This window comes from Grampus griseus (assembly GCF_964374135.1).
Source record: "Grampus griseus genome assembly, chromosome: 1".
In the NCBI taxonomy this organism is placed as follows: Eukaryota; Metazoa; Chordata; class Mammalia; order Artiodactyla; family Delphinidae; genus Grampus; species Grampus griseus.
In genome coordinates this window covers 138,499,001-138,768,332 of record NC_139017.1, presented here as the reverse complement: position 1 = coordinate 138,768,332, position 269,332 = coordinate 138,499,001, and the positions used below count along the sequence as shown (strand labels likewise).

Sequence of the window (269,332 nt, the reverse complement as noted above, 5' to 3'; positions counted from 1 at the left end):
CTTTACTTCAGTTACCAAGTGAGAGCCTTGGACCAGGCTGGTAGGTTTTTTACTATCAGTATTGTTATTCTTTTAAGCAGTAGAGACCTCTTAAGGAAATTTGATGCAGACACATAAAATGTAAAGATTTCTTTTAGTTTCTCTTCCCTAGCTCCTTTCATGGTCCCTGCCGAGTGACATGGTTTTAAAAAACGGAACTTGATCCCATTTTTGTGTTTTAGGGTCCTGGTTCTCTTCCCTTGTTTTCACTTCCTCTGTCATTTAAAAAGCATCCTGCATCTCTGCTGGATTCAGAACCTGACAATCAGCTCTGCCCATGAGGAGCATGGAATCTAGTGGGACAAACAGACAAATAGACAGTCCAGTGGGATTGCCATGGGACAGAGAGAGGTAAAGGGGCTGTTGGTGGGGGTGGGGGAGTGTGGTCAGAGAAAGCCTTCTGGAAAAATTGGGGCTTTGACTGCATCTTAAAGTGCAAGAATGAGTTAGGTGAGGGTAGGCACTCTCGGTAGGGAGGTAGAAAGGGTAGGAGACCTGGAGTGACAGATTTGAGGGTGAGGGACGGTGTCCTGTTCTCTGTCTGGGAAGGATTGGCACCCAGGAAACTAGGCCGACCTGCCTCCTGTCTTGCCTGTGGGCCAGGCGTCTTAGGACAGGTGGCAGGAAGAACACTGAGAAGTGATATTCTAACTGTTCTCTCAACATCAGTGTGGTGGCTGGAGTTCAAGGGCCTGGGCCTCTTCTGTTGGAAGGTACTGGAGCAAGTACAGTCAGGAATTTTTCAGTTACTGCTTTATAGACAGTGCTTTCAGCAGAGCAGAGCCAGGCATACTGAGGCCTGCAGGTCACACTGGCTTCAGTCTGGACCTGGTGATGCAGCGATTGTGGACTAGCCTGGCTTTGAGGCTAAAGCGATCAGCCACCCCGATGCTGGTGCTGCCCCTGGGTCCACAGGGCTGCAGGAACCCCAGGAGGGTGGGAGAAGACCCGGCGTCTGGTTCCACTTGGCGGAACTCTGCCCTCACTGGACCTGGAACCTTCTGACAGTATGGCCAGGTGGGGCTGGATCAGTGACCCTAATTTTTCATCACTTTGCTTTATCGTAGACCCCATGCTTTGAAACATTTTTCAACCAAACTGCATTAACCCATAAAGCTGTTTTTGCATTTCTGATCAACACACACAAGTAAGAGGCAGTCTGTGACCACAGGGACTCCACACCATGCCAGACCAATGTTTAATTAGCCTGCAGGGTTGAGGTGGGAAGCTCTGTCCTGTGGAGAAGAGCAATGTTCCCTGGTCCTCTAGGGATCCATGTCCAGAGGACTCCTGGAAGGGGAGGATCGCTCAGGTGTCCTGCAGACCTGTGAACTGATGAGTCTCAGAGACTGGTCAGCATCTTTCCTGCAGCCTTGAGAGTGCCTGCTGGGGCTGAAAAGACCAGCTGTGGGGCAGGGTGGAACCCTGCCTAGCTCCCTTCCCCTTGATGTGAACCCCAAGTTCTGAGAGCCCCAGGTTGCCCTTTCCTGTGTGCCGTCACCATGGTTACTTCCTGGTGGGCTCCGTTGACCCCTGCTGCCTGTAGCCTTTCCAATCAGTTTAATCGTGCTCCCTGAATGCCCTGCTCCACAAGGCTGTCCTCCAGCAGCTTCAGCGTGAGCGTTGAAACACCAGATCCGCTCATGTTGCTGTCCCGCTCATGCACCTTCCATGGCTCCCTACTGCTCTGAGACCAACGTTCTCGGCACAACCTGCCTGCCCGCCTCTCTGGCCGCCTCCCTCACTGGCTGGCCCAGCCCAGGTCCAGCAGGGGTGGAGCCAGCCAGATCCTGGCAGAAAAAGATTGGAAGCAGAGAGACCGTCGGCGGGGGCACCATCGCTCAACCCAAACGACCAAGGCTTGGCTATGAGTTGGGAGAACGTTCTGGAAGGCAGCAGGCGGCATTCCCTGACCCCGGATGCACTGGCAAGGGGCTACCGGGAGAGGGCGCGTGGAGGCGAGACAACCGCAGGGGCGGGGCCAGTTGCTTAGCGACTGGTCTCCGCAGAAGCGCGCGGGTCCGTGGCTGCTACTCCGCAAGCACAGCTGGAGGAATAGGCGTGCAGCGCTCCCAGGAGACCTGGGATCTCCCTGGGAAATCAAAATGATGAGCCTCTACCCCGGGCTGTATGATCACCAACCTCTCAGCAATCGCCTTCGCTCTGCCCTGCTCTTGAAATAGATGCTCTACTATCTTTGTGTTCAGACGCCAGCCCCAATCCCAGTGTCCCATGACGTATCCCCCCACCCTTTCTCTCCTTTCTGCACTTTGGCTCACGCTAAGCCTTCTTCCTAAACTTTCCAGCTTCACCTAACTCATCTTTTACTTATCCCTTTCCGACTTGGTCCGGGTGACCCCTCCTCCAGGGCTCCTCAGCCTGGGTTAGGAGGATCTATGGGGCCTGTCCAGGCCCTCTGCTGCCCTCCATCACACGGAGCCCACCGAGTAGATGTCCCTCCCACAAGCCCGTGAGCTTCCTGGGGGGCAATGACAAGGTCTCACTTGTCTCTGTGTCCCCACTCCCAGGCGGGCTCAGCATTGGTTAGGACTACAGTTATCCAGCACCAGCTGCAGAATTTCAGGGTCATTTTGTGCATTATCGGGTGGAGGGTTGAGTTACCCTGCCTCTGGCCACTCACTCGGCGTTTCTGCCTTACACTTGTGTTCTATCTGCTCGGGCGTCACACGGGGGCAGAGGAGCAGGCAGTCAGCCTTTACCGAAACTCTACTGTGTGCCAAGCCCTGCACCCCTCCCTCATTTAATACTCACAGCAACCCGGGGAAGAGGTATGTTATCATCCCTGTTTTATGAAGGAAAGTGAGGCATAGAGAGGGATAGTGATTCGCCTAAAGTCACACGTCTTCTAAGTGGCCGAGGTGGGCGTACAGAGGACGACATAACATCCCTGGGCACCGGTTACAGAGTTGTTAATATCCATTTTGGCCTGCCTTACCATCTTGAGACGTTTTTGAACACAGACTGCCTGAACGCACCCTCGTTTCTGGGCAGATTCTAGCGCAGCACAGAGAGCGGCCTGAGGACTGTTGCCTCCTAAAACCACGGCTTCATCTACTCACTGACCCCGGCATCCAAAGTCTCCTGAGAGAATGCTAAAAGAGGCATTGTTGTGACCAGTGTGGAAAGGGCCCTTGGGGTCTTTGGGCCAGAAGACAGTCAACACCTCCTGTTGCTCGAGCCCCTGCTGCGGCCTGGGCTTCACCTCAAGCCCCATGGTGTGAGCTGGGACTGACAGAATGCTTGTTCTTGTGGCCAGAGTGGAGGACAGAGGTGTGTCTTCTAAGGCTGCACCTGTAGGTTTTGGCCCCCCAAACCCTACTGGAGAGAAGCCCTCCCACCTTGACCTTCCCAGTTTTCCTGGAGAGTGGGGTAGGGATCCTCTGCAGACTAAACATGCCCTTCTGGGTCTAGGGCAGGAGACGAGGTTCTCTCCCTCGTCTCCTGCCGCCCTGGGGATTATCACAGCTCCTTCCACTCCTGGACGCCGTGGTCTTGGTGGGCTTGGACCTAGGCCCCTCTTACTAGAGAGCTTCTCAGAGGCCCTAGAATGAGCTGTGGGTTCTTCTCCTTGGCCAAGGCCTAAGGTCTTAGGGCCCCACTCTTCCTCCTTACCTCTTCCTAGCTGTGTGCGCTTGGGCACATCACATAACCTCTCTGAGCCTCCCTTTGCCCTCTTAGCACTGGCTCAGGGGTGTGCTGAGGTTGCAGGGAGCTCTCATGAGAAATACGCCTTCAATGCCACCTCTCAGTGCACAGTATATGGTAACTCGTGTGGTCAGATGATTGAAGGCAGCATCCTCTTTGAGTCTGTGTCGGGAGGCTAAGAATCACAAAGGCTGACAGCTGTGGCTCTCTATTTCCTGATGCTCCCCATGTGCTAGGCACTGTGTGAGTGCTTCCACCAATTCTCTCTGTGAATTCTCACAGCGACTCCTCCAGGCAGGCACCGTAATTCCTCCATCTTACAGATGGCAAAACTGAGGCCCACAGAAGTTAAGTTCCTGCTCTTGGTCATACAGTCTATAAGTGGCAGAGCCAGGATTAAATCTGAGTTCCACCTGAGTCCAGAGCTAAGTTCCCAACCATACTGGCCTCTCCTGCTTCTCAGCAAGGGAGAGTTGGGAGTCTTGGGGAACTCATGGGTCCCCCGAGACTTGCTGCCCAACTGTAGTCCACCCAGCCTAGCTGCTTTCAAGGCATGTGGACAGGCTGAACACAAAGAACAACCTAGCTCAGATCTTATGCAAGGAATAAAATTAATTAAAACCTTTTATTTTCATTTTGAAAATGAACAAAGAAGCGTGAAGTTGATTTTTAAAAAGTGGGTACTTGAGGTATATTAAAATTTAAATATATACCCTTCCACAAGGTAGATAGGAAAATTATCAATAATGGTGCTTTTTTTTTTTTTTTGCGGTACGCAGGCCTCTCACTGCCATGGCCTCTCCCGTTGCAGAGCACAGGCTCCGGACACGCAGGCTCAGCGGCCATGGCTCACGGGCCCAGCCGCTCCGCGGCATGTGGGATCTTCCCGGACCGGGGCACGAACTTGTGTCCCCTGCATCGGCAGGCGGACTCTCAACCACTGCACCACCAGGGAAGCCCAATAATGGTGCTTTTAATTCAAATGTAACTTAGGAAACAGTTTTGATTTTCATCGGGATGATTTCTCTTCATACTCATTTCTTTATTTTTCTCCAAACTTTTTGTTCGTTTTTGTTTTAAAATAATTAATTAATTGTGAATATAAGAAAACGGTAAAAGTAAAAGCCAGAAGCAGATTAGTTTTTCACCACCTCTGTTACCCATTCTCGTTTCTTTCCTCAGAGACATCTCCTCTTTTTTCTGTCTCCTTGCAGAGATGATTTGTACCAGCTTTTTTGATTGTTTGTTTAACTGAAGTTTGATTTTGAGATAAGTATAGATTCACATGCAGTTCTGAGGAACAGCACAGAGAAATCTCACATGCCCTTTACCCAGTTTCCCTCAGTCATGCAATATCATAACCAGAATATTGATATTGATACAGCCCACTCAGGTTTTTCAGGTTCAGTGTTACATTTTCCATCTGAGTTAATTTTTGTCCGAGCTGTGAGGCTGAGTTTCATTTGTTTTCCTGTGGATGTCCAGTTGCTCCAGCACCGTGTGTGGAGAAGGCTGTCTTTCCTCCATCGCATTGTTTTGGCACCTTTGTCAAAGATCAATTGAGCGTATTTGTGTGGACCTATTTCCTAGTTCTCTGACCTGTTCCACTGATGTGTTTTTTTAAACACAAATGGTAGTGTATGATCCACACTGCTCTGCACACTTCTCTTTTCATTAACACCAGATCAGATGTTCTGAGCTTTTTTTGAGCCATGGACCCCTTTGTCAGTCTGGAAAAGCCTGTGACCCCTTCTCAGAGCAGTGCTTTAAATGGATAAAATAAAACACATAAGGTTACAGAGGAAACCAATTATGTTTAATATACTTGTCAAAATAGAGAAATACATTTGTGGTTTAGTAATACATGTACTTCTTTACTAACACATTAAATAACAAAATCTATTGGTGGGTCTAATACTATTAGCCTTTTTTTTTTTTTTTTTTTTTGCGGTATGTGGGCCTCTCACTGTTGTGGCCTCTCCCGTTGCGGAGCACAGGCTCCGGATGTGCAGGCTCAGCGGCCATGGCTCACGGGCCCAGCCGCTCCGTGGCATGTGGGATCTTCCAGGACCGGGGCACGAACCCGTGTCCCCTGCATCGGCAGGCAGACTCTCAACCGCTGCGCCACCAGGGAAGCCCTATTAGCCATTTTTAAGTAGTGATATAATTGATATTTTGAGTTATTTGCAACCACTGTAAAGTGATATGAGGAAATCTGTGATTTCTATTGGTGACCAAGTCACTGCTAATTTTACTGGGATTGGTGGCCTGAACTCATAATTGACAGAAACACTGAATTATAGTTAGAGGTTAGTGAAAATCAAGATGTAATTCTCCCCCAGCCAAGTTCACAGAGCCCTGAATTCTCTTCCGGATCCTGGTTATGAAGTTCCGCACCCGAGTTTGGAGATCCTCCTGGCCTCGTTCCTGTTAGCAGCTGAGTAGTCCTTCACTGCGTGGAGGCACCTTAATTTATGTAAACAGTGCCCCGCTACGAAACTTTTAGGTTGTTTCCAATATTTTGCTCTTACTGCTAACTTAAAATTTTAAAGGTTTCTCCGGCTAAGATTTTCTTCTCAAGCAGGGGCACCAAACTGACCCCTCCACCTTCAGAGACACCCTTGGCTGGGCACACACACACAGCCGATCTGCAGAGGGCATCTGGGTGAGCAGGCTCAAGCCCACCTCTCACTCCTTCTGGGGCCGTCCAACCTCCAACCATAGAGTCCTTCACCCCTGCCCTCAAGCCCCGGCTGGGGGTTCCACGCCAGCCCCGGTGAGCGAGCGGGTAAGCGGGCCAGCAAGGGTTCCCCAAGCCATGCGGCATCCTGTGACCAGATGTACGGCTCCTCTGCGCCTTTGTGCTACATTTAATTAACAGCAGATCGCGAGATGCTAACATTCTATCATGTCAGCTCTTGCATTCGAGCTAACACAGGCATTGGTCTGTCAGTAATTAGCTGCTGGGTGGTGTCTTCATCTTTTTTCTTCTTTTAATTGGAATCAGGACTTTCTTTTTTTTCTTTCTTTCTTTCTTTCTTTCTTCCTTCGTTCCTTCCTTCTTTCCTTCCTCCCTCCCTCCCTCCTTTCCTTCCTTTCTTCCTGGGAGCAGATGCTGTCCATGGAACACTCTGTGTGGACTTGGCTGCGTTTCCACATTCACGGACAATTAATTTCCAGCTATACTCCAGGTACCAGCAAACACTGAGTTGCCTCCCAGTGTTGTCAGCCATTTGCTGGAAGAGTTGCTCCCCCCAGCCCCAACTTGGGGAAACAAGAGATAATAACACCTTGTTCCGAAATGTGTGAAACACACCTGGTTTGGAAACCCTGGCCATTTCACTGTCAGTCTTTGTCAGTGTTTTTTTTGTTTTTTGTTCTTTTTGCCGTACGCAGGCCTCTCACTGTTGTGACCTCTCCCGTTGCAGAGCACAGGCTCCGGACACGCAGGCTCAGCGGCCATGGCTCATGGGCCCAGCCACTCCACGGCGTGTGGGATCTTCACGGACCAGGGCACGAACCCGTGTCCCCTGCAACGGCAGGCGGACTCTCAACCACTGCACCACCAGGGAAGCCCTGTCAGTGTTTTTGAACATCTGGATTTTGCCTTTTTTTTCCAATTTGGAATGAATTTTTTGCTAACACAGTATACCAACCTAGTCATAGGGTGATGTCAGCCACCATCTTTAACATCAGCAGTGGCCCATATTCTGTCCGCAGTGCCAGTATGCATCTATTGGGTGCCTGCAATGGGCCAGGCCTTGTGCTGGGCTCCTAGGATAAGGTGGCTCTTTCCCTCCCACACCCTGGCCTGGGCACTCCCCGACATGAAACCCTCCTCTCACTCTCCACTGCTGCAAGGCCCAGTTCTTCAGGCTGGCCTACAGGCCTTTCACAACCCACAGTGCAGCTTATCATTTCAGTCTTCTATGCCTCTTTGCCCCCATTGCATGAGGATTTCCCCAAATGCCTTGCTCACACAGCAGCCTCTGCCTGGGCCACCCTTCCCCTGGGCCTCATCAGCATCTCCATGGAGCCTGCTCTGAGCCTCCCAAGGAAGTCCAGTCTTGCTCTCCTTTGATGCCAGGTGAGTCCTGTACCTCTCCCTCCAAGACATTACTGCACTCACTTGCCTCTCCTGTGGGTTCGTCACAGGTAGGGATGACATCTGACTCACCCATCCAGGTCACCAGTGATAGCCTCATGGCCACATCCAGGGGTCAGTTCTCTGTCCTCTGCTCCCTCGACCTCCTGGTGCATTTTACACACGTTTCTCTAGATCCTGGGACGCTATTCTCTCCTGATTCCTGCCTCACTGCTGCTCCTTCCTGCATTGCTGCTCTGCCCCCTCCTCTGCCTGCTTTCTGGATGCTGGTGTTCCTCAGGCAGGCCCTGGACCCTCCTTTTCTCTTGACAAGTCCTTACACTCAGTCTAGTGCCCTGGAAGAGCTGGCCCGGGCTCCACACTTGTGTCAGCTTTGTCTACACACCTCTCTCCCTGCATGTCTAAAAGGTGTCCTGGCAGGAAACAGAAGTCAACTTGGAAGGTTCAAGATTAGACTAGAAAATAGTGTTCCCAGAGTGAGCTGGAGCCTGTGGAGGCGGGTCTGCCTGCGGGGGCATCAGTCATGGAGGGATATAACTTTGGCCCCCCAAAATAGCTTAGACCGTAGAGGGAACTGGGTAGAAACAGCCCTACCTCACTCTCCTCCCACCCTCTGATCTCCTGCCGGTGCTTTCCATTGGCCAAACCCAACTGGAAGCCACAGGGCAAAGGAGCTGTGGGCGGCGGTGGCACTGGGGGTGAGGGTGGGATGCAGTTCACAGTGCTCTGACTTAGACCCTTGGGCACAGAATAGGGCAAAAGGGCAGAGCAGAGTTGGGGGGAGGCAAACAGAGAGTCACAGCCACAGTCCATCCCATGCCACTCAGCATCTTGCCCTTCTCTCAGAGCAAGAAACGCTCATCTTCAAAATCAGAGGAGGGGGCTTCCCTTGTGGCGCAGTGTTTGAGAGTCTGCCTGCCGATGCAGGGGACACGGGTTCGTGCCCTGGTCTGGGAAGATCCCACATATCGCGGAGCGGCTAGGCCTGTGAGCCATGGCCGCTGAGCCTGCGCGTCCGGATCCTGTGCTCCGCAATGGGAGAGGCCACAGTAGTGAGAGGCCCTCGTATCGCAAAAAAAAAAAAAAAAAAAAAATCAAAGGAGGGACATAAGCCATCAGCCTCTGTATCGTCCTGGTGTGATGTCACTTCAGTCACACTCCAGCCTGGAACCTAAACCAGAGCATCAGCTAGATGACAGGAAAGGGGAAAGAAACTGACTAGTCAGCAAAAGACACAGCCTGTGGCGGCGCTCGCCATGTCTGTAGCTGGCTGAGAGGCGGAGGCGAATCATCGTTAGTGCTTCTTTCTAGCGCCCGTTCTATGCTCCCCTCATGCTCTGCCAGCCGCTCAGCTTGGGGGAGCTCTGTGCCCGGGAGGGTGACCCAGCTCTTCCTCCTCGTGGCCCGAGTCCTCGGTCAGCCCATCCCTGTCATTGGCTGCAGCTCTCCGGCTACTGATTTAGAGGATATGGAAGCGTCTGTCCCCGACCTCAGGGGCTCTGCAGGTTCCAGGCCCAGTTTTCTTTTCCCTGTGTGCAGCAGAGCCCCGTGGCCCCTTGGTAGTTGCGGTCACCCACTCCGGACAGCACGGCAACTCTTTGCCTGTCAGTTCAATAGCACACGGAGCCCAAAGTGGCCAAGAGGAAGCCCAGCTTCTAATTTAGCAGAACCGTGGCAGTGCTTCCTGGTGGAAGCCTTGAGAACTGGCACCCCCCAGCCTGCTAAGCCCAAGGCCGCTGTCGTAGTTTGGATTCCTCAAAGCAGACCCCAAGGTGAGGTTAGTGTAGAAGTGATTTATGAAGGAGGTGCTTTTGGGAGAGACCAGTTAGGGAGAGGGGAGAGCAGGACAGGGAAGGGGGAGAAGCCAGGAAGGATGCCATTTCAGGCAAGCTCTCAGCCTCAGCCCGGGAGATGAGCCAGAGAACTGGGCTGTCACACTCCTTCACCCTCAGTCACTGGTTAAGGACCGCCCCGGGGGTGATGTAAATGCCCAGGCACCTCCAGCTGTCTGAGCCTGTGGGCCAAGCAGGCTCTGGAAGCCCAAGGGATGTTCTCTGAAAAGGTCTCAGATGTGCCTGTTGGAAACAAAAACACACCAAACCCAGGAAGGACCCAAACATGGACAACAGGAATCTGAGGGAATTTGGGCAGAGCTCCAACATGATCTGTTATGTTGCAGAGACGGGAAGCCAAAACTTCATAAGTGGGTTATGAAGGGATAACCGTGAGTGGGCTGTGGTAATGGTTGCACTACTATGAATAAACCCAAACCCATGGAATTGTACACTTTAAATAAGTGAATAATACGGCATGTGCATTATAAACAATAAAGTTGTTATTGTTTTTAAAAGTGAGTGGGGACGCTCCTGGTGGGAGACAGCACTGTATATCGGTCACTGATTAAGGCACACGCCCCATCCTAAGCGGTGGATCCCCTACGGCATCACAGGGTGCTGACTCCCAGCTGGTGCTGTAACTGAGCCCTCAGCAGCCATTCCTCCATCCCCTCAGGCTAGCTGCTGGGTGCAAGCCCCCCGCCACACTTTTCTCCCTATTAATTGCACTTCTGGGTTGAAGGCAACAGTGCAGCACGCCACGGTGATGGAGAAAGCATTCTGTATGACCACAGATGGTGGTGCTGGCAGAAGTATCCAGCAGGAAAAGCAAATCTATACCCAGATTCCATGAGGATGAATTGATGCAGTCCTCATGGTGGAAGACATCCAAGGTAATCAACTTGCCATCATCGTGGTTTGCTGGGCAGTGGTACCATTTGGGCACCATTGGCCGGCACCTGGCCTGTTACTGGCGGACTCGGCACTCAGCAACGGCAGCGGCCAGATCAGCTTTGGTAAGGGGGAGTTCATGTTGTTGAGCCTGTGAAAAGCCTTCCTCCCTGCTGTTATGGACTGAGTGTGTCTTCCCCAAATCCGTATGTTGAAGCCCTAATTCCCAGTGTGGCTGTATTTGGAGATGGGACTTCTAAGGAGGTAATTAAGGTTAAATGAGGTCATAAGTCTGGGGCCCTGATCCCATAAGAACAGTCTTTATAAGAAGAGATGCCAGCGAGCTCCCTCTCTCCTTCTCTCCATGCATGCAGAGAAGAGGTCAGGTGAACACACAGCAAGATGGCGCTGCCTACAGGCCAAGGGAAGAGCCCTCAGAATGGCGCCTACCTCGACGGCATCTTGGTCTCGGACTTCCCACCCTCCAGAGCTGTGTGTCGTAGACCCCGTCTGTCATGGCAACCCAAGCGGACTAATACACCTGCTGTCACACTCACTTTGTTCATGAGCCCATTGAGCTGGGGAGAGAGATTAACTGACATCTGCAAGATGGGCCCTCTTGTCCCTCTAGCTACTGAGAGCCTCACCTGCAGTCGTTACTGGTGCACATTTCCTGGGAGTGAATATCTTCACACACTGCCTGTTTTGAGAGGTCCAGCCACATACCCACCAGTTTTCCCATCTTGTTCTTTCCAAAACCCTGAGCAGCCAGATATCCCACACACCTCTGCCCATGAATCAGTGTAGACCCATACCTCAGGCCGTCCCTCCTTCCTCCGACGTGGGCATCAGGTACAGGTTAAGCCCTGCGCATAGGAGGATCTCCTTTCACCATTGCAGGGAAGGCCCTGAATGGGGTTGTAATGCAGCCTCCATCCACTCTGGCTGGTGGTGACACACATGCACCCCCATTTGTACATCAGGCTCCTAGTGGCTTCTCCTCTGCTAACGGGTCACAGGGAATTCCCCAGAGGAGATGGCAGAGTCCAGCAGCAGGTTCCATGGGCGTGGAAGCCCCGTGTCCGCATGATTCCCTTATGCCTTTGGACCTGCTGCAGCCCCGTGTTGTGCACACGTTTGCTTCTCACACTCAGCCTTATGGTTTGGAGGAGCGGATAAAATCCAGTGTGTCTGTTTTCCATGACTGCATCACAAATCACTACAAACTTAGTGGCTTGAAACAACACCTATTGATTGTCTCGTAGTTCCCGTAAGTCAGAAGCTGGGTAACTGCATAACTGGGTTCTCTGCTCAGTCTCGTCAGGCTGAAATCAAGGTGTCGGCCGGGGTGGCGACGTCATCTGAGGCTCAGGGTCCTCTTCCAAGCTCATCCAGGCAGAATTCGCTTCCTTGCAGGTGTGGGACTGGGGTCTTCTTGCAGGCTGTTGGTGGTGAATCACTCTCAGTTCCTAAAGGCCACCTTCAGCCCCAGGCATGTGGGCCTCTCACAACATGGCAGCCTACTTCTTCCAAGCCAGCGGGAGAACCTCTCTCCAGTCTGCTGTGATAGGGTCTTATATAACGTAGTCACAGGAGTGAATATCCCATCATATTTAGACTCATGGGGAGGGGTTTCTACAGGACATGTACACCAGGGGGCGGACTCCTGGGCTCGTTTTAGAATTCTGCCTACACACCTATCATACGGGGTCCCCATAGGAAACAGCATGCTCAAATTAAGATAATTTAAGGGGGCCCAATAAAGGAATGAATAAAAAAGCTTGGTGAGGAGTAAGAAACCACAAGCGTACTGCAGTACCTAGAGAGGCCGGTTAGCATCCCTGGGGTGGCTGAGGGGCGAGGGGACAGAGCAGCTAGTGGGACATGGAAGGAGTCATGTAGAGAAGTCTGCTATGACAGAGCAAGGACCTCTCCCAGGGACACTCCACTCTGACCCCTCTCCCCTCCCCCCTCCAATCTCCTGCTGGGACTCCTCAATGCTGAGCTCAGCCAGAAGCCAGAGGACAGAGGAGCCCCTTGATACAGTCCACACAGGTCAGGCTCCGGGGCACAGAGCAGGGGAGAAAACAGGGGCAGCGGAGGGTAGGCAGCAGGAGGACATCCAGCCAACAGCTCGTCACCCAGCCCTTCAGTGTCCCGTGGCCACGGGGTCCAGTCTCTCCCAGAGCCTGAAGGGCTGTCAGTGGAGGAGAGCAAGCTGGGCTCCCAAACCTCAGCGGTCTGTGCTGCGATTCTGTGGGGGCCATGCCAGGGACACCACCCAACGCCATTCGGCCCCCATCACCCCAAGTCCCGTTGGATCTCTTGGGTCATAAGGCCCGTGTGGCAGGACAGCTTGCACTATAGTCTGGACCAAATGCAGAGCCCGCTCTTACTTTGGACCCATTCAAAACTGGCAGGCGTACCAGTTCCCCAGTCAATAGGTCAGAGCTGCACCCCCAGGTGTGGTGTATGCAACCTCCAAATCCCAGAGGCCCCTTTAGCACCATGCCTCTTATTTGGTGGTAGTTGGTCCCACACGGAGCCACATACCTTTCATTGTAGAGGAGATATCCCAAGTTCTATCTCCTCCCATCCTCTGGTCTCCTACTGGAAGCCAGAGAGCAAAGGAGCCCAGGAGATGCTGTCCACAGGGGTCGGCCCTTCTGGACACAGAGTGGAGAAGGGATCTGTGTGTGAGATGCAAAGGGAGAGTAACCGGCTCCACATCTCAAACTGGACATGGCAAAACAGAGCTCTCAGCTTTACCAGCCACCACTGACCCCTGTCCCCAGCCTTACCTCCTGCCTGGTGGATGGCAGTGGCCTTCCAACTGGACGCCCTGCCTCCCCTCCCCACTCCACTCTCCGTAAGCAACTGAGTGATCCTGATAAAATATGAATCAAATCAGGTCACTCCCGGCCCCAGATCCTGCAGTGGCTCCCCTTGCTCTTCCAGTAAAACCCCAACTCCTTGGCCTGGTTTCTGAGGTTCTGAATCAAACGGTCACCACCCAGGCCGGTACATGAGATAAATTCATCATTGGTCCACGCACTGCCTACTTCCATCTGCTTGTTTGTTTTTAATCATGTGATTAGCACCCATCACTCCATTTCTCCAGACAAAAGCCAGGCCCTTGACAGTATCCATCCAGCCATCTGGTCCCCAATTCTACCCTCACCTCCCCCACTCACTGTAGCCAGCACCCTGAATCCTGGTATCTCATTCACTAGCTTTCCTTTTTTTATTTCATCACATCCATATGTTTTCCTAAATGTTTTTTTAAAGTTATTTTAGGCTGTAGTCTTTGGGGCGAACTTTTTTCACCGAATATTACAATATATCGTTCACACTTATCCACACCATTGTGGGCTGATGTGGCCCTTTTGTTTTACCTGCTATGTGATGTTCTTGTGTGGTGTCCCAGGTTTCTCACATTGTCCCTCTTGCTGGCATTCGGTGTGTAGGTTTGGTTGTGGGGGGCAGTGCTGCTATGAACCTCACTGCCCAGGGCCCTGCTGGCCCACCTTCTAGCACTCTTCCCCTCACTCACCTCATGCCAGCCACTCTGGCCCCTTAGTACATACTCCCAGCTCATCCCTGCCCCAGGGCCTTTGCACCTGCTGTTTCCTCTCCTCAGAATGCTTTTGCTGGTCTGGCTCTTCTTCATCATTCTTTTGGTGCAATGTCACTGTCTCACATATCTGCCCTAGCCCACCTGGGTCTGCAGCTCTCCCCTCCCAGGATCTATCCCCATGAGACCAAAGTCTTCTTAGGTGGCTCAGGGAGGGGCTGCTGTGGGTGTGGCTGGAGCATGGAGTCAGTGGTGCCCTGAAAGAGGCCTAGTGCAGCCAGGGTGCTCCGCCAGGCCTCTGGGGAGGGTCAGCTACAGTACATGATGAAATATGAGGTATTCCCTCAAATCTATCCCTCCGAAAAGAGAGGTTGCCTCATATTTGAATCTTTACATAGTGTCACATTTTATGGGGCACTTGTCCAATTACTTTATTTTGAAAAACCAAGTTCTGGTTGGAGAATGCTTGTGAGACTAAAACAAATCTCTGTTGTTTTGGACACTTCTGAGGGTTACCTGTAAATTTGATAGAAAAGAGATAGAGAGAGTCTTTTCACTGACAGGGTCAGCATTCAGAGGGGTGGCCCTGATGATTGTGAGGGCTGCCTGAGGCCACACGGCCAAGCTGTCTCCTTGGAAGTGTGGGGGTCTGCAGAGCTCCGTGGGCCCATCCCCCTTGTTCTTCAGAAGGAGAAACTGAGGCCTGAGGAGGTGAATGACTTCCCAAGGTGCAGAGTCAGGCCTAGAGTGCAGCGCCCCTGCTTCCTAGAGCCTCAGGCTTTTCCAGGACATCATGCGTGGAGTACAATGTGCCAGGTACAAGGGGCACAAAACCTTTCGGCTAACCAGCTGTGTGACCTTGGGTAAGTCACCTCCCCTCTCTGAACCTCGGTTTCCTTCCCTGCTGAGTGGAGATGATAGCAGTGTTGTGAGGCTCCGGCTGCTGCAGAGTGGGGTTGGGGGGCATTCCTTGGAGTGTGGGAGCCATGGATGTGAAGGAGATGCTGGCGGGGGGTGGAATCAGGAAGCTGCGGAGATGAAACTGTGGCCTCCCTCTCCAGTGGTCCAAGGGGCTGTAGGTGCTTGAGGGCGTCCACAGCTCTCGGAAGAGTAGGGACAGGAAGAGCAGGGCTAGGTGGCTGGGCTGTCTGTACTCATAGCCCTCTGCCCAGCAGGTCCAATGAGCCTCACCACGGGAACATGTGTTTGCTACCACAGGCCTTGAATGTCTTATAAAACTCACAATTTGTTCAAAAGAATAAACAGCATGAAAGGGGATGCAGAGCCTTCATCCAGGGCTGGTGGGAGGGTGGGGAGCTGCTCAGAGGCTGTTTTCCATTTAAACCAGATTTGGAGGCGTCGGTTCTCAGCTCTAGATCTGGGAAGCTCTGCCTGGTGCAGACTGTGTGCACGGCTCTGGCCTTAATGAAGGACACAGGGCCTTACTTTCTCCACTTGTGAAACAGGGATAGCAATAGGATTATTCTATACAGTATAGGATTAATAGATACAAAGTGCTTCGAACGGTGCCCGGGAATGATGAGCCATTAAGCTTATGGGAGGAAGACATATGCATTCCGTGACACCCAGAGGGGTCAGTGCTGTGACAGAGGAAGCCTGGGACCTCAGGAACCCAGGGAGGCCTCTGAAGAGGCAGAGAGGGTTTCCTGGAAGAGGAGACACCAGTTTTCCAGATATAAATCGGGGACAGGGTGGGCAGATATGGGTCCTGGCAGAAAAGTAGCACATGTAAAGGTTCTGAGGTAGGAGAAAGGTTTTCATATTTGAGAAACTGAAAGAAATTCCCTGGGGCCAGGTCACATGAATCACAGGCAGCCTTTAGAGGATGTGCCAGACCAGCCTGGAGCATCAGAGAAGGCTTCCCAAAGGAAGTGACACTCAGGCTTGGCGCTGAAGAGTAAGAAGGTATTAGTATTGTAAGGAAGGGAGGGAAGGGTGTTCCAGGCAGAGGGAACAGCATATGCAAAGGCCTGGAGACCTGAGAGGACAGACATAGTGGGTGGACCTGGGTCAGCTGGTTGAGCTGAGTGGGCCAAGAGTGGACTAAAGAGTGTCAAATGGATCTCAGAACAATAGGGCTTTGGAGTGATTGTGAAGCAGGAAGGGAGAGATAATGAGTGTAACTGCTCTTTTGAAAACTGGGCTCTGAAGAAGTAGGAAGTAGCTGGTGAGGGAAGGGGGTCTGTGAGTGTGTGTGTTAAGATTAGCTGAGAACTTCTTTAAGTGCTGACGAGGAAAGAGCAAAGAGGCTACAGATGGAGGAGGCAGAGGATGGGGGTAGTTTGTGGGGTTTGGGGCCAGCTGTCACAAGAGGGCCCTCTGATGGTCAAAAAGGCCATCAGCACTCCCGCCTCTGGCGGAGCAGGAGGGGGGCCTGTGGCTGGGGGTCTGGGAGGGAGGAGGGAAGGGAGGTTTGCCTGTCCAGGAGAGTCTGCCGCTAGAACCTGGACAGGACGTGGCCCGTGGGGTCCTCAGTGTGAGCATTGCATGGGTGGAGGGGCATGGAGCCGGGAGGGGGCCCCAGGGGCAAGGCTGGGGCGGCACTGAGGCTGGACATGAATTCCAGCTTGCCCCCAGCCTGCCCAGCAACCGTCCTGGCAGTGCTGAGGGGCTGGGGCTGGAGGAGCAGCCAGGGTTCAGGCTGTGGGGAGGGAGGACAGTGGAGACAGTGAAGGGGGAGGGGAGTGGCTGACCCGAAGACCCCGGGCCCTGGGCTGGGGGTGAGAGTGGGGAGGGCGCGTTCTCCTGGTTCTGGAAGCCCCCCTCTCCAGAGCCAGCCAGTACATGATGGTGCACCCTCCCCAGCACCCCCGTGTCCACTCCCGTATCACACCTGCCTGGCATCTCTAGGCCCGCTTGCTCCCCTGTAAGGTGAGTCGGGGGAGGTTAGTAGTCTCCGGGGTGCCTTCTGCTCTAATCTCCCCTGACAATTTGGTTGGCTGCGTTCAGGAGCTTGTCCAAGGTTGCACAGTGAATGCAAGAGGCATCCAGGCCTCTGACCCCTTCCTCCACCTGGGATAACCCCCTGCAGCTGGTGGGGACCCCCCGGTCTCCTCCCATCAGCAATTCAGGCAGCTGGACTGCCAAGTGCATTTGGGGAAAGCTGAAGGAACGGCCACGAGGGGGCGCCAGGACCCAAGCCAACCGGCTGTTCCAGCAGAGAGGGCTCCACAGTCTCTACTTAACTATATTTCGAAGCGGCTATTAGCTGCAATGAGAATTTGAAAGTTTGTCATGGGGTCGGGCTTCTCCCGTCCTGGGGAGGAGGCAGGAGGCCCAGCTCGGTTCCCATCTCTGCCAGAGACCTGGGGTAAAGTCCCCGCAAGCACTGTCAGGCCTGTTTCCTGTTGGTCAATGGTGGTGTCTGCTTCGCTTGGGTGGGTGTGGGAAGTGCAGGGAGGTGGGCCCAGCAGCGCCTGTGCCTCCCTAGCCCCCCACCCTGCAGTGATCTGTGCCTGGACCCACCTACCCACTGCCCACCGCGGCCTCCGCTAGCGTTCTCGGCCAGGAGGCTGCCTCCCGGCTCTGAAGGGCTTTGAAGTTTGCCGAGGATGTTTCCACACTGGCCCAATCCCCACACCCCTCTGGGAAGTCGGGGCCCTGACTCTGCTGGTGTGGAAACTGAGGCACAAGGAACTGAATGCTTTCGAGGCCACCTGCCCCCAAATGCCCCCACCAGGGGAGGCTGTGCCAGAGCCTTGGGCTCTGTTTTCACCCTGCTCTGTGAGTAGCCAGCAGGCACAAATCCCTGGGACCAGGGTTGGAGGCTGCGAGTAGACTCCTCAGCCCAGTAGAAGGCTGCCATGGCTGGAGGAAGGGCGCCGAGCCCTGGGGCACGGGCTGCAAAGCTCAGAGGGCCTGAGAGGGAGCCGGGAATCTGCATTTGTACCAGTGGCCCCCAGTGGCTCTGAACCAGGGGACCCGCAGACAACCCTATGAGACACCACTTTGCAGGCGAAGGCAGCTTGTCCGGGGCGCCAGGCTGGATGCACCTCCGAGCCCGGCACTCACATGTTCATTCCTTTCCTCCCTCCGTCAACAGTAACCGGCTTCCAGTCCGGGCGGGGCTCCCTGTGCCCAGGGCGCTCACAGAGCCACCACACCCGGTCCAGCCCTGGCAACCCCAAACCCCACACCCTGTATTTGAGCTGCCCCCATTTAGAATGCAGGTTGAGAGGGGGCTGCATGGAGCTGAGGCTGCAAAAGTAAGCAGTGGGGTGGGGTAGAGGGGGTGGGCCCCGGGGAGGGGTAGGCGGGAAACAGCTGATTTGTTTTAGAGCAAGAGGCTCTCGGTTGCTTTCTAAACTGCAGCTTCAAAGGCTGCTTGGAAGCGTGTACAGAATAAGGTGGAATATTATGGAAATTGTCTCCTCTGCTTTGTGGCCCGGGAATTCATGGTCACTGAGAAGAATTTCCCATGGTCCCATAGTTCCCCCTCTTTGAAAGTCAAGCTTTTGGATCAAATAAATACAAATTCTGGTCATACGTTTCTCCTGACCTCAACTGGCTTCACCAGCCATAACATACACGGATTGAACTTTTTTCAAATGGTCCTTCCGGCGTTGGAAGGTTGAGATTCAACAAGGTAACGTTCCCGTTTTCATCTTTCCTGTGACCATGGCTTACAGTCACTGGTACCCGAGAGCCACCTGGCAGTGGGGGACCCAGCTCCTGTCCTAACTGGGTCGCACTGGGGTCTTGGGCCCGCCCCTTACACTCAGTGGGCATCAGGATCTTCACCTACCAAGAGGATTAATTATACCTACTGCTCCTTCATTTAAATTTTTCTCAAAGTAATATAAACACATTGTTTTTTTTAAAAAAAATCAAGTAGTGTACTATGGGCTGAGAAGAAAAATCAACAGTCCCCAAATTATCCCAGTCTCAAGAAGCCTCAATTCCAGTTCCACTTCCCAGGGGCAGCTACGGTCAAATCCTGAAGCTTTTTCCTCTGTATTCACTTTCACACTTCAATACAATACGTTAACTGCTATTTCTTGCCTCTTCACTTTGAGATATTTTCTGTTGGCTTCCTGGGGGACGGTGATGACCTGGTGTTCTTCTGTTGCTCCCACCACTTCCCTCTTCCCCAAACTCCCAGTAGTTATAGCACAAATTTTCATTAAATAGATATTCTGGAGTTTTGTTATCGTGACTGTGTAAATATTTACTAATCCAAGTACTGTACTCTGATTAGTTTCTTTTTCTCATACTTCTACTGTTTTCTGAAATTAATAATTGCCTTGTTTTCCCGTTTGTCTAGTTTTCTATGTTCCTATTGCTCATCCCTCCCAAACCCTCTGATAGCCACGTATGTCACCTCTTCATAGCACTGTCCACACTGCCAAATGCACCAGAGGCTCCAGTTCAGCCCTCTGCTCCTCTAGCTCTGCTGCGCAGCTGTCCACTTAGCCTTGGCTTTGACCTCTCCTGCGCTGGCTTCCTTGTTTGCAAGATCCAATTCCTTCCTCGTTCTTGCTTTATTTCCTTAGTTTAGTGGAACTTGTCCTCTGGTAGCTTTTTGAAAAGTGGTGCATAGAAAGTACTTCTTTCTGTAGTTCACGTCTGAAAATATCTTTATTCCACGCTCACCTTTGATTACTAGTTTAGCTGGGCATAGAATTTTAGGGTGAAAATTGTTTCCATTCAGAATTTTTAAGACTTGTCTCTACAGTTGTCTGTCTTCCAGTGTTACTCTGAGAAATTCGATGACGTTCTGACCCTGTATCTTTGTATGGGGTTTCCTTGCTCCTTTTAGCCTCCACTTCCTCCTCCTCTCTTTAGGACCCCTCCTTCATCCCTGGTCTTCAGACGTTTTCAAATGACGTGTCTCGGTGAGGCTCTTTTGTTCATCCATTGTCCTGGCCTCGCAAGTTGGAGGCTCATATCCTTCCATTATGAAAATTTTTCTTATACTGCTTCTTTCACAGCTTCCCTTCCTTCATTTTCTCTTTTCTCTCTGGAACTTTTATTAGTCAGATATTACTCCCAGGATTGATCTTCAAGCCTTCTTATTTATCTTTTCCTATTCTCTATTTCTATACTTTTTGCCTACTCTCTGAAGGATTTCCTTAATGTTACCTTTCAAACCTGTCCAGGGTTTCATTTCAGTTCTCCTTTGTTTGTTGTTTCAGTTTTGCTCTGCTGCCTCGAATTGTCTGTTTCCTCCGGGGTTTATTTTGTCCCTGTTTGTTCCTGGTGATTCTTACAGGCACTAAAAAAGAAAAAAGAAGCTGTGTACCTGATTTCAGGATGGCGGGGAGCACAATTGTTGACTGTGGGCTCCACTGGGGTGATCTGGTAGCAAGTCAGCTTTTCGAGGAGAGGGTTCTAGAGACCAATTACTCCGGAGAGGACTCTCCATCCTCCTGTCCTTCAGGATGCTTCTGGGTCAGGATCCACCCTGGTTCTTTGTCTCTGGAGAATGAACCTTCATCTCCTGGTCTCCTGGGAGTGGGAGGTGAGTGGTAGGGAGAGGACTAGTTGCCTGGCTTTAGGGTTGGGAAAGGGGGTACCAGGAAGTCTAACTCTCCCACACTGACTTTCCACCGCCCCCCTTCTCTTTAATCCACCCCTAGCCCCCACCTTCTTCAATATCTGGTGCCTCTGAGTCCTGAGCGTTTCTGGGGCTCCGTGGGAGACCCTGTTCATGTCCAGCAGTGCCCCCTCCTCAGACGTGGAGCTACTCCTGCCCGGCTAGTGCAGTCTCCACTCCCCGTCTTCCACTGGCTCCGCTCCTGTTCCCACGGTCTTTCTTATTTCTGTCCTGTCACCTTAATGGGGTTTTAGGAGGAGATGAGATCAACGCTTATCAAGGCTTCCTCTCTTACTTCACTTAGACTTTCCCTGTGTCAGGCAATCTGGGGAAGCCAGAGAAACATCATCATCCTTGTAACAGCTAATATTTACTCAGTGCTCGCTCCTTCCAAGAACCTTCTTAATCCTGTTACAATGTATTATCTCATGGGATTCTTACTACCACCCTCCGAGGACACTTACAGATGTGCAACTGGGCTCGGAGATGTCGGTGACTTGCCCAAGGTCACCCAGCTAGACCATCCAAACTCGTCAGCGGGCGTCAGAGCCCTGGGTGGTCCTGGTGCACTGCCCTCTCCAGCCTCCCACCCTCCCCACCCCGCCCACTGCATCGGCCTGAACGACCTCAGTGCTCGGCTCACCCCACTGTCTCTCTCCCACTTCTACACCTTTGCACAGGCTGTTCCCCTGGAGAAAGAACAAAAGAAGTTGTGGGAAAACTTGCTTGTAAGAACAAAGACTACCCAGGCTCCCGGCACAGCTGTAAGAGCACCCAACTCACCTCCTATCAGCCCTTGTGTATGTAAGAGCATGTTTTTCCATGGTGCTTCTTTGAGGTTTCTTTAGAAATCAACCCTTGACCTTAATTCTTTTAGTTCATATAAAAGGTTTGCTGCAGAGACTTCCCTTGGTGGTCCAGTGGTTAAGAATCTGCCTTCTAATGCAGGGGACGTGGGTTCGTTCCCTTCTCGGGAAACTAAGATCCCACATGCCTCAGGACAACTAAGCCCACAGGCTGCAACTACTGAGCCTGCAACGAAGAGTCTGTGTGCTGCAGTGAAAGCCCAGTGCAGCCAAAAATAAAAAATAAAAATAAATAAATTAAATAAAATATAAAAATTTTTTAAAAAATAAAATAATTGTTTAAAAATTAAAAAAAAAAAAATAAAGGTTTGCTGCAGTATGTACCTGGGATGCACATGTTTCCCTGTTGTTCCTTTCTTCTGCTCAAGGAGAGTTTTTTTAATAATTAGTACCTGACCTGTTAGTTTTCTGCCTCTGAGGTGAGACAGTTGACCAAGCAAGGGACAGGGCTGCATACTGATGAGAAGTGCAGTGCCAGTGGGAAAAATAACAGATTAGTCATTTGGTGCTGCTGCCAAGACGTCACTTAATTAGACTGCATGGGTTCTGCCATCATTTCTCTAGGTTTATAAGAACAAATTCCACACAGAGACTCTCTTTTTCAAAAATAATGGCTTTATTGAGATATAATTTACATACCATACAATTCACCCATTTAAAGTGTACAATTCAATGGTTTTTAGCATATTCACAGAGCTGTGCAACCATCATTATAATCAATTTTAGAACATTTTTACCACCCCCGCTAAGAAACCTTATAACCATTAACAGTTACTTCCCATTCCCCCCAAGCTCTCATTCCTGGATGAACACTCATCTATTTTCTGTCTTTATGAATTTGCCTATTCTACACACTTCATATAAATGGAATCATACAATATATGGTCTTTTGTGACTGGCTTTTTTCACTTAGCATGATGTTTTCAAGGTTCGCCCATGTTGTGGCAGTATTAATATTCTATTCCTTTTTAGGGCTGAATAATATTCCATTGTATGTATATACCACATTTTGTTTATCCATTCATCAGTCGGTGGACATTTGGATTGTTTCCATTTTTTTGGTATTATGAATAATGCTGCTGTAAACATTCATGTACAAGATTTTGTGTGAACATGTTTTTAATTTCTCTTGGGTTTTTATTCTATGTAAGAGTAGAGTGGCTAGGTCACATGGTAACACTATGTTTAACTGTTCAAGGACTTGCCAAACTGTTTTCCACAGCAGCTGCCCTATTACATTCCTACCAGCACTGTATGAGGGTTCTGATTTGGTCATATCCTCACCAACACATGTTATTATCTGACTTTTGATGACAGCCATCCTAGTGGGTGTGAAGTGGTATTCCATTGTGGTTTTGATTTGCATTTGTCTGGGGCAAGTAATGTTGAGCATCTTTTCATGTGCTTTTCGGCCATTTGTAAATCTTCTTTGGAGCAATGTTGATTCAGATCTTTAGCCCATTTTAAAATTAGGTTGTCTTGGAGCTTCCCTGGTGGTGCAGTGGTTGGAAGTCCGCCTGCTGATGCAGTGGACACGGGTTCGTGCCCCGGTCCGGGAAGATCCCACATGCCGCGGAGAGGCTGGGCCCGTGAGCCATGGCTGCTGAGCCTGTGCGTCCGGAGCCTGTGGTCTGCAACGGGAGAGGCCACAACAGTGAGAGGCCCGCGTACCACCAAAAAAAAAAAAAAATTAGGTTGTCTTTTTATTATTGAGTTGTAAAAGTTCTTTATGTATTCTAGATACAAGTCTCTTATCAGATATATGATTTGAAAATATTTTCTCCCATTCTGTAGATTGTCTTTTCCCCTTCTTTTTTTTTTTTCACATCTTTATTGGAGTATAAATGCTTTACAATGTTGTGTTAGTTTCCGCTGTACAACAAAGTGAATCAGCTATATGTATACATATACCCCCATGTCCCCTCCCTCTTGAGCCTCCCTCCCAGCCTCCCTATCCCATCCCTCTAGGTCGTCACAAAGCATTGAGTTGATCTCCTTGTGCTATGCAGCAGCTTCCCACTAGCCATCCATTTTACATTTGGTAGTGTATATATGTCAGTGCTACTCTCTCACTTCAACCCAGCTTCCACTTCCCCACTGTGCCCTCAAGTCCATTCTCTACGTCTGTGTATTTTTTCCTGCCCTGACACTAGGTTCATCAGTACTGCTTTTTAAAATTCCATATGTATGTGTTAGCATATGGCATTTGTTTTTCTCTTTCTGACTTACTTCACTCTGTATGACAGATTCTAGGTCCATCCACCTCACTACAAATAACTCAATTTCATTCCTTTTTATGGCTGAGTAATATTCCATTGTATATATGTGCCACATCTTCTTTATCCATTCATCTGTTGTTGGACATTTAGGTTGGTTCCATGTCCTGACTATTGTAAATAGTGCTGCAATGAACATTGTGGTACATGACTCTTTTTGAATTATGGTTTTCTCAGGGTATATGCCCAGTGGTGGGATTGCTGGGTCATATGGTAGTTCTATTTTTAGTTTTTTAAGGGACCTCCATACTGTTTTCCATAGAGGCTGTATCAATTTACATTCCCACTAACAGTGCAGGAGGGTTCCCTTTTCTCCACACACTTTCCAGCATTTATTGTTTCTAGATTTTTTGATGATGGCCATTCTGACTGGTGTGAGGTGATACCTCATTGTGGTTTTGATTTGCACTTCTCTAATGATTAGTGATGTTGAGCATCTTTTCATGTATTTGTTGGCCATCTGTATGTCTTCTTCAGAGAAATGTCTGTTTAGGTCTTCTGCCCACTTTTTGGATTGTATTGTTTGTTTTTGTGATATTGAGCTGCATGAGTTGCTTGTATATTTTGGAGATTAATCCTTTGTGAGTTGCTTCATTTGCAAATACTTTCTCCCATTCTGAGGGTTGTCTTTTCATCTTGTTTATGGTTTCCTTTGCTGTGCAAAAACTTTTAAGTTTCATTAGGTCCCATTTGTTTATTTTTGTTTTTATTCCCTTACTCTAGGAGGTGGGTCAAAAAAGATCTTGCTGTGATTTATGTCAAAGAGTGTTCTGCCCATGTTTTCCTCTAAGAATTTTATAGTGTCTGGCCTTACATTTAGGTCATTAATCCATTTGGAGTTTATTTTTGTGTATGGTGTTAGGGTGTGTTCTAATTTCATTCTTTTACATGTAGCTGTTCAGTTTTCCCAGCACCACATATTGAAGAGGCTACCTTTTCTCCATTGCATGTTCTTGCCTCCTTTGTCATAAATTAGGTGCCCATATGTGTGTGGGTTTATCTCTGAGCATTCTATCCTTAATCTATAACATTGATATATATTTCTGTTTTTGTGCCAGTACCATACTGTCTTGATTACTGTAGCTTTGTGGTATAGTTTGAAGTCAGGGAACCTGATTCCTCCAACTCCGTTTTTCTTTCTTAAGATTGCTTTGGCTGTTCCGGGTCTTTTAAGTTTCCATATGAATTGTAAAATTTTTTGTTCTAATTCTGTGAAGAATGCCATTGGTAGCTTGATAGGGATTGCATTGACTCTGTAGATTGCTTTGTGTAGTATAGTCATTTTCACAATATTGATTCTTCTAATCCATGAGCATGGTATATCTCCACATCTGTTTACATTATCTTTGATTTCTTTCTTCAGTGTTTTATAGTTTTCTGAGTACAGGTCTTTTGCCTCCTTAGGTTTATTCCTAGGTATTTTATTCTTTTTGTCGCAATGGTAAATGGGATTGTTTACTTAATTTCACTTTCTGACCTTTCATTGTTACTGTATAGAAATGCAAGAGATTTCTGTGCATTAATTTTGTATCCTGCAACTTTACCAAATTCATTGATCAGTTCTAGTAGTTTTCTGGTGACATCTTTAGGATTTTCTATGTATAGTACCATGTCATTGGCAAACAGTGACAGTTTTACTTCTTATCCAATTTGTATTCCTTTTATTTATTTTTTCTTCTCTGATTGCCATAGCTAGGACTTCCAATATTATGTTGAATAATAGTGATGAGAGTGGACATCCTTGTCTTGTTCCTGAACTTAGAGGAAATGCTTTCAGTTTTTCACCATTGAGAATGATGTTTGCTATGGGTTTGTTGTATATGGCTTTTATTATGTTGAGGTAGTTTCCCTCTATGCCCACTTTCTGGAGAGTTTTTATCATAAATCGGTGTTGAATTTTGTCAAAAGGTTTTTCTGCATCTATTGAGATTATCATATGGTTTTTATTCTTTAATTTGTTAATATGGTGTATCATATTGATTGTTTTGCTTATATTGAAGAATCCTTGCATCCCTAGGATAAATCCCTCTTGATCATGGTGTATGATCCTTTGAATGTGCTGTTGGATTCTGTTTGCTAGTATTTTGTTGAGGATTTTTCATCTATGTTCATCAGTGATACTGGTCTATAATTTTTTTTTTTTTTGATATTTTTGTCTGGTTTTTGTATCAGGGTGATTATGGCCTTGTAGAACGAGTTTGGGAGTGTTCCTCCCTCTGCAATTTTTTGGAAGAGTTTGAGAAGGATAGGAATTAAGTCTTCTCTAAATGTCTGATAGAATTCACCTGTGAAGCCAGCTGGTCCTGGACTTTTGTTTGGTGGAAGATTTTAAATTCCTGTTTCAATTTAATTACCTGCGATTGGTTTGTTTATATTTTCTAATTCTTCCTGGATCAACCTTGGAAGGTTGTACTTTTCCAAGAATTTTTCCATTTCTTCCAGGTTGTCCATTTTATTGGCATATAGTTGCTTGTAGTAGTCTCTTATGATCTTTTGTATTTCTGCAGTGTTATTTGTAATCTCTCCTTTTTCATTTCTAATTTTATTGACTTGAGTCCTCTCCTGTTTTTTCTTGATGAGTCTGGCTAAGGGATTATCAATTTTGTTTATCTTCTCAAAGAACCAGCTTTTAGTTTTATTGATCTTTGCTATTGTTTCCTTCATTTCTTTTTCATTTATTTCTGCTCTGATCTTTATGATTTCTTTTCTTCTACTAACTTTGGGTTTTGTTTGTTCTTCTTTTTCTAGTTACTTTAGGTGTAAGGTTAGATTGTTTATTTGAGATGTTTCTTGTTTCCTGAGGTGAGATTGAATTGTTATGAATTTCCCTCTTAGAACAGCCTTTACTGCATCCCATAGGATTTGGATCATTGTTTTCATTGTCATTTGTTTCTAGGTATTTTTAAAAATTTCTTCTTTGACTTCTTCAATGATCTCTTGGTTATTTAGTAGTGCACTGTTTAGCCTCCATGTGTTTGTGTTTTTTACTGTTTTTTTTTTTCCTGTAATTGATTTCTAATCTCATAGCATTGTGGTTGGAAAACATGCTTGATATGATTTCAATTTTCTTAAATTTTCCAAGGCTTGATTTGTGACACAAGATGTGATTTATTCTGGAGGATGTTCTGTGTGCACTTGAGAAGAAAGTGTATTCTTCCACTTTGGGGTGGAATGTCCTAAAAATTTAAAAATAAATTAAGTCTATCTGGTCTATTGTTTCATTTAAAGCCTTATTTATCTGCTGTCTGTATGATCTGTCTATTGGTATGAGTGGGGTGTTAAAGTCCTGCACTATCATTGTGTTACTGTCGATTTCTCCTTTTATGGCTGTTAGCATTTGCCTTATGTATTAAGGTGCTCCTATGTTGGGTACATAAAAATTTATAATTGTTATGTTTTCTTCTTGGATTGATCCCTTGATCATTATGTAGTGCCCTTACTTATCTCTTGTAATTGTCTTTATTTTAAAGTCTATTTTATCTGATATGAGTATTGCTACTCCAGCTTTCTTGTGATTTCTTTTTTCATGGAATATCTTTTTCCATCCCCTCACTTTCAGTCTGTATGTGTCCCTACATCTGAAGTGGGTTTCTTGTAGACAGCATATATAAGTGCCTTGTTTTTGTATTCATTCAGCCAGTCTGTGTCTTTTGGTTGGAGCATTTAATCCATTTACATTCAAGGTGATTATTGATATTTATGTTCCTATTACCATTTTCTTAATTGAATTGGGTTTGTTTTGTGGGTCTTTTTCTTCTCTTGTGTTTCCTGTCTAGAGAAGTTCTTTTAGCATTTGTTGTAAAGCTGGTTTGGTGGTGCTGAATTCTCGTAGCTGTTGCTTGTCTGTAAAGCTATTGATTTCTCTGTCGAATCTGACTGAGATCCTTGCCAGGTAGAGTAATCTTGGTTGTAAGTTTTTCTCTTTCATCATTTTAAATATGTCCTGCCACTCCCTTACAGCATGCAGAGTTTCTGCTGAAAGATCAGCTGTTAACCTTATGGGGATTCCCTTGTATGTTATTTGTTTCTTTTCCCTTGCTGCTTTTAATATTTTTTCTTTGTATTTAATTTTTGATAGTTTGATTAATATGTGTCTCTGTGTGTTTCTCTTTGGGTTTATCCTGTATGGGACTCTCTGTGCTTCCTGGACTTGGGTGACAATTTCCTTTCCCATGTTAGGGAAGTCTTCAACTATAATCTCCTCAAATATTTTCTCAGACCCTTCCTTTTTCTCTTCTTCTGGGACCCTTATAATTCGAACGTTGGCGCATTTAATGTTGTCCCAGAGGTCTCTGAGACTGTCCTCAATTCTTTTCATTCTTTTTTTTTATTCTGCTCCGCAGCAGTTATTTCCACCATTTTATCTTCCAGCTCACTTATCTGTTCTTCTGTCTCAGTTATTCTCTTATTGATTCCTTCTAGAGTATTTTTCATTTCAGTTATTGTGTTATTCATCACTGTTCATTTGCTCTTTAGTTCTTCTAGATCCTTGTTAAACGTTTCTTGTATTTTCTCCATTCTGTTTCCAAGATTTTGGAGCATCTTCACTATCAGTACTCTGAATTCTTTTTCAGTTATGTTGCCTATTTCATCTTCATTTATTTGATCTTGTAGGTTTTTACCTTGCTCCTTTGTCTACAACATATTATTTTGTCGTTTCACTTTTTTTTTGATGAGTGGGGCTGTATTCCTGTCTTACTAATTGTTTGGCCTGAGGCATCCAGCGCTGGAGTTTGCAGGCAGTTGGGTAGAGCCAGGTCTTGGTGCTGAGATGAGGCCCTCTCGGATGCCTCACTTCAATTAATATTCCCTGGGGTCTGAGGTTCTCCATTAGTACAGCGGTTTGGACTCAGTGCTCGCACAACAGGAGCTCGGGCCCGACCTCTGGTTTGGGAACCAAGATCCTGCAAGCTGCATGGCATGGCAAAAAACCCACAAAATAACCAAAACCAAAAACAAACAAACAGAAAGAAAAAAAGGCGCAGTACAACACCAAAGAATAAAAAATAAAATAAAATTTGAATGATAAAAAATATAATAGGAAAAACAAAAATATAATTGAATCAACTGCAACAAGGTAAAACAAAACCACAACAGAAAAAGAAAAAAAAAAGGGGAACAAGCCAAAATGAGCAGAACAATAACAAGTGTAAAGAATAAAATAAAATTAGAAAAATAAAAGATTTATTAGAAAAATAAAAATATAAATGAATCAACAACAACAAGGTAAAACAGAACTCCAACCTAAAAGAAGAAAGAAGAAAAAGAAAAAAAAAAAAGGCCTTGGCTATGGGGGTGGAGTTTAGGCAGGTGGTAGAACTAAACTACCTTTAGGCAGGTGTTGGGTTTAGGGTGGGGCGGGGCCTAGGCTCAGGACCCACGCAGCCGAAAAGGCCTTGGGGGCGGGGCCTAGGCAGGGGAACACTGAACCGTGGAGCGGAGCCTCTGCTTAAGACCTGTATGGAAGGAGAGAGGCAGGACATCCGAAGGGGGGGGTCTCTGGAGTGTGGAGTTCTGGAGTTTGGAGGTAAGGCCCTGTGTGGGTGGGGTTTAGGCCAAGCCTGGTTGGAGAGGGTCTCAGAGGGTCTTTTCCCTTTCTTTTTTTTTTTTTTTTTTTTTTTTTTTTTTTTTTTTGCGGTACATGGGCCTCTCACTGTTGTGGCCTCTCCCGTTGTGGAGCACGGGCTCCGGACACGCAGGCTCAGCGGCCATGGCTCACGGGCCTAGCTGCTCCACGGCATGTGGGATCTTCCTGGACCGGGGCACGAACCCGCGTCCCCTGCATCGGCAGGCGGACTCTCAACCACTGCGCCACCAGGGAAGCCCTTCCCTTTCTTAATGGTATCCTTTGAAGCACAAAAAATGTTCATTTTAGTGGAGTTCAGTTTATCTTTGTTGTTTTTGCTGCTTGTGCTTTCAATGTCATATTTAAGGAAATATTGCCTAATTCAAGGTTGTGAAGATTTACTCCTATTTTTTTCTAGGTTTTATAGTTTTAACTCTTTCCTTTAGGTCTTTGATTCATTTTAAGTTAATTTTTGTATATGATGTGAGGTAGGGGTCTAACTTCATTCTTTTGCATGTTGTCCCAGCACCATTTGTTGAAGAGACTATTCTTTCCGCATTTAATAAATGATACCTATTGTAAATACTAGTTACAGAATGCTAGAACCCAAAAAGGGCTAAAGAAAACCTTAGCAACTATAAATCCCAATCCTCTCATTTTACAGGTAGGGAAACAGAGTCTTGGAACTGTTGCCTGGGGGAGAAGGGAAAAAGGAGAATGACCAGTTGACAAAGCCTGAGACGTGGCTCCTGTTTTCCTTTCCTGGGTTCTACACTCAGTGGCAAGTCCCTGCCCTTCCCTATCTGTAAAATGGGGGTTCAACTGATTTCCCTTCACGCCCTTCTGAGAAGGCCTGGGTGAAACTCTGGGTCTTGTTGACAGACCTGGAGGCCTTGGGATTCGAGAGTTGGGGCCATCTCCCTGAGTGGAGCCTGACAGCCACATGGGGATCTCCAGCCAAACTGTGGGCATCCATGCTGTGTGACATACTGAGCATTCGTTGTGTGAAAGGAAGACTTGAATGACCTGGCCTCGAGGAACTCCCATCATTAGGAGACGAGATGCCCTGAGAAAAAGGTCATGGGAAGACTGACCAGCTTGGAGGGGCTGTGTGTATCCCAGAGCCCTGGCTGGGAGTTAGCAAGCCTGTGCCTCCAGCCTCTGCCACTCTCCCACTTGCAGAGTGACCTGTGCAGGCCCCACTTCCCTTTGTCTCTCCTGGCTCTGAGCCCACAACCCCTTGAGCTCATCTAGAGCCTTTGCACGCTGTCATGTGGGCTGTTGAGCATTCACTCTGCTCTGGTGCTGGAAGCTGCATTGTGAACAAAACACAAAGGCCAACTTGAGGGGCTTCCCTGGTGGCGCAGTGTTTGAGAGTTCGCCTGCCGATGCAGGGGACGCGGGTTCATGCCCCGGTCCGGGAGGATCCCACATGCCGCGGAGCGGCTGGGCCCGTGAGCCATGGCCGCTAAGCCTGTGCGTCTGGAGCCTGTGCTCCACAACGGGAGAGGCCACAACAGTGAGAGGCCCGCATACCGCAAAAAAAAAAAAAAAAAAAAAAGGCCAACTTGAAGGAAGTGGAACTCAGAGGAAGAGGAGCGATCTTAGGGTCCAACAGCCCTGGTCTGGTGCTCTGAGCTTGGATTGTTTCTCTCTAGGTTGTTTGAAGAGTGAATGAGTTAACATATGTCATGTGGTTGACACACAGAGGGGGCTCAAAAAACTCCTGTTGTCATACGCAAGGTCTGAAAGTTGGGGAGACTAAGGCAAGCTCTTTTTTGGCCAGTGGGAGGGAGTAAGCAGTCTGGATTGTAGAAGATGTCTTGACCTTGGAGTGATAGCCTTGCCTTTGGACAGCCCAGGCCCATCGGCTGGCAGGGTTGCATTCTATCTCTGTTTCTGGCAACAGCAAGATTTTCCCTCCTTAATTATCAACCTACTCAGGGAGATGCTAAAAGCAGTGCCTGTTCCTGTGCATATGTCCAGTGGCCATCAAGAGGGCTCCATGGAGGAAAGTCTATTTCAAGAGCACATTAAGTGCACAGAGAGAAATTGAGAGGAGAGACTTATAAGCAGTGGGAAGGTAGGTCACGTTGGGGGTGCTTCCGGGTGAGGGTCCCTGAAACACCTTTACAGAAGCCTACCTTGCTGGCTGAGTGTAGGAATACTTAGAGCATCTTCAAATTCTTTTTAGAACCGAGTCATGTGTAGTGAATTACTCAGTTGCTGAATTGATAGATGGAGGCTGACTCCTTCTCATCCCTCACCACCACTGTGGCTTTCCACGGTCACCAGATACTGCCGTCTCTGATTTCTTATGTCTTCCTCAGCACAACCTTATGTGTAATCATGGTTTTCATTTCTCAGTTGAGGACACTAAGGCGCAGGAGAGCATGTGACTCGTCTAAGGCTGCACACCCACAATCTGAATAGCGGTCCCAAGCCCTGGGTAGAGAGACTGGCGTGTTCTGGCCAGCGAGGCTTCTGCCCAAGACAACATGGGGTGATGAGAGTGCTGCCCTGGAGGCCTGAAACCAGATCCACCACCAAGTTACCATGTGCCCCCAGCCAAGTCAGACCAATTCCTGGGCCTCAGGTTCCCACTTGTATCATGACCTGAGTTTAGAGTTATGAGGAGAATGCTCAGGGCACTTATCTAGATGGGCAGCCCTCAAATGGAAGAAAATAGTTACATTTCTTAAGATCCTACTATGTGACAACATCACCCCATTTAATCTGCCTACTAGGGGAGGGCCATCGTCCCATTTTACAGAATAGAAGCCCAGACTCAGTGAGGAGACCTGCCCAGGGCCCCAGTCTGAGCAGATCTGAGGACACTAGAACCCCTGCTGTCAGTGCTCCGGGCCTCACCATCTTTTGGGAGCCACAGACTTCCTAAGCCTCAGTTTCTCCATCACTACAAGTAGAGCAGCGGTGCCAGTCGCATTCCAGGCCTCTCTGGGGCATGCAGGCACCTTGTAAAGCCAGGCTCCATGGAGACAGCTGCACAACACGCAGCGCCTGCTGGGGAGGGACCACGAGCCTGTGCTCCCGGCAGCCCGCCCCGCGCAGAGCTTATGACTTCAACTTGGGGCCGCCCCCCACCTCCCCCTTTGCTTCGTAGCAGGAGACACCCACCACCTCCCCACCCGTCCCCTGGGCCCTGTCTCAGGTGGAGGCACAACTGACCCGGAGGAAAGCTTGGGTGAGGGCGAAGTGCCAAACTGCTGTGAACGCGCCAGCTCGCCCCGGCACAGGCCTTCCCAGTTGGCCAGGCAGGTCTCCTGTTCCATTAGAGCTCTTGATTCTCCAGGAGCCAGGAGGGCTGTGAGTATCATTCCCATTCTACAGATGAGGAAACAGACGCCCCAAGGGTGAAACAAGTCAGCGGCAGAGGCAGGTGATACACTGGGGTTGACTCCCAACCTTGGGATTTCATCTCAACTGGGCATGTGCCATTCACCCCAGGAGTCTGGGGAGAGCAAAGTACTGGGGCTCGGAGGTTGACCAAGGGTGAGGGCTTTGCAGTCAGAAGGACATGAGTCCAAAATCTGGCTTGGCCGTGTGTGATCCTGGGCAACGGACTTCATCTCTCCGGCTTTTCGATTTCTTATCTATGAAACGGGGATGAGAATAGACCTTCGCTGCAGGGCTGTGTGGAGATTAAACAGAGTGCACACGTAAAGCACTGACGGTGCGGCCCCTGCTAAGGCACGGCCGTTAGTGTAATCTCAGGACCAGCATCCCAGCCTCCCTCCCTGGGCATTGGGGCTGTTGGAGGCTCTCGGATGGTCTGGCCGTGCAGTCGGCGGAGGAGGCTGCGGGCATCAGGTGGGTGGGTGAGCTGGTCTCTGAGCAGCGTGGTGACCCACAGGTCGTCTGGGCTCCTGTCCCTGCTGCTCCAAGACTCGGCTGCCCTCGGGTGGCTCGTTCCTGAGGGAGCTGCTGGGTGCCCAGGCGGGGGAGGCTCTGACCTCACTGCCAGGGACTTGCTGAGCTGCTTCAGGCACAGCCTTTCCTTCTCTGGGACTTAATTTTCCTCTTGTCAATAATACCTATCCCTCACCTCCCCAGCTCAGGGCCAGTCTGACCCCTCGGAGCCTCGGTTTCCCCATCTGGGAAGTTAGGGCGTTGGGAGATGCTGCCCCGACCGTGGCCTGGCTGCCCCCAAGGCCCCAAAGGCCAACAGACGCTTGTGTGCTCGGTGTGCAGCCCCTGGGTCAACACTGCTCTTCCCTGCAGCCTCCAGACCAGGTGTAGCCTCCTGATGCCTGGCTGCCTGTGGGGGAACGAGAGGCGGCTGAGAGCAGAGACCCCATCCTGGTCTCCCCTTGCTGCTGTCCTGGGCTTGAGGCCTGACAGCCCTGAACCTCTGAGAAATATTGAGGCAGTAACCCAAGCCTCGGCCACCTGCTTTCCCTGCAGGTGTGCAGTTAATCACCTGGACACACGCTTCCCTCTGTCCAGCCTCAGGGACAGCGATGCTGGGAGGCTGGCCCTGCTGCAGCCTGTGTGGGTGTGAGATGGCGGCTGCCTCCGAGTCCTGAGTGAGCCTGAGAGGCCTTTCGAGATTGTGCAGGCCAGTCTTTGACCGAGTGACAGGACTGCTTCATGGCTTCCTGCACACTCTTGCTTGTACACCCCCAGGGATGGGGAGTTCACTTCATCCCAAAGCAGTCCGTTCTGCTTTCAAGGGCTTTGCCTTTTAGAAATCTGAGATCTGCCCCCAGCCCCACTCCCTGGCATCCCAGTCTTGCTTGCTTGAGGGTCTCCAGCTCCCTCTCTCCAGGGCTCCCCGCAGAGCTTTGGGGTTGGGGCTAAGCTCTCCTGAGCATGCCTGCAGCACGTGCGGCCACTGTCAGGTAGGTGAGCAGACCTCTCCCTGTCCTGGCCCAAGTTCTGCACACACATGTATGTCACTGACATATTAACCCAAACAAAGAAGCGTTTATTAAATCCCAACCGTGGGCCAGGTCCTGCACTGGGCACTGGGGACACAGGGCCCCAACACGGTCCCTGCAGTGACAAGACAGTCATACAGGGAAGGTGAACTGAGGCTCCAGCCCCTCCCCCAGCAGGGCCCTAGCCTGGACTTGCCTCCTGGACCCATCCAGGCTGCCAGGCCAGAGAGAAAAATCCCAGCCTGGCCACACCAGGACCACATCAGTTCTTTTCTGGAAAATTTCAAGCATATCCAAAAGTACAGAGAAGTAAAACGAACCCCCAGAGAATAGTGGAGTGGACCCTCCTCCAGCTTCAGTGCTTTCAACTCAAGGTGAAGCCTGTTTCTATCCCCTCTGTACCTCCCCGCTCCCCACATTATGTTGAAACCTGGCTGCTCCAGTTCTTCCTAGGCCCTAAAATCGCCCACCAGACCCCAGTCCAAGCCCTGGCCCCGTGGGAGCTCAGGCAGCCCCCAGGCTCCTGCACAGATAGGACGCATGTCCTTGGAGGAAGCCTGGCACGGGGGCTGTTTCGTTGGCCTCTTGGTGGCCCTTCTGCAGGGTCCGGCTGCACCACAGCCCCCGGGACCCCTGGGAATAAATCAAAGAAGAGCTCTGGCTCCACAGCCCTGGGGCAGATGAGGGCTGGCAACTCCTGCCCTGTTCACTTTCCGTTTGCATTTTCCCCCAGAGACGCGATCACTTAGAAACTCATAAATCCCTGGCAGGGCTGGCGACCCAGCAAAGTATATAAACTGGCACTTGTAAAAGCATAATGGTCCCCTGTGGATGGCGCAGAGGGGCACGCGCCAGAGCTCCTCTGGTTGCCCCCAGGACCCGCACTGGGGTCCCAGCTCTGTCTGCCCTCTCTTGGCAGCCTCAGGCAAGCCACCTCTCTGAGCCTCAGTTCTTCCCTCTGTAAAATGGGGCCATCGCACTTACCTTGCAGCATGTCGCAGCAACATCATGCAAGTGCCGTAGGAGCCGTAAAACATGGGCTGCAGCAGCCTTTTTGGTGGGCCGGCAGGGTATGTGGACAGAGCACAGGCTGGGTCCAGGAGGCCAGGGTTCTCCCCTGATGGTCACTGACCTGCTCTGTCACTTTGGACACATCACATCCCCTCTGGGCCTGTCTCCTCATTTTGAAAATGAGGGGTTGGTCAGGCAGTTGAATTAACAAGTATTGGTCGTGGCCATACTGTGCACGAGGTTCTGTGTAGACGGGCCCTTGTTTTCTTGCTCCATCGACGTATGTAACGAATAGGTGTTGAGCACCGCTGTGTGCCCAGCGCTGTCCTAGAAGCTGGGCAGTCAGCAGTGAGGAGGACAGGTCAGGACCTACCCTCACAGGGCAAACGTTCTAGTGGGAGCTTCCCCAATCCGTTCCTCCATGGGCACGGGCAGGAGGTGGCATCTCGGGTATAAACCTGGCGCATCCCTCCTGACTGCTCGCTTGCCTGGAGCCCCATTCTCCACGCCCTTTAGGCTGGATTAGGGAGTGTGGGTGGAGGCTGGAAGCGGTTGCAGAAATGGAGTCTCTCTGGGTCTTTCCCCATCTGTGAAGTGAGGAGGGTGGAGCAGGTGGCCTCAGCAGGCGCTCTCAGCCCTGATGGTCTGGGTCACGGGGGACCACAAAGACCACCAGGAACAGAGGATGGGGAGGCAGGCGAGTCCCTGGAGGGCAGATCCAGGTATGTGCCCAGCATCAATATGAACCCTGGGCCTGGCTATGAAGGCAAAAGGGGAGGTCCTAAAACCCATTCACCCCAGAGACCCCTGGCAGGTGGAATTCAGGCTGAGGAGGGCATCAATGTCATGGGCTCCGGTCCCGGCGGCAGAAATAGGGCAGCTGGGGGCAGCAGTGGCACAGCAGGGGTCAGCGGTGGCTCAGGGAGCCAGAGGTGAAACAGCCTAGAAGCGCCGGGGGCCCGGGGACAGCCAGAGGGTCCAGCCAAGGGATGCGGGCCGGGTTGCCGCCACCACCGAGGGGGTGGTCCTTCTGTCCACCCGAGTCCTGCTGCCTCCTACTCAACCAAATGGGCTGCAGCTCACACTGCTCTGGGCCTGCTGCCGGCGGCGCCGGGATGGGTGGACCAGGAATCATGGGCAGAGGCCTGAATGTGGGTGTGGGGGACTTGCAGGCAGAGGAATCCAGAAGCTTTTTTTTTTTTGCGGTACGCGGGCCTCTCACTGTTGCAGCCTCTCCTGTTGTGGAGCACAGGCTCCAGACGCACAGGCTCAGCAGCCATGGCTCACGGGCCCAGCCGCTCCGCGGCATGTGGGATCTTCCCGGACCGGGGCACAAACCCATGTCCCCTACATCGGCAGGCGGACTCTCAACCACTGCGCCACCAGGGAAGCCCCGGGGGGCTGTTTTTTAACCACAGAAGAAAACAAGTATCGAAGCCCAGGGCTGGGAGATTCCACTTCCGATAGAGGATGATCTGAGTTGACACCACGCTCCTCTACCATCCCCACTCCAAACACATATAAATGCTGCATAAAATATTACTGGGGAAAAACCCAACTGGCCGCTGCCCCAAAAACCTCTCCCACCAACCTCCTCTAGGCTTGCCTCTCGGCCCTCCTCTGCCCCTTGGCCATCAAGGCTCGATGGGACCTTGGGCAAGACGCCCTCGGCCCCTGGACCACAGAGACTCAGACAGGAGTGAGGAAGAAGGAAGCACACACGGGAGGGTCGGGAGAGAGAGAAGGAAGCCTCCTTATCTGGGATCAGACCCGGAATTTAAAGAGAAAGGGCAAGAGAAACTGGAGGAAAAAGAGAAACAAAGGAATGGGCTGGGAGGAGCTGAGAAAGGGAGGAAGGAGAGAATTGGAGGAGGAGGGAGGGAAAAAGGGCACTGCAAAGAAATGGTGGGACAGGGAGAGGGAAATGGGAGGGAGGAGAGCCAGAGAGAGCCAGAGAACAGAGGGCCAGGGAGACAGCAGACAGACAGGGAGACGGAGGACAGAGGGACAGGGAGACGGAGGACAGAGGGACAGGGAGATGGAGGACAGAGAGACAGGGAGACGGAGGACAGACAGGGAGACGGAGGACAGAGGGACAGGGAGATGGAGGACAGACAGGGAGACGGAGGACAGACAGGGAGATGGAGGACAGACAGAAAGACGGAGGACAGAGAGACAGGGAGATGGAGGACAGAGGGCCCCGATGGAGACAGAGACCAGGCATAAGGGAGGCAGGCAGTCTCAGCCTGAACAAAGGCTAGGGCCGTGGGGCTGTCTGGAGAGGCCGCGCTGGAAGGGGAGCGTGGTCACTGTCTCTGCAGGCCTGTGTGTCTGCACTCTAGGTCCTCCTTGAGGGTTCCCGGGCTGACTCAGCTCCACTGCCCTACAGACACCACAGGGCCCCCAGCCTTGGCCACCCTGGACGGGCTCCCCAAGTGAGAAACACCACGCCTTCCACCTGAGCCGGGTCCTCCCTTGGGAGGGTGGACAGCAGGCACGCCTCTTCATTAGGGGCGGTAACCCCCATGCCCCCTGTGATGGTGTGACTCCTGAGGCGGAGTCCCTGGCACAGGGTCAGAGCTCAGGAGGGGCCACGGTTCTCCGTGTTTTCTAAATAAGGGATGCAAACAGCACTGGCTGGGAAGGCGCTCAGGTCCAGTCTCCCAGAGGGCCCTGCCTGCTGCTGTGCTCCCCTAGACTTGGAGGGACCCTGCAGGATTGGGGCATCAGGGCAGAGGATCCCCTGAGGATGCCAAGAGGAGGCGCGGAGGCTCTGAGGAGATCCCAGCGGGGGAGGGGAGCCATCACATTTCTAGCTCATGGTCGCTCCTGAAAGCTATGACCTACTGAGCCCTACTGCGTGCCGGCTCTCAGCACCCGCCCAGTCCCCAGCTCACTTGTCTTTTTCCTTTCTTTGTCCTGTGCTTCTCCTGCCTTTGTCTCCTTGTCTCCCTTTTTCTGGCTCTCTGAAATTAAATAGGATCCAACTGCTAGCTCCCTGTGTGTTCTCCTGCTCACGACTCAGCCCTTTTCATTATTAATAGAAGTATGTCCTCATTGTACAGCTTAATTCTGCTTATCTGGAGTGGATTAAGCGCTCACAGTGACATGCAGTATTGATTCCTGAGCATCCCTGTTAAAGGAATTTCACCGCGACCTAATTAGTTCCATAAAACCAGTGGGGGACGGGGCCAGGGGACGAGGGGAGCCTGGGTGGGAGTCAAGAGCCCTGGATCCCCATCCCATAATGCCACTGTGCTGAGTGACATCGTGCCCGTTCCTCCCGATGTCACTGGGGAGGAACTGGCCTGCTCCGGGAGGCTGGAGCTGGGAGAGGATGTGGGAGCCAGGTCATCCCGAGTCTTCAAGCAGTCAGAGGTGCACTGGGTGAGAGCATACGCTCTGGAGCCCCAGGCCTAGGTTTGGCTCCCAGCTCACCATCTGCTGGCTGTGCTGTGAGGGCAAGTGACTTAACTTCACCGTCCCTCAGTTTCTGCATCTGTAAAATGGGAGGAACTGTCAGTCCAGCTCTGGCAGGAAGCAGATGGCCCTCTCAGTCCTGGGCAGCTGAGGAAGGTTCAATGAAGGGACTACACACAAGGCTGTGAGCCGGGTGTCAGGCAAGCAAGAGACAGCGCAGTGTGCTGACTCCCCTAAGAGTGGGTGCAATTCCAGTGCCAGCCCCTGCCTGAACACGTAGGCTGGGGGCCATGTGAGAGGGCCCCTGACCTTCAGTGGAAGATATAGCCTGCCGGGCACCCTCCTTCTTGCCCTCCCTGCCATTCTGGGCTCCTCACTGGCTGCCGGGAGCCAGCACGACGGGAGCCCCAGAGATAGGTTGGCCCTGGACACAGGGCAGGCAGAGAGTCTACCTGGGGTGAACGGGCGTCGGCGAGCTGACCCAGGAAGCACACGCAGGCTAGCGCAGAGCGGCACTCCCAGACCCCCGGAGATCATGGCGGGGGGGAAGCCAGGCACGCGTCACAGGTTCTGTCGCCACTTGGTTGGGTGGCCTCTCTGAATCCTAGTTTCCCCTCTTTATAAAGAAGGAGTTGCTGGATCTTTCCATCTTGCTTTGCCTAACGCAGCCATGCAGTATGAAGAGGTGTCCCTTTGGCCTGGGTTTGAATCCTGGTTGCTCCCCTCACCTAAATGGGGAAAGACCCTCCACAGGGCTGTTTCCCAGAGCCGGGGTGGGGTGGGGCGGGGTGGGAGGAGGGCCCTGCACAGAATAGGTGCTCAGTAAACATGACCTCCCTTGCTTTATTTCACTTCAGCAGTAACGAGGCAGGAACTTTCCCTGAGGATTGGTTTTTAACAAGCTGACCTTCAGGATGACATGGTGAGACACAGGACACTGTTCAGGGCACCTGCATAGGCCTGGGCTGTGGGGAGGGCAGCCGCCTTGTGGGAGCCTTGGTGTCCTCCGAACCGGCCTCCTCTTCCCTCCTTGCTGGGACACTCAGGGTGGGTGGGGTTCTATGTAAAAAGGATGTTCTCTCCGCCCCCGCCCGCCTGTAGGGGCCCTGCCTCTGCCCCTTGCCCTCTGGAGGCTGTTCGGGCTCTGTCCCTGGAAGGCCTGCTCTGCCCTCCCCTGGCTTCCCCTGTTTACCCAAAGCCAGTGCCAGAATTGAAGCACGTTTTTCCACCAGCTGAGGAGTCAGTGCAGAGAGCAAAGGTCTGGGTCACACAGGGATTCCAATTTCAGTCCCAGCCTTGGTCTGCCTGTCTGCCAACGGGGATAAGCCTGCCTTTCATTGATGTCCTGGGACCAGTGCTGGTGTCTGTAAGGCCCACAGCACGTGGCGGCGGCCCTGTGATGCGGGCCCCCGTCCCTGCCGAGGGAACCCAGGGACCGAGCTGGGCTCCGCACCTCGGCTCTGTTACACACTCCTCCACTGCTCTCCTGGTCTCGGCCTCTAGGCGGAATCACAAAGCAGAAACGGGCCCCCAAGTCTCGTTTCCAGTTTTTAATGTTTTTCTTGTAAAACCAAAAATATAAAACTGGCAGGGGAATGGACAACAAGTTCTGTACATTGTATATACACGAGGTCTGTGATTTCGAAACCATTGGGGAAACGAAAGGAAGACGCAGTCAAGGGATGCCACAGGTCACGGATCCTGAAGGGCACCTCTGAGCACCTGGCTCAGGCTCAGAGGCTCACTCCCGGCCAGCGCTGTGCAGCTGCCGCAGACCAGGTACCCTGCGTTCTGCGGAGCAGTGGCCTGGCTGCTCGGGCTGGGTGCCCCCAAGGTGGGAACAGACGACGGGGTGGGCAAGGGAGCGTCTGCGGTGGAGGTCAGGCAGGTGTGGGAGGCGTTCCTTCAGGTGTCTGTGTAGATGGAGGGGATGTGACTCAGGCAGTGGTCAAAGGCCCCGTTGGGGAAGAAGCCGCAGTCCTCGGGGCCGCTGGACACGACGTCTTCCGACGGCTGTGGTGGCAGCACTGTGGGGCATGGGGCCTCGGCCAGGGCCTCGTAGCCTGTGGGTGTAGGGGAACAGGGTCCAGACTGGAGAACTCAAGGGCTATGCCTTGTCATCTTTTCCCAGCTCCCAGACCCCACCCTCCTGCCCAGGGTCCCTCGTCACGGTTTCCCCTCAGCAGGGTGCTCTGAGACCTCTGCTCTTCCAGATGGGGGAGCTGGTGGGCGGGGCGGGGGCTTGGGAGGAGGCTCCCTAGGCCTTGTACCCCCAAGGGGCCCAGGGCAGCTGGGGAAAGAGGCAAGGGCTGGCGTGGGGCCGTCCATCACCCAGTGCTGGACTGTGGTGCAGCATGTGGGGAGGAAGGGGAGGTCGAGGTGGGAACATCACAGCTCTAGCCCTCAAGGGCTGGTTTTCTCCTGGCAGAAGGACCCCAGCCCACCGCCACCCTTTCAGGTTCCTCTGCCCCAGCAGACACAAGAAACCCAAAGAAGGGGGCCAGCACTCATTGGGCGTTTACCAAAAGCTCATTTAAATCTTGTCTCACTTAAGCTTCACAACAATCCTATGAGGTGGGATTCATTATCCCATTTTACAGGTGAGAAGACAGGCTCAGAGAAGGCAAGCTCCTTGCCCCAGGTCATAGTAAGCAGGGGAGCTGGGATTTGAACCCAGGTCCACCTGGCCCCGAGACACCTGGCTCTTCCATTGGACACACTGTCTCTGGGGTGGGGGCCTGAAACCTAGAAGGGGCCTAGAGAGGTCATCTTATCCACTCCCTGCCCTAAGGACTCTGTCCCTGAGCTGCTGTCATGAATTTGTATAACCTGAGACAGATGGGTCTCAGTCTTCCTGTCTGTGCAATGGGATCAGATCAAACTAATCCTGAGGCCCCATGGCCCTACCTTGTTGGTCCGGGTTCAATCCTGTGAGTCTGCTCTCAGCCTGGCAGAGGAGGTGTGGGCAAAGGCACTGGAGGCTGGGCTGCCACCCAGACAGCAAGGGAGACGGGAGGCCAAAAGAACCCCCTACCCAGATGTGGGGGCACGGAAGCTGCCTCTCGCCCCCCCTCAGAGCTATTTATTTCAGGTCGTGCTGCTGAACCAAGAAAATCCTAGAGTTGGACGGGGCCGGGGGAGGCTGGGGTGGCGAGAGCTGGCGGCGCTGGAGATGGCGGCGGCAGGTGCCTAATCACGCACCAACCCACGTGCACGCAAACACGGAACACGCCCCCCGCCCCCCGCGGGCCTGTGGTCAGGGTCACATCTGCCTCTCACGCATGCGTGTGACACATGTCCACTCAGAGATATGTACACTGTGCGCGAGCACACAGGCACACACCTGCACACAAACATGCTCATATGAAATGGCCCAAACATGCTAATACACAATCACACACACACACGTGTACACACACAGAGGGGAATCACAGGAGGAGGACACACGTGTGCACAGACACGGCATGAACATCAGCACAGGCACGATGTGGAGCACATGTTTGCAGACACAACACACGTGCCACTGAACTCCTTACACACATGGGGGGCTCACACTACCGGGAACCCACCGTGCTGGCCCTGCATGCACACGCATGCACATGGCCACAGAGACGTGCCCCACAAACACGTGTAGAAGGAAGACATGCACAGACCTGGAGCGTGTGTGTGAGCAGGAACACACGGGTCCACACGCAGGTGACCCACAGGTGTGTGTGTGCTTGGCTGTGGCCTTGGTGCTTGTCCCTGGTCCTTATCCCTCCACCCCCAGCTGCACACACCCAGAGCTGCCCAATGGGCCTCCAGGAAGGGTCTCAGGCTCCCCTTTGTCCGGGGCCCCACCATCCTGCCCAGGCCTTGCAGCTTCCAGCTAGAGCTGAGCCCCGAGGCTGATCTGGGGTGGGCTTGGCTTGGGGACTTCCGGTACCACCCATCTGATGCCCCCGCTCTGACCAGGCCTGGCCCTGGGGTCTGAGACCTCCACTCGGGCTGTGCGCAGCCTTCCCCTCTCACTGGGTTCTCCACCCCAGCTGGGGGCATTACTCGAGGAAGGCCCAGGGCCTTGAGGGGGACACAGATGCAGCATAAGGAACAAGCACAACCTCTAGGCTCTGTCTCTTCCTACAGTGTGGCCTCTGTGGACCTCGGTCCCCTCATCTGTTAAATAGGGATCAGTATTTGTCTCATTCCCTGCTGTATTCTCAGGGTTTACAACTGTGCCTGGCACACAGTAGGTGCTCAATAAATATTTAAAGGGAAGCATCAGCTAGACGGGGAGATCCTAGTCTGATTCTTCTCTGTGTGAGAGTGTGGAAGGAACACTGAGGCTGGGGTCAGGCAGTGTGCACATCCCCACTCTGTGGGGTCCTGGGCCCTCCCTGCGCCTTTAGCTCCGCCTCTGTAAAGTGGGGATGACCCTACCTCATAGGGCCGTCCCAAGGCTGTGGGACGATACGCACGAAGCACGCGGCACAGGAGTGGAAAGGAGGCATGCAGGCGGGGCTTACCTGTGGCAGGTAAAGGTGCACTGAGGCCATGGTAGCCATTGGGCCGCAGGGGGTTGAAACCGTGGGCCTCCCCGGCCAGTCCGTCCCCACTGGTGGCCTGCTCGGCTGACCGGTAGCAGTCGCCATAAGGGAAGCAATTCTGGATGGAGTGGAAACTGCCCTGGTAGCCTGCAGGGGGAGGCAGCGGGGGCTGCATTCAGAGGGAAGATGCCCAGGGAGGGAGGGGACGGTCCCCCACTGCAGTGCTCAGCCCCCCACACTCCTGTGGGCATGGGGGGTGTGAACGAGTGAAGAGAGCCCCAGGGTGGAGGAGGCGCGGGGGGTCCTGGCCCGCATGGGGTTGGGGAGGTGGTCTGCTTGGGGGGAAGGGACTGTGGGCCCTCCCCCGACTTCCGCTCCGAGATACCCCATCTCTCACGGTTCCTCCAAGCAGCAGGCCAGTCCCACCCCCAGCCATCAAAGGGAACGCTGTTCCATTTGATGCCTGGTCGATGGAACAAACTCTTCCTCAGCCCTGCCTCCCGGCTTTTCCCAGTGTGGTCCTCAGTGCCCGCCATCATTCCGAGTACCCACCTGCCACCCCCAGGCCAGTGTCTCCTGCCTCTCGGGCAGCCTGAGTGGAATCGGTGGGTACATATGGAGAGGACCCCCTGGCCAGAGCTTACCTTGCGGGCTGGGCAGAGGCTGGGGCGGAGGGCTCTGGAAGGGTGGGTAGGGTGGCTTGCTGGGGAGCGTGGGGAAGGACTGGCCCCCTGGAGAATGACTCTGGGAGGACGGTGGCAGCGGCGGTGGCGCAAGCCCCTTCAGTGGGCTGACCATGGGCGAGAGGAGGCCGGGTCCCAACCTGGAGAGAAGAGACAGCCCTTAGCAGGATGGGCTCTGGGAGATGTGGGGGCCACAGGTGTGCCTGCCACTTCTTGTTCCCCTCCAGCAACGGTGAGCTCACTCACTGACCTGTTCTAACTTACAACAGTGCAGTTAGAAGAGGAAGCTTTTATTTCTGATTATGTTCAAACCGGAATTAAAATTTAAAATCCTGTAAGCTTTAGAGTCCAAAGGAACCAGTAAAGAAAAGCTTCTATTTGGTATTTAGGACTGATAGTCAAGACCATTGGTTATAACCACAACCTCTGGAGTCAACAAAACTGTTTAAAACCCCATCTGCTCTCAGTGCCCACGTGACTTTGGGCAAAATGCTTAATGTCTCTGAGCCTTGGTTTCCTCACAGGGTTGCTGTGTTCTCCACCTTGCAACTCCACTGAAACTCTTTACCCAGGGCTAAATCCCAGCCACCCCTGCTGGATCCCCATACCCTAACTCTGTGCAAGCCGCTCTGGCCACCAGCAGGATGAGTCCAGGAACAGCCCCACTGAAAGCCGGGGCAGTTTCTCAGCAGGAGAACATTCCAAGGCACTAACAGTCACCATTCACTCATTGAACCTCTGCCTCGCTCCAGACCTTGTGAGAGATGTTCACAGATCAGAAAACCAAGGCTCAGAGAGGTTGCCCAGGTTAGTCCCAGCCACACAGCACTGACCCCATAGGTTCTGGTGAGGATAAAATTAAGTAAAGCAATGTGGACAAAGCACCCAGTGTGACGTCAGATACATTCTTAGCCACACTGTGACAGCAGCATTACCATCAAGGGGAAAGGAAGGAACACTAGCACTGAGATCTGGTGTCCAAATTGGCCTTTCGTCCTCTGCATGGTGTACTTTTAGGGACCTTCTGTCTCCATCTCTGGCCATCTATCCTCCACTTGCACACATCCTGTGATGGGGGACTCACCACCTCCCTTCGTACACAGCCTGAAGGGGTGTAGGCCTCAGCCTGTTCTCTCTGGAAGCTCACGTTCTGAAACGAGCCTGCAGCGGCTGAGAGCTGCGCAGCCGTCCTGAACCCAGCTGAGCCCCAGTGGGCTGTCTAACTAGGCTTCCTGTCACTGTACGCCAGGTTCCTTCCTCTTGCCGCCCTCTTAAGCCTCTGAGGTCTGCTCACAGGAACCCAAATGACCCTGGGGTCAGGGGGACTGGGCTGAAGGCTCAGAGCCTGTGAAGCATTTATGTGCACTGCAGAAAGAGGACGAGCGTGAGCGCTCAGAGTCTTTACTTTCTTGTTTGCATTAATGGTTATGTGGGACCATTCACGTTAGAATAGCCTATGAACTCAATGTCACAGCTCCAGGTGAAGCTCCAGGTGACCTTTTCGGGCTAGGCATGTTACGCCCGCCCACCTTCCAACATGAAGAGGTGTGAACAGACAGATCAGTGCCTCTCTCTGAGGGGAGCAGGACTGTCTCAAAACAAGGAGAGATTTGGGGAGAGGCTGGTGGGCTTCATGTCTGTAGCTCTGCAGGGTCCCCACATGCTCTAACTTGGGCATCCTGCTGTCACTGCCCCTGTGATGACACGGCACTGTCATCATTCCCATGTCTGGGACCCCCACCACTGTGTGAGTATGCTGAAGACAGCAGAAAGGGGCTTCCACGCCGGGTCCCTGGTCCCCAGGCCCAGCATCTAAGGCCCCGGAGGTACGCGTCAGCCTCCGTAAGTTGATGAACTGACGCTCATCAAGACTCCACGAATTAATTGTCATTATCATCAACGTGTGTATTTTTAGACCTGTCTCACAGGGCCACCAAGTGGGTCTACAGTTGTGCTCTATAGACTGTGTAGGGCTGTGCACAGGCCATGGGTCCTCGTGACCAGTTCTCTCCGCTGAGGTTGGGTCCAGGTGTGGCCAGGAGGGTGGGCCTTCCTCCTTCCAGCCTGCTGGGTGGTACCCTCCTGTCTTATGCCCACCCCATCCTGGCACCCACAGCCCAGTTCTTCCCCGACTTCCTGTCAGTTCCCTCCCCTGGGAGCCCCTGCGGGGAGGGCCAGGCCTGGTCCTCTCCGTTACTCCCTGCTCAGCACCGGGCCTGGCACATAGCAAACAGCTGATAAATACTAACAAACGGGCTTCTGAATCACTCAGCTACAAAATCCAGAGATTAACAGCACTGCAGACTTAAGGAGAACCAGATCCGAAGGGGAAAAAACATGCATTTTCAAAGTTTGTTTCTCCTGTCTCAAACCTGCTGTAAATTCCCATTTGCCACCTTCACAGCCAGTGAAATTAAACAGAACACGACTCTCCCCTCAGCAGACGTGAAGGTTGAGGTTCTACTGCTCTACCTGAACCCTTTAAAAGGAAGAAAGATCATCTGGCGCTCCTCTTCTGAGCCATGCAGATGATCCCTAAATCAAATATTTTTGCTTCAATTGGAACCTATAAAAATTAATATAAAACCTCACTGGCCTGGCAGACGAGGGCTTCATACCTCGTACAGGGCCGGGGAGAAAAAACCACCCTATTGAGCGTCTTCTCTGAGCCAGGGTAAACAAATCTGGTCATGAAGTCAGGCCCTCTTAGCATATTTTTGAGTGAATCAGATAATTCTGTCAAGCTATTTAACGTCCCAGCAAACCACCAGGGAGCTGCGAGTGGCCTTCCATGTTGACTTTGGCAGGAAGGGGAGGCTGAAGGCCTTCCCCCCTTCCTCGCCTCTTCTCAGGGGCTGAAAAAAGAAACCCATTCAAGCTGGGCCTGGGCCTGGTGTCAGGCGTGAGGGCCTTTCTCTCGGGCAGCCCAGGGGAGCCTGGGCATCTGGCTGGTGGGGATGGCTTGCCCGTTGCTCCTGCAGGTACGGGTGACCGAGCGGGCCTGGGGTCCTGTCTCCGTCCTGTCATCACTCTGCCTCTCGCTGCAGGAATTCTTGATGGGCACTTATGCAGGCGGCAGGGAGGTGATGAATGAGGTGGAGCAGAGTGCACAGGCCTGAGAGGGGAAAGGACTCTGGTTTATTTTTCTTTGGTTGGCGATGTTTTGGGGCTGGCTGTGGGTGAACAGGTGGACTGAGCCAGTGGGTGGGGGACAGGGCGGTAGTGTCCAAGGAACCTGTACCGGGTGACACATACAATGTCAGGCATGTGTAGCTGATCCTCACCACCTTCCTAGAGGAGAGTATTTTAATGCCCATTTTACAGAAGAAGAAACTGAGGCTCGGGGAGGGCTTGGTTTTCTGGGTCCCCCTTTGCACTCCATCATGCTGCCTCTTTGTGGCTCTTCCCCTACTCATAGCCAGTCTTCCCTGCTCACCCAGGGGTTCATCTCTGACCAGCCCTCCTCTCCCCACCCAGCCAGAGTGTCCTCAAGTCCTGCCCATTCCATGGCACTCGTGTCTTCCGAGCGTTCCTCCTCTCTCCCACAGGTGCTGGCTCAGGCTGCCATCCACCCACCTTGGACGATGCAGTCCAGCCCCACACTGCAGGCTGTGTCTTCTCATCCCCAAACCTGACCTGCTCACTGCTCAACACCCTTCAGACAGAGTCCTGTCACAGGTCCTGTGATATGGCCTGGTGACTGCTCTCCTGAACCTATCATCCCACACGAAGGTTCAGGCTTCTCAGAACACACCAAGCTCTCACCACACCTGCCCACGCTCTGGCTGCTCCTTCCTCCCAATCTCTCCACTCGGCCAGCTCCTACTTAACCTTGGAGGCCCGGCTTAACACCACCTCCAGGAAGCCTTCCCTGACATCCTCCCCCACCACACTGGGCTCTTCTCTGGGCTTCCACAGCCCCTTCTGCTTTCTTCCCTGAGGGCACTTGCCCCACGTCCTCAATCCCTGTAGGTCTATCACAGGGAGCTTCACCAGGGCTGGCTGGGGGCATCAGTGGCCCCGGCACCAGGCCCAGGGCCCTGCCCTCATCAGGGGCTCAATAACTGGACACTGAATGAACGGATGAGGGAGTAGCAAGAGGAGCCCTGGACAGCGAATTTGGTAATGAACTCAGGCTGGTGGCCCCACGCACAGGCAGGCCACGGCTGCAGCCTTGAGAAGGAAGGGCAGGGGAGGAGGAAGGTGATGGGAACAGGCCTTGGGGGACGAGTTTGATCAAGTCAAACTTGGGGGACAAGTTTTGAGCAAGCAAAAGTGGCAGGGAGGGCAGGCGGTAGGGCTGTGAGGCTTCCCTCTGCCCACTTGCAAGGAAAACAGATTTCTGAAGCATTAGGGGCCAGCAATTAGCACATTCCTCGTTTCCAGCCAATTAAATGGCCACAGTGGGAACCACCCTGAATGCAGAAAGAGGCCCCCTCCCTGCAGTGATCCTGCAGAAAGGGCTTCTGGACAGCCCTGGCGGGCCGGCCAACGGTCACAGCTGCATCGGCCAGAAGTGGGGACGAGACCAGGCGGGCCTCTCTGGAGCGGGCAGTGGGCAGTCTGCTCACCAAATACACGGTGCAGGCCAAAGAGAAGTCAGGGTGAGGCTCCCAAGGAGGCCTGGCTGTGGAAGCCCAGAATGCAGGGTCGGGTGGGGATGCAGCATCTTCCCAGGGCCGCCCCCCCAGGGAGTGGAAGGAGCATGAGGTGAGGCACCGAGAAGCCCCGTACTGATATCATCCACCTGGTAGGGTTACTGTGAGGCACTGATGAAATCGTGCACGGCGAGTATTTGGTACAGAGCGCAGTACCTGTAGGTGCCGCATAAATGCTGGCTATTTTCATTATTAGTAACGACCACTGAGTGTGCGGGACGCCTGCCCTCACCTGCTGCCCGTGCAGGTGCCCACCTGCTGTCCCGGAGGAGGACTGGCTTGCTGTACATACCCATCCCTGGTGCTCTCAGCCGTGGGCAGAGGGGACAGATGGTGGTGGGAACTGGTGGTGGCGTCCAGTGGGTGGTGCCTGGAAGGGACATCGTGCATAGGGGGCAGGATGCTTGATGCGAGCCCGTTATGGGGGGTGATGGAGCCAGGATACACGCCTGCAGGGAAGCAAACAAATATCACTGGGCTTCGGCCACTCCCTAGAGATGGCTGTGGATGCCCCAGAAGCTGTGTGCCTGCGGAGAGAGAGACAAGAAGGGAAACCAGCGAGGTTGTATTCATAGAAGGCTAGGGGCCCAAACGGGGGAGATGCTCTGTTCATGCTGTAGCTGAAGGGTTGTGTGCGGGGCTGAGGTCTGTGCTGAGAGCAGAGGTGGACTGACAGGGGCTGTCAGAGGCAGGGGGTGGTCGGGCTGTGTGTGTGCACATGTGTGTTTACTGGGGCAGAGGGGTGTTGAATGGAGCAGGCTGCCTCAAACCTCTGGGGCTGTTCTGGGAAAGAAGGGGCTTGCTCTGTGTAGCCCCAGTAGACAGAGACCCTGGAATGAAGAGACGTTTGAGAGAAGCAGACTCTAGCTCCACGCCTGGCCGTTCCTTCTAATAGGCAGAGCTGCTGTAGGGTCACAGGCTGCCTTTGGAGAAAATTAACTACCCAACCCCAGAGATGTGCAAGCAGTGCCGGGATGTCTGCTGTGAGGGGTTCTAGAGAGAGGAAGACTGTGCTAGCTGGATGGCAGGCTGGCCTGGGAGACTTGGGAGAAGGGATACCACAGATGGCTGTGTAGGCTGTACACTGCACAAGGGTCCTGACCGAGGAGAGGTGTCAGCCACGCTCTAGTCTCAGATTCTAAACCTCTAGAGACACCTGCAGGGTGGTACCACCTTTTATCACCTTTTACTCTCAAGGGTCTCACCCTTATTAAGAAGACAGGTGGGCTAGTGAATCAAATGGGGGACACCAGTCAGTCCAGGGTCCCAACTGAGGCTCTGAGAGTAGTTCCCAAATGCCTTCAGCAAGGAACCCCAACTCTGGGACTAGAGCCTGAGAAGGTCACAGCAAAGGCTGCAAGTTTTGACATTCCCTATTTCATCTGAAAAAAAAAATGAGGCCAATTTTGCAGCCCTTCTTTAATCTGGCCATGTTTATTCGAATATTAATAGAAATTGACATCGTTTTCCCAGAAATCAGTTCATCAAGTTGATGCCCTGGGAGGACTCTGTGGACCTGGGGGCTGTGCCCCAAGCTGCACTGGTGCAGTGTCCACTCTGACTGTCAGCTGCTACATGTCGAATATCACTCTGGTCATCGTGGATCCAGACCCAATGTTCTTAGCCCCTCATGAGGACCATCTGAGAACACACCACACTCTTTCCATGGATGCAGTAAAGGAGGAACTTTTACCTTCTTAGGTGGTTCTAAGGCTAGCCCGTCCCAGGCCTGCAAGTCAGGGAACTACTACCGGGAACTGAGCAGGGCTACGGCAGGGATGGCAAGCTCAGTGCCTTAGGTGGCGCGGCAGGGAGCAAAGTAAATGAACCCGCAGGGTTTACGGTAGGGGACTGTGGCACCGCACAGGTCGTAGACCAAACGGTTTGCAACCCCTGGCCAGGAGTTAGAGCGACAGACGTCCTATGGAAGGGTTACATTAGGTGAAATTCTAATCTATTATTAACAACAGTTAATTAAGAATATACTATACGTCAAGCTCTTTTTCCACAGTATCAAGTTTAAGCATCTCAGCAACTGTCAATCGGGCAGATAATATGATCTCATTTTAAGATGAAGAAACTCAGTCTTAAGAACTTCAGTGATTTGTCCCAAGTCATGCAATGGGCAGCTAATCAGGCCTCCCAAGTGATACCAAGAGAAAGTCCATTTAGAGCCAGGCCCAGGAAATGGCCTGGGGCTCCAGCTCAGGCTGCAGCCTGGATGTCTGGCTAGGGGGCTCTGGTCCAGGCTTCGCTGTGGGCCGGCTGTGAGACCCAGGCTCTGAAAGGGCTCTCAGGAGCCTCTGCCTCTCAGCCCCAGTCCCTCCCGCTCCGTCTCGGGGACCTCTGTTCCCACGGGCAACATCCATCGGCTGTCTCCTTCAGCCACACACCCCTCCCAGCTCGGTCAGGAAGGCACAGGAGCGGGGTTCTGCGGATGGGGCCTGGCTCAGCGCTGCTCACGGCCTGCTCCGCTCACCGCTCTCTACGGCACCTCCGCACCTGCCTTCTTGAACCCATTTGGGAGTCTGACAGCTGGGAAGGCCTAGAATCCTGATAAATCCTGTTCCCTCTTCCTCAGCCGTGCTGACCTCATGCTTCTCGTGTCCTACTGCCCATCACGTTACCAGGGTCAGCTGAGGGAGGCCTGCCAGGGGTTTCCTGTAAAGAGAGCTGGTCCTCCCTGGTGAGGGACAAGCTAGAGGGAGCTTCCTATAGTCAGACAAATGAAGATTTGAGGCCGCCCTCACCAGCCCCTCCCTAACCTCACCCCTCTCTTCTGGACTCTTCTGTCCATACTCATCGAATCTGTGCCATTCCCCCTGCCTTTGCCCTGCCTGGGCCAGGTCCCTCTCTGTACAGCCCCCTGAGGATGAACACACGGTAGGCGGCTGAGTATGTGGACATGGGGCCCGCCCGTTCTCTCCCCAGAACATACCACTTCAGCCTGTAAAGCATTGTCATCAATCACCAGCCGTGAGCACTTAACCTCTGGCCCCAACATCTGTTCCCAACCGTGCCTCAGGCATCTATCTGCTGTAGGGTCTGCAGAAGAACCTGACGGCCGAATCCCAGGGGGACCCAGGACTCCTGGGTTTGCCTGGCTGGTCCTTTTCTCCCCACTGTGCTGGAAGCAGCTCAAGGACAGGGACTAGAACAGAGCCTGGCACACAGTAGGTGCTCAGTATGGCGAGGTGTAGCACTGGCAGCAGGGAGGCAGCAGACGGTTTGGTTAAGGGCACAGGCTGCAGCCAGATGGCCTGGGTTGAAATTGGCCTCTGCCATTTACTGGTTGTGGAACCTCAGCAGAAAGTTACTTAAGCTCTCAAGGCCTCAGTTTCCTCATCTGGAAAAGAAAGAGCATACGGGCATGTACCTTCTGAGGCTGACGTGAGGATTATGTTAGTTAACTCACATATGTATAGGCTCTAGAACGGCTCCTGGCAGCACATATTCAATAAATGTTGGCTGTTGCATTATTAGGAGATGGATGAGTAAATAGTTACTCTTCTCCTTCACCATGAGACACAAAAATAAGGATAAAATTCTCAGTCACATGGGTTCATATAAGGGATCACATCCACAGTCCCATCTGTTGCCAACAGCAGGTGTGGGATGGGGCGGGGAACGGAGGCTCAGGGCAGGGGAGACACCCCTCACGCATTGTCGGAGCAGCCCTGGGCAGGCTTGGTATTACCCCAGTGCCTTCCCGTCCACGATGCTGCCTCAGTGACTTCACTTCTCATCTGCAGCATGGGCTCACTGGTGACTGGATGAGATGATGTTTGTAAAGTGACTGGCCCAAGCAGGTGCTCAAGAGATGGTTGTTGCTGGTTCCGACTGCTGTCCCTGGGACAAGCCCTGGGATAGCATCTGGGAGAACAGGCTTCCAGATTGGATCTGCTGACTTTTCTGGATGACCTTGGGTCAGTCCTTTTCCTGCCCAGACCTGAGTCTTCCCAGGGTAAAAATGATGCAGCTGCAGGACCTCGACCCCAGAGTAGCCGTTATTAATCAGTCCCAGCCCTCTTTCCTGCTGAGCCTCAGAATCCTTCTCAACACACAGCTCCAGCCACAGGCAGCTGGCACTTGAGATACAAACCTTCATCCCTAGACTAGGTCATCCCTAGGGTCTCTTCTCTACTAGGGTCCCTATTTTAGCAACTCTGAGCCTATGAGAAGCAGCCATGGCAGATGGGCCCCCTAGCTGGAGGGAGGTGGGTGTGGTCCCTCCTCCATGGACCCATCCTCCTGGGGTGTCCTCATCTTTGTGGACCTGTATGAGCATAGACCCTGTGAAGGGCTACCTAGAGAAAGGGGAAACACCTTCTCTTCCCAAGGTTGTTTGGTAAAGTGCTTTGACACAGTTTTAAATTTGCTGCAACTCTAAGGCTGTGGGGGGAGAATTTTAAAAAACTAGAAAATAAAAAATGTTTAAAATGGTTGGGGTAATTCAAGAAATCCCGAAGGGTGGGAAAAGCTTTCTGCTCTGATACTGTGGTTTCTTTGGGGGTTGGGGAGCGGGTAGAGCACAAGTATTATCAGCTGGAATCCACAGGCCACACTGCCCTTTTCTGGGCTGGATTCCCAAGCATCTAGGAATCCCTGCCAGGTCCTGAGACCTGCTCCATGGCCCGCGGCAGCTGGGAGGGACACACAGGCTGTCTCGGCTGGACCAGAGAGGCTCTGAGTGTCCGGATGGATAGGCTGCAGGGTTCCAGGGGTTTGGCGGGCCCTATCTTATGATGAGCTGGAACTGATTATGGCCAAGCTGCCCACCCTCTCAGAGCCTCGGTTTTCTCCTCTGAAGCAAGGAGTCGTGGTGGGGAATACATGGGACTTTAAGTTGGGGTCCAGGCCTGAGCCCTGAGGCAGGTCCTGAAGGAAGTGCAGGAGCTGCCTTCGTGAAGGGGAGGGGAGTGGAGGCTGGCACGGTGTGTACAGTGGTTCAGAGGCAGAGGTGTTCGGGAACTGCGTCCAACGTGCCAAGGTTGGGGCAGGAGGCCGCCAGGAGTGCCTAGGCCCCGTGAGGCCTGGGAGGTCCAGCTGGGAGGAGCCTGGGCTTCATCCCAAGGGCAACGGGGAGCCACAGAGGAGTGTGAAGGAACATACACCTGGTCAGATAAGCTGCAGAGTCAGTAGGCCCTAAGGAGTGGGTGCCCTCCAGCAGGTCATGCCCACATGGCCCCCGCTGCCCAGAGAGCCTGGCCATCCTCCTGGAGGGCTGGGTACAGGAAGGGGCCCCTCCAGGCTGTGCGCCTAGCCCTGCCTCCCTGTTTGCGTACCTGGGAGCAGCTCCTGGCTCAGGGTGCGGCCACCCTTCCCATTGCTGGCAGCCAGCTGTGTGGATGCGTGGAGCTGCTGTAGGGCCAGACACTCGGTCAGGACATCGGCCTCAGCATCAGGGCACACGTGCAGCTGGGGAGTGAGCAGAGAGAGAGAGTGTTAGCGCGAGACCACCTGCCCACCGGCAACCCTTGCTTTAGGGGACAGGGCAGGAAGGACAGTGGTCCCAGGGCACGACCCCTCCCTCGCTGTACCTCAGTTTCCTCAACTGTCAAATGGAGCTAATTATGTACACAGCTAAGGTTGTGTTAGTTCAGGGCTGAGGAGCAGATGCTAAGGGAAGATTGAACATGCAAGGGTTTTAATAGGGAGAGTGCCTGTGTGAGAGAAAACAGGGAGAGCTGGGCAGGCTGGGAGAGCCGTCAGGCCAAGGGAAGGAGGGAGGGAGAGGAAGCTTCCTCGACTGGGAGCCTAGGTACCAGGGAGTCCTCAGGGAACCAAAGTCTGCTGGGAGTCAGGGGGGTCCAAGTCTCCCAGGAAGGGGTCTGGTCTCACATCCCCGCAGGGCCTGCCGGGCTCGGTCTCTGGCTGGGAGCGCCCGCAGGAGGGGTGGCCTCGGCACAGACGCCGAGAAGGCATCAAAGTGCAGCAGCTGGGGCCTTCCAGGTAGCTGGAGCTCTGTGAGGCCCATTTTCGGGGCTGCTGCCGGGGTGACTGATGCCATGGAGTAAGATACAGGGGGCACGTGCAGTTAAGTGTCTCCTCTCTGGCTCTCCCCTCCCCTGCCCGCAATAAGCAACAATACCCCTCAGGCCAGGCTGCTGTGAGAAGTGATGAGAGGATGGGCATGAACGCTTGTTGAAGGTGCTGTGTCAAGGGCTGGCTGGCTCCACTGGCGGAGTCCCCCAGGCTCACATGACAGTGGGCTCGCTGGGTCGATACCTGGCCTTGAGGGTGTTGGCTAAGAATATGCTTGGGTGGGCAAGTCTTTGGCCAACCGCCCTCAGCTGTCCCTAAAGACAGACTTGAGCTCGACACCTCAGACCATCTTCACGTCTCCAGATGGGGCCAGATGGGCACAGGGAGGAGCTGGTTGGGGCCCTCGGGCAATGGGGGGGGGTGGGATGCACCAGGATGGGAGGGTCCCTTCAACCAGGGAAATCCCAAAGCTGACCACCATCAGAGTCCTGAAGATTGACGTCCAAACCCTCATTTTATCTGGGACAAAACCGACTCAGAGAAGGCAAGAGCCTTGTCGCATGTCACACAGCAGCTGGGAGTCAGCCCTGAGGGTTTTTCTACCCGCCCAGGCCAGCTAGGCCAGCACCCAGGCTTGGGGAAGGCATGCCCAGCCTCCCGATGGGCTCTCGGCTCCCTGACCCAGCAGCTGTTTTCCATGTAAGTTAAGTTTCTGGCAAAAGAGGGCCAAGGCATGTTCTTACAGACCGCAATGTCGATCGGATTAGGAGCAGCGGGAGAGGAGAATTAAGGAAGAAAAGCATTTCTAATTCTCTCTGAAACGCAGCAGGGCTGCCAAAGAGCTGTCATAATACAAGGGTCGCTTTACCCAGAAAGATACATCATCCCCGATGGCTTTTAATGGATGCTTATTGTTGGGAAGTTTGCAGATCTGCGGCCCCAGGTCCCTGGGGCTCAATGCAAGCCAAGCACAGGGCCTGGGAAAACCAGGGCAGGATTCTGGCCCTTGGGCACCAGTCCGCTTGGGACAGAAGCCCCCCCTGGCGTGGAGCCTGGGCCATTCCCTGTCCCTGACCAAGCCCCTCAAGCTGAGAGCGCTGGAGAGAGCTTGGCCCTGGAAGCAGATGGGTCTGGCACTGTCACTCCCACACTGAACAACTCTGGGGAGATCTGTTACCTCTCTGAGCCTCAGTTTCCACATCTTTAAAATGGGGGGAAAATTGCCCACTTCCTAGTTATACTGAGGGTTATAGTGAGGACTAGATGATATACGGTCTGTGAAGCACCAGGCTCGTCTCTCCTTTCTCAGGGTGAGCGTGTGTTCATGGTGAGCTCATGGCCCATGCTGCGAACATGTCCCTTCTCTGCTCTACTGCTTCCAGGGGCTCCCAAGCCTGTCTGTCCCCTCCTCATTGTCTTTGCCACTGAGGCCTGCTTGCTTCCAGCACCTCATCTCTGTATGCACCCATCCCACAGACTACAACAGTCTATCTCTCCAGCCTCTAGGCCTTTCTCTGCTTTATTCACGCCGTATCCACAGTTCTGAGAACAGTGCCTGGAGGACAGGAGCTGCTCCGTAAATCTTGCCGAACAAATCAATAGGCTCTTCCCCCCTCTGTCCTCCTCTGTCATGCTCATGTCCCCAGATTGGCCCCTGGTGTTTCTCTTCCCCCCACACCCTCCCTGGCACTCAAGCACCCGTGGCCCCGGTGGTCCTCAGGAGATGTGGGTTAAACCCAGCGGCTCACACACTGCCTGTCCAAAACAGAACCTGCTGCTTTCTTCTGCAAACCTGCTTCTCTCTTAGATTCTCTCTCCTGGTGAAGGGGACCACCATCCGTCTGTCCATCTTGCCCCCAAACGTCTGACACTGATGCTCCTTCTGCCAGTCCCCCCACTGCCCAGCCAAGCAGTCGCCAAAGCCAATCCCCTCCCACCTTGCCCCAGGTCAGCCCCCACTGTCTCCCCTGCTCCTCAGCAGTGGCCTCCCTGCCTTGAATGTCCCTCCAACCACCTCGACCCATTCATTCTCCACTAGGCCCCAGAGCCATCTTTCAGGGTGACGTGTCCTTTTTCTGCTTATAACCCCTCAATGGTACCCCCTGTCCTCAGGACAGCCCAGACTCCTCTGCAGGGCTCTGGGCTGTCCTGCCCCCCCCACCCGCCTCCCCTTCGTGTGGCTTGCTGCTCAGCTCCGAGACAGGTAGGGGGCCCACTGGTCCTCGCATAGTGATTTAAGCTTCAGTTCCTCTTTTGCGTACCGTCTTCAACGGCCCAACGCTTACTCCTTCTTCAAGACTTAATGACAACACCCACCGACTTCTGTTCTGAACTTTTACTTTGGCCAAGTACTGTTCAAAACCCTTGACATAGATTTACTCATTTAATCCTTTAAAGGACATGACATGACATGACAACCCTTTAAAGCAAGTCCTCTTTGCCCCATCTGACAGCTGAGGATATGAGGGACAAAGGCACTAAGACACGTTCCCAAGGCCACGGGGCTAGTTAGCGGTGAGCCCGCAGGCTGGCCAGAGCACACACCACTGCCCCCACCCCCGGCCCCATGTCACTTCTTCCACGACCCTCCCATTCCCACCCTGACGGGCCAGAGCCCCTTCTCTGTGCCCTGACTGTTCTCTGCACACGTCTACTGCAGTCTTTGTCATATCTCTTTATGCCTGTCTCTCACTGCCAGGTCCCCACTGAAGGTGGGGACCATGGTTTTGTATTTTTGCATCCTTGACGCTTAACATCAAATATTTATAAACAAGCCATGGCCAGTGGGCAGATGGATGAGAGAGGAGCTGGTGGACAGTCTGTGGGTGGATAAATGTCCGCTGGCTGAGGGTGAGGAAGTACAGATCTTCCTCAGCTTATAATGGGACCACGTCCCCAATAACCCATTGTAAGTTGAAAATATCACAAGTCAAAAATGCATTTAATACACCTAACCTACCAAACACCATAGCTTAGCCTCACCTACCTTAAGTGTGCTCAGAACAATTACACGAACACAAAGCCTATCTTATAATAAAGTGTTGAATAGCTCATGTAACATATTGGATACTGTCCTGAAAGTGAAAAACAGAACGGAGGTCTGGGAACAGAATGGCTGTTAGCATATCAGCTGTTCACCCTCGTGATTGTGCAGCTGACTGGGAGCTGTGGCCACTGCCGCTGCCCAGCATCATGAGAGAGGATCTACTGCACGTCGCAGGCCTGGAAAACGATCAAAATTCAAAGTATGCTTTTACTGAATTTGTAAAAATACCATCGTAAAGTTGAACAACTGTAAGTTGAACCATCATAAGTCAAACCATCGTAAGTCAGGGACTGTCCGGACACTTGGGCTGGTGGGAGGCAGATGGAGGGCAAGGGACAGTGGCACCCTTGGATGTGGAAGGCTGAATGCACGCAAGCAGTGTGGCTTGTACCTGCCTTGATGCTGGACGGGCGGCCGGGAGGCCGGGTGGGGGCATCTGCAGAGACGGGCCTGGAACGGAGCCCTCTTACCTTCTTACGCACCTGCTGCTCTTTGGCTGAATGGGCCTTCACGTGCTTGCGGAGGGAGCTGGGGTCTGTGTAGCGCTTGGAGCAGCCAGGGATCTGGCAGGCGTATGGCTTCTGTAACATCAGAGGGCAGAGGTGGGGTGAGTGAGGGTCCACCTGCCAGGCCCGAGGTACCGCTGCATGGCCTGCAGTGGGGGGGGACGACTGGGCAAGGGGCGGCTGCAGGCTCACACCCTGTCCCTCCCTCCGTGTCCTGGGCCAGGAGGGGTCTGACTCAGCCAGGCCTGCCGATGGGTGCGGGGAAGGTGCCTGGCCTGGCAGTGAAGGAGGGGGTTTGTGTCTCCATTCTACCCTCATGCCGGGACCTCGGGTAAGTCGCCTCCCCTCTCTGAGTCTCACTTTTCTCCTCTGCATAAATGGGGCCAACTGAGTCCTAAGGATTCTTTCTTTCAGCTCCAATACTAGTTTGGAGAAAATATACCCTTTGGGGCTCATGGCTGCAGAGAAGCAGCAAGTGGAGAATGAGTAAAGTGAGGTTGTTGCCTTGGAGGAGGGGGAGGGGCGTGGGGAGAGGGGGAGAGGGGGAGAGGGGGAGAGGGCGACAGCGCAGGGCAAGGCGGGCGCAAACATGGAGCCAACCTGCACAGTGGCAGGGCCCGGGCTGGGAGCAACTGACCAAAACTTGCCATGGGTCCAGAATCACAGGTCCTTGACCCAACAGTCACAGGAGACCAGAGGGAACTGGATCTCAGACACAGCCCTGGGAGGCTGTGCCTTCATCTGTGCCCTTTGCGTCCCTTCCCCTCAGAGCCCCATCCCTCCTCTAGAACGAATGCATGCCCACCGCCTCCCCTGGTTCCTGTCCAGACCCCACCCTGCTCTCTGTGCCTCCAACCTCCCCTCACACTCACAGCCAGAGGGCCTTTCTCACAGGCCTGGCCACGCTCTCACCTTCTAACCCCCTTGGCTCCCTGGTGCCCTTGGATACAGCCCACGTCCGGGCACGGAAGGCCCTTTGTGACTTGGGCCTGCTTGAGTCCTCACCCCTCCCCCTGCCCCTGCACACCCACCGCCCAGCCCGCGTCACCTCCTCTCCAGCCTTTCCTCGAGTCTTCTTCCCACTGCCACCTCCCGAGCTTCCACGGGCAGTGCTGTCCACCTGCACTGCTGGGTCTGTTCAGTGGTGAGATTTCCTCAGGGGAGGCTCCCTTCTGATTCATCTCAGGCCTCAGGGTCTGACCCAGGGCAGGGACCCTGTGGATCTAACTGAATTCTGAGCTCTCTGTAGCGGCCTCCACAAGACCTTGCTTGCAGACTCCAGCTGCTACTTGAAGTCCCTAAGATGCCCTTTTTGAACACATCTAGTGGTTCCGATTTCTCGGGGCCTTCTGGCCTCCAGCGACTGCAGGGGATGTCATGGGGAGGGGACGTTTGGAGGTGATGCCTATGTCCCCGTCAGACACGCCCACTGGAACTGCCCCCCCGAACCTCAAGGCGAGTCAGCCCTGCTGGACCTCGTGGGGAGGGGGAAGCAGAAAGAGACGGCCATACCTTGGTGCTGCCACGGAGAGTTGCCAGGTTAAAGAAACGGAGGAGAGCAAAAAGAGAGAGACAGAGCAGTGAGAGGCTTGCCTTGCTGAAAGGAAGGTATGGGCGGGAGGGTGGAAGGCAGGCCTCAGACCTGTCCCCACACAACCACACAGAGACACAGACACAGACCCACACGCTACAGGGTCCCTCTCACACAGGCCTGCTCCCTGCCCCAACATATGCACGCGTGCGTGCATGTGCGCACACACACACACACACACTTTCTCTCATGGGCCCTACCCTGCCCTGCCCCAGGCCCGGTCCCCTGGGGACGCTGATACAAATCCACACGCTTTTGTCAAAAAGCAAACAAACAGAGCTCCGTGTGTGCAGGCACCCTCGCCTGGAAAGAGGGCACAAGGCCCATCTCTGTGTTTGTTTTTCCAGGGCCTGACGTGTGTAGAACATTCCTCTGGCCCAGCTCCCTCATGAGCCCTCAGGAAACCCTGTGGCTGTCCCAAGCAGAAGCCAAGCCCCGGGCCTGGAGTCACCACACCGGCTCCAAAGCCTCGTTAACAGCAGGACGCTCACGGCCATGCTGTGAGCGTGGAGCACCTCACAGAGCCCTCCTGATCTGTGCTCAAGACAGCTCCTCACCTACTGAGCCCCAGAGTGCAGGCCTGTGCTCGGGGCTGGCCACCCACGATCTCCTTTCAGTCTCACACCCGCCCCGTGAGAAGCATCCGCACTTTGCCGATGAGGATATCGAGGCTGATGCTTTGCCCAAGATCTCACAGTGAGTGGAGTGCCCATGACACTCCGCTAGGGTGCCCCCTCTCTTCTGCAGCCCTGAAGGGTCCAGGGAAGTGGGCAAAGGAGAGATTATCACCCCCTTCTTCCCTATAAGGAAATGGAGGCCAGGGCAGGATGGTCTGTGGCAGTCGGGACATGAACCCCACATGGAGTGCCTGGGACATGGCAGGATGTAGTCAGCATTCAGTCAGTGAGTCATAGGTCAAGAAAGGAGGGACTCAAGTTTGCTGTGCAGATCCTGTGTCTGGGCTCCACATTTGTCACCTCAGTTGATCCCCTATCCCTCTCATGTGAGGTAGATGTTTGAGGAAACTGAGGCCAGAGAGGATGGGTGGCGGTCCTGGGACCTCTGGGACCAGGTGGAGGGCCAGGGTTAGAACCCAGGCTGGTTCTCTCCAGTCTGTCCCACTGCTTTCCTGCACACGGAGAGAATCCCATGTTCTCTGGTGCCAGAGGGGAGCTGGGGACACGACTGGGTCCTCTCTGGAAAACAAGGCCCAGCCTACATGGGGCTGACCCAATGGGCCTGAGCCTCGGGCGCTGGGAAAGCAAACTAGCCACGGGGGGGTCCGCCTACATGTCTCCGTGGGGCTGGAGTACGGGGGGGCTGCGCTTGGTGGCTGCACCTCCCGGGCCTGACCAGGACCTTCTGAGGAGATGCAGGCCTGAGACAACCCTGTGGGCTCATTCTGGGCCTGACCCGACCCAGCCCTTGGAGCTCTGTTCACACACCAAGTTGGGGCCAGAGGCATGTTGCTTTGGGGCTGGGTCCAGGAAGTGCAGTAAGGGGAAGGGAGGAAGGGGGTGAGTCAGGGTAGGTGACCCCGAGATGCTGGAGGGACGTCGCCCGGGGGGAGCGGGGTACAGAGAGGCCTGGTGCTGTTGAGGCTGCCTTGTGGCCTCTGGGAGATGTAACCAGGGTACTGGGGCACAAGCCATGCCTCTCAGGGTTGGGACAGGTGCCAAGGGCCCCAAGGGCTGGGCATGTGAGAAGGTAACAGAGACAGAGGGATTTGGGAAGAAGATACCTCTTCACTTCATGTCCCCAATCCCCGTGACAGTGAGCCTGAGAGGGGCGGGGTGGGGACAGCGGTCGGGCTCAGGTTGGCGGGAGGGCTCTCCCTTCCCACCCTCTCCCCTCGGCTCTTCTCCCCTTTTCCAGCAAGGGGCAGCAGACTTGGGGTCAGGCAGACTGGGTGGCATCCCAGCTCCGCCACTTACCAGCTGTGTCACAGTCAATGACTTCATCTCTGACTTTCAGTTTCTTTGTTTGCAAGATGGGGATAGGCCCCTACACCTTGTGGTCTGTCACTAGGATTAAACTGAGGGACAGTGTGTGTGATATTAGGGGACAGGGGAGATGTGTAGAACATTCTGCCCGGGGCCTGGGCCTGGCCCCAAAACCTGACTTCCTGCTATTTTCTGCTACCCACTTCCCCCATCTTTTCTGGGTCTTGGTTTTCCCAGCTATAAAACCCCAGAGGGCCTCTAGCTCTGACCTCTATTGTTATGTGGCTTCCAACTTACCCTGGAGGGGTCAGTCGCCCTCCTGGGCCTCTGTTTCTTCATCTGTATGTCTGTATACTGGATGGGCTGGGCTGGACGGCCACTCAGGTCTCCCAGTCCCCGACCAGCAGAGTTCCCCAAACATTTGCACAAAATGCAGAGACACAGGCCAGTGGCCCAGACGTGGAATCTGGCTACGGACCCGTCTCCTGCTGCACATGCGGGCTGGGGGTCTCCCAGGCTGGGTGCATCCCATCACATAGGCCCTATGAGACTGGGGTGAGGCCCAGTTCTGAGTCAGCTCTGCCACCTTCCAGCTGAGTAGTGAAGTGGCCAGAGCCCTGCTTCCCTCATCGGTCAAATGGGCTAGTGACCCCCCGACTGGCAGGGTCATTGTGAGATCGTGGGAGACGATGTTCTAGGAAGGGCTCTGCTAACCGCTGAGGTCTGTATGCACAGGAGAGAATGCTTGGACCAATGCCATGATGGAGATGCAGCTTATCACACTGGCACAAACAAGGGAAAGGAGGTGGACACACGGGCACCTGGGGCCCAGGCCACTATTCCAGGGGCCTGGAGTCTTAGGCCCTGCTCACCTCAACTCCTCACCCACCGTGCCCGGGAGATACAGAATGGCCCTGGAGAGCCTCTGGCCTGTCTCCATGGAGGGAGTGGGTGGGAAGAGCAGGGAGGACCTGCTCTGGGGGTGACTGACAGGCCTGGGGATAGGATGCAGGATGGGAGCCCACCCTCTCAGTGGGGCCCACACTAGTGCCTGGGCCGGTACCCTTCGGCTAAAGCAGTGGTTCTCAACTAGGGGTGAGTTTAATTCCTCCTCCCCAGGATTTTTGGCAACGTTGAAGGACATTTTTGGTTGTCATAACTGGGAAGTAGGAAATCGCTCCTGTCTAATGGATAGAGGCCAGGGATACTGCTAAACATCCTATACTGAGAGTACTTCCCTCTCCCCACAAAGAATCGTCCCGCTCAAAATGTCAACAGGGCTCAAGGATGCAGGCAGGGTTTCTGCCTGGAGCCGCCTGCTGCCCTGCGTTAGGCAAGTGGGGGCAGAGTGCGCGTCCTCCAACCCCACCCTCGGCCTCTGCCCTCAGGCCTACCGTGTCAAGGTGGGTGCGCTGGTGCTTGGCGCGGTCGCTGGAGTTGCTGAAGGCCTTCTGACAGCCCGGGTGCTGGCACAGGTATGGCTTCTCGCCCGTGTGGCTCCGCAGGTGGATCTTGAGGTTCTCCAGCCTCGAGAAGGCCTTGCTGCAGCCCTCAAACTGCAGGAAAGGCTGGTGAGGGGTGCTCTGCAGCCCCCGGAAGGCCCACTGCCCAGCCTGGAAGTGGGCCCCAGCATCCTCTCCCCCCCAACCCCCTGACCCTGCCCGAGGCCTCCAGCTGCCCCAGTTCAGCTTCCCATGAAGTGCTCAGGACCCAAACTCTATCTGGGAAGCCCTGGTAGGTCCAGAAAAAAATACACCCCTGATTTACAAGTGGCCACTAGGGCTTGAGAAAAAAGTGGTCTTTCCAACTCTGGATCTCGACAGGTTTGCCCTCCATCGGCATCTGGAAGTGATGTGCTGCTCTAATGGCAGCACTGCCCTGAATGGACAGGATGTAGGTATACATCTATTGCAGACAGCCCTGGATTTGGAACCCAAGGCCTGGCTATGAGTCGGGCTCTGTCCCAGTGAGGCTTTGGGCACTGCCCTTGACCTCCCCGTGCCTTATTTCCTTGCCTACAAACTTAAGACTGTGTGGCCACCACTCAGGGCTGATATGAAGGTCCCAAGGGGTAGGACGCTGACTGTCAAAGGGCTTTGCCCGCCTGGAACACAGCATCAATGCTGATCGCTGTCAGAACAATGACATTTGTAACCGCAGCGTCTCTGATTTATCATTTGGCTGTTTAACATCCATCAAGTATGCACTAGGCCCCATGCCAGGCAGTGGGCATTCAGTAGGTACAGCACAGACGTGTGATGCCCCTGGTCAGGGTGGAGATGAGCAGAGAGCAACAAATACAGTGCTGATCCCAGCAGCCTCGGCCCAGCTCCCATCTCTTTCCCCAGAATCCTCTAACTTCCAACTCCTCCCTCCCTACTCTCTACACAGCTACCCCAGGAGCCTCTGGTGTAGGAAAGGGACCCTGTTGCTTCCGCCTGAAGTCCTGCGGGCCTGGCATTCAAACACTCAGCCCGCCACACGTTCCAGCCCCTCTTGACTCCCCACCAGAGGCTTGAAACAGCAGGGGTCCTCCAGGCAATCTCAAGCCTTTGTACTAGAAATGCACTCAGCAAAGAATGTCCTATCTCGTAACAGTGCGTCCAACCCCCTTCAGCCTTCAAAATCCTTCCAACACTGCCCGCCGAGCACGCCCTAGTCCTGGTGTGACTGGCCGCCATTCCCGCGGCGCTCGCTGTGGGCAGGAGGAGGAGCTACACTGGCTCCATCCATCCAGCTGTGGCGCTGGCTGTTTAACCACATGACAACCGGGAAGTGTGCGGCCTCAGTGTCCCCACCTCAGAGACAGAGGCTTCCAGGGGCGATCACAGTGTTGGGACAAGATGCAGGCCACATCTGGGGCCAAAGCCCAGGTGGCTACTCTGTGCCTGCTGCCTTCCCACGGCAGTGGGGCAGGGGGAGGTGACCCTTGAGGAAGAAGAGATCAGAGGAGGCTGGGTCTCCTCTCATGAGCCATTGGTTCCAGCCCTCAGGCCAGGGCAGAGGTCAGAACAAGGACCCAGAGACAACGGTCTGGGGCGGGCTCTCCTGGAGCCTCTCCCTTGAAGACCCGGCCACAACTGTGGGCCGTGCTCTGCTGGGGCTGGTCCAAGGCAAGCTGTCCGCAGCTGGGTTTTAGAAGCTGTTCCGCTTCCTATTTCCAGATGTTATGCCTCTTCCGTGCATCAAAACCAGAAGGAAATCCTGTCTGGGGAATAAACAGGCCACAAGCCACGCCCCCCCTTGCTCTCCTGCAAGGCCGGTGCCACGTTCACCCACAGTGAGGTGGGGCAGCGGCTGAAGAGCAGGCTGCCTCTTGGCTCCCAACCGGTCCCTTCGTTCCTCTCTGGCCCGAGCCGGGAGGGTGGACATCTGAGGCGGAGGGGCAATAACCCCTCAGGTGCCGCGTGCCATTCCTGACTTTGGAGGGTCCATCCGACTCTGGAGATCCGTATATCATCTCCCCACCCGGTCTGTGCGCCTACCTGGCCAGCCGTCCGTCTCAGCACCGTTGCCCCCACCCCCATGCCTTTGTTCGGGCTGTGCCCCTCCTGGGACACCTTCCCTTCCAATTCGCTGACAATTCAATTCAGACACTTTTCACGATCTGCAGCTTGGTGTTCGCGGTCTTCCAGCGCGGCTGGACACCTCTCCCATCTGCATACACCCCACACGTTATGCTGTAGCCACACGGGAGTGATCAGACCCCTAACGTGTTGGGAACTTGAATGCCCCCAGGCCTGCTGGAGCTGTTCCCTTGGAATGGAACGCCTTTCCTTCCTTCACTCACTTGGCAGACATCTACTCATGGTGCCCAAGCACTACCTCCTTGGAGAAGCCTCTCCCAACCTCCTGCTCCTCCTTGGTCACACCCTGAGGTTTTCACTGCACATCCTTTGCCCTTTCTCCATGCCTCCAGGCTAAGGGTTTGGGAGTTCCTTGCGGGCAGAGCTAGCAGCTCACTTATGGGGCAAAGGGTGAGTTAGAAATGTGATCCAATGGTGGTTAAGAATAGGGGTTCTGGGGACTTCCCTGGTGGCACAGTGGTTAAGAATCCGCCTGCCAATGCAGTGGACACGGGTTCAATCCCTGGTCTGGGAAGATCCCACATGCCATGGAGCAACTAAGCCCATGCGCCACAACTACTGAGCCTGTGTGCCACAACTACTGAAGCCTGCGCGCCTAGAGCCTACGCTTCGCAACGAGAAGCCACCGCAATGAGAAGCCCGCGCACCGCAATGAAGAGTAGCCCCCGCTCGCCAAAACTAAAGAAAAGCCCGTGTGCAGCAACAAAGACCCAACACAGCCAAAAATAAATAAATTAATAATTTATAAAAAAAAAAAAAAAGAATAGGGGTTCTGGAGCCTAGGGGTGCACACGCCTCCCTCGTGTTCATCAAGGTACCCCACACCTGCGCATGTGCGCTGTGCCCATGCCATGCCTGTGTATATCGGCCCAGCTCGTCCTGCCCACCCCTACCCCACTGGAACTTAACAGAGCTGAGTCCCAGGCTGGGGTATAACAAGCAGCTGGCCAGAGCACCATGATGGGGGACCCAACCCTCAAGGTAGAACCAGAGGTAGCAGCAGGTGGGGTAGCAACTGCCCCATCAGGACAGGTCTGGGACGAGGATGTTACAGGTACACCTGGCAGAGCAACACCCGCAGCAGAGCCAGCATCCCAGGCATGCCAGGGCCTTGAGGGGAGATGGGCTCTGCCTGCAGCTGCTTGCCAAGGTCCCCGTGATCCTCCCCCTTTAACAACCCCAGAGATGGGCTAACAGAGGCAGAGAGAAGAGGACGGGAATGCTCGTGGGTTCAGCACCTGTGCGCTCACTCTGCTAGGCCTGGTAATGTCTCTAGCATGATCGACTATCCTCTCCACAGCCCTCGGGGCAAGTATCTCTCCCACTGTCAGGAGCTGAGGCTCGGGGGAATCCGCACAACAGTTACAGACATGGACCCTGGTGTGGGACGACCAGGGCTTGTGTCTTGGCTGCTCCACTTGTGAGTGATCCGAAGTGAGTCCCTTCAATTCTTTGAGGCTGTTTCCTCATCGTAAAACTGGGTGAGTTCTACCAACCTCAGAGGGTGGCTGCACAGTAAGTGCTTCCCTTGGTACCAGGTGCTTGCTCAATACCGTCATTGTAGCTACTACTTAGGATCACAGAGCAGATAAGTAGTGGAGTGGCATTCTGCCTGGGGTGGCAGCTCCTGGGCCTGCTGGCCCTCTGCGGAGTTGGAAGGGTGTGTGTGTATGCGTGTGTGTGTGATGTCCTGCTGGGCATGGCGGGCTCTCAAGTCCCCCCAAAGTCCTGTTTCTACTTCTCACTCCTTAACCCCTCACCTCACTCCCCATCTTCCTCCCCCAGCCTGACATCCAGACTAACCTCCTCAACACACCCTGGGCTCAGGCCTATCAAAGGGGTGTCAGCCTGCTCCTGGGGCCTGGAGCAGGCTGGGGACTGGGCAACAGTCTGGAGGGGCAGGTGCCCCAGCACCTCCTCTGATGGGGAGATATCTCAGTGCTGTCCTGGCTCCACCTCCAAGGAACAGGTGCCCTGGACAGGTCTGCTCCCCCACCAAGCCCCTCATCTGTACCCTGGGGAGCCAGGACCTGGCAGGGCTCACACAGTGGTGGAAGGGCCTGGTCTGGAATCCTAGAGCTGGGGCACCTGAGTTTCTCATGAGTCCTTCTCTGCTGCCTTACAGCGGTAGCTTCACCAGACAGCCCCCAAGACCCCTCGAGCTCTAATGCTTTATGAGTCCATTTTTAAATTGTAAATCTAACCAGGTCACCCCTGCTCAGGACCCTCCAGGGCTCGTTGTGCCTTCTGACATCCGGTCAACCCCCTTAGCCTGGCATTCAATGCCCTCCACGGTCTGGTGTGTCAGAGGCTGGGGTGAAGTGTTCAAACTTGGAAAGCAGATGGCTCTGTAATCTTGGCAAGTCAGTGCCCTCGCTGTGGCTCAGTTTCTTTCTCTGTAAAATGAAGATGCGAGGAAGCAGCTCACAGAGTTGTGGCAGTGGGGCAATGTGCATATCTGCATGTCACGCAGGACGTCAATGTTGTCACTATTATCGTGGTGGTGGTGGTGTCTTGCCCTGAGGGAGGACACCCCTGTGGGGCAGGTTTTACTGACCCCAGAAGTAAAGAACAGGAGGCTCTGGTTGATGTGTTTGCCATTGATTGGTGTGGCCCTAAAACTCTTTCTACGCCAAGCCCGTGGAGTACCCTTTGGCTTGAAGGGGCCCCATGCACTGACTGTGTGGGGTCTGGGGGGACAGCAGGGAGAGGTGCCCCACCACTGCTGTGTCATGGGGTACAGATGCTGCCAGAATGGAAACATGGGTCTTATTGGAACAGAAATGGAGTCAACGGGCACATCCGGGCTTTGGGTCTCCGTTTGCTTGAGGCGGGTGGAGGATGGGCCTTAAGGCAATGCTACGGTGACCCAAGGGTGTAATGATGCTTCCGCAGGGTCTGCACCCCACCGGGTACATGCTAGGGTGGGGCCTTCCTGACATTCCTCCCCCAACACTCCAGTCTCCTGAGGTTCTAGGGCAGATTTTGCCCTGTTGTCCATGTCCAGGTGTATAACCTGCAGAGCACACCCCTGCTCCCACTGCAAGGGGGCAAGGAGGTGTAATTGCCCCCACTGTGCCAGAGGGCACCAAGCCTGGGCTCGGCTGCAGTCAGAACTGCCGTCTCCTCTAGAAAGAAGTGACCTCCCATTTCTACTTCTAGATCTCCTTCTCTTCCTCCCCTTCATTCTGGCTCAGCAGATGCTCAGCTGTTTCCAGAATATACACCACCCCTCCAAGTCTGCCTATGATCTCCGCTCTGTTTGTCCACAGAAACTGCCCTGTGCAACCATTCACATGGCCCAGCCAACGGTGCAACACAGGGCTATTCACTTGGGGAACTCTGGTGCCACTTCTGCTGGTTGGACTCCCTGGCCACTGACCTCCCACCTTCCACCTGGATGCTTGAGCCAGAAACCTGTTCCCTCCTCCCTGGCCCCTGCATCCAACCATCTGCTAAGCCAGGGAAATGCCACCTCTTAAACATCTTTCACATCCACCCACTACTCTGGTCCACACCCCAGCACTGCTCACCCAGGTGACTGTACCAGCCATCCTGCCTCCACTCTCCCTTCCCAATTCATTCCCACATGATATCCAGTATCTAGAACAAAGACGGAAGCCTATAGGTGTGTCCGAGCCCCCTTTCCCCGCCACCCCCGCTCACACCCTGCATGGCTCCCCAGTGCCTGGGCAAGTACAAACCCTCACCCCAGCATTCTGGCTGGTGCGACCTGGCCCTGGTAACAGCTTGGTGATGTCTGCCCCCTCCACCCCCACGCCCCCCACCACTGTGTTTCAGCATCAAATTGGCCTGGGTTCAAATCCACTCTTCCGAACTGGATGACCTGGGCAAGTTCATTTCACTTGTCAGAGCTCAGGTGCCTTATCTGTAAATGGGGGCATCCACTTGGGCACACCTGGGCACATGGTGGGTGGGTGTTCTCTGTGATCCACAGGGTATATGCAGCATCCTGTGGCCAGAGCCCTGATGCCAACTGTGTGCACCCAGAGGATTACCCAGGCACCTCTTATTCGGGATGAATTTGCAACACACCAGTTCACATAACCAAACACAACAGATCTATCTGGCCAGAAGCAAAGGCTCACATGCCATGGGCAACAGAGACGGTCGCTACTGTGGGTAAGGCATACCCGGAGAGGGGAGAAGGAAGAGAAGAGCTATCTGACAGTCTAGAAAAATGTTAAGAGTGAGTGCTGGGTTTTTCTTATTTACTTAGAAGGCATAAACATTAAAATACGTACTAAGATGAAACTGGGGTGAATTCAGAATGACCTTAGTGACTGGGTGACACCCTCTCAGTCACCTATCAGGAGCCGGGAGCCATGTGTGTTTTGTGTGGTACTTCATTTAATTGTGACAACATGCTCTTCTGGTGAGGCTCCTTTCTAGTGCCACGCTGCAGATGAGGAAACTGAGGCTCAGAAAAGTGACATCACTGGCCCTAAGTGATGTCACACAGCCAGTAAGTGGCAGAGCTGGGGCTGGATCTCAGGTCTGGCTGATGTGCAATCTGTATATATGTGTCCCTAAGTGCTCTGGCTACCGCCTCAGGGACCCCTACAGAAAGCACCCAAAACAGGCTGGTACTCGGGAACTATGACCATGATTTCCAACTGGGCTCACATCCTGGGTTCCTTTCCCAGGCAAAATCAGGCCCAGCCCTGGATGCAGAGCTGATGCTGGGCAAAGGGGACACCCTCCTTCCTCCCGGGGCCTCCGAGAGGAGATGCCACCACACAAAAAGGAAAGCCGCGGCAACACAGCAGAGAACAGCGAGCCCGGCTGAGGCACTGAGTCTTGAAAGGCCCAGTTCCCACATGTGGGGCGTGTTACTAAAGAAGATTCAAATAACGGGGGAAAATACCCCTGGAACCATGAAGCCCTAGACCATCTGGAGTTTTATAGTAACAGGCAGGGGAAAATCAGAACCTAATTGAAAAAAGTCCACTGCAATCCATTACCGCTGCATGCAGCTCACAGAACCAAGGGCAGGAGATGAAAGCCTGAGAGGAGCCGTCCCGGGAGCTGGGGAGGCGGCACCCTCTTCCCTTCCAGACCAAGTCCAAGGACCCTTCAGACTCTGGCTGGGGGAAGGAGAGGGCACTGGGTCTGGCATCAGAATCTGCAGGGCTGGGCTCACCCCACTCAGCGAGCTGCCGTCTCTGAGCCTTTCTCGCACCTGTGAAAGGGCAGAGCGAGTTCATTCAGGGCAGCCCCGGCACGGAGCCAGCTGGTGCCGGGCACGCCTGTTCTCTCCCTCTGGGCCTTGGGGGATGATCAAGGGCCGTGTGTCACATGTGAGGTGTGGGACATTGTGCCACAGGCCGAAGGCCACGAGGTCTCGCAGACAGAAGTTTGTGCCGGGGACTCACCACCGACCGCCACGAGCTTGGGCAGGTCATGTCTCACCTCTGCCCTCATTTTTCTCCTCTCTAAAATGGGCCACCACAAACGGCTGCTAGAAGTAAATAAAAGGACATGCCCAGCACGGGACCTGGCACACAGCGGTCCCTGAGGAATGTCAAGTTTCCTCCCTGTGGCTGACATGGGCCAAGGAGGAGGGAGGCCCTTTTCTCATGCTCTGGCTAAGGATCTGGACACAAAGGGCAAGGAGGAGGTTTGGGGGAACGGGGCACACGGGTGGGGGCAGGAGAGGAAATGCCTCCAGTTTTGGCCTTTGCCAATGACTTGCTTCTAAACAAACACATTTCTGGTTTAAGGGTAAAATATATTGGGTTTCAACAGTCTGGCAGGCCATTCAGGGATCAACTTTTCACCTACTTTACAACAGTGATTTGGATGGGAGAGCTGCACGGTGCCAGAACCTTCTCCAAGATGCCAAATAATTCTGTTTGGCCAGCTCGAAAGGCCAGCCAGCCGGGAGCTGCGGTCCACGCCTCACCCCGCTCCCCGGGAGAGGGATGCTGCTCTGCAGTTACTGTCCTCTGAACCTCATGGGTTTTCCACGAGGCTCTTCTCAGGGCCTTGTGCTGCGAGGGTCCTCAGAGGTAGGTGGAGGCAATAAGGGGAGGGACGAAAGTGGAGAGTCCTGGGAGGTGAGGCTGGATGGCACTGGCCTGGACTGTGCCCTGTGAAGGCTGTGAGGGTCTGGTCCAGCCTTGGGTACCTAGTGCCATCTGAGTGAATGAATAGACGGGCAGATGGGGGCAGGAGGGAGACCGTGACTGTAACAGCAGCTATCACATTTACTAGGTGGGGGACTGGGCCAAACTCTCCCTAAACACGTCTCCTTAGTCCCATTAACCAGCACGACAGGTCCCCTTGTTACAGAGGTGGAAACTGAGGCCCAGGGAGTTTATGTGAGAGAGACCCCGAGCTCATGAGGGATGGAGCCTGGGTTTGCCTCCCGTGCCCTTCTGTGCCTGGGCCCACTCTTGTCCTAGGCAGCCAGGACCGAGGGGCGCCATGAGATCCAAGGCGAGCATCTCTCAGCTCTCTAGGCCTTCATGACCACCTAGAGAAGCTGGAGGCACACAAAAGGCAGAGAGAGACTGGGCTGGGGGGCCACAGCCTCCTTTCCAGAGCCGGTCAGACCGGGCCTGCCCTTGGGAGGAGATTTCTCAAGCTAGCAAGGTGCGGGCTGGAGATTCCCCATCTCTTCCTCACCAGGACTGCGCTGGAGGCTCTGGGCTGGGCCCTTTTCCAGCAGAAAGTCCCTCTCTGGGCAAGAAACAGGTTCCTGTTCCCAGCCAGAGAGAGCCAAGAGGGCTAGGCCACCTTTCCAGGGTATGCAGAGCTCCCCAGAGTAGGAGGTGCACGGGGAGGTTGAGTCTGCTCACCCAGTAGACAGGTGGGATCCAGGGGGCTCCCCGTGCTGACACATGGCTTGAGGTATGGAGAGAGGCTCGGCTAGGGGCCAGGGCTCAGAGGCTGCGCAGAATGGCTGACACACGCACACACACATAGCAAGCCACCAGCCGCAGACCCAGAAATGCAGACACGCACACACTGACACCTCTTCTGCCAACCAAGCCACACATCAAAGACACAGAACCCCAGGACACCAACACACAGTGCATGTGCACACACACACATACACACACACACATCATGACTCATGCCACACACACACACACACACACACACACACACACACACACACACACACACACTCATACACATACCCAAGGACACCCAAGCCCAGACCCCACCACAGGCACAAACATACAAACTCCGCAGACTCTAGATGCACTGACACACAACCCCACGTACAGCACAGCAGAAACTGGCTCACATATCAGAACACAGATGGCCTCATGGTGCTCTGTGTGTGCACAGGGAGAGACACCCAGAGACAAAGTCCAGCAAAGGCTTCCTCCAAGAGGCCAGTGGATAAAGACAAGTCCTCACACCAACATCTCCACACCCAACACAGCCAGACCCATGGACAGTCACGCTCCCACACGCCTCTCCATGGCTCCAGGCTGCCCAGGAGAGGAGGCTGCAGGTGGGAAGAGCCAGCTGAGCCCACTGTACCTCCTGATTTTCCCACAGCAGCTGGACAGGCTTGGCTTTGGGGAGGGAACATGTGGCCATAGAGAACTCAAAGGCAGGGCCGCAGGCCACCCTTTGGTCCCACTGACCTCTAGCCCAGTGCCCACTCCCCCTTCCTAAGCTCCAGCCGCAGGCCTTTGACCATGCAGTGTCCTCCGCCTGTCCGGTCCTCCCTGTCCTTCTGGTCTTGGCTCAAGCCTCAGCCCTCCCCTCCTCCTGTGCCAGGCCTTCCCTAATCGCCCCTGTTCCCACCCTGCCCTGAGCGCCCGGACACCACCCTGATGCACTGAGGCCAGGACGGCCTGTCTCTCACTGTTCGTCCTCTCTGCAGATGCCGCATAGCCCCTGGGCCTTGACAGATGCTGCCCGGCCTCTAGAGCTCACCCCCAAGAGGGGAGGCAGGCACAGGTGGGAAAGCGACATGGCAGCCCATTCCATCTCCACAGCCAACTGAGAAGCAGAAGCACCTGGCCCATTTGCTGAGGCGACACCTGTCCAGGTGCGACAACATCTGATCCTAAGAGCTGGGGGTAAGGCAGGTGAGCGCTGCTCCAGGAGGAGGAGGGGAGGGACTGTAATGAATGAAAGGGTTCTCTCCAGCCTCAACCCTCCCCCAAATAAGGGTGCGCCCACAGCCTGGGTCTCAGGTCCAATTCCTCCTCTTCCTGGCCGCTGTGAACCTCAGTGTGCTCCCTGCAAAGGGGATGACACTCCTGGCCTCAGGGGCCTATTATGGACAGCAGAGTGTGGCCTTGGTACTGGGCACAGGGCAGGTGCTCAGTCCTCCTTTCGGCTCCTCTCCTGAATTCCAAGAAGAAACAACAGAGGATGGGTCCATGGTGTGAAAAACATGAGGGTCTGAAGACCTGATTCCAGCCCTGGCTCTGTCACAGGTTACTGTGTGAACTTAAACCAGTCACCTGCTTTCCTTGAGCTTAATTACCCACCGCCTGCCGAGGACTGGCGAGTGCACAGGTGGCAGCTGCATGAATTAAGCCCTGTACAACGCGCAGCACCCTGGGGCTGCCCGGGGAGAAAGGAGATCCAAGACATTCCACCCATCACCTGAAATAAAACCTCATGTCGGGTCAGTGCGAATCATGACAAATGTACACGTGTAAAATTCCCTTCTGAGGTCACGGGTGGGAGCAACCTGCCCCATGTGCACCTGGGGCTCAGTTCCCACCAGGAATGTCCCGTGAGGCTCTGGGCCCCTTGGGAGGGGGGAGGGGCATGGCTGGGCCAGACTGCTGGTGTGTGTAGCTCTGGGGTAGCAGGGGCCTGTGGAGGTCGTAGTGAGGGTGTGGGGAGCCACAGAGGGCTGTGCTCAGTCTGGGGGAGCCCTACTGGAGAGGAAATCAGTGACCCATTCCCAGGTGCTCAGGAACAGAGCCGGGTGACTGCATGTTCACCAGTGCTGCTTGGAGGGTGCAAGATGGTTCGTAAGTTACCTTCGGGGATATCCAATGGCTCTAAATTGGGTTGGATCCGACACCTGGGGCCCAGTGGGATAAACAGGCCAAGCTGCCCTGCCTCAGCATTGCCACCACTCTCCCACCTGCCACAGATCCTCTGGGAGGCCCTGTGATGGCAACTTAGGGCCACACATTGAAGAGAGTCACGTGGCTCCACAATGCTCGCTGCTGCCACTGACTGAACCCAGTGCCTGGACTCACTATTAATGGTGGATGGAAGGAACGATGACAGCCCAGCTTTCAATCGAGCTAATGAAGGAAGGTCAATTGCCATTAGGAACCAAGTACACAAACCACAACAACAACAAAACAAATGAAATCCAACCTACGGAAGGACGAGAAGACAGGAAGAGACAGGGCAGAACTTTCCAGTGACCAAGTGCCTCAGTCTGCAGGACACCTCTCTTCCCTGGTCTAACCAGTATCACAGCAACCCCGCCAGAGGCAGGACTGGGGCTCACAGGCTCACTCCGGGGCTTCTCGAGCCACTGTTCATGCCTCCCAACTGGCCCACTGTGCAAGAGACATCCAGCTGTGGGCTGTGCACTTGGCTGGTTCAGCCACAGAGGACTCCCCTGGGCCAGGTGTCCTGGGAACGTCCCTTTCCCTGCTAGGCCTCAGTTCTCATCTGTCAAATGGGTATGTAGTAATAGCGTTGTGCCTCCACCCAAGTGCTTCTGGAGGAGATAAGTTGGCAGAAAGCAGAGCAGACAGGAGTGAACTCCTGGCTTTTGGGTTTCAAAATCTCAGGTCTCGGGGCCAAATGGAAAGAACTCTGGAGACAGAGATGAGTCACACACAGTAAATATTTCAAATGATTTTCTGCCCCAAGCCATCTGCGAGTGCCCAGCACAGGCCTGGCACACAGTGGGCTTGTGTGAGAATATCTGTTAATGAATGAAAAAAGAAAGCAACAAACATACGAACCTTGAGGGAAGTGTGGAGCAGGGCAGGGAGCCCCCCACATTAGTGGAGCCCAGGAGAAGCCTAGGCGGGAGGAAGAGCAAAGATTCCTGTGTTCCCACCCCTGGAAAATGTCTGGCTGGGAAGGGGACGCTGGAGGGAAAGCAAGACACGGGGAGACGGCAGGGCTCCCTCAAAGTGGGGAGGCTCAGAGCTCTGCCCTTTCACCCTAGGGCCAGGCTCTGGTGTGCTGATAGCACCCCCAGTTAGGCTTGTGGGACCTGAAGCAGGGCTGCTCCCAGGCAGGCAGGACTCTGGATCTCTCAGGAGGTCCCACACCCAGATGTTGAGTCCAAGCTGGCCCCAGGGCAGCCTTTCAGATGGATGGACAGGCTTGGCTTTGGGGAGGGAACATGTGGCCATAGAAGAGACCGCTGGGCTCTGGGCAAAGACGAGGTGGGGTGCAGGACGGCTCAGAAGATGCCAGCGTGAGAAATGACTCTGAGGACCCCTCGGTTCAGTGCAAGCCCCTCCCACCCACAGAACTGGCGCAGGGCTTTGTGAACTGCCTGAGATTTGCTACTCAGCTCCGGAGACTCAGAACAGGATGGGAGTTCAAGGAAGACTTTCAAGTTACACTCTCTCACACTCAAGTCTGTGGACTTCAGGTTCAGATCTGACATGAATAAAATAGAGACCATTGTCTGCCCTGTTACGAGGATGTGGAAAAGGCAGAAGGGAGGAGAACTGCTCCTGAGGTGTGCACCTCTGAGTCGGCCTGTGCAGCCCCCTTTCTGTGCACCGCCATCTGTGCTCTTTGGGGCACCCTGGACAGAAGGTGCTCTATCACCCTCTTTCCCAGAGAGCCTGTGCTCAGGGCGCCCAGGGGCTAAGAGCAGCAGCCGGACTGAACCCAAGGCTGTCTGATGCCAAAGCCCTGTCCCTGTTCTCACATCTCATTCAACAAAAAGCAGACGGGTCTGAAGATTTAGGAAACATTAGGCCACGGGCAAGAAATGACTAGAAACAAAGAAGTAAATGTTTCACGTCACCAGAAAATAACAATACTAGCGATAATAGCCACCACACTGTTTTTCAGATCCCCTGAGAGTGTTTATTTCCCTTAACACACAAATTCTCCAGATGTTCAGTCCAACACAGGTTGGAAAGCGCTAGAAAGGGTCTGGGGGAGGCATCCCACCCCTCACCTGCGCCTGGTGCCTCAGGGGTCTGAAAGGGAAGCGTGCCTTCTGCTGGGCCAGGCAAGCTGTCCGACTCTCGTGGGAACCTTCCGTCCCTCGAGCAAGGGAGAATCACCCTGTGGTCACCACACAAAAGAACGACCAAGTAAACTGAAAAAAATTACAACCATATGATAAAGCAGGAAGGGGTCCTTAAGGAGGAACACACTGCGAGGCACTTCTCTGAGAACCGAGAGGGTGGCAGGAGGGGCGTCCTGGGGAGCAGGGCCCCGCCCAGATGGCTGGCTGCACAGCCTGACTCAGGGGGACACCTGGAACTCATTAGCATTATGTCAGGAATAATGTAAAATTAAAACATTTAGCTTTGGATTCTAAAATTAAGGAGGACAAAAAGAGAAGGATGCCATTGTGCTGAGCCACTCAGCTATGACTTGGGCACCAATAATTTACAGAAAAAAAAAATCACTGCCTTACACTGGGGCCCAGCCGGGGCGCCCTGCTAGCGGGGGCTGAGGACAGAGAGAGGAGTCTCCAGCTCCGTCCTGGGGGAATCAAGTTGGGAGCCTGAGTGGGGCCCAGGTGAGGTCTTCCAACCACTCACTCCCTCTGGCAGTGCCAGTTATATGCCAATCCTGCCACTCTCCTCACTGTCTCCACCCTGGTCACTGCCCCCAAATCCACCATCTGTCCTACAGCCAAAGACTCCTAAATGGCAACCTGCCCCCAACATTGCTCAGACCCTTCGATGGCTGCCTACTGCATTCAGGATACAACCCCAGGCCCTCAGCCTGGCATTTCCAGCTTCCCACCATCTGCATCTGCAGGCCTTCCAGCGGTGCTTGGCTCCCAAGCTCCCTCCTCCCTCTCTAGTCTCCACTTAGATTGACTACTTGGGCTCTTGGAACTTTACACCTCTGTGCTGTTGCCTACGCTGTTCCCTCAGCCTGGAATTCCCTCAGACACCAGGGCTCAGTGCCAATGGTGGCTCCTCTGCAGAGGCTCTGGGCTCTGGGGGCAGGTCCTGGGCCAGACTCCTCTCTGGGTCCTCCTAGGCTCAGGGGTAATAGCAAGGTGGCTGGGCTGGGCTGCGCGGGGACCTGAGACTCACACAATGTCAGGACTGGCTGGCCCTCGGAGGCCTCTGTGTTATAGGTGGGGACACCACGACAGCCCAGAGAGGGCATGGCTGCCCCTGCCCCCAGCTTTAGACCCCTGGATTCTCAGGGCATGCTCATTCTGGGTTAAAGAGTGCTCTGAAGTCATCCAGGCTGAAGTTCAAATCCCAAATCCCTTCCACTCTATGAGGGGCACAAATCACCTAATCTCTCTGGGGTTCAACATCTTTGTTGGCATTGCAAGGATGGCAATGATGGTATAGTGTTACCCACTCCCAGGCTGTGGAGAATCGGCACCAGGCTCTGCTCTATCACCACGGGTCACCACCAGTGACCCCCTGTGAAGACAGAGAAACCGAGGTCCAAGGCTACAGAGGACAGGGAATCAATGACAGGATGGAGACGAAGGCTCCCGGCTCTGGAAAGGTAGTCTGGGCAGAGTTCACAAAGCCTGACTTGTCCAGTGGCACAAGAGAGCAGACAAGTCATTCATTCATTTCCTCACTCATTCATTCACTCAGCTAAGTGCACACAGCTAGGTGTCCAAAATACACTGCAGTGAAGAAAGCAAATTACCAAACAACATATCTAGTATGATTCCCTTCCTGTAAAGAGTATAATTATCATATACACAGAGAAGTCTGGGAAAATACTCCAAAATGTTAAACAGTGGTTATTTCTGAGTACTATAGTTAGAGGTAACTTTTCCTTTTTTCTTCATACTTTACTCTCTACTTTCTACCTCTTGATACATTATACTTTTGCTTTATACTTTATACTACTCTGTTTTGTTGAAGTTTAAAAAAAAATTCACAGTGGCCAGTGTGATACTTTCATAGATAGATCTAGGTTGCAGAAGAACTAGACTTCCTTCTTAATTCTGCATGTGGCTTTGGGTGAGTTGTCCTGCATAACACGACCTGGGGATGTTCCCACCCTCGATGTGGAGCCTGAAAGATCTGAGTCAGGTCTGGATCCGACACTTGCCCCTGTCCTATGTGATGTGGGCGAAGGACTTCCCTCTGATCTCAGTTTCCACACAAATACATGGCAACAACATGATGACCTCCAGAGGGGATCTGAGGATCAAGGAAGACATGGATGGTGACCCACTTTCATGGATGGTGACACAGCCCATGACGATGACAGCTGTGTGGCTGCATCAGGGAACCCAGGCCCACCCCATGGGATGCACTGAGGGACGCCTCCTCATAGAGTGACATCGCCAGGCTGTTTCCCACGTGGTGACCAGTGATGACTGAGGAGTCTCAGGAGACAGAGCGGCCAACTTAAGTAAACAGTGGACACAAACAAGCTCACTCCTAGGGCAGAGGACACACAGGCAGGTCCGAGCCACAAGACTACATGGGGGCGGGCAAGGCTGCATTTCACACCGCAGCAGCAGCCGTGAGCCACAGAGCGCCGTGGGGAGCAAATGCTCCTTCAACATCCTTCTCTGCAGCCTCAGCTGAATGTCTGGGGACACGTCTCTGAGCCAGCTGGATGGGCTGCGGGCTTTAGAGCAGGCAGAGCTGGGTTCAAGTCCCAGCCCCGCTGCTGACTGGCCCCTGCCCTTAGGCGTGGTACTTAGGCGCTCTGGTCCAGAGCTGTCTTCTGGAAAACAGTTAACACTCCTTCCTTGTAGGTTTATTGTAAGGGCCAAATGAGATAAGAGACTGCATGGGATCTACCATTTCTTACTCCTACAAGTGAATCAGTAATAATAAGTTTAATTTTTCAAATCATTAAATCAAATCATATAGAAAAAACCCCAAACACCCATCAAGTGATGAATAGATAAATAAAAATAGTATATCAATACAATTGAATATTATTTGGCCATAAAAAGAAGTAAAACGCTGATACATTCTACAATATGGGTAAACTTTGAAAACATTATGGCGAGTGAAAGAAGCCAGATACAAAACACCACATACTGTATGATTCCATCTACGTGAAATGCCAGAATAGGCAAATCCACAGAGACAGAAAGCAGATTGGTGGTTGCCAGAGGCTGGGTGGAGGGGAGAATGGGAGTGACTGCTAACAGGTACAGGGTTTCTTTTGGGGATGATGAAAATGTTCTGGAATTAAGATAGTAATAATGGTTTCACAACTTTGTGAATATACTCAAAGCACTGTATACTTTAGAAAGATGAATCTTGTGAGTTATATTTCAACAATACTTTAAAATATTAAAAAGAGAGAGGGAGATGGCAGGGCCTTCCACCTCTGGGCGTGGACAGGCCCCCGCCCCAGCACTACTGCATGCCAGGCATGGGTGTCATTCTCCATGCAGCCTGCACTGATGTACCTCTGCTCCCATCACTTGCTACTCAGGGTGCCCTTCTCCTGCCACTTCACCTGGCAAAATCCTGCTCATCCTCCAAGTTTCAGATCATATGCCACCTCTTCCAGGGAGCCTTCCTTGATTCCCCTATTGTTAGGGCAAGACTCCCCTGGGGTCCCACAGCCCTGACCTTCCCTCATCACAGACCCTAGGACTCAAGATCCTAACTGTCTGCCTCTGGGTCCCTTGCTTCCACCACCAGGGCTGTGACTCAGACATGGAATAGTGCTGGTCCCACCAGCTGGCCTCTCATCCAGGGCCCAGCAGTAGACTGTACTCACAGCAGGGGCTCAAGGGCATGTTTGCTTACTGAAACAATCGGCTCAATTGGGGTTAGCCACCCATGTCCCATCCCACCCTGGGTAAGGAGAAAAAGGCTCTTTTTAAAATCACAGGTCTGACTGGAACAGGTGTTAGAATAAGTCTGCCCGTTTTATACCGGGGAGACTGAAGCTGGGAAAGGAGAAGAGACTGGTTCAAGGCTGCCCAGCAAGTCAATGGTGACACCAAGACAGGGAGCCCAGACTCCAGGCTCCCAGCCCAGTGCTCCCTGACCTTTGGCCTCGGGGCACTCTCCTCCTCACACCCAGAAAAAAGGCAGCAGCTCCAGTTTCAACATGGGCTGAAGATGGTAACAACAGTGGGTCCTCATCTGTGGCCCCTCCCTCTCCTCCTGCATCTGCAGAGAACTAGCTCTTGACTCCTGGGTCCCGAGCTCTTCTCCACCTTTCACGCTCCTGCCTTTAATGGATGGAAGGTGTTGCTTATCTCTGTAAGGTCCCATTTCTCAGGCCCTAACCCAGGCAGTCCCGCCGACACAGGCAGCTCCCAGAACTTCACCACCAGCGAGCCCTCCAGTGGACCGCGCGGGCCCAGTCTAACGTAGTTGCTAACTGCGTGCAACACAATGGGTTTTCATTGACTTTTGAATGACTGTGCATTTTGGAACACAAGCTCGGTGAACCGGGCTCAGACTGGGTCTGGCAAATCCTATTTGTGGCCTCTCCCTTTGTGCGAGCCAAGCCGGGCTGCCGGGGATCACCAGAGAAGAATGACGGTAATTTCTCATTCGAAATATGTTTCATAAAGTCCATTTCCATTTTCCTCAAGGAGCCAGGAACAGCCCAAAGAGGTCCAACTTGAGAGTCTCTTTGTGTGGGATCCGCAGAGAGGACTTTTGTTTTCTTATAAATCTATGCTTATTGTGTTTTCCATGTTTCCTGCAACAAGCATATAAAAACTTTGACAAATATTTATTTTTAAAAACTCAAGGATAGAATCCTCCTGCTTCTCCGACTTCTCCCTGCTGGTCTGTCTCTCATTGCTCCCTTATACGGGGTTGGTTTCTGCTGAACACGGGCTGAATCTCTCCCCTCCAGCTGCCAAGCTCTAACTGGATCTTGTGTCTGCTGGCTTTACCTTCTTAGCAACTCCACCTTTTAAAGATGACTCCTGTCCAAGGCCGCCACAGGAGTCCCTGGCTGACCGGGACCTGAATGCAAAAATGCACTTCCTCTTTTCCACTATACCACCTCACTTCTCTGGGCCTCAGTTAACCATCTATAAAATAAAGGGGGACTTCCCCGGCACTTCCACTGCAAGGGGCACAGTTTGGGTCCTGGCTTGGGGAACTAAGATCCTGCATGATGCATGTTGTGGCCAAAAAATAAAATAAAATAAAGGGGAAGGGACTGAAGATGGTCTCACAGACCCCTTCTGGCTCTGGCATGCCACACCTCGTGTGCACCGCCAGGCACCGGAAGGCAGGGCTCAGGGGTGAGTTCTGAGGGCCTCCGTACTCACACCAATGTTGGACTTTGCCCTTTCCAGCAAAAGGCCCTATTTGTGCACATCTCTAATTGGAGAACTGGGGTCTCTGTGCAGCACTGAGTAGGTGTTTTATCTGCCAGACCTGTAGCATGCTGCCACTGGCAGTGCCATGTCCATGATGGATGGGAGTGTGGGGGGCACTCGCATGGCAGTAAGGGGCAGGGGAGGAGGGCCACACATGATATGTGGACCCCTGCTCTAGGCCACATGCTTACGCCTATGACTTCTGCTAATCCTATGACAATGGTGTCACGCTAACGTAATCCCAGCTCAGGGTCCTACCACTTGACCACACTGTCTTTCACTGCGACCACAACTCTGGGCCTGGCTTTTGGGGACAGGCCTGCATGAGTTCAGAAGTTGCTGACCTGCTATGGCAAGATGAGGATTAGATGGCCTCTGCCCTATGAAAGCAGACCAGGAGGAATGCTGAGGGTGGGCCAGGTTTTTTGGGTGATGTCATTCTGTGTCTGCTTCCCTGTGGTCTTCCATGAGCCCTTCATAAAGTCTTTTTTTTATCCTTTTCTTTTTGTTTTACAGCTCTGTTAAGATGTAATTCACATAACCATAAAATTGATCCATTTGAAGTACACAGTTCAGTGTTTTGAAGCATATTCACAGAGTTGCGCAACTATTACCACAATCAATTTTAGAACATTTTCTTCATCCCTAAAAGGAACCCCATACCCATTAGCGGTCATTCCTCCCTCTCTGTAAGCCCTGACAACCACTAATCTACTCTCTATTTCTATAGATTTGCCTATTTGGGAAATTGCATGTAACTAGAATCATCCAATATGTGGTCTTTTGTGGCTGGCTTCTTTTGCTTAGCAGAATGTTTTCAAGGTTCATTCATGTTGTTGCGTGTATCAGTGCTTCATGTTTTTGTGGCTAAATAATATTCCATTCTATGGACGCACCACATTTTATTCATCAGTTGATGGATATTTAGGTTGCTTCCACTTTTTAGTTATTGTGAATAATGCTGCTGTGAACATTCATGTACAAAATTTTGTGAAGACCCATGTTTTCATTTATTTTGGGTATATATCCAGGAGCAGAATTGCTAGATCACATGGTAATTCTATGTTTAATTGTTTGAGGAACTGCCAGACTGTTTTCCAAGGCAGCTGCACTGTTCTACCTTCCCATCCTCACTGTATGAGGGTTCCAATTGGTCCATGTCCTTGTCAACACCTGTTACTGCCCATCTTTTTCATTATAGCCATTCTAGTGGGTGTGAAGTAGTATCTCATTATGGTTTGGATTTGCATTGCCCTGACAGCTAATGATGTTGAGCATCTCTTCATATGGCCATCTGTACATCTTCTTTGGAGAAATGTCTGTTCAAGTCCTTTGCCCATTTTTTACTTAGGTTATTTATCTTTTTCATTATTGAATTGTAAGAGTTCTTAATATATGCTGGGTACAAGTCCCTTATCAGAAAAGTGACTGCAAAAGTAAAGTCATTTTTGAGCTAAAACAACAACAGCTAACATTTACTGAGTGCTTACCATGTGCTGGGCCCTGTTTCAAGTGCTTTACATGCAAAAGTGTTTTAATCCCTACAACAACTCCACAAGGTAGGTTTTATTGTTGTCATCATCCCCATATTACAAATGAGTAAAGAGAGTCACAGAGCAGCACCCTTTTCAAGTCACCCACCTAGGAAGGGGCAAAGCAGAAGTTCTGGGGTACTAACGGAAGGTCATGGCAAACCCTTGAGCCATGGGACAAACTGGGAAGTGACGCCTCCTTGGACTGATATGGGGCAGAGCAGCCAGGGACCTGTAAAAGGGGACTCAGCTCTGGGACAGGAGACAGGGCCACAAGACTGAGCCCACCTCACAAGGTTTTCTTGTGGTCTCCTCTGCCAGCCTCAGGGACTCTGGGTTCAATTTTATTCAGGAAGGATTCAGTTTCCTTCAGCCATGCATGCTCACATTGGGTGGAGATTGCAGACTGACCCACTGCAAATCATGGGTGACGTTTTCAGCCATTAGCACCAGAGGGAGCCCAGCCCATTAACACATTAGCAAGCGAGCTTCCCTGGCCTTTCTCTGCAGTAGGCCTGGGCAGGAAGGAGGTGGTGCCGATGGAACATAGGGCTCAGAGGGGGAAAGCCTTGCCCCCGGGGTTGGAGGGTTAGATGTATCGGTGGACAGAACGAACACTGGCTCACACAGAGCCAGGTTCCATTGCTGTTTGACATCTGGGTTCTGGGGGCCCACCCAGGCTTAAGATCAGACAAACTTTGTGCAAGAAGATGGTTAATGAAACATTCTTGTTACCAAATATGAATAGTGGAAAATTAGGAACAACCTAATATCCAACAGTGGGAGAAAAGCTGAGTAGACTGCACCACAGTCCTCATGATGGACTACAAGACGGCTATGGAAAACAATCGCGATGACGCACCTGGAATCATGGGGAATTTCTTAGCCCCAGTGCTAAATTCATCAACGCTTATTATTGTTAATAATCTTCTCAACAACCCCATTGAGAACCTGAGGCACAGAGAAGTGAAGCACCTCATCTGAGATGAGGCCTGGACTGGTCCATAGCTTGGACCCTTCTCACTCTAAAATCCTGGCAATGAATCTGAAATCACCCCTGTTGAGCACTTACCATGCGCCAGACATTGTGCTAAGCACCACGTCATACGTGGATGGGCTCATGACCAAAGAAAACATTCCACTGTGGTGGTCTGAGTCATCTGTTCTTTTTGGTTTTGCAAAATTTCTAGCAAGTGATTATGTCACACTCAGAGAAATTCAGAACACCCGAAACACCCACCTCTTGGGGATGCAAGGAAGCCCTTGGGACGTCACGACGTAGCACTTTGGAAACTGTGGCAGCCCACCTACACTCAGCACCCAAACCCCAGGTCCCCGGGATGGAGGCCTCTCACAGCTAGTGGGAGATGCTCAGGCGGGGAGGGAGGAGCCTCAGGCCGCTTCCTCCCTCCCCTCTGGTCCAGTGTCCTCATCTGCTAACAACCTCTGCGCTATTGCTTCCCTGCATGCTGGGAGGAGGCCAGGTCAGACAGTGATCTACTGCAGGCAGCTCAGAGCCCTGGGGGACCAAGGTGAAGCCTCAGGAAGGGGCTGCTTTTCTCAGGGACCCCATGAGTACCCGAGAGAGTGCTGTTGGCACTACCGCCCCTACTAGGGCCTCTTCCATTTGTGAGCTCTGCAATCATGCCTGCTCCATCTTTTCCATCCTCTGCCCACAGGATCAAGTCTCCACTCCTGGGCTTGACATTCAGACTCACCATGCCATGGCCCAAGCCTCACTTCCTTCTGCCCCCCCTCCCCCTACACTCCACTCCTTTCCTGGATGCACTGGCTGACCTGCCTCCTGGTCCCTCTGCCTTGAAAGTCCTTGGACACCGTGCTCTTTTCACCACTCCAGGCCCTGCTCAATCTCATTCCCTCCAAGATTCTCCCAGATGCCCCCTCCAGCACCTCACATGGTCCTCAACTTGAGGAGGAAGTGGGGGCTACAGGCTCCTGGGTTCAAATCACAGCCTGGGCTGGGCAGGAGACTCATCTCTCCCAGTCAGTGTGAGCCCTACTCCCTCACCCTACACCCGACACACACGCCCCCCCAATGCACATCCAACATCCTACCACACACCAAAATACACACACACGAACCCAAGGCCAACATACATGCCCATACCCAATATATACGCACGTACAGCAAACAGATTTTCAAATACACTCCTCCAAACACACGTGTGCCTTGACCACGTGCACACCCAAAAGAGTCAACGCCCAATACAACACCATACACCTCACACACACACGCTGAATGTACAACACTCACCCAAACACTCAAACTACTCCCCACAACACAAGCACAGACCATGACCACCCACCCCCAAACTTAAACTCAAACTCATACCCCACACAAACATATGCACACTCACACTCACTTCACCTAACCACACATACACATGCACATCTACCAGAGGAGGGTGTTGGAGAGTGTGCTCTGGGAGTGTGCTGGGTGTGTGCATGGGTGTGGCATTGGGAGTGTCTGCGTCTGCTGTGGGTGCTGACATACAGGGATACACGGGGTGTGCGGTGGGTATATGTCTATCTCTGCCACACACTCCCCAACCATAACCCCAGTACGTATGTACTTAACTGCACGGACACCCCCATCCCACACCAAACCTCCCCCACACCCCAATCCCAAACACGAGCTCTACAACCGCACACATTTCAATCACCCTGCGAACAACCCGCACACACACCACACAGACCTACTCGTACAAACACGCAGGCCCAATCCCCCCAGTGCTTAACACACACCCGGGTACAGGCAGTCACACGCAGACACACACACTCTCACAGACCCCCTGCCCACACCCAAAGATGGAACCCCCTGGACTCTCCCCTACCTGCTCTCCGGGCCTCACCATACACCCCAACCCTAAACTTCTATGGGTGGAGGGCAGACCCCATGGGAGTGGAAGCAGGCAGGGACCCCATGAGCCTGCACACGAGCCCCGTGCGTGGGCTGGCTCTGTGCAGAGGGACCTAGGTGGCAGGGGGAGGGGCAGCCCCACAGGGGATGGGCAGCCCCACGGGGCCTGCCTCCTCAGGTCCCCTGGCCACATTCCTGCCTGCTCCAGGGGTTTACTCTTCCCTTGTTCATTGATGATTAAAATACTTTTAAACAGACCGCAAAGATTGCTGTCTTCGTCTTTGTTTTTTTTTTTTTTTTTATAAAAACCAAAACCAACAGATGCGTATGGGGACCCTCTGATTTTCCTCCAGGGTGATTTACATGACCACAACCAGTTCTTGGAGAAAAAAAGAAAACATTCCAAAAGCCTAATAGAAACATTCCCCCTCTGCTTGCTCACCATCCCCTCAGCCTGCTCAGCTCATTCGCAAGGACGGTTCCTCTGGTCCCCTCCCTGCCGCCTGGAGGCCAAGGGGCGGAGGGAGGACCTGACTGGACCCTGGGCCGCAGCCCTACGTGAGACTATCTCTATGAGAGTTTTCTGTTTTTATTTTTATCATCAACCCTAGAGGAGGGAGTTGGGCAGGCAGAGACAAACTTCCTCAGCAACAGAACCGAAGACTCCTGTTGGCTTAATCGGTCCTCTTAAACAGTTAACAACCTGGGGGCCGGGAAGGTACTAGTGTTGTTTCCATTTTACATATGAACAAACTGAGCTTAGAGGTAATAAGTAACTTGTTCCAGTCCTCAGCTGGTGTCAGGCCCCAGCCAAGGCAACACAAAGCTGGTATTCGAGCTGATCCACAGCCCGAGCAAGGGGACCACCAACCTTCTCTGCCATCCTTTTTTTTTTTTTTTTAACATCTTTATTGGAGTATAATTGCTTTACAACGGTGTGTTAGTTTCTGCTTTATAACAAAGTGAACCAGTTATACATATACACATGTTCCCATATCTCTTCCCTCCTGCGTCTCCCTCCCTCCCACCCTCCCTATCCCACCCCTCTAGGCGGTCACAAACCACCGAGCTGATCTCCCTGTGCTACGCGGCTGCTTCCCACTAGCTCTCTATTTTACGTTTGGTAGTGTATATATGTCCATGCCACTCTCTCACCTCGTCACAGCCTCCTCCTCCCCATATCCTCAAGTCCATGCTCTAGTAGGTCTGCCTTTCTTAAGACATTTCCTCCACTGGCTGGTCTGGCAGCTGCAGCCAACCCCACCCCTGGAAGCCTTGGTGAATACAGGTTGTCCTTCAGATCTGGGGTACACCAGGAAAGCAGAGCCAAGGCTGGAGGGACTTGTGGGGTTACTTCATCCACTTTCCCCAAGAACAGGAATCCATTCCATGGCCCCCTGCCAGGGACCATTCCCCTTGGCTTGCACACCTGCTGAGATGGTACCCCGGATCTGAGGCAGCCTTTCCCTATCCATCCACCACCTCTCCATCCAACCGTGACCCATCTATCCCCACACTCACCCATCTAATCTAATGTTAAGTGCCTACAAGGTGCTGGGTACCATTCCAGCTGATGGTGACATAGCAGTGAACAAGACACACATGACCTCTGCCCTTGTGCAGGTAACGTGCTATTGGGGTGACACAGACACTAGCCAAGTAAGTAAATAAGATAATGTCAGACCACATGAGTGCTATGGGAAAAAGCACTTGGCCTTGTGATGGGACAGAAGTAGTGTGAAGAGGTGGCATTTGACTTGAGACCTCAAGAATGAGAAGGAGCGAGGCGCACTAAGCTTTAGGGACAGAGAATGCCAGGTAGGATGAAACACCAGTGCAAAGGCCCTGAGGTAGGAAAAGAGATAGAGCAAGGAGGCCAGTGTGAGTGGAGTAGGGAGGGCAAGGGGGAGGATGGCCAGAAGGGTCTAGAGAGGTGGAGGGGCCTGCCTTATTGGCCAGATGAGGGTTTGGCCAGCGTTCCAGCAGATGGAGCAGCAGCCCCTCCCTGGATGTCCCTAAAGAGAAACCAGTACACTGGGCCTCCCCCAAAGTCTGGCTCAAGGACTCCTGTCAGTGCAGAGAATGCCACCGGGCACCCACAAGGCCAGAAGACCCTACCTTGAGTTCCTGGACATAACATCTCACCTTCCATTACCTGCCCTTGTGGGACTTTCACATTTGCAGTCCCATCTGAGCATCCTCAAAACAAGGAAGGGAGGGACAGTCATGACAACTTCTTTTTGACAGATGAGGAAACTGAAGCACAAAGAAGGCAGAACTATCACCTGAGGTCAGACAGTGAGTGGGATTTGAATCCAAGCCCTTTTCTGGGGTATCCAGAGGATCCCACCAACCCAACCACAGCCCTCTGGGGTAACGTTTGGATAACTGAGGTAGGGGCAGGCAGTAGGGACCAGGCAAAGTGCCAGGTTATTTCTATGTATTAGCTTATAAAACTAGAGAACCAAAGCTCAGGGAGGGTAAATGACTGCCTAAGGTCACACAGCAAATCGGAGAAGGAGCCAGGACTTGACTCAGGTCTGGCACCACGGGACTAATCGAGCAGCTCATTAGTTCAGGCAAGTTTCCTCTTCTGCTGTCGATCTGGACTCAGGTTTGAGTCTGTTGCAATAGGGACACTGGGGAAGGGTGTAGGTGGGGATGGGTCACATCAGGGAGGCAGTGATACAGTCCTGACCTGTCACAGTCCTGACCTGTCACAGTCCTGACCTGTTACCAGGCCCTGCTGGCCAGCTCTGAGAAGCTGGGGGACAATCCCAAGAGCCACTGTCTCACGGGGCTCAGGAGGGCTTCCCCACCCCTGACATCCCCTCTGACCCTGCTGAAGCCACCAGTGAAGGACACTCTGTTATCCTCCCAGGCTCCGTCAGGGCCTGTGAGGCTTGAAGGAGACATGCTCTGGGGTGCAGAATGGATAAGGCCTCACAAGGAGGGCAGGGGACCTGGGGATCTGAGAGGGACTGGCAGCTGTCTCTCTGGGCAGACTTGAGTGCCGTGCAGGGGTAGCTTCTCTAGGCTCAGATAGGAAAGGCTGCCATGTTCCAGAAAGTTCCACGGGGACTCTCAGGTCTAAAGATTGGCCACCCCTGCCCCTGCCTCAGGTGACCAGGTCACTGTCTTCCCTGCAAAGCAGTGTGTCAGTGGCCTCTTGGGCCACCCTCATTCTGAAAATCCCCTGCCTCAGACCTCATTTGTGGCTTGGCCTTGGCACAGAGCAGGACTGAAGGGGACCCGAAGAGGGTGTGCGGGTGAGTGCGTGCTTACGTGAGGGCACCGGGTTACCCTGCCCCAGTGGGCTTGGGGCTGTGCTGTCCTGCTTTGGGAGAGCCTGAGCAACAAAAGCCCCTCAACTCTGAAACAGGGCACCTTGGGAAGGTGCAATCAGTCAAAACAAGAAGCATTTACTGCCAGGTGTGGGAGGAGAGCACTACACTGCAGACCATGCTCATCCAGCACTCACGGCCAGCCTGGAGCTCAGCGCGGTTTGTGCCCAGCGCCCAGACCCGCTCATCTCCCTAAACCCCAGGCTGGGACTGGAAACAAAATGTACCTGTTCCGTCATCCTTGTGCCACCCTGGACGCTGTACATTATATCATCAAGTCCCCAGAATGGCCCCAATGGTAGGTGATATCATCATGGTCACTACTTTACAGATGGAGGAACTGAAGCACACAGCACTATGGAACTTGCCGCTGTTCCCTCAGATGGAAAATACACTCTGCTTCTGCATCCACCAGTTCGCACCTGTGGATTCAACCAACTTCGTATCCATGGTACCCACGGATACAGAAGGTCGACTGTACTAGCCCATTTTACATAAGGAACTTAAGCATCCGCAGATTTTGGTATCTGTGTGGGTCGGCTGGGGAGTCCCTACTACAGGGATGACTATAGTAGCAGGTAGGATTTGACTCAGGCAGTCTGGCTGGACAGAGAGGTTTAGGAGTCCGAGTCATCAGCACTTGGTAACCAGCGAAACAGAGGGAGGTGAGAAAGCATCCAGAAAGCCTCTTGGGGTTGTGGAGGAAGGGGGTGGGGGCAGCAGCAGGTATCCAGATGCAGGGCAACCACATCCCACGGCTGAGGCCGGCTGGGGAGGAACCGACCCTCTGAGCCCATCAGGTCTGCCTTGAAACACACACGTGGCAGAGCACATGCTCACACGGTGCTGTCCAGCAGCTCCCATGAAATATCTTGTCACTCCAATAACATTTCTGAATACCTCTCCTAATTCACTTCCTGTATAATCAGACAGACGAGGTAAATATATACCTTTTTTTAAGTGAAGCACGTTATAGTACCTAAATGGTTTTTATCAAGTTCTTTCCAGTCTCCTGCAAATTTCTGATTTCTAAATAATCCCTTATCCATTCCATATGCCCTTCTGAAGTCATTGTTAACAGAACAGCAGAAAACACATAAATAATCTGCCCTTTTGCATGAGCTTATGGTTGACTCCAGTTACTGCCAATCAAATGTCCTTAGGAGAGCCCCAAATCAAAGCAGGACGGAGCCGCTGATTAGATGGGGAATGGGGCTCCGGATGATATGGGATGAGGCCAGCAGGGGCTGGCAGCACCAGGCCTGCAGTGGGCACTGCTTGTCAGGCTGTAAGGGCTCACTGTCAAACGCACAAGGTGTGTAAGCAATGTGATGGGAGCCTGGGCTTGGGAAGTGCGACAGCATGCAGGTGGGGCGGAAAGGCAGAGGGACACATTCAAAGGGTCCAGTTTAGCGGGGTAGCTTAGTGACCCCTGGAGGCGGGCCCAGGGTCATACTGAGCGCCATCCCCTGGGGTTCAGTCCCTCACCTGTCATTATCAAAGTGATCTTTCGAAAGCAGCCGCTGATGATAGCGGCCCTCAGCGGATCTCCAGGATAACGTCCCAGTTCCTCTGCATGCGTGGCTCTACGTGATCCAGCCCCAGTCAACCTTCCCATCTGCTGCTCTCCACCCCAGGCCTTCTACTCCAGCCCCAGCAAACGCCCAGGCATTCCCACAACATGACTGTCCTCCACCTCTCCTCCTAATAAACTCCACCCTGCCTTGGGCCAACGCTTATGTCCACGCCCCTTGCTCCAGTGTTTGGCTCCCCCCAAGACTTGGGACAAGGGTTGAGAAGTGTGGCCCATTCGTGTCATGGTGCCCAGCACCAGCCCAGGGCCTGGTCCAGAGGAGCTCTTGGTAAAGGTTGAGTCAATGAGTGAAGGCCCACCCACTTCCCCTTGGGTGAGCCATTTACCTCGCTTGGTTCAGGACCCTGTATGTGCAGGACACCCTCAGTGTGTACTTCTTTGCTCTTCTGGGACACCTAGAACCTGTCATAGTGCCTTACGGCCTGAAGGTAAACGGAACGTAGTCTTGGACTTGTCTGTGCCATCCTGGAAACCGAACAGCAGGAATGATGCAAAGCCCAAACTGATGAGGGTTTGCTGTAGCAGAGAGAAGAATCAGACCCAGAGGTAGAAGGGCCTGAAAACTTTTCTAGGTCTTAGAAACCTGGGGCTTCTTAGTAACAGTAACACACAATGCAGTGGGCTTTGCTGGCCTCGGCCATTTCGTACAAACCTTGTCTTTTCAGACTTTGGCTTCTCTGAAGGCAGGGACCGAGTCTTTCTTGGCTGTGCCCACTCCCCTCAGAGACTGAACTGGCACCGAGTGGACAGGCACTGGGGCCTGCCGACTGGAGAGAGGACCTCAAGACCCCAGAGCCCACAAGGACACAGCCCTACCTTGTCATGTGTTCAGTCTCAGAACTGGCCCAGGACTTTAGACTTCCCAAGGTAGAAGGGCTCTGTCCTCTCCCTTGACTGCTTGTCGACACCTCAGGCCCAGTAACTGCCCTTCTAAACATCCCTCCATCTGCTTGGCCCCTGTCCTGATCCTCCTGCCACTGAAGGTTGGGATGATGTCCAGCAGGCTTCTAGTGGTATGCAGCTGCCAGGCCTACTCCTCCCAACCCATTCTCACCCCACGGCTCCCCTTGTCCTCAGGGTCAAGCCCGATCGCCTTCATGTGGCATAAGGGCCTGGTCCTCAGCCCTGTGTCAGTCCCTCCTTTTGCTAATCTTCCCCGTGACTGAATCCCCTCACAGCACTCAGCCTACCCAGGATGAGAGCTCACTCCCTGCTTGAAGGGCAGGGTTTCTACCTGTGGACAGTTTTTATCAGGAGAAACTTGTCCACATGCTGACCTGACATCAGCTTCCCTCCAACACCCATCAGACAGCCCTTCCCCTCCCCATGAGGGCAGAAGCTGCAGTGAGGAGGATGGGGTGGGGCGCAGGGGAGACTGGAGACAGCATATAGCTGGCCTAAGGGCACATCAGCATACCTGGCTTTACCATGCCTTCGGCTATGAGTCCAGCATGGGGCTAGGCACTGGAGCAGCAGTGCACGTAGTAAGTGCTTTAAGAAGGCCTCAGCCACAGCTGCTCAGTAGACTGCTCAAATGCAGCCTGTGATGCTGATGAGTCTTAGGACTCACTCCAGGGTGGACCACCCACCCTGCCCTCAGGACTCCAGGCCTCGCTGCCTGAAGGACCACAGGCAATAGATAACACTCTGCCGCCTGTCCCCCGCTCCTGCCCCCGCCCCTGCCAGGCAGCTAGGCAGAGTACCGGAGAAGAGGCCAGTCCCATCTTGGATTGTTGTCCCTTTTAGGAACTCTAACGTACACGCCGTCACTGAGCACCTACTATGTGCCAGAAACTGTGATGGGTTCTCTACAGCTGTCACCCAGTTTGTTTGATCCCCACAGAGCAAAGTATCTACTACTCTTCCCAAGTCCCGTCCTGCCACACTAGTCAAGTTATAGATGAAGAAATTCAGGATCAGAGAGACTAAACCACTTTCCAAGGTCACGCAGCAAGGAATAGAGAGCCAGGATTGAAACCAGGTCCCACTTTCCAATAATCTCCTAGGGTCACTTTAACAAGCAGCTAGGCCACGAGGGCCCAGACCTTGCAGGTAAGCTGAGCAGCAGGGCAGTTAAGAATATACCGCCTTTATAAATGGCGCATGAACTTACAAGCCTCCAGCTATAATTTCATCATAGGCCAGGCCCTGGAAAGTCTGCATAATCCTGAAAGGTGCTAGGTTTTGGCTAAAAGACGGCTATGACTGCTAATTGGAGCCTTGGTCTATGCTGTAAATCAGACCAAAGTGTGGGCACCTAAATGCAATCTTTTGCAGACAGGCACTGTATATCTTTACATTACTGTTGGCCAACCAGGGCCTTAAATCGTTTCTGTGCGACCAACTTCATAAATCTGCCCTCGCTCCATGGCTGGCAAATGCTGCCACAGAGGACATCATGTTCCCAAGGTAAACAGTTGGCTGGCAGCTGCCTCCCGGCCAGCCAAGAACTAGAGCAATGGGCCTGGGGCTGGGGCCCAGACAGCTCTCAGGAAGCCACAGAACATGCTGGGCTTGGCAGAGGCCGAAGGGAGCCAGTGGGCCCAGCAGTTCATGGAGTCGTCATCCTAAGGTGTGGAGTAAAAGGGGCTTTAGGCCCATGGGAGCCACAGTGCTCTGGTTGTGTGGAGCACGCCAGCAAACAGAGCAGGTCCAGAGGCCGGCCAGGGAAACTGGAGGGAACTCACCCTTACCACGAGCCCACAGCACGCGAATCTCTCCCTACCCCTGGGAGGCTGGCTTCCCCCTCCCCATTTTAGAGGTAGGGAGACTGAAGCTCACGGGGTTACACTATTTGTCCACAGAGCCAGCAAGTGGAGAAGCCAGTTTGGATCCAGGGCTGCCGAGTTCCAAAGGCTTTTTCCATGTCACACACGAGGAGACGACTTGGAGCAGACAGGTAACAGAGATCATATTTGCCAAACCAAAAATCTGTCCCCCAGGAATGACAAATAACGAGTGTGGTTATGAGGGCAACGCAACAGAGCATGTTCATGTGGGATGATGCCAGAACGCAATACTGGGGAAAGGAGTGAGCGTCCCAGAGGTGAATGAACAGAGGCTTACAAAGATTCTGTAGACGGGGTCTGTGCACAATGCGGTAGAGAAGAGCCATTGTGAATTCCTGTCATCATCGTTTGCTGAACACCTGCGGTGTGCCAGGCCTCTGCCAGGTCACAAAGAGCCAAGCAGAATCAGTGCCTGCCTTCAAGGAGTCCAGCCACTCAAGGAACTAAGTGGTGAACAGAAAACAGGGCACCAAGGATTCTGCTGCACACAGAGATGAAACACAGAATAAACCTGGGGACATCAGAGAAGTATAATCCTACCTGGGAGACAACTGGGGTTGCACCTCCATGGTGACTCACAATGTATGGAAACGCTCCTGCACCCACAATGCACCCTTCTGCTCCCAAGAGACGAGCAGGCTGGGATTCTGCAGCCAGCACCCCAGACCATGAGCTGAGCTGGCTCAAGATCACCCAGCAAGAACCCACCCTTTCTCCTGAGTCCCAGCCCAGCACTCCCCATTGCACCGCACGGCCCTTCAACCAATAGGCAGGCACCCCGCCCCGCTCCCTTGGACCCGCTCTGCCCACAGGTATTCTCATTTCCCTCTCCTCCAACAACGTAACAATCATGATAATAGCAATGATGAGGCACATGACCCTTAACCCCTTGAAACCAACTTCCTCACGGGGGTGATGACAGAACCAGATCTGTTGGAGGATTAAATAAAATAATGCATGTAAAGCACTCAGCACTGTAAAAGACCAACAACATATCAATAGCCAATTCTTAAAATAACACATTTATGGTGCTTTGCCATATCTGAGTTCCTATGATTCTCGTAACAACTCACGGGGGAGTTGTTGTTACTATTATTGTTATTATGACTGGTGACCATTTTACAGATGAGGAAACTGAGGTTTTGTTTCTGGGCCTTTCTGCTGCAAAATAACCAGATTATATATAAAACATGGTTTTTGTTGAGTTGCTTGTATCCTAGAAGGTAAGGAAAATCTCAGCGGCTAGGGGAGACAAAAGGAGGAAATCATGAGCTAAAAATAGACTGCTGCAGCATGGGGTTGCCCTGAAGCAGGTGTTGACACCAGACTGCAGCCAAGTGGGGGGGCTAGACCTTCAACTCCTACACCGAGCTTGGGGACCTGGCCAGGGTTTGGGGCAACCTGGTTCTGAGGGTTCCCGGCTTCTGGATTTCCTCTAGGGAGACAAGCATGTTCATCTCAGGCTTCCGGGGTACCCAGAAATAAAGATCACCCACACATCCTCACACTTAAAACTACCCGGCACACAAGGGGACAAGCAGAGGAAGAACCCAAAGAGACAAAGGATCACAAAAGTAGCCATCCACCGCCCCAAGGATTTCAAATTTAAAACTATCAGATCTAGAATATAAACTACTATGGGTGAAATGTTTAAAGAAATAAAGGATGGAATCAAAAAATATAAGCAAGTAGTGAGAGATTATCAGAAATAACCAGTGGGGCTTCCCTGGGGGCGCAGTGGTTGAGAGTCCGCCTACCGATGCAGGGGACGCGGGTTCATGCCCCGGTCTGGGAGGATCCCACATGCCGCGGAGCGGCTGGGCCCGTAAGCTATGGCCACTGAGCCTCCGCGTCCGGAGCCTGTGCTCTGCAAAGGGAGAGGCCACAGCAGTGAGAGGCCCGCGTACCGCAAAAAAAAACAAAAAACAAACAAAAAAACCCAGTGACCTTTGAAAAAGATCAAACAGAATTTCTAGAAATTAAAAATGTAATTGCTAAAACAAATTTTTAAAAACCAAAATGGATAAAACAGCAGGTTAGACACAGCTGAACTGGAAAAGCTGAAGAAATTTCACAGAATTCAGATCAGAGAGATAAGTAGCTGGAAAATAAGAGATTTGGAGGCCAGAGTAAAAAAGGCATAATATACCTTTAATCAAAGTTTCAAAAGCAAAGAAAAAAAATGGAAAAGAAGCAATATTTGAAGAGCTAATGGCTGAGAACTGTCAAGCACTACAAGGAGGAAAGAAAAAATTAAAGAAATCCCCTTCTACTTACAGGGTAGTGAAAATTCAGAACACCAAAGTAGAAGATCTTTATACAGAAAATAACAGAGAGAAAACCTGTGTTGTGAGAAAACTCACAAAAAAATGCCAATTATATCAACAGGTTTTCTACAACAAAATGGAAACAAGGGGCAATGAACTAGTATTTTCAAAGTGTTGACAGAAAATAACTGTCGTGAGACAGAGATGTAGAGAACAAACATATGGACACCAAGCGGGGGAAAGTGGCAGGGTTGGGGTGGTTGGTGGTGGGATGAACTGGGCAATTGGGATTGACATATATACACTAATATGTATAAAATGGATACCTAATAAGAACCTGCTGTATAAGAAAATAAATAAAATAAAGAAAAAAATAATTGTCAACATAGAATGGGTACTCCAAAAACTCTTTCAAAATGAAGGTGAAAGAAAAGATATTTTCAGATAAACAAACGAGACAGACAAAACTTACTCCAGGAACTTCTAAAGGATAAATTTCAGAAGAAGGAAAATGATCCCAGAAGGAAGGTATAAAATGTGCAAGAATTGATGAAGGGCAAATAAATTTGTAAATATGTAAACATGGAGGTGGAGCTAAAAAAACACTGTTTTATAAAATAACAATGTTCTCTAATTTGTGGAGTTGAAACAAGGACAGAACTAGAATACTGTCCAACAATAGGAACAAGTTTGGTGGAGGAATTAGAGGTAGTGTTCTACCTCTGTCTTGTTCTACCTCTGTCTTGTACTGCTGGGGAAAGGCTTAAGGTATTAACATTAGACTTCTAGAGTGTATAACTTCCACACCAGCAGAGAGAGGGAAAAGTAATACGGAGAAAAACAAAAACAAAAACAAAAAAACCCCACCTCTCGTAATCAATCAAAAAAGCAAAATAAAATGAACAACAAAAAAACTAAGGCAAAACAAACAAAAAAGCACAGAAAAAGCAGAAGTAGAAAGCAAAATGTAAGATATCAGAAACATGTCCAAATACGTTGGTAATCATAACTGAAAATGGACTAAACTTGAGAGCACATCAGAATGAACTAAAGAAACAAAACAAATCACACCTCCCATTATGTGCTAATTATAATAAACACACCTAAAGCATAAGGACATGAAAAAGTTGAAAGTTAAAGGATAGAAAAAGACATATCATGTAAATGCTATCCAAAAGAAAGATGCTATAGCCTATTAATATTAGATAAAGTAGAATTTAAACCAGAAAATTATTAGGTATGGAGTTATCTAATGATAAAAGTTTTAAACTTCTAGGAATCTAATGATGTTGCAAATAGTGATAGAAATGCAAAGCCTACCATCTTGGTGGGAGATTTCAACACTTTTCTCTCAATTATTAATAGGTCAAACAGAGAAAAAATTAGTAAAGTTATAGAAATTTTGAATAATACAAGACTTTTGATCTATTGAACATAAAACAAACACATTCTCTTCAAGCACATGGAACATTTACAGAAAACTGTCATAATTACAGTCATAATGGGTGATATCATATAAATAAATGTTCTCCAATAACCGTAAAATTAAATTACAAGTTAATAACCAAAAGGGAAACATATTTTCCTATGTTTGGAAAATTAAAGACTTACTGAGTCAATCAAAGCGTCATAATGGATATTTAAAATATTTACTTAGAACTGAACAATAATGCCAATACTACATATAAGGAATTCTGAGATGCAGTAAAAGTAGCATTAAAAAATTATTTTGCAAATGATTATACTAGAAAAAGAGAAAGTCTGAAAATTAATGTGCTAGGCAATCCATTTTAGAAATTATAAAAGGGACAGCGAAATACAGTAAAAAATATAAAAAGAAGAAGATAATAAATATAAAAGCAGAAGTGAATAAAGTTGAAAACAAAGATACAATAGAGAGAACCAACAAAGCCAGGAATTAGTTCTTGGAACAACTAATAACAGAGACAAACCTCTGGTGAAATGAATTAAGAAAACAAGAGAAAAGGCATACAAGAAGAGTAATATTAGGATTAAAAAAGGGAGACATAAAAACTACAGATCCACCAAAGATTTAAAAATTAAAGGGAACACTATAACCAATTTTAAGACAATAAATCTGAAAACATCAGATAAACCCCAAATGAGGCGCATCTTATAAAACAGCGGGCCTGTAATCTTCCAATGTATCAAGGCCATGACAGTCAAGGAAAGTCTGAGGGCTGGGTGAAACAAAACAGATGAGACAAAAAAGAACAATGAATGATTCTGACCTGGATCCTTTTTTAATAAAGAACATTACTGGGACAGTTGGTGACATTTGAATGGGGCCTGAGGATTAGATGGTAGCAGTGTATCAGTATTAATTTCCTGATTTTGATGGTTAACTTTTATCCTTTTTTGTAAGAAACACATACTAAAATTCAAGACTGATAGGATATCATTTGGCAACTTATCAAATTATTCAGAAAAAAATTTTTATACTGTACTTTCAACTTTTCTGCAAGTTTTTATTGTTTTAAATTTTTTAAAAGAATGAGGGATAGGGGTAGGGGAACTGACTTCAGATGAAAAAAAAAAAGCCTTAATAGTTCTATACCAATTAAGATAATTGAAAGAGTAGTTTTAAATCTTCCCACAAAGATAATACCAGACTCAGTTTTACAGGCAAGTTTTACCAAATAGTCAAAGAACATATCATTCCAATCTTACACAAACTCGTCAAGGGATAGAAAAAAGAGAACTACTCCTCAACACATTCTATGAGGCCAATAAAACCCTGATACCAAAATCAAATGACAGAAGTATGTGAAAGGAGAACTGCAGGCAAATATCACTCATTAACAAAGATGTAAAAATCCTGAGTTAAGTGATATAAAGAAAAGATAACACACCATAACCAAGTTGGGTGAATTCTAAGAATGTAAGAACAATTTAACATCAGAAAAATCTATAAATTTAACTTACCATATTTACAAATTGAAGTAAACTATATATGGTAACCTCAACAGATTTTAAAAGACCATTTGATTAAAATTCAATGCTCATATATTCTAAAATTCTTAGCAAATTAGGAATAAAAAGGAATGCCTTAAAACAGAACAAGGATGTCCCCTATCACCACTCCTTTTCAACATCATACTGGAAATCCTAGCTAGTGCAATAAGAAAAGGAAATAAAAGGAATACAGATGAGGAAGGAAGAAATAAAACTGTCTTTTTTTGCAGACGACATGATTGTCTATGTAGAAAATAAAAAAGAATCAATTAACTACCAAAATTAATAAGTGATTATAGCAGTATACAAGGTTAACATACAAAAGTCAACCACTTTCTTATATGTCAGCAATGAAAAACAGAACTGAAATTAAAAACACAATAGAATTTAGATTAGCACACCCCCGCAAAATAAAATACCTAGTATAAATCTAACAAAATATGTACAAGATCTATATGAGGAAAACTATAAAACTGTGATGAAAGAAATCAAGGAAGAGCTAAATTAATGGAGAGATATTCCATGTTTATGGATAAGAAGACTCAATATTGTCAAGAAGTCAGTTCTTCCCAATTTAGTTAATAGATTCAATACAATCTCAATCCAAATCCCAGCAAGTTATTTTGTGGATATTGATAAACTTATTTGAAAGTTTACATAAGAGAGGCAAAATACTCATAATAGCCAACACAATATTAAAGGAGAATAGCAAAGTTGGAGAACTGACGCTACCTGACTTCAAGACTTGCTCTAAGGATATGGTAATCAAGACAGTGTGGTATTGGTGAAAGAACAGACAAATGGAACAGTGGAACAGGACAGTCCAGAAAGAGACCCCCATAAATACAATCACCTGATCTTTGACAAAGGGGGAGATGGTAATACAATGGCAAAAAGACAGTCTTTTTAAGAAATGGTGTTGGAACAACTAGATATCCACATGCAAAAAAAAAAAAAGTCTAGACACAGACCTTACACACTTTACAAAAATTCACTCTAAATGGGTCACAGATCTAAATAAAAAATGTAAAACCATAGAACTCCCAGAATATAACATAGGAGAAAATCTTGGTGAACTTGGGTTTGGCAATGATTTTTAAGATATAATACCAAAGGCATGATCCATGAAAGAAATAATTTATTCTAATTGGAATAAATTGGACTTCATTAAAATTAAAAACTCCTGCTCTGCAAAAGACATTGTCAAGAGAATGAGAAGACAAGCCACAGACTGGGAGAAAATATTTGCAAAAGACATATCTGAAAAAGGAATATTATCCTTATTAAAAAATGGGCAACGGACTTCCCTGGTGGTGCAGTGGTTGGGAATCCACCTGCCAATGCAGGAGACACAGGTTCGATCCCTGGTCCAGGAAGATCTCACATGCCATGGAGCAACTAAGCCCGTGCACCACAACTGCTGAGCCTGAACTCTAGAGCCCGTGAGCCACACTACTGAAGCCCCTGTGCCTAGAGCCTGTGCTCTGCAACAAGAGAAGCCACCGCAATGAGAAGCCCTTGCACCGCAATGAAGATTAGCCCCCACTTGCTGCAACTAGAGAAAGCCCGCACACAGCAACAAAAACCCAACGCAGCCAAAAATAAATAAATAAAAAATAAAATTTTTAAAAATGGGTAAAATATCTGAACAGAAACCTCACCAAAGAAGATATACAGATGGCAAATAAGCATATGAAAAGATGCTCCACATCCTATGTCATTAGGGAATTGCAAATTAAAACAATAATGGATACCACTACAGATCTATTAGAATGGCTAAAATCCAAAACACTAACAACACCAAATGCTGGAGAGAATGTGGAGCAACAGGACCTCTCATTCATTGCTAATGGGAATGCAAAATGGTACCGTCAATTTGGAAGACAGTTTGACAGCTTCTTACAAAACTGATAAATATACTCTTACTGTGTGATCCAGAAATTGTACTCCTGGTATTTATCCAAATGAGTTGAAAAGTTATGTCCACACAAAAACTTGCACATGGATGTTTTTGGAAACCTCATTAATGATTCCCAAAACTTGGAAGCAACCAAGATGTCTTTCAGTAGATAAATGGATAGACTGTGGTACATCCAGACAATGGAATATTATTCAATTCCAAAAAGAAATGAGCTATCAAGCCATGAAAAGACATGGAAGAAACTTAAATGCATATTACTAAATGAAAGATACCAATCTGAGAAGGATATATATTGTATGATTTCCAACTGGAAAAAGGAAAATTATGAAGATCAGTGGTTGCCTGGGGTTGGGGGAAGGGAGGGATGACTAGACACAGTAGAGAATTTTTAGGCCAGTGAAACTATTCTGTATGATACTACGATGGCGGATACATGTCATTATGCATTTGTCAAACTCATAAATGTACAACACCAAGCGTAAACCCTAATATAAACTATGGACTTTGAGTGATAATGATGTGTCAGTGTAGGTTCACTGATTGTAAGAAATGTACCACTCTAGTCCAGGATGTTGACAGTGGGGGAAACTGGGGCGGGGGGAGGGTGGTGCAGAAGATAGATGGAAACTCTCTGTACTTTCCACTTAATTTTTTTGTGAACCTAAAACTTCCCTCAAAAATAAAATCTATTTTTTAAAAAAGTAATGCCTTTTATCTGATACAAGATAGGAAGTTTTATACTTAATGGTAAAATGTTAGAAGTATTTTAAGTAAGAGCAAGACAACAATATCCACTATCATTGTTTCTTTTCAAAGAGATAAAAGTATAAAGATCGAAAAGGAAGAAGTAAAATCATCATTATTCACATATATGAGAGTCTGTATAGAAATCCCCAAAGAATCTATTACATAAAAATTAATAGAAATAATAAGAGAATTTGTCAAGGTAGCTGTCAAGATACATATAGTGAAAGCAATTGTATTTTTATACACCAGGAACAAACAAAAAAGATAATTGGAAAAGATATAATTCACACTAGCAGCAAAAATCAAAAGAAGCCTATGAATAAATATTTAAAAGAAATACATGCAATACATGTATGGAGAAACATAAAATCTTGCAGAAAATCATTAACAAAGACCATGTTTATAGACAGAAAGAATAAATATCATAAAGAGGTCCATTTCCCCCAGTTGATCTGTAAGCAGAATTGCAATAAAAAATGTTAAGTTTTTGAAATTTTAAAGTTGATTCTAAAATATATATGGAAGAGTAAAGTCCTAAGAATAGCCAAGGAATACCTAAAGAAGACTGGAGTGAGAGTAGGGGGATAGATTTTCCTAGCAGATATTAGCAAAGACTTCTTACAAAACTATGGTAATTAAGATAGTGTAATACTGGTACAGGGTTAAAATAAATTGATTAATGTAACAGAAGCACCTAGAAACAGACTAATAAATACATAAAAACATATACGACAGGGCAGTATTGCAGATCTCTGGACAAAGGATGGGTAATTCAGTGAATGGCTACCCAGATGGAAAAAAATTAAATTGGGTTCCTACCTCACACCATACCCTCTAACTCCAATGGATTAAAACCTTAAATGAAAGTAAGACTTTAAAAACTTAAAAATAAATCCTCTCATTATGATACAAGAGAATTTACTTGTGACATCAAGGTAGAGAAGGATTTCTTTTAAGAAAGAGAAGATTTAAGCAATTAAAGGAAAGACTGATAGACTCACTCATTAAAACTAAGACCTTCTGGGCTTCCCTGGTGGCGCAGCGGTTGAGAGTCCACCTGCCGATGCAGGGGACACGGGTTCGTGCCCCGGTCCGGGAAGATCCCACATGCCGCGAAGCGGCTGGGCCCGTGAGCCATGGCCGCTGAGCCTGCGTGTCCGGAGCCTGTGCTCCGCAACGGGAGAGGCCACAACAGTGAGAGGCCCACGTACCGCAAAAAAACAAACAAAAACAACAACAACAACAACAAAACTAAGACCTTCTGTTCAAGAAAAACACCATCAAGAAAGAAAATATGAGTCACCAACTGGTAGAAAATACCAAGAATTCCTATCAATCAATAAGAAAAAGACAAACCGATAGAAAAATGGGCAGAGGACATTAAAGGCATTTCACAGAAGAGGAAACATGAATGGCCTACAAATTATGACAAGGCACACAATCTCATTAGTAATCATCTATATGAGAATTAAAACCACCACCAGATACCATTTCACACCCGCCAGACTGACAGAGTTACATAATGCTTTTGAGGCTGTGGAACAACAGAACTTCTACACACCATGTGTGTGGGAGTGTAAACTGGTAGAACCACTTTTGAAAACCATATGGCATCATCTTACATTCTCTGAGCCAGCAATTCCATTTCTAGGCTCACACTCTAGTGAAACTCTTCCACTCGTCCAAAAAGACACATGAAGAGGAATGTTCACAGCAGCATTGTGAGCTAGCACAAAACAGAAACAACCCAAATGTCCATCAACAAGAAAATGATTAAAGTTTACTCACACAATGTAATATTACACAGTAGTAGTAGTGAATGAATTATAGCTACACACAGTAATATGGATATAATCAAATATAACATTAAGTGAAAATATGGCAAAGACCACATACAGTATACTATTTTTGTAAAGTTTTAAACCAAGCAAAACTAAACAATACGTTGTTTATAGATATATACGTGTGATCCTAAACAGAAAATAAACAGTGGTTCCAGAAACTCATGGATGTTCATTTTGCTATGCCTTATTATTTACACATATTTGCATGTATTATTTTCAATGTATCAAATACAATATAATTTTTTAACATGTAGTCTAAATCTTGGTTGTCTCTACTTCCTAATGTGTGACCCTGGCAAATCCTTCCCTTTCCAAAGCTTCTGTTTCCTCGTCTGTAAAATGGGGTTAGCGACACCCCTCTCCTGGGGTGTTGAGAGCCAATCCTAATTTAGCACAGTATCTGGCACGTGTCAAGCACTAAGTAAGGGTTTGCTATTTTTATTATTACTATTAATAGTGATAAACATAGGCAGTGGCCGGGCAGGGACCCAGGCCACCCCCAACTCCCAATTTATTGCTTTTACTATGCTGTCCTTTCTGCCTGGTGCCCCCAGACCCCTGTGGGCTGCAGCAGGGTGACTCTTTCCTGCCTTGTCAGACGGGCAACTGATTCAGGCAGCACCATGGCCAATAGCCCCATGCAATCAGGGGACGTTTACATTCCTGCTGGATTGAAATCCTTAGCCAGCACTGCAGTGGCCTCTGGGCCTTCTTGATTAATAACCTGGCCTAGCGCTAAGAGCCTTCAGAGCATGGCTGGCAGGGAACAGGCAGGATGGCACAGGCACCTCCTGGATGCACATGAGCTCTGGGGGCAGAAACCAGCCTCTTCTAGGCCCTGGCCAGCACCACCGCCTAGAGCTGGGGCAAGGGAGGGGGGCCAGCAGCTCAAGTCCTCCTGACTCAGGGATGCGGGTTCCAATCCTAGCTGTGCCTCTGCTTGCTGCAGGGACCCCAGGCAAGCTGCCTCATCACTCGGGCTTCCGTCTCTCATTTGTAAAACAGCACCTGGCCCAAATGTGTTAGCGAGCTTAGAGCGGTGCCCGGCAGTGTAAGAGGTCCATCACTTTAACTGCTGTTATGCCTTTTGGGACCCAGTCTCAAGGGTTAATATCATTAGCCTGTGGGTCCTGGAACTCAACCTGAATTCCGTCTGTCCCAGGGCCCAGAGCAAGGCCTGATAAAGAATAAGACGCTTCAGGGAATGTTTGCTGAATGAAATTGCCAAGTGGCAGGCCAGCCTCTGCTCCCACACTTCCCTCCACTGGGGAAAGTCCTGCGTGCTATAAAGTCCTTCCTGGTACTGGGCTCAACGTGCTTCCTGGCAGCTGCCTCCCTCCAAGTTTTGAGAACAGGGGAAGAACAGTGGGGAGGAGAAGCGCCTGCACACCCCATTTGTACACGCTTGCCAGGGTCCAAATCCAGTCTGCACTTCTCAGTGGTGCTTCCCCTGACCACCCTGACCAGGAGGAATGACACCTTCCTCAGGCTTGTAGGACCCACATTCACAGACATATGCTGCATGGACACACAGAGATGTGCAGACACACCCCCCAGATACACACTTACAAACCAACCCACTCAGAGGAACACACAAAACACCCTGGCCCTTGGGGACACATTCAACAACACAAACATGCACACAGACACTAACACACAGGCCTGCGAGGGTGCACGCACGCACGCGCGTGCACACACACACCCCACAAGCACATAGAGACCTGGTGACAGGCACCCAGAGACAGGCAAACACACATAAGCGTGGGCTCTCAGAACTCCAGAAGCTGGGGAGCCAGGGTCAGAGCCCCTTGTGGGGCAGGGCTCTGTGCTTTCCTATAATTGGACTTGATTTACCCTGGACACGTCCCTGGGGGGCAGCTCAGGCTGATGCCGAAGACCACAGGTCGCCCGTTGGTTGTTCAGCAAGCCTGGCATCTGAGGGGTATTTTCAGAGATGACATAAACAGACATTCAGGGCATAATCTCTGCTCCCTTCCATGCCGTACAAATTGTCGCACAAATTGCAGTACAATGACAGTTAGAGCAGCAACTGCCGCAGGCTGGTTAGCTTGTGCAAACAGAGACCCCGCTGCTCCCCACACCGCCCCTGCAGTCCACTCCAGGCGCTCCAGACAGCAGGACGCTGCGACCCCAGCAGGGCCTCACCCAGCGAGCGAGACCGTCTGCACTTCTGACATCCACTTCTGTGGTCCTGGCTCTGAGCTGCTCTAAGGTCACGCTGGGTGAGGCCCTAGTGGAGCGCAACTCTGAGCCTCAGTTTTCCCAGATGTCACCGGGCCTTTGGTCAGCTTCCCCTGCAGCTTCTCCACCCAGCCTGCCTTTCTCCTAGGTCCCATTCACCTCTGTCCCCAGCACTTCACTCAATGCCGGGCATATTTCAAAGACTAAATAAGAGTGTGGAATGAATGAATGACCCCCCTTCCCACCCTGGAAGACAGGCATCGTTACCCCCACTTGTGGCAGACCCTCACCCCCGGCCTCCCCTGGGAGATCACTTGTACACAAATCTTCCTCTCAGGGTCTGCTTCTGGGACATCCACCTAAATGCCGTTTTACAGATGAGGAAATGGAAGCTTCAGAAAGGTAAAGTAACTCTCCCAATGACACACAGCACAGCTGCCCTTGGGGGTTCGCTCTGGGAGGCAGCCCCCCGCTCCTCCTCTGGTCGGGAGGCTGGTGAGGTCCCAATGTCTGGTGGTCCCTAATACGGGTAAAGGAAGCAGACCTACCTTGCCCTTGTGTCCAAGCCACATTCGTGCTTCCAGCCGTACCATTAACAAGGGGCGCTGTGATCCCCACCTAGCCATGGGGCCTAAATGTGAATATGTCTAAGAAGAGGAGGACCGAGTTCAGCCAGGGTTTGACCACAGGCCCGCTGGAGGGGGTACGTTCAGCCGGCCCAAACCCTGGGCTCCCTGAGAGGGAGCCTCTCCATAAACAGTGTGATCAGTCCAGGGGCAGAGTGGTGGCCCCCCTCGGGACCTGATATCTTGTCAGGGGCCCTCACTGGACACCCTGGCCCAGCACAGAGGATTCTTGGGCCAAGTTGGAAAACTACTTGCAAGTACAGTGCTCTCCAGCAGCCCATATAAATCTGGAGGAAAGGGGTCATTGAGACCTGGGAAAGTGCAACCAAAGGCACTAACTCCGTTCTTAGAAAAGCCTCTAGAATTAAGTCATTACCTGTTAATTAACACGAGCTGGGCAGAGATTTTAGTTGATGGCATGACTGTGTGCATGCTGGCCCTTGAGGGGCAAAGGAAGCACACACACATCTATGTTCACATGCACCTCAGGCCCCTCCTGCTCTAACTCACCCTCGGGTCTCTGCAGCCCTGTGGATAGAGCCCGAGCTCCTCCATCGGACACACAAGGTCCTCTGTCACCACCCCTGTTCACCTCTCCATCACTCTCCCCATCACTCCATCACTGAGCCATTCGAAACTCTCACCTCCAGGCTTTTCTTATGCTGTTCCTCTCCTTGGGATACCCTTCCCCTCCTTTTGCACCTGGATAACTCTTACCTACCTTCTCCCTGGAGGCCTCCCCACCCGGTATTAAATCCTCTCCTCTGAGTTCCCATTTATTTTCCTCCAGGGGATTCATCATGGCATTTTGTAACTCGGGTTCAAAGACCGGCCCCCCTCTAGATGGCGAGCTTCTCCAGGGCAGGACGAGGCAGAGCACAGAGCAGGCGCGTGGTGGTAAATGAATGAACACACACAAGCACAGCTGCACGCGCTCAGAGGCTGCTCTGAGCTGGCCCTTGTGCCAGCCTGGGCCCCTGGAGACGGTGCAGGAGCCACCGCACAGGAGGACTTCGTCAGGGCCCTCTGTTATCCCAGCAGGAGGAGGCATCCCAGCCTGCTGGCCTGCTATCTCTTCTTGGAGACACGGGCAAGTGCAGTCAGGAGGGTGATGGCTCTCTCCAGTCCCCGCCCCCCACCCATCTCCCTGACCAGATCCTCCAGCCCCTTATGCTCTCAGGCCCACCTCTAGGCTGATGATCCCCATCTCCAGAGCCCCAGACTCCCACATCTCTAGCCCCCTGGGGCCCTCTGGCAGGCACCTCCCTACTCAGCACACCTGAAACCAACTCACACCTTCCTCCCTCGTGCTGCCAGGGCTTGTACTCATGTCCACACAATGAACGCAGGCGGGAGAGTGGAGCACCAACCTGAGCTCCTCCTCTAACCCCACATGTAACAGGCTTCCCATCCCTTTCTGTCGACTGTCTCTCCTGAATACCTCTCAGATCCAATCATTTCTGTAGCTGCAGATGTGCCAGTTTGATTGGTTGCCCAGTTTCCCCATGTTAAAGAATCCTTCAGTGTGGGAAGTGAAGGTGTGAATAGGGAGGACATTTATGCCTCCCACAAAGGGGGGGGGCAACCCCCGTCAACCTGGGTGGGGGGAACCCAAGACAGGCCTGGTCAGTGGGATGCCCTGCTACAGCTTTGGCCCTGGAGCGAGAGCACAGAGGCTGAGGACCCCAGTGTGGTGTCTGGATAGTCTGCTGTCTGGAGAAGCAGGTCTAGGTTCCCTGCTTCTAGGCCCCTGGGGTCCTGGGATCCTGCCTGTCCTCAAAGCCTGCTCCTCTTTCCTTAGACAAATGGTCTGTGGTCACAGGGCCTGCCAATAAATTCTAGGGGGTGGGGAGGGAGGGGATGCAGGGCTCATTATGGCCAGAGCTGGTTTCTGCTGCTTATAAGTTAGAAACTTAGCAGGCAGCTGCTTCTCTCCCTTCTGCCGCCACCCAGATCCAGGCTTCATTGCCCACGCTAGTGCCCTTTCTCACCTCCTCCATGAGGTCATTCTGGTCCCCGCCTCCACCCTAGGTCCTGGCTGACAGATGCTCCCTCTACTAGGCCCCATCACCCCTGAGCACCCCTCAAGGCACGTATCACGGTGTTGCCCTCTTCTTTTTAAGATCTGCAGAGTCCACTAGGCTATGAGCTCCTTGGGCAAGGGGCCGAGTCTGCCCCAAGTAACAGACTGACCACTGAGAGAGGCCACTTGCTATAGAAGTCAGCTCCCACTGAGTGATCAGGGTCAAGTCACTTAACTTCTCTGAGCCTCAGTTTCCTCATCTGTAAAGTGAGAATAATGACAGCTACCTCAGAGGGCTGCTGTACGGACAGACTAAGAATATAACACAGATTATAAGACACAGGTGAGGTTCCTTCATTGCCAGTATTTACTTGGCCCTGGCTTTTCTCAAAGAACATTAGCAAAGTTATTTGTGAAAACAAGGTCTATGGCTTTGTTCAGTGACTCTGTATCATCATCAATCATTCGTACAGCCTTCCTCCAGCAATCAACTTGTGTGACTCTCATCAGGCCTCATAAAGATTTGCTATCCAGACACAACTGGCCCCAACACACAAGCTGGCTGCTCTTCTTCCTTTCCCAGACAATAAGAATTCTACAATTCAACAACTTGCCTTCTTTGCCTTGGCTTCCAGGAAGCTCCAGTAAATATAGGGTTCAATCGCAGTAACTAAGTGAGCTTAGGTTTTTCACATATTTATGTCCTTTTCTCTATGTCAGTTTAACTGCATATAGATCTTTTGTAGTAAATACCCGTGAATTCTTAATGAAAGACAAGAACTCAATGATCAGGAATAAAATGGACTAGAACAGAATGGGACATAGTAGAACATCACAGCAGGATTTTCCAGTGTTTCCTCCACTCATTCCTCTTCACAGAGGATGAAACTGAAGTCTAGAGAAGGGGAGGGGGAGGCAAGGCCTGGACTGCACCTCAAGTGCTCCCAGCCTCTGCAGGCCTTGCTTTTGGGCTGCCTTGTCCACCAGGCACAGCATACACAGTACATAGAGTCCACAATACTTTTAGGAGCCCTTGAAAATGTTTGAATTTAATTTATAATTAGAAGAAAAAAGGAAGTTTTAGGTCAAAGAAAATGTTTTAATACATAAAATTAATATGTTGTCTTTAAACCAATGCTGTCATAAAATGTAATTTTTAGTATTTTTTATGGAGGAAGAGGCTGAAGCCAAAAGCGCCGGGGTCAGCAAATGTCATGATGAGGCCCTGCTCGCTTTACCCATCTCACCAATGAGTCCCGGAAGCTTCTACTTTCCACCTGCTGGCTTCCAGGGAACCCAGGCCTCCTCCACACTTCCCTCTCTGACAGGATCCAAAGGGAGCGTTTTCATGAAGATTCTAGTGGGAAGTGGGGCCTTGCCAGGTGAATCTAATTTATACCCAGTAGTAAGCACCTCAGAGAGCTCCTGAAAGGCCGAAACCACCTCCTGGCTGCAGGGTGGAGGCGTTTCCCCTGGCTGAGTTTGCCAACCAGTTGTCAGGACAAACCTTCCTGGGTTCACAGCGTGGAGACAATGAAAGGGCTGGCACTTGGAAGGCACGAGCCACGAACTTCCTGACAGAGGTGTTGACTGCGGGCCGCAGACCCTCTGTTCTGCTTGGCTCAGGACCACACCTCGTCTTCCCCAGCTCACGAGCTGGGCTCACTGCGGGGGCCACAGCGGGAGCAGAGCTGGCCTGACAAATACCACCATCCCACCTGGGGTACAAGCAGCAATGGAACACAGAGGAGAGGGGCGGCAGGGGGATAGCCTGCCCTGGGCATCACCGCTGATACGCCATGTGACCCCGGGCATTACCGCGGACGCACCGCGTGGCCCTGGGCACCCTTCACTGGTCACCCTGCCTCACCAGGTCCCAGTGTCCTCACTGAGAAGATGGGGCAATGGTTGTGAGGATGACATGGGATGACGGGCAGAAAACAACCTCCAGCAGATGAAGCAGGATTATCATTCCCACTAAACAGAAGGAAATTGAGACCAGAACAAGGAAATAGTTTGCCTAGCCAGCATCATGGTGAATAAGGGATCAGAACTGGATTCCAGAAGCCTTGTAGGTAGGGTTCAGTTCTTCCTGAGGAGCGGTTATGCCTTCAGGCTTCCCTGGATTCGAATCCCAACTCCAACTCTTATTGGCTGTGGTACCTCCCCACATTCTCTCTCCTGCCCCGTGTACATAGGAATGGGCCGCAGAGGCCTCCATCCCGACCTGGTTCTCTCACCCGGTCTCAGGGATGGAGCCCCAGGTAGCTGCCCCCGAACCCCTCCCTTCCTCTGACCCCTGCACGCCTCCCCTAACCTGTGAGGTCACTGTCTCCCTGCACAAGAAGCCAGGGAAGTGGGGCAGAGGATGCCTTGGGCTCGTGGTGTTAATTCTGGATAAAGCAAACCCCACCCCCGAACAGTGTAGGTTAAGTGCAAGGATCCATGCAAAGTCCAGATTACATGGGATTGTTTTCGAGGAGTCACAGGAACTAATTAAGATGTCTTGACAGGCATTCTCTGGGCTGAGCTCAATGAAAACAGGGAGTGATCAGCTCATGATCAATTACAGAAAAACATGCTGACACAGAGGACATCCTGGAGCAGTGGGTGGCCGGGGATTGGAACCCCAGCACTTAACTTCTCTGAGCCTCAGTCTCCTCATCTATAAAATGGGACAGTAATGCCAACATCGAAAGATTCACTGAGAAAACAAAGGGCTTAATCTGCTATCTGGAGAAGAGCACATACCTAAAAAAATGCCACTTTCCCTCCTTCCTCACACTTTAAAGTAGCTGCTTTGGGGTAGTTTAATCATTTCCTCTGCTGCATTCTTGGCTATAATAGTCCTTTTGTTGTCAATTAATGCAAAATTGTACTCTTACTCTATCTCTGTGCCCATGGTCATAAAAACAGGATCTGTGGAGACTGAATTAATGATAAACAGCTGCAGCAGCAGCAGCAGCTAATTACAGAGCTTCTACTCTGTGGAGGGCTTGATGTAAATTTCTCTCCAAGCGTGGGAATGTGGACAAGAACTCCTCCTCTCTAGGCCTCAGTTTCCAAATCCACAAACAGGATTGAGCCAGATGGTTTCCAAGCTGATAGTTCCTAAGCTCTTGTCTGGGTCTGACATTCCATGAGCTGGAGGACTTGGGGTGCAGACTCTCCTTTACCCTCATATTGCAGATTAAGGAGGGAGGGAAATCAAGGCGGGGATGGGGTAGGAGGAGTGAACTAACACTGTACACCGGGTGCTTGGCTGGGCCCCCTGGGCACACTACCCATCTAGCCTATCCCAGAAATGCCCCTCAGACAGCAACCCATGCAGTCCTCACCACGGCCCTGTGAGTTTGCTGCAAAAACCTTCATTTTACAAGACAAGACTCCTGATTCTCAGCCTGGGCCCTTCCCAGCACACTCCATCACTTCTGCCCATCACTGAGTCCGGCTCTCCCCCTTTTCACTCAATCACATTCATTCAGGAAACAGTTGTCAATCACATACTGTTCAAGACCCTGGAAATGTAACAGGGAACAAAACATAAAAGGATCTAGACTTTATGGAGCTTACGGTTGAGTGGAGGGAACAGATAAGAGACAAACACACAGTGTTGGGTAGTATGAGGGGCAGAGAGTGGATGAAGATATTACATTGGACAGGTGGTCAGGGAAGGCCTCCTGGAGGAGGTGACATGGACCTCCATGAAAGCTCTCCATGGGCCTGAGTGAAGGGAGGTGGGGCTGGAGCAAGAGAATTCTGGATGGAGGGAAGAGCTATGCAGAGCCTGAGGTGGGAATGAAGCTGGCATGTGTGAGGAACAGCCAGGAGCCAGTGTGGCTGGAGCAGAGCAAGAGAGGAGTATGGAAGGAACTGAGGTCAGAGAGCTCAGCAGAGGCCCACACCTGCCCCTTCCTTGTCTTTCACCTCTTTCCTCCTCCCCTAGGGCCCTGCCAGGAATGTGGAAAGGTAACTGTCTGAGTTCAAAGGATCTTAGGGATTCTGGAGTCCTTTCATTTTATGGATGAGAAAACGGAGGCCCCATAGGGTCTGGTGACTCTCCCAGAGCCATAAGGCAGTCTGATGCAGAGCTGGGGAGAGAACCGAGCGCTGAGCCCTGGCCCACGCTGTCTCTACCCAGACTGTGGGAGTCAGGGTCAGGAAACCTAAGGGCTTGGGACTGATCAAAGTCCTTGTCACACACATGAAGAAACTGAGGCCCAAGTCCAGGTGGCTGCGTGTGCATGAAGAAGGGGTGGGGGTGGGTAGAGGAGCTGCAGACTCTTCTTGGTGCACACCCGTGTGGGCCTTTGCACAAGCCAGGCTTCCTCTGGGCCTAACACCCACGGCAATCAATCATCGTGCTTTTCTAATGCACGTAAGGAGCTGTGATGTCTGAAACCCACCGCTGATTACAGCCTCCCTGGAGCCTGCTGGACAGTGCTGCCTGAACCCGATCCTGCTGGGAGGGAAGGTGATTCTGACACGTGTGGACTGCACAAGCTGCCAGCCATCTCCTCTGCATGACCTCCAGGGGGGTTGCCTCCCTACCCTGGGCCTCGAGTCCCCATTTGTCAAAAGGTGCTGCAGGGCTTGGGAGCAGCATCAGATGAGATTCCCTGGAAGGTTCTTCCCCAGTGTGAACACAACACAAGCCAGCGTTCTCCAGAATTTGGGAGGCAGTGATGGTACAGGTGGAGGCAATGCAAGTCAGCTCTCAACACGGGGCCTGGCACATAGTAGGTACTCAGCAGACTTTGCGGCTCTGCACAGCGGGACGAGCACTGCACTGGAAGGCAAGGGACCTGAGCTTTGGTTCTTTTGCTCCGTGATCTCAATAAGCCAAACCCTCTCTACGTGCCTCAGTTCCCACAGCAGCAAACAGCAAAAGTGCAAACACAGGCATTCGGACTTGTGGCCTCCACGAGGCCACCTCCTCTGGTCCTGGATGCCTGGGGAGAAGCAATGGGAGCAGTCAGTGGAGGGTGGGATCTTGGGGAAGTATTGGAGGCACAGCAGACTCATTTTTCTTCCTGGGGCCAAACTCTCTTGACTTCCAATTGCTATCATGTTCCTTGGCAACTAAACCTGGTCAGAAATGACCCCATAGGCCAAACTGACTCCCCAAATGAGGGATTCATCAGCAGATTCTGGGGAGCACAGACTTGTTAAATAGAGGAGCAGAAGGCAGCTGTGGGCAGTGGGAAGATGACTGAGCATGGAGCCAGGGACAGGAGGTGGAGTCCCAGATGTGACACCCAGCCAGGTAGCTTCCCCTCCGTGGATTTCAGCGAGCCCATTATAAAACAGGGATCCTGCCACTGCCCTGTGCATTCCCTGAGCGAAGGAACTACACCCATCAAAACTGCACCCCAGGGCCTGGTCATGCCCTGGGAAGCTACAAATGTTACTTTCAGCTCGAAAACCCTACACTTTCTGGCTCAGTACAACAAAGAGGCTGGCTCATGGAACATCAGCTGAACGCTCACAGGGCACTTGCCTTCCTCCATGCCCAGCAGAGACCGATATCCCCAAGAAACACACAGCCCAGGAGTACCACTCTCTCTGCTCTCCAAGGCTCATGCTCCCAACGTGGCAGACTTATCAAGGGAGGCTTGGGGGGTACGTGCAGGAGGCAAGAGCAGGCTGCCCTCCAACAGGCGGCCACCTCCCAGCTGTTTGGAAATGGCCACTTGCAAGGCCATGAGTCTCAGTGATGGACTCTCATTTTATCATTACCCACGTCAGAAGAATGCATCTTGAGGGGGCAGCACTGCACAAGTCAGCGCTGTAATCACTTACAGACCACGGAGGCCCCAGTCCTGGCAGTGGAGGAAGATTTATTGTGGGGATGGACGGAAAACAAAGAACAGTTGTGCAAACTTTACGGAGCCACATTATGGGAAATGCCTTTCCCATTTCCCACTGGTAAATGTGCTGGATGCTGTTTCCAAAGGGGGACTGAGCCCCGGTACCCAATCAGGTACAGACACTGCGCTCAGCATGGCTCGCTGGGCTGAGCTGGCCTGGCCCGTGGTGCCCAGGCCTTGGCTGGCAGCCAGGTGCTGCTGTCTGCTCTGGTGGACCCGGGAAGAAGGCTCCTTCCTGGGCCTCTGCGTCCTCATCTGCCTACTGCTGCTCCCCCTTGCACGCACCCACCACAGGACCAACATTCTAAATGTTAATGCTGATCGTGTCACTCTCCTGCTCAGAACCCTTCCACCATTCTCTCCCTTGCCCTCAGAACAGAGTCCAAGCTCTTCATACTGGACTTCAAGGCCCTATAAGGTTCAATTCCAACTGCCATTTCTACTCCCAGCCCCCATGCACGGAACACACTCCAAGCACAAGAGGCTTCCTATGCTCCCCTCAAGGGCCAAGACTGTCTCATCTTTTATATGCTGTTCCCTTTCCTTGAAATGCCTTTCTTCATGGTCTACACCTGGAAAGCTCCTACCCTCCCTTCAAAGCCCAGCTCTCATGACATCCTGGGGGAAGCCTTCTCCCTCCTCTGTGCCTCTGCAGCATTTGGTTAATTCCTTCGGCACCAGACCATTCCTCATTTGATGCTGCACCTCCTGCTTCTAGCATCAAACCTGGCACAGTATGGGTGTCAATAAAGCTGTGTTGAAAAGGTGGCAGAAGTGAGGGGGGAGACAGCACAGCTGAGCCCAAGGCACTCTCCCGAGGGAGGGGAGCAGGTAAGCTGAGTGTCCCGGGTCTTGGAGGTGACTGAGGCCATAGCGCTGGTGTGGCCCATCACCCCTTTAACGGATGAGGTCAGTCACTGCAGCAGGCCAAGTGAGGTGCATGGAGTTGGCTCAGATAACCCATCTGCCATCCTGTGGAGACAGAGCCTATTAACGCTCAATCATGAAGTTTACCATTTCCAGGATGTCCCTCTTAGAAAACATGTTCTGGACACTTTCTTCAAGTCACTGTTGATTTTATCTGACTTTCTCAGTCCAATAAGAGAATCATTTCAATTCCATTTACATTAAATTCAAAAGCTTTCTCTCCTTTTATTATTTTAAATTCAAATCAGAGGGCTGTGTTTTTTTTATCCTTAATTTTTTTCATATTCCATAAAGCAGTGTGGAGTTCACAAAACTTGGCCAGTGTTCCTGTACCCTCAAGTTTGGTGCTCCCAGGAATTCTCATCTCTATGAGAGCTTGGGTTTGATGACTCAAAAAAAAAAAAAAAAGGAACAAGGGCTCCTGTTTTCAAGCATGGAGTATTTTGCCAGGTATGAGGTAAGTGCTCCACATACATGATCTCATTTAATTCTCACAACACTCTCCCTTTTACACAGACAGGAAACTGAGGCTCAAAGAGACCACATGACTTGTTTGAGGTCTCATGGCTGGTTAAGGGTCAGAGCAGAGATTTGAACCCCAACAGTTATCCTATACCTTTAGCCACTGGTCCACCGTGGCTCACCAAACTCTGGCTCAGAATTCAAATAAGATGGAGGGTGGGGAGCCAGGGATGGAGATGAGGTGGGGATGGGGAAGTGAATGGGAGTAGGAGGGATGGGGGATAGAGGTGGAAGGGCGAGGGGGGACGTATGGGGGCACTGTGAAGCAGAGAAGGAGGAAGCTAGAAGAGCTGCAGACAGAGGCCTAAAGGCCAAGCACTGCATTTGGGGAGCATGTGGCTAAAAGGTTCTGTGCCCGATGGGAAACCCATCTGGGAGGGACACGCCTGTGAGGGTGATTGTGTACTCTGGGGCCGGGTTACAGGCCAGAGCACTGGCCTGGGAGATGGGGACTCAACTTGATCCCCTCTGCAGAGCTCTCTGCAGTTTGTGGACCACAGGTATCCACCCCTCACAGAGACTCTTCTGGGGTGAGCATCAGAAGCCCTATTTTATAGCTACATTAACGGAGGCTCAGGAGTGAAGTGACTTGTCCAAGGTGGCACAGTCAGTGAGCAGCAGAGCTGGGATGAGTCTCCAGCTCCACCTGTCTCCTTCCTCTCCTCTTTCCCAGGCAAGCCTTTTCCATCTGTGGCCTCAGTTTCCCCCTCTGTACAGTGGTGAGAGGGGGCCCTCAGGGCTCTGAGTTGAATGCAAAGCTGGAGTTCCCAGAAAGCCTCTCCTTATGAAGGTCCCTGAGTTTGATTTTTAAAAACTGGGGGAGATAGGAAGGCATCCAGTGTGAGCCAAGATCTGTAGAGCTGGAACCTTGGCTTCAAGAGGGGAAAGGGCATTAGCATCTGCTGAGCACCCAAGGAACACAGAGTGCTAGGCATTAATCCCATTTCACAGTTCAGGAAACCGAGGCTCAGCATAGCCAAGTGACCCATCCAAAGTCACATCCATGGCAGAGCTGGGACTTACAACAGCCTTTTCTGTTCCTTTGGGGATGCTCATGACTGCATGGCCCCTATGCTTTTTAGACCCTCCCTCTTCTCCTTTCCTAATGCAAACTGCCCAGAGCAGTCAGACCATTTGTTGTGCACTCACTGTGTGCCAGGCAGTACGCAACATCTCATGTATAGTACCTCATCGAAGCCTCACAACAGTTCTATTCCCTCCACTTTACAGGTAAGAAAACAGAGACTTACAGAAATCAAGTTACTTGCACACCAATCATAGGCTGCTAGGTAGAAAAGCCAGGTTTCGAATTAAGGCTTTCTTGCAGGAAAACTTCAAGCACCAGATGAGGGATGGATGTGACCATCTTTAATGTCCCTCCATTCTTGTAACTTTATGGGAAATTGCTCTGGAGGGCAGTGTCTGGGCAACGTCACACAGTGTTGGAGCAGAGAGAGTAGATGGCCACTAGGGCAAAGCCTCTGTACTAGGGAGCAGACTCAACTCCTCTGCCTCCAAGGCCAGGCCAGGTGCCAAAGAGCATGTGGTCCCCAAGACACTCAGCCATACCAGGAGCACTGTTATAAATGGGGTGACATGTGCTGGGAGAGCAGGACACACGGAGAAAAGGGGTGCCGAGGAGGGGACACTGGACTGGGTTGTGCGGGATGGTTAGGAGTTTGCTGGGTTGGGAAAGGCATTCCAGGCAGAGGTATCAGCAAAAGCCAAGGCCCAGAGGAGGGACTTCAGTAAGGGTTGTTAACGAGGGCATATCTGGATGCAAACTAGATGGCTGCCTTTGCTCAAAAAGGTTTTCCTCCCGACCCCCACCCCTAGAATGAGATGAGGCTCAGGCCCCTGTTTCCAAAGTGGGTGGGCTTGACCTGGTTGGGGCAGCTTGGCCTCTATGGGCTCATGTACAGCAGGCTCCTCCAGGGCAAGGGGTTTAAAACCATATTCAATTTTGCAGCCTTTTAATCTTACCAGAAACCCCAGCCTCCAGAAACGGAGACTGTTTTCAGGTGACTTATTTATTTTTAAAAAGGTAAAATGTCTTATTCTTCATCCCATGAGTGTTCTCTCCTCTCATATAGGACAAAAGACCCATCATGTCAGCAGGGCAGGGACCTGCAGGCTCTCAAGATGATGGGGCGCTGGCTTGGGGAAAGTAGTTAAATGCAGACGTCTATCTGCTTCCCTGCTCCATCAGGGCTCCACAGGGCCAGGCTGGCTTTGATTCCCTTCTGTGACCCCACGGCCCACCAGGGCCTGGCACACAGGAGGCGCTCGGTGTCAGCTTGCCCAATAAGTTTCAGATCTGGGTATTCTCTCGACATTTGCAAGCAGACTGATGATTCTCTGCCTGGGAGGTGGCTTGGGGTCATGGCTAGCACACAGTCCTTGGAGTCAGGCTGAGACCTGGGTTCAAATTTGACCCCATGATGCACTTGGGGCCTGAACTTGGGCATGAACTGGACTATCCTTTCCCCATCTGTAAAATGGGGATAATTTCAGTCCCCAGGAATGTTCTGAGTGCTGAGATCACACATGTGTGGAAGCCCTCAATACTGAAAAACACCCAATGAGTATTTCAATAACGTTCCTGTCCCCCTTGACTGACTCAAGGCTCAAATCCTCAGCTCCTGGCTTCCCTCCCTCCCTCCACCATCCAGCAATAAGATGGCAAGATTCAAGGGCAGAATCCTTCCCGCGGCGCTAGAAGTCTCACATCACATCATCTTTGTCTCCGGACTCCCGACTCCTGGCACACAGGAGAGGCTGCTGCCCCTCCAGTGAGGCAAGTGTCTCAAGGGGAGGATGAGGGTCACTTTCCCACAGTCTAACTTCCCCAACTTTTGGTTACCGGCCCCTTCAGGAACCCCCCGCCCACTGAAGCTGCCCCATTTGCTGTGCCATCCTAGACCCCCATCCTCTCAGGACCTGTCTTCCCCATGCCCTCTCCCTACGTGATGAGGATGGACTGGTAAAGCCACCAGCTCAGACATCTCGAACTCCCAGATAATTCCCTGGGATGAGCCTGAGATGTTGAGATGAGTCAGGGGTGTCAGCTGGCCTGGGAATGTGCCCAACCCACCAGGCTGGTCTCAGGACATGGGGGCCGGAAGGAGCAGATGCCCTGGGACCCCACACACTGTGATGTGAGACGCACAGAGGACTCGACTCTGCTGAATAGAGAAGCTGGGCAAAGGCGGGTGGTAGAGGGCAGTGTGGCCTGTGGAATGGTCCAGGCAGCTGTGCCTGGTGATACAGGGCAGGCCATTGCGTCTCTGAATGTCAGTTTCTTCTTCTGTAAAATGGGCATGGTAATCCCTGGCTGGAGAGAGACTGTCTCAGAATATATCAGGTCTCTTCTCCCTCAGGACTTCCCATAAGATGCTATCCCGGACCCCCTGTCAAGCCTCTCTCTGAGGTATATCCCTGGTCCCAGGTCCAGTGGCACCTAGGAAAGACTGGGCAGGGTGAGGGATGGGGACCAATGGTCAGTGCGGCTGCAGCTGCCAGAGGGACCCGGGCAGGATGTTAAGTCCAGCCTCAAGGCTCCAGCTGTGCATCAGAACTTGGAGGGCAGGGACTAGAGCCTCCTCCCCGTGCCTCTGCCCTGGCTCTCCCTTCTTACCCCGAATAGCCACTGTCTGGCACTGAGCAGGGGCTCTGCATCGCTGGCAGACACCTGACCACAAGGCCACCAGCACATGTGATAGCTCTGCCCACCTCACCAACAGCAGAGGCTGCAGCAGTTAGCTGACCTCAAGTCCAGGTTCCACTCCTGACAGGTTCTTTTGAGCCTCAGGTTCCTCATTTGTAAACTAGCTGTCAAAGATCCTGTCCTAACTCCTAGGGCTAATGTATGAATCACCTAAGACCATCAGTGTGAAGAGTGTGATTGGGGAAGATGAGAATTAACTAAGCAGTTCCCTATGTCATCTCTTTTAATCCTAATAACGACAGTCCTAAAAGGTAGGTACTATTATCACCCCGTTTTACAGTTGAGTATGCTATGGTTCAGAAAGGTTAAGTCACCTGCCTGAGGTCACACAGCTGGTAAGTGGCAGGGCCCGAGGTCGGTGTGACTCCAGACTTGGGCTTTCACCTGCCTTTTACACCTTCATGCTGAGCTCACAGCTTTGGTCAAGCTCTTCACAAAAGTCAGGGGTTGTTGTCATGATTATTTCATAAAACCCAAGGTTAGAAGAAGTTTTCCTCTTTCTCCTCTGCCTGTCTTTTTCTCGATGTGGACAAATGCAAACTCAGAGTCTGCTAATTTCTGCAGTCTCAGACAATCAGAATTCCAACCGTCTGAGAGAGCCAACCTAAGAAAGCAAGAAAGTAATCTTTTCAAAGTTAACGTCTTCGAGGCGTCGCGTCAGTATTTGGGTTGGACGTAACCTTGCTATCGTAACACAGATGAAACCCCAAATATAATAAGGCTAAGACAACTCCGACAACGTAAGAAACATAACAGGATATTGCAAAGAGATTAGGGAGCTTCCGCTGGACGGTGTGGAAGGGCTGTGGAAAGGGCAGGGTGGGGGGCGGGTGGTGCACCCTGTGGGCCAGTGAGGCGAGTCCTGGGTCCCCGGCTGAGCCTGAGGATGAACGGCCTGGACAGAGGGGAGCTGGGCTCCTCCAGGCACCTCTAGGCCCGCCGGGTGCGGAAGCAGAGGCTCCACAGGCTAAATGTGAACCAGCTGCGAGGATGGGAGTGTTACAGTTGGACGGGGCGGGGAAGGCTTACCTCATGAAAGAACTGTGGAAACGGCTGCTGGAAAGATAATAAAAGGATTAACTGCTATTTTAGTGGGCCATTTACTCTGCAATCAAAGTGTCTCATCTATTTCCTGTTCTCCAGAGGCTCCGGGTCCAAAATTCCTTTGTCTATTACAGCACATGGTAGCAGAGGCCTGTCATGAGAAATTAATAATTTTACAGGGAAGGGAGATTGTATTTATCTGGGGTGCGGGTTAGGGCCCGCCCCTTCCCCTGGGTTACCTACTGCACCAGCCTTGCAGGAAGGGAGAGCACCCCCACTGCGGACAAGGCGGAGCTCAGAGCTCTCTGCTACCATCTCCAGAGGATGGCACCCGGCAGGGCTGGTACCTGGACCCCAGAGAATAATCAGTTTAACAGGAGAAGATATACACAAACAAGAGCATCATGGCTTAGAAAGATGTGAGTTCAACTTCCACTCCAACGGTTACTAGCCGTGTAACCCTGGGCAAGTTATTTTTATCGTTGTTATCAATACTATTATTACTATCATGATTATTAGCCTCTATTATTATTGTTGTTATGGTCTGTCTCTAACTAGCTGTGTGGCCTGGGGTAAATTATGCCGTCTCTCTGAGCCTCAGTTTCCTCATCTGTAAAATGGGGACTAATAGTATCTGCCCCATAGGGTTGTTGTGAGGACCACATGGAGTATGAGGACAATGGGCTTAGAATAGCCCCCGCATACGGTCAGCACTCAGGAGCTGCTTGCTGGTGTTATTACCATAATCCTAACCCCCTAAGAGGCAAGATGAAGTGTTCTCACAGCAGCAGGTGGAAGGCCAGCTGGACCCTACTGACCCCCAATGTGGGGTCTGTTTCTTCGTCTATAAAAACCCTTGGTTTTACAGGACTCTTGTAAAGATTAAACGCAGCCATGGGTAAGTACAGACATGGCTTGAACATCACCTCCTGTATGAAGCCCTTTTAGATCTCTCCTCCCTGGGCCGATGCAAACTCCATCCCAGACCCTGTCACTCATCTCCACACCCATCTCCCACGCATCTCTGACTGTGAGCGCCCTCAGGCAAAGATCTTGGCAGGTCCAGGTCTGTCTCCAGAGCCAGGTGTGAGCCAGTGTTCTGTGGAATCTGCTGAACAAAAAGAGATTCTGGCAGGCTGGCCCCGGAGAAGAAGCCCTACAGAGAGGTCCTGAGACTGCTCTGAGTGATCTGAGCCTCTGTGACCCGCTCACTGGGCGTCAATTTCCCAACGTGGAAAATGGACAGGGAAGGCCTAGATCATCTCCAAGGTCCCTCGTGTCTAACAGAAACTCCTGGATGCCGCGATGCTACACGGGAGCCTGAGTGCGAGAAGGCCACTGACCACGCCACACCAGGGTTCAGGCCGGGCAGCCTCTTCGAGGACCCTGCGTACACCACTGGGATCACCCCAGGAGAGAAGACATGAAGGAGAACTGTAGCCCGGCAGCTGTCAACTGCAGGATTTCAGAGAGAGACAGGACTGTCTGTGGTCCAGGAGCCTTACCCTGCGATGTCCGCTGGGCATCTCCTTCCAGGCAGGGGCGTGCCCTCCCACAAGGCACATGTCACAACACCCCAAAGGAATGGGGCTGTCGCCAGGAATCGGCCCAGCCACCAGTTCTGCCTCCAGCACACTCTCGGTCCAAAGACACACGATACAGTCAGCTTCTCAGCCTGCTCACTCCAGCCCCTCCCCACAACCTCAGCATGCCAACCCTGACCCTCCCTTGTCTGCAAAGTGAATTCCTTCTCATCCTCAAGACCCAGCCTCCTCAAAGCTGAATAAGCTGGTTCAGTGGGTACCCAGCTCACAGCTCCACAAGGAGATGTGCCCCAAGGGCGAACATCTGGTCCCAGGAGGATGGAGTTTATGCCGCTGGTTGCCCCTCCCTGGTCCTGCAAATGCTGCCCTGCACTTTGAGCAGGGACAGAGGTGCACCTCTCCCCAAGCTGCACCCATTCCCAGACTGAGTTCTCCATGAGGCAGGGCCCAGTGACAGCACACAAGTGTTGGAAGAACTCAACTTTGGCTACGACACTGGCCCTGAAGACCAGACACACTGCTTCCTTCCTCTGCCGTACCCAAGCCCCAGCAGCTGGGAAGACGGAGCTGGGCCTTCGTGGCTCCATCAGCCCTTCCAACCCCAGGCAGGCGCCTGTCCCGGTGGGCTGGCTGGGCCCTGTGGGTAGGCACAGTGGCCTGGCTAAAGATATCAGGGACTAAGACTAAATTTCTAACCTCTGATACGGATTTCCACCACAGTGAGAGCAGAACATGCAAATGACCACTTAGAAGGGCTGGAGGCCTGGGTGCCTATATTGTGTGTGTGTGTGTGTGTGTGTGTGTGTCTCCCTGGAAAGCTTAGTTTCAACCTCAGCCAGAACACTGCAGATGCTATCCAGGCCCTTATCTGCTAACCCTTGGCCTTACCCCAAAGCCTACCCTGGGTACCCACAGCTCTCAAGCCAAATGCCTGTGAGCACCCGGTGCTCCCTGGAGGAATCAAGCCTGTGGCTGCTCCAGGAGGCCCCAGAGTCTCCCTGGGAAGGACTCCAGGTGAAGAGCCAGTGCTGGGGGAGAGCGTACTCTCCATGACTCACCTGGCCACCGGCAGGTGTGACACTGAGCCTTTGTATGTAAGAGAGAAGGCTGGCCGAGCTGCTTTGACCTCAGAGCACGTGTGTCACCACCTGAATGAGTGGGTGTGACACCAGGCCATGGAGGGTGGAGGATGGGGTACCTGGCCCTCTGCCAAGGTTCCCAGTGACAGGGCACTGACCACTGTGACCTGTGGCCACATCCCAGCCAGCCCCCAGGGTGAGGAGCCTAGGCAGGGCTCTCCCAGGGCAGTGAGGTGGGTGCTGCTCTGCTGGGGGTGGCGGGGGCACAGCCCGGCGGCCGTGGGAACTCACCATGCACTTGTTGGGCTTCTCGCCCGAGTGCACCCTCATGTGGATGAGCAGCTTGTAGCGGGCATTGAAGGGCTTGTAGCGGCGCACGCACCCCGCCCAGAAGCAGGTGAAGTCCTCGCCCTTGCGCTGGTCGATGTGGCTCTTCTCAATGTGCCGCACCAGCTCCTCCTGCTGCTCGTAGGCTGCACAGCAGTCCACCCAACGGCACGCCTGCCGCCCAGCCACGCCCCTGCCCGCCAGGCCCAGCCCCAGGCCTCCAAGGCCCGGGCCAGGCGGCAGCTGAGACAGGGGGTAGGGGGGTGGCAGGCCCTGCTGGTGAGGCCCGAAGAGCTCTGAGAACTCGTCCGCGGGCTCCTGCTTCAGGAAGCCGGCCTTCCGGCAGGCTTCAAGTTGCAAACTGCCCTCGTGGCTCTCGGTGGACGCAGGGCTGGGCCGGGCCCTCTTGGGAGGGCCCCCCGGGTCTCCCGGCAGAGGGGGGCTCCGGAGTCCATTTACGCAGGTGACCAGAGCTGTCTGGGAGGAGCGGATGATGGAGGTGATGTCGGAGGAGGCGCAGGGCGAGGCGGAGGCTGAGGATGCGGGGGGCAGGCCCAAGAGGCAGCAGCGCTTCAGGCCACCCTCGGGCAGGTGGGCCTCAGGTGGGGGGCCCAGGCTAGAGCTGGGTTCACTGCCCAGAAGGTAGCAGGAAGGTGCGGGGTTGGCGAGGCCTCGGCCCGAGAGGTCCAGGTCTGTGTGCAGGCCCGTGGCTGGCGGGGCCCGGCAGTGGGCAGACAGGGGTGCGCGAGCTTCCGTCATGGCCCGGTAGTCAGGCAGGGACTCCTGCTTGATGTGCTGTGTGGCCGGGAGGCCTCCGTTCACATAGGTGGCCTGGGGCCTGGGCGACCTGGAAGACAGTGTACAGAGGTCATGAGAGGGTGGGCACTCCACAGTGGGGAGGTCCAGGCAGGGGACGGTGGGGAGCCTGAGGACCGAGGGGCGGAGAAGCCAAGAGCAAGAGAGGGAGGCTGAGGGCTGGCAGCAGAAAGACCAGGACTGGTTGCCCGGTCAGCAGGGAAGAATGTGGAGGGAGAAGGGGAGAGAGAGGAAGAGGAGGGGGCTGGGAAGAGGTTCAAGAGACATGAATGTGCCCAGGAGGATGCCAGAAAGGAGCACATTTCATCCTTTTATTAACTCCAGCCCACCCTCTCCAGCCCAAGTGCTATCCGTCCTGCCACTGAGGCCTCCCCGGGTCTGCCCTGTCCCCATCCCGTGATCTTCTAGTGACTTCTGGAGGAAGAAGGCGGAGGATGGCTCTTTGAGGGACACCAGGTCCAGTTTGTTTTAAATTCTGCTTACTTGTCCCTTAAATCGCTCTTAATTCTTGTAATCTTTCTTAATTTCTAAAAATGTGATGTTTTGCCCTAAGCAATCTGTTCTTTCCACTGTGAACGTCAGCGGGTGGGGTTTGAATCACAATCACAGTGAGGGGTCATCCTAGGAAAAACTGAGGAAAAGTTTCTTGGGGGGAATGTGCAGAATTTCAAGGTCATGAATGTACAAAATGAAGCTGGAGGCAGGCAGGCCAGGTGGGGCAGCAAGAGACCTGGGTTAACACCTCTTAACCCTCAGGTCTCAGCCACTCGCAGCTCAGTGAACCTTACTTAGCAACGTGGTCTGGGCCTCTCCCTGTAGCCCAGCTACAGGAGAATGGTTCTCCTGAGGGTGAGGACGGTGATGGGCAGGACCCAGCTGGCCAAGATGCTATCATCATCACACATGTGGTACATGCATTCCTAGAAGGGGCCTTTCCCAAATGTGGGACAAATAAGTGCAGGAAGAGATATCAGGGCCTGCCGGTCATCAGAGGACTCTGGGAAGGGAAGAGACCAGCAAGGTGACAGTGGGCTCAGGGTCCGAGAAGCCCCAGGAGCTGGCTGGGCAGAACAGGAGGCCTGCTTATGTGCCCAAAGTCTGACTAGGATACCCCACGTGCCCTCACACCTGTCCCCATCCGAGTCTCAGTCTTCTCACCTGTGAAATAAGGACTAACCCTCCCTACCTCAGAGGGAGGCTGCCAGGATCAAGGGAGGAAACAGATGCCGTGACAGCCCTCTGGGAAGAGGACAGCAGGGTGAATGGTGCAATCAGCACTGCCATCCTGAACACTGCCGTCCTGGGGCTCTTTGCAGCCGGGGGTTGTGGCACCATCACCTGTCCCTCTGCTTCCCAGCATGGCCCTGTAGCCCCAGCCCCTCCCTCTCGGGCTCCCTGCAGCTGTGGCATCCTCCACTCCAGCCCTGAGGTGGAAGGGAGGGGACAGGACAGGGGAGAAGGAAAGTCAGAGCCCGGAGCCCTCCCAGAGCACCGGCTCCAACCCCATCGCTACCAAGAGGGCACAGGGCTCACCGCAGTCACAAGCAGCAAACCAGCAGCAGGGCTGGGACCAGAACCCAGGCTCCCCTTCTCCCTCCCAGGTGTAGAGTTCTCCTGTGTAGACCTAACCTGAAGTGCTCCCTGGATAGGAGGTTGGGGGAGGGGCTCTTCTTCCGTTTGGTTCTCAACTACACTTGAACAATTCTCTGCCTCACTCACCAGAGACCTCTCTTCCCTCCCAGGAACTCTGCTGTCCAGAGCATGGTCACCAGGTGGAATCAGAAGGAGCAAATACATACCCCCCCCCCATCTACAGGGCTGGGGATCCTGGGCCCATCACTGCCAGCAGAAAGCTCTGAGGGGCTTAAAGATTGGATTTGAAGCTGTGACTTTGTGAAGCTTAAAAAAAAAATAAGTGCACAGCTGTTCCTTGCGTGGTCATGATCCTGGGCCTGGCAGAGGTGGGCACGGATGGGGAAGGGCAGCCAGGCAAGCATCTGTTTGAAGTAACTGCTTTAAAAACAGTGCCAGCTTAAAGCAACCAACACCAGAAGAGAACAGCTGTGGTGTTCTGTGACTGAAGTTACCCGAATAATCAACAGCAAAACCTCGAATGGCATCCGGCAGGGACGGGGCAGCTCAGACCTTAGGGTTTCCGGGCTCCGAATGCCAGCTAAGGCAGCCCCTCCCCTTGCCCTCAGTGTCCCTGTGGGGCCGGGCAGTGGTCCTGGTCCTGCTCTGCCACTGAGCCCTGTACACCCCAGGCAAATCCCATCACATCTCTAGAAATTGAGAGTGTGGTCCCTAGAAAAAGTGGACAACTCCAGGCGCTTTCCCAGGGGCCGTCTCATGAATCCTAACAGTGTAACGGTGCATGGTAGCTGAAGGCATGGCCAAGTTCTTCAAGGGAGAGACTACTATCTGTTTGACACTTTTGAAAACTAAAGCAACTTGCCCAAGCCCTCAGAGGCAGGCAGTGATAGAGCAGGAATGTGAACCTGGATCTGTTTGAATCAGAGGGAGCCGCATGAACGGAGAGACCCCAAACACAAGGCAATCTGGCGGGAGGGAGAAGGCATAGAATCCAACTGGGTATGGGATAGGGGCTGGGGCCCTCTTTTTCCTTAGGAAAATGAGGGAGTTTGGGAGAGCCAGATCAGCAGCAGAGGTGGCAGCAACTCAGACTGATGCTGGCATAGGGTTCTGGGTACAGACTCTCCTGTGCCCTGTCAAATGACATTCAAAACGACAAATGATGTTTCTGATCGTCTCTACCAAAAGAGAAAAGAAAACAAAAATCCACTTCCTTAGCTTTCACTAGGTTACTGTAGCTTCTGCCATGAGATCGAATTTCCCTGGAGAAACTGGATGCTGCCAGGGGGGCCTCAGTGAACAACCAAGCAGATAAATGCACTTGACTGTCACCAAACAATGCACAGCCCCAAGTCTAAAAGATGCTTGCTGAGCTCCTCATCATGTACTTGTGTCCCCCTAAAATCCACAGGTTGAAGTCCTAAACCCCTTGGTGACTGGATTTAGAGGTAGGGCCTTCAGGGAGGTAATTAAGGTTAAATGAGGTCATAGGGTGGGCCCTGATCCAACCAGACTGGAGTCCTTGTAAGGAGAAAAGACACCAGGGGTGTGCACACCGAGAAAAGACCATGTGAGGACACAGCAAGTGAGAAGGTGGCCATCTGCAAGCCAAGGAGCTCTCAGGAGAAACCAAACCTGCAGACACCTTGATCTTGGACTTCCAACTTCCCCAGCTGTGAGGAAATACATGTCTGTTGTTTAAACCACCCAACCTGAGGTGTTTTGTTATGGCAAAGCATACTAACAAGCAGACGAACACACTCCTGTAAATCAGAAGTCTCACTAAGACCAAAGAAAGCCACAGGGAATCTACATCCTCAAAGAAAAACGGTTCCATGTAGGAAGAAGAAGCATCCTGCTAACTAGTAATATCTCTCACCATGGAGCTCCCACTGGAAAGTAAACTCTGTCGGGGAGATCTCTGCTTCCTTCACCGAGGCACCCACCCCTGATGAATGACTGGTGAAGGAACCAATTGCAAACAGGCAACTGGGCCAGTTTTTAGACTCTGTGATCTGTGAGACAGGCCCCAGGCCAGCAGCCCCAGGCACTGGCTCAGGGCCCTAGGGCTGAGCAGGTGGATGCAGAGGCTTGTCTGTGGTTGGCCTCTGCCTGTCCGCAAACCAGAGGGCACAGAGGCATGGCTTGGATCCTGGGAGAAGCCGCAGGAGGCAGAGTTCAGCCCCATATGCAATCTGGCAGAACATCTGTCCAGAGGTGAACATGCACCAGCACTGAATGATGGTTACCTGGCAGAGTTCTATGGGGTGATGGCTTCCTGGGGCAGGAGACGCCTGGGTGGAGGAACCCCTCTCGGCTCCCGGAGCAGTCCAGGGTTCATCACTAAAGCATGCGTGAACCCTGAGCTGGGTCTTCCCTCCCCAACCTCTCCCCTCATCCTCTGAATCTTTTTCTTCTTCTGAAATGACTGATTCTCTGTAAAGTCAGCTCAGCTTCTGCAACAGGGAAACACAACTCAATAAAGCCACTCCTGTCTCTCATGGGTCCTTGCAATGCTGAGGTCCAGAGCCTAGACCAGGCGGCCATCCATGTGCTACTGGGCTCCGGCTGGTCTCTGGCCCTCCTGTGCCTCAGTTTCCCTGTGTGTCCCACGAGCCAGGCAGACCAGGTGAGGTCTGGAGGCCCTAGATCTGCGGCTTCCAGCTACCGTCCACAGAAGGCAGCTGATGCATGGGGTCGGAGCACATACCTGCTGGGGTGGGGGAAATGCAGCAGCCTCTCACAGGCTGAGGGGTGGCCCCGGGGTGGTGGGCTTCCTGCAGGGAGAAACAGGCCCTGGCGGCAGGGGGGGCCAGGGCCTTCAGCAAGGTCCAGGTCCAGTAGACTCTTCTCCGAGCCCGGAGTGCAGTGGCCGTAGCTCCCGTTCACTATGCAGAGAGAGACAGGAAAAGGAGACAAAGTGAGTGGGGATGGCCTGCAGAGGGCAGTCACTGGGGTACCAGGTGGGACAGAGTGCCCTTGAGAAACACTAACTGAACCCTTGCTGCATTCCAGGCACTGGGAACACCTATTAATTCCCATAATCACCAGCAGGATCAATAATAAAATCCCCAGTTCTCAGATGCAGATGCTGAGCTCCAGTGGGTAATTGATCTTTACACAAACACAGAGCACTTACAACATACCAGACACTCTCCGGGTGCAGGAAACATGGTGAGCTAGACACACACTCCTGCCTCTTGGAGCTTACAAGCTATGATCCTGGCGCTCATTTGACAAGATGCAAGGCCACGGCTGGGGCTGGCTGCCCAGCAGGCCAGGCAAGCATCACTAACACCTGTAGGTCAAGGAGGAGGTGCTCACTAAACAGAATGTGTTCTTCGTATCGCTGAAGCTGAATCCACATTGTTTTCCAAATTGCATTACCCCATAGAAGCACAGTATACAGTTATTCACGCCTCTGTATCCTCCACGGTTCTTTGACAGCCTAACTATCATATGCCCTGCCGTGCCCCACTCCTGGGAATTTTAGGAAGACAAACTGAGGCAGACATGCCTCAATTAGTCTTGAAATCTATATAAAGCCCTTGAAAGCCCTTAAAAACTATATAAAGTATAACAAAAATGTTAGACATGGTTGTTATAAGCCACTTGCCCTCTCTGGGCCTCAGTTTTCTCGTCTATAGTGTGAGGAGGGTTAATCTGAAGACTATCTTCTCGGGCTTTCTGCCCAGTCACTTGGCAGGGTTATGCTAAGAAGGAAAGGGCTTTGGGGCCTGATGGGCCCAGTGTGAGCCCCTACTGCCCCCAAGCAAGTCTGTGACTCGGACAGGTCCCTTCCAGAGGCTGAGTCCCCCTGTGTCAAATGGGGATAGCCACACCAGTTCTCCAGAGATGCTGTGAGGTGTTGAGAGCTGAGGTGCAGAGCCCTAGCCAAGTGCGGGTCCCTAGTAGGTGGTGGACCTGGAGTGGAAAGTGCTCGTATTGTCAAAGAGCACTTTGAAGAGTATAAAGTGTCTGACAGATGCAATAAAACATTATTAACAGGCCCAAGGACTGTCCAGGGACTGTCAACACTGAGCGAGATAAACCATTAAGATGAGAAAAGAGCTGACACCAGTACACGGTCAGCCCTGAAGCTAAGCAGGATGTGCAGGCCCTGACTCCACTGCCTCACTGGGGCCTCCTGCAGCCCTCATAGGGAGAGATCAGTATTATGCCCATTGTACAGAGGAGACAGCAGAGGCTCAGGAAGGCTAAACTACTCACCCAAGATCACACACAGCTAGTAAGAGTCTGGGCTGGATCTCTGGCTCAGGTCCATCAGACCCAAACCCATGTCTTAATCACTATGTAATAAAAAGTGGCCTCTTAGGAAGACAGAAGTCCAACCTCATCCTCAAGGATCCGGCTCCCCCAACCCTAATTCTAGCTTTACCCCGCCCCCAGGCAGCCCCTTCACAGAAGGTCAGACGCTCAGTGCTTACTCGCCACGTGCCCAAAGCTCCGAACAGGCACTGGGCATTCACCTGCCGAGCACTTTACAGTTTGCAGATGAGAATGCCATGCTCTCAAGGTCCCAGGGCAGGTGACAAGTCTCCAGACAAGTACTTCCTCAGAAGTGGACCTCTGGTCCCCTTCCCAGGCCAAGCACTGGGCCAATGTCCTGCTGTGAGGAACGCTCACTGCTGCTGGTTTGGGCTGCTGCTTGGCCAGCCCCTCACAAGCTTATTTTTTAATAACTTGGTTGTTTTTTAATTAAAAAGAAATCCCTGGTAACAAATGTGAATGGCCTGAGTTAATGAGAGCCGGCTGCCGCTCATTTAACTCCTCCTCTGCAAGGCGGTCTCTGCCTTTTCCAAATTGTTTCTGCTTGTGATTTTATTGTCCCATTGAGGCAAACCCTGGGACTGGGCCTGAGAAAACTGTGGATGATTTTATGACTGTTAATAGCATTTGGCGCAAAGAGAGCTTCATCACCACATGGGGCTGTTCTGCCAGGGTCTTTCTTCCAGCGTCTTTGGGTCAGGGACATGGTTCCAAGCTTCTTTCAAGGACCCACGAGGCCCGTTGGGGACCTCTGGCTTACCTACCCCTCCTTCCCACAGGAGGATGTACGGAGAGATGGAAGGCGGGGCCCCAGAAAGGCGCCAGGGAGCCCAGCATGTATCAAGCCCTATTCATCAGCCCTTTCTATTTGATCAACAGGAACATTTGATTCCTTTACGTGTCCATCCCTGTGAGGTGGGCTCATTACAGCCACTTTCCAGATGAGAAAAGTTGAAGTTTGTAGAGATTAGGTGCCTTCCACCAGGCTCTGGAGTCTGTAAGACGCGGGGCCACAATTCAGACTCAGATCTCTCACACTTCAGAGCTCAAGTCCTGTCCTGCTGCCTCTCAGCCAAATGCTGAACGACTGGGGACCCCCAAACAGGCATCCCCAACTTTGACTCCAATAAGATCATGTTGGGGAGCCTTCGGGGAAGTCAACGTGCAACCATTACAATGACTGCTAAACTTCAATCTTTGCAACAACTCTGCCAGGTGGTAAGACCACTCCATCTCAGATGAGCCTACGAAGGCGCAGAGAAATTCAGTGCATTACCCAAGGTCAAACAGGGAGTAAGGGGCTCAGCTGGGATGCAAACTCATCACCTCCTGGGGAAGAAACAGTCATTCCCAGACAAACAGTTGGGGACTATTGGCTTCTTTTCCACTGGATACAGTAAGAAGTTTTCCTACAATATATAAACACACAGCTTTGGGAAGGAGTCCCTAAGGTCACAGTTTGGCACTGCTCGGGGATCCAAGCCCGTTCAAGCCTTTGTCTTATGTGACTCTCACAGCACCCTGATGAAAGCATTGCCCTCCCCGCCTCACAGAGGGAAGGACATGAGCACCAGAGTTGGCAAGTGGCCACCCAAGGTCACATGGCAATTGCTGGCATAGCTGAGTCCAAACCCACGTCTCCCCAAACCCATGCTGGACTCTGCTCCAGGCCACCTGCTTTCTCAAAGCCTGGAAATTAAACCAGAGGCTTTGTCCCAGCAGTGCTGTCACCACTGGAAAGATGTGGCTACAGTCACTCTTCAACCCTGGGCCCTCCCACTGCCTTCCTGCCCATTGACATCTTGCCTCTCTGTCCCCAAGGGTATCACAGGACCCACCCTGGCTTACTCTCTATCTCCAGGGAGCAGGGATGGTGTCTTTCTCTGGGAAGGCAGGGGAATGAGAGGGGCATGTCAGCCCCGCTGCCCTGAGGCAGGCTGGGGGGTGCCCTGAAAAGGGACTGGCACCCAGCAGCCATGCCTCCCTCTGTGCCACAGGGGGCCACGAGCAGACCCTGGACCTGACTCTCCCCACATACATCAAGCTCCTTTGGAGGCTTGGAGGATGAGAAGGTCCTCTGTTCATTTTTACAGATTGATGAGAAAACCTAGAATGTCAGGGCTGGGACTGAGTGACTATTTCATTCATAGATGAAGAAACTGGGGCTCAGAGAGGGAAAGACTCTGCTTTAATCACACAGCAAATCCATAGCAGAACCTGGACTGGCACCCCCAGGGCTAGGTAAGAGTTCGGTTTAGTTTCCTCTTCAAGCCTCAGTTTTCTCATTTGTAAAATGGTGCTAACACCTACCTCACAAGGTTGTGGTGACAATTAAGTGAAATTACAAACACAAGGCATGTGGCACGGTGCTTATCTCACAGCAAGCACTCGAAAAGTTATGATGATCATAATGATAATTACTTCTTCTATTTATCCTTGAATTCAGGATGGGGCTGGGAGGCAGGGCCTGTATGAGAAGTATTCTATCCCCAAGAAGGTCAGGTCTGGATGACCCTGAGGCCAGGCTCAGGAGGACAAGCCCCCAAGTCTCAGGGGTCACCAAATGCAGAACTGGGCAGCCTGAATGAGGTCACAGCCAGCAAATCCAAAGCAAATGGCTCCAGTTACACACCACAGAGCTTTGCAAATTACCGTAATGACCTGGCTATAAAGTGGTACCACATATAAGGTGACTCCCCACAGGAATTTTAATTTACACTGAAAACTGCCAAGTCTGCATGAGAGGGACAATGATGCATTCAGCATCTCGGGCCCAGATGCCGCCTCCTTGCTGTCCCAGAAGCAGCCATTGGCTGGGTCTAGGAAGGCCGACATGATGACTGCTCCTCATTCATGGACAAGCAGACTTTTAGTGCTCGCCAGGTGCCAGGCTGGTGACAGGGTACTGCACTTTACAGTCAAAACATTTCATAGCCATCACCTATAAGCTTTGCTACAACCGTCAGAAATTGGCCAGACAGGCTCAGAGGGGGCAAGCAATTTACCCAAGCTCACATGGCAAGTGTAGGGCTCAGAGAGCAAACTTTCTCTGTAACAGGCAAGATAACACATATTTTAAGCTTTGCAGGCCATATATTCTCTGCCACAACTACTCAGCTCTGTTGTTGTAACATGAAAAGCAGCCATAGACAGCATGTAAACAGAAGATTGGGCTGTGTTCTAATAAAACTTTATTGAGAAAAAGAGCTCACTGGCTCTTGGGCTGTAACATGCTGACCCCAATCTAGTGCAGCAGTTAGAGGTGGGCTTTGCAGTTAGAAAGACTTTCCTGCATCTGTAAAACGAGGAGCGTTTTATGGGTGTTGATGACATGAAAACCACTGTCGACTCTGACTGCAGGGCCAGCCCCTGGTGGCACCTGATAAATGGAGGTGCTATCAGCCTGGCTCAGGGGTCCCCACAGCCTGGGCTCACCCCCTATCTGGGCATTACCTCCCACTCCCACAGTGCTTTGCTGCTGCACTGTACACACCCCAGCCCTCCAGTCAGGGTGCCTGACACCTCCCAAATCTCTCTGGGCCCTCAGAGCTCAGCAGAAGTGCATCTCCTTCTGGAACGTTCCTTGGTCTCTCCCGCCCTCCCCCAAGCTTCCCCACCTCTGCACACAGCAGCCCCTGCGAATAGCTGCCTCTTAGGGTGCACCTAACCCAGCATCTGACATGTGGTTTCTTTCTTTCTTTCCTTCTTTCGTCCTTTTTTCCTTCCTCCTTCCTTTCTTTCTTCCCTTTCTTCCTTCCTTCCTTCATTTCTTCCTTCCTTTGTTTTCTGTCTCTCTTTCTCTCCCTCCCTCCCCCTCCCTCCCTCCCTCTTTCTTCCTTCCTTCCTTTCTTTCTTTCTTTCTTTCTTTCTTCCTTTCTTCCTTTCTTCCTCCCTTCCTCCCTTTCTTTCCTTTCTCTCTCTCCCTCCCTCCCTCCCTCTTTCTTCCTTCCTTCCTTCCTTCCTTCCTTTCTTTCTTTCTTTCTTTTTCTTTCTTCCTCCCTTCCTCCCTTCCTTCCTTTCTTTCCTTTCTCTCTCTCCCTCCCTCCTTCCCTCTTTCTTTCTCTTTCTTTCTTTCTTCCTTCCTCCCTTCCTTCCTTTCTTTCCTTTCTCTCTCCCTCCCTCCCTCTTTCTTTCTTTCTTTCTTTCTTCCTTTCTTCCTCCCTTCCTTCCTTTCTTTCCTTTCTCTCTCCCTCCCTCCCTCTTTCTTTCTTTCTTTCTTCCTTTCTTCCTCCCTTCCTCCCTTCCTTCCTTTCTTTCCTTTCTCTCTCCCTCCCGCCCTCTTTCTTTCTTTCTTTCTTTCTTTCTTTCTTTCTTTCTTTCTTTCTTTCTTCCTTTCTTCCTCCCTTCCTTCCTTTCTTTCCTTTCTCTCTCCCTCCCTCCCTCCCTCTTTCTTTCTCTTTCTTTCTTTCTTTCCTTCTTTCTTTCTTTCTTGCTTGCTTGCTGTGTTGGGTGTTCGTTGCTGTGCACGGGCTTCCTCTAGCTGTAGTGAGTGGGGGCTACTCTTTGTTGCAGTGCGCAGGCTTCTCGTTGCGGTGGCTTCTCTTGTTATGGAGCACAGGCTCTAGGCACATGGGCTTCAGTAGTTGTGGCACGAAGGCTCAGTAGTTGTGGCTCCTGGGCTCTAGAGCGCAGGCTCAGTAGTTGTGTCGCACGGGCTTAGTTGCTCTGTGGCCTGTGGGATCTTCCCAGAACAGGGATCAAATCCGTGTCCCCTGCGTTGGCAGGCGGAGTCTTAACTTGCCACTGCACCACCAGGGAAGCCCCAAATACTCGACATGTTTGATCTCTAAATCTCCACAACATCACCACAAGGTGGGGACTGTAATACTCTGCACGGCCACGTTGACGCTTGTGAGTGCGGTTAAAGTCCCGCCTCATCTAGAGTCTGTGAAATCCTTCAGGACAAGGTCTTGGAGCTCCAGAGCGGCTGAATGTCAGTGCATTCTGACACATGATTTTGTTCAACTTACTTCATATACAGAAGAGAAAACAGGGACCCGGATGGGGGAGAGGCTCGTCCTAGTCACACAGCAAGCAGGTTCTCTCAACACCCACTGGGGATATTCCCCTCATTCCTAGCACACGGTTAGAACTACAGTAGGTGCTTGGAAACACTGGGGAGGGGGCGGAGTGGCTGGGAGGATTATCCAAAGTTCACTTTCGTGCTTCCTCTACGTCAGACACCGTGACTTGGGGAAACAGAACAAGGTTTTGCACACACACACCTAGGTTGAAGCCCTAGCTCCACCATTAACTTTCTGGCTGCTTCACCCTAGATGAGCTACCTTACTCTTCTGAGTACTCTTCCTTCATCTGTAAAACAGAGATAAGAATCTCAGCTCCAAGGGGTGGCTGTTAGGGGTAAATGAGATAATACATGTAGCAGTGTGGTGCCTGGTGCAGTCAGCACTTCAGTAAAAGTCCCTCTACTGCCTTCTTGACAGGCAGGAGACACATGGTCACAGCACCCTGAGGTGGTGTTTCTCCAGCAACAGTGGCCCACTTCCCCAGGCAGTGAGCCCCAGGGGCCACAGAGGGCAGCCTCAGGCCAACGGGTCTTGAGTATGAGCCTGGGCTCTGCAGGCCCCCTTTCTGAGCCTTAGTGTTCCCCTCTGAGTAGTGGGAGGGCCAGGCCCGAGCAGGAGGGGCACTAGAGACCCCAAGCAGCAGGGAGTATCAGGCTCCATTCTCAGGGCCAGGGAGGTGAGCGCCGGCTCTCCAAGGACGCTCAGAAGATGCCAAGCCTGTGCTGCATCCACACCCCGGGGCCCCTTCCGCCTCCATGCTGCCTCGTCATCCCCTCTCTCCCCTCCTCATCAAACCCAAAGGCCTGACAATCAGCAGCAAGTGGGGGCTTCTGAAAGAGGAGAAGCAGGAAGGTGGACGTCTGAGCTTTTTCTCCAGTCTCCACAGTCCAGCGAGATGGGCTGCTCGATGCAGAGCTGTCTTGGGGTGTCCCAGGCCCCATCAGGGGGCCTGTAACCTTGCCAGGGCCTCTGGAGCCATAGAGCCTGATGCTCGAGGCCTCACGCCGGGCTTCTGGCCGCCCGGCGTCTCTTATCCCAGGTCACAAAAAACTCCATAAATTCCCCTTTAAAGCTAAGCTAGATTTACGGGGACTCAGGCCAGTAAAACCTGAGCAGCATGGAGGTGCCACAGAGAAACCAGAGTGAGCCTGCAACTCTGTCCCATCCAGGGCCAGGAAGTGAGCAGCCCAAGGCTGGCTGCACGTGGAGATGCAGGTACGTATATAAACATATATGTGGGCCAAGTCTTCCCTCAGACTCTTTTATTGCTATCAAATTAGCCCACATTTGCTGTAGAAAAAATTAGAAAATGTATTGAGGCAACAATTAGAAAACAGACATCATGTATAAGACCACAAACCAGAGAGCCCCAGCAGACATGATGACACATAAACCTCTATGGTATTTCCCGAAGCATCCATATAATTTTTTGACAAAAAGAAGGATGATATACTTATTTTCTTGTATTCTGCTTTTTTCGTTTAGTAATATATCATGAATATTAAAGTTTATAGAGTGCCCATTATGTGCCATGCACAGTACTAGGCTCTTTCCATGCCAGAATTACTAATGCCATTTCCCAGAGGAAGAATAAGTGACTTGCCCAAGGTCATGCATCTGTTGAATGGTGGAATCAAAATGTAAGTCCAGCTCTCTCAGACTTGGAAGGCAGTGGTGACCCAGACATTGTTCCACATCATGAAGAAATTTAGGGTCAATGCAGCTGATTGCTTGTATTCATCTGCTTGGACTGACATTACACAAGGCCACAGACTGGGTGGTTTAAACAACAGAAATGTATTTTCTCACAGATCTGGACACTAGAGGTCCATGATCAAGGTTCCTGATGATTTGGTTTCTGGTGAGGGCTCTCTTCCTGGCTTGCAGACAGCCACCTTCTCACTATGTCCCTCATATGCCCTTTCCCAGTGCATGCATGGAGGTGGTGGGGAGGAGAGGGAGAGCGCACATGTGCTGTATCTCTTCTTATAAGGACATTAATCCTATTGGATCAGGGCTCCACCATTATGACCTCATTTAACCTTCATTACTTCCTTAGAGGCCCCGTCTCCAAATACAGCCACACTATAGGTTAGGGCTTCAACATAGGTTAGGGCTTCAATTTGGGGAGGGACACAAACATCCAGTCCATAACACCTAATATTCATTCCCTCCTTTCCTCGCCTTAATAGGGTCCTGTATTTCCATATCTATCTATGGGGCTTGAGAAGAAGAGATAGTATAGCACAGCAGATAAGAATGCAGATTCTGGGGCATAACTGACTAGGTTTGAATCCTGGTTTTGCCATTTACCAGCTGTGGCCTTGTCTAAGTCAATTGACTTAACTTCTCTGTGCCACAGTTTATGATGTTAAAATGGGTTTATATACCAAATGTAAAGTACATAGAACAGTACACCTGGCACACAGTAGGCACTATATAAATGTCTGCTCTCACTGTTGTTCTTATTCATTTTCCAGGGTAGGTTAGACCATCAGCATGGTCTCATGTCCCCAGCCACAGTGCCACAGTGACAGGCTCAGAGATAGGCATGTAATGCAAGTTGGGTTAATTAGACAGAGGCCTGGAAATTCTCTGACACTAAGGAAAGAGCAGCCTCCACTCCCCTACATGCAAAATTGTCTGTTTTGAAAAATTACTAGCCATCATCACTTCAGACAGTACTTTTGCCCATTATCTATCTTTCTGATGCAACAATGTATGTTAGACCTTTTCACCATGTTCTATACCTCTCTTATGCTCTTTTCTGAATTTTTCATCTTTTTTTTAACTTTCATGCTTCTGTCTAGATATTGTCTACTAACTTATTTTCCAATTTATCAATCTTCTCTTTAACTGTATCTAATCTATTAAGTCCCTATTATAAAAACTCTCTAGGAAGTGGGTATAGAGGGACCCTACCTCAACATAATAAGGGCCATATACAACAAACCCATAGCAAACATCATTCTTGATGGTGGAAAACTGAAAGCATTTCCTCTAAGATCAGGAACAAGACAAGGATGTCCACTCTCACCACTTTTATTCAACATAGTTTTGGAAGTCCTAGCCATGGCAATCGGAGAAGAAAAAGAAATAAAAGGAATACAAATTGGAAAAGAAGAAGTAAAACTGTCACTGTTTGCAGATGACATGATACTATACATAGAAAATCCTAAAGATGCTACCAGAAAACTACTGGAGCTCATCAGTGAATTAGGTAAAGTTGCAGGATACAAAGTTAATACACAGAAATCTCTTGCATTCCTACACACTCCAACAAAAGATCAGAAAGAGACATTAAGGAAGTAATTCCATTTACCATTGCATCCAAAAGAATAAAATACCTAGGAATAAACCTACCTATGGAGGCAAAACACCTGTACCCAGAAAACTATAAGATACTGATGAAAAATCAAAGATGACATAAACAGATGGAGAGATATACCATGTTCTTGGAATGGACAAATCAATATTGTGAAAATGACTAAACTACCCAAAGCAATCTACAGATTCAATGCAATCCCTATCAAATTACCAATGGCATTTTTCACAGAATTAGAACAAAAAATTTTACAATTTGTTTGGAAACACAAAAGACCCCGAATAGCCAAAGCAATCTTGAGAAAGAAAAATGGAGCGGGAGGAATCAGGCTCCTTGGCTTCAGACTATACTACAGATCTACAGTAATCCAAACAGTATGGTGCTAGCATAAAAACAGAAATATAGTTCAGGGGAATAGGATGGAAAGTCCAGAGATAAACCCACACATCCATAGTTTAATCTATGACAAAGGAGGCAAGAATACACAATGGAGAAAATACAGTCTCTTCAATAAGTGGTGTGGGGAAAACTGACAGCTACATGTAAAAGAATGAAACTGGAACACTTCCTAATACCATACACAAAAATAAACTCAAAATGGATTAAAGATCTAAATGTAAGGCCAGATACTATTACACTCTTAGAGGAAAACATAGGCATAACACTCTCTGACATAAATAGAAGCAAGATCTTTTATGATCCACCTCTTAGAATAATGAAAATAAAAATAAACAAATAGGGCTTAATTAAATTTAAAAGCTTTTGCACAGCAAAGGAAACCATAAACAAAACAAAAAGACAACCCATAGAATGGGAGAAAATATTTGCAAATGAAGCAACTGACAAGGGATTAATCACCAAAATACACAAACAGCTAATGCAGCTCAATAACAAAAACAAACAACCCAATCAAAAAAATGGGTAGATCTAAATAAACATTTCTCAGGACTTCCCTGGTGGTGAGGTGGTTAAGAATCCGCCTGCCAATGCAGGGGACACAGGTTTGAGCCCTGATCCAGGAAGATCCCACATGCCGTGGAGCAACTCAGTCCGTACACCACAACTACTGAGCTTGCACTCTAGAGCCTGTGAGACACAACTACTGAAGCCTGTGCACCTAGAGCCTGTGCTCCACAACCAGAAAAGCCACCTCAATGAGAAGCCCGTGCACCACAATGAGGAGTAGCCCCCGCTCACCACAACTAGAGAAAGCCTGCATGCAGCAATGAAGACCCAATGTAGCCAAAAATAAATAAATAAATTTATTTTTTTAAAAATAGACATTTCCGGGGGCTTCCCTGGTGGCGCAGTGGTTGAGAGTCCACCTGCCGATGCAGGGGACATGGGTTCGTGCCCCAGTCCGGGAGGATCCCACATGCCACAGAGCGGCTGGGCCCGTGAGCCATGGCCACTGAGCCTGCGCCTCCGGAGCCTGTGCTCTGCAACGGGGGAGGCCACAACAGTGAGAGGCCCATGTATGGCAAAAAAAAAAAAAAAAAAAAAAAAGACATTTCTGCAAAGAAGACATTTCTGCAAAGAAGACAGGCTAAAAAGCACATGAAAAGATGTTCAACATCACTAATTATTAGAGAAATGCAAATCAAAACTACAATGAGGTATCACCTCACACCAGTCAGAATGGTGATCATCAAAAAACAAATGCTGGAGAGGGTGTGGAGAAAAGGGAACCCTTCTACACTGTTTGTGGGACTATAAATTGGTACAGCCACTATGGAGAACAGTATGGAGGCTCCTTAAAAAATTAAAAATAGAGCTACCATATGATCCAGCAATCCCACCCCTGGGCATGTACCCTGAGAAAACCCTAATTCACAAAGATACATGCACCCCAATGTTCATTGTCGTACTATTTACAATATCCAGGACATGGAAACAACCTAAATGTCCATCAACAGAGGAATTAGTAAAGAAGACATGGTACACATATACAATGGAATATTACTTGGCCATAAAAAGGAATGAGGGCTTCCCTGGTGGCGCAGTGGCTGAGAGTCCACCTGCCAATGCAGGGGACACAGGTTCGCGCCCCGGTCCGGGAAGATCCCACATGCCGCGGAGTGGCTGGGCACGTGAGCCATGGCTGCTGAGCCTGTGCGTCTGAAGCCTGTGCTCCGCAACGGGAGAGGCGATGGCAGTGAGAGGCCCGCATACCGCAAAAAAAAAAAGAATGAAATAATGCCATTTGCAGCAACATGGATGGACTTAGAGACTGTCATACTGAGTGAAGTAAGTCAGACAGAGAAGGGCAAATATCATATGATATTGCTTATATGTGGAATCTTTTAAAAATGGTACAAATGAAGTTAATTACAAAGCAGAAATAGAGTCACAGATGTCGAAAACAATCTTATGGTTACCAGGGGGAAAGGGGGAGGGATAAATTGGGAGATTGGGGTTGACATATATACAATACTGTATATAAAATAGATAACTAATAAGGACCTACTGTATAGCACAGGGAACTCTACTCAATACTCTGTAATGACCTATATGTGAAAAGAATCTGAAAAAGAGTGGATATATGTATATGTATAACTGATTCACTTTGCTGTACACCTAAAACTAGCACAATGTTGTAAATCAACTATGCTCCAATAAAAATTTTTTTAAAATCTATTAAATCCATCTTTTGAGTTCTTAAATTTTTCTATTTTTTAGTTTAAAATTTTCCATTTGATTAATTTTTATAGCTTTCAGATATCTGTTGAAATTCTCCATTTGGTAATCTATTTTCTTGAACACATTAATCACAGTTATTTTAAATCTTGTACCTGACAAATCCAACACATGGACCACCTGTGAGTCTGTTTTTGTATGTTTCCCCCCCCCCCCCATTGGTCCTGCCTCCTTGTATCCCTGGTACTTTCTGACTGGATGCCCAACATTGTGTATGAAGTCTGTACAGGCTCCAGATGATACCTTCCTCCAGAGAGAATTTTCTTTTTCTTCTCAAAGGCAGTTAAAAGAGAGGAAGATGATCTTTATCCACTCTAGGATTTCAGTTTTAGGCTTTGTAAAGGTTGCTCTCTTTCTGGTTCATCCTTTCTCCTAGGATGCTGCCCTTCAGGGTCCCCAGGTGAAAACTTGGGATGCCCGGACTCCTCCCTGGTTGACACTGAACGTCAATATAAGTTCCCAGAACTTGAGGCTGTTGAAAGCTTCACTTAGATCCTCAACCTCTTAACTGCCACACTGTTGATTTCTCAGCCGTATAGCCTATGCCACTTAAGAATCAACAAATATTTTGGAAGGAAACGCAACACTTAATGTTCAGCTCACTTTTCGGCACTTCCTATCTCCATGGAACCTTGGCCCCTCAAAATTTGCCTATTTTGGTGGCCCTAAACTCCAGTTTTTGTATCTCCAGCACAGTAAGGCTGCAGAAAGCTCTGTTCATTTCTCCAATTCTTGGTCCTATACAAATTGCAATCTGGCAAATGCCTGAAAGGAAGAAGTTGTGCAGAGTCAGATTCATGTCAGTGTATTTCCCTTCTCTTCAGGGTGTTGGTGCCACAAGTCCCGGTTGTCTTGGTAGTTCATGATGCTTTCAAACAGTTGGGTTTTATATTTTATTCAGAGGGAAGGTTAGTCTGATATAAGCTTATTTGCTATAAACAGATGCAAAAAGCCCCTTCCAACATACAATTTTAATAACTGCATAGTATTCAATAATATGCTTGTACATACTTTATTTAATCCATTCTCCACAGTTAGGATTTATATTGTTTAAAAAGATTAAAACCAGAAACTATCATGTAATGAATGTCCTTACAGACCTGTCTTCATGTCCACCCATATTTATAGCCTTAGAATAAATTCCTAGATGTGAGATGGATGGCTGAGTCAAAGGACATGCAAAATTTTAAAGAATTTTGCTACCTGCTATTCGAACTGCTCTCCAAAAGGAATATATCAATTTATACCATCAGCAGTGCAGGAAAGCCCGTTTCCTTGCACTCTCAACACTCTAGGTATTCTCATTTTTAAAAAAATCTGTTATTTTAACAGTTCAGGGTGACTTATAATAGAAAAGAATAGGAGATAGTCTGTATATCGAATAACAGGAAAATGATTACATAAAGTTACTCAGCAGAAATTTTATGTAGCCATTAAATATAGTAGAATTCCATCATAATGCAATTAACTGTGGTCCAAAATCTTCAATTCCTTTAAAATGGTATTTTGGTGTTTTTTCCAGTTAATATATGGGAAAAAGATGTTTTCATTTATTAGATATGTCAGAAACAGCCCACTTATCACAAAGTACACACTACACAAGGAACTAAGAAAACCTCAAATGGTTATGATGCAGTCACTTCCTAACCCATAATTCCCTGCAACCTCCAGAGAAAAGAAGAACTCTTTTGTGAAGAGGCTGGACAGGGGACAGGAGTTACTGCCATGTTTTATATGAAGACATCTTATCACAAGGTATCTTATCATGAGTTTTATTGGATTTACTAAAGGTTTTAATTACAAGGGAAAATATTTATAAGAATTAAATAAAAAGAAGATTCAAAATTCCACATGCATAAAACTAACTTGAATAGAAAAAAAATGGAAAATCAATACATCAAATATTAATCACGGACTTCCCTGGTGGCTCAGTGGTTAAGAATCTGCCTGCCAATGCAGACACGGGTTCGATCCCTGGTCTGGGAAGATCTCACATGCCACGGAGCAACTAAGCCCATGTGCCACAACTACTGAGCCCACGCGCCACAACTACTGAAGCCTGTGTGCCTTAGAGCCTGTGCGCTGCAATTACTGAAGCCCGCGCGCCTAGAACCCATGCTCCGCAACAAGAGTAGTCACTACAATGAGAAGCCCACGCACCACAATAATGAGTAGATCCTGCTCGCCACAACTAGAGAAAGCCTGCACACAGCAACAAAGACCCAACACAGACAAAAATAAAATATAATAAAATAAATTAAAAAAACCATTAATCACTCATTCATTCATTTAACGTATGTCTACTGAATACCTACTTTGTGCAAGGACCAGGCACCAGGCACCAGGCACAGGAATGCAATGATGAACAAGAAAAAAAATCTCTATTCTCATGGTGTTGACATTCTGATCAGAGAGAAGACAATTTCAAAAGTAAACACATAAATATATACTATAATATGAAGTAGGGATAAATGTGAATTAAATTAAAGGTAAGAAGCTAGAAAGTGCAGAGAGATGGGGACAGTCGGGTCAGGTCTCTCCGAGGGGTGGACATCTACACAAATGCCCTAGTGAAGGGAAGAAGGGAGCCATGTGGACACCTGGCAAAAGAGCTTTCACACAGAGGGAGCAGCAAGTACAAAGACCCCGAGGTAGGAGTGTTCTCCAGGGTAGGAACACAAGAAGGCCAGGGGTGGCTGGAGCCTAGTGAGCAAGGATGAGAGAGGCAGGTGATGAGACCCAGCTGGGTCTGACCAGCAGGGTCTTGAGAGTCCTGTTGCGGCTTCAGGTTTTTCTTTTTTACTATGCTTTTTGTTGTTGTTGTTTTTTGTTTTGTTTTGTTTTTGTTTGTTTGGCCGTGCCACGCGCGGCACGCGGGATCTTAGTTCCCCAATCAGGGATCAAACCTGTGTCCCCTGCATGGAAGCACAGAGTCCTAACCATTGGACCGCCAGGGAATTCCCGAAGCTCTGGGTTTTGTACCAACGTAGCAGAAAGCCGTGGAAGGGTGAGAGACCAGACTTGACTTATGGTGTGGAAGGGTGTCTGAGTTTGTGTTGAAAAAAGAAGAAAAACAGTAGCTGTGGGGAGAGTGGTGGCTTTACTATCAGAATGCTTCCTAAAACCTCCATTCCTTTTGGATTGAGTGCATTATTCTGATTCCTGATTGTAATGGTGATAACATGACTGCATTTATCAAAACTCACAGAACTGTTCATACACACGCTGTTTTAGTGATTTTTACTGTACATAAATTTTAAAGGATTTTAAAATCTCTGTATTACATATTTCAAAATATTTCATATTGTTTCAATAATTTAAAAAAATGTGCCCAAATCCGTCCTTGAGAATAGACCAAAGACAGAGCTGGGATAGACCGCTGCCCCTAACTCGGCATGGACCATCGTCCAGCACATGGATCTGTGAACAGGCCCCGTCCTTCCCAGCCCATCACCAGCAATTCCAGGCAGGGGGAGCGTGGGTACTCCCCACACTGGACCAGAGGACCCCTGGGTACCCTTCCTCTTGAAGGCTCACAGAAGAGGACAGCCCTAAGGAGACAGGCACCTTCACATGAGATAAGATGGTGAACAGGAGAGATGCACAGCCCAGTGAGTCTTCAGGACCCAGGGCTTCCCCTCCTCAGGCTGTTCTGCCAGAGCCTCTGTCCTCTCTCTGTTCCTACTGCAATCTCACAGCCTCCCTCCTCCCCCCGCTCCTCCCCCTCCTCTCAGATCCTTCCCTGGAAAGGCTGCACCTACACTAGGTGTAAATGACTGCTGGAGTGCCCAGGAAGATACACACACACACACACACACACACACACACACACACACACACACACACACACACACACGATTCCAGGTTGAGTGAGTGAGTGAGGAGGGAGCAACACAAAGCAGGGGCCCCAGGGCTGCCAGAACAAAGCACTGCACATATTCAGCATATTTATGTATTTCCCAGGGGTAAGGGAAGCGGGGTCTAGTAAATAAACTCTGATAGCCCTTAAAATTCTCAGATTCTACATTTCATCATACTGAGCCATCACGGTTCCAAAATTTAAGATTAGAGATTTCCATGCATCTGGGATTCTAAAATTCCATGACTCTCTCATTCTGGGATGATGTAATTTTATAAAGCTAAGCATGTAAATTACTATGGTTCTAAGAGTCTACGATGTTATGGATCAGACATAAGGAAATTCTCTGATTCCAAGGGTGTAAAAACCCATGATTCTCGGATCGGAAAGCCTGCTACTTCCTAGGGTGCCCTGAGCCCCACGTTAGTCCCTGCCTGGCCTAAATCATCAGGGGGCAATAGTTATGGTCACCAAAACCCCTTTGTTTTTGTCCAAGACGAAAACAAGAGAGTAATGGGATGACAAGAAATCCAGAGGAAATGGCTGTTAAAATCTATAAAAACTTCTCAAAGACAAACATATTCCATCTGTGTTTTTTCAGTAAATACAGGACCATAAATATTTATGTCAGGCATATATTTAACATTTCATGTTTGGCCTTTTTTTTAACTCCCTCCCCTTAAATCAAGCTAATTAGTTAACTCCTATGCCCATGTCAGTTTTTTTCCCCCTAACCGATGAAACATCCCCTCAAACTGCTAAAAATCTATAAAGCAAGAAGGAAGACATACAGGCAATGAGGAGAAATGCCCAGCTCCAGGCAGCTGCAGGCAGATCTGGGCACACAAGATGCCAGCACCTTAAAATCCCCTCCCTTCATCTCGGGTCCTTGGAGAAGGATCAGTTGTTATGACTGAAAAAATACCACCATCCCAAGGAAGATGTTCCAACGTTCAGAAAAGGGTACATCCAGAGATGCAGCATGGAGCAGGCAGTGAGAATGGTTCCTTGTACCTCAGAGAGGCTCAGAGTTTCTTGACTCTTCTTGGAAAAGATCATTTGTTCCACAGTGTGGCCAGAAAGGCTGGCAAAGCTTACTGAGGAAGTCATAGGTGTTGATTTGGCTTATGAAAAATCCCCTCTCCTGGGCCCCAGAGCTGAAATCACTCAGCTACCAGGGCCCCTCCTCCAGGAAGCCCTCCCTGATCAGCCATATCCCATAGGGCTTTCTGCTCTCCTCCTCTGCCCTCCTCGAGGACCCACAGCCAGTGCTCCAGTCTGCACCCTTACTCACCAGGGCACGAGGTGCCCTCCCTCAGCCATCATTGCAATAGGGATTCCCCAGAGTGGAAGTTCCATCCCAGGGGGCACACTGAAAATCCCTGGGGGGATATCTGGCATCACAATGACTGGGAGTCACTGTCTTTTAGTGGGGAAGAGCCAGGGATGGCCAACTCACTGCCCAGGGTGGGTCAGCCCTACACTAACTTTTTTTTCTGCTGTACGCGGGCCTCTCACTGCTGTGGTCTCTCCCGTTGCGGAGCACAGGCTCCGGACGCGCAGGCCCAGTGGCCATGGCTCACGCGCCCAGCCGCTCCGCAGCATGTGGGATCCTCCCAGACCGGGGCACGAACCCGCGTCTCCTGCATCGGCAGGCGGACTCTCAACCACTGCGCCACCAGGGAAGCCCTACACTAACTTTTGAATATGTTGCCAGATATTCAAAATATCTGTAAGCAAGCAACCTGGTCATCTAAGTCTAGAACATAGCCCCATTTTACACATAAACACAAAGTATTTTTTTTATGGTTTTAACATACACTGAATTTTCCAGGAATGGAACTACGTACGATGTACATGGAGGAAAAATGGTACTGTGTTTTGTTTGGAACTTGACCAGTTGTTCACCATTTCATAAAATGAGGTCACCCTCAGTCCCTCCGTTTGTGACGTCTATGCGTCTGTAGCTGGCAGGTTTGGTCAGGGATGCCGGGCACAGGTGTGAGCAACTGGCAACTTCTCTAGGCGCTTATATGGGGAAGCACACATGACTTAAGGGTTTCTTCCCTTTCATTTCTTCTCTATAATACAGTTGAAATATTATATGGAATTTTTAAGAACTATGGTGCCGACGGGTTCCATTATCTACCAATTTCATTTCAAGAGTGTAAAGGAGGCAGTACAAGAGGGTCCTGTTAGAAAAAGAAAGTGCTGAGAACCACTGACCAGGCCAACTCCTCGTTTTCCAGATGGGGATGTGTCCTCCAAAGTCACATAGTGAGGTGAGCATGGGGAGATTGGGATTCAGCCAGGTGTGTCTGACTCTGCAGCCCTGAGACACTCCGAGGATAGGCCTGGTATGATGTTTTTGACTCCCAGGACCTGTTTCTGGATTCAGTGACACACAGAGAGCCCTGGGCCCATAAGGACCCCCAGGAAGGCAGGCACACGGTTCCCATGCGGGCTCCCCAGAGAAGGCGAGCGGGCAGTCAGGCCCCGTGCCAGGGACAGGAGGTGTGCGTGTGCCAGGCTGACTCTGGAAGCCCTGGGAGAGGCAAGCCAGACAGAGGGCCTCAGGCAGGTGAGTCTCCCAGGCCGGGGAGCAGAGTCTGAGGCTTGAGACTTTGGGACCAAGCTCACCTCCCCACTCCCTTTCCCCCCACCCTATACCTTCCCTTTTTCCTGCTGTGCTCCCTGACCCAGCTCTCTCCTCACCTTCAGCCCCCATGCCCGCCACTTGCCAGCTCTCAATCCATCCCTCCCTCACCGTCCTCACCATCTTTGCCTCAGTTAAACCGCCACCACCTTTCACCTAGACGTGACATAGTCACTCCACTGCGGCCAAGGTGATCTTTCCAAAGCACAAAAATCTGTCCGCTTTTCCCCCTGTTCCTAACCCTCCATGGCTCCCACTACCCACAAGATCCCCTCTGAATGCCTAAGCCAGGCAAACAAAACCCTGTACCTTCTATTTGTTCCCACTGTCCAGTCCCCTTCCTGCAGGTTCCCAACACCGCCAGCCTAGAGCTGCACCCGGCTGCTCACAGCCCCCCAGACCTGCCCTGTAAGTACTGCCCTCGCCCTTGCCGTCTCCCTGCGGAGCAGCCTTCACTACTCCCTCTGTGCTACGCCAGCCCCATGTGGCCCCCGTCACAGCTCCCTTTGCACTGTGTGTGTGGCCCATGTACAAGTGCATTAGATGACAGTGAAGGACAAATGCAGAGAAGAATACATCAGGCGAGAGCTGAGCAAGGCCTTGAATGACACTCGAACCTCTGCTACCAGGAAAGAGAGACCTAGAAACACAGACAGACAGAAGCCTTTTCTCAAAGACACAGGCCCCTAGTCGGGGCAGGGAGGGGAAGGGGGTGCCGGTCAGGCTGCAGCCTCCACTCCAGCCATTACAGCTTTACTGGCTGAAACTCTCTGATTTCCCTGGAAAGGTGGGGGATGGAAACATAAGGAACATTTCCAAAAACATGATTGAGGGAACTTGAAGCAGCATCTAGAAGTGTTTTCATTCCAAACAGGAGCAGGCCTCGGTGAGGAGCGGGGAGACTGCAGGTCCAGCCCTGGCCCAGCCTGGGCTCTACTCTGGACTGCCCGGCCCACACAGGACCACACTGCCCCGACTTCTGAGACTGCAAGGGAGGGTGTCTAGGAAGATACAGCTGACGGGGCAGCCTATTCAGGCACATACCATCAACATATGTCACAGAGGAGAAAGGTCCACGAGGTCACAATTCACTCCACGAGGAGGGAGCTGGGTTCTCAATCCAAAATAAATGAATCAGTGCTCGTGTGTTTGGTGCAGTAGCCCCCGAGTTCAGTCCCAAGCCCCCTTCCCTTTTTTTTTTTGGTATGTGGGCCTCTCACTGCTATGGCCTCTCCCGTTGCAGAGCACAGGCTCTGGACATGCAGGCTCAGCGGCCATGGCTCACAGGCCCAGCCACTCCACGGCATGTGGGATCCTCCCGGACTGGGGCAGGAACCCGCGTCCCCTGCATCGGCAGGTGGACTCTCAACCACTGCGCCACCAGGGAAGCCCCCCAAGCCCCTTTTTCACACTTCAGGTTAAGAGTCCGGGGAAAGGCCCCCGGGACAGGGAAGCTGAGCCCAGTGTTCTGGGCTTCCCAGAGAACTCACTACATGTCTTGGGCAGCCCCCAGCTCCTGGGTCTCAGTTTCCTTTGCTGTAAAACAAGGGGAGTGGACTGGAGGTGTCTCTAAACGTTCCTGTTCTCTTCTCACCCCAAAGAACCATCATGAATGCCCTGTCAAGAGGCCTCATGACCCAGAGTGGGGGCCGGTCTTGAACAAGACCCTGACTTCTCCCTCCCGCCAGCCCTAGCATTCGGGACTCCTTACTACCTGACGGGCCTGCCACTTCTCACGGTTTTCTCTGGAATGGGCTGAAGTCAGCACCCATCCACGCACCGACTCTGAGCTCTTATGTGTGCCAGGCCGGCACTGGGACACAGAGGTGAGCCAGACACTGGTGCTTCCCTCAGGAGCCCATAGTCTCGTGAGTGACATGAACCCTTAAACAGAAAAATACTCTGGGGTCGATCAGTGCCAGAACTGAAGTCCACACTCCTCTTCCCTCTACAAGGATGAAGCAGCATACCTGCCTCCTCTTATCCTTCCTCTAGCATGACCACTGCCTCCATGAAGCCTTCCTTGATTCTGCCACCCTCTCCCCACGTGGTTGGCTGCTCCCAGGCACTCTGGGAATCACTTCCCCGCAGCCCTTACCATATGATGTAAGTGATGTGTCCATACCTTGGAGGGCAGAGCTAAATGTTTCATCCAAGCCTCTCCACAGTCTTGCTAGATAGATCTATTAGCCCATTTTACAGATGAGGAAACTGAGGCCCAGGAAGGCAAAATGACTTCTCCTGAGTAACACACTTGGAAAGAAACGGACCTAGGATTCAATCATAGGGCTGGTGATTCCGGACTATAGTCCTCAGCCACGGCTGCAGTGATCATCCCACACCCCACCCACAGGGTTGCCCAGAGGCCCAGAGAGGCCATTCCTAGGGGGAAGGAAGTGCACACTCCCTGAGGAGCATCCCTCAGTTACTCTATTATAAGATGTCAGGGCTAAAATGGCCCTGAAAGATAATCTAATCTCAGCCTCCTATTTTACAGAAAAGGGATACTGAGACCCACAGAGAGCAAGGGGCTTGTCCACATTTATACAGCCAGTGGCCAAGTCAGGATCAGACCCAGTTCTCCAGAGTCTCCATCAGGCATTCACTCCACGGCACCTCACTGCTACCTCTTCAAGGCAGCTGGAGAGGGTAACACTCGCCCTAGTGTCCTGGCAGAGATGGGACATTCACGGGACAACTTGGTTTACGAGTGTATCTTAAAGCTTCTCCCATGAGCTCTGCCAGGTAGGGATCATCGAGAGATAAGGAAACTGAGTCTGGGAGGTGATGAGAGCCATGCCCGGATTCAAGCCAGGTCTGTCTAGGGTAAAGCCCCGGCCATCTCCAGGGTGCTGGGCCGCTGGCCTCCACAACGTGGCACTCCGCGTGTACACAGATGATCTCATCCGTCCTCACCGAGGCCTGTGGCTAGCACTGACCTGCATTCCTGATGCCAGCTCAGTGCCCAGCATCTTTTCTTCAGACCAACCCTGACGTCACAGTGTACCATCCTGATGGATGAATCTGGTTAAAGGATGGGGTGAATAGAAAACGGGCCAGAGGGCCTCCTGGGGCTCAGGGTGTGATTTCCCCAAAGCCCTCCTGCTTTCTTCTCACCATTGCACTGCCAGGTTTTGCCTGGTGAGCCACGGCAGCTCACTGCCAAGCACGGGGACCGTGTCAGCGGACAGGCCGTGAATGAGTGCAGTGTTTGGGACCAGTCAACAAGATGGATGTTGTTTCGGTTCGGCTCCGTGCACCGTAAACATTCTGTGGCAGACGCAGCTCCAGGTGGCTCGCTGGCTCGCGCTCGGCAGCTGGGCCAGCCTGCAAAGGCCCATTAGCATGGACATAAACAAGGAGGGCTGGGGGATGGAAGGCAGGAGGCCGCTGGGGTCTGTCCCACTTTCGGAGACAAGAACACAAAGACAGAAATCCAGGAGCCAGGCTGGAGGTGGAGGCAGCCGGGTGGGGAGGAACGAGGCCCCGCCTGGTTCCAATCTTCGCTCTGACGCAGATACCGGGTGACTTTTGTTTTGACAAAACTCACACCTCGTCCAGGCCTCAGCCTCCTCATCTGGAGAAACAGGAAAGGGCTCCACTGTCGGCTGCAAGGAGGCCCTCAGAAATACTTGATGAAGGAGCTGACTGCACCAGCAGCTGCTTGAGGACAAGAACCACATCCAATCCATTTTGGCCCAGTGATTAACAGCATGGGCCTTAGAGACAGACAACTTACCTGGTCTGGAATCCGAACTCTGCCGTTGACCCACTGATGTGTTCTTGGCCAGGTAACCCAACCTCTCTGAACCTCCCTTATCTGTAAGATACAAATGATCATACCTGTTGCACCGGCAGTGGTGAGGGGCAAATGAGACAATGCTCACAGGCGTTTTATAATGCAGTAATAAAAGGTCACTCTCATTCTGTTAGGATTTGTATGCCCCAAATCTCACAGAGCCTTGCCCAGAGCAGGCTCTCAGGATGAAGCGGGTGGCCAAGGCTGGGGAGTGGCCAGGTCTTCTGGATTCTCCCCTCCCGGTCCAAGATGATCTCTGGATCCCTGACCAAGCGCTCAGCCTGCCAGGCGCCCATGTGGGCCTCACAGGCTGGCCCCAGACATTAAGCCCCAGGCCCGTGTGGGAGGCTGTCCAACTTGACGAACATCAATTCTCAAGTGCCAGCTGGCCGAAAATCAATGTGTCAAATGACCAATTCATCAAAAGCCAATTAGCCACAAATTACTTCGCCAAGTGGCTACATTCCCAAATTACCTCAACAGTTACCCAAAACTTATTTATTTTAGCCATTTATAAAGATGACAACCATTTGTGTTGGAGGAGATGGTTTTAGTTTTAGTTAATAAGTTTTGATTTTGTGCTCAGAGCAGCATTTTAAAGAATATTAAGCTGGTCAAAATCAAGGCTCATGGGTTGATTTAGTCCTCTTATTTATATTTACTATTCAGTGCATTTCATTATCAGTTATCAAATGTCAGTGTTTCATACAGGAAATCTTGACGTTACATTGTGCAGTAGGTTGAATGGTGGCTCCTGAAAAGACATGTCCATTTCAAATTTCTGGAACCAGGAATGTGATCTTATTTGGAAAAAGGGTCTTTGCAGATGAAATGAAATTAAAGATTTTGAGCTGAAGAGATTATCCCGGTGGGCCCTAAATCCAGTGAGAAGGATCCATATGAGGAGAGACACAGAGAGGAGATGACATGACCACAGGGGCAGAGACGGGAGCAACACAGCCACAAGTCATGGAATGCCAACAGCCACCAGAAGCTGGAAGAGGCAAAGAATGCATGCTCCCCACAAGCCTCCAGAGCCAGTACCTGGATGCCAGAATCTTCCACAGCTGTGAGAATAAACTTCCGTTGTTTTTTAAGCACCAAGTTTGTGGTAATTTGTTACGGCAGCCTCAGGAAACTAATACACATTTCTTTCATCATTATCTAACGTCTTTTTCTGTTTTGCCTATTCTTACTTTTTTTGGAGAGGGGGATTCTTTTGCTAATTTCTCAAGAAACTTGTTAACTTTAGTTTGTCTGTTTCTAGCAATTAACACACAATGGTGATAGGGCTGCATATGCTACTTCTTAGTTTATTTATTACTTTAAGTATCTTTTAGTACTTTTTATGGTTTACAACCAACTTCTTTTACTCTTTACAATTTCACATTTATGGTTAAAGTATCAAATTTGATACCAACTCTTTTAAAAAAACTAATGAATCAAATCCAGCAATATATGAAAAGGATGATTCGTCACGACCAAGTGAGGTTTGTCCTCAGAATGTAAGGCTCTAGATTAATCAGCATAATTCACTAAATCCGAAGAATGAAGGAGAAGAGCCTTATGATCAGCTCAACTGATGCAGCAAAAATTCACGATAAAAATTCTCAGCACACTAGGAATAGAAAATAATTTCCTCGATATAATAAAGTACATCAATGATAAACTACAGCTAACATCAAGCTTAACGGTGACACACTGAATGCTTTCTCCTAAGTTTGGGAACAAAATAAGGATGCCCATACTCACCACTTCTATTCAACATATTAGAGGTCCCACAGCTAGTACAATTAGGGAAGGAAAGAAGATGGCATGAAAATAGAAGAAGAAGCATAACTCTTTACTCTCAGATGACATGATTACTTACATGGAAATTCCTAAGAAATCTCCAAAAAGAAAAACATGGAAAGAATAAATTAATTTAGCAGTGTCACAGGATACAAAGTCAACAGTAAAAACATTATAATTCTACATACTAGAGGAATTAATGGGGAAATAGAATTTAAAAAGCAATCTCACATATAATAACATCAAAAAAACATAAAATTCTTAGGAACAAAGTTAAAGTTTTGTAAGACCTTTACACTGAAAACTATTAACACTTCTGAGAGAAAGTAATCAACACCTAAATAAACGAGGAGAGATACTATGTTCATGGATGGAAGATTCAATATTGTTAAGATGTCAATTCTATCCAAGTCAATATCTACATTTAATGTCATCCCAATCAAAGTTCTAGCTAGTTTTTTGCTAAACCTTGACTAGTTAATTCTAAAATATATATGAAAATATTAAGGACCTAGAATAGCTAAAAAAATATTGAAAATGAAGTACAAAGTTGGGGGCTCACACTATCTGATTCAAGACATTCTATAAAGCTACAGTCATCAAGACAGCATGGTGTTGTTATAAGAATAGACAAATACACATAGATCAGTGGAAAAAACAGAAAGCCCACAAATAAACCCACACTAATATGGTCAACTGATTTTTCCCTAAAGTGCCAAGACAAACCAATAAGGAAAAGAAGTCTCTTCAACACATGTTGCTAGGATAACTGGATACCTGTGTGGAAAAGATGAACCTTGACCCTTATCTCACACTGTACCCAAAAATTAATTCACAATGCATCATCAACCTAAATTTAAAGCTAAAACCATAAAACTTCTAGAATAGAGTATACATCAAGACAGGCAAAAGTTTATTTAAAAATGCAGGAAACAAAAGAAAAAGTCGATAAACTAGACTGATGCAAAATTTAAAATCTTTGTTCTTTAAGAAACACCATTTAGAAAATGAAAAGGCAAGGCAGATAATGGGAGAAAATATTCCCTACACATATACCTAACAAGACTTGTATCCTGAATATATAAAGAACTCTCACAACTCAATAATAAAAGGATAAATAACCCAATTGAAAAATGGACAAAGGACTTGAACAGATTTCTCAAAAGAAGATATGCACATAGGAAGATCCAAAGATGCTTTGCATCTCTAATCATCAGGGAAATTAAAGTAAAACCAGGGGACAATAGCAACACTGGCTTATTGGAATGCGGGTAACTGGACACTCACTGAAGGGCTAATGATTGCTGCTATAATGAAGGACTTTCTTCCTGCTGGCCAGTTCTGAAGAGAAAACAAAATACAAGTCCAGCTTCCTGCAGCTCTGGGTCTGGATGACACACCTGGCTTCATTTGTATGGACCTCCTTTTCCTCCGAGCAGGAAAAAGTCAGAAAAACCTCCTAGAGGAGATGACTCAAGCTAAATACTGAAAGATTACTTGCCAGGAAAACAGGGCATGAAGAGCATCAAAAATGCAAGGAGCAGACATGCAAAAGCAGGAGGTATCGGGAGCTTTGAGTATTTCAGAGCTGGGATTAGGAAAAGCCCAGGAATTAGATGAGCAGGGGCTGGAGCAGGTGGGGCCCGGTGGGCCACTTCAGTAACCTTGGACTTTATCCTCTATCATAATGGAGTCACAGATTCTATCACTTGGTCCAGTTCTGGACCAAGTCCCAACATGCAAACTGTATTATCCATTCGTTCTTCATTGACTCCAGTATTCATTCAACAAACATTTACTGGGCACCTGCTGTTGACATTCTTGTCTCCCCAGCCTAGAGAGCACACTGCATTCCCAGCCCTGGCTCTTTCTCTGGGATATACAGCCACTATAGAGCGAACTCCTATTAGGTGCCAGGTGCTGGGCCCAATACTATATAAGCAAAATCTTATTTAACTTTCATGTTTTCTCCATTTTGCAGATGAAGAAATGAGAGGCTCAGAGAAGAAACTGATTCAAACCTTGGCCTATCTGATTCCCAAACCCCCATTCAGATTGATCCATCCATCTGTGCAGAAACAATACCCAAGTACAGGCTGCAGGCCAGGCCCTGTAACCAGCACAGGGGCACAGGTGTTCACAGTGCTGCCCTTGAGTGCTCACACCTGTCTGCCCGTGACTTGCCTCTCCCATCAGAGGGGGAGCCACCTTCCCTCACAGAGGTCCAGGCCAGCCCCCACATGCCCAGGCTGAGTGACCGTGGAGCTGTAGGGAGGGCACCAGCTTGGTCTTACGGACTCCCCTCTCTAGCCGCTCATGACAACAGATGCTCTGTCCCTTTGCCTCCTGGTGGAAACACCAGGCCCAGAGTGCAAAGGAGGCATGGTGCCAAGGTCCAGCCTCTTCCACGCCAAGCCCACATCTCCCTTTGGTGTGACCAGACCCTGGCCAAATACTGAAGTTCCCAGTAGTGCAGCAAGTTGTTAATCCATCTAGAAGTAAGTCAAACAAACAGCAGACACAACCCGTAGCTTCCCCAGGACACAGCTCCCTCCACCTCTCTCTGGAACTCCTGCCAAGTCTGTCCTCCACAGCCTGGCAGCCACAGGCTCTACACACTGCCACCTCACCCCAGGGACCCCCATTTCTGCCCCAAACCCTTTCCAGTGGCCCTCATTCCCCAGGCCTGGTGGTCACCAGACTGTGTCCAGAGGATCCCCGAGCTAGCCAGGGTAACTCCTCTGCCTATCAGCCCCTCACTGCTCTGCTCCTGCCACACCCACTGTGACAGACTGAATGTTTGTGTCCTCCAAAATTCACATGTTGAAATCCTACCTGCTGTGTGATGGTGTTAGAGGTGGGGCCTTTGGAAAGTGATTAGGATTAGATAAGGTCACAAGGGTGGAGCCCTCATCAATGGGATTAGTGCCCTTCTAAGAGTCAGAAGAGAGCGTACTTCCCTCTACTTTCCCCTATATGAGAGCACAGTGAGAAGATGGCCACCCACAAACCAGGAATTGGGTCCTCGCCAGTCACTCAATCTGCCAGTACCTTGACCTCAGAATTCCCAGCCTCCAGAACTGAGAATTAAATGTTTGTTGTATTTTTGTTACAGCAGCCTGAGCGGCTAAGACACATGCCCTGTCCCCAAACACACCTCAGGGGCTTTGCTTTTCTAGTCTCTCCGGCCTCTCTTCTCTCATGTCTGTGCAGCTCCTTGTCCCCATTCACATCTTGGAGCAAAAGCCACCTCATCTGGGAGGGCTTCCCTGATGCTCTGGGAACCTCACCCTCACACCGCCCAGTTCGACCACCATTATAGTACTCATCATTATTTAAAAGCGTCTTGTTTCTTTACTCACCTATTTATTTTCTGCTCTCATGAACTTGGTCTGTTTTGATCACCACCTAGATCTGAGAGCACTGCCTCAGAATAATAGGAATTCAACAATTCAACTGTCACGTGCATGAATCCCACAAGGCCCAGCTGAAGTGATGCTGCCTCAGTGCAACCTTCCTGGACACCTCTGTTCAGATCTCTCAGAGGTGCAGACCTCACCAACCCCTCCCAAATCTCTCCCACTGGTGCCCAAAGGCCGGGCTGTGGCTGATTCATCTCTATTTAATAATAGATTCATGCTCTATTATCCAGCACCTAATATAGGGACTGGTACGCCTCAGGGGTTGAATGAACACATTTTCTCTGAATAAATAAATGAATGCAATTCAGCTTCCCCACCTGTGATAAATGTAAAAGGACTTTGTCGACAGTAGAGTACAGCGGGCACTCATGTACATGCGCACATGCACACACATACACACACACACACACACACACACACACACACACACACACACACACTCCAGGGCCTGACAGTCACAGGGGCTTACCGCATGGTCTGTTGAACTGAATTCTGGGCAGTTCTGCCTGTGCCCTAACTCCAAGGCCAATAGTCACAGCCGCACATGGGCCCTGTGCAGCCCCCACCTCAGTTGGCGTGAGTCGGACAACTCATTATCTGAGCGGCCAGGAGGCAGAGGTTAAGAAAACCACAGAGCTGAGTGCTCCGCAGTACTGGAGGGGTGTGGAGAGCTGCCTGCACATGTGAGCAGCAGATGGTCAGCCTGACCAATCGGGAGGGTTCCATTTCAGTGACAATTCATTTTCAGTAATTATCCATCTCTCCTTTACAGTCACCTAAGGTAGCCCTCGTGGGCACAGCGGACTTCTTCCCTGGGAGAACTTTCAAGTTATTTGCACTTTTGGAGATGCGTAGAATTAAAAGCAGATGTGCCAAATTAAGCCTCCTGCTTGCTGCTCCATCTCTGATTTTTTTTTCCTGCCGGCCCACTGTAAATGTTTTTAAAATGGGACCCCGGTACTAGACATGTCAAACAGCTGAATTCAAGGTAGAGGAGGCTGCCAGCAGGGAAGACGGATGACATTTAAAATCCCTTTCGACAGATTAACTAGAGACACTTTGAAGCCATAAATCATGCAGACAGTCTAGAAGAAGCTAATAATGGATTTCGGTTTTATTCGTATATTTATTATCTCGAAGAGATAGCAGAATGCCGGGCCAGCGTGCCTGGCTGGGAAATCCACCGGGACCTCCTATGGCTGATTATCAATCAGAGAAGAGGTGGGACAGAAAGGGAGGAGGGACATGAGAACCGACATTAATTATGTACCTGCTGTGTGCCAGGCGCTGGGCTTGGCATGACTTGTTTTGTTTAAGCCAACCATGTGAAGAAGACAATATTGTTCCCATTTTATGGATGAAGACTCTAAGATACTCCAAGATAACTTGTTCCAGGCCACACAGCCTGGCCTCCCTGAAACCAAAGCTCTACTCCTTCCACCCAAAAGGATGCAGGAAAACAGATGGCCCAATGTGACAGCACAGAGCACCTGAGAGACAGACAGACAGACAGCAAGTGTATGAGCTTCTGCACCCCAAGGGGCCAGTGCCCCAAGGATCAGTGCCCTTTTCCACTGCTGGTCCTTCAGTCTTGCTGTGCCCTCTGCCTGGGGTGCCTTCAGTGGTCACGTCCTGAACTCACAATCATGTCAGGACCCAGCCTGGGTCTCTGCCCTCAAGAGAGTGCCCTGAATTATAGCATTTTTATATTTGTGTTATATATCCCTAGAAGGCTTCCCTCAAATAAATATGAACGTATCCATTCCTGTATCCTCCCATGGCCACCCAGGAGATGCTCAATGCTGTTTTTATCATTCCCTGATGCCCCAGCACCTTGAATACGAGCATCACATCTACCAAGGGCAGGGGGATGGCCAAGGCAAGATGCTAATATTCATGAAGCACCTCACGCATTTTTGGTGCCCTCTCTGTACCAGCACCAGGGATAGAATCATAAACCAGACACAGTGCCCACATGGAACTTACATCTGAGTACCAGGCACCTTATTAACTAATTTAACCCTCTCGACCTAGGGGGACCCTGAGAGGTCAGAAGGGACGGCCATCAGGGAAGGCTCCCAGGGCAGAGAACAAACAGGGTCCCGGATCTCCCTTTTACAATTCAATGACTCTTCGTCCACAGTGGTGAGCCCCACACTCTGTGGCACATCAGAATCACCTGGGGGACTTATGAAAAATATATCTGGGCCCTGCCCTAGATATAGCAAATGAGAATCTCGTGGGATGTGGCCAGGGAAGCTGCCTTGTATGAGTGCTCCAGAGGGTCCTGCTGAGCTGATCCTGCTGCTAGCCTAGTGTTTGGCCACCACCAAACTTTAAAAGAAAGTCTCCCTCTTTGGCCTGGCACACTCAAGGCCCTTCACAGCCTGGCTCCAAACCACTCCTCTGGTCTGATCTTCCAAGACTACACACACCCCATATAGTCATATAGTCCAGGCCTGACAGCTATTTACCGTTCCCCTGATAAGCCCTGAATGCGCAAGCCCACCCCACCCCATGCTTCATGCCGTTCCCTCTCCTGAAATGCCTTTCACCCACTTCCACCTGGGGAATTCAATCCTACTTATCTTTCAAGGTCCAGCTCAAACATTTCCTCCCTGAACTCCTCCATGCTTCATAGCCCCATGAATTAGCCCCCGCTGGGCCCCCGCTATCCCCATCACTGGACTGTTGGCTCCTCAGGGCCTCTCCGCACTTCTCCCGCCAGCCTGACTCACTGGCCAAGCACCTGGCTCAGAACGGTGTCCTAGAAATGAACAAGGCATGAGATGGTCTCGGAAGACAGGCCATGACCCAAAGATACAGAGGAGAAGGGGAGGCATCACTGGGCTCCTTGTTCCACTGTCCCAGCCCCACTGCAGACACACTGGCCTCGTCCCACTCGGGGAGGGTGCTCCTCCTTCTGGGCCTTTGCACTAGCTGTCTCCTCTGCCCCGGGATCAAGGATGCCTGCTTCCTGTCATTCAGACCTCCCTTCCTACGAGAGGCCTTCCCTGACCACCCCCAGGCCCCACCACTCACTAACCCCTCATCTGCTTCATCTCCCTTCTTAGCACATACCACTGCCTACATAGTATTCTGGCTGCTCACATCTGTCTGCCCCATTTGAACACAAGCTCCATGAGGGCAGGGACGAATATTGGCTACATCAAGTGGTTTCTGGAAAGCCTGGAGAGCCTTCCTGATCATTCCCACACACACACACACACAGGCCTGAGAAAGCCATCCTAGACCATTCATGTGTGAGCCTTGGGTTTTCCTCTCCTATCTGACTCACCATGTTCATGTGTCATGAATGTTAAGGGGCAAAATATCTTCAAATATTGTTTTAAATTCCATAACCCTATCTCTCAGACAGTTTAGATTTCTTTTATAAAAAATTGTGTTAAAATACACAGAACATAAAATTTACCATCTTGACCATTTTTAAGTGTGCAGTTCATGGTATTAAATACATTCACATTGTTATGCAGCCATCACTACCATCCATCACCCTAACTCTTTTCATCTTATGAATCTGAAACTCTGTACCCATTAAACAAGAACTCCCTATTCTCCCCTCCCCCCCAGCCCCTGGCAACCACCATTCTGCTTTCTGGCTCTATGGTTTTGACCACTCATATAAGTAGAATCATACAGTATTTGTCTTTTTGTGACTAGCTTATTTCGCTTAGTATAATGTCCTCAAGGTTCATCCACCTTGTAGAATATTACAGAATTTCCTTCCTATTTAAGGCTGAATTATATTCCATTGTATGTATAGACCACATTTTGGTAATCCATTCATTGGTCGATGGACACTTGAGTTGCTTCCTCAGACTGCTTAGGTTTTAAAATGTTCATTTTTTTCCACTACACCTATGTGTATGATTGTATCTGTGCATATACACATACACACACATATTTAACATTTTACTGCATATTGACACTTTAGTATTTGTAACACTAACTATCAACTCATGAGCATTGTTTCCCTTGTCACTAAGGATTCTTCAAAAGCCCCCTTTGAACAGCTGCATAGTATTCCATCATGGAATTCACCATAACTTATTTAGTTATTCCTCACTGTTAGACATTTAGGTAGGGTGTTTCCAATTTTTTGCGCTTATAAATAATGCTGTTATGAGCACCCGTGAACATAAATCACTGTCTGCATCTCTGAACGCTTCCTCGGGACAACTTCCAAGAAGAGGAAGTCCTGGGTCAAAGGGATTGAATATTTTCCAGGCTCACAGAACGCATTGTCAAATTGCCATCCAGAAAGACTGTCCCCATTTACATTCCCACCAGTGACTGGTGAGGGGGCCAACTTCACTGCACGTTGCAACAATAAGCAACAGGATTTCCTTTAGCTTTGCTAATTTGTGAGACTGAAATCAGACTTCATTTTTATTTGGCTTTTATTACTAGTGGGGGCAAACATTTGAAAATATCTTTGGCTATCCGTATTTCTTCTTCTGTCAAATGCCTGTTCCCATCCTTTCTGCATTTTTCTTATCATTTTGGGGGGAGCTTTTCTTAGGTATCAAATACATCAGGCTTACATACTTTCCTCATTTTGCTTATTGCCTTTCATTATTGTTTATAAATTTTTACACATAAAAATGTTCTAAATTTTCAAGTAGTCTAATCCAACAGTCTTTAGTTGAGATCACTTCCATGGGCTTTAAGTAAAGCTAGTTCTTTTCCAACCAGACATAAGATAAATATTTCCCTATAATACCTTCTAATTTTTTGTGTGGTTTCATTTTTCACACTTAACTCCTTAATCCATCTGGAATGTATTTTGCAGGATAATGTAGGTGAGGATTTAACTTTATTTTTTTCCCCAAATAGTTAACCAATTGTCCCCATCTGTGTTATTTTTTTCAAGACCCTTATGGCAGGGTTTCTACCATCTCCCTTAGTAGCACCACAGTGTAATAATAATCACAAATATCACAAGTATGACTTACACTTTACAAAGCATTATTCATTTATCATTCATTCATCACGTTTTTGCTGAGTGCCTGTTATGCACTAGGGACTATTCTAAGTGCTAGGAATCCAGCAGTGAATAAAACAGATAATAATCTCTGCTCTCATGGAGCACACCTTCTAATGGGGGAAGTAAAATAAGTAAGTAAATTATACAGGATGTTCGTGATAATGAGAAAAATATAAAGAAAGTATTTGAGGGGAGGACGCAGTTCTACATAGGATGCTCAGGGAAGGCCTCACTGAGAAGTATCACTTGGATAAAGACCTGGGTTGGGGGCTGAGCCATATGGATGTCTGGCTGTAGGGGAAGGACATCCAGGCAAAGGAAACAGCCAGTGCCAAGGTGCTGAGGCAGCAGGAGACCTAACATGTTCCAGGATCAGCAAGAAGCCAGCATGGCTGAGGTGGGGCAGGCTTGAGGGCATGAAGGAAGAGCTGAGGCCAGAGGAATAAGGGTGTGTGTGTGTGTATCATGTAGGACCTCCCAGGCCTTTGTGCTTTACCTCCACATCTGGATGAGATGAGAGTTCTGGTGAATTTTAAACAGAAGAGCAACATCACTAATATTTTAACACAGGGTTTGTCAACCTCAGCACTGCTGACATTTGAGGCCGGTTAATTTTTTGCTCTGGGAGGCTGTCTTGTGCATTGCAGGATGTTTAGCAGCATTCCCAGTAGCTCACATGTGTGCCTGTACGTGCACACACATACATACACACACACACACACACACAGACACACACACACACACACCCCCGGCTGTGACAATTAAAAAACGTCACTGCCAAATTGTTCCTCGGAGGGCAAAATGCCCCCAGTTGAGAACCACTGCTTTAACAAGATCACTCTGACTACTGGGCTGATGGGGGCAAAGGCAGAGACAGAGAACCCAACTGAGCAGCTACTGCAGTCAATCAGTGAGAGGTGATGGTAGTAGCTTCAGCCAGGGTGGTGAGGAGTGGCTGGACTGGATATACTGTGAGTGTAGAGGCACCAGGATTTATTGACAGATCAGCTATAGGGAGTGAAAGGGAAGAGGCAAGGATGACACCAGGGCTTGATCCTGAAGATATGGAAGGACATAGTTGCCATTTACCAAGATGACGACAGGAGAAGAACCAGGTCTGGGGAGACTCCAGGAGCTGTTTCGGTCATGTATGTATGAGACCTGCCAATGGAGACCCTGGAGAGCAACTAGATTGACAAGTCTGGAGTTCAGAGCCCAGATCAGAGCCCAAGACATGACTCTGGATCAGCAGCAAGTGATGGTGTTTGAAACAAAGTGATACAAGATGAGCCCACCAAGGGAGACAGCATAAACAGAAAAGCAAGCGGTCCAAGGACTAAGCCCAGGGTCGCCAATACTAGAAGTCAGGGAGCTGACGAGCAGCAGCCCGAGGAGTAGAAGAGCAAGAGCCGTGTCCTGAAGCTGTGAGAGGGCGGTGCTGCAAAGAGTAGAGAGTGGTCGACTGCATCCAAGGCTGAGCGCTGTCCACTGGGCCGCATGGAAGGCACTAGAAACCTTGGCTAGAGCCAAGAGCTGTTTGGAGGTGAGGGTGGAGTGAGAGCTTGACTGGAGGAGAGCAATGTAAGACGCTGAGCAAAGGCAGCTCTTTCATTTTGCTGAAATGGCTTCCCAGACCCCTCTTGGCCACAGCAGCCAGGTGCAGACATGCTTCCCGGCTTCAGGCAGGGGCAGCCTGACGGCGTCTCCTACAAAACACACGCATGCCAGGCAACCTCAGACAACGACCCTAAAGTGGGTGGCGGGTTAACGCTTCTGCTGTGCCCCCGACCAGTGGGTATGGACGCCCATGAATAAATACCGTCCCCTAGACAGGGCTCTGAGAGGAATTTTATTTTTATTTTTTTTAATATTTATTCATGTATTTGGTTGTGCAGGGTCTCAGGTGCGGCATGCGGGCTCCTCAGCTGAGGCATACATGTGGGATCTAGTTCCCTGACCAGGGATCAAACCCGGGCCCCCCACATTGGGAGCATGGAGTTTATCCACTGTGCCACCAGGGAAGTCCCTGAGAGGAATTTTAAAGACCCCTTGGAAGGTGAGGCAGCTCAGGAATGCACTTTTTTCTTTTTTATTGGAGTATGGTTGATTTACAATGTTGTATTAGTTTTAGGTATACAGCAAAGTGAATCAGTTATATTGATACATAGACATACAGCCACTCTTTTTTAGATTCTTTTCCCCTATAAGCCATTACAGAGTATTGAGTAGAGTTCCCAGTGCTATACAGCAGCGGTCCCCAACCCCCGGGCCGCTGACCAGTACCGGTCCACGGCCTGCGAGGAACCGGCCGCACAGAAGGAGGTGAGCGGCAGGCGAGCAAGCGAAGCTTCATCTGCCGCCCCCCATCGCTCCCGTTACCCCCGAACCATCCCCCTCATCCTTCACACCCCCAACCTCGCCCGTGGAAAAATTGTCTTCCACGAAACCAGTCCCTGGTGCCAAAAAGGTTGGGGACTGCTACTATACAGCAGGTCCTTATTAGTTATCTATTTTATATATAGTAGTGTGTATATGTCAATCCCAATTTTCCAATTTATCTCTCCCCCCTTCCTTACCCCCCAGTAACCATAAGATTGTTTTCTACATCTGTAACTCTATTTCTGTTTTGTAGATAAGTTCATTTGTACCCTTTTTTTAGGTACTACATATAAGCGATATCATATGACCTTTGTCTTTCTCTGTCTGACTTATTTCACTCAGTATGACAATCTCTAGGTCCATCCATGTTGCTGCAAATGGCATTATTTTGTTCTTTTTTATGGTTGAATAATATTCCACTGTATATATATACCACATCTTTTTTTTTTCTTAACATCTTTATTGGAGTATAATTGCTTTACAATGGTGTGTTAGTTCTGCTGTATAACAAAGTGAGTCAGCTATATGTATACATATATCCCCATATCCCCTCCCTCTTGCGTCTCCCTCCCACCCTCCCTATCCTACCCCTCTAGGTGGTCACAAAGCACCGAGTTGATCTCCTGTGCTACTATGCAGCTGCTTCCCACTAGCTATCTATTTTACATTTGGTAGTGTATATATGTCCTTGCCACTCTCTCACTTCGTCCCAGCTTACCCTTCCCCCTTCCCATGTCCTCAAGTCCATTCTCTACGTCTGAGTCTTTATTCCTGTCCTGCCCCTAGGTTCTTCAGAACCTTTTTTTTTTTTTTTTTTTAGATTCCATATATATGTGTTAGCATACAGTATTTGTTTTTCTCTTTCTGACTTACTTCACTCTGTATGACAGACTCTAGGTCCATCCACCTCGCTACAAATAACTCAATTTCGTTTCTTTTTATGGCTGAGTAATATTCCATTGTATATATGTGCCACATCTTCTTTATCCATTCCTCTGTTGATGGACATTTAGGTTGCTTCCATGTCCTGGCTATTGTAAACAGTGCTGTAATGAACACTGGGGTGCATGTATCTTTTCGAATTATGATTTTCTCTGGATATATGACCAGGAGTGGGATTGCTGGATCATATGGTAGCTCTATTTTTTGTTTTTTAAGGAACCTCCATACTGTTCTCCATAGTGGCTGTACCAGTTTGTAGGAATGAACTCTTGCACTGGCTCTCCCCACGTCCCCTCCCCGCTCTGTTTCATTCCCTCAGCTCTCATACCTGCTCCCTGGGATCACCTCCCAAGGAAACTACCTGCCGCAGAGCATGAAACTCTCTGCTGTTGGGGGAAAGCAGGCTAAGACAAATGGGAAGTAGAGAGAGGAGAAGGAGGCTGCAGGTGGATATGGAGTCACGAGAGTGTTTGGGTTTTGTTTTTTTTTAAGAAGTTAGAAATAACAGCAGGCATGTATGCTGATGGGAATGACCCAGGGGGAAGGCAAAAATTGATTCAGGAAAGAGCGGAGAATTATTGGAGCAGTGCTGTCCTTGAGTAAGTGAGAGGAGGGTCCACAGTCATATTTACAAAACTGGTCCACAAAGCGAGTCTGAACACATTTCGAAGGACTGAAATGAACAGAACTTATTCTCTGACCACAATGTAAAAGATAACTCGAAATCTCATACGTTTGCAAATTGAAAAGATGCCCCGTAACTGTGGGTCAAAAAATAGAATGGAAATTAGAAAATATTTTGAAGTAATTGATAATGAGAAATCTACGTATCAAAACTGTGGGATACTGCTAAAGCAGTACTTAAGAAAACTTTATGGTTTTTAATGTCTTCAACACATTCATCAGAAAAGAAATGTTGAGATTTAATGAGTTAAATGTTCATTTCAAGATTTTTTTAAGAGAGCAAAATAAAGCAGGACGAGAGAAATAATAAAGATATAGGCAGAAATCAATAATACAGAAAATATACACAGATGTGCACATACACAATAGAGAGGATCAATAAATTAGCCTAAATTTGGTTCTTTGAAAACAAAAATAAGATTGACAAACAACAGACAAGACAGATCACAAGAAAAAAGTAGGAGGAACAAATAAGTAATACCAGGAATGAAAAACAAGACAACACTTGATGCTACAGGCAACATAAAAATACTTAGACAATATTTTAAATGTCTTTATGCCAATAATTTTGAAACATAGTCAAAATGGACAAATTCCTAGGAAAATATAATTTAACAAAACTTTAAAGAAGGAATAGAAAACCTGATTAGTCCTATAGGCATTAAAGTAATTAAATAAATGGTCTGAAATCTTCCCACAAAGAAAACTCCATGCCCAGATCCCTTTTCCAGTGATTTCTACCAAACGTTCAAGGAAGAAATACTTCTAATCTTATACTCACTCTTCCAGAAACTAGAAGAGGGAATACTCCACAATTCACTGTATAAGGCTAGGAAAACCCTGATATCAAGCCTCAAAAAAAGACAGTATGAGAAAGGAAAACTACAAGTTAATTTCATTCATGAACATAGATGGGAAAATTCTAAATAACATATTAATAAACTGAATCTACCAGTACATAAATAGGAAAGCTACATGATGACCAGGTTGGGTATATTCAAGGAATCCAAAGTTGGTTTATTAGTTAATGTTATTCATCACATTAATAGATTTAAAAACAAAATGAGCATCTCAATAATTGCAGAAAAAGCATTTGATAAAATTCAACACCCATTCATGATTTTAAAAGAAAACTGTTAGTCAATCTGGAAAAGAAAGGTACTTCCTTACTATGATAAAGAGTATTTAGAAAAAGCTAACAGTCAATTTCACAGTTAGTGATAAGCTATTGAAAGACCTCCCGTTGACACTGGAAGCAGAAAGGGTACCCTCCATCCTTGACTTCCATCCTCCATCCTCCAGTCCAACTATATTACATAGTATGTGCTATATAAAAATTTTATATATTATATTCTGGAGGTCGTAGCCAGAACGGAAAGGCAAGAAAAAAAGAAATAAAAAGATTTAAGATGTATGAATACAGCTGAAATCCACACCCAGGTTTCTCTAATTCCAGCTCATACAGAGGACTCCCACCTCTGATTCCAACCTGTGCTTTACCTGTCTTTTCTTTTTTTCCATTTCATCGGTCTTCAATCCTCCCCCTACGCCCTGAGCGAATGCCTGCTGGGCCTTCTGTGAACCCACTGGTCACCTGACATTTTCTGCTTCTCCCTGCTCTGCCTTGTGGTGTGTTTCTGAAGACGCTTCCTCACAGACTGCATGCGGGGGGCTGGGACCACTCTCAAATTCTTCTGTGAGCTGCACTGTCCCAACCTCAGCTTCTTCAGCTCCTTGTGGGCAGGACCAGGTCTGATCCACCTGGGCTCCTAGCCCCTCACACACAGCATGTCCCAGCCCACTTACTAAACGACAAGTGAGTAGATGGAAGGTGACAGCAGCAGCAAGACTGTCTCCCAGGCAGGGCTTCCTGCTTCACCAACATATATCAGCTGCTTCCTTTCTTCCTTCCTTCCCGCTGCCCTGCACTGAGCAGCTACTCTATACTGGCCCTCTGCTGGGAGCACTGGGTACATAAAGGGGCACACCGAGACCCAGTCCCTCCCTGGTGTGCTGACAATGGCCACACAGAGCACTGGGAGCAGGAAGGTGCCTGACCCAGCCTGTAAGATCAGGAGAGGCTTCCAGGAGGAGGGGGCTTCTAAACTGAGCTACAGAATATGAGAGGTGTTATTGTCTAAAGGAGGTTGGAGGTGGGAGGATGTTTGGGGCTGAAGAGCTACAAGTGGGTCCCTGCGGGTAGAGCACTGTGAGAGTCAGCAGGGAACAATGAGACCAGAGATGTCGCTCCTAGAATGTATGGAACTGTGAACCCTCCTGCTAGAAAAATGCATGAATGCATCATAAGACTGTGCACATACATTGAAGCCCACCCTGGACCCCGGGGTTCTAAGAATCTGGGCTATGTCCTGAGGATGGCAAAATCGAACGGTTCCAGATTTAGGGGAAGAAAGATACACGTGAGCTTCAACTGCTGTCCACTTTCACCCATGACCCTGGCCAAGATCCAAAATAATCCCCCCAGGGCCAAGCTTGATCTCCTGGCTGGAACAGACACTCAATCCAACACGCGAGGGTCTCGCCGGCACTGGGCAGAGCACGCCGGACAGAGGCCTTGCAGTGACCCCATCACTGGGAAGGAAGTGTCACCATCCCCCTCGTGAGCGGCACCATAACCACCAAGATTGCTGAGCACTCAAGCAGGCACGGACAGACATGTGCCAAGCAGACAGGAAAAAGAAGAAAGTTCCTAAAACAGGACACGTGTGAGCAGAGGACATGGGCATGAAAGAACCTCGTGCTTCAGGGGGCCTGGCTGGAGGATCCAATGCCAGGACGCTGACTGGACATGTGTGAGAGAAGCTGGCCCCTGTGGGCCAGACCCCAGAACTTAGATGCTGTCCTGAGGGCAGGAGAGAGCCAGCATCCAGTTTAGGCTTCGAGAGTGCACTCTGGTTGGGTGTGAAGAAGGATCCGTAACCGTGGTGGTAACTGCCATGCTATGTCCAAGGGGGTGCCCGACCCCTTGTACATGGCATGTGTACATGGCAGTGTACGTGGCAGGGGAACCAGGGAGAGCATCTCTGAGGAAAGGGGGGTTTCTGTGTTTCTTTTCATTTTGACAGATAACAACTACAGGCCTGCTTGGTGATGGACACCAAAGATCGAAAGGAAAGCATGCCTGCCGGCTTGTTCACCATCATAGCAACTATACTGGGCATTGGCTGCAGGAAGGAAAGACTGAGTGAAACAGATATTGGCCTAAAAGGACAGGTTTCCTCCACGTCAGCAAAGGCCCAGCTGGTCAGGAGTCCAGGTCCCTCCCTCAGCAGACACGTAAGGCCAAGACCCGCACAGAGTTAACCAGGGGCCACTGCAGAGTCACAGAGTCTATAAGTGGCCATGGCAGTCCTGAACCTGGTCTGTCCTCCCTCTTTCCCCAGCCTGGCTGCCTCCCAACCCCAGTGGGCCACTGAAGCAGCACAGAGCCTGGGAGCAGAGAGTCCCGTGTCCACGTCCCAACTGCCACCATCGTGTGGCCCTAGCCAGCTCCTCTCACCGCAGCCTCAGGCCAGACGGCAGTCAATAAGTTCCTTTCCACCCCTAAAATTTCACACACCCAGAAGCCAAAAGGCAGAAGGAGCCAATGGACATAAAACCAGAAGTGACCGTGGAGGAACCGGTCAGGAAGGCCACTGGAAGAGGCAGGGCCGGTCCAGGCAGCTAGAAAACAGAGGCAGCAATGGGAAGGAGGCTGCTGTGGTTAGGGGCTGCCTTGACTCACCAGAAGAGCTCAGGCAAGTCACATCCCACCTTGGTGCCTGGACTTCCTCATCCACAAACTGGGGTCAGGGGGAGTGAGCTGGACCTGTTGCATCCAGGGTCTTTCAGCTTCACACTGACAGCACAAGCCTGAATAACAAAGGACTGAAACCAGGATCTGCCACTGGGAACTATGTGACTTAAAGCAAGTCCTTAGTCTCTCTAAGCCTCAGTTTCCTCATCTGTAAAATGGGGATAATACCCCCCCATAGGGTTGTTCTAGAGATTGAACTACACCAGGTGACGCAGAGTAGCTACCTGACAATGACCACACTCTCCAGCACGACCCCAGGGGAGGCTAAGGGAGGATGTGGTCTGTGGGCTCTGCCAGGCCCCCGCTGCCTCTCCTATCTGCACCAGGTCTGCGGCCATCCGGCCAGGCTTCTGGGGAAGCCTCTCCAGCCCACAGCTGGGCTTTCTCACCACATTCGGAGGCATTTTCCTTGATCCCGGTGGGCTTCTCTCCTTCCCTCTCCCCTTGGCCCACAGGGTGGCAACTCTGAGAAGGCCTGTCCATCTCCTCAGGGCTGGCAGGAGCCGCGCTATAAATCAATCAATAAATTCCAAGCAGATGCACACACGTTGTTTTGCTTGGAACCTTGGCTCTTTCCTACGGTTGCCATGAAACCAGACTCTCTCAGGTGATTCACAATTTGACGGGGCCGGGCCTGGATCCACCAGAGGGTGACGATAATATTTTCTTTCCTGTCTTACCTCGGAGACAGGGTGCGGTTTTTTTTCCAGCCCTCTATCCTGGGCTGACAGCAAACCCAGGTTTACTCAGTGCATGTTTATAGACCCCCAGGCTTGGGGAAGCCAGTAGCAAGGATGGCCAGCATTGCTGTGGGGCTTCCCAGTGTGCAGACGCCCTCCCCCACAGGACTCCATTTTCCTCAAGCTCCCTACCAGGTTCTGCCTGAGGAAACCAGCAGAGGGTAGCTGTGGCTAAAAGCTGAAGCGTTGCTCCTGATGGTCCCAGATTCGAGCCCCAGGTCTGACACTTCACCAAGCCTCAGTTTACGTTTTTATTTTGTAAATAGGGATAATACACTTGACATATCATAGAAAGGTGAGATTTAAATTAAAATAATATAGGTTAATAGCTTACCCAGGACCAGCACATTTTAGATATTCAATAGACTGTCACTGTTAGTGTTAATAATATTCTGAGTGCTCAGAGAAGGGATGGCTAGCCCTGTGACAAGGTCATACTGTAGACCCTGTCATCCTGTCATACACCATGTCGTCGTCGTGTGGAGGAGGTCAGCCGCCTGCTCCAGCTGGTTCCACGGCTTTCTCTGCAGCCCACTGGACTGGCTGGCCCTTCCCCCTGTACAGGGGGCACCAGGGCAGGCAGTCAAGGAGAAGAAAAGGAAAAGAAGATACACCACAGTGGTGTGCCTTTGTGCTGGGCCCCATCCCATGAGGCAGGGATGTGACACCCGGAAGCTGGAGTTGAGTGAGGTGCCTACCCAGCACAACTCAGCCCGTTCCTCGGGCGGCCAGGCTCCAGGCCAGGCAAACACCAACTCCCTTCATGAAGAATGTCCAGTAAGTAGGGAAAGTATCTGAGTCTGCATCCAGAACAAGTCGACAACTACTTTTTGTTGTAACCAAAGAGAAGGAATATAAAAAAGCTACGCATCTGGTTTAAAAACAGGCCAGTCCCCACACACCTCTTCTGGCTAAAATCCCGACCTGCTCCTCCCTGGATCTCAGCTTTTCATCTGATGGCAGGTTTCTGAGATCCCCAGCGCTCTGCCCATCTGTCTGAGGGGCGTGGATCTGAGCCTGCCTGTCGGATGGGTATGTAGAGTCTAACCACCACAGAGTTTACTGAGCACTCGCTATGTGTGGGCATCATGCTGTCTCCCTCCCTTCTCCCCACAGCCTGATAAGGTGGGGGGCACCAGCACTGTGCCCACTACACAGAGGAGGAACGTTATCAGGCAGAAAAGTTAAGTAACTGACTCAAAGTCATCAAAGAGGTAATGGCAGGATTTGAAACCCAGGCAGTCTGGCCCCTCAGCCACTCTGCTGCCCCTACCCTTACCCTGTCCCGTTATACAACAGACATACACACACACACACACACACACACACACACACACACACACACCACCTATGTTGAGGCAGCTCCCAGAGTCTAGGCTCAGCTGAGATTCATAGCAGGACTGTGACCTTATTATCTTTGAGCCTCAGTTTCCTCATCTGTGAAATGGGGATAACACCTACCTCACAGGGCTGTCCTATAGATTAAACTACACCAGATGACACACGGTTTCAGAGGTGAACCTGACACAGCCTCCCTGCCCTTAGGAGTTAATGGGACAGTCAAGCAGAGAGAATTACAACAAGATGCAGACAGCACAGGCCTCAGCCTGGCCCTCAAGGCCCTCTACAGCCTGGCCTCTGCCCACCTCTCACCATGACCTGCTCTCAGGGTACAGCTACCCACAACCTCCCACAGAGCAGTCTGGCTCTTTACTGACTCTGGGCCTCTGCTCTCTGAACCTATCTGCCCGGAATGTCCTTCTTTACCCTTTTCCTTGGCAAACTCCTAACTCATCCTTCAGTACTCAGTTCATCAGCCACCTCCTCCAGGAAGCCTTTTCTGACTACTACAGATTAGGCTGGTACCTCTTCTAGCTCAGGCTGCTCACCCTGGGTGGACGCAGCTGTTACATACTCTCCTCCAGCAGGCTCTGGCTCATTTAGGGCTAATGCTGTGTCTGTTCACCTGGGGTCCCCAGCACAGGGGCTGGCCCAGGTCAGTGGATGTTCAGTGGATGTTTAGTGGATGTTTGTGGCATGAATGAGTCAGTAACTCAGCAGATGGATGGCCAGAACACCTCCCTGAAGACCCAGCTCTGTGCCTCTCCCACTGTGAAGTCCTGTGAAGTCCTCTCTGCTCCCTGACGGCATTCTATCCATCCACCTCCCTCCCACTGCTCCTTAGGGCACCCGTACTGGCCCCTTCTCTGGACTGGGCCCGGGGAACATGGAGATGCACCAGAGGGACTCAGGAGGGACTGCAACTCAGGTAAAAGTGTCGCACTGGGTTCTCCCAGCAACCACCAGCACTGGGAGGGAGGGGGCTGTGCCACCCCAATGGCCACCTGCTTGGCCACCATAGTGTGGCCAAGGCAGGCAGGCAGGCTGAGCTGCCAGAGCTGACTCTGCAAAGAGATAAAAGCCTGGGAAACAGGAACATGCAAAGGAGGGTAGGGAAAAGGGGAGACGGAAAAAAATAATCAAAAAAAGGGTTCTTTCAGTATTTGTTTTCAAAGCCACTGACGAAAACCAGATTTGAAGTTTGGGGGAAAAAAGGGATTTGGGCCTTTCAAATTCCACTCTCCACTAATTGACTGCAGTTTCCTTTGAAAGAGCCCCCAGCTCTTCTGAACAATCAACGGCCCAGCTGGGACTCGACAACCAGTGGCATCAAGGCCTCCTGGCTCCAGAGGGTCGCTGTGGTTGTGTGAGCTCTGGACAAACAGATGGACCCTCAAAATGAACACTCAGAGCCCATTCCTGTGTGAAGGGCTTTCCAAGTAAAGAGGCCAGGCCAGGACACAAACCCAGGTCTGTCTGACCCCAGTGCCTGTCATTTTGCCGTTTCGCTGCCTGCCTCTCAAGGTGCTTACGGCTTATCGGCGGCAATAGGGAGCCACAGCAGGTTCAAGCACAGAACTCCTGGAGGGTAGGTTTTCTGACAGGAGAAGCAAACTGCCCGATCAACATCCTCAGGGCTCTGAGAATGAAAATCCTCACGGGGTCAGGTGCCCACTCCATCACACACACACCCAGCACTCCCTCCCCACTCAACCAGAGAAACTGTCGTGTTCTCTACTCTTCTCCTCCCGACAAAGTCAGAAATGCCTCCCAACTCAAGCCCTGTTCACCCTCCTGCCTGTTCCCTTGCCTGACCTGGGAGCATCTGGCCAACCATTTCCCTTTGGAGCAGCTCAGAAACACTTTGTACTTGGAGAAATCTAAAACCAAAGGCCCAAGAATCCCAGCCACCCAGCCCTGGGAAAATCACCTGATGGCAGCTCAGACCATAACTCCCTCCCGCATGAGACTCTTCGACCTCATGTCTCACAGAGAGGTCCAGAGGGGCAGGAAGACTTGCCCAAAGACACAGGTCAGTCGTGGAGCTGGCACAGTCTGAACCCAGACCTGGTATGAACCCTGATGCCTTTGCCCTGGTCCACCCCATCCATCAGGACAAAGAGCCTTACTTGCCTTCCTGAGCCATTACCCCAAAGGCATCCATGAGCAGCAAAACCAGAATGTCCTGAAAATGTCAGTTTTCCTCCCATGAATGAAAAGGGCCAAGGTCCTTCAGCAAAAGCTGGCCTCCTGCTTAGGTACATGCTGTTTCCTCTGCCAGGAAAGCCCTTCCCCTCAGAGAAGTCCCTCTCTTACTAGGAGGCTTGCTCCAGTGTGCACGTCCTCCAAGACACGCTCCTTGACCCCTCTCCTGTGCTCCTGGGTGTCCTCTCTCTCATGCCCTGCGTGGCGCAGTGTGAAACAACTCTGCCCACTTGTTGATGCCCATGCATTAGCTCCTCTAAGGCAGGAATGTCCCAGCTCCCACAGTAGGTGCTCCAGCGGTGTCTGGGGAAGGAGGAGGGCAGAGAAGGCCAAAGGAGCCCAAGCACTCTGGGAAAGGTCCTGGGGTGAGTCCTGACTCCATCACTTGCCAACTGTGTGACCTTGGGAAACTTAATTCCCCTCTCTGGGGCCTTGGGCTCCTCACCTGAAAAAAACATGAGTGACAAATTCTGCCTGTGGGGTTGTCATACAGATCAAACGAGATTGAGAGTACAGAGGCACTTTATGAACTATGGAGCTTTAAATAGATAAGGACAATGGCGGGGGGGCTAGTAATGATGATGGGACAGGCACCACCTCAGTGGTGCAGTGAGGGTGATGTTCCTAACACGCCCTCCTGACACACGTTCACCTCACCTCCAGCTTCCCGGGACAGAATAGTCTGCTCACCTGTGCTGGAAAAAAGTAGGGGAATGAATGATCACTGAGCACTTGTTCTGTGCTGGGAACTGCCACAGATAGCACCTCAGCTAATCCCCCAGCCCCAGAAAGCATCAGCCACTGATGCCAAGAAGTGAGATGCTTGGCCCAGGTCTCACGCTCAGGGCACTCCCACCCCAGAGCCTGTCTTTTCTGCGTCTCCCACTCTAGGCTGCGTCCAAAGCTCTCCTTGACCACGTGTCTAGCCTCCCCTTAGACACTGCCAGGCATGGGGCCTCACAGGCTGCTCCTGGGGCCACCTGGGCAGGGCCAGGACACCTCAGGGGCCCAGCGGAGCCCCTTGGGCCAGGCCACACCCACCCTGATGAATCCCCGGGCAGCGTGCCGCCCTGCTTCTGTTCCCCATTATAAGCGAGGACCAGTGCCCGTCAAACAAATCAGGCTCATGAAGCCTGATGAACAAAGATTCTGACGGTGGGATGCTGTAATTATAAACATCAGCAGCTCAGCAATCTGGGATCAGGGGAGCCGCCTTGCTTTGATGGGGGGCAAGCAGCAGCGTGGCTCAACTTAGATTGTTCTGGACATCGGAGGCAGGAGGAGCCAGGGTCCTCTGCTCCGACTTCCCAGCACACTGCTAGGGAGTTTGAAGCTGCTTCATGGCACACGAGGCCTTTCACCATGGGACCCCACCGACTTCTTCACCTCCACCCCCACCTTCGCAACACCCCGCTGGAACTAGAACTGCTCATTGCTATCCACACTCACCACGTCACTTCACAGTTCCAGGCCTTTGCGAAGGTTATCTGCATGCTGATACTTTCCATCCTCTAACACCCAGCTCAAATGCCACCTCTTCCTGGAAGCCTTCTGAGCACTCCATACAGTAAAGTACTCCCTCCCCTTGCTGTAAGACCTGTCTCTCCAGCCTCACATGAGCTAAACTCCATCTTTTCTCTTGTCTTTGCATATGCCGGTTCCTCTGCCTTCCCCCTGCAGCTCTAAATCCAGCTCACTCTCTTGCCTCAGATTAGACATCATCTCCTCTGGAAGCCCTCCCTGATCTGCTGCCAGGCTGCCTTGGGTGCTGCCCCGCCCTCCCCCCCAGCTACCTACACTTGCCTACTGTGCTGTAATTGTCAGTTTGCACATTTGTCCCATCCTAACCTAGAAGCTCTCTGTCCCCAGTGCCCAGCACAGGCCTGGAACCCAGCAGGAGCTCAGAGAATGCGTGCTGAAGATGTGCATTCACTCGCTATGAAACAGTCAAGGGGCAGGACAATCTGAGGCCCACAGACTGTGGTCTGAATCCCCTGAATCCTGTCTTCTCAGACTGACAAGCCCCGGCTCCTAATAACTGACAAATGAAACCACTGAGGGCTGCCATGACCCAAGCGCAGAAGGCTTCATATGGAAGGAATCAAGAGGACCGAGGAATAAAGTATCAGTTGGAATAGACACTTTATTATCCAGGCCATAAACCTGATTTACACTCAGGTTTCTTCTTTCCAGAAGCTCTGTAAAGTTTTACCTTTGCCCCAGCAAGCCCTTGGAACAACCCTTCAGAGCAACAGGAAACGGCCCATTATGACTCAGGAGGAGAAGGGGCTCCCAGATGCTCCTGCCCTCCCGGTAACCCTGTAGGTGGAGTCACCTGAACCAGGTGCAATGGATGGGGCCCAGAGACCCGGGTTCTAGTACAGACTCTGCTATGCCCACGGGTGTGGTTTTACAGGCTACTCTGCAGTCTGGGTCTCAGTCTCCCCATCTGTACAATGGCCTTAGGGAAGCAGGAAGTTAGGCCAAATCTACCACGAATGTTCAAGGGTGCAGCATAACAGCAGCCGTGGGTTCGAATCTCACTAGCTATGTGATTTGGACAAGCTACTGAGGCTCTCTGCCTCACTCTGCACATCTCTAATATGGGGGAACGGTGTCAGGACGGCACCAGGACCTGTGTCAAGAGCTGCCATGAGCACTATGGGGGTTTGTGCTGGAGAAGGGTGCAGACCAGTGCTCTGCACACAGTGAGCCCCCCATTCTGCTCCCGTGGGTCTTCTCCCACCGTCCTCAGCCAACAGATGCTGACACGTGGACACGAGGCCCTTCCAAATCTATTGTCCAAGTGTATCCCTCAAGCAAGCTAGGAGGTACCTGATGTTATCTCCATGTTAAAAGATGAGAGAAACAAGGCCTGAGCGGGGTCTTAATTTGCCTGTAATTCACTGAGCTGGGGACCCGGCCCTGGACTCCCAATGCCAAGCCCCGTGTTCTTCCCCTGACACAGAATGTTCCAGGCCAACGTGTTTTGAAAAAAGAGGCAAAGTGGAGGAAGGGGCAAGGATCCATATTAAGGTCGACTCAAATATACTGGAAGATGTGCCTACAAGACACCACTTAGGGTCAGCAGACCTGCCTCTGTTTCTTTCTGTCCCTCCCCAGTCGCTAGCTCCCACTGCAGTCAGGCTGCCTGTTCCCTGCAGAGCTCTGGGCCCCTCCCTCACTCTACTGAGGCCTGTGCTCAGGTGCCACCGCCCCAGAGAGTCCATCCCCACCCAGCTAAAATAGCACCTCCACCCTATCAGTCCCCAGGCTCTCACCCTGCCTTTTCTAAAATCACCATATATCATACTACCAGGCACAACATCAATTTTTTCCTCATTCAATAAATACTTACTAAGTACCTATTACGTACATAGAAGCTGTAGTAGATGTTTGGGAAATGAACCAAACAAACAAAAACCCTTTCCCTCCTGGAGCTTACATACCAGAAGGGGAGACAAATAATACATCATAAACAGCATAAATAAGTTAACTGTATAGGCTGTTAGAATGTGAAAAGTTATTTGAAAAGTAATTGAGTAGAGTAATGAGATTAGGCATGACAGGGTGGGTCGAGGGGGGCATTTTAAAATAGGGTGCTGAGGTGGGCACCACAGAGAAGAGGAGGAGTTGGTCCCGCAGATATCTGGGGGAAGGGCATGCCCCACCAAGGGAACAGACAGTGCGAGGGCACACTCCAGTGTGCCTGGCTGGAGTGGAGGAAGTAAGAAGGAGAGAAGTAGATGATGCTGTGGTCGGAGCGCTCCAGAATCGTACTGCAGGCCACCATGGACTCGGCCTCCTGCTCTGAGTGAAACAGGGAGTCATCTCACAATAGCAAGGATCAATGACGAGGAAAGGCAGATTTGACTCACAGAATAAAAGGATCTCTCGGGCTGCTGTGTTGAGAGCAGACTGTCTCGCCTGTTTGTTAGTTTATTGTTCGTCTCCTCCACAAAAATATGAGATTGTTGAGGGCATCACTTGACCTGAGTTGGTCACCATTATCTCCTCAGTGCTGAGAACAAAGCTTGGCACATACAGGTGCTCATTAAATGTCTGTGAAATGACTGACCAAACAAGCAAACAAGTGCTACAGCCACACCTGCCTCCCGGCTAGCCCTCACACATGCCAAACACGCTCTAGCCTCAGGGCCTTTGCATTTACTGCGTACTTTTTCCTGGAATGCTCTTCCCCAGATATCTTCATGGCTTATTCCCACAATTCGGACCTTTGCTCAAACATCACATGGACCCTGAGGCCTTTCCTCAGGTATACCAAATACCCCCTCCAGCACTTCCATCTCTCTTCCCTGCTCATTTTTTTCTCTGTTGCACTTGTTACCAAATGACATACTCTCTATTTTCCTTTCCTACTAACTGTCTCCACCCACTAGAAAATAGGCTCCTGGAAGTTAGAGACTTTTGTCTATGTTACTCACTGATCAAGCCGCAGCATCTAGGACAGTTGCTAACACACAGCAGAAGCCCAGGAAATGTTTGCTGAATGAGTGAGTGATCCCTCCTGCCTGCTCCCTCATCCAACCTCAGTGAGCAGGATGGTAGGCCAGGGCAACAAGCAATGGTGAGGACCCCCTGTCCAACAGCAAGACCCCCTGTTAACCATAAGCCTGGAGACAGAGGCCAGAGCAGAAGGAAGGGCCGTGCCGTCCCATGGTAAGTGGCTTCATAAAGTTATCTCATGGTAAGCATACAAACTAAGTATCATCATCTCTGTTCTACTCAAGAGGAAAGACTGAAGCTCAGAGAAGCTAACTAATTTCCCATAATCACAGAATTTAGGAGATGGCAGAACTGGGATTTGAACCCAAGACTATTCCTTCCAGTTTTTATTCAGTCCAAGTCTTATTGACCTGCCAGCCCATGCCTGACCCTGTTCTTGGTCCTGAGGAATGCAGCAGTGAACAAGGGGGATGGGAGGGAGAGTGAGGTGAAGAGGAGTATTTCATGCATGGAACAGCAGGTGCAAAGGCCCGGAGGTGAATGCTTCAGTCTGGATGGACACCTGTAAGAGGAGGCTAAAACAGGAGATAGGAGTCGGATGACATAAGGCCTTCTTCGTGAGTTAGGAAGCTGGGACTACAAGGAAACTCAAGTCAAGACTGGAAAACAGCCTAAATACTGGAAACAATCCAAATACTCATCAACTGGAGTGGATAATAACAATGGTATATTCATACAATGAAACATTACACAGCAGTGAAAATGAATGAACTAGAGGCACCTGCCGTGACCAGTAACATAACACTGGATTTAAAAAAATGAGTCCCAGGATATAGATTAAAGTTCAAATTCAACTAAACTAAACAATATGTTGTTTAGGTACACATATGTATGTGATGAAAATTATTTTTTGGATAAAACTATTTTAAGGAAATAGAATGACAAACATAAAATTACATTAGGTAGGGATAAAAGAAACAAAATATGTAAGAATTAAAAAGAAAGAAAGAAAATTGTTAGCATTCACAGATGACAAAAAGAATCTAGAAACAAATGATCAACATTAATAAGTGAACTTGACAAGGTCAGTACACATAGGTTGAATCCTCAAAAATCAATTGGGTGTCAATCTGCAATAAACAGAAAAAGAAATTTTTTAGATAGCACTTACAATAACATCAAAAAACATCAAACAGTTATGGATAAATCTGACGTAATATGTGCAAGACCGCCACATAGAAAATTACAAAACATTATTGAGAGAAATTAAGACTTAAGAGGGATATATCATATTCATGCACCAAAAGATCCCAAACATGAATTTGCTAATTCTACATTTATCTTCTCAAATTTATCTAGAGAGTCAATGCAATCTAAATCAAAATCCCAACAGGGTCTTTTCATGTGTGGAAATCACCAAGCTATTTCTAAAATTTATATTAAAATCCAAACATCCAAGAACAGCCAGGGTAATCGTGAAGAAAAATGAAGTGGCATCCACTATTAGATATCAAGCCTCATTGGAAAACTGCACTAACTAAGACTGTGAAATTGGCAAAAAGAGAAACAGACCAATGGAACAGAACAGAGAATGCAGAAATAGACCCACTCGCTGAATTGATGTAAGGGAGAGTGGAGAAAGGACATGGTATTTGATAAAACCTGCTGGCTCCCTCAATTTCTATACTTAAAAAAATGAAACTTCAAAGCAATCTACAGATTCAATGCAATCCCTATCAAACTACCAATGGTGTTCTTCACAGAATTAGAACAAAAAATCTTACAATTCATATGGAAACACAAAAGACCCCAAGTAGCCAAAGCAATCTTGAGAAAGAAAAACGGAGTTGGAGGAATCAGGCTCCTCAACTTCAAACTATACCACAAAGCTACAGTAATCAAGACAGTATGGTACTGGCACAAAAACAGAAATATAGATCAATGGTATAGATCAAGGATAGAATGCCCAGAGATAAACCCATGCACATATGGGCACCTAATTTATATGACAAAGGAGGCAAAAACGTACAATGGAGAAAAGACAGCCTCTTCAATAAATGGTGCTGGGAAAACTGGACAGCTACCTGTGAAAGAATGAAATTACAACACTACCTAACACCATACACAAAAATAAACTCCAAAAGGATTAAAGACTTAAATGTAAGACCAGACACTATAAAACTCTTAGAGGAAAACACAGGAAAAACACTCTTTGACATAAACCAAGCAAGATCTTTTTTGACCCACCTCCTAGAGTAACAGAAATAGAAACAAAAATAAACAAATGAGACTTAATTAAACTTAAAAGCTTTTGCACAGCAAAGGAAACCATAAACAAGACATAAAGACAACCCTCAGAATGGGAGAAAATATTTGCAAATGAAACAACAAAGGATTAATCTCCAAAATATACAAACAGCTCATGCAGCTCAATATCAAAAAAACAGGGGCTTCCCTGGTGGTGCAGTGGTTAAGAATCCACCTGACAATGCAGGGGACACGGGTTCAAGCCCTGGTCCGGGAAGATACCACATGCTGCGGAGCAGCTAACCCTGTGCGCCACAACTACTGAGCCTGCATTCTAGAGCCTGTAAGCCACAACTACTGAGCCCACGTGCCTAGAGCCCGTGCTCCGCCACAGGAGAAGCCACCGCAATGAGAAGTCCATGCACCGCAACAAAGAGTAGTCCCCACGCACCGCAACTAGAGAAAGCCTGCACGCAGCAATGAAGACACAACACAGACAAAAACAAATAAAATAAATAAATTTTTTTAAAAAAATCAAAAAAACAAACAATCCAGTTAAAAAATGGGCGGAAGACCTAAATAGACATTTCACCAAGGAAGACATACAGATGGCCAGGAGGCACATGAAAAGATGCTCAACATCACTAATTATTAGAGAAATGCAAATCAAAACTACAATGAGGCATCACCTAACACAGGTCAGAATGGCCATCATCAAAAAAGCTAGAAACAATAAATGCTGGAAAGGGTGTGGTGAAAAGGGAACCCTCCTACACTGTTGGTGGGAATGTAAATTGATACAACCACTATGGAAAACAGTATGGAGGTCCCTTAAAAAACTAAAAATAGAATTACCATATGACCCAGCAATCCCACTACTGGGCATATACGCTGAGAAAGCCATAATTCAAAAAGAGACATGCACCACAATGTTCATTGCAGCACTATTTACGATAGCCAGGACCTAGAACCAACCTAAATATCCACCGACAGAGGAACGGATAAAGAAGATGTGGCATATATATACAATGGAATATTACTCAACCATAAAAAGAAATGAAATTGAGTTATTTGTAGTGAGGTGGATGGACTTAGAGTCTGTTATACAGAGTGAAGTAAGCCAGAAAGAGAAAAACAAATACCATATGCTAATACCATATATTTCATATATGGAATCTTAAAAAAAAAAAATAAGTTGGTACTGATGAACCTAGTTGCAGGGCAGGAATAAAGAGGTAGACATAGAGAATGGACTTGATGACACAGGGTGGGAGGGTGAAGCTGGGGCAAAGCGAGAGTAGCATTGACATATATACACTACCGAATGTAAAATAGTTGGCTGTTGGGAAGCAGCAGCATAGCACAGGGAGATCGGCTCAGTGCTCTGTGATGACCTGGAGGGGTGGGATAGGGAGGACGGGAGGGAGGCTCAAGAGGGAGGGGATATGGGGACATGTGTGTGCATATGGCTGATTTTTTGTTGTGCAACAGAAACTAACATGGTATTGTGAAGCAATTGTACTCCAATAATTATATAATTGTGAAGCAATTATACTCCAATTATACTCCATATTTTTTAAAAAATGAAACTTGACCCCTACCACACACCGTACACAAAAATAAAATCCAGATAGATTATAGATCTAAATATGAGGTGTAAAACAGCCAAGGTTCAAGAAGAAAATACAAAGGACTATTTTCACAATTTGAGGTAGGCAACGATTTCTTAACTAGGACTCAAGCACTAACCATAAAAATAACAACCGATAAAGCAGACTGTTTTAAAATTAAGAGCTTCTACTCTTCAAAAGGCACCATGAAGAGAGGAAAAGGACAAGCCAGAGTGGGAAAAGATATTTGTAGCCCACTTGACTAACAGAGGGCTTAGATCTAGAATGAAGATCTTCTACATAGAAAAAGGTAAATTATTGCCCCTGAAAAAAAATTTTAAGGACTTGGATAGACACTTCACAAAAGAGAACATTCAATGGTCAAAAAACATATGAAATAGTGCTGAGTGTATAATCTGTCATCAGGAAAATGCAAATCAAAACCACAGTAAGATACCACCACACACCCATCAGAATGGCTGCAACTTAAGACAGGCAACACCAAGTGTTAGCAAGGATAATGAGCTATGGGAACTCTGTTTCGCTGCTGACGGGAGAGTTAAAATGGTGTGGTCACTATGGAAAACCATATGGCATTACACACTAAAAGTGAACACATCTGAACCCTATAGCTCAGCAGTTCCATTCCTAGGTATATACCCAACAGAAGCACAAGTGTATGTGCATCATAACACATGTACACCTGTATTCATAGTAATGTTACTCAGTCACAAACCAGACACAACCCAAATGTTCGCCAGCAGATAAAAAGATCGACTGTAATTCGAAAAGAGACATGCACCCCAATGTTCACTGCAGCACTATTTATAATAGCCAGGACATGGAAGCAACCTAAATGTCCATTGACAGAGGAATGGATAAAAAGGATGTATACATATATACAATGGAATATTACTCAGCCATAAAAAGGACAAAATAATGCCATTTGCAGCAACACGAATGGATCTAGAGATTGCCATACTAAGTAAAGTAAGTCAGACAGAGAAAGACAAACATCATAGGGTATCGCTTATATGTGGAATCTAAAAAAAAGGGTACAAATGAACTTATCCACAAAATAGAAATAGAGTTACAGATGTAGAAAACAAACTTATGGTTACCAGGGGTAAGGAGCAGGGGGGAATAAATTGGAAGATTGGGATTGACATATACACACTACTATATATGAAATAAATAACTAACAAGGATCTAATGTATAGCACAGGGAACTCTACTCAATACTCTGTAATGGCCTGTATGGGAAAAGAATCTAAAAAAGAGTGGATCGATGTATATGTATAACTGATTCACTTTGCTGTACACATGAAACTAACCCAACACTGTAAATCAACTATATTCCAATAAAAATTTTTTTAATAAAAGAAAAGGTCAATAAACTATAATACTATACATCTATAAAAACAAGTAAACCATAGCTACACAACAACATGAACAGATTTCAGAAACATGTCGCTGGATGAAAGAAGCTAAACATGAGAATGTACGATACGACCCTAGCTATATAAAGTTCAGAAGCAAGGAAAACCAGGCTGTGGTGTTGGAAAGCAGGCCTGTATTCACCTGGGGGAGGAGGCAGGGAGTAGATACTGGGAGGAGCTAAGCTTTCTGGGGTGATGGTGATATTCCATTTCTTGACCTAAGTAAGTACTGGTCTCACAGTTATGTCCGCATTGTGATATTCATCAAACTGCACACATGATTTGTGCACTTTTCTACAGGTAAGATTTACTTCAATGAAAACACAATTAAAATGGAATAACAGGAACAGAATTCAGTAAAGTGACTGAGAGCACACAGGTAAATGTATTTTCTTATTAGTGGTCGAATGAGTGGGGAGGAGAAAGGACAGTGAGGAGGAGGGAGAGGGGAAGAGAGAGAGGTGGGCACATTAACGGACCAAAGAAGACAGTGACACAAACTAATAATGGGCTTTAATCCAATTCTATACATTTAAGATTAAAAACATAAATACCTAAAAAGGACCACATTCCAGGAGGAAATCACTGGAATCAGAACACCACCACCTACCTCATGGGGTCATGAGACAAGTAAGTGATGTCGTGCTCTGTTAAAGCTGGAATAAATATTATTTTTTAAATTTGTATTCAGCATGTAGAACAAGACAGATCTCCAATAAATAATTTCTGCATGAAGAGATGGATGTTCTCTTAAGATAAGTCCTAGGCATGTAATGTACAGCATGGTGACTACAGTTAACAATACCGCATTGCATATATGAAAGTCGCTAAGAGAGCAGACCTTAAAAATTCTCATCACAGGAAAAATAAGTCTGTAACTATGTGAGGTGATGATTTTAACTAAGCTTATTGTGGTAATCATTTTGCAATATATACATATATCAAATCATCATGTTGCACACAAACTTACACAGGGTTATATGTCAATAGTATCTCAATAAAACTGGAAAAAAGAAAGACAGATGGACAAACCCACAGGTGAAGCAGGACATGACCCTCAATGAGTGTCTCACCCCATCCATCCACCAGCATCCTCTCCCTATGCTTATGTTTCATTTCAGCTAGCACCGGCCTAATTAGTGCAGCCTCTATTCAAAGCCCCTCACCACCCTCTCTCCAGCATCACACACCGGCCCAGGGAGCCCTGGACGTTGGGCCAAGTGAGTTAACAATTTCCTTTCAACCCTATGGTGTTTCTCAAATGTTAGTCCATTTTTTCACAGCCTGAAAGAGTCAGAGTCTTTTTTAACGTTCCAGTTCTGGGCTAGATCTGTCACCATGACAGTAAAAAATGAAAATCAAAAAAAAAAAAAGTTTAAGTGCATCGTGTGCTTATAATAAATAGTTTGCACAAAATTATTCATTCCACATATGGGCAGAGTGATGCCTTTAATGTGCATATTGTTTGTGGAGAGCCCGTAACCCAGGCTGTTACTGGGCAGAATGTGGAAGTCGTTTTCCACTATTAAATAAGGGAAACAAGGTTCTCATTTTAAAATTAATTCAGTGAAAACTATTAAGCAGTTGGCCGTGAATGCCTCAGTATTTTTTCCAAACTTATACTAATAATTATGGGCTCCCACTCCCAGCCCTGCCTAAACAAAAACACGAAATTAACCACGTAATTTCCAAGAACATTTTCCCAGCCTTGCTGTTGTTGTTCTGAAACATGTAACCCAGAGGAGCATGCAGATCCACTCAGAACCGAGACCCAAGTCCCCATGAGGCTGCCTTCAGGTGGTTTGGGCAGGGCAGCGGCCTCGTGGGTGCCATGGACTGGTGAATGGGGTGCTGTTCTCTATGTTCAACCATCTGTGAATGAGCGAGGCACACAAGGTCCCGGGCTCCACCAGAGTAGCGAGGAGTGGATGAGACAAACACAAGTCCCCAAGGCCTCTCCAGGGACATGCGGTCAGCAAGCGTTGACGGTGCACCCGCGGTGGGGCAGCTGGTCAAGGGGAAAGACTGCAGGACCAGAAGTCAGACAGATGGATTAAATCTCAGCTATGCCACGTCCTAGCTCCACGGTCTCAATGTCTTCATCTGTAAAATGGGGCTGTTCTATGAACTTGATGTGTCCTTGTCAATACAGAATTCAGCACACACTCGGCATGCAGCAGGGTGTCATCTGATGTTGGGCCCTTTCTTGCCTTCTGAGCCAACTCTGTGCTGAGGATGCAGAGACAAGAATTGGTCACTGCACCAGTGGAGAGCCAGCTCGCTGGAGCGGGAGGCATGGCATGCCATGGGAGCTCAGGGGCAGAGGAGGCTGGGATCTGAGGCTCACGGGTGAGTCCCACGTGTGCCATTCCTGAAGGGGTGTCCTCAGCTGCTGGCCACTCAGACCAGTGCTGACCAGGAATGGGGGTGGCAGGACAGTTGAGGAAGCCAGGCCAGGAAGACACAACCAAGGACCCTCCAGGAACCCCAGGCCACCCTGAGATGGATGGTTTATATGTCCATGTCTCTCAGGCCCTGTGGCCATCAGCCCCCTGAGGGCGAAGATAGTGTCTGACTCATCCCTGAGTCCTCGGTGCCCAGCCAGGCCAGGAAAAGACAGCAACTCAGTGATGGTTCTTGATAAACAAGTGAGCCCCCAACGACATCTTCCCTATGTTTCCTGTGGTTCAGGATGGAGGGCATCCTGGGTGGAAGCATTTATCCCCATGCGATACAAGCCTCCCAGGGCTCTTAAAACTGAGGCGTCACAGAAGAACCTGGACTCTGGGGCCAGTCCTAGGAGACACCAAAAAGGAGGAGGGGGCTGAGCCTCCACTTCCTCATCCGTAAGTGGGGATGAAGCAGCCGTTCTGCCTGCCAGGGCTGCCAAGAGGACCAAGTGACCTAGAAGAAGGGAATGAGGCGTGCTGGGCACACAGGAGGCTCCCATCTCTCTCCAGCTCTCTCTGTCTCTATCTCGCAACCGACTTCTACTGCGCGCCTACTGTGAGCAAGGCTTTGTGGCCTGGGGGATGAGCCCAGGCTGGAGGCTAGCCTAGAGGCCAGTGGGGGTCCTGAGCATCGCCAAGCCTGGAAAAGGTGGAGGGAAAGAAAAGGCGGCAGTGGACACAGTGCCTGGCTCGAATGGGACTCAGTAAATGGTGGACTGATAAATAGACGGAGGGATGGACATATGGCTGGGGACGAAGGAATGAACGAAGGAGTGGGCAAGACTCAAACCTCTAGTTTTCGGTCCCCTCTGCTCCCATGGAGGCAGTCTGCTATGCCCTGTCCTCAGAAACCCACACCAGACCCACATTCTTCTGGTGACCCCATGGTAAGGCCTGTAAACAGCGTGCATCACAGCCCAAAGACCCAGCCCACGTGTCTGCCTCCCACGCTGTCCCTATTTGTCTCTTCCTGGACATCTCTCGGTTCCTTCACTCTCTGACTTTCTGTCTCATTCTGTTTTACTCAGTAGGTGGGTATATTTATCCATCTTTCTTGATGTCTGCCTCTCTTTTCGGCCTCTCTCTGTCTTCTCTTTTCTTCTCTCCTTCCCTCCAACCCATCGCCCATCTGTCTTCCCAGTCCCCCTGTGAAAGCCTAGCTTCCAGCTGGCACAGGTGTGTCTGCAGATGCTTTATCCAGGGATACACTGCTTGTAAGCAGTGAGAGAGGATAAGGGCAAGGCAGACATCCCTGTTGAAAGGGGGCATGACCTGAAGCCCAGCTGTGATCCAGCTCAAAGCAGGGGGAGGCCAGCGTCCCTGCCATGCCCCACCCTACCCGTGCATCACACCTCCACCCCACCCCTGGCACTTCCCTGGCCCAGCCCTCCTGGCTGCCAGCAGCGGGTGAGGAGGAAGGGGGGCACCCAAAGGAGAGGGTGCCACCTGGACCAGACCCTAATCAATAGGTACCATGGGACCACTGGGCTTAGTTTTCACTAAGGGGCTCTCAGACAAAGTACCACCACCCTGGCCAGAAGCAGGGGGATCCTTCTGTGAGTGACAGCACCAAACCCACCCGTCTTGGGGCTGAGAACCCCTCAGCACAACAGCAATGTTGGTCACCTGCACACACAGGCCAGCACTTCATAATTTCCAAGGTCCTGACACTCCACCCATCCATTCAACGGATACTTACTAAGCACTCCTCTGTGCCAGGCATGGTTCTGGGTCCTGAACCTAGACAGGGTGGGAACAAGATGGACAAAAACCCCTGCCCATGTGGAACGGACAATCTAGTGGAAGAGATGGACAGCAAGCAACATACATAATCAACCACTGGCAACCACATGGAGATGCAGGGACGGCGGCCAGATGTACACGTCTGAGCTCCAGGGGAAGGTCTGGGCTGGGCATATACAATGGGGAGTCATCAACAGATGGATATTCTTCAGAGCCACAGCCTGGATGAGGTCACTGAGAGAGGGAGAAAGGTCAGTGAGATGAGGAGGACCCAGGGAAGGGGGCCAGAAGCAGCAGAGAGGTGGGGAGATCAGGAGAGCACGGGGTCGGTGAGGAGGGGAGTGAGCACAGGCAAACACTGCTGATGGGCAGAGGGACTGAGAGGTGATGGTGGCCTGGGCAACACGGAGGCCACAGGGACCTCGACAGGAGCAGCAGCAGTACAGCTGTGCATGTGAAAGCCTAGCACAGACCCAGAGAGAAGAGAAGAGAAATGGGACAAAGAGAACAGCCGACTCTTTCAAAGAGCTTTTCTCTGAAGGAAAGAATCGAGGTGGTATCTGAAGAGAGAAGTGGGTCCAGAGGTTTGTTTTGTTTGTAATATGGTAGAAAAAACAGCTTGCTTACGTGGGGTTGGGAATGACTCAGCAGAAAGGAAGAGCTGACATGGCAGGAGCAGGGGGCCTGCTGGGGCCGCGTCCTTGAGCAGGTGAAGGGCGTATAGTGCACAGTCTGTCTGACGCCCACACATCCCACAGGCTGGTGGGCAGGGGGACCTGTCCTCATTTTTCAGATGAGGACACTGAGGGGAAATGGCTAACCTGCACCTGCAGAGCAGTCACCCAGGAGCTTCCTTCCTTCCTCACCTGCGCCCTGCTCAAAAGCCTCCTCTACCCACTGCAGTGGGGCAGGAATCTGCATTTGAGCCTGCTCCTTAGATGTTTCTCACCCACACAGAAGTGTGACAATCACTGCTCTAGGCCAGCAGGCATCAGACTTTTTTTTTATCTCATATCCCTATCAGGAGAAAATGTATTCATTTCTAAATCATAGACATAAACTACTATTCTTATATGTATTATCAAAAACACTCTACCACATAGGTGTGCAGCCTTGGGCACGTGGCCCAGGTAACCTCTCTGTGCCTCAGTTTCCCCACCCATAAGAGACCCACCTCATATGTTCATTGTGAAGACCTCATGAGTTCAAAACACAAGCAGTGCTCAGGACAGTGCCTGACACGTGATCATCAACATCACTATACCAGAAATGAGCTATGTCATAAACATAAATCACTCTCTAATATTTCTTCCCCACCCCATAGATGGCTTTGGTGTCCCACCTTAGTGATCACTGGGCCACACCATGAGGTCCCCAAGGACCAGGACCATGCGTCTAGTCATCCTTTTAACGCCAATGCCTTGCAGAGGGCCTGGCACACAGCAAGTGGGCAACAAACTGTTGCTGGAATTAAGACTCACCGTTGTTGAGGCCCAACCGTGAGCCGCACATCACTTAATCCCTGCACCAACCACTGAGGCGGGCACTGACATTCCACCTACAATGGGAGGGACTGAGGCTCTGAGGGGTAAGGTGATTGGTCTAAGGTCGCAGAGCAAGTTAGAGCAGAGCTGGGGCCATGCTGGGGCAGCCGGATGCCCAGTGCCCTGGCTAGTAGTGGCCTCTCCCCATCACAGAGGTGCAGCCAGAATATACTGCCCGAATTCTGGCTCCTTGGGGGGCAAGGGTTGGCTCTTAGCTTGAATGTCACCCAGCCCCCCAGCAGAAGAGGAAGGATTAGCTGGGCAAATGCACACACCCCTCATAATTAGCAGAAGCACAGAGGAAAATGGAGGCTGGCTGTAGGCAGGAAAGGCTGCAGGGGACAGAGACCCTAACCTGGCCGTCCCGCCCCACTCCACCCAGTCTCCTGGCCTGAGCCAGAGATGCATCGCTGCCATTAGGGAATCTGCACCTTCCCTTCATCTCACGCCTCCCTCCCGGCCGAGCTGCAGATCAGCTGGCAAGCCTGCATTAACGGATTTCTGAAATGTCACCAAGAACAAAGCTCCCCTTTCTGCCAGCCCCTAGTATTTACAAGCAAGCACAAATCTGTGAGAAAATTCAATTGAACGCAGATGGCAGGAAATTCCTCTAAAATGACAGTGGCCAAATTCAAACCACAAGACATGAAAATAACCCAACATACTAGACATGAAGAACATATCTTATAGACTTCTCCTCGTGCGATTTGCAATCTGTGATTGATTACCAGGAAGACAGACTGCAGATTTATTGGACTTCTGTAGAACACGGATTCCATTTGCAACAATTAAACCTTCCGTGGTTGAGAAAGGGGTCGGAGGGGGCTAGAGGGAGATGGTGAAGTTAAGGAATGTGGTGTGAGGCTGATAAAGGCTGGTGTTAGCAACCGTCAAGCTGAGCGTCTGCCCTGCTCAGGTACCAGCTGGCAGGGGAGGGTCTAGGTGCGCTGGTGCATCCGAAACCCAGGCACGTGCCATCGGGTTGGAGGTCCAGCTTGTGGTGATGGGTTGGGGGCAGAGGGGTGCTGACAGGCTTTCAAAGGGACAGGCATTTGCAAATCTGCTGACCCTCTGGGTATCCTTGGCTAGACTAGAGGGATCCTTACAATGGCAGTGCTCCTGGAGGTGCTAAGGGGAAAGAGGCCAACAGAATCAGTGAGCTGAGGAACAGTGATACTGCTTCTCCCCTTGTCTTGCACAAAGCAGACGTCACTAATTCACACCATCTCTTGCCTGCTAAGTTCAGAATCCTGCTCAGCACAGTTCTCCAGGCAGCACTAGCAAATGACTGAAGCTGAGCTAAGAATGGAAACCTGTTTGCCAGCCCTGGGCTCAAACACTGGGGGGCCTCATGGTGTGTGCTGAGGCTGGAGCACCAGTGGTGTGTTGCTCGGGCACTGAAGGAAACAGGTGCGCTTTAAACTCCTAATGATCTCGATATATGCTAATAAGCTCCAGGTTCAAGTGTGTGGAATGGTTCAGGAGTTGAGGTGTGTGCTAACAGGTCAGAGATTCAAATCTGTGCTACAGAGTTAAGCTTCTTTTTTTTTTTTTTTTTGCAGTACGCGGGCCTCTCACTGTTGTGGCCTCTCCCGTTGCGGAGCACAGGCTCTGGACACGCTGGCTCAGCGGCCATGGCTCACAGCCCTAGCCACTCTGCGGCATGTGGGATCCTCCCGGACTGGGGCACGAACCCGTGTCCCCTGCATCGGCAGGCGGGCTCTCAACCACCGCTCCACCAGGGAAGCCCCAGAGTTAAGCTTCTTTACCAAGTGCCTGACACCCAGCATCTGGAAGATTTCACCTCCCAGTCCTCAGAGGGACTCAAATCTCTCTGATGGCGATGGAGGAGAGGGGTTGCGTGTGGATTAAAGATGGCCGAAATTCTTTGATAGTCCTCCCACTAAGAGTTGGGCTGTGTCCCCTCTCTGAATGTGGGCTGGCCTGTGACTGCCTTGACCAATGGAGCATGGTGGAAGTGAGCCTGTTGCTGAGCCTGCCTTTCTAAGGACTAGTGGCTTCCCTCTGGGTCTCCTGGAGCCCTGAGCCGCCACATAAGAAGCCTGACTACCCTGTTGGAGGCACCCCATGGAGACTGCACAGAGAGACAGAAGAGCCCAGCTGAGCCGAGCCTCCCAGTCACCCGCATCCATGCGTCAGCACACGGCCAATCTGTCCTGGACCCTCCAATCAGACCACATGCCAACTGAATACCACCAAAGTGACCCCAGTCGATGTCATGTGGGAAGGTTCACCCAGAAGAGGCTTGCCCCAAATTCCTGACCCACAAAACTGTGAGACACAGTGAAATGTTTGGTGATCTAAACCACTATATTTTGGGGTGGCTCGTTATGTGAGTCATCCACCCTTGCCCCCTTCCTCCCCAGACTCACTGTTCCCTCCCTTTCATTCCTCATCATCTCAGCCTGGAGAGCTGCCCTGGCCTGGATTCCCAGCCTCCTATCTGGTCTCCTACTAGTCAGATCCCTCTGGCTCCAGTGACCTTGCTAAATAAGCTGAGGCTCTGATCACATCCACCCTCTTCACTGGTGCCCAAAGCCCTGTGAGGTCCTGACCACCTCTCCAACACTCTGCCTACTACTCCCTTTCCCACCTGTAGGCTCATCATTCCGCAGAAGGAGCACACTCTTGAAAGCCCCTCTTGCTGCTGCATATGCTGTCCCCTCTGCCTCATGCCCTGCTCCCTGTTGTCTCTTGGCAAACTCTTACTCATCCCTCAATGCCCAGCTCAAATCCAGGGCATTTGTTAGCTCCCTCCCCTGGGAATTTTTAGCCTTCACCATCCTGTAGTGTCATTATACGCTTGACTCTCATTATAGAAGCAACTTGAGAAAAGGAAGACACTTGGGTTTCTCTCTGCCCAGTGTTAACATGACACCTGACATAGAATCCAATAGAGTTTTATTGAATAAGTTAATAAAATAAATGCATGATGCAGGAAGTTCAGTACGCGTCCTGGCCCAACCTGTCTAGAGGAAAGGAAAACATGATAAGTTGGATTTCAACAAAGAACTCCAACAAGCAGCACAGCAGAGATTAAGGGTTCAAGTCAGAGAAGGCAGAGGAAACTGGGGCCCAAGTAGCCAGAGAGGACTTCCTGGAAGAGGAAGACCATGCTGATGTCACAGTCTCCTCCTCCAGAAGCTCCTCCAGAGAGTCCTCCTCCGTGCTGAGGCCGCCCTCTGCACTCCCACTAGCTGCACTCGCCTGAGCGCATCACGGGTGCTGCTCACGCACCCCGCTCCCCACTCACTGCTGCATCCACAGAGCCCAGCCTGGGGGATTAGGGACAAGCTGACCTCCACCAGGGCATTATAACTTGGCTGCTTGTCTCTCCTCCCTCTCAGAGACAGGGACCAGCAGGGGGACCCAGCCAGAGCAAGCAGGAAGAGGCTAGTTGCTGAATGAAGGAGGGGGAGGTTAGGGAGGCACTGTGGGAGGAGGAGGGTCAGAGAGGCCTGAAGAAGGCACCAAGGAGCCACAGGGCACTGACCTGCAAGCCCACAGCTACCCCTCTGGGACCAGGGATGGGGGCAGGTTAGTGCACAAGCGCCTGGCACAGAGTAGTGCGTGCTGATGCCCACTAGACGCGAGTCTGAGCTTCTGGGGTTACTAGGGGATGAGCCTGGGTCCTGAAGGCCCCTTGGAGAAGGCCTCTGGACAAGGAAGGCCCAGGAAAGGGATGGAAACGTTTCCAAAGCAGAAGCCAAGGGTCAGGCCCCAGGCTTGGCTGTCACACTCGGGGAGAGATGAGGGGAACCAGGAGGGCAACAGGCAGCAGAGAAACTCTGGAGCACTCAGAGAGTTTGGTTCCACATGGAGGAGAGCTGTCCAGCGCTGGGGTGGGCTGACTGGACAGGTAGTGAGCTGCCCATCACAAGACACTTAGCAATCGGGTAACCTCAGAATCTCAGGTCCGGAGAGTCTTCCAATTTTCCTCATTATGCACATGGAGACACTGAGGCCCAGAGAAGCAAAAGACCTCGCTCAAGGTTACACAGTGAGTTAGTGACAGAGCAAGACTTGCACCCTGTCCTCCCTACTCCCAATCAAGATAGCACGCCCCATACACCCTCCTCAGCTGACTCAGAGAGCCAGGGATGCTTATGAGGGGGCCTATAGGCAAACTCCACCCCCAGACACCCCCAGGCCCCTTCCCACTGATGCCAAATCCTAACCCCAGCACCAAGAGGGTTGTGCCACCCTGGGAAAGCTGTTCAGCGACTTTGAGCCTCAGTTTGTTCGCTCACCTGTAAAATGGAAATAACAATAGGTCCCACCTCAAAGGGTTTGTGTGAGGACTAACAGAATAAAAGACAAAAATCACTCAGAAAAGGCCCAGTATGTTGCAAAGTCTCCATAAGTGTCAGTTGTTGCCTTTTTTTTTTTTTTTTTTTAAACCATTTGAGTCACTGGAATGGAAAGGACCCAGCTCTGCTCCCTTCTGGCTGGGTGGCCTTAGGAAGGCCTCTTTCCCTCTCTTAGTCCCTTTGCCTCATCTAAAGTGAGCAATTTGTGTAAGTGATCACAACGGTCCTAGCCAGCTCAAAAATTCTTCACATCTACTTCAGGTTTTCCCAGACATTCTCTGAGCTGGGGAGCCATCTCACTAGCATAGGAGAAGCCTGGCCCCTTTTCCAGACACCTCAGGTTGGGGGAACATCCGAAAAGCATTAGGGCCTTCCTTAGGAGGCCAGGGAGCCACTGCCTTGTTCCCATAATCCAGACCTCTGGCAAGGTCTTTCCTGGCTCACTTCACATGCACCCTGCCCCCACGCCTCTCTCACCCCACCGTCCCCCATTCTCAGCAAGAAGAGGCTGGTTTCTAATCAACGCAGTAAAAAGAGCTAACATTTATTCAGCATCTACTATGTAGGACTTTGGGCACCAGGCCCTTCACCTATGTAATTTCACCTGTCACAGCCACTCCTGGATGGGGATAGCGTACCCCATCTGACCCTGAGAAAGCCAGCTCAGAGAGGGGAACTGACTGGCCCCTGGTCACATTGACCCTGGCCACTCTGGTAAGGTGGCAGGAAAGAGACTGGACCTCAAGCACACACTCTACCCTCAGGTACCTTCCTGGGACCCCAGGGCTGAGTAAGGACCCCAGGAAGAGGGAGAGAGCTTAACCACAGTCCCCTTGAACCTGACCACTGGCCAGGAGTGGGGAAAAGGGGAGAGCCTGGGCCAGCCTGGAGTGGGGCAGGGAGAGGGGAACGCGGGGCCCCAGGGGATGCATGCAGATTTGGACCCCTGAGCTGAGCCCAGCCTGGACATTCCTCCCTCTCATCTTCTCATCTGGCTGGTTGGGGGAGGTGGGGGCTCCCTTGATGCTCAAGTTTACAGGAATGTGTCCCCCCAGGGCTCAGTGGGGAGGATCAACTACAAAGCGAGCACTGGGTCACTGCAAATCAAAGCTCAGTCCACCGGCGAGCCCGCTCTCCCAGCCGGGCAGAGTGAACCGCACTCAGCAGCCACAGTGCAATTCCCCGGGGAGGCGGCCGGGCTGGGTGGAACGTGCACTGGCAGAGCCACGTTTGAATGTGGCTCTGTGACCTGCCCACCGAGGGGCCGTGGGCAATACCCACTCCACAGGTTGTAGAATTGAGCAAGGAGGTAAATGCATATGTGGGTGAACATGTATATATATTTCAGTGCTGCCTGGCTCATAGGATATAATTGGGAGAGGCACCAAGTGAGAAATACTAACACTTTTTGGGAGTCAGGGACAAGGCTGTGGTCCCTGACTGTTGAGAAGATGGGAAAGCAAATGGTTGGTGACAGAGAGATGACTGAGGACTGCAGGAGCCCAAAAGAGGCCCCTCACCCAGTCAAGGAAGTCAGAGAAGGCTTCCTGGAGGAGGCGGTATTTGAGCTGCACAGGAGCATGGAGGTGGGGAAACTGAGGGCAGCGAACTGGGGCAGAGAGACAAAGGAAGGGTTGAAAAGGCAGGCCAGGCCCACCACGATGGCTTGTTTGCTTGGCCACACATTTGAGCTCTCTCCTGAAACAAAACTCCCAAAAAAGCCTAATTTGCTCTTATCAAAAACAACCCCTCAACACTGAACCCCCCTCCAAAGGCCTGGTCTTCCAAGCTCCCCTAGACTATTCCACACAGGCCCACACAGGTGGAAGGCCCTTAAAGGGGAGGGGCTAGAGAGGACACGACTGAGTTTTTGGGCTCTGGAGGGACCTTAAAGACCTTCTGATTCAAGGAGGACTAGGAAGATACTGACGTGCCAGGATCAAGCGGAGCTCAGATCCCCAGATGCCCAGCCCAAGGCTCCTTTGCACACCACTCCCCATGTGGTCTCTATTCTGCCCCCTTTCTGGGACAGCCCCAGGATGTGTCCTAATAGGGGGCAAGATAGGCAGGGATAGTGGGACAGGGTGGAGCGGGGGGGGAACACCTGGATAACATCTGGTCATTTGAAAGGTCATTCAGCCCAGGGCTGCATATCAGGAGAGACAAACCTCCTGTCCTGATGTCTCAACCAGGCTGTGCATCGCCAGACCAGCTAGGACCAGTGGGAGGGATGGAGAATCACGGATTGGGGGACAGACCTCTGCTTGACTCAGGTAGTGAGCTTCCCATCCCTAGAGGTATGTAATCAAGTGGCTGAGCTGCTGCTACGGAAGGGAGGCCTGCCCTGTACGGAAGGCTAAACTGAAAATGAAGACCACACAAATCCCTCATTTTACCACTTAAGTCCCAGCCTCGTAAGCTGGGTCACCTCAAGCAAGTCACTGGAACTCTCAGGGCCTCAGATTTTCTTGTCAAACAGGATGTTCATTCCTGGTTGATGGGCCTTGTGAGGAGCCATAGTGAGAGCCAAATGTGAGCATGGATGTGAGGGCACTTGGCAAAGTACAAAGCACTATAAAAATGCACGGCATTATTATCATTTGAAACAGACTTTCAGAGGAGTGGGCCCCACAGGACCCAGGAGAAATGCATCCTTGCCTTCTATTGGAACCATGTGTTCCCAATGAGGTAATGGAGGAGAAAGCACTTTGTAAAATGTAAATCCCCGCGCAAATGGTAGTTGTTATCATTGCCATTATCATGATGATGGTGGTGGTGATGGTGATGATGATCGCTGTTCTTCCATCTCCAGCCACAGGGACCCCAAGCGGCCAAAAATAATCAACCCACAGGTTCTGAAAGCAGACCTGTCGCCTATGGGGCCATCAGCCTCCTGGTTTGGAGGTGGCTGAGAAGCAATTTTCAACAGCCCTGGCCAAGCCCAGAAGGGCCTGCGCATCTCCATGGGATGCCCCACAGGTACCCCCGATTCAGCCAAGCTCCCTCCGACCCCACCCCCAACCTGCTCCTCCTTTCCCACCTCCAGATACCCAAGGCATCATCCTAGATGCCTCCCTCTGCCCCAGTCCCCCATCTGATCAGCCACCAATAACAATGACAGCTAATGTGAGCACCACATACGTGGGGATCCTCTGAGCCCTTTTGAAGGCCATCTCCCCAGCTCATAAAGGACTGTTAACACTCCCCCATTTTATAGCTGAGGAAACAGAGTCACAAAAAGGGTAAGTAACCTGCCCAAGGTCACGCAGCTGGTAAATAATGCAGCCAACAAACTGCCCCCCCATCTCCTAAATGCACTTCACGTCTCCACGCTGTGACCACCGCCATCGCCCCAGGCCAGGCCACCAGCACCTCTCACCTCAGCCCGTATGGCCACCTGTCTGCCACACCCAGGGTGAGTAACTCAAGGGCTTGGACCTGTCTGGCTCTTTTCTAGGCTTCCAAATTTTGGGCCCAGCCCAAGGCTGGGCCCAAAGCAGGCTGGCATCAAGGAACACCAAGTGCACTGAACCAAGGCAAACCCACTCGGGCAGCCTGGGGGCTGCTAAGGCTGGGGAGGGGGCCACAGGCAGCAAATGGACGGCTTGTGGGTGCCAGGAATGGACTGAGTGCTTTCCACGCCTCACCCCATTTCTTTCACGTGAGGACCCCTCCAGGTACAATGTGCCACTGGGCAGATCCAGGCTCCTTCCTTTCCACCAGCTGGAGAGTTCTCTTCTGGACTGCAGAGGTGAGCGATGAGCATGATTTCAGACGGGAGATGAGGCTGACCCCTGAGCCCCACCTCACGGCCCTTCGCTGTGCTGTGCCTCAGTTTCCTCGTCTGTCCGGCGGGGTGAGCCACGCCTTCCTGAAGGGTTGTCAGGGCAGCTGGAGGAGTGCACATCAATGGGTGGCTGGTGCAGCTCTGGCATGGAGCTAGAGCTGGAGCAACGCTGGCTGCCCCTACTCCACAGAGGTCTCTCTTGGGGAAGGGTGCCGGAGCCAGGGGTCAGGAGGACAAAATGTTCCGAGGCGGAGCTGTGGCTCCCTCTGGGCCGGCGGCTGGGCAGCCCCAGGCACTGGCCTTTACAAGGAGTCATGATTTATGGGCTCAGGTCGTAAGGAAAGCCTCCTCTGATGCGGCTCCAGACACCTATTAAAGCAGCCGGGAGAGAAGCACAAGACTAGCCCGGGTGGCCCCATCCCAAGCCTGCCCTCCCTTCCCCTTCCCTTCCCTTTTGCCTTCCCCTAGCCCCTTGATTGGGAGGGGGCAGGAAAGCCAGCTCAGAAAAAGAGGGACAACTGGAATGTGCTCTTCACTCAGTCAGGCCCCAGCCAGAGTCTGAAATACCCTGACAGCGTCCACCCAGTAGCCATTCCAGGGAGGGCCCAGTGAGCTGGAGCTTCTGGTGTGCAGTCACTGGAGGGTTCTGAGCAGAGAAGTGACATCACTGGGCTCCTGTCAGAACAGGACCCTGGCCACAAGGGGACCAGGATGGAAGCAAGAAAGCCAGAGAGGAGGCAACTACAATAATCCAGGTGAGAACAATGGTGGTGTGGGCCAGGATGACAGCAAGGAAAGGACGGGATGCAAAGGGTCAGGGTCTGCCTGTGTGGTGAAGGCAGAACCAACAAGATAGGCAGAGGAATTTGATGTAGGATGTCGGAGAGAGAAGGGACTCCAAGGCTTTGGGCCTGAGCAACTAGCAGGAAAATGGGGGAGGCTGGGGTGTTATCAGGAGTTCAGCTCTGGATGTGCTAAGTTTGAGATATCGATTAGACACATCCAGTTGAAACGCAGGGCAGTCTGGAGTTCGGAGGTGAGATCCAAGCTGGAAGTATAAATGTGGAATTCACCCAATGATATTAAAGCCATGAGCGTGGAGGAGATTACCAAGGGTGAATGCAGAGATGAGAAGCTTGGGGCACAGGGACATTCAGACATCAGGAGGAGGAACCAGCAGAGGTGAGTGAGGAGCTGCCAGGGAGGGAGGAGGAGGGAGAGACAAGAGGTGTCCTGGAAGCAGACAAAGAAAGTGTTTCAAGGAGGAGGGAGTGAGCAACTGTGTCGGATGCTGCAGAAAGGTCAACTACGGTGAACCACTCCCAGATCCAGCAACACGGAGGGCACTGCTGACCCTGACTGGGTGACTCCTGTGATGGCGGCGAGAGCCTGAGTGGAGAGGATTCAAAGAGAATGGGAGGAGAGAAAACTGGCGTTAACTCATTTGATACAACAATCCCAGGAGGCCAGTACAATTTTTCTCATCATTATAAATTAAAAACAACAAAAACAAAAGAGACTCAGGGAGGACTCACCAGAGTGCCCAAGGTCACACAGCCAGGCTGTGAAGCTGGGCAAGGTGGCCCGAGGGCCTCTGGTCTCACCCACTCTGCTTTGCTATCCTTCACTCCTATGGACGTACAGCCGCCTGTTTATTGAGCACCTGCCATGTGCCAGGGCTAGCTCTTCACTACACCGCCCAGACAGCATTGCAACCTCCCTCCACCAGCTGCAGGTCAGTTGTGATTTCCCACCTCGCGAATGAGGAAACCTGGGCTTGGAGTTAGCAAGAGGTGAGGCCGGAGTTCGAGCCCAGGTCAGGGTGACTCCAATGCCTGTGCCCTTAATTGATAGCTTCCAGGATGGCATCCCGGGTCCCACTGGATTGGACACTCTGTTCAGGCAGGGACAGGGCCAACCCCTGACTTGGGGCGCCCAAATCCCACCGGTTGACAGAGTCTAAGCACTGTGGGCGGCTCTTGGGGTCCCTGCAGAGTCTTGCCTGCTTCCTCTCCAGCTTCATCTTTTGCCCCACCTCCCACCCGTCTGCTGTCATTCCTGGGGATCCAAACCCTGGTCCGGCAGACTTAAAGCCCAGCACAGAGAGGCACGGAGCCCAGGCAAGCCCCTGGATGGTGGCAATAATCATGTACACCCACCCCCATGCCCTCGAGAGCACTTTCCCAAATCCCTTCTCCACTGCTGGTCCTGGGCTCAAGCCCTTGCCCATTCTGGAGGAGCTCGAGGTGGGAGGCATGGACACAGAGAAGTACACTGAAGTGTCTTGGGGGCTACGATGGAGGACCCACAGGAATGGGGTGGGGTGAGAGCAGGGCTCCATGTTCTCCTCCCTGGGGGCCCCCTCTGTATACCCAGTTACCAGCACAGGGCCTGGATCCCAGCAGGAGCTCAGTAAGGGATAGATGGAAGAAAGGGAGAAAGGAAAGACAAAGAGAGGGAGGGAAGATTGTTTCCTACCAGGTAAGACTGGGTTGATGACTGATTCCCCCCTAAAGCATACCTGGGCTGGATTAGGCGCTACCTAGTTACTCATTTCACAGATATCTACTGGGCATCTACTATGTGCCAGGCAACATGGAGGGCTGAAGGTACTGTGGAGAACAAGCCCTCATGGACCCTACGGGCTGGCAGGATGTCCAGCTCCACAGCCCCCGAACTGCCCTCTGTCCCAGCTCCTCCCACCACCTGGTCATTGCCTGGTAAGTATCTGCCCCACATGAACCAAGAGCTCCCTGAAAGCAGAGGTGGGGTCTATCTCCTCTCTGTGTGCCCACACCCAGCACCCAGCACCAGCCTGGCCCTGAGGGACCACTTGCTGGTTGAAATGAACAAACAGTGCATCCAAGGATTGGGGTGAGGGGCGTTGTCTGCTCCAGAGAGGACTTCCTGACCAGGGCAGCCTGCAGCCCAGCGCTGCTTTGTCAGACCAGCAGCAGAGCAGACACTTGAAGCTTTTTACCTGCTTTTGTGTGTGTGTGTGTGTGTGTGTGTGTGTGTGTGTGTGTGCCACAATAGGGGGGATCTTAGTTCCCTGACCAGGGATCAAACCTGTGCCCCCTGCAGTGGAAGCACAGAGTCTTAACCACTGGATGACCAGGGAAGTCCCTACCTGCTTCTATCTAAGTGACCCAAAGCATAAAACCAAAGCGGCTCGGCAGCCACAGCCCAGGCGGGACTCCTAGTTCTGGACTGGATCTCTCTCTGGATTCAATACTCAACCAGCTCTGGCCAAGAATGGCTCAGCTGACAAGAATTGAGTTCTCTCCTAGCCCAAACCCACATCTCCAGTGAGGGCAGATGGCTTCCCAAGTCACACAGCGCAGGGCCAAACAGACGGAATAACTTGGGCAGCGTGAGGTACATCAAACAAGGCAACAAACCTTTTGACTATAAATCCCCCCAAAGTGAGACTGCTGCCCCAAGCCGCAATCTGCTGCCTCCTTCTCCCTCCCACCTCCTCCCTATCTCAAACCAAAAGGACTAACACTAGGAAGTTACTGTAACTTAACCCCACCAGGAACACTTGTGACAGTGAAAGGGGACTCTTTTAATAATTACACGAGGATGAAAAGAGTAATTCTGGGCAAACTCTAGAAGTGCCTTGGGCTCGGATGGGAGAATGCATCTCATTTGGAATTAGTTATTGCTATAGTGTTATCAGTGAAGAATTTTTTTTAAAAAATCACTGACAGAAGAACAAGAAGGTGGAAACCTGTCTTAATAGCAGAGGATGTCTTTAAAGGATAGAGGGTTTTGAGGGACGGAGATGCTTATATACACTGAGTTTACAAGTTGAGATCTCAAGCTGCATTTGCTGCAAATATTCAGGTGTAAAACTCTACTCCCAGTCCCAGCTAGGTTACCTGGGGAACCAGGCTCAGATTCTGGCAACAAATTCTAAAAGCAGCGTGGGTACCCTGCCTTCTGAGAAGGATGCCCAGAGCTGATGGCCCCAAGGATATGGCTCCTGGATAAGGGAAGGCTCACTGGCCTCCAGTGCCTGAGGCCTCACAGAGCAGAACCAGGATCAGTGGGGGAAGCTACACGGGTCAGATTTTGCTCAATACTGTCTTGAAAGCAGGAAGCTCCCCCATCACTAGGGGTATTCAGGGCAGACTGGAGAATATTTTCCAGTCTGGGAATATTTTAGGGAGATAAGCAGATGAATTTCATGCAGGCTGTGGGAAATAGAACTTATATTTATTCAGTACCCGTATAAATTGGAATACACTTTAAATACATATTATTTCATGGGATCTTCATAGATTTTTACAGATGAGGAAACTGAGGTTTTGGAAGGTGAAATGGTTTTCTCAAGCTTTCAAAGCTAGCCAAGGCAGAGCAGAAATTAGAACCCAGATACACCCAACTCCAAAGCTCCTTCCCTTCACTCCCACCTTTAACTTCTTAAACATTTCCTTCATTATCAAGAATACACTCTAGGGCTTCCCTGGTGGCGCAGTGGTTGAGAGTCCGCCTGCCTATGCAGGGGACACGGGTTCATGCCCCGGTCCGGGAAGATCCCACATGCCGCGGAGCGGCTAGGCCCGTGAGCCATGGCCGCTGAGCCTGCGCGTCCGGAGCCTGTGCTCTGCAATGGGAGAGGCCACAGCAGTGAGAGGCCCGCGTACCGCAAAAAAAAAAAAAAAAAAAAAAAGAATACACTCTAGTCGTCATTCAGACTTCCTCCTCCCGTAGGATGAGGCAATTCTCAACTTCTCCATTTATAAGCTGTGGTGGTGGGAACACAGCAGGCCCTGGCCAAGCTGGCGGCGGCCCACCTGCAGGGTAGGAGGGCCAAGGCCAATGGGGTCAGGCCCTGCCTCCAAGCAGCCCTGAAGCCACCCTGCCCAGCCAGTCCCCCTAGTCCAGGAGTTCAAGTGGAACAGACGCCCAGGGCACATCCTAAGCCTTCCCAGGGCTCCTGCAGTGCCTGAGAGTGGACCTAGGAAACAGTGTGGGGCAGTGGGCAGAACATCGGATGAGGAATCAGGAGGAGGTCTGGCCTCCATCACCCTGGGCAAGTCACTCCATCTTCCTGAGCCCTGCTTTCCTTTGTGCAAAATGGAACCATTCCATCTACCTGGCCCAACTCAAAGCTGCACGCAGTTCTGCCCAAATCTCCTCTCACTATCCTGTCTGTGAACTGCTACACATCCTTTAAGGCCCAGCCCCAAAGTCACCTACTCTATGAAGCCTTCCCTGATCACTTCCCATCCCTGTGCCCAGAGTGAGTTACTCTGTTCTTCTCTAGTACTCAGAACATCCCTTATCCCTGGATTACTTATGTGACTGTGGGCCTTGGAGCAGGTGCTGTGTGTCTCCAGCTGCACAGACTGATAAGCTGGATTGACAACAAGGCCTCTCTGCTAACCCAGAACACAGCATGGCATTTGCAGATCTCTGTGGAAACTCCCTGCAGCCTCTGAGAGCAGCTTTTCCTCCTGCTCCTTTCACCCTGCCTCCCCCACACAAACGCTGTTTTCTCTCTCCTTTCTATGCCCCCCAGCACCTAGCTCAGGCATGGGCACGTAATAGGACCACACCTCTCCAAATCTATCTGTGCACAGCAGCGAGAGTGCCCTGGAGCTGCTGTGGCCCTACCCTTCCTCTCCACTGGGACTGGCCGCCTGGCTCTTGGCCACTCCTTATCCCACCCACCAGGCTGCAGCAGTGCAGGGCCCTCCCCCAGGCCCAGCCGGGCCAGACTGTCCCCAGGTCTTTGCCCAGCCAGGTCACTCCAGTTTGGGTGCATTATTCCCTGAGCTGGCAAGCACGCCATGTTCCCCACAATCTCAAGCCTATAAAAGGCCAGAGAGGCGCCAGTGGTCATGGAAGCCTCGTTCCAGTCTGGGTCCCCAGACCGAGGTCCAGCTCCCTGAGCCCACGCTCAGTTTAGGACCATAAGTGTTAATGTCTTTAACCTCCTGTCCACACCATCCCTATAGAATTTTTTTTATTAGTGGAACACTGGAGCGGTCTCGAGAGATAGTGGTGATAAAATTACTCTGAAAGGGCCTGGATTAACACTGGGGTCACTTGCCCAGGGAAAAAAACCCAGCCCCAGACACAGAGGAAAAACAAAATAAATCCATGCCTCCAGTTAGACTATGTTGAGAAAATGAGCCAAAAGCATTTTATAGAGAGGCAGCACAGTGCAGGGGAGACCTGGCTTCAAGCCTTGACTTGATGTTTATCAACCATGTGGTCTTAGGCAAGTCACCTCCTCCAGGGAGCCTTCCCTGATCCACCCCCTGTCCCTGACCAGCCCCTATTTATGGGCACCAACTATTCCTTGAGCTTCCCATGCATCTCCTACTTCACTGGGATTTCCTTCCCAGTCAGGGACACTCAGCTCAGGGCCTGGGGCAGAGGAGCTACCATTGGGCTTTTGTTGGATGGGTAGATGAAGAGATGGATAGAAAAACAAAGAACAAACGAAGTTCAACTCCTTGGGCCTATGTTTCATCTTTAGAACAAGAATTAAGCCTCCCTCCACTATACCCTTAGTGCCAAGCACAATGGTTGGTGCAAGGTAGATGCTAACGGCTGAATGAAGGCAGGAATGAATAGAAACCTGAGTGGCCTGGCTCCTACGGTGGTAAAGATCAGCGGAGATGCGAGTGAGAACACTGCAAATACCAGTGTGAGGGTGGTTTGGACTGGGGCCACCCAAAGTGTGGGCCAAAGTCCAGCGGCATCAGCATCACCTGGGAACTTGCTAGAAATGCAAATTCCAAGGCCCCACCCCAGACCTACTGAAACAGATTCTCTGGACACGGGGCCCAGGAATCTGGATCTTAACAAGCCTGTCAGCCGATTTTACTGCATAGGAAAGTTTGAGAAACACTAGTTTCGATCATAGGTCTACGTTACTTAAGTTCTCTGATGCCGTTTCGACCTCTGCAATGCGGGTATAAGACATGTAAATGTGCTCAGGAGAGTCGCAGGCAGGCTGTTGTTACTAATTGACGACAGCCCGCGGGAGGCCCTGGGAGGGACACAGCCCAGCCTGCTCTCCAGAGTTCTGTGTGCCAGAGCTCAGCCTCGGGATAAAGGCACGTAACACCGAGGCGGGTGTAATGACGTGCTTGGCGGTGTGGCTGGGGTCACGTGAGTGAAACCTCACAGCTGACCCAGATGCCCCCGGCATTGAGCTGAAGCTGTCCCCATAAAAGATACTAGGAACCTACAGGAACCTGCAAGTTCCATTTTGTACAGGAGGAAACTGAGGTCAGAGAGGGGCAAGACTGGTCTGAGGTCACCCAGCCTGGGATGCAGGCTTCTATGTGCAGCAGAGTTCAAGCAGAAGTGCCCACTGCAGGACCCCCTCACTCACCTCAGCCCAAGAGCAGTAGGGACAGGCTACCTGCATACAGTAGGGGCCAACTCGCTCTTGGCCAGGAGCCTCACACGAGCTGACATTCAAGGTGAGGAGCCACAGCATCCCAGCTGGTGACAACTGGTTTTCTTGGGCCCCCTGCTTTGCTGGATTAGGGTTAAAAGTGGGGGGTCCAGATAATTCCAGCAACCTGGAATTCCTCCTCAAAGCAGCCTCTTTTCCCAACTCTGACTCTTAAATTCGCATTCATTCATTTAGTCATTTGACAATTACTTTCTGAGCACCTCCTATGCCAGGCTCTGTGCAGGTGGCTCTAATCCCAGCAAGCACGAGAAAATCATTCATGTGGGATTATCACTGTGCTTTTAGAGATGAGGCTCAGAGAGGTTACATGACCTGCCTGTGGTCACACAGCTCAAGAGAGGCAGAGTAGGGTGGTCTGACACCAAAGCCCGTGCTCCACCCGTGCTCTTGCTGCTTCCCTCGATTAGAAGCTTGGGTTTGTGCCTGGCTTAGCCCCACATTAGGTTCCAGATTAGGCAAGTCACAGTTCCATCTGAGTGAGCCCAGATGCCCCAAAGACAGCGGGGAAAATATCATGTATCTCCCGGGCCTGTCTGGAGAAATCTAACGAGAAGACGGAAACAAGGAGATGTGAAAACATGCGGAGTCCTTGCCTGGTCACCTCTCACCCTGACTGCAAGGACAGACACCTGCAGGGGATCTCTCCTCACCACCCTGCAAGGGTTCCCCCATTCCAACAGAGACTTTGAGACTCACACCTCTCAGAGAGGCATACCGCAGCAAAGCCCGCTCTTGACCTCCTGGGCCAGGGCGCCTTCCTTCCACCGGGGCTCTCACTGTCCTGCCGCCTCTTTCTCCAAACCTCCTCCCATAACCACTGCTGGCACACGGCCCTCCCACCCTACCCATTCCCCCTCCTCTCCCTACCTGGCCCAGGAAATCCAGCCTGGAGCCAGCAGCTACCAAGACCCTGGCCAAGGAGCCCCAGACAAAAGCAGAAGGGCAAAAAGAGACACAGTTAAGAGGCAAAACTTCTTGAACAGAAACTTCTTTTATTGCGAGGAAGAAACTGGAGACTTGGTTCACAGTTCAAGGAAAAAAGATTCATCTTTGGGTTTGGTGTGGGATCCAGCACATTAGCACCATTTGCTCCAGTTTGGGGTTTGAAGTTTTGGTCAAGTCTGTGGGAAGCAGCAATTGGGGATACCTCATTCCACAGGCCCCAAAGGCATCGGCCTCAATGGCTCTATCTGAGGGACAGGGAATAAAAAAAAAGTCCCTTCAGGCAGGAGTCCCGGTTCTCCTTAAAGTTCTAAGAGCAGGCAGTCCAGGCCTGGACTGAGAAGCATCCCTCCTTGCCCAGCTCCAGCCAAGGAGAGTGCTGGACCAGCCTCCTGGCTGCTCGCAGGAGAGCCCAGCGTCACCCCTGACGACGCTAGTACAGCCACCCGATTTGGAACGTCTGAGCCTGAGGGTTCCAACTACGTCCCCCCCTCGGCCTGCCCTGGTCTTCCCAACGATCCTTCCACCTCCCACCTGCACGGGGGGGCCCCTGCGAGCAGGTCCCCGTGCCAGGCCCAGGCCTGGCCACATCAGGCTCTCAGTCAGAAATCACTTACCCATTGGGCCTGTCACAGACACATTGCTTAAGAAAAGTCAGGCTGAAACAAGCAAGGTGCCCAGTCCTTCTCCAACCCTCAGGCTGAGCCTTCCAGGGCTGTAACCCCTTCCTTGGCCTCACTGAGGAGTTTGAAGTTATTAAAATTTCTCTCTCCCTCCTGCCTCACACCAGAAGGGGTATGGGTTTTGGACAAACATGCCTCCAAATCCCACTTAGCAGTCATGCAACCTTGAGCCAGCCCTCTGGCCTCCCTGAGCCTTATTTGCAAAATTTGAATATCAATAATACCGATTTGGCAGGGTCTCAATATCAATAATACCTAGTTTGCTCCTGGAGTGGTGAGTGCCCCCATCATTCCCAACTGTGCTCCCCACCAGACAAGGCCCAGGAGACACTCTGCACCCCTTCCTGGGAATCCACACCACGTACCAGCACTACACCCCCAAGGGAGCCTGTCTGTCGTCAGGAACCTTGCTGTGGAGTTGTCTCCAAAACACTTAATGATTGGGAATTCCCTGGCGGTCCAGTGGTTAAGACTTGTGCTTCGGGCTTTCACTGCCCAGGGTTTGATCCCTGGCCAGGGAACTAAGGTCCCACAAGCCGCATGGTGGAGCCAAAACAAAAACAAACAAACAATCAAACACACACTTAATGATCACACCCAGCAGAGCAACTGGCACATAGTAGGTACCCCGGAAACCCCAGTTCTCCTTCCTCCCCTCCTCCCTCCCAGGGCGCAGTCCCTTGTTTCTGCATATGAGGACAGGGCACGCCGCTATCCACAGCTCGTAATTACAAACGCACATGGGGGTATAGCAGGCTTCACTCTGGGGCTGACGGTTCCATTAACAGGGTGCAGAGCGTGGATTAGTTGTAATGGGAGTTAATGATCGCTGAAACGGCTTTTCGCCAATGAACAAGATTGGTGGTACCAGAGCCCCTTTCTGCGCAGGACGTGCAGTCGTCCCTGTCTCCAAGGTGAGAAAATGAGGGCACAAAGCGGCCGAGCAACTTGCCAAAGTCTCACAGCCAGCGGCGACCGAGCTGGGGCTGGAATCTGGGTGCTGGCTCCGGGGTCCACCGTGGAGAAACACCCCGCAAACGACAGCCTGGCCTCACCAACACCTCAGCGTGTTCCCAAAAGTTCTGCTCCCAGCTCGGCCAGTCAACGTGCGACAGCCAACCGGAGGAAAAACAGCCCAGTTTAGAAGGCAATAAAAATGTGTTTTTTCTTGCTAAACAAATTAATTTACATTTGGTGATGTACAAATAAATAGAGGGGATTCGGCCAGGCCCAGACCAGACGTCCCACCGGGCCTGGGCCCCGCTCTGATTGGCTCTGGCACAGGGCGCCACGCAGAGTACCCTCACTTCTCACTTGTTCTCGCGCCATCCCTGGGGTCTGCTGCACCCCTCCCCTCCCCACCCCCTTCTCTGCTGTCACCTCAAGAACTGTGCAGTCCCTCTCCCCCTGCCCCAGGGGAGAAGCAAGGTCTCTGGTGGTTGCCTCCCACCTCCCTGCTGTGAGGTGCAGGGGGGCCTCAGTCTCCTCATGTGTAAAATGGGAGAAATGATGTCTTTCTGCCGGAGGTGTTACAAGAACAAAAGCACCTGAAGTCCCTGCTCATAGAGCCTGGCACTTAGGAGACGGCCCCACTGTTCCCCAGCGCCCTCAGGTCCTTGGGAAACACACTGGCTGTGGATCGCCGGAAGCTCAGCAAAGCCTGTCCTCCCAAGCTCCTGGGGCAGCGAGCACCCCTGTCACTCCTGACTGTGCTCCCCACCAGACCAGGCCCTGGAGACAGTCTGCGCCCCTTCCTGGGGATCCACACCGCATACCCCGCGCTACACCCCCGAGGGAGCCGACCTTGTTGTCAGGAAACTTGCTGTGGAGTTGTCGTCAAACACAAAAGACTGCCCATCAGGTCTGGCAGCTCGGGCTGTTCCCCACCACACGGAAGAAGAAAAAGAGGCCCAGAGAGGTGAGGTCACTTGCCTGGCATCACGGAGAAAGCCAGGTCTCTAGACTCCCAGTCCCAATATTTTCCAGTTCACACCAATGAGAAAGAGCTGGTACCTGCCACCCCAAGTCATGATGGGGAGGTCAACACAGGACACGCTGATGGTACATCGGCTCACAGCCTGTCCAAGTACTAACATCCACCCTGAGTGCCCAGTTCCCTTGGGACTTAAAGGCTCTGGCTTCCAGAGCCACTCATCTGAATGGAACATCACTGAGGGTGTGCATGGGGTCAGTCATTCCTGGTGCTATCAGCCGGGACACAGAGAGAATTAGCTGGGAGCAGAGTAAAAGTGAAACCTCTGGGCGTGGGGAAGTGAGCCCCTCGCTCTCTGAACCCCAGTCTCCTGAACTGTAAAAGGAAAGCACTGGACAAGATAACCCCCAGGGCCCTACCCTAGCCAGAAACTGACTTATTTAGACCCAACTCTCCAGCCCATTTCTGCTATAAAGTGGGGTGTGACTGTGGTCCTGGTAACCAGAGTGTAAGCCTACAACCGGGCCGGACTGCTCCTTCCCTAGCGACCCCTCCTCAGCCTGGGAGGTCATCCCCCCTCCACTGTGTCTTCCTCCCACAGGCCCAGGTCCAAAGCCGCCCTCTTGGCCACTGCAGCCCCTCAGTGTTCTAAGAACCCCCTGAGTTCTTAGATGCATCAGCAACCTGGGAGGGAGCAGCCTGACACCTCATTTTATCTCCCACCACTACCTCCAGGCCACCCTGGGCCCCTGGTGGGAAGGTGATGGGGTCCACAAGGAGGGGGGAGGGAGGCAGCAGCCACGAATGCCCCCAGCAGCAGCTGGATGACTGTGGGAGCTGGGCCCGCAATTAAAATAAACCCCCAAACAGCCTTAAAATAACTACAAGGCATTTCAAGAAGACTGTATTGTTGAATTTACTGTTTGTTTACTGAGACAATCTGAGTTGGGTTTCAGATGAAAGTAGGAGGGAGACCAGATGTGAGGCTGAACGTCTGACCTGCAGCATCTGCTGCTCCGGCAGGAGCCCTGCAACGCCTGGGGAGCAGGGGCCGCCCAGAACAAGACAGTGAAGACCCAGAGACCCAGACCCCTGCCCCAAACCACAGGCTGTGCAGGACCCAGAAAGCCAGCATTCCAGCTCCGTTGTCAGCTTCCTTCACTGATGCAGAGGGTTACTCAGAGGCAAGGTGTCCCAGAAAGAAGTCTGGCCTTCAGAATCTCAGAGATGAAAGTTCAAATGCCAGCTGTGCAGCCCTGGACAAGTCACTGTGCTGCTCTGAGCCTACCTCCTCAGCTGGAAAGCACACGCCCACTTCCTGCATGTCGGGGAGATCTAGAAAGGCCCTGCCCCAGGGCTGGCCACAGGGGGCTCCAGGACAGCAACACAAGCCCACTTCCCTACTTCTCCCTCCAGCCTGTCGGTCTTTTCTTGTAAAGAGCGACCCCCAGGCTACCCACCTGAGAAGGGCCACTGCCACGTTCTATGAACTCCTCAAGGTCAGGTACAGGTCGGATTCTCTTGGTCCCCAGTCCCAGCCCAGAGCTGGACACAGAGCAGTGGTCCCCAGACATTCTGTTGAATGAAGGAGGGAGACGGCAGGGAGGGAGAGAGCCTCCACTCACTCCAGGAAGGGTCTGACTGTCCATCAAGTCTCAGCTAATAGCTTTAAACCTTTTCCTGTCAATTACAACATTTGCCCTTAATGTCCTCATAAGGAAAGGCAAGAAGAGAGATTTCCATCACACAGATATCATCATGGGAACACTGAGGCCCAAACAGATTAGGAACTTACTTCCCTGTCCACACATCCCTGTTCTTTGGCAGGAAGTGGATGCTATCTGTGTCGTGAGCATGGGAACTGCTCACCCAGTGGCACCAGTACCAGACAGGGACAGTGCAGAGAGAGGGGACAGCCACAGAGCTCTGCTACTGACCGAGCTACATAACCCGGGGCAAGACACTTAACCTCTCTGAGCCTCGGTTTCCTTCTCCTACAAAATAGAGACAATAAATCCCCCTCTCCTCGTGAACATTAAATGAAATAATGGAAGGGAAGATGCTGCATGAAATGTAAACAGCATGGAAATGTGAGGGGCCACCATCCTGTTATGATCAGAGAAAGTTTTAAAACTCACATGATCAGAAAACAAATCAATCTTATTCGGGGAAGGGTTAGATATAGGCAAGTGTGTGTGATGCTCCTCATACAGGCTGAGTGAATGAATAAATAAATGATATTCCAAAATCAAAGCTCCTCAGGCCATCTGAATGCGTGCCAAGACTAACTAGCCCTAATAGCAGTAGGAATAAAATATCCAATCCCACTGCCTTTTTTTTTTTTTTTTTTGGCCGCACTGCACAGCTTGTGGGATCTTAACTCCCCGACCAGGGACTGAACCCAGGGCCTCAGCAGTGAAAGCTCGGAGTCCTAACCACTGGACCACCAGGAAATCCCCCCTACCCCACCCCCACCCCCCCACACACACTGCATTTAAAGAGCAGGGTGAGATACCTGAGGACTTGGATTTGACTGTGGGCAAGAGCCTCGCCCCTTCCGTACCCAAGGTGAACTTCTCCAAAAGTTGGCACACACATCGCCACCATCTGACACTTTCACCCTGCAGCGGACACTGGCCCAATCATCTCAAGACTGGACACAGCTGGGTAAATGATTCCTGGGCCTGGGGCCTGACTGCACTGATAGCATCTGCCGGTGTCAGAGGGAGGCGTGCACACCCCTCTTTCCCGGCCTTGGGTCCACCCAAGCCCCAAGTCTCCTAAATTAAGTCAAAGAAAACTAAAGCACTCTTCCAGCTGCCCTGGGATCTACACTTGCACCAGGAGAGCAGGGTTCTCTTCCAAGTTCACGGCTGCATGATGCGTTCTGGCTGTGAATGGACTAGGATGGGCCCATGGCACAAACTGCAGCAGAACCAGGAATGCAGCCGTGGGGCAAAGACCACTGAGGCAGAGCTGCACAGCCTCGCTGCCTCTTGTCTGGGCTGTTGAGACAGTCCCCTCACTGCTCCAGGGACGATGCCAAGTGGGGTGGAATATGCTGATCAGAGCCAGGGTGGGAGGAGGGACCGGGACCCGAAAAGAGACTTGGGAGAATTCTTGTAAAACCATGAGCAAAATGAGAGAAACGGATGCCGCCCGCCCGGACCAATGTCTCCAATCAAAGGCGGCCAAGAAAGAGAACATTCACATTGTCTCTGCTGACCAAGTGAGAGGCTGAACTTCCCCAAACCTCCAGAGCTCTGGGAGGCTGACTGCTTTTCAAGGACTACCAAGGAGGAGCAGGTAGAAGGGCCTGGGCCCACCACCGTCCCACAGACACGTGTGGAGCACCCGCTCTGCCCCGGACTCGGCCCTGCCCTCAGGGAACTTACGACAGATGTCCCACCTCCTCCCAAACTGCTCAGAGGTAAGAGAAGTGCCCCAGGTCACATGGCTGGTAGGTGGTGGAGCTGGGACTCAAAACCGTTTTCCGATCTCCCATCATCTCTTTCCATAGAACCACAAGCACCCAGTCAGCCATTGGGTCCTTCCCTGACTGTCACCCCGCTACACACACACACACACACACACACGCGCGCACGCACGCACACACTCCTGTGCTGAGTTTATTCTACACTAACTTAAACCACTTTGTCGGCTACTTTGCAAGTGTTCTTAATCTTTCAACTAATTCATCAGCTCTTGAAGAATAAAGGAAATTTGAAATTGCTAGGCTGCCTGCAATAAACTCTTGGCATCTGGCCGGCGGGGGCCATTCCAGGCAGCTTCGGCACCAACTCTGCACAGATGCTTCCTGTTGTAAAGGTGGGGAGCCTCTCTCCTTCTCTGCAACCCCTTCAACAAGCCCCATGGCGGGACCCACTCTGCAACCATTCATTCTCTCCTTGAGCCGTGCAGTTAACAGTCGTCCGTAGAGCTGACACCTGGCGGCAGGCCCTGGGCTAGGCCGGGGACGCAAGGTGAATCAGGCACGGTCCCCAAGTCCCTGCACAAGGAGCTCAGAGTGTGCTCTGGGGGGGGATGGCCTAGGGCTATGCACCTCTCACCCTGTAGATGTGGCTAAAATAAACTGCACGTAATCAGAACAGGGCCTTCCTCTGTGGGTTACCTTTCCACATGTGTCCCCGTAAGGAACGTCGGGGCACAAGTGGATGCCAAGAGCCCTAGCGGTGACCCCGAGTGCTGGTGCTGCGGGTTGGTAACTTTTCACCAGGGTGGATGTGGCATCACTTATTAGAATACATCGACCTCCTGTGAACTGACTCTTCATAAGCAATAACCACAGAGCCAAAGAAGGCAGTCAAGGAGGACAAGAATTAGGAGAGGGCTTTTTACCAATGGTTAATCTATGAGGATCTGTCTTCTACCCCGAAGAAAGTGCAGGAGTAATGCATTAAATCATACAACGAAAGAGTAGGAAGGGACCTCAAAGATTGTCTCAGGGCTTCCCCGGTGGCGCAGAGGTTGAGAGTCCGCCTGCCGATGCAGGGGACACAGGTTCGTGCCCCGGTCCGGGAGGATCCCACATGCCGCGGAGCGGCTGGGCCTGTGAGCCATGGCCGCTGAGCCTGAGCGAACTGAGCGTGTGCTCCGCAATGGGAGAGGCCACAACAGTGAGAGGGGTCGCGTACCACAAAAAAAAAAAAAAAAAAATAGATGGTCTCAGACAACCCTGCCATTTTACAGATGGTGAGACTGAGGCCCAGGAAAGAAGAGGGGCTACCCCAGGCCTCACAGAGAGGCAGGGACAGGACCTGGACAGGAGGCCAGGTGTGGTGTCCAGCAAAAAGGCTGAAGCCAGCTTCATTAGTCCACACTGCCCCTGCCCACCACAGAAAGATCCCGGCAGCTGGAGGAGGATGTTGGCCCACAGCCCACGAGCTCCCCAGCAAGGTGCCAAGAAGTGGAGTTGTCACAGGGAGGGTCCCTGCAAACGCTGACCACCTTGAGACCCGGGCCAGCTTCACTGGAGCCTCTTTCTCTCCTCCCAGGTACTCTGATTTCTTTTCTTTGAACTTATATTCAACAAGTATTGGTTGCGGGCCTACTATGTATGGGACACTATGGACAAAATGATGGGCCAAACAGATGTCCCTGCCTTGAGCTTAGCACCTAGGGAGGATGCTAAAGTAACCAAGAACCGCACAAACAGATGCAGAATAAACTCTGTTAGTGGCACGAAGTGCGTGGACAGGGCAATGAGAACACAGGAGAAAAATCAGGGAAGGCTTCCCTGCAGAAGTGTCATTTGAACCAAGACATGAATTATGAGTAAATATAAAGTGAGCAAAGGTTTCAGAAGAGGAAGGAAGAGCATTCCAGGCCATGGGAATAGCCTGTGCAAAGACCCCCAGGCAGTGATAACAGTGCTTTGGGAGGAAAGGAAAGAGAACTAGTGTGGCTGGAGTACAGACAGTGAGGGGGCAGCGGGGGAGGAATGAAGCCACGGGGGCGGTCGGGCCAGACTGCGCAGGACCCTGTGGGTCAAGGTGCAAAATGCGGATGCTGTTCTGAAAACAGCAGCAAACTGGTGAAGTCTTAAGCAGGTTGAGGGTATGTGACAGGATCACATTTGTGTCATAAAATAAAAGGTCACCCTAACTACAGGGAGGGAAACAACCTAGAGGGGAGACAGGGAGCCCAGCTGGGAGGCTTGAACTGGGGTGGTGACAGTGGGGATGGAGACAAGTGGACACACTCAAGAGAGACGCAGGAGGTTACAGGATAGAGCCTGCAGAGGAACTGGGAATAAGGAGTAGGGCGCTGCCCTCAAGAACAATTCTGAGGTATTGGGGGCAGCGCCCTCCACTGAGCCAGAAACACTGAGCCAGACGCCACTAACACCTGCAAGCATCTACCAAGCGCGGGGCCTCCTCTAAGCACTTACACCCATAACTCCCTTTCTACAGCCCTCGAATCTGGTGGATGTGACTGTAACCCAGACAGAAAGTCTCCGGAGCCTGAGCCCCTCACCAAACGCCCCCCTCTCAACAAGCCATGGTACACAGTGACCGAGAGCAGAGACCGTGGGTCAGAATCCTGGGCTCAAGCTCCATCTCTGCTTCTCATTTCCTGCATGACCTGAGGTGAGTTACTCTACATCTGTGGACCCCATCTGTGAAATGGGTATACGATGGTACCACCTACCACAGAGAGTCCCCACATAGATTAAACGAGAGCATCGCACAAGTCAGTCAGCACCATGTCTGGCTCACAGTGCACAAAGGATGTAAGCCAGTCCTGGCCAGAGCAAATCTGTGTTTCCAACACTGGGAAGGCCTGGCACAGGGCAGGTATGTGGAACAAAGGAACGCCCCAGGTGCCCAGTAAATGCTTGTCCAGTAATGAGTGTTACAGTCCTGAAGTGGGCACACCATGTGGGGGTGGACGGAGATACTCAAGCACACATGGGTGGTCACTTGCTGGGGCTGCTGCAGAAGGGATTCGGGCGCTGGGAGGGCCTGAATTAGAAGGAGGAGGGGTTTGTACCGTCCTTTCCAGGCCTGAGCTCCAGTGACTCTCCCCACCCACCAGCCTGCCAGAGCAAGGACAATTTTATGGAGCTCAGTTTCTTAATCAACCTTATTCTGCCAGGGCTTAGAGTTGAATCCTTTCCCCAAATTGGACGTTTATGGGGCTGGAGGAGGGACAGAAGAGCAGGATGGATGAAGTGTCCACATTCCAGCTGGGAGGTTAAGGGCTTTTGTGTTCCTTCCTTCTAAACCCCAAACGTTTCCAGCCAGGCCTGGGGGCATCCGTGTCTCCCTCAGATGGGCGTCCCCCCCCCCCAGACCTCTGTAGTCCGGCTCCTCTTCCCATCTCCGGAGGGAGCCAGGCTGCCAGAACCTCAGAGCATCCCAGGGCTCACACAGTAGGTGTGGCACACAGTAGGTGTTTCTGGGGTGTGTAAACCAAGCTCAGCCTGATTTCAGGCTAGTCCAGCCCTGCTCCCTCTCACTCCTGGGCTGAAGTGGCCTGTCTGTGCAGGACCAGGCCAGGCCCCTTGAGGCCATGCACGGAGACCAGTGCAGGTGTGCCTCAGTTTGCACTGCGAAGTGAAGCAGCTAGTAGGGGTCAGATCCACCAGGGCAGCTAGGCGTGCAGAGGGATCCCATCTGACGGCAGAAGAAACCTGGGCTTCTCCTGAAGCTCAGTTTCTGTCACTGCCCCAAATCAAGAATCTTCAATGGCTCCCCAGTGTCCAGAGGGTCAAGTCCACGCTCTTGAGCCTGGCACCCACATTCCCATCATCCCTTCCAGTGCGTCTCTTTCATGTACTTCAGCCTGGTGGAGCCACCTGCCTCTCCTCGGCTGGGCAGCAGGTGGGGGAGATCCGGGGGACACCTTCCCCTGGCCTGCACCCCGTCCCCACCCCACGAGCACCTCTCGGCAGAAGTCCTGGGACTACTCCCACGGCAGGCAGGTGGAGGCTGACCTTGCTTTGCTGTTGCCCAGCTGTGCGGTTTCACAGATTGGGCTCTGCCCACATCAGTGAACACGGCCTGACATCTGCTCTGCGCCCAGCACTGAGCTGGACACGTAGGACATGGAGAGGCACGGTGCCATCGAGGGATTCACAGTCAGGAGGGGACTGGGGGCCACATGTGGACACAGATGATGACAACCCTGAGTGATGGGGGCTGTGGGGACCCAGAGGAGACACTTGACCTGGCTGGGGGTCAGGGAAGGCTTCCTGGAGGAGGGGCAAGCAAGCGGTGTCCTGGAGGGAAACAGAAGACAGGAAAGGGTGAGGGAGGCATTTGACACAGCAGGAGGGGCATGAGCAAGCTCACAGAGGTGGAAAACGGCAAGGCGAGCACTCTGGCTGACCTGTGCGGATGGAGCAGTCCCCACGCAGAGGCTGCGGAAAGAGACAGGCCACAGAGAGGGGACGAGGCTTGCACACGCGCCCCCTGTCACCTTCATTCCCCTTGGAGCCTGTGGACATACCATTCCTTGTGGCCGCCCCGCCGCGGAGTGCTGCGTCCCCAGAGCGCCGTGGTGTCTGCGCTGCCGGGTGCGATCTGTTATTATCCCCCGTCAGCGCTGCCGGCCTGTGTACATTCCTCCGTAATGAGTCTGACCCTCCTCAGCCATGTTTAATCAGAGCCTAATCGACCCTGGCTTTGATCTGCTTCATTTTCTGCAAAAACCCCGGTACCTGATTTTTACAATCTGATTAGCAGGGCTGGCTCTCCAAAGCCAGAATTACCCTGAGTTGCAGAGATCCCTGCTGAGTTCTTTGTGTTTTTCCCCTCTCTTCCAACGAGTCATTTCCTGAGACAACTGTCACTTCCCCACTTGCCCGTGACTGTCTCCCTCACCCTCATCTTTCACATCCAGTCAGTCACCAAGTCTCAAATAGCGGGCCCTGACCCATCCCTTTCTCTCCGGTGGCCTTGGCCTTGGTCATGGTTAACCAGGTTATCCCAGTCCGCACCTCCTGCCCTGCCTCGCCCCTCCAACCCACACCACAGCCACACCAGAGCCACCCCCGTTCCCAGACGTCCGGCCTCAGGAACGGCTCCCTGCTGACCCCCCCAGCCTGACCTGTGACCTCCCACCAACTCTCGTCCACAGGTTCTGTCAGAAACACATCCTCCCCTCCACCGGACCCCATGGTCTAGTCCACGTCTCCCCATCATTCACACGCCTGGCTCTGCCTCACTCTCACACCGGGCTGCCGGCTGGCTCCTCTCAGCTTCCGGGTCCTGGGGGCTTCCCTCCGCCTCCCAGTCACCCCACCTATGGTCACTGTTTCTTCCATCTCTCCCACCAGATTGTGAGCCCCTCTAGGCAGGGTCTCTCTCCTGTTCTCCACTGTTTCCCTGGGAACTAGAGCGATGCTGGACATGAAGTCGGGTATTCACAAAATGCTCACTGAATGAATGAATGGAGACCCCTTGCAGCCCACTATGGAGGCAGCACACTGGTGGTCAAAGCCTGGCCCCTTCTCACCTTTCAGTTCCACAAAGCACACTTCTCCCCTCCCTGTCTCAGCCCCATTCTACTTTCCACCAGCTCCTATGCCTCCCAGACAGAGGACACTGTTCTCACCTACAGTGCTATTTCCTCCAAAGGGAAAAAGAAGAGCAGGTGGGAATGGAGCAAAACTCCTCATAAGCAGAGGAAAATGGTCCTGCTTGGTCTGTGCCGGACCCTGAGCTGGGTGCAGAAGGGGTCTGGACCAGGCCCTCTTCCTCTCCCTGGGAAGCTCAAAGCCTATTGAGGGAACCAGAGAGAAGGGCAGATAAACTAGAACACGGGGAAAATACTGCTTGTTCCTAGTCAGGGTAACTGACTGCCTGAAAGAGATGGGAAGGATTCAAAGAGGGAACATCAGATCTGGGTTTTGAGCAATAAATAGGAGCTCTTCAGCCGAGGAAAGAGCGACCGTGCAAAGGCCCAGAAGTACGAGAGCACATGGTATGTTCAGAGAATGGAAAAAGTTCAGGGTGGCCTGAATGGAGCAGGGGCGGAGCGGTAAGGTTACTGGGGCCAGATCATGAAGGGCCTGCGGGAGCTTACACCATGTCCTGCAGGATCACTATGTCTGCCACGAACTGAACTTCCTGACAGTGTTGAGCCTTTCCCTTGCCTTTGTATGCAAAGGATTCCAGAGCTGTGTATACAAGGCTCCTGAGAGCTATTCCAATGCCAGGGTCCTTCCTGTGAGGATACAGGCTCAGAGAAGCCAAGTGACTTAGCCCAGGTCACACAGCCTGCGAGGGGCAGAGCCTGGGCTGGAACCCAGCATTTCCAGAGTTAAGGGCAGAAGTTCCCAGGATGGAGGCAGATGAGCAAGAGGAGGTGTGAGCCAGAACCAGAGCCAGGCAGGAGAGCTGGACTTGCAAGGCGGCCTCTTAGACAGACGTCGGAGGGGGTGGACCCAGCTCAAATCACCTCTCACACCCTCCAAAGCCCACCCGCCTCGTCTCAGACACTCTCTCAGGCAGGAGGAAAGAAAGTGAGGATCTCCTGAGGCCTTCCCTTGGGGTTCTTTCACTAATTACTCATCCCCAGCCATTCCAAGGAGACTTGGAGGCAACATCTACTACCTGGTCCAACCATCCAACCCTGCTTTCACCAAAATTCAAGGCCCCTGTGTCAGCCCTTGCACGGTTTAATCCCCACAGGAACGCCTCATGGGAGATACCACTATATCCCTGTTACCCGTACCCCAATGACAAGCCAAGGTCGCCCAGCTAGAGAATGTGTTTGTTTATTCTCTTCCTCAATCCACAAGGTTTGCTCAACAAATGATGGATCCACCCAGAGAAGAAGTGATGGCGCTGGACCAAAGCCCCCACCTCCCGCCACCAGCCCAGGGGTCTTTTCTACATCTGGTCACCTCCTCTGCATGGCAACGACAGTGAGGCAGGGGTGCTGGCTAATGGGGGTTCCAGTTAACCGGGTGGGCAGCCCCAGGCCCTGATGGCAGCCCCACATCACCAGGTGATGGTGATCACTGTCTCCACTGGCAGGAGACACTGACAGCCTCCCAGGTGCAGGCTCTGGGCCAGGGGCTTACCTCGCTGTATCTAACTCTCACCCTGACTCGGGGAGGCCAGCGCATCCATCAAGTTACAGGTGAGGAAACAGTCGCAGAGGTAAACTAGACCACCTGGGGCCACACAGCCCCATCTCAGGCCTGGAGAACCCCAGCCTCCCCGCCCTCCCTCGTGCCATCAGGACACTGTCAAGGCTGTGGAACTGTGGGCCACCCCACAGGAGGCCAGAGTGGCCCTACCGCCAGATAAGCAGAGTTTCCTGCACAGCCAGCTCGGCCCTGTGTGTGGCAGGAGATGCCTGCCCCACCCCTGGTTCACGGCGAGCCCCCTCATCAGACTCTCATTAGGCTCTGTTTTCTCTGCAAACATCTCCACGGGCCCGCCGCCCCTCCTGTGCCCAGGAATGCGACCATGGGCTCACGGGGGATAAGTCCGTCTGAGTCTGTATTTTGACTAGTCCCTACAACACGTGCTCTGAGCTCTTAGCAAGGGAAAGGTGGGGAAGAGGGAAGAGGTGGGAGGAGAGAAGGTGCTCCTGCTGGGGCTGCCAAGCAGCCCCCAGTCCTCCTCCCACCTTTGTGCCTGCCTCCCCCCCACCCTCTGCTCTCCCTCCCATCACCACCCCTAAAACCTTTCCCATTCTTTAACGCCTTGGGCACATGCCCCCTCCTCCACGAAGTCTTCCCGGGTTCACCCCCACTGGAAATGACGCCCTCCTGCCCTGAGCTTCCTCCTTTCTCTGATGCTTGCTTTCCCCACGAGACCACAAGCTCCTCAACAGCAGGCCCACAGCCCCCATAAAGCATCACGTACCACAGTAAGGAAAACCCTGCTCACGAGTAAGTCGATAAATAAATGTTCTCACTCTGACAGTTTTCCCGTTGTTACTGAATGGTAGAGAATTCACTCAGTGAGCACCTGGAGGACTCTGGAGGGGCACCCGCTGGCAGAGCCCTCAAAGGCCCAGGAGCTGGGTCCACGTGGCACCATCCACACCCCCAGGTCAGGGGCCAACTCAATGCCAGGCATGGAGGGGGCATAAAACACGAATGTCAGGAACAGTAGCACTGCCTTTGGCTCTAACAGCACTCTGTGTGACACTGAGTGCTCTCTCTTGGGTTATTTCATTGTCTCCATAAGTCGCCACCCTTGTGAGATGAGGGAGGTTAAGAGACCAGCCCAAAGTCACAGTTTATCCATTTGTCTAATTCAAGAGAGTGAATTAGACAGACAGACACCGAGAAAGGAGGTGGGGGGGAGCACCGGGGGGGCCACCGGCCCAGTTAGAGGGAAGGCGGTCTCAGGGAAGGCCCCACCAAGGTGACATCTAAGCTGGATATTGAAAAGCAGGTAGGAAATAGGCAACAACATAAAGAAGGGCAGCCCAGGCAGAGGGAACAGCACAGGCAAAGGCACAGCCATGTGCGGGAAGAGCACACCGTTCAGTGTGACTGGAGTAAAGGCAGCAAGACAGACGAGGCAGAGTGCAGCAGGCACTGTGTGCCCGGCCGGGTCCTCGCCCCCAGGGGAGGGGGCAGAAGGAGCCACCTGCAGAGGCAGGCCAGGCCGGGAGGCGCACACATTAGCGGGAGCGACGGAGGGAAGACAGAGGGCTCCTGGCTCTCCAGGCAGCACACCTCTTCTGCAACGAAGCTTTCTCATGTCCTGCACTGGGCCTGGCTCCCTCTGGGCTCACCGACCCTGAGTCACTCTGTGTGGTCATCATTTCACACCCGGCTGTCTGACCCCTCAGCCGTGAGCTCCCCGAGACAGGCCTGGATCTGATTTGTCTCTGAGTCCCCCGCATCCAGCAGTAGCCAGAAGGGACAGAGAACAGGCATCAGAAAGAGGCAGGTCCAGCTGAGGCCTGAGTCATGTGCTGTAATAAAGGCATCGGGCAAGTGAGCCTCACCCACTCAGCACCATGGCGGAGCATCTCCAGGGCCACAGGCGGGGATGGGCTGTGTCCGTCTTCTCACACCCCTGACTCCAGTTCCCCTGACAGCACCATGATTGGGAAGGTGTGACGTCCAAGGCCCACCGAAGGTCTGTAATGCGGGACGCAGCTGGGACAGCTTCAGCAGGTCTCATAGGGACACGGCAGGGTCTCCTCCCAAAACCAAATACCAAAGTGCCCTCTGCCTGAACTGACCTGCCAAACCCCAGGATGGAGGGGACTCTAACACAGTAAGCACCTCTCAGGCTCGACTTCTCACCTTGAAAGGGACGTGGGAAAACAAGTCAGACTGCAGAGCAGCTTCCATCGCGCAGCACCGTGCAGTGTGCCAAGGCTGTCTCTTGTCCCTTTGTCACCCGCTGAGGCAGCAGGACAGGGATGATTAGCCCCTTTTTACAGCTAAGGAAATGAGTCAGAAGGCAGCACACTCGACCTGGGCCTTAATAGGCAGAGATGCGAAGAGAGGGCACTGCGGCAAGGGGACTGGCATCAGCAGGAAGAGACACTGGTGACGATGCCTGGGCTGTCCAAGGACGCGCCTGAAGCAAGAACAATCAAGACCGGGTACCACTCTAACTACCCCGCATGGTTTTAGACCCTTCACCCTCATGACAGCCCCTTGAGGTGGAGACAATTATTTCCCCCTTTTTACAGATGAAACACAAAGATCAAATACCTTTCCCAAGGCAGCTGGCAGGGGAGGGAGCAAGAACGATGCAAACCCAGGCTCCGGAAGCCTCCTGAAAAGTACAGGAGCATGTGAAAGCACTCAGTTCAGCGCCTGGCCCTTAATTCATGTTTGATGAGCAAACACGTGGATGAATGAATGGAGAGGCTCGGCATTTCCCCTTATCTGTAACATTAGCGCCCCGCCCTCACCACTGGCTGGGACTACTTACCGCCCCAGCCCCACACACTCCTCCCCGCCCAGGCTCTGGGATCCAACCAGTTGCTGGTGACGGTTTTAAGGGACCCAGAGTGAGGAGCCCAGGGCGACTTACTGGTCCTGCTCTGACTTCAGCCCATCTCTCTGGGAAAGACCACTGTGTCCTCACCATCCACACCATCGTCAGGCTGGCTCTGGTCCTGCCTCTGTCTCCCTAACTGTGCACCCCTGCTCCTCGACACCCCCCCGAAGTCTGATTCCCTGGTCTGACGCCCCTCCAGTCCCCATCCAACTCATGGATCCACACACACACACCCGTTTTACCATCTCTCACGACCAGCTTCTAATCAAAGCTCTCTAAAGGCTCACTCCCACCCACCCAGGCCAGGGTCCCTCTCCTCCACCCAGGCTAGGTCCACCCCTTTCATCCCTCCACTGGGAGCCCCTCATGCCTAGACTCAGCCCCTCTCAACATCTGCTGCCTGCCACATCATCCCTCTACCCACCACGGGGCCCAGAGGTGGACCTAAATCAGCGTTCCTCAGAGTCTGGTCTTTGCCTCTGTCCACAGAATCATGTTGAAAATGCAGATTTCTGGGTCCACCCTGGACTCCCTGAGTCAGAACCACCAAGAAAGGAGCCTGGGAAGACCCCTAGGCCCAGGGTCCCAAATGCACACACATTCAGAGGAGCTGAGTGCCCTGCTCACCCCCACCCCCACCTCCCAAACCTCCCTCCCTCCCTCTTCAGCTCCTCCTCCCTCACCCCTCCACCCACACCCCTCCAGCCTCCCCGCTGCCTTTTCCAAAGCCCACTCCCTGCAGCCTGCTCAGCCAGCCTCAAATCATACACTAGCCCGGCTCCAGGGCTTGCTAAAAAAAAAAAAAAAAAAAAAGGGTTCATCATTTCCGCACAGCCCCACCTTATCGAACTTCCAGTTTCTCTAAATGGCCTCTATATTCTTTTCATGGTCAATCCCAACCTCCCTCCTCCTCCCACCCCAATCCAGAGTCACACCCACGAGCAATACCAGGTTCCGTGTTCAAAGCAGCCCCACCCCACGTGTCTGCATCCCTGAAGGCACAGAGATGATTTACATTCTGATTATTCTCAAGTCTCACATGTATGGGGGTGATGGGGTGGGGAGATTCCATACCACAGTCTGACCTGAGGACACTGGCAACCCCAGGCCCAGTCTTGCAGCCCACTCGACAGGTCTTCCCATCTCTGCTAAATACCTGACCTCCTCCGACTGTTTTCTTTTTTCTTAACACAAACCTTCTTTTCCTTTTCCTCCAACCTCTCTTTTCCCCTCAACTAAATAGGAAAGGATTTGAAAAGTCATTTTTTAAAATACCATAAAACAACAAGTCCCTTTTTGAGCTAACCACACCTTGTAATGAGGTTTAAACCCACTGCCAGGTTAATCATCCTGGAGCCCAGCTCTATGTCACAGCCTTGCTCAAAAGCCCTCCATGGCTCTCCATTGCCTGAAGGATAAAAGTACTCAGCCCAACCATAAAACAGCAAGTGGTATCCAACGTACTCAGGATGTGTGTGGAAAGAATGGAGCAATAATGTGAAAAATGTAACAATAACAAAAAATATATAATTTAACAATTATTGAGCACTTACTGTGTGCTCCACACATATTACTTCCATGACCTCACAGGGTTATAGTAACTGGCACAACAACCCTGCCAGGTGGGTGCTATTATTGTCCTTCCTTTAGGGTTAGAGGCTGCAGTCAGGAGCAGGGCTGAGAGGGGAAGTTAGAGAAATCCAGGCCACCTCAGTTGCAGGCTCCTTTCTCCCCACTGGGCTGGAAGCACACTCTGGCCTGGGAATCCCTGCAGGCCCAGTTCTCTGGACGGATGAACACTGCCACCCTGAGAACCACCCCCCCAGCTCTTCCTGGAACCCACCAACTGCCTGCCTGAGCTCTGGCCAGACATGCCCAGTCTTTGCTGGCTGGACTGGCCCATTTGTCAGCCTGGCCCTGGGTTGGCTCCCAGGGGTCTGTCCTCCACATCCACCCTGCTTCTTTCTAAGAAAAGACAGGTGCACAGCAGTTCACAGGGTACAGACCGCTTCATGTGGACCTCATGACAACCCAAGGAGATGACCAGAGCAGGGTAAAAGGCCATTACCCAGAAAAGGGAATGACTGTGCCACTCAGTATGTTCCAGGCGCTGTTTAATAATTTAATCCTCCCTCTGAGATTACTACTATCCCCGTTATACGTAAGAAAACTGAGGCACAGAGAAGGGAAGTGACTTGCATAGCCTCACGTCAAGTCAGTGGCATTACCGACCAGGTAGAACTTGAACCAGGTCTCCCTGGTGCAGTCAGTGCCTGAAGGCCACCAACATAGCCAACCTAACCTCAAAAGGCCAGAGGAGTCTGATCCACCTCCCTGCTGCTGTTGACCATCCAGAACCTTCTGGATACCCAGATACATGCAGCAGGCCTCTGGCCAACCACTTAGGATGGTTTTCACCAGCCCCCAGGGCCGAAGGCCAGAACCACTAAGTCTGTTCACCCAGACCCCCCACTCATCCTGGTCCCCCAGCACCTGAGCCAAAGCCACCCCCGCCCGCTGGTGCAAATTTCCATTCCCTCAGCAGCATGAGCTCAGTGGGGAGGAAGGCAATCTGATTACAAGCAGTCCCGGCCTCAGGGTTGCCAAGGGTGTGGGCGCCATCGCGGCACACGCACGCGGTGGGGGGAGACAGCGCAGCGAGCCTTACATGGGAAGGCCAGGCTCTACCACCATCACCGTGGGCAGCTTCCTTAGCTTCTGCTTCCGAACCTTATCACCGCTGCCTTACCTAACTCTTCTCCAACAGTTGTGCGGCTCAAAGGGACCATGGACGTGAACATGCTTTGGAAAACAGACAATACAGTCCAAACACGAGGGGACTATCATTACTAATCAAGTTGGACAAGCCTTCCCCCAGTGTGCCAGGCCTGATGAAGGGCACTGGGGTGGGGGGCCAGAGAGGAATAAACACAGTCTTAGCCCCCAAGATCTGCTGCCTGGTGGGGGAGACGGACAAGCGATCACCACACAGGTGAGTCAGTGCTTTGCGAAAGGATGGGCTGGGGACTGCGGGAGCCCCAAGAAAGAGCTCCAACCCAGCCTGGGGGTCAGGGCAGGTCTCCTCGGGTCTTGCAATGCGTCTTAAAAGACCAGAGGGGGCTTCCCTGGTGGCGCACTTGTTGAGAGTCCGCCTGCCGATGCAGGGGACGTGGGTTCGTGCCTCGGTCCGGGAAGATCCCACATGCCGCGGAGCGGCTGGGCCCGCGAGCCGTGGCCGCTGAGCCTGCGCGTCCGGAGCCTGTGCTCCGCAACAGGAGAGGCCACAACAGTGAGAGGCCCGCGTACGGCCAAAAAAAAAAAAAAAAAAAGACCAGAGGGAGTTAGCCAAATCAAGAAGGAGGGGAGGGCCCTCCAGGCAGGGCAGGGTGAGGGTAAAAATGTGGAGATGGAGGCAGTGTGGTGGTTTCAGAGTAAGGAGAGCTGGGGTGCTGGGGAGGTGACAAGGAGGGATGACGCAGCAAAGGGCAAGGCACACAGTATGCTCCCATCCCCGCACGCCCCCATGGACTCAGGTCCAAGCGCAGAGCTCCGCACTCCCTCTCCACAAGCTGGCTCCCTGTGGCCTGGACCCCATCTGCCTACTCTGCTCCCTGGGCTGGGACCCAGTGTTCCAGGAGAGCCCTGCTGACATAGTCTTCTGGGCTCCAAACTGGGACCCGCCCATTAATTAAGATGATGCCAAAGGGAGACCGATGAGGCAGGAATGCCATCCAGGGAGAAAGCCCAGGCTGGACAGATGCTGTGGGGACCCCGGCCCTGCCTCGTAGCGGCTGTGTGACCTCGGGCAAGTCACTCCCGAGCTCAGACCCCGGACTTGCGGTAAAGGGAGTCGCTCTGGACAAGGTTACACAAGGCTCCAGCATAGTCCTGCACGCACCGTAAGTGTCTGGGAGTGGGAGGTAAATTCTCACTATCTGAGTAAATTGAGGCTCTCTCCAAAACTCCAGGCCATAGGGTCATTCGATAAGCATGAAATGCTGTGCGGGCAGCAGCTCTAATGCAGAGGGCAGCCACAGCCGTGGGGCAGGGACGGAGGAGAGGGCAACCACAGTGGAAGGCTGCTCAGGGCCACTCTGCAGAAAAACACTGGCTCTCTCCCACCCCCTACAGGAGGGACCAAGGCCAGGGAGCAAGTGGTTCCTAGTAAATGGGGAAGGTAAGTCAGTGGAAACGTGACAATCCACAGTAGGCCCATATCTGTTAAAGAGCCCGCTGAGTGGTCTGCTAGGGTCGCTGGGGCCTAGGAAAGCCCCAGGCTTTGCTGCCCTCTACCAGACTGCGGCCAGATGCCCATCTAGGTGGCCTCCCGCCTGTAAAGGGTGGGTGAGAAGCCTCCAAGGTGGAGGTGAAAGTCCACCGAGAAGATGTGCGTAAATGCGGAGGAGGTGTAGGTGGAGAGCGAACGAGCCGGGTGAGGGAGGAAGTGGAGGTCAAAGAGAGGCCTTCAGGGCTGGGTGAGCAGACACCTTCCAGCCAGAAGGTGGCCGCCACAGTGCTGCGACAGCCAAGAAGGCAGTCTCCCGCAGCGAGCTCATTCCTCCTGGTCCCTCAGAGCGGGAAACCTTCTACCGTCCCTCAGGCAGGATAAGGTCCCGCCTGGCCACTCCGCACATCACGATGGTTCACTCACCTGTCTTCATCCATCCAGCTGGGGGTTCCCTAAGGGCAGGGGCCTGTCTAGGGCAGGGGCCTGTCTAAAGCAGGCATCAGGGAGTGAACTGCCCAGCATGGTGGAGGGGTCAAACTGAGCCAGGGCCTCTCCCCTCTGCCCTGTGCATGGGGAGTGGGGTGGGAATTGGCCCTTGGAGCAGGGCTCCGGTAGGCAAGAGCTTGGAGCCTGGAGTCAGAACAAAGGAGGGGAAACAGCCTGGAGAAGTGTGCCGTACTAGGACCCATTAACTGGCATTTATTGAGCACCACTGAATACTAGAGTATTCTGTTTACATATAGTGTCTCATTTATCCCTATCAATTACCCCTAGAAATGAAAACTCCCCATTTGTAAAATGTGAGATTAAGCAACGCAGCCAAGTTCACCCATCTTAGGAGAGACCCAGACCCGACCCAGGCACCAGGATCCTTTCCTCAGCCCTCCTTGACCTCTGTTCCCGGTATCAGGGGACAGAATGAGGGCTGAACCCATCAGGAGGCTGCACTCCAAGTACAGAGATGCCTGAAACGCCAGAATCCCCGGGGCCACTTGGATCCCAGCAGTAACCCTTGCTTTACAAGGTGGGACCATTCTGAGGGTTTTCCTCCCGGCAAGCTCCAAATGGCTAATGCTGTGCTCAGCAGAGGGTTGAATTTAATAAAACTAGAAGCAGCTAATGGCTAACAATAAAAAATAATATTTTTCCTCCAAGCAATTAAATTGTAATATAGAGCTCACTAATTCCTTCCTATTCTTTCCCATGAGATCTCAGATCAAGCACCAGGAGAAATAAATTATGTATCGCTACTCCCTCCTTAAAATCAAAGTTTTAAAGAATCTGTGGGAGACGACTTGCCTCCTTCATTAAGGCAGAAATCTCTGAGGATTTTTATAATGGTTTCATTACAAGTTACCTTTCTACCCACCCCCATCTTAAAGACCAATAAATTCACTCCTTGCCCCTTCTCCAAAGAATCATAGTCTATAAAAATTAAGGGTACCAGAGCAAAAAGCTCTCCAAACAAACAAACAAAACTCCCCTTACCCCTCGCCCCTCCTCTTGCCCTGGCACACAAGGCCCTCCAACCTTATTTCTCTCTGTTCCCTCCATAGACCCTTCTCTCCAGCCAAGCAGAACCCATGGCTGCTCCTCACGCACGCCCTCTGCTTTCCCACCTCCGTGCCTTTGCCCGTACCAACGGCGCTGCCTGGAATTCCCTTCCCACCAACGCCCGATTCCTGAGCTGGAGCAGGTCTTCCACTCATGGAACTCCAGCAGCATTCTCTGTCTCATGAAGATCTTCTCCTTTTGGTCTCGGGTGATAGCCTCCTGGGAGAGCCACCTCGACTAGAACCGAACACCTTCAACACGGTATCACCCTGCAACTGACCCATCTTTGCACACTCCTCCACTGTGCCTGGCATGGTGCCCAGGATTTTACAGGAGGTGCATCCAATTCCACTGCATGAACTAAGAGATGGACTCCATAACCACTGAGGCCTATTTCCCTCAAGACCAGGAAGGGAGGAGGCAGGACAAGGACCCTCAGGACACTAACCAGGTAGTGGGGGAGACAGCCACACGCATACAACCCTGAGAATGATGCAATGGCTCACTAAGCAAAATAAGGGGAAGACAACACCAGAAATCCCTCAATGGCTCCCCTGCCTGTTGGGCAGATTTCCTTACCTTGGCATTCAAGGCCCTTTGTGAACAGATTACCAGCCTCGTCACCCAATTCTCCACTTGCACTTCCGAACCTAGTCGCCTTACAAGTACAATTGCTCCCCTCCACTCTGCCTAGGAAACTCCTATCCATCCTTCAAAACAGAGCCCACTATCGCCTCCCTAATCCCTCCCTCCCTTGGGGGGGCCACTGTCTGTTCTTGAGCCTCCCTTCACCCAAGCTGTGAGCATTCCCAGATAGGCTCAGAGGATTGAATCCACTCCCAGCAGAGCGCTTATCCCTGCGAAGGGCTCAACGAGCATCAGTGGAGCTGAACTAAACAGGAACTCAGAGGAAGAAGGAGAAACAGTTCTTCTGGAAGGACCGCCCTGTCCTCCATGCCTCTTGCACAGTCCAGTGAAGGTTTACTTAGCATTATTCTGTGCCAGACACTGTTCTAAATGCTTTGCCTGTATCACCTCACTTCATCTTAACAACAACCTATGAGATAGGTGCTACTATTGTTATTTTACGGATGAGGGAATGGAGGCACAGAGAGGTTAAGAAACTTGCCGAGGTCACAGAGCCCATCAGCGGTGGAACTGGGTTCAGCGCCAGTGGTTCTAACCATTACAGCCAACGCCTCTCTGAAATACAAGGACCTATGGGGTGTGGCTGGACCAGAGCTATTCTAGCAACCAAACCCCCTACCCCTTATGTCTGAAAACCTCCACATCCGTTTTCTGACGTCTGCCCTCCAGTGCCCCAGAGAGGCCTTCTGTACTGCCCAGGCCAACATTCCGAGGACTCCCCACCCCACAGCCCCAGACCAGACAGCAAACAAACAGGACATGATTAAAGAACCAACCAGAAAATCCCATAAACTCTCCCGGGAACACACCCCTCCCGCCGCCCGGTGTGGGACGTCTGAGCTGGGGGACGACCTCAGCCCACAGTTCTGAAGACAAATGCAATGGGCTAGGGCCCCTCGGGACGCGCTCCAGAGGATGACACAGAAGGAGTTCCAGACAGTGCTTTTCCATCCGAAGACTTCCGAGTTCCTGATGTCACAGAGCAGGATCAGGAGGCAGCTCGGCTGGTGCTCCCTGGTCTCCTCAGCTCCCCAAAGGCAGCTTTTGGACTCAGCCTGTGAGGCTTCCCTGTTACCCAGGGTTCTCCCCTACTCAGGGTCTGACACTGCCAAGCGGCAAGGTCACAAGCTGTTTGCAGGTCTTCCTCCACCCCGAGTCCTGAGCGCACACCACCGCCTCTGGGCACGGGCCCCTCTTCCCTTCCACCTGGCTCCCCACTCAGTGACGAGACACTGAGCCCAGAACACCAAGCCTAGGGACCTCTGCTCAGCCACCTGGGTACAGGTATTGACAGATGCTGCTGCCAAAACAGAGACTTTGAAAGGACCACACGGAGAGCTTCCCAGCCAGGAGTGCCCGCCAGACCCGCTGCATCACGGTGCTGTTCACACTCCATCCCACGTTTGTCTGCCAAGCTCCATTCCATAAACACCCAGCCCCTTCGACAGGCATGCCATCTCACAGTTCACGAGCCCCTCGACCTAGATTATCTTATCTGACCATGCCACAGCCCTGAGTGGGCAGCGTCTTGACCTCATTCTACAGAGGAGGAAGTGACAACATTTCAGAGAGTCAAGTGACTCACCCAAGGCCCCACAGCTACTAGTGACCATCACAGTCATAAATGGAGACACCTGAGAGTAATAGCAGGCATGCTTGCCACATGCCAAGCACTGCACTCCGCACTGTACATCCACTACTGTTTCTAATGTCTTCGTGTAGTCTGCTCGGGCTGCCATAACAAGATACCACAGGCTGGGGGGGTTAAACAACAGACATTTATTTCTCACAGTCTGGAGGCTGGAAGTCTGAGATCAGGGTGGCACATGGTCAATTTCTAGTGAGAGCTCTCCTCCTGGTTTGTAGATGGCCACCTCCTGGATGGGTCCTCACATGGCAGAGAAAGATGAAAGAGAGAGAAGGAGAGAAAGCTCTCTGGTGTCTCTTCTTATAAGGGCACTAATCCCATCATGAAGACCCCATCCTCATGACCTCATCTAAACCTGATTTAGATGAGGCCCTATCTCTAAATATCATCACATTAGTGGGTTAGGGCTTCAACACATGAATTGGAGAGGAGACACAATTCAGTCCAAAGCATGCCTATGACAACCCGTGTCTACTACAGAGGACACTGAAGCACAGAAAGGTTGAGCCATCTGCAAAGGGTCAGCTAGGAAGAGAAGAGCTGGGATTCAAATCTTGGCCTTCCTGACCCACAGCTGGGACTCAGAGCTGGTGCTGCCTCTATCAGGTGATGGCAGAGCCCAGCTATCTGCTCACCCAGGGCCTTGGCCACTGTCCTACACTACACTAAACATTCTGGAACACTTACTGTGCACAAGGCACTTGACCTGGAGGAACTAATGCACGATGGAGAATTCAGATGCTCCTGCTCTTGATACCTATCCCAAGCCACTGACTGCCCTCATTTCCCCCCTCACAAGAGTCCTACGCCAGAGATTCTATCCTCCTCGCTTTCAGGTAAGGAAACTGAGACTCAGAAGAAGGGGCACGAATGGGAAAATGCAAGGCTCGGTGGCTCCAAAGCCGTGGGTTTCTTCCCAAGATATCATCTATGAAGTGTTTACTTCTTGGCCCAGACAGCCTGCCAAGGGGGAATGGGATGGAGAACCAGATGAGCACAGGCCTGGCTGCACCAGATCTTACTGCCTGGAGCACAGAGCGAGATGTGTCCCCAGAGCGAGTGAAGGGGTCAAGTCAGGGAGGGGTTTTGATTTTCTTATTTGTTTTCTAAAAATTGAGATATCTTTTATTTTTAAAGTGTTATTATTAACACTTTTATCATGTACTATTGGTGGTTTTAGTATATTTGCAGAGCGGTACACCCATCACCTCTAATTCCAAAACATTTCCATCAGCCCAAAAAGAAACTCATACCTGTTAAGAGTCGCTCCCTATTTTCCCCTCCAGCCCCTGGCAACCACTAATCTACTTTCTATCTCTATAGATTGGCCTACTGTGGGCATTTCCTATAAATAGAACCATATAATATGGGGCCTTCTGTGTCTGGCTTCTTTCACTTATCAGAACATTTTCAAGGTTCATCCATGTTGTAGCATAATCAGTACTTCAATCCTTTTTATGGCTGAATAGCATTCCTTTGTATGGATAGACGACATTTTGTTTGTCCATCCATCAGCCGATGGACATTTTGGGTTGTTTCCACTTTTGGGCTACGATGAATAATATTGCTATTAACATTCGTGTACAAGTTTTGTGTAGACGCGTGTTTTCAATTCTGCTGGGTCCTATGGTCTCTCTATGTTTAAATTCTGGAGGAACTGCAGACTGTTTTCTGCAGCACCATTTTCCATTCCCACCACCAGGGTACGGGATTCCGGTTTCTCCACGTCCTGCCTGACACTCGCTGGCATCTGTCTTTTTTACCAGAGCCTTCCTAGTGGGTATGCCACGGCACCTCTTTGTGGTTAGGCAGGGCTGTGAACTCCTGACTCAGGGATAGGCCTCTTCTCCCATAAAGAATAACTTTGGAGTTTAGAGGCTCCCAGAATCTGCTCCACCTCCTCTCCCTCCTGTTCCACACCCTCCTCTCCTGCAAAAAGGCACACTTACCGAGAGTGCTCACGATGTGCTAGGTACTGTCCTAAGCCCTGCTGTTATCCCCACTGTACAGATACAGAAACTGAGGCACAGAAAGAAGTGATTACCCAAGCTGGTAAGTGGTAGAATCGGGGTTCAAAGCTAGGAGTCTGGCTCCAGAGACCTGGCTGGCTCTTAACCACTAGCATCTTCTGCCTCCTGAGTCAAAAAAGACAATGCTGGGAACACACTTGGTTTGGAAACTAAAGGACTGCACCACCACTTGCGATCACTGCTACCATAAAGCCCAGCTTCCTCTGCAGTCAGCCCAGTGCCTCAGCCACCGACACAATGCCCAACAAACAGTAGGCATTTAGTAAATGTTTATAGGAGACAGGCAGACTTCACGCATTTCTCCCTCCCTGCATTTTCTCCCGGAGCTTTGCTTCTACCTCAAATTCCTTCCCACTCCCTTCCATCAAGGGCTACAGGGTCAAGACAGGACGTGCGCTAGACCTCCGTCCTGGCTCCAAGGTCAGTACTCCTTCCCCTCGCCAGCCTGCCTCTCCAGGAGGATGCCAAAGCTCTCTCCTCACCTGTAAAATGGGGTAACAATAGCAGCTACTTCACACGGTTACGGTGAAGATTAAGTGAGTTGACACAGAGAAGGAGCTTAGAAAAGAGCCAGGCTCAGGACGAACGTACAGTAACCATCGGCTCCCACAAGGGAGGCTTCCCTTGCATCTGCCCCCTCTCCAAAGTGTGGGGAGCACAGATCTTCAGCCCGGGGGAGTGGGTGGCAGGGCCTCCTGGCTGTGGTAGGAACAGAGGAGAGAGAGATGCCGACCCTGAGCCACCCGGCCATGGGCCAGCTTTCTTCTCACCGACCCCCAACCCCAGTCACACTCACAGCCCAGACCAGGGCACTCCGGCTGGCAACCCCAGGTAGCAGAAGTGCAAGGGTGCGGGCTGCTCTCCACTTGGCAGTCTACCCTGAACAAGTAATGAGGAACAGTTGCCAGCAAGGGACCATCTGCCTTGGGACTTCAGCCACAGAAGATTCTGGCCGCATTCTCTGCGTGGCCATAAAACTCTAAGCAGAGCGCCAGCCCTGACCAGTCTGCTAAAGCTCTCCCACATGCTCGGGATCCCGTCCTCAGAAGCCCAGCCTGCCCACAGGGCTCGCGGGGGAAGTGGCACTGGAGACAGCGCGTCCCTTGTGGGGATGCTCCTGCAGCCGGAGATGCCTCGTGGCGTCAAAGCTCTAGTCTGCCAACAGACCTTCTCTGGCTTCGAAATCGACCAGACCCAGGCTCGAACTCCTTCTCTGCCACTCACCAGCGTGGGCAAATGACTTCACCTCTGTCAGCTTCATCCACATTCAACATAAAAAGTAATTCCACGTGAACTGGTGCAGCCACTATGGAAAACAGTATGGAGGTTCCTTAAAAAACCTAAAAGTAGATCCAGCAATCCCACTCCTGGGCATATATCCAGAGAAAACTATAATTCGAAAAGATACGTGCACCCCAATATTCACAGCAGCACTATTTACAATAACCAAGACATAGAAGCAACCTAAATGTCCATCATAAGATGAATGGATAAAGAAGATGTGACATATATATATATATATATATATATATATATATATATATATGATGGAATATTACTCAGCCATTAAAAAGAATGAAATAATGTCATTTGCAGCAACATGGATGGACCTGGAGATTATCATACTAAGTGAAGTAGGTCAGAAAGAGAAAGACAAATGCCATATGTTACCACTTATATGTGGAATCTAAGATATGACACAAATGAACTTATTTATGAAACAGAAACAGATTCACCAACATAGAAAACAAACTTACAGTTACCAAAGGGGATGGGGGAGGGATAAATTAGGAGTTTGGGATTAGCAGATGCAAACTACTATATATAAAATAGATAAACAACAAGGTCCTACTGTATAACACAGGAAACTACATTTAATATCTTGAAATAAACTATAATGCAAGAGAAAAAAAAGTAATTTCATCCCTCCTGGCAGGGTCCTCACGGGAGCTGATGTTACTGTGCATTTACCCTGTGCCCTGCCCTGCTCTAAGCTCTTTCTATGTATTAACTCACTTTACCTTCACCACCACCCTATGCAGTAGACACTGTCAGGATCCCCACTTTACAGACGAAGAAACAAGACAGAGAGAGGTGTACGGGAGACACGTATGCCAGACGCCTGGCATCTAGAGCTGCTCAAAGCATGAGTCCTCTCTCCTTGAATGGATGGGGGCAGGGCTTGGGGTCCCTGAGAGTAACAGGACTGCCCTTGTTCCAAAGAGTCCACAGAGCAAACTGGTTGCCATGCAGCCCTCAACACAAACCTCCCGACCCGGGGCATCCAGAGCCAGGGGAGGTGCTGTGGATTCTGCCTGCCCAGGGAGAAGGCTTTCCAGTTCCCCACTGTGGTGCTGGATGGGCTGATCACTGCCACAGACCCTCTGCGGCCTCCTGATCCTATAACCATGGCCAGGGAGACGCAGGGCAGGGAAAGCACTCCGGATCCCTCCAAACTGCACACGTTTAAGCCTCTTAGATTTTCCGATTCTAATCAAGCCTAGCCTCGAGCAACATTCTTCAGCAAAGGGGGATTCATTTAGCTTGTTCTGAGAATCAGCGTTACCTACTAAAGAAATAAAACTCTTCTCCCCCTGCCCCGGTCCCACTTGAGCATTTAAGACCATACGTGGGGGCTTCCCTGGTCGCGCAGTGGTTAAGAATCCGCCTGCCAATGCAGGGGACACGGGTTCGAGCCCTGGTCCGGGAAGATCCCACATGCCATGGAGCAACTAAGCCCGTGTGCCACAACTACTGAGCCTACACTCTAGAGCCTGCAAGCCACAACTACTGAGCCCTTGTGCCACAACTACTGAAGTCCACGCGCCCCAATGCCCGTGCTCCGCAACAAGAGAAGCCACTGCAATGAGAAACCCGTGCACCGCAACGAAGTGGAGTCCCTGCTCGCTGCAACTAGAGAAAGCCCGCGTGCAGCAACGAAGACCCAATGCAGCCAAAAATAAATAAATGAAATAAATAAATTAAAAATAAAAAAAGACCATATGTGGCCTTTAAAAATCCTTCTCTCTCCACTTAGAAATGTCTGGTCACAGCCGAGGCTGCAGACACAGGGTCTTCTCCCAGGATCAATGTGCCATAAGGGCACCTTGTGCGACAACTCCTTTAACTGGGTCCCACATGCTCACGTTGTGGGCACTACTTTTAATCCATTGTAACAAATTTGTGGCAGGAATAAAGCAGATGTTATCAATCCTATTTTACTATTGGAGAAATCAAGGCACAGAAAGAGACAGTAACTTGCCCAAGGACACATAAAGTTAGCGGCAGTGTCATTCACCTGTTCGTACACAGAGCTTTTAATTCAGTGGACTCCCCGTCTTGCACCACTCAGCCACATCACCCTAAGCCTGGGTCAGTAGACGGACTGTGGAGAAGAAGGGGGAGGTGAAAGGATGAGAGAAGAGGGAGAGGGGGAAGAGGAGAGCTCATTTAGGATAAAGGGAACTAGAGGAACCTCCTGCTTAATGAGCCCTTCCAGCTCCAGGCATCCAGGGTCTCTGCAAGAGTGGGGCTTCTGGGCGGGGACAAAGCAGGCCTGACCTGCAGTGGACAGACCTCAGGTTAGCTCCTGGCTCTGTGGGACCTCGTAGTCCCCAAATCACTTCCCTTCCCAGCACTGCCTCATAGTGAGAGAGATGACAACCACCCCAGGGGAGTGCTGGGAAGTTAAAGGAGGATGTTCTTTATAACCTTCCATGGGAAGCATGATCATTGCTATCATTATTTTATTTGCAGGGTCTGCAGTTTTCCAAGTACTTTCATAAGAGCTACCTCTTGGGAGGCAGAAGAGGGATTCTCATCCCCATTTTGCAGATGAGTAAAGGGAGGCCGAGGGAGGGGAAATGAGCAGGGGAGCTTGCACTCACACCAGCTCCCTGCACACACCTACGGCACTGAGCAGTGAATGAAGAAGGCTTTGGCTCCTTAGGGCTTCTCCTAGGTCCCTGCTGCTTCCCGGGAAGATCTGGCAAATTCTAACGTGCTGTTAGCCCCAGTCCAAAACCTTCACATCTACTATGGCATCTGACTCCCATAACAACTATTTATCATATGAGGACACCGAGGCCCAGAGGGAGAAAGCAACCTGCCCAAGATGCTCAGTTGGCAAGTGGCAAGGCCAGGGGGTAAATCCAAGTGAGCAGATTCCAGAGCCAGCCTCCCCACTACTCCACAGATCCCTGCCTTACCTCTGCATCGCGATGAAAATCAGATGTCTAATCTTCAGGGAAATGGCCAATGACGGTCCATAAAGGCTCTTACACAGAAAGGAAATCAATGTTTCCAAAAGCAAGCTTTTCTATTATGGGAAGTGGAGGGGGGTTGGCATCTTTCCTTCTCTCCTCTTTGTCAGTCTCTGCTCCTATAAAGCAGCTAAGCTAGTTAGAGGTCCTAAAAAGAAATTTTAAATATGAAAAATATCCAATCCTGTTCTCATTAGTTCTCAGGTCACCTGCCACCAGGTGTCCAGAAAAGGAGAACAAGGTGAGTCTTCCGGCTGTGCTCAGTCCCACGGGTCAGCAGCCACACCCCCACCCCCACCCGATCCCTTCTGAGGCAGAAGTAGGGAGGAAGTGGAAAGGAGGGAGAGAGAGGGAGGGAGATGGGGGCAGGGAAAGCCTCCCATCCCAAGCTGTTTCCACTTTTTATATTTACCCAAATCCTTTAATTGACCTCCATGGAAAGACTCCCAATTAGGCTAATCCTGCCTACCAAGCTTTCCCATTAATGCTCCTGGGAAGTCTCAGTAAGGCCAAGGGAATACCCCACATCCCAGCGCAGGAGTCAGCAGGCAGGTCCTTGCTGGCCATCTGCTGCCCAGCACAGCCCCATCAGAGCAGCCTGGGCAGCATCGGGAAAGGCTTTGGAACCTGAAGGCCTGGGTTCTGGCTGTAATCTCCTACTGGCAGTGACCTTGACAAGTTAGCCTCTCGGTGCCTCCATTTGATAACACTGGCTCATGTACCATGGGGCACAGACAATAATGGTATTGTCCCCACTTTACAGGTAAAGCGGCCAAGGCTTAGTGACAGTGAATTGGCAGAGCCAGGACCTGAAAGCGGGCTGCAGTCAACATTCTCAACCCCATGCCTTTCGGATTCCCTTTCAGGAAGGTAACAACCTCAGAGTTGTCGCGAGGTTCAGCTAGACTCTGCAGGAAAGCATTCTGCAAGAGAGCCTGGCATACAGTAAGCGCTCCAAAAGGGAGCACTCTTTCCCTTCCTTCTTCCTCAGGCGGTTGAGAGTAAGAGGGGCTCTTTGTGACCATTTTTTTCAGACCTCTATGCAGCCTAGATCCTTATGTGGGAAATCGCGACAAATGGGTCCCACCCTAGCAAAGGGACTGCCTGCCACCTTCCGCATTTCCTGCAGCCAGCTGAGGGGCGACTCCACCATCCAGGCCCCATCAGGGACTGCCTCCTTCTCTCTGAACCTGGCCTTTCAAAGGGGCTTTCATTTATCGGGCTTTAATGTCTCACATGATTTAATCGGAAACACGTGCCTTGTAAATATCATCTGTCATGTTCCATTAGGTTCACAGGGAAAAGTACAAGTCAATAAACAAAGGTTGCAGCATAAATCTACCTTGAACACATAATACCTCAAATAAGAAAATCAAAACATGTGTGGCCTCTGACCTGTGTGGAGTTTCACAAGCGGGAACTCTGGGTATAGTGAGGAACATTTCTAAATGTTCATAATTAATAGAGAGACTGGAGCTGGTCCCGTGCATAATGAAAGTGCACACAGAGCCCTTCAACAAAAGATTCTGCGTCAGCAGCACCTGTTAAATCATTCCAAAGCATTCCCAGCTAGACCAGAAACTGGCTATCTCCACTGCAAAAAGACTCTGAGGGCCCAAGAAGCTTCTTTTGTAAAAGACGGAGTGTTACTCCCCATTTTCCTCATAGGGAAAATACAGGAGAGGGTGATAGGATAAAAACCTTCCCTCTTTGCTTTCAATCCCCTTCCTCCCTGGCACTCTCCCAGGCTCTTCAGAAAGCCCTGAAATGGAGACAGGGAAAGAGGATGAGGCTTGGGGAGTCAAACAGCCTTGGGTTTGAGTCCCAGTTCTGCCACTTAGGACCAAGTGACCACTGCCAGCATCTTGTGTGACCCTCATCTAATAGGAAAGCAGTTAATTACAATATGTTCTCTTCCAGTGTCCCTGCTATTAAAGACATCGAAACCATTTATTGACTTCTTCCCTTAAAAAGAAATGAAAAAGCATTTCCATCTTCAAAGATGATACCTACTGGATGAAGGCAGAGCTCTTGTGCCCCTTAACACGCGCCCTACCCAGGGCAGGTGCTTCCATCCATCCACCCTGCAGTGAAGCTCTCCCTGAAGCTTTGAAAGGAAATCAAAGGCTAAAAGGCGGCTTGATAGAGGGGGAAGACTCAGGTTTCTCATATACAAAATGGGGGTAGCACCTCCTCCCTCACAAGATTGTTACAAGGATTATTACTCGAAATGGTATATTCAAGAATGCCACCATAGGGCTTCCCTGGTGGCGCAGTGGTTGAGAGTCCGCCTGCCGATACAGGGGACACGGGTTCGTGCCCCGGTCCGGGAAGATCCCACAAGCCGCGGAGCGGCTGGGCACGTGAGCCATGGCCACTGGGCCTGCGCGTCTGGAGCCTGTGCTCTGCAATGGGAGAGGCCGCAACAGTGAGAGGCTCGTGTACAGCAAAAAAAAAAAAGAATGCCACCATAAAACATGACATAAATATGTCTCCTCTACTAATTAAATTCATAGATCTCAGAGTCATGGTCCAGAAGACTTTATAGTTCATCTCATCCCACCCCTTCATTTTGTGGTTCTGGGCCGGGGGCTCAGAGTGGGCGAGGCTCTGGCTTCATCCAGCAAGTTTAGTGAACTGAACACTGGATCCGGGAATCGGACGGCACTGAGGGACCTCATCTGTGTGTTGCGGCAGGTCCCCGGGTACTGTAACGTCCTAGGCTGAACTCTGGCTTCTCTTCTCCAGGAGGTCCTCCTCAGCTACCCCTCTAACCACCTGAAGTCCCTGCTGTACAGGTGCACCCCACTTTGGAACACAGCACACACAGAGTCTGGGAGTTTTATCTTTGTCCAAACTTGTCTCACTGCCAACTAGACTAGAAGCTCCCTGAGGGAGCCTCACCCACAGCTGGCACACAGAGACACTTACTGCAATTTATTTACTCCTTTACTGTCTGTCTCCCCCACTAGAATGTAAACTCAGCAAGGTTGAGGACTATCTGTCTTGTTCACCACAGTATCCCAAGTGTCTAGAAAAGCAGGCACTCAACAACTGCTGAATATGTGGATTTGCTGAATAAATGGGAGTAGGATCCCTGTCTTGTGCTTCTATGTATTTCAGAATGTCAGAGCTGGAAGGGACTTTAAAAGCAAATCCCAGTAACTCAACTGACCCGGGGCATATATTAGGCTGGTATTCCAGAATCTAATACAGTACTTCATACATACCTACTGGGATCTTGAAAATAGATTTGTTGATGGTGTAAAGGTTAATGAGTTGATAGGTAGCTGGGTGGCTGAATGGGTCGCAGGATAGTTGGGTGGTTCGTGGCAGTTAGATGGCTTCATGGTGGGTTATATAGATGGGTGGGTGAGTGGGTAGGTGGGTGGATAGATGGCAAGATGGATGGACACATGAATGAGTAAATGGACAAGTAGGTGGACGGGAAAGACTCATTCAGATTTACTGTCTGATCTGATTCATCTTTAAAGGAAGGTCAAGGAGTTTATGGTCTTCTTTGATGTCAAAGACAAAAAGACACAACCACCTTCAATGATTCCTCACAGAGGCAAATCTGATTCATCTCGTGTAATCTAGTACAGAGCAAGAGCAGGGCTCATGATGGGGCCTGGTGAGTGTTGGCTGATGGGTGACTAGCTAGATGGATACAAATACTGATGGGTGTTCACACAAAGAGGCATGAAGATGGATATGGAGCTGGGTGGGCGAAAGAACAGTGGGTATCTGGAAGCCTTCTTGTTGGGGGAATGGTGGGTGGACAGATGCGGAGGCACAGGGGAGTACCCACAGATGTACAGAAGGATGGGAGGGGAATCCTTGGACAGAAGAACAGGGAGGTTGGGCAGGGGAAGCACAAGGCACAAGAAACCTTTTTCTATGTCATCATTTTTCATGCTGCCCACACCCCTTCATCCAACCCTACAGGAATAGGGAAACACTGACAGCCCACTAGCTGCAAACCCCCGCTGGGACCACCCATTCAGCTCGGAAGGGGGGCTCCTTCTTCCTGAAGCTCCAAAGAGTCCTGGGTGCAGCTCTCTGCTCACCCAAGGCCCCCAATGCCATGCCTCTCCGCCTCCAGGGGGCGCTCTAAAGCATACTCGGCCGGAAGGTGTCTTGTCTCCCCGACCAGGCGGTAAATGAAATAAACAGCCCCACAGTCTTTCACACGTCACACGCAGGAGTCGTGTGTGGCCGCAGAGCCTGTGCACTCTCACTACAAGTGGAGCCCGGGGAAGCTGTGAGCTACGGCAGCCCCGGTCAGACAACAGTTCAAGTCCTCTCACGTGCTTCATGTCATCTTCACAACAAGCCTTAAAGACAGGTGGTCTTAGACAAACCAAGAAACCGAGATTCAAAGAGGTGAGGGCACTTGCCCAAGGTCGTACAGTGAACGGGCTGTCTCGCTGACTCCGAGTCCCGTGCTCTGTCGCGATACCTTCCTCCGAGGCTGTCTCTCCTCACGGGGACAACACCACCTATTTCACAGGAGGATGAGAGATTCTAAACAAGCTCTCCTCTACAACCGCCTGCCTAGACCAGTCACTCCCACCCTTCCGCCTGCCAGGGCCCGGGAAGAACTCCCTGAGCGGGTCCTGCAGGGTCCCTGTGCCCGGGCGACTGCGGAGCTCCGACACAGCGCCTTCATGCTCATGCAGACGTGGTGCCTCCTCGCAGACCCCCAGCACATGTGGGAAGCCAGGGCCAGGAACCCTCCCACGCATGTGAATGTTCCTAAACAGAGTAATTAGAGTGGTGTTTAGGTAACTTTTACACAGGCCCCCTAATCAGAATCACATGTGGGACGGAGTTGGCGATGGTGGCTGAGCTGGAGGGGAGGCTGGTCAGTCTCCCCCCCGGCACAACCACCACTCCTTCTGCATTTCTCTGACGACACATCCCCCCCACCTCCCACCCCAGGACTGAAACGACCCACACGCTGGTAGGTGCAGGGCCACGGCACCCACCAACAGCTCTGCAGTCACAGCATGACACACCCAAAGCCAGACTCAGGATGGACCTTCGAGAGCCTCTACTAGAACCCAACAGTTGAGGAAACTAAGAAGGGACTTGCTCACCCAAGGCCATCCAAAGAGCTCAGAGACTGCCACACTGGTGTGAGCTTCCCCAAAACCGGGTCTGACCAGCTCCTTCCCCTGCTCAAAAACCTCTATGACTTCCCATCCCCTCTGGGATAAAGCTCACATCTCTCTGCCTGTCCTCCAGGTGGGTAGAGCAGCAGGCCCTGGAATCAGCCACACATCAATTCAGAGCCCAGCTCTGTCTCTTAAGTCACTCGTCGTTAGGCAAATGACTTTACCTCTCAGAGCCTTAGTTTCTTGCGTGTTAAATGTAGATCACAACTCTTGCACTGCTGGTGGGAGTGTGAATTGGTTCAGCCACTATGGAGAACAGTATGGAGGTTCCTTAAAAAACTACAAATAGAACTACCATATGACCCAGCAATCCCACTACTGGGCATACAGCCTGAGAAAACCAAAATTCAAAAAGAGTCATGTACCAAAATGTTCATTGCAGCTCTATTTACAATAGCCCGGAGATGGAAACAACCTAAGTGCCCATCATCGGATGAATGGATAAAGAAGATGTGGCACATATATACAATGGAATATTACTCAGCCATAAAAAGAAACGAAATTGAGCTATTTGTAATGAGGTGGATAGACCTAGAATCTGTCATACAGAGTGAAGTAAGTCAGAAAGAGAAAGACAAATACCGTATGCTAACACATATATATGGAATTTAAGAAAAAAAAATGTCTTGAAGAACCTAGGGGTAAGACAGGAATAAAGACACAGGCCTACTGGAGAACGGACTTGAGGATATGGGGAGGGGAAAGGGTGAGCTGTGACAGGGCGACAGAGAGGCATGGACATATATACACTAACAAACGTAAGGTAGATAGCTAGTGGGAAGCAGCCGCGTGGCACAGGGATATCAGCTCGGTGCTTTGTGACCGCCTGGAGGGGTGGGATAGGGAGGATGGGAGGGAGGGAGACGCAGAGGGAAGAGATATGGGAACATATGTATATGTATAACTGATTCACTTTGTTATAAAGCAGAAACTAACACACCATTGTAAAGCAATTATACCCCAATAAAGATGTTAAAAAAAAAATGTAGATCACGATAGGGAAATGAACTATTTCATTAACCCAATGGGAAGCACTTAGTTCCACGCCTGGCCCATAGCATGACCTTAATAAGCAGTAGTCATTTTTTAAAAAATCACATTTATGCATTTATTTATTTTTTTAATATTTATTTATTATTTATTTGGGTTGCACTGGGTCTTAGTTGCGGCAGACGGGCTCCTTAGTTTTGGCATGCAGGCTCTTAGTTGCGGCATGCATGTAGGATCTAATTCCCTGACCAGGGATCAAACCTGGGCCGCCTGCATTGGGAGCGCGGAGTCTTAACCACTGCGCCACCAGGGAAGTCCCAGCAGTAGTCGTTCTTATTACGAGCAAACACATTCCCAAAAGAGTCAGAGAACTGTGGAGTCTGAGAGCCATGATTTTTCATCCCATCCCTCATCTTATTTGCTGTGTGATCTTAAGCTAGTCACTTGGTATCTCTGGGCTTCAGTCTCCCCATTCATCTCGTGAGAAGACAGGACCTGATGATCCGTAAAGCAGTGGTCCCCAGCCTTTTTGGCACCAGGGACCAATTTCGTGGAAGACGATTTTTCCATGGTCCGAGGTGGAGGGAGAGGGGATGGTTCAGGCAGTAATGCAAGCGATGGGGTGCAGCAGATGAATTTTCGCTCGTTCACCCTCCTCTCACCTCCTACTGTGCAGCCCTGTTCCTAGCAGCCCGGAGACCGGCACCAGTCCTCAGCCCGGTGGTTGGGGACCCCTGCCCTAAAGGGCTTCACTGAAACGGCGGCCTGTGGGTCTGTGGGTCTGGCAGGTATTGTGAAGCGGCAAGCATGGCTCCAGCTCTGTCCTCATCTTGAGTGGATTATTTAAGGCCCAGCACAACCTGAGTCCATCTTCTGTTTCTAGCTTCATTCTGGCCACTTTCAGCCAATGTCCTACAACACCCAATGCCTCCCCATTGCCCAACACACGGGCTCTCTCCCACCAGACCTTTACACAGTCTTGGCTGGTGCAGTGCTTCTCCAGCTTTTGCGCACATGAATCACCTGGGAATCTTGTTAGAAAGCAGATTCTGGTTCAGCAGGTCTGTGGTAGGGCTGAGATTCTGCGTTTCTAAGAAGCTCCTAGTGGTGCCCATGCTGCTGGTCTGCAAATCACACTTTGAGTAGCGAGGGCCTAGAATGCCTTCTCCCTGCTCACCACCTAGTAAAGGGCCTCCTCACCCTTCAAAGCCTGGCTCAAGCAACCCTTCTGTTGAGACACCTGCACCCGAAGCAGGATTCATAAAGCCCCAGCAGGACTCCTGTGTGTGGAACTGATGATCACCGCCCAGCGATGCTCACGACAAGCAGCTTCGCCGTCCGTGTCCCCAGCAAGGGCCCCTTGAGGGTGGGGCATGTCCCGGTGTCCAGCACAGGACTTTCACAGAGGGAGGGGCAGGAGCGTCCCCCAGCTGAATATGGTCATGGGCAGCAGGGTCGTTCTCAGACCTGCCCACTGGGGCCAGTTTCCAGGCAGTTCAGGTGCAGAGAAGAGCTGCCATGGCCGTGGGCCACCACGTGGATTCTTTGTAAACACAACTCCAAAGGGGCACTTTTCAGCAATAGCAGGTAGCAGGAGCCTAAATGTTGATATGGACCCAGAAAGGCAGCACCAGAGAGAAGGAAGGAAAAAACACAGAAAGTGAGCCAGAAAGAAGCCTGGATAGAAGGACATAGAAGGATGCAGAAGGAAAAAAAGGGAAAGTCAGAAATAGAGATAGTATAAAGAGAGACACCAAAAAGGAGGGAAATAGGGACGGCCACAGAAAGAAGAGGGGACCAAGTACATAGAGAGACAGAGCACATGCTCAGGAGCAGGAGAGAAGAGAAACAGGGGAGAAGAGAATTTTGAAAAGGGAGGGGAAGGGGACAGCCCCTAAGATTATAGCTAATTCATCCCGAAAAGACATGAATCTAGAGGGGGTATGACAGCTTCCTCACAAAAGGATGTCTGGTCCCCTGAGGGCCTTAGCCTCTTCATGCTGGGATGGGATTTGGGGTATGTGGCTGGACAGGGAAAGTCCTGAGATCTCCCCATTTCCCTCTACCTTCCCCAATCCTCCCCCTTCCCCGTAAACTTACTAAATGAAGAAAGAAACTGGAAACAGCAATTCGAATTTTTTTTTTTTTTTGTCTAAAGACAAAGTCCAAAACTAGTAGGAAACTGAGCCGAGCCTAAGAAAACACAGGTATCACAAGCTCTACAAATGATCAGCAAGTCATTCATCTTCTTGGAGTCTCGGCTTCTTCTGGTGCAAGATCACCAGGAGCCTCACAAGAGTGTTGAAAGATTAAATGAATTATGTAAACATGGGAACAGCCCCTTAGTACAGCACGCAGTAGGTGCTTCATAAATGGTCACTGCATTTGAACTGCAGAATGGGTTAGACAAACGCCCTCTTTTTAGGTTGTTGTTTTTTTTTAAGTTCTTTCCTATCCTGTTTCTCCCCTGAGCCTCACGGGAGCCCAGGCATGGAATTATTGCCCCATTTCACAGAAGAGAAAACTGAGAGATCTTCCATGGCAGCCCCCAGTGCTCAAAACAGTATGGATGTTCAGGTCCACAATGGCCCCCACCTTTTCTACTCTACCAGCTGCAGGTAGCATCAAAACCAAGGCCCCCACAGGATTAACAAGAAATGCATTTTTTGGACTTCCGTGGTGGCGCAGTGGTTGCGAGTCCACCTGCCGATGCAGGGGACACGGGTTCGTGCCCCGGTCCGGGAAGATCCCACATGCGGCGGAGCGGCTGGGCCCGTGAGCCATGGCCACTGAGCCTGCGCATCTGGAGCCTGTGCTCCGCAGAGAGAGGGGCCGCGACAGTGAGAGGCCCGCATACCGCAAAAAAAAAAAAAAGAAATGCATTTTTTTCCTACAAAAAGTGGCCACGCCTCTGCGGAAGCCGCAGGCCGCGTGCAAAGATGAGCCCAGAGGTGGATGAAGCGTGGCCCTGCCTCCCTGGGAGACAGACATCACAGTGTGACCGCTGCCAAGACAGACAGGAGCAGTGGGAGGGCACTCTGCCCACCTGTTCTAGGCCCTGTGGGGTCCTTGTATCTCGTGGAGTTTTCCTTCTTGGGAGTGAAGGATGACCATGAACAAGAAAACATAGAGTAGGGGCTTCCCTGGTGGCGCAGTGGTTAAGAATCCACCTGCCAATGCTGGCGACACAGGTTCGAGCCCTGGTCCAGGATGATCCCACATGCTGCAGAGCAACTAAGCCCGTGTGCCACAACTACTGAGCCTGCGCTCTAGGGCCTGCGAGCCACAACTACTGAATCCACGAGCCACAACTACCGAGCCCGAGTGCCACAACTACTGAAGCCCGCACACCTAGAGCCCGTGCTCCGCAACAAGAGAAGCCACGGTAATGAGAAGTCCGCGCACCACAACAAGGCGTAGCCCCCGCTCGCCACACTAGAGAAAGCCCACGTGCAGCAACAAAGACCCAACACTGCCCCCCCCCAAAAAAAGAAAACATGCAGTAATAACAAGTGCTCCGATGAAAACCCACGAGTAAGATAACACAAAGAAACTGGGTGGTCAGGGAAGGCCTCTCTGGGAGGTGACCCTTAAGCAGACACCTGAGTCTACTGTGCGAAGATGAACTAGAAAAGCAAGCCAGGTAGCAGAAACAGGCCGTGCTAAGGCCCTCACGAGAGGACAAGCTTACCGTGCTCACAGGACGGAAAGGTCAGTGTGGCTAGAGTGCAGTGAGGGAGGCAGAGAGGATGTAGAGGATGAGGGCAGATATCACGTCAGCCTCATGGGCCTGGAAAGAACAGAAAACTGATGGGGGGCTTTAAACAGAGAAGTGTCATGGCGTGACTTGCATTTTAACTCATACCTGCACTGGACTCCAGAGAGGTCAGGGTGGCAGCAAGGGGCCAGTGAGGTGACTGCTGCAACTCCCAGGAGAGGGGTGCCGGGGAGCGGCATGGACCAGGTGGCGGAGATGCAGGGCTGAGCCCAGAGCCCAGAGACTAGAACTTGGGCACTGCAGGTGGAGAAGCCAGCAAAGGCAGTGAGAAGGGGCAGCCAGAGCAGGGGGGCAGCCAGGGAGAACCAGGAGCGGTCACTGCACTGATGCTGCTGCGTTGGCAGTGAGATGGAGATGGGCACAGTGGTTAGCTCCAGCCACGCGGAGGCCACGGGGACCTTGACACAAGCAGTCTGCAGACAGGGGAGGACAGAAACTGGGACATGACCGAAGGAGGGTTGTAAACCAAGGTGACTCCTTCTGGAAGTTTCAGCCTCAGCAGAAGCAGATAAAGGAGCTGTAGCAGGAGGGAGTGTGAGCTCAAGGAAGCAATGTTGGTTCTGCTTTTCAGGCTGGAAGGTCCTGGAGCAGGTTGTATGCTGATGGGAATGACCTCTAGAGAGGGTGAAATTCACACTTGCAGGAAAGGGAAGTGAAGAAGCAAAGTCTGTGAGGAAAATGAGAGAGAACAGGATGAGAAGAACAAGTAAGGACAGTTTGGCCTTGACCAAAGCAGGGGCCCTGCGGGCACACAGCGAGGAGGAGCTGGTGGCCGGGCTGCAGAGAGGCCCGCTGTCGCTGAGCTCACGGATGCAGACCCGACCGCTCAGCACGGCTGTCTCCACCAGCACCCATCAACAGGCAGGCTCAGGTGGTCCAGTCTGAACCAGGGTTGGGGCCTGACATGAGAAGAGCTGCTTGGAAAGGAGTAAGTATAAGGATGGACTCTAAGCTGGGCAAGGAGGGCAGACACAAGGGGCAATGGGCAGCAAAAAAGAGATAGGGTTAGTAGACAAGATGTCTTCATAAGATCAGGTCATTGTCACCAGCATGGGAGGAAATCCCCAACCTGAAAGAATGAGACCAAACAGTAACAAATGGAACTCCACAAACAGAAAACAGGAACACAGGGGATATGAGAAAAGATGGTTTAAAATCCTAAAATCTCCTTAGAGAGGTATAAGATATTGCATCCATAACCAGAGACAAAATGCATGAAAGGGAACTGTTGGAGACCAAGAAAGTACTTCTGCAAACCAAAAATAACTAAAATTTTTAAATAAAATGGGAGAGAAAGTCAAGGAAGTTCTCAGAAAGCAGGTCAAAAAGACAAAGAGCTAGATATTAAAGAAAGATACAAAAACGAGAGGATGGATACAGAAAGCAAAACATGCAACTAGTGGAATTTCCAGGAAAAGAAATAGACAAACGGCATGGAAAAAAACTTCTAAGACCTGCTACATAAAAACATCTAGAACTGAAGGTCATGGATCTTCAGAAACAAAGGGCACAACAAGTACTCCGTCCAATTAATGGAAAAAAACCCACATCAAGGCACATCACTAGAAAACTTCAGAACATCAGGGATGAAAAGAATGACCCGAAAGCTAGAAAATAGATTGGAGAGGAAGGGGACCTACATGGAGTTTCAGGAATCACCATGGCATTGACTTCTCAACAGCAATGAGAGAAGCTGGGAGACAATGGGACAAGAATATCGTCAAAATTCTTAATAGGATCAGCGCTGAAGCCAGACAGCCTGAGTTCAAATCCTGGCCCTGACACTTAGCTGTGTGACCATGGCCAAGTTACTTAACCTCATTGGATCTCAGTTTCCTCATCTGTAAAATGGGCATAACAGTCAATGGACTGTTGTGAGTATGCATTAACTGATGTAAGGCACTCAGAACTATGCCTGGCATATGGTAATAAGCATTTAAAGATTAGTTCTTCTTCTTATTAAAGTTCTCCAGCCAAACTATTAATCAGGAATGAGACACTTTTCAGACAAACACCCTTACTTACCTTTCTTACAAAGTCATTGGAGGATGGGCTCCAGCAAATTACGGGGTTAAACTAAGAAAAAGGAAAATACAATGCGAAGGACATTTGACTTTCTTTTGGGTGCTCAGCATCTGAACACCTTCTTCTACTGGGAAAATCACTCACCTTCCAAGGTAAAAAACCCCCACTCCACCCCAACACACACATACATACACACACACGCATGCACGCACACACACACATACCACGCGCACACTGAAAATGCACACAGAAGCTGAAAGTGTCACATCCCTCACGTACTTTGTCTTTGCTCAGCAGAAGTCCCCAGCCCTCTTCCCTGCTTTTTCTCCAAAGTATGTACCACCATTTGGTAAACATTATATTTGATTGTTTATTTGATCATTGTATCTTCCCCCTCTAAAATGTAAGTGCAGAGATTCTTGCCTGTTTGCTTGTTTTCCCAGCATCTAGAAGGGTGCCTAGCAGGTGCTCAGTAAAAATATGTTGCGTGAAAAGATTGTGTTTTCCCCGGCCTCCCTTGGAGATGAGGCGTGGGCACATGGCCCAGGCTCTGCCAATTAGAAGCATAAACCTAGGGGTACGGCTCAAATCGGTCTACACAAGCAAAACCAAGGAGTCAGCGACAGCCAGCGACCAGGGATGGGGCTCTGCTGCCAATGTCTGGCACCCACTGTTTTCGCTGCACAGCCCTGTGGCGGACTTTGGGGTACAGTTCTCAGCTATGTAGCTTCCAAACCTTAGTAAGTAATTCTGAGAGCCACCCAGCATCCTTTTAATAAGATCTCTTTTCTGCTTAAATCAGCCAGATAATGTGATACATGTGTGAGGCAAGAATTAGGGAATCCTACATAGGAGAGCATCAGTGACAATCCCAGGAGGTGCAATAGGAGTGCTCCCCACTTCTTTGGGGTGCGTGAGAAATGGAATTAAGATAACCTGATGCATTTGAGCATTTAAGAAAGTATGACTGACAAATGTTTGACAAAACTGATGGAGTATTTAGGGGAAAGTGGTAATAGATACATAAATATAAAACTAAGCAAATGAAAAAAAAAGACCCTATTTAACCCCAGGAAAACAAAATGCTATACCCCAAAGGGAAAGTTCCCACAGTGCGGGACTTAATTCAACATCCTGTTTCAAATGTAACCAACCCTACGCTGAAAAAGTGGACCCCAGAGGGTGCTCCAGAAACAATGTCATTACCCCGTGCCTCCCTACCCCACCGGCCCTTATTTAAAACCCAATCTGCAGACTTGTTCCCCATCCCCACTCCCCACCCCTGTGAAGTCTCTAGAAGTTCCCTTAACTCTTTGAACCATTCTTGGATCATAAAACATCTTCCAGACACTTTTAGTCCTAAGAACAGTCTCATCTTGGTTATTAAGATGTCCCGTCCAGATTAATAATCTCAACTCTGAGCTTCATTTACAGCCAAATTCCTCCCCTCCCCCAGCTCGGGCCTGCCTCCTGCTGGGGCCCCTGAGCAGGGGCGGAGGGGCAATGTCTCCAGTGCCCTTTACTCTGTCTACTGGAGTGGCAAGAAGGGACTCACTTGCCAGGTACCAGGGGAGCTCTCTGGACTTGCGTGTTCAGTGCCCACTTCCGTGGGTTCCCAGGAGAGAACCCCACTGTGTCCCATGGGACACCTCCAGTTTCTCTCCCCTCTGCCTGGCAAGAAGTCCTCTCTGGCAGGGTGGGTCAATCTGAAAATGCCCACCAGGCAGGACCCGTGGAACAGAACCCTCTGTCCATCACAACCACAGTGCAGCCACCCCCTTCACTCTGCTGCCGGGCAGGGGCTCCACCTACAGCTTTCATCTTCAATACCTTCAGGCATGAAAAAGCACATCGTTCCTCTGAGTGGGGCTCTCAGAGCCCCTCTCACTTGAGTCCTGGGTGAGGAGAAAGCAACCCCCTCCCCGCCCACCCGGCACGGGGGAGGAAGTGTCACAGCTTTCTCAACAGCTCTCTCTAAGGAAATGCCCTCTGTCGTCTCTTCCATCTCAACCCTTTGACACCCTCAAAGTGTGTGCCAGTTAAGGATCTCAAAACCACAGTTAAGTTTAGGCACCTGAAATCCTGCTCTAGAAGGTAGCAGCCAATGCCTATTATCAATACCCATCGTCTTGGGGCTCAGCCAGAACCAAGCAAGCAAAATCCACACACTGGCATCCTGCTACCCACAGTCCCACCTGTGCACAGGCTGAACTGCTACAACCAGAGCAGGAGGGAGGAGAGGGCCAGCATGAGCGGGATAAAAACTGGGTGGGGGGGGGGGGTTCAAGAGAACTAAATCCTCACCCATCATACAAGAAGCCAGCAGCCGATGAATACAGCCGATCTAAAAACAGCAGCCTAAGTCTTACTTAGAGGCTGTGCAGCCTAGCAATTCAGGCTTCACCACTCACCAGCTGTGTAACCTTGGACACATGGCTCCCTCCTCTGGGTCTGTTTCTTCATCTGCAAATCAGGGATAATAACAGCAACTCCTTCATGGGGTTGCTGGGAGAATCAAAGGCATTATGTTCGGAATGCTCTTAGAGCATGACTGGACCACGGTAATAAGCACCACGTTTAACTATTATCGCTTTTATTTTTGTAACTGAGACAAATGGGAGAAAACACTAGAAAATGACAACTAAATGAGTTGAAGGCAGGAGCCCTGTGTTGCGCAAGTCCAGGGAGCACCATCCACGTAGATGAGGGTAAGTGATGCCCACTGGAAGTGAGCGTCCCAGCAGCCCTGGCTGAAGGCAGCTGCCTCTCAGCAGTGTGACAACGAAGGTAAGGGACTAACTCCCTGTAAAGTCTTAACAGTATTAGATGATTTTAGAACTATGTTTAGCATTATTCTGCTGAAAATAAAAATATTTTTAGAATGGTAATAAAACAAGCTCCCCAAAATAGTAATAATAGCAAACAATAGGACTTGGCCAATGACAAAAAGAAAAGCAATGGAGGAAATGACAAAGGAAAATCTTGGAATTAAGACCATATAAAAATTTTGAATTTTTGTTTCAAAATCATCATAAAAAACATTTAAACAGCAGACTCATAAAAATATTAGCAACAAATATGAACAAAATATTAACATTCCTAACTTGCTGAACACTTTAAAATATGTAAAGTTTTACATTTTATACGTAAAATGTTCAGACCCCGACACAGACACCAACTTGCAAAAGAGGAGCTATGAACTGTGAATCAATACACAGTATATATTCCACTACACTAACGATCAAATAAACGTAAGATGAAACAATAACCAGTTGTCACTTCCACCTTCCAATTAGGAAATTCCTTTGGAAACACTGGTGAAGATTCAGGGAAGTAAGTTCTTTAAGACACTGCTTGAAGTTGTGAAAATTCGTGCAACCTTCTAAAGAGCTATTTGGTAATATGTGTGTCAAATGCCACTAGCCTTTGGCCCAGAAATTTTCAATTCTGGTAATCTAGCCTAAGAAAACAATCATAGATGCAAATGATGGTTACTGCAGGAAGATAGTCGCTGCAGCTTTATCTAGACTAAGGGAAAAGGTGAAAAACTCTAAGCATCACGCACACGCAAGTAATATATATACATATTTTTTTGTACTCACATCAACTATCTGAGAGGCCAAACAAAAATAGGGGAAGGAAGAGGGGGTGTCACTGTTGCCTCCAGCAAGGGGAACTGGGGGTTGGGGGGAGAAAAGGAAGGCTCTTCCTAAGAACCCTTTTTTGGGTCTTCTGAATTTTGAACCATTTTAAATGTATCACCTATTCAAAATAATTTAACAAATGTAGTAAAATGCAATACGTTTTTGAATGTTTACCAAAAAATTTAACAGCATGGAAAAGATTTATGTTAGAATGTTAAGTTTAAGTACACAAGGCTTTATATTCAGAATGATACCAATGATAATGAAAACTATTAATATACAGATAAGCATAGAAAAAAGACTGAAAAGAAATATACTAAAATGTAAATGGTGATCACTTCTGGGGGTGAGATTATTTCCATCTTTAAATGTTTTTAGAGTTTCCAAATTTTCTACAATAAGTATATACTACTGATATAAGTGGGGAAAATAACAATTATTAAATTATCTTTAAAGGGTCAGCCACTTCCCAAAGAAGGATTAGGAGTAAGATCAAGTAATTTGTTGGAGGGCAGGAACCCAGTCCTATCTAAGTGGCTATGCAGGATGCCATCAGGAGACCCTGTGCGTGATTCCAGCTTCAGGGATGTACTTGCATGAACCATCTGCCCTCTCTGGACTGCTTCCTGGGGAATCAGCAGAACACACCCACTAGGGCCCGGCCATTCAAATGCTACCTTTCCAGGAAGGCTGCTCTGATCTCTGTCTTGTCAGTGGTAGCCTGTGAGCTCTCTGAGAGCAGGCAGACCCTAAGACTCACGTCTGCATCCCCAGCAGGAGCCCAGTATCCAGCACGCTGGCCCCACCTCCAAGCTGGTATGTCCATCTGCCTGCCCTCTAGACTAGATGCTCCCCAAAGCAGAGGCCGCGCTTGGGTTATACCTACTTCTCTAGAGCCTAACAGAGAGACTAGTATATGATAGGGCTCCAGGAAATGTTTGCCGAACAAATGAATAAACTAAAGAAAGATACTCTAGACTAGCACCATCTAACTGAACTTTCTCTGGTGATGGAAATGTTCTATATTTGCTGCCTAATATGGTAGCCACTAGCTACATGGGTCTACTGAGCACTAAAATGTGGCTAGTAGACTCAGGGACCGAATTTTTAATTTTATTTAATTGTAATTAATTTAAATGTAAATTGCCATAAGTTCTTCCATAAGAACACTTACATCACAGGATAATTACAAGATGATCCATTAAAAAAACAGAGATGATCCAATGTCTTGCCGTACTCAAAAGATGATCACGGCAGGATACTGAAAATGAGGAGGAGGAGGGGGAAGAGAAGGAAGGTCCCCAACAGCCCCCAAGCCCCCACCTACCTGGCCAATATCACACAATGGGAATTTACCTGTCTCCAGGACTCAGCTGTAGCTCTGCTGTATTCTGAGTACCCAACAGCTAGAGCCATTGGGAGAATGAAAGACTGGAATGAGTGAGAAGAAGGGAGGGGTGTGAGGCTGAGACAGGAGAGACTCTGAACATGTTGCAAAAGGAAAACTCTGGCCTTTTTTTTTTTTTTTTTTTTTTTTTTTTTTGCGGTACGAGGGCCTCTCACTGTTGTTGGCCTCTCCCGTTGCGGAGCACAGGCTCCGGACGCGCAGGCTCAGCGGCCATGGCTCACACGCCCAGCCGCTCCGTGGCATGTGGGATCTTCCCGGACCGGTGCACGAACCCGTGTCCCCTGCATAGGCAGGCGGACTCTCAACCACTGCACCACCAGGGAAGCCCTCTGGCCTTTTTTTATTGCCACAGGTAAGGAGAAAGGATATTCCCTCCAAGAGGAAGGCTTATGCAAGCAGGAAGTGGCAACAGGTGCAAGAAAAGGGCTGGCAAAGGTGTCCCCACCCCCCGGGACTGGGTACCCAGTGTGGCTCCACAACCAGCGTCCTTGCAGAGGGCTGCTCTACACACCCCTGTTCCCGTCCGCCCTCAGAGGCCCCACAGTCAGCCCCTTCCCTGCTGACATCACTGATTCTCACGCTGGCCTCACAAGGGGAGCTAGCTAGTAAATATTTCCATTTTATAAGCTGGCAAACCAAGGCTCCGTGAGACTGGCTGAGGTCATGGGTCTCAGACTGTCTGGAGCTCAGGAGTCTGCTTAGGACAGCAAGCCAGGTGATGAGGTGGTGAAGCTGCACAGGTGAGGACTGGGGACCTGGCCGGGCTGGGAGGGAACCTGCACACACTTGCCCACTGTCCCCCAGCCCTCCTGACTGAGAGCCCCATGCAGGCACGGGCTCTATCTGTTAGCCCACCACAGTGTCCCAGGGCCCAACCCAATACCTGGGACATAGCAGCCATTCAAAACACTGATGAACGAACCAAGCAACAACCAAACCCGGATGCAGCCCTTCCGTTTTCAAGATACTTCCCCACACTTCATCCCATATGCTCCTGACAATTGGCCAGGCGGAGATCACTGTCTGAGGCTCAGACATAGAGAGCCACTCTGGGTTGCTGTCCTGAAAATCTGCTTGGGGAACTCCCCAGGAAGCCACACCTGGACTGCAGAGGGACAGATTAATTCTGCTGGGATCCTGCATTCGTTCTCTTCTCTGGTCCACACTCCTTCTGCAAGTCAGAGATGCAGTCATTACAGACCCCACTCCATGGAGCTCACAGTCTCGTCAGGGAGGAAGCATCTATAATACCCAACTGTTCAACGGGAGAAAAGTGACAAAGGGCAGTGGAAGATGAAGGAGGGCAACGGTAATTCTGGCTGGAGGAGGCAGTTTCTCGACCAAGACGAATGGGGAAGATTGGACCCAAGGCAGCAGAGTTCAGAGGGCCTGGGGAACGGCCCAGAGCGGTGGCAAGGTGTGAGAAAGGGCGGGGTCTTGGAGTCAGGCCTGCAGCTACCACCTACCAGCTCTAGAACCTTGGGCAAGTCATTTGGGTCTCTCTGGGCCTCAGTATTTCTCATCTGTAGAATGGGGGTGATGATACTCACCTCACGAGGAGTGAATGGCTTCAGGGGATATCTATCTGCTCACAGCAGGGCCCAACAAATGGAGGCCTCCACAGTGCTGCAGAGACCCGCAAGCACAGGGATGTGGGAGCAGAACAGGAACAGCATCATGAGTTTGGGAGGCAGAAGCAAGGTAATTCACCTGGATATTAGAGTCTGAAAGCAACTCCCAACCCAATAAACCAGGAACAGGGGGAGAGAGGTCTGTACCTCCTGACCCACCCCAGAAACAGCCCCAGCCCCCTCCTGCCAGACATCAGAGCCACCACAGGTTGAGTGAATGTCTTGGACTGACCCCAGGGCCAGGATCTGTCAGACAGTTGTGCTGAGGTAGCCCATGCCCACCTGGGCAAGGGACATAGACAGCTCCTAACCTTCTCCTAACCCTAAGTGAAGCCCAGGTGCTTCAGATCTGTGTCCTCCAGTGCTGGGGTTAGGACCTCAGTCTCTGAAACCCCGAAGTCCTTATTCTTCTAATTTCTCCAAAAAAAAAAAAAAAAGAAAGAAAGAAAGAACAAAACAAAACACCAGAGTAAGGGGATGGGATACTGCAGTGTAGAGGAGAAACAGCATCAGACCAAGTCAGGCTTGGGGACCTAGGCCCAGCTCTGCCACTCAGTAAGAGGAGTAACAGCAGCTTACCTGTGGTACATACCTACTATGTGCCAGCCCCTGATCTAGGTGCTCTACAGACTCCTCACCTTAAGCCCCTCATCAACTCTGAGATAGGCATTATCTCCATTCTACAAATGAGAAAGACTGGGGCTCAGAGTTCAATGAACTTGCCCAAGCAAGTTCCAGCAAATGGTATAATCAGGATCTGAACTCAGTTCTGACTCCAAAAGCCATGTGGCCACCTTTGCACAGTAACATGACCTCTCTGAACCTTAGTTTTCCCATCTGTTCATAGGGGGATTGAATGAATAATAGTGATTTGGGCAGAGCTCTACAGTTAACAAAGCTCAAACCACAACAGTACCCAGAGAGGGGCCAGGAGGCCAACACAATCCCCCCGGGGTCTGTCTAAGCCTGTCCTGAAGTGGGGATCCAGGGTGTATACATCACTCTCCACCCCAGCAGGGTGACCAAGAGCTGGCTCCTCGCTCTCATTTCCAGGGTTCTTCTTCATCTTAGAGAAATCTGGGTCAGATGTGTTGCAACCACCAATACCTGCTCTTTAAACCATACGATGAGACACACTTTAAAGCACCTGGGACTTTGCCTAGACGGGGGGGCAGGTGTGTGGCAAAGTGGGCCTACGATCCAGGCCAGTCACTTGGGACAGCCGTCAGGCCCCTAGCTCCTCCACCTGGCCCATGGCCTGGCAGCCACCAAGAAAGATCTGTGATCGCTGAAGCCAACTCCTCCCAGAAAGGAGAGGAAAGGGAGGCCCAGACAGGTGAGAAGACTTGCCCAATGTCACCTAGAAAAGTAGGACAGACCTCGTTGTGAAGTGCCCCAAGACGGTGTGGGAAGGAGAATAGGCCTGTGTCTGTACTTGAGAACTCCTTGTGTATTCACTGGAGTCTCACATGTGCTGAGACCTTACCATGTGATTAACCTTGTAGGAAAAACAAAGACATAAAACTCAGCTTCTCCTTTCTAGGCTACAAGCTCCTTGAGGGCAGAGACTGGGTTGGAGTCCACTCCCAACCTTCCTTGACACCCACCTTGAGCCAGGCCCTGTGCTGGGCACTGGGATGCTGGAATAATGAGAGTCTGCCCCTGTCCTCAAGGACACATAAGTAAATGGAAAATCGCCACAAAGTATGACCTGTGCTACCGCAGAAGGAAGGATAAAGGTGTGGGTGCCAGAGCTCTAGCATAACCAGGCCAAGGGAGAAAGGGAAGGCTTCCAGGAAGAGGTGGCACCTGAGCTGGGTCTTAAAGAATAAGTAGGAGTCAGATTGGTGAAAAGGAAGGGAAGAAAGGCCCTTCTAAGAGATTCTGTTTACCAAACATTTACATGGTAGCAATAACAATAACAGTAATAACTCCAACATTAATTGACCATCTTACCATGTGCCAATCTCTGTATTTAAGCACTTATACATGTATTAACTCGTTTCACCCTCATAACAGTCTTTTGAAACTGTTACTATTATTATCCCCATTTTACAGGTAAGAATATTGAGGCCCAAAGAGCTTAATAACTTGCCCAATATCCCGAAGTTTGTACCTGGAACCAGAGTTCAAACATAGTCGTTTGGTTCCACACCTACAGCCCCAACCAGCACACTGTTTGCTTCTCAGATATGTACTTTGCCAGACCTGGTACTGGATGTAAGGCTACAAAGATGAATATTTGAATATGAACTATTTTATGTTCCAAAATTGATTTTAAAAGGCACAAAAATGAATAAAAAGAAGCTCAAAGTGTGTAAGGACAGAAGGACAAGAGAAGATTCCAGGTCTGAAGCTGCGCAAGGAAAAGTCCGATGCTGGGACTTCCCTGGTGGCTCAGTGGTTAAGAATCCTCCTGTCAATGCAGGGTACACGGGTTCGAGCCCTGGTCCGGGAAGATCCCACATGCCGTGGAGCAACTAAGCCCGTGCTCCACAACAACAGAAGCCACCGGAATGAGAAGCCCGCACACCGCGACGAAGAGTAGCCCCCGCTCACCGCAACTAAAGAAAGCCCGCACACAGCAATGAAGACACAACGCAGCCAAAGATGAAAATAAATAAATAAATTTATAAGGAAAAAAAAAGAAAAAGAAAAATCCAACGCTGCTGGAGGACAAGCAAAGCAGACATTAGGAAGAGGTGGAACTGGATTGGCGGGAAGGCCTTGAACGCCAGACCAAGGGGCTCAGATTTCTTCCATCAGTCAACTGGTTGTGAATCTACGTGCCAAGTTGTAATTTCAGGGGAGAGCTTGAAGGCAAAGACTGTCTATAGAACAAATCGATGTCTCTACAGATATGTGAGTGGTTGATAAAATACAAATCTATTTAAAAGAGCCCTTAAAACTAGTAACCTCCAGGTATTTTCTCCATCAACAGATACTAAAAATATAACAGCTATCTGGACAGGGGATCGATTTTTGTCCTTGTATTTAGAAAACCTGGATACCCCTGCTGTCAGGGATGGGAAGTAACAAAAAGGTTTTAAGCAAGGAATTCTTTGGATTGAAGGTCTGGGATTTTTGCCCTCCACCTACCCCTATACCTTCCACCTCTCCAGGCTGGAAATCTACCATCTGAAGTCCCAAAGATGAGCCGAGCCCGGCGAAAAGCTCCGATGCAGAGATATTCTCACAAAGAGAGCTACGTAAGTACAAATGACTGTTTGATCAATCATTTGGCCTCAGCGTGGGATTTGGTTAGAATTAAAGCCATCTGGTTTGGGGGGGGGGGGTGGCTGGGGGAGGAGACATGCAGGCGGGAAAATGACCCACCCCCTCCCCCAAAAAGCATTGTTAAAATATAACAGGGAAAAACAGTAAAGTCTCTGCTGTTATTTCAGCCTAAGCCACTTAATACTTCAGCACATAAAGCAACTTATTTTATGACCTTTTCCCTTTAAAAAGTAAATCAGAAGACACTGCCTTGAATTCAGATATCTCTGAAACACACTACTCATCCCTCCCAGTGAAATATCCTGTTTCATAAACCTTCTTCGAGATACTTGAAACTGCAGATCACTAAATGCCTAGCTTTAGGCATCTGACATTCCAGAGAATTAATATTTAAACTTATTATAGGAAAAAAGAATTGAGTTTGGTTGAAGCATGAAATATTTAATAGTGTCTCCAAATTAGAAACCCGATTTTGTTTCGCACTGGAAATGCCAACGTTATTACCTGGGCTTTGCACTCAAATAAGATAAAATGCACAGGCGGTCTGAGATTAAACACACAATTACGGCTGTTTTCTCCAGAGAGAAGGGGAGCGAGACAGGTTTGGGGAGTGGAAGCGATTGAGTTTCATTTTTACGATACACTTAAAATTATATTATCATTCTCTGCCTTGGGGGTTGGACTTGAGAGGGCTGAAGCTACTTAACCACTGAAAACTGTGTCAAGATCGGTGAATCCACGGAGGCCTGTTCGTGGGCTCATGAAACCGTCTACATCTCGGAATGGGCCCGCTGCTGGGCGAAACCCGGGAATTTTCTCTACTCACTAGGACAAAAGTATTAAGTGGTTTGGGATAAAAATTAAGCTTCAATTGACACAGTGGATCCTGGCAGCCTCTGCCGGCACGTGTAATTTATTTACAGGGTTGGAAAGTCGGCAAAATACATCATCAACTCTTATACAAACTTCTATTAGGTATTAAATACCCAAGCCTCAGAGAAGTAATTCATACAGTCCACCAACGTTCCAAAATAAACCCAATCTCCAGGCCCTCCGGAGAGCTTAAAACAGCAAATGGGATCTGTATTTTTAAAGCTGGGTTTATAATACGCCCTGGTTTCTTGCTAAAGCCTTATTTGCCGTCAAACCTGTTATTTAAAAACAAAAGCAACAACATCTAAAAGAGTAATCTGGCTGCTAGAAAAGACACAAATAGGAAGAGACTGGGCCACAACGCAAGCAGGCCATCCCTGATACCCCTTCATACTCTCCCTTTCAGACCCAGGGTCAACATCCAAAGGCAAAGAAGCTTTGGGCAATAAAGCCTCCTGCAATTTCCACTTCAGAAGAAGTATGATCCCTTGAGAATGTCCACACTCACATACATTCTCATGAATGCACACACCCCCATGCAAGACCACAGACACAACCCAGCCGTGGGACCTCTTCCTTCCATAGAGGGTCATTTGACTCATTCATCATTTGACACAAAAGACCCATTTCCCACAAACTCTCAAGTTCACTCTGATCCCTGGTCTGTTCTCCCCACAAGCCTTTCTTCATCCCACCAAGCGTTTAATAAGAAATAATTATTTAATAGATCTCAAACCATCATGTCCAGTGAAGCATGCATTCTACACACGACGTGTGATGCGATCATGAGGAATTCTCTTCAAACAGATGTCTTCATAACCGATGGAAGGGCGACCGCAGCCAGGGCTCGGGCAACAAAGCTCCCCAAACTGCATGACAGGCTCAAAGAGGGACCTGAACCTGCAGTAACCGGCGGAATGAGTGTATGCGCTGCTTCTGAGAAGGGGCTGCTTCTAGGGGCCCTCCGGTCTCGGACTCCTTACCTGAGGACTCCATGTCACAACCAGGAACCACTGTCCTTCTACCACTTCTGCAGCCGAGCAGTGGGCAGAGCCCGATGGAGGTAGAGCTCCCCCTAAAAATCACACCTCAGCCTGTTAGCTGAGACTCAGACGTCTGCTCCGGGGACTGGTCATCCAGACCGGCCTGTGGCCTTCTGCTGCCTTCCCCCAGGGGTCGGGGCACACTCTGCAGCCACGGCGACTCCTTGCCACTACTTGGGTTTTAAGGGCCGTCCGTGAGAGCTCTGTGCTTTAGGGGGAAAGCACAGGCTTTGCAGTCAGACAGAGCTGGGTTCAAATTCCAGCCTCTATTACCTGCTACCTATACAGTGAGTCACTGTGAATTACATCGTAAGCTCATTATTTGGACAAATCAATTAACTTTTCCAAGCCTCACTTCCCCCATCTGTAAATTTAGAATAATGCCTCCTTTCCTCATAGGATTGTTGGGCTTTATTAAGTGCAATGACAGCTATAAACTGCTCGGCCTGGCAATGAGTAGGTGTTCAATAAAGATTAGTTGACCTCCCGCCCTCTTCCGGTTCCTTCTGTGCTCTACTTCAGGAGTCAAGAGTTCCAAAGAGATCAAATCTAGAACCTGACCTCTTTCCATACCCTAGATCCTTCCCAACTGCCCCAGCCAAGTTCATGTAGAATCCCGGAGCAACAGAGTAGGAAGAGACTATGGGTCATCCTGTGGAACTGCTTCCCATTTTACAGATGGGGAAACCAAGACTCAAAGCCAAGGGCATGGCCCACATGCATTGAGGCTGTACAATGGCGCGTGTGTTTGCTCCAGACAGTCCCAACCATAACCACCAAAAAAATTCAGGCCATGCAGGAAATGCATTATTCAGTGAGCGGACTGAAGGGCTCCTCTCAGTGCATCTGACTCAAATGCTGACTTTAAAAACACAGCTCGTAATGCTAACACAATCCGCCTCAATCCACCGGAAACCTTCTGAAGGAATAACCCTTTGGAGTTTAGGGAAAGACGGGGAAAAGGAGAAAACAGATGCTTCAAGTGACTTTAAACTAAAAGACACTGGGTTAGGGTTGTATTTTCTCCACCCCACCCCACCCCAGGTCTCTGTTTTCTTTCAGTTTCTTATAAATAAGGCTTTAGGAGACCAAAGCAGCCACAAAACTTTTCCCCTCTCTTTTCTGCTTCCCTTAACTCAGTAACTCAGCTATCAGTCCCGGACTTTGCTTCTAACGCCAAAGCATTTTTTTTTTTCATTGTAAACTATTAATTCAGGCAGCGGCTGTTGATAAACAAGAAGTCCGTTTTAAACTGCTAGAATCATTAGCACAGGGAAGGCGAGCTGCACAAATATTTCAGGAGGTTGCTCTTTTTTCCTGGCCCTGGTATCGCAGCTGGGCTTTCTGCATGTTGCAGCTGAATTTTTCAAAGCCCAGGGTAGAGTTTGTTTCATTTCTTCTCCCCCTTGAACTGAATGTCTTTGTTTCTTTAAACACAAAAATAGACTACCCCCTACCAGAAGAAACAACTGCAAGTCTCTAGGTCTAAACTAATTGCAACTAAAATCTGTATTAGGAAAAAAAAATAGCAAACCACACACTGTAATTTAACTTTGAATATAATCACAGATACAAGGTGAGGTTGTTGAAATACTACCATATCACCTTCAAAACAAGGAACTGCTTTTCTAAGAAAATTGAGAGAAAGAAGGGAGATTATCCTTTCTATGCAAAAGTCACCGTTAGCGACAGTCACTGGTCAATTTACAAATAAAGTTGGTATTTATTTGTTTGTTGTTTTTTTTCCCTATTCCTATCCAAAAAAGGGTTGAAAACCCCATTCCAAACTTTAGTTTCTCCCCTTTTCTAGGATGCTGGCCAAACTCCACAAAATAAAACCAAAGAAAATGATGATAATTATGCAACATTCAGAACAAAGAACATAAGAATATATTTTTTTAAATGATTCATTGTGCACTTATGCCTGTAATGGGATTTTAACACACTGTAAAAATAAGTGTGCTGGCGCACTTCGCTTCTCATGCAACTGTAACGCAGGGAGATGAAGAACTCAAAGACGGGGTGAGGTTTTTTTTTTTCCAGAAGGAGGAGAAGTGTGAAGGAAAACCACGGCGTATAACCACGGCATATAAAGAAACATGTATTTTCATCACAGATGGAGCAACACAGCCTATGGATATGATTCCGCAGCCAAGATAGTCCTGAGACCTCAGCCCAGCTGAGCACTTCAGGTAAACGACTCAGAAACAACTAAGCCTAAATTAAGTTACGATCTCATGTGCTGGTCCCCGTTCCATTTTGCACGCCAAGTCTTAGCAGCTTCTAGAGAGCTTAGGAGGCAGGAAGGGAAGAGGAATTCTAGCCACACAAGATTCTTAGGGAATCTTTGGGAATTATATTTCCGCTACATGTCTATAAAAGATTTGTCGGGTACATAATTCTTATGACTGTAGACGCAACATGTTCCTATCTTATTTGTGTACCCACACACATACATGTTTCTCTTTGTCTCACTGAGCCTGACATTTGGCCAGCAGGTTTTTCTCCCCCTTATTTGAAACCTCAAGCACTGAAAAAATTTGGATCTGATTATTTCCGGATCACAGGACCAGCACTTTAAAATGGATGAAATGCAAGCAAATTGCCCACTAGAGCCGGAGGGGGTAAATGCTTTCAAAATAACTCATACCTTTCTATTATGGATGTGCTGGCCCCTCAAAAGCCTCCCCAGAACATCACAGTGGCTTCTGATTCAGATGAAGAAACTCTACCAGGTAATGCCAACCAAAACTGTCACGTCTTACTTTCCACCACCAGCCCCTAATGCCCCTAATGCAATCTACAACTGCTTTCCTTTTTTGTTTTCATTTTTAAAGAAAAATATATATACTAACTTTTTTTTAAGTTACAAGATTAACTACTTTTTGGAATTTTCAGCCACGTTATAATGGCCTTTTACTAATGGCAGAGTCCACATTTGTCATGATCGTCAGCCTCCTTTTTATTGCTAGGATGTGTCTAGTGTCAGAGCACAATGAAAATGGCCCAGTGAGTCGCTGAGAATTAAACAGTGAGCTCATTATCTGGTTTGGTCTGAGAGCAGTAATTCTGGTCAAACAGAATCTTCTGGTAAACTACGAAGTTATCTAATGATGGCATAGATACTAGTTACCAACTTCCAAAGATTCGAGACAGAAGAAATACCGAAAGCAAAAATATTTTAAATTCTCTGGGAACATTCGGGAGGCCGTCATGAACACCCAGCTCTCAGCCCCCAACACACACACATAGAAGGTACAAGTTGTGGAACCAGAATCAAACTTTGCAACAGGAAGCCTTAGAAACTGCCACTTACTGTCTGTAGCCTTGAGCACATCCTTGAACCTTAATGTCTTCATCTATAAAATGGGAATCACAGTAATAAGAAGCCAGCGCTTCTACATCTGTCCCCTCGGAACAGCCCTCAAGGTAGGCAGAGCTCAGCTGGCATGAGGACAGATGAGGGAACGTGTGGGGGACACACGTTGAAAACTGTAAACCACTGTGCACAGGGAGCGAGCATCATCGGGCCATCGCCACAAAGCTGACGGCCTCCATAAAGTCCAGATGTTTACTTTCTTTCCTTGTCAGGACTTCGAAAAGCAGAGTGTCGGGTATTTAATAATAAGAAAGAAAAAACGTAGCATCTGGTAATTTGGCCTTTTCAGCTGTTTGGAATCTGGATAAACAGGACTCTGTCATAAACAGATCGTGATTCTTATTGTAAATGATGACAATGTTAGTCCATGACGACGCACCATCCCCAGTGCCTCCTAACTGCAGATCTGGAAACGCAGAGGACCCCAACATTTACGGACAAGCTGCTGGATTCAAGAGCTCACTCCCTTCCTCGGCTTAGGGTCTGTCCGAAACGGAAGGCAGATCATTTGAAACCTGATTCCAAACCAAGCAATACTGTCTTCTCTCCGGTCACCAGGCAGCAGTGGCCACAAAAGACCTGCAGCTTGGCTCCTCTCAGCTTCCTCTGGCTAGGGCACCAGAGTTAAAGTCGTTAAAGTCAACATTTAAAAAATCAAACCTCTCTCCCTCCTCACCCTACCCTCTTTATCTCAAGTATCGCTGACCATAACACGGTGCCCTACAAGAATTAATAAAAGTGACCCCTTTTTCCTTCTTAGTTTATAAAGTATTCTTACAACAACTGTTTCATTTTCCCTTGGGAGGAAGCATTATTACCTCTCGTGCAAATGGAAAACCAGAAGTTGAGAACGTTAAACACATTACAAGAGTAATCTCCAAAATAACCAGGCACTGAGGCGGCCCTTTCACACTCTATCACTAATGCTCTCTTCAGTCTTTCCAAGTAAGTCGCACGGTAGATTTACAAATGAGGAAACTAAGGCTCAGAGAAGAGAAATAACTTCCCCTGGTCCCACAGATCTTGGATGGCAGAGTCTTATAATTTCCAGCACGGTCAATAAATATTTTTCAGTTGGTATTCTTACCTGTCTGTTTCCAATAAGCCTGAGACTTGGAGCTAGACACCAAATATTCAAAGGGTTGCGATGTCTAGGGAATATTTGGGTGGGAATGGCGGCAGTAAGAAGGTTTCCTTTACGGCATTTTCAAGAGGGCTGCCCAGCTCTGGTTTTGTGACAGGCCACTGCCTGGCTTGACTACGGGGAAAAATTCGCACAGAGGGACAGAGGCCAGGTCCAAGCAATGGGCTGGCCAGAAACCCCGCACCCAGTAGGCCTCAGTTTCCTCATCTTTTAAATGGGTGGGACAAATCCTACCCCACCAGCCTTGCTGGGGGCTATGAAGAAAACAGCAGCGTCTTAAAAAATTTAATCAGTACAACCATCTTAAGGTACAAAGAAAGAGGTGCTTCCTCACGTTCTTTTATCCTCCTCTGCCCCTTTCAAATATAATCCTGATTTAAAGATCTCATGTTTTAGACATTGGGGGTGTGTGGATAAAAATAATTGGGATTTGGGGGAATGGAAGTCAGAAGGTGTACACAATGCATCCACACGAAAGGTCTCTAACTACGGCTTGGAACAAAGGCTATGTTTGGGAGAGCCATTTATTAGGTCTGCAGAGAACTCGATCTGCAATTGACAGCTATTTTTTTTTTTAACACAAAATGTTGCAGGAGGGTATCTATTTAAGGGAGGATTGTGTATGGAGTGGGGCAAGGGAGGGAGCTCAGGGCAGCAAATATTACTCATGTCTTGCTGCACAGCCCTCTCTCTCCCTAGTAAAAGAGAACCTCATGTGTGTATTCCAGTAATAATACACTAAAGGTGTTTTTTTCTATATCTACCCTTTAAAAAATGACCTCTGTCTCTTGGAGAAGAGACTGACATTTAAAACAACGAGACAACGGCTTCCCTGGTGGCGCAGTGGTTGAGAGTCCGCCTGCCAATGCAGGCGACATGGGTTCGTGCCCTGTTCTGGGAAGATCCCACATGCCGCAGAGCGGCTGGGCCTGTGAGCCATGGCCGCTGAGCCTGTGCTCCGCAACGGGAGAGGCCACAACAGTGAGAGGTCCGCGTACAGCCATAAATAAATAAATAAATAAATAAATAAAACAACGAGACAAGAAATAGTGCTCTCCTACAAAGTCAGGTGTTTTCATTAAAAAGAAAAAAAGTGTTTATATTTATTTCATTGTACTAGTCTTTGCATTGGGGAGTTGGGGTTTTTTCGTTTTGTTTTGTTTTTAACCTAAAAGGAGCTCTCATCTCTAAAAGCAAGCCACCCTACCTTTTCTAAGTTGCTGGGGCTGATTGATGCTAAAGTAGTGATGCCTACAGAGCCATAAAACACACTTTTTTCCTTCCTTAAGAATCAGCTGGAAATAGAACCAAGAGGTCCCAAACACTGAAATAATGAAACCCCAAAGCTTTGGTTTCTCCCAGGGAAAAAAAGGTGGGGGCAGGGGGGAGGACACGGTGCCTCAACAATTTCCCCAATTTCTGGTTAATTATCTGTCAGCATGAAACTTATAAATAATGGCTCAATAATAATTAACTGTGATGAGAAGAACATGTTCATGAGAATCCAGCCTCATTGCTGACTCTGACCCATTAATTATACTGGAGCCTGCACCTTATACCCACCAGCCTTACTGGGTAGAGGAAGGGTATTGCAAACTAACTTTTGACCCAAAACTATGCTTCTGAAGCAACAAATACAGAACAGCCATTGTTAAAGTCGGGACTTGACTCAGGCTAGATTATAGATTCATAAAATTTTCCATCAGGAATCCAGAAATCATCTGGTATAATTAATTCCTTACTTGACAGATGGGGAAACTGAGGTCCCAACAGGCGAGGGGTCTTGCTGAAGGCTTCTGGTTTTTGTTATTGAGGGAGACTGGAATACTTCAAAGGATGCCTTTAGCAGCCTCAGAGATAGACATACTCGAGTTGCTACTCATCCTAATTTATAATAAGATTTTGACAAGTTTCACACAACTTTTATCAGAAACATACAGAAGCAAAATTATGTAATCTGAGCTGTCTATACACCCATCTTCCCCAATATAGGCTACTGAGTTTAAATTAGATGCTTCCTAAACAATCATCGTTTCAGAATGACAAGCGAGTCCCAAACAACTCGAGAGAAACTGATGAACTCCGGAGAAAGTTCTACCAAGTTTTCTCCGGAGGATTCCTACAAAGGCCTGCGGTAGAAACGTCAGAGAGCCCAAATCTCTCCACACCCACGGCCAGGCACGTCGGCGGGGCCAGACTTACCCTTACCGGCGGCAGAGGCCTTGGACGGACCGTAGTCTCGGGGGCTCCGGGGCTCGAGGAGGTCGTGGGCGCGCAGTGGCGCGGGCAGCAAGTCACGCGGACCCCCATCCCCGCAGCCCCCGCTGCTCACCGTGACCCTGAAGGCCATGTGCGGGCCGAGGCCAGCGGGCCCCCGGCCGGGACCCGGAGCGCCGGGGGCCTCCTTCGGCCTCTTGTCTGAGTGCGCCTCGGCCACCTCGCAGTGCATGGCGCCGGGGCGGGGCGCACCGCTGGAGGTCGCGCCGGGCTCCTGCGGGCTCCTGCGGAGGGGAGAAAGCACAGGCGCGTTAGAATGAGCGGAGCGGTCCCCTTCTCGTCCGGAGGCCGAGGTTTGGTCAGGTCACCATCCCTGCGTTTATTCCTCCTTTTTGAAATGGGTTCGCGCCACCACACTCACCCTAACGTGACACTCACCCTAACCAACCTGATCCGCGTAAAAGGCCCCTTCCAGGGCGCAGGAGCGGCTGGTCGTTCTTCCCTGGCTTGTGGAGGGCCCGGCCACCCAATCCGCCCCCACCAAGCCCTCTTTGGACGAATGGGGAAACTGAGGCCTGGAGAAGGGACAACGCCTGTGCGCGTCACCCAGTGAGATACAGAGCGGGCGGCAACCAGAGATTCCCGGAGTAGGGCTCTGGCGAAGCCGCGGAGACTGCTCGGGGTAGGTCACCCGCTGCACTCCTCGCCTCGTGGGCGCTCTGGGAGCCGGCTGCGCGCAGGGACCGCGGACTGAGCACCCACAGGCCGGGGGAGAGACACTCTGAGATCCCACCACCACCACCCAAGCTGCGAAAATGGGAGTCGGAGGATAGGCGCTCACTCCCGCGATGCGAACCCATCACACGCACACTCCCACGCGCAGCTGAGAAAACGAACCTATCGCGCGTGCAAACCTGCACAAAGTCGGTAGCCCATGCACGCCCGCTTCCACACACACCAAACACCCCGCAAATGCACACTCGGGGACACGACGTGCCATACACACTACCCTCATTCACCCGCTCAGACTCTCAGCAACACTAGCAGCCGCACACGGTCTCACACTCCCCGCGCGCGCGCGCTGCGTGCCCCTCCACAGAGCCTTGGGCCTTCCATCGTCCCTCCTGGAAAAGGGCCCCGGGCCCCCAAACTCTCCTTTCCCCTCGCGCTCCCCGCGCCATCCCAAAGCTCCCCAATTCCACCTTCCCTGGGACGCCAGCCTCGGATGTCTGGCCGGGCGCCCGCCCGCTTCCCGGGCCGCGGGCCGCGCCCCCTCTCACCTCTCCCCGCTCACCTCGCGGCGGCCGCAGCAGCTTGCTCCCGGGGCGCGAGGCTAGGCGCGCCTCCACTGGCGCCGCAGCCCCAGCAGCAGCAGAGTCCAGCGGGGCGGCACCCCGGGGCGGGGGCGGGGCCGCGGCCGGCCTGACAGCCTCTCCAGCCACTGGCTCGCTGCGGCCGCCCCACCGAAGCCAATCGCGGCGCGAGGGCGGAGCCTCCGCCCTCGGGCCAGGGCCAGCCGGGCGCAAGGCTGGGCGGAGGGTTTGACAGGCGGCGGCCGGCGGCGCCCGGTGCTGCGCGGCCCCCCTCCTCAGGCTGCCGATGAGGGCAGGCCCGCGGGGCGGCGCCGCGGGCTGCAGGGCCTGGGCTCTGTCGTCGGGGCTGGGCTGGCCAGGGCGGCGGAACGCCTTGGGTATCAGGAAAGCCGGGCTCAACCTGGCTCTTTTCCGCCTTTCCCAGTGGCTGAGACAAGACCCTTCTTGCCCTGTCCAGCATCAGTTTTCTCCTGGTCAAACGGGACCGGCCAACCCTGCTACCGCGGAGACAATGGATGTGAAAGTGCTTTAAACGTTTCCTGCAGAATCCAACCCGCTCACTCCAGAGCTCCCACAGCTTTCACAGCGGGTCAGCAGCAAGGTTGGGACCGAACCCACGGCTCTCAGACCACTTGTCTTAAGTTTTTGTTTCTGTGGTGGTTTTCACCAAAAAGGAAACAGACTAGAGGGTCTCATTCCGAAGTTAAACAAAAATAGATACCCGGATCCCAACTAGAAAACACCCCCAAGTGAATCTGTGAATCTGTCTGGGAGCAGGGTCCCAGCACCTCGAATTTTAGCGAGCCCCCAGGAGGTGCTTACAGCCCCGGGGGTTGAGACCCACTCCTCTAAGTTCCTCCAGGACCTGCAACCTGGTTCCCCTGCATTCTGGCTCCCCTCACAGACAGCAGTGTCCCAGTGAGTCCTGCCCAATGTGTACAAAGAACACTGGACTAAGAACAAGACCTCAGGGTGACTGGAAGCAGTAGCTCAGTTCCCTTTTCTGAGCCTCAGTTTCCTCCTGTGTAAAATGGGGTTGTTCACCCAGGCCAGGTCTATTTGCCAAGGCTACTGGAGGTTCCACCCAGGTCCTTGAGACCGTCTCTGCATTTCACGTTGGCCTGCCCTGCTCCACACCGTTTACTGGTGATCTGGGCCCACTCCAAGGAGC

At 50.8% G+C, this 269,332-nt stretch overlaps 1 protein-coding gene across 3 annotated transcripts; it reads right to left on the bottom strand.

Moving 5' to 3' along the window:
• Positions 1 to 40,515: 40,515 nt before the first annotated feature.
• Positions 40,516 to 267,092, bottom strand: GLIS1 (GLIS family zinc finger 1; the record flags this gene model as incomplete). Of its 3 annotated transcripts, XM_082673934.1 has the most annotated exons (11): positions 40,516 to 40,769; positions 43,212 to 43,379; positions 43,877 to 44,055; positions 48,866 to 49,022; positions 53,859 to 53,991; positions 58,075 to 58,185; positions 63,039 to 63,200; positions 120,491 to 120,514; positions 123,420 to 124,302; positions 128,575 to 128,752; positions 266,834 to 267,080. In XM_082673934.1, the coding sequence occupies 11 exons, from the start codon at positions 267,078 to 267,080 to the stop codon at positions 40,612 to 40,614; spliced, it is 2,400 nt and encodes a 799-aa protein (XP_082530060.1). In that variant the 3' UTR covers positions 40,516 to 40,611. The 3 variants fall into 3 exon arrangements, with proteins under 3 accessions (XP_082530060.1, XP_082530062.1, XP_082530061.1); XM_082673936.1 differs by lacking the exon at positions 120,491 to 120,514 and having other exon boundaries at positions 266,834 to 267,092; XM_082673935.1 differs by lacking the exons at positions 43,212 to 43,379; positions 120,491 to 120,514.
• Positions 267,093 to 269,332: the final 2,240 nt, after the last annotated feature.